At 46.3% G+C, this 285,560-nt stretch overlaps 8 protein-coding genes, 1 long non-coding RNA gene, 1 other non-coding gene and 2 pseudogenes across 32 annotated transcripts; 5 read left to right on the top strand and 7 right to left on the bottom strand.

The window, feature by feature from the left end:
* Window positions 1-45,753: 45,753 nt before the first annotated feature.
* Window positions 45,754-118,796, bottom strand: Gapvd1 (GTPase activating protein and VPS9 domains 1). 9 transcript variants are annotated; one of them, XM_076568823.1, is made up of 27 exons: window positions 118,627-118,796; window positions 98,594-98,811; window positions 96,325-97,168; window positions 93,738-93,824; window positions 91,749-91,883; window positions 91,419-91,608; window positions 89,058-89,138; window positions 86,645-86,805; window positions 83,790-83,856; window positions 81,817-81,942; window positions 79,086-79,259; window positions 76,079-76,219; window positions 73,317-73,451; window positions 72,640-72,759; window positions 71,286-71,363; window positions 70,813-71,177; window positions 67,886-67,973; window positions 67,019-67,099; window positions 62,399-62,521; window positions 60,245-60,374; window positions 58,441-58,550; window positions 57,781-57,940; window positions 55,910-56,097; window positions 50,813-51,026; window positions 49,561-49,633; window positions 47,965-48,162; window positions 45,754-47,717 (listed from the first exon to the last, which is right to left on the bottom strand). In XM_076568823.1, exons 2-27 carry the CDS (start codon window positions 98,776-98,778, stop codon window positions 47,577-47,579), a joined length of 4,395 nt encoding a protein of 1,464 aa, XP_076424938.1. In that variant the 5' UTR covers window positions 98,779-98,811; window positions 118,627-118,796; the 3' UTR covers window positions 45,754-47,576. The 9 variants fall into 9 exon arrangements, with proteins under 9 accessions (XP_076424938.1, XP_076424936.1, XP_076424937.1 ...); XM_076568821.1 differs by lacking the exon at window positions 118,627-118,796 and adding an exon at window positions 118,356-118,517 and having other exon boundaries at window positions 83,727-83,856; XM_076568822.1 differs by lacking the exon at window positions 118,627-118,796 and adding an exon at window positions 118,356-118,517.
* On the top strand, window positions 82,356-82,594 carry LOC102921982 (small ribosomal subunit protein eS21 pseudogene; annotated as a pseudogene).
* Window positions 118,797-119,235: 439 nt separating the features above from the next.
* LOC143272816 (uncharacterized) lies at window positions 119,236-131,421 on the bottom strand. The gene is made up of 3 exons (XR_013050394.1): window positions 131,383-131,421; window positions 121,303-121,333; window positions 119,236-119,348 (listed from the first exon to the last, which is right to left on the bottom strand). It is a non-coding gene; the product is annotated as an uncharacterized LOC143272816 (long non-coding RNA).
* A 3,735-nt stretch (window positions 131,422-135,156) lies between these two features.
* Hspa5 (heat shock protein family A (Hsp70) member 5) lies at window positions 135,157-140,288 on the top strand. Its single transcript, XM_006988727.4, has 9 exons — window positions 135,157-136,065; window positions 136,151-136,369; window positions 136,474-136,705; window positions 137,099-137,236; window positions 137,560-137,672; window positions 137,765-138,155; window positions 138,279-138,516; window positions 138,820-138,987; window positions 139,384-140,288. The coding sequence occupies exons 2-9, from the start codon at window positions 136,248-136,250 to the stop codon at window positions 139,944-139,946; spliced, it is 1,965 nt and encodes a 654-aa protein (XP_006988789.1). The 5' UTR covers window positions 135,157-136,065; window positions 136,151-136,247; the 3' UTR covers window positions 139,947-140,288.
* Window positions 140,289-142,364: 2,076 nt separating this feature from the next.
* LOC143273104 (small nucleolar RNA U13) lies at window positions 142,365-142,475 on the bottom strand (annotated as a pseudogene).
* A 1,181-nt stretch (window positions 142,476-143,656) lies between these two features.
* Window positions 143,657-166,254, bottom strand: Rabepk (Rab9 effector protein with kelch motifs). 8 transcript variants are annotated; one of them, XM_006988728.4, is made up of 8 exons: window positions 165,764-166,254; window positions 163,003-163,061; window positions 159,800-159,957; window positions 156,023-156,175; window positions 148,991-149,152; window positions 147,572-147,721; window positions 144,541-144,690; window positions 143,657-143,969 (listed from the first exon to the last, which is right to left on the bottom strand). In XM_006988728.4, the coding sequence occupies exons 2-8, from the start codon at window positions 163,053-163,055 to the stop codon at window positions 143,677-143,679; spliced, it is 1,119 nt and encodes a 372-aa protein (XP_006988790.1). In that variant the 5' UTR covers window positions 163,056-163,061; window positions 165,764-166,254; the 3' UTR covers window positions 143,657-143,676. The 8 variants fall into 8 exon arrangements, with proteins under 8 accessions (XP_006988790.1, XP_042130741.1, XP_042130742.1 ...); XM_042274807.2 differs by having other exon boundaries at window positions 156,023-156,196; window positions 165,764-165,943; XM_042274808.2 differs by lacking the exon at window positions 165,764-166,254 and adding an exon at window positions 165,412-165,747 and having other exon boundaries at window positions 156,023-156,196.
* A 3,034-nt stretch (window positions 166,255-169,288) lies between these two features.
* Window positions 169,289-224,215, top strand: B3galt9 (beta-1,3-galactosyltransferase 9). Of its 4 annotated transcripts, XR_006070977.2 has the most exons (3): window positions 169,289-169,591; window positions 220,785-220,874; window positions 223,717-224,215. XR_006070977.2 is itself a non-coding variant. In XM_016007165.3 (2 exons), the coding sequence occupies exons 1-2, from the start codon at window positions 169,517-169,519 to the stop codon at window positions 208,994-208,996; spliced, it is 1,179 nt and encodes a 392-aa protein (XP_015862651.1). In that variant the 5' UTR covers window positions 169,289-169,516; the 3' UTR covers window positions 208,997-209,423. The 4 variants fall into 4 exon arrangements, 2 of the variants coding, with proteins under 2 accessions (XP_015862651.1, XP_076424930.1); XR_006070978.2 differs by lacking the exons at window positions 220,785-220,874; window positions 223,717-224,215 and adding an exon at window positions 171,795-172,783; XM_016007165.3 differs by lacking the exons at window positions 220,785-220,874; window positions 223,717-224,215 and adding an exon at window positions 207,893-209,423.
* Window positions 172,915-198,780, bottom strand: Fbxw2 (F-box and WD repeat domain containing 2). 3 transcript variants are annotated; one of them, XR_001579867.3, is made up of 7 exons: window positions 192,614-192,747; window positions 183,103-183,297; window positions 180,860-180,993; window positions 178,293-178,379; window positions 176,848-177,017; window positions 176,466-176,611; window positions 172,915-173,586 (listed from the first exon to the last, which is right to left on the bottom strand). XR_001579867.3 is itself a non-coding variant. In XM_076568816.1 (7 exons), exons 1-7 carry the CDS (start codon window positions 198,632-198,634, stop codon window positions 173,298-173,300), a joined length of 1,473 nt encoding a protein of 490 aa, XP_076424931.1. In that variant the 5' UTR covers window positions 198,635-198,780; the 3' UTR covers window positions 172,915-173,297. The 3 variants fall into 3 exon arrangements, 2 of the variants coding, with proteins under 2 accessions (XP_076424931.1, XP_015862650.1); XM_076568816.1 differs by lacking the exon at window positions 176,466-176,611 and adding an exon at window positions 198,547-198,780 and having other exon boundaries at window positions 192,614-193,123; XM_016007164.3 differs by lacking the exon at window positions 176,466-176,611.
* Psmd5 (proteasome 26S subunit, non-ATPase 5) lies at window positions 219,274-238,702 on the bottom strand. Its single transcript, XM_006988732.4, has 10 exons — window positions 238,477-238,702; window positions 234,491-234,635; window positions 233,494-233,607; window positions 233,026-233,154; window positions 230,927-231,036; window positions 230,314-230,456; window positions 227,274-227,465; window positions 224,517-224,626; window positions 222,072-222,212; window positions 219,274-219,954 (listed from the first exon to the last, which is right to left on the bottom strand). The coding sequence occupies exons 1-10, from the start codon at window positions 238,647-238,649 to the stop codon at window positions 219,697-219,699; spliced, it is 1,515 nt and encodes a 504-aa protein (XP_006988794.1). The 5' UTR covers window positions 238,650-238,702; the 3' UTR covers window positions 219,274-219,696.
* A 4,123-nt stretch (window positions 238,703-242,825) lies between these two features.
* On the top strand, window positions 242,826-258,491 carry LOC102917357 (protein CutA homolog). 2 transcript variants are annotated; one of them, XM_006988733.4, is made up of 6 exons: window positions 242,898-243,379; window positions 250,167-250,312; window positions 251,385-251,444; window positions 252,597-252,642; window positions 252,958-253,007; window positions 256,801-258,491. In XM_006988733.4, the coding sequence occupies exons 1-6, from the start codon at window positions 243,311-243,313 to the stop codon at window positions 256,901-256,903; spliced, it is 474 nt and encodes a 157-aa protein (XP_006988795.1). In that variant the 5' UTR covers window positions 242,898-243,310; the 3' UTR covers window positions 256,904-258,491. The 2 variants fall into 2 exon arrangements, with proteins under 2 accessions (XP_076424928.1, XP_006988795.1); XM_076568813.1 differs by lacking the exon at window positions 250,167-250,312 and having other exon boundaries at window positions 242,826-243,379.
* A 1,444-nt stretch (window positions 258,492-259,935) lies between these two features.
* Phf19 (PHD finger protein 19) lies at window positions 259,936-282,304 on the bottom strand. Of its 2 annotated transcripts, XM_076568812.1 has the most exons (15): window positions 282,087-282,291; window positions 279,727-279,918; window positions 279,238-279,319; window positions 274,206-274,301; window positions 273,691-273,791; window positions 273,048-273,196; window positions 270,883-270,978; window positions 270,100-270,168; window positions 269,851-269,971; window positions 267,590-267,657; window positions 266,951-267,112; window positions 266,365-266,452; window positions 265,543-265,628; window positions 263,663-263,758; window positions 259,937-262,589 (listed from the first exon to the last, which is right to left on the bottom strand). In XM_076568812.1, the coding sequence occupies exons 2-15, from the start codon at window positions 279,910-279,912 to the stop codon at window positions 262,247-262,249; spliced, it is 1,743 nt and encodes a 580-aa protein (XP_076424927.1). In that variant the 5' UTR covers window positions 279,913-279,918; window positions 282,087-282,291; the 3' UTR covers window positions 259,937-262,246. The 2 variants fall into 2 exon arrangements, 1 of the variants encoding a protein (XP_076424927.1); XR_013050393.1 differs by lacking the exon at window positions 269,851-269,971 and having other exon boundaries at window positions 259,936-262,589; window positions 282,087-282,304.
* A 2,065-nt stretch (window positions 282,305-284,369) lies between these two features.
* On the top strand, window positions 284,370-284,474 carry LOC121829199 (U6 spliceosomal RNA). Its single transcript, XR_006071984.1, has one exon. It is a non-coding gene; the product is annotated as a U6 spliceosomal RNA (small nuclear RNA).
* Window positions 284,475-285,560: the final 1,086 nt, after the last annotated feature.

Below are 285,560 nucleotides of genomic sequence, written 5' to 3'. Positions count from 1 at the left end.
ACGTCCGGTAGACCAGGGTGAAAATGGTTCCTGTAGACAGTGGCCTGGATGTTGCCATCTCCTCGTCCCAAAGGCCAAGCTCCCCTGTGCCCCTTGGCCTCTGCCCCACCAAGCAGTGGGGAACAGTTACCCCTCTGCAGCAGAAGCCAGGACAAGTCCTTCCCTGCCATGGCCTCCCTCCTGGGACAAAGCTGAGGCCTGGAGTGGGGAGGGGGTGGGGGTCTTAACCCAGTGCAGCCACCAAGTTCTCAACCAGGCCAGGGGAGGAAAGGGCCTGGGTGGGGTGAGTGGGTGGGCGATGACTCCAACCCTGAGGGTAGGGCCTCCTAGGGAGAATCAGGGGAGCCTGAAACACAATCTTAAAAGGTCTTATTAATAATAATTAAAAAAAAAAAAACAACCAGGAGCCAGGTATTGGGGTGAACGCTGGAAGATCAGAGAAGCAGAACAAGCCACAGCTACCTCACCTTGCCAATTTCTCAGCCGATCCTGTTTCCTCAGACTGGAAGCCTGAGTCCTCTTCCGAATGGATCTCAGCTGAACTGCTGCTCAAAAGCCTGAAAGCTTAACCAGCTCTAGTTCCTGGTCCTCACACCTTACATACCTTTCTGCTTCCTCCATCACTTCCTGGGATTAAAGGCGTGTGTCACCATGCCAGGCTGTTTCCAGTGTGGCCTTGAACTCACAGAGATCCAGATGGATCTCTGCCTCCCAAGTGATAGGATTAAAGGTGTGTGTGCCACCATTTTCTGGCCTCTATGTCTATCTATCGGCTGTTCTGTCCTCTGACCCCAGGTAAGTTTATTAGGGTGCACAGTATATTGGGGGACACAATACCACCACAGGAGCCCTCCTCAAGCATAAGTAGTTCACCAGATACCTACCAGTGGTACTCCCAAAGATAAAATAACCCTGACTCCTGCCTGTGCCATCTCTGTGGCAGTTATGAAAACACACCCTTCTTGGAGGAAATTGTTCTAACTTTAGAAAATGTACCGTGCCTATGACCCGAACGGGGCCCCTAGGGTTGTCCCAGTAGCTCGTACTGCACTCTAAGGGGACAAGCGCCTCTAGAGAGAAGGCTCCCTCAGTACCGACCATGCCCCCCAAAGGGGCAGGTGCCACCACTTCATCCTGTGAGTCCTTGCCCAACTCTACAGAAGTGGGAGAAACTGAGGCAGCCAGTAATGTGATAGAGAGACTGAGTCTCCGTGCCCTGTGACAGGTAAGGTCCTAATTCCTGCTGGAAGGGTCGGTGGTGGCCGCTTGCCTGCTGAATGCCTGCAATGCCACACACAGCATGGAAGACGGGCTACCCGCCCCTGAGAGGGACCCAGGCTGCAGGTGCCCGGGGACCCAGCACCCAGCACCCTGTGCTTTGCACCTTGGTGGCCCTCAGGCCCAGTGACTATTAGCAGGGAAATGGTGACACCCCTTCTGATGGCCACCCTTAGGACATCCACCCTTGTCTGGTTCCCTTTCCTGTCCTGACCCCACCTGAGACCTTCTCATGGCTGAGCCCTGTCAGCTGGTGTCTCTGTATCCCTGCCACCACTGAGGGTCAGAGGTTAAGTAACCTGCACAGATTCACATGGCTCTGTACCGTGGACAAGGTTTGTGCCTCAGTTCCTCTGGTGCCAAAATGCAGCCTCGGGAGATGCAGCCTTAGGACAACTCCCCAAGAGCCTAGATGGTTCTGTGCTTTGGTCAGCCCTGTAGTGGCTGGGCTCAGAGAGCAAGCAGCTCACCAGCCAGGAACCACCAGGTCCCCCACCAGATGTGCCACCTGCAGGCAGGGAGGACTAGTTATCCCATCTCTCAGGACAGTGACATCCTGCTGAGAACTACTTCCTCTGCGGCTGCTAATGTTGCCAGTGATAGTAAAATTATCACAAAAAGCAAAAATAACCACCCTGAGGGAGCTTCAGCCTTCGGCCTCTAGCAGAGCCTAAGCTACACAATGGTCCCATTTCACAGGAAGAAAACTGAGGATGATGATCAGAGGTTGCTTGCCCAGAAGTCACAGTTCCCTCCTCCCGCTGAGGAGAGAGGAGCTTGCCTATGGGAATGGGGCTACTTGATCTACTTAGCTATACTCGTGGTCAACTGCATTCTTGAAACCCACAGCCACCGTGGGGGCCATGCCTGTGATCGGGGGTAGAGGCAGGAGGCAGAGGCAGGAGGGTCATTGAACAGGGTCATGAACTCCTGTTCCAGGTCCTCCTCATAGACATGGCAAACACAAAGCTTGCCTAGGCTAGAGATGGGGGCGGGGGCTGGAGTGGGGAAGGGAGGAGGTGGGGGAGTGTTGAGGGGGAACTAGATAAAAGTGTTCTTCAAACCGGGAAAAGCCATGAGGGAGTGAGCAAGAATGGGAACCTTGAAGGGACAAAGGTGGCAAAGCCCATGGCTGCCACTGTGGGACCCACAACTAGGGAGCAGGAACACACGCGTGTGCAAGCACCACACAGCACACACCACAGAAAGAAAGGAGGAAGGAGGGGTGGGGAGGAAGGGAGGAGGAGGGTAGGCGAGAGGGTGGAGACCTGCAGAGAGTCTGGGTTTGGCTCTTGGGGAAGGAAAGTGGGAGAAGAAGGCCAGGAAAGTGACAGCCACATCTGGTGACAGAGCTCTGTGACAACAGGTCCTCTGAGCGCCCCACGTCCTCTGAGCGCCCCACATGCTGTGGGGACTCGGGCCCCTGAGAGGCACATTTCCAGCTGTTGGTCATCAGCCAGGAAAATGGCGTCTTCTCGTTTATTATTCAACATATTTATTGGATTATCTATGTATTTACTTTGCAGTGTCGAAGATGGATCTGGGGCTTCTACCCTTCAGCTACAGCCCCAGTCCTATGGAGTTAGTTAGTTAGTTAGTTAGTTAGTTAGTTAGTTAGTTAGTTGCTGTTTTTTGAGGAAAAGTCTCACATAGCCCAGGCTGTCCTTGAACTCTCTATGTACCCAAGGATGACCCTGAGCTCCAGATCCTATTGTCTCTGTTGGTTTTAAATATGGCACTTTAACTCTGTGAGGATAGGTCACAAGTCACAACAAAACCCAGTATCAGAGCTTTATTGGGGGGAGACAAAAGAGAGTGACCAGGCCTGTGAAAGACACGTGCTGGGGGAGGCAAGAGAAGAGAGGGGAGGAGTCTGTGACTGACTTTTTAAGGATTCCCCTGCACATGCGCATGTGAGCTTACAGAGCTACACCATGCATGCGTAGATTGTATAATATGCAGCACACAAATGATGCAAGACATAAGGCCCCTTACTTAGTTACTGAACTGCGCATGTGTGGTCATGCAGCTGGAGGAGCGGCAGAATTCTAACATTCCAGGCTTTTTGCTTATTATAAAAAAGGTAGGTGAATAGGAATAGGGACGACGTTTCTCCAGAAAAACTGCTTCCAGCTGAGTTGGTGGGCGTCGGTTGACTCTTGGGGTGGGGGGGGCAGGGAAGGGGGCTTCTGAGGTAGACAGGTGTCCTGGGATGGTGGGCTGTTGTCTGCTGCCTTGGACCTGTCCATCGTCCCTCTCAGCCCGGACTCTGGCGGCTTTGCCTGAGAGGATGCTGGTGAGACAGAGAAAAGCTTAGAAAAAAGAATCATTATTTTTATTTTTTCCTTTTGGGGGGCTCCCCAGGGTGAGAGAGGGGATCCCGGAACCAGGAAAGTTTGGGTTGCACCTATCCGAAGCACATCTGACTTGACCAGATGGATTCAAGCTGGTTCCAGAGCTTGCTGACCTGTCCAGGTGGATTTTCTGGAGCTTGGAAAAAATTTTAAACAAATTAAAAAGCAGCCATGGGATATTTAAAATCTTGAGCTGGTGACCATATTATTGTAATGTTTTAGTACTCTGCTGCATTGGTTAGGGTTGGGGGGGAGGATATTTGGAACATGCTTTTAATTTTTACCTGAGATAAGCCTTATCAGAGACAGATTATTTTAAGGCACCTGTTTCCTTTTTTAGTTTAGCATCCATGAGACACAGGCGATCAATTGCTGAGAGCATTTAACAGTAATAGATGGTTATATTAAAGTCTGTTTTTGCAGGGCCCAGACACTTTTGGGTCTGGGGGTGTAAATACCTTTGGACTGTTACTGTTCCTTACCTCCTGGGTATATCTGATGGTCCTTGGACTCCAGCTCTATGGTGATCCTGTAACAATTGGCTGAGTAGTTCATTAGAAGAGGGAACCAGGAAGGGAAAAGCTTGTGGGGTGAGACCTCATTCTTCTGGAATTGGTGACAAGGCAGTAGATCCTGGTGTCCTCGGGAACTTGAGAGAGAGCAGGGCCCTGTCTGTGTCCCTGTGCATGAGGAGAAGAGGCACTGCTGACCGGGCTGGAGTGAGGCACATGGAGTGAGCAAATGAAATGAGAGCTCCTACCTTAGCTGGAAACTCTCTTCCCATTAACTAACCCTGAAAGGACAATTAAGTCTGGGGAGGTGGGTAAGGCTGTCCCCCTACCCCAACAATAGGGAAACAAAAAGAGGTGGGACCCCAAAATTCCCTCAAGACTGAGTAAGTGGCTCAGTGTCCAACAGAAAGGAAACAGATCGCCCCATGCTGCATCCTGGGTTCCCTGTGAGCCCGTGGCCAAGCCTAGGAGGTCTGCTGGAGGTCTTTAATGTCCCCATGCCACCGGGTGCATGAGGGCAGTCAGCTGACCAGTTATCCCTCTGGGTGGCACTTTGAACAAGGCTCAGTTGATGGCCTGAGGAGGGGCAGGGCACGCACTAGCCTGTGTGGCCTTCTCTAGCACACATTTGAAACAGGGACTTGGAAGCCCTTATGCAGTAGCCACTTGGATAGTGTGTGCCAGCATTTGGAAATTCTGTTCATGGGCTTTCTCGTCTCTCCCATGGTACCTTAAATGCCACAGCTGAAACTTCCACCTGAGGGGGCAGGAGCCTTTCTCTCCAGATGTTTAAGCTTAGCCCTGATGTTGGGAATCTCTGGGAGACAAGAGATGGATTTTATCCCGTATCTTGAATTACTTTTTTTTTTCTTTGATAGTTTGCTTGTGTGAGGACAGCTTTAGGAAGACCCACCAGGAGGCAGGGTGTGAACTGATCTCTGGCTAGAGAGCCATCTGGATTATTATGATCCCAATGTGGGTCCTGATCATAAACTTATTTGCATGCGTCCTAGCCTGCTTCCAGACCTGTCTGTGCTTCTCAGGGCAGCTGAGAACGGGTGACAGTGAGAGTGAATGTGGGAGCCAGAGTCGGGCAGGAGCGGCCCCCCAATACCAGGGAGCAGAGCAGAGGTCAGACAGGCAGAGCTTCTTTGGAGTCAGAGACTCCCCAGGTTCAGGTTGACTGTGGGCAGGAGAGAAAGACTCAGAAAGGGGGGGGGGGGCTCAGAGCTTAGGTAAAAGTGTGGGGATGAGGTAACTCTTTTCATTTTCCCGTTCGCTGTCAGAAGTTAGATAATTCCTGTGAAATATGGGGGTTCAAGCAGCCGTTACGTGGCCATATTTACATAAAATAGGGATACTTAAGACATTTCTCAGAGGAGGAGAGAGACCAACAGGAGGAAGCCTCCATGTCCCATGACTGCAGCCGAGAGAAAAAAATAAAAAATTAAAATAACAAGTGGGATCCAAGACTCCCATCTCGGGTGTCCCCAAGAGTAGGTAATCTGTGGACTGGCATAAATTATCAACACAAATTACCCCACCCTTCATCAAGGGAGGGGTAGGGGTGGGAGCAGATGTACCAGAAGACCCCCTCCCCCAGAGTCCAGACGGCATTCAATGCTTCATCAGGAGAAAACAAGTTGTGGTACACAGCCTGAGGACCCCCAGGAGTACAGCGTGAGAAATATATCTCAGGCTACAGTCATTGGAAATGGAGAGGGATTGGAAAGGGAAAACTCTCCAGTCTGGGCAGCCGGTGTGTTACGTGTAGCAGTCCTTGTGACTGGGCAAATGAAAAAAGCGGGCAGTCATAGATTCAAGAAACCTCGGTACAGGGTCCCGGATGCCGAGCGCTGGGAGAGCCTGCTTCGTCACGGCACCAATGTTGGTTTTAAATGCTGCACTTTTACTCTGTGAGGCAAGGTCATGAGAGAGTGACCAGGCCTGTAAAAGACATGTTGGGGGGGGGGGGGGGGCAGAAGAGAGGGGAGGAGTTTGTGACCGGGTTTTTAAGGATTCTCCTGCACATGCCCAGGTGGGCTTACAGAGCTACACCACACATGTGCTGACTGCGTGGTTATGCAGCGCACTGATGTCGTAAGATGTAAGACCCCTCGCTTAGCTACTGAACTGGCATGTGCGGTCATACAGCTGAAGGAGTGGCAGAATTCTAAGTCTCCACCTCTTGAATTCTAGGATTATAGGTGTGCACAACCACACCCACCCATTTAAATGGTGCTAGGTAGGGATCCAGCCCAGGGCTTTAGACAAAGCTCCATCCTCAGCCTTAGATTTGATCTTTTACAAATCCAAACCCAATTGCGCAGTGCCCTGAAGTGCATCCACACTGAGAATGGCTAGGTCAAGCTAGTGCTGAGTGAGTGGAGGGAACACAGGCTGAGCTTGCAATAGTTCTGGACCCAGAGATTTCAGAAGATCAAAGAGCAGGCAGAGCAGGCCGAGCCCCCCAGACTGTGTTAGCAGAAGCCTACTTCCCCCTCAGGTGGGCCCCCTGGAGGAGGCTGGAGCCCGGCAGGTCACCTAGGCAGGGTCAGAGTTGCCAGATGCACCCTGTGTCAGAACCTGTCCCCACAGAGTACAGAAACACACACGTTCGTTCCCTATCTTTCCTGTCTGTCCCCTAGTGCCTCCTGGTGGCCATTTGAGGGTCCTAGACAACCTCAGAGCAAGCTTGCCAGAGAAGAGCAAGAGTCTGGGGGCCTTGGCTCACCCAGGGACAGCTCATCTTGAGGTGCTGGCCCAGGGGGTAGATGGGCCTGGTTCCCACCCTCTTCCTTTGTGCTATAAAGATAATATAGAATAAGAACTGTTTGTGATGACAGAAATCCACTCAAGCCAGGCTTATCATCAAAGTCGAGATGTAATAAAAACTCTGTCTTCAAGGAGGCACAGGCTGCACCGTGGTGGGGTGGGGTGGATCCCTCTAGGACCTCTGCACCTCCCCTCCCCAGGCACCCCGATAAGGTGCCTGTTCTGACCCAATCAATCAAGATCAGGGGTGGGATCATGCTAGCACTGCTGGTGGGTGGGGCCCACAGGGATTCCTGAGCTGGGCAGAACTTCAGAAAATCTGGAAAGTGTGAGGATGCTGCTAGGTTTGAATGATAAGGAAACATCTGACTTTTCTTCTCAGATGTGCTTACCTGCAGCTGTCTCTCTCCCATTTTCCAGATCATTCTATAGATGCAATTTTCCATCTGGTTTTCATGGGTCATCTGTTTTCCCATCTCATAGAAAAATCTAACTTTAGTTATTCCTGGTGTGTGTGTGTGTGTGTGTGTGTGTGTGTGTGTGTGTGTGTGTATGTGTGTAGACCAGAGGACAACAATGTTCAAGGCACTGTCTCTTTTTTTTTGTTGTTGTTATAGGTTAGTTGGTCAGCAGGCCGCAGGGACCCTCCTGCCTCTACCTCCCCAGGTCTGGGATTACAAGGTATGACTATACCCAGGTTTTTTGATTGTTTGGTTAGTTGGTTGGCTGGCTGGTTGGCTTGGGTTCTGTTTTATTTATGTGTTTTGCCTCTTGTCTGTGTGTGTATTGTGTGCATGCCTGGTGCCCTTGGAAGACAGAAGAGGGTGTCAGGTCACCATGGACTTACAGGGAGCTGTAGCCACCTGATGTGGGTGCCAGGAACCAAACCCGGTCCTCTGCAGGAGCAGCCAGAGCTCTTAACCGCTGGGCCATCTCTCCAGCCCCAGCATTTATTTTTGTTTTGTTTGGTGTGTGTATACACACACACACTTGCTTTTTTTTTTTTTTTTTTTTTTTTTTTTTTTTGAGACAGGATTTCTCTGCATAGCCCGGCTGTCCTGGAACTCACTTTGTAAACCAGGTTGGCCTTGAACTCACAGAACTCCACCTGTCTCAGCCTCCCGAGTGCTGAAATTAAAGGTGTGTGTCACCACCTGGTCCCGGCATTGTTTTTAATGTGGGTTCTGGGCACAGAACTCAGGTCTTCACACTTTCAGGGCAAGTGAGTTGCCCACTGAGCCATCTCCCCCTGCCCCGCTCTTATTTTTCACGGAAAACCCTGGGGCAGCAAAGCCGCTGTGCTGTGCTTCCTGAAGAAGACATCCCGGAGTTGAACGCAGCCACCTCCCTGTCTGAGGCAAATGCTGTTCTCCTCCTCTCTAGACAACAGAGGCTGGGGTCCCCCTAAATGGTTGTTCGCTAGAAGGAGAGCCCAAGTTTAGGGTTTCAGGAGCAAGCAGCGGGTGACCACAGCTGGTTACTCCAGTCTGGGTTTCTCTTGGCAGTTCAAGGCCCGTCCATCTCAGTGAGGAAGGCAGAAGGGCCACAGGGCTGAAGCAGCTGCTCACATCACATCTGCAGTCAGGAGTAGAGGGTGACAGCTGCGAGCCACTTCTCAGCTCCCTTCTCCACTCACACAGTCCAGGGTCCCAGCCAGGGAATGGTGCCACCCACAGTGGGCAGGGCTTTCTATCTCAGTTAATGTAATCCAGAAAACTCCCCACAGCCACGCCTGGAGGCCCGGCCCCCAGGTGAGTATAGATGCCCCTCGCGCTGACTCTAACCATCACACACCTCCCACCAGTGCCTGACTTCACAGACACAGACCAAAGGTATCTTTATTTTGCCTTTTTGTGCATGTATTTATTTTCTGATTGATTAATTATCTAATTCATTTTTATTCCAGGCTCCAGCATTTCATACTGTGAAGTCTTAGAAAGGCTGGCAGGCTTAACTAAGGACCTTGCCTCTGTTGAGAGAAATGGAGTTTTTGTTATACATCAATGAGCCGTGTGTCACATGCCAAGCTTTCATGGCGGACACACTTGTGACACAGGAGCAGGAAGAGCTGGAGTCCAAGGCCAGCTCTAACACTGAGCTCAATGCTCAGCCAGGATGGTTCTGTTTTCCTCCCATTTTTTGTTTGTTTGTTTGTTTGGTTGGTTGGTTGGTTGTTTGGTTGGTTGGTTTTGTTTTTTCAAGACAGAGTTTCTCTGTGTAGCCCTGGCTGTCCTGGAACTCACTCTGTAGACCAGGCTGGCCTCAAACTCACAGAGATCCGCCTGCCTCTGCCTCCTGAGTGTTGGGATTAAAAGCATCACTACCAGCTGGCTTCCCCCCAGTTTTTATTGTATGATTTCTTTCAAAACAGAAAAGCTGAAAGAACTGTGCGCTGAATTCCACCATCCCCTCCACCTGGAGTGCCTGGTGAGTGCAACACTGGAGTGGGGGGGCAGACAACGAGGATTTGGGGAGAGGGCTCAGTGGGCAAAGTGTCTGCTAAGCAAGCGCAGGACTTGAGTTTACACCCCCAGACCCCATAGTTAACCAGCCGGGTGTGGTGGAGTGCAGTTACAGTCCCTCTACTGGAGAGGAGTGAACCCCTGGTGATCGCCGACCAGCCAGCCTAACCAGCAAACTCCAGACCAAGAGAGACCCTGCCTCAAAACCGAAAGTGGGCGCCAGAGCTGCTTCAGTGGTTAAGAGCACTCGTTGCTCCTGTAGAAGATCTGGGTTCGACTCCCAGCAGCCACATAGCAGCTCACAATCATTGTAACTCCAGTCCCAGAGGATCCAACGCCTTCTTCTAACCTCCTCAGGCACCAGCTGTGCATGGGATGCACACACATATGGATAGTCAAAATATAAAATAAATGATTTTTGAAAATGTTAGTGTGGAGTTCGGGTGTCGGGGCAGGAGAGACGGCTCAGCAGTTAACAGCCCTTCAGGGGCTCACAACCGCCACTGACTCCAAGTCCAGGGGATCTGACACCCTCTTCTGGCCACCAAGGGAAGCAGGCACCCGCGTAGTGTGTTACACACACACCCAGGCACACACATACGCATAAAATTAATAAATAATTTTTAAGGGTGGATGGTGGGTGGCTTCTGAAGAGTAACATCCAAAGGTTAACCTCCAGCCTCCACGTGTACACACGTTCCTGCACACTCATAGACACACACTAAAAATACGTCCCACTGTGCATGGTCTCTCTCTCTCTCCCTTCTCCCAGTCTGTCCCTTCCCCTTATGCCCTTTCACTATATAATTTTTATTTAATTTTCTTCCGGAGTCAAGTGTGAGTTAGAGGTGAACAGCTGGACCTTCCACCTCACGTTCCTTCTTCTCTCCCACAGGGATCAGGGCATTCATGGGCTGCCATCATTCCTAACCCACCTGAATGCCGTGACTCTATGCAGCGTTTTCAAGGGGCCAAGCCATGCTTCTAGATTAGTCATCACTGATAAGCCACTGCAAGAAATAAGTGATGTTTGTAAAAAGAAACCATCAGAGTTCATGGACCACCGTGGGAGCCCAGCAAAGACCCACACCTCACCTCAATGTAATGCGCTGGGGTTCCCAGGAGCGTTCCTGGCAAAGTCATGCAGGGACCGTCAGACCATGGGCAGCTTGGAGAGGTTCCCCAGCTCTCAGCACAGACACTGAAGACCCAAAGGCAGAGTGCAGGATGCTGGACAGCCTCTTCCACCATCCAGTCATGACTCCAGGGAGGGGATCAGTGCCAGCCACAGCCACTCAGCCATGACATGGTAGGCAGAGCCCGGCTCCTGGCCGGGTCCCTCCTCTTACCAGGACAAGAGTAGGATTTTTTTAAATTGTTTTCAAAACAGATTTCATGTGGTCCCAAAATGAGACCATGATTGTAAATTAAAGTGTAATTAGCCTTTCTGCTTTTATATTCATTAACTCTTCCCTGTTAATGATGCAAGGCTGGAGCGGAACCCCCGCATTATAAAAACCACATCCAGGAAATAAAATAGTGATTTAGATAATAGCCACAATGTATTGCTGCTTACACATAATTAAACAAATGCGCCATTTAAACTTGGAAACATGACTGAATGTTGATTAACCTCGCCCGGCGATTCTGCTCGGCCCGGGGAAAGGGAGATGTCTGGAGTGGGGCTGGGACAGTGTCTGGGCCTGCCACATCCACTGGACACAGGAGGGTAGGGCCATGCGGTCCTGGGAGCAATGACCACAGAGCGGCCCTCAGACCATTTGGGGAAGAGCCACATTAATTAAACAAGCCAGACACCCAAGGATCAGACTGTCATTTTTGGGTCCAATTGTGTGGGATTCTAGAGTGAAATTGTGGACTGACAAGGGGGACCACCAGGGGCTGGCAGACAAGGGACTTGGGGGATGGATATTTAAATTTTTGTTATATACCTTTATTTATTTATATTGGGGATTGGGTGTGCACATGCCATGGCCTGTGTGGAGGTCAGAGGGCAACTTAAGTGAATCAGTTCTCTCCTTCCATCGTGTGTGTCTCAGGGATCAAACTCAGGTCGTCAGGTTGGTGACAAGTGCCTTTACCCACCGGACCATCTCAAAGGCCCAGGAGGAATGTTTGGTGGGGACGGAGTTCCAGCCGAAGTAACAGTTTTGGAGATTTGGTGACTTTCATAAACACCGAGAGCCGCTGAACCGTGCACGCGAAACAGGGACATTTACATATCACAGTCTTTAACTGCTTATTTAAGACATTAAAAATACTGTTGCTAGTGGCTGGAAAGATGACTCGGTAGCTAAGAACACTGGCTGCTCTGCCAGACAACCTGGGTTCAATCCCAGCACCCACAGAGCAGCTCACAGCTGTCTGTAACTCCAGTTCCAGGGCATCTGACGGCCTCTTCTGGCCTCCACAGGCACCAGGCATGCACGTGGTACACACACATACACACTGGCAAATACATACCCATGCACATGAAACACAACAGAAAAATTAAAAAGCAATAAATACCATTGCTGGGCAGGCAAGAGGGCTCTGAGGTAAGGTGCTTGCAGGCAAACCTGGCGACCTGGGTTCGACTCCAGGACCCGCACGGTGGGAGGAAAGAAACCACTGTGCAGCTGCCCTCTGCCCTCGGCACCCGCACCAACAGTTACTAGTTTCCGGTCTGGCTGCTCACTGGATGCAAGAAGCCAGAAGTTCACTTTCTCCCCAGAATCTGCTTCCTGGGGTCCATCTTGGGTCTTCTGAGGCCTGATCATGGCTTTATGGAAATGGTGTCTTTTGTGGTTTTAGGTGTTACTATGAAGAGAGAAGTGTAAACAGAGAAGCTTCTGGTTCGGGAACCCTGAGTGTTTTTCTGTGTTATAATTTTCTTCTTGCCTGGGTCCCCAGAAGCAGATGTAGTGGCCGATTTGGAAGGTGGTTCCAGGAAAACCAGCAGTGACGGTGCCACAGGAAGGGACGCAGCGGAGAGCAGTCGCGACTGTGGGAGAAACGTCTGCTCTGCGAGTGTGAGAACTGAGTTTGACCCCCAACACCCATGCGAGAAACCAGGCACGCTGACACCCACCTGAAATCTCAGTGCTGGGCACAGGAGCCCTTGGAACTCACTGGCCAGCCCTTGATGCCAGTCATAGACCCTGTCTCAAAACGCAAATGGGCCCACGGGACGGCTCAGCAGAAGCAGGTGCTTACAGCCAAGTCTGATGACATAAGTCCAAACCCTGGGACCCATGTAGTAGAAGGCTACAACCAACTCCAAAGTTGTCCTCTGATCTCCACACATGCAGACGTGTGTGTGTGTTCATATACCCACACAAAAAATAAATGCTGTGATATAACACTTTTAAAAAATTACATGGTGAAACTGGAGAGATGACTCAGTGGTTAAGAGCACTGGCTGCTCTTGCAGAGGACTTGGGTTCAGTTCCCAGCACCCACATGGAGGCTCACAACAGTCTGTAACTCCGATTCCAGGAAATCCAGTGTCCTCTTCTGGCCTCTACAGGCACCAGGCATGCACATGGTGCAGAGACATACATACAAGTAAAACAATCATACACATAAAACAAACTAAATAAACCTTTTAAAACTGTTAGGGGCTGGCTGGGCGGTGGTGGCGCACGCCTTTAATCCCAGCACTCAGGAGGCAGAGGCAGGCGGATCTCTGCGAGTTTGAGGCCAGGCTAGTCTACAGAGTGAGTTCCAGGATAGGCACACAGAGAGACCATATCTCGAAAACAAACAAACAAAAAAACAAAAAGGTAGGGGCTGGAGAGATGGCTCAGCAGTTAAGAGCACCGACTGCCCTTACAGAGGTCCTGAGTTCAATTCCCAGCAACCACATGGTGGCTCACAACCATCTGTAGTGAGATCTGGTGCCCTCCTGGCGTGCAAGCATACACTGTATACATAATAAATAAAGTCTTTTTTTTTTTTTTTTTTTTTTTTGGTTTTTCGAGACAGGGTTTCTCTCTGTGTAGCTTTGCACCTTTCCTAAAACTCACTTGGTAGCACAAGCTGGCCTTGAACTCACAGAGATCCGCCTGGCTCTGCCTCCCGAGAGCTGGGATTAAAGGCCACCACCGCCTGGCAAATAAAATCTTTTAAAAAAATGTTGGCTAGCACCTGAGAACATCAGACATCAAGTATGTGCTCTGGCCTCCCATGCTCATGTGTACATACATGCACATGCACCTGTCACACATACACACACCTGCATACACACACACACACACACACACACACACACACACACACACACACGTCTCTTCACTAGTTACGAAGGTCAACCAGGTTCAAGAGGAAAGGGATGTCAATAGCCTACTGTGCCAAGAGGAGACATTCTGCCCCGGCCATCAAGGCACTCTGGGGACAGCTGGAGCGTGAAACCGCAGGCTGGCTCACCACAGCTGCGGAGGCCATGCTGCCAGTTTGGCTGAGAGCCTTACTGGTCGAATGGGCCTCCAGCTTCCTGCACTTTCAGTCAGCAGGGCACACACTGAGAGGAGGCCATGCTGCCAAAGACAGCTGTCAGGCAAGGTGGTGGCAGCTGAGGCTGGGTGTCACCATGTCAGGCCAGAGGGGCGACGGCGGGGCACTGACAGCTTCCCGTGTGAAGAAGCTATTTGTTGGCCAGAGAATGTGGCCACTGAGATTGACAACTCAAATGTCACTGATCAATGTCCCCACCACCACCACCCCTGTGCCAGGCACATGTTGGGGTCCTTCCCCTCCACCCCTGTGCCAGACACAGCCCAGGATTCAGCATTGGGCAAAGACCAACCAACCAGGACAGAGTGAGACACATGAACATGTCTGCCGAAAACAAAACCCACCTCAGGCTGCATCCCTGCCCATGCTCATCACTGCTGCATGGATGTGACCAAACACCTGACAGAAACAACTTCAGGAAGTGCACTAGTTACTTTCTGTTGCTGATAAAAACAAAAACAAAACACAATGCCATGACCAAGGCAACCTAGAAGAAAGAGTTTATTCCGGCTTTTGGTTGCAGAGGGCTGGAGACCATTGTGGTGGGGGCAGCGGGTGGCAGGGACAGGAAGCTAAGAGCTCACATCTTTGTTTTGAAAGCCCTGGCTGTCCTGAACTCTCTAAGCAGGCTAGGCTGGCCTCAGACTCAGAGACCCACCTGCCTCTTTCTGCCTCCCAAGAGTGGGGATAAGGTGTGTGCCATCACGCCCAGCAGAGAGCATGTAGCTATGCAGGCAAAGATGGCCTGAATTTTGTTAATTAAAAAAAAAACATCATTGCATGTGTAGGGATGTTTTGCCTGCATATGTCTGTGCACCATGTCCATACCTGGTAGAGAGGGAGGCCAGAAGGGAGTTCAGATCCCACGGAAATGGGGTTACAGGTGGGGATGAGGTATCCGTATGGATACTAGAAATTGAATCAAGGTCCTCTGCAAGGGCAGCCGGGCTCTTCACTGCTGAGTCAGCTCCCCAGAACCCCACCTTATTTTTTGAGACAAGGTTGGGCTAGGCTGGCTGGCAGTGAGCTCCGGGATCCACTTGTGTCCACTCCCACAGCGCAGGAAGCACAGACTCGGGCTGCTGGGTCCGGCCTTTATGCACATGCTGGGCTCCGAACTCTGATCTTCCTGTTTGCTCAGGTGCCAGCTGAGTCACTCCGGAGCCAGGAGAGCTGTCACTCCAGAGCCAGGAGAGCTGTCACTCCAGAGCCAGGAGAGCTGTCACTCCGGAACCAGGAGAGCTGTCACTCTAGAGCCAGGAGAGCTGTCACTCCAGAGCCAGGAGAGCTGTCACTCTAGAGCCAGGAGAGCTGTCACTCCGGAACCAGGAGAGCTGTCACTCTAGAGCCAGGAGAGCTGTCACTCCGGAACCAGGAGAGCTGTCACTCTAGAATCAGGAGAGCCGTCACTCTAGAATCAGGAGAGCTGTCACTCTAGAGCCAGGAGAGCTGTCACTCTAGAATCAGGAGAGCTGTCACTCTAGAATCAGGAGAGCTGTCACTCCAGAGCCAGGAGAGCTGTCACTCCGGAGCCAGGAGAGCCGTCACTCCGGAGCCAGGAGAGCCGTCACTCTAGAATCAGGAGAGCTGTCACTCTAGAACCAGGAGAGCTGTCACTCCAGAGCCAGGAGAGCTGTCACTCTAGAATCAGGAGAGCCGTCACTCTAGAATCAGGAGAGCCGTCACTCTAGAATCAGGAGAGCCGTCACTCTAGAATCAGGAGAGCTGTCACTCTAGAATCAGGAGAGCTGTCACTCCAGAGCCAGGAGAGCTGTCACTCTAGAATCAGGAGAGCTGTCACTCCGGAACCAGGAGAGCTGTCACTCCAGAGCCAGGAGAGCTGTCACTCCAGAGCCAGGAGAGCTGTCACTCTAGAGCCAGGAGAGCTGTCACTCTAGAATCAGGAGAGCTGTCACTCCGGAACCAGGAGAGCTGTCACTCTAGAATCAGGAGAGCTGTCACTCCAGAGCCAGGAGAGCTGTCACTCTAGAATCAGGAGAGCTGTCACTCCAGAGCCAGGAGAGCTGTCACTCCGGAGCCAGGAGAGCTGTCACTGAGAAGAGTTGAGATACTTTTGCTCCCAAATCTCATCATCTGGAAGAGACGGAGCATGAACTTGGCCCAGGCACAATGGCTCCTCATGAGAACTGTGCCCCCTGTCCTGGAAGCATGGGGCTGCTTCAGGAGGCCCTCAGGCTGAAATGTGGCCCCCTGGCTGGGGGCTCCCTTTCTTGGCAGGCAGAAGAGAGACATGGAGTGACCTGTGTTGTGAGTGGTGAGCAGGCCTTGGGCCAGTGCCACCAGCTCGCTGGCCGCAGTCTGGAAAGGCCCTGTCGCAGGCTGTCCTCTTGGGCCTCTGTGTTCCACTGCAGGGAGCTGGCTTTCACTTTCTTGATCCCAGGATCAAGATCAAGGGTGTGGGACTTCTGCCTCCACGAGCAGCGGCCACACACCCTCTCCGCGTTTGCCCCTGTCTGGATGGTGGAGTTAATGCCGGGACTCACTTCAGTGTCACCATGTGGGCAACCTCCATCCTCTGTAAACGCCACCAGCCCATCTCCAGGGCTTCTGGAGCTCTGGCTTCTCAGCTGCCCGGTGGACATGCCCTCTCTGACCCCAGCGTCCTCTCAGCCTTTCCACCACTCCCAGTCAGGCTAGGCCAGTATCCCATAATACTCATAGCCCAGCTTCCTGGAAGAGCCTCTTCCCCAGGTGGCAGCCTGGCATGGCAGCAGGGGTCTTCCCCAAGAGCTGTTCCTACATCTTGACACCTCTCGATCTTCAGATGGACAACAGACCTGGCAAGCTTCAGGGCTCAGAGACACAGTGTGGCCCCCAAGGAGCATCGTCGGCATGAGAGAAGTCTAACATGGGCTGTGATTAGCACTGTGACCAAACTATACAACCTTCAGAGGAAGGGGTTTACTTGGCTCACAGTCCATCACTGAGAGAAGTCAGGGCAGGAACCTGGAGGCAGGACCTGAAGCAGAGCCCATGGAGGAGTGCTGCTTACAGACTTGCTCTCCAAGGCTTGCTCAGCCTACTCCGTTCTTATTCAGCTCAAGGGTGGCATGGCCCACAGTGGGCTGAGCTCACACATCAACCACTAATCGAGGCAATGGCAGATAGACTTGCCTACAGACCAATCTGATGGAGGCATTTTTTTCTCAATTGAGGTTCCCTCTTCCCAGATGGCTCTAGCTTGTATCAAGTTGACAAACACCTAACCAGCACATGTGCCAACAGAAGCCATCAGTGGCAGGTACTTGGGAGCCCATCTTTCCTGTCACAGCCAGTGGAAAGAGTAGAGCGTTGGGTCTGGAGTGGCTTGCTGACACAGGTGGGCGCTAAGTGGACACTGGGCTCCCCATGGGGACTCAAGCAGCCAGAACAGCCCTAAGGGTTTGCTTGGTCTATTTATCAAATCCTGGACCCAGAGATCCTCTCTGCTGAGTGAGGCTGAGATGCCGGGATCTCCTTGGTACTGTGTAGAAAGCATCAAAAGATTATAGAAGGTCAGTTGTGGAGGTGCGTGCCTGGAATCTCAGCCTCCAGGAGCTGAGGAAGGATTATTCCCTACAGGCTAGCCTGGGTACATAGGAAGACAGCATCTCAAAACAAAAGCCAGCCCGGCAGTGGTGGCACACGATTTTAATCACAACACTCGGGAGGCAGAGGCAGGTGGATCTCTGTGAGTTCGAGGCCAGCCTGATCTACAGAGTGAGATCCAGGAAAGGTGCAAAGCTACATGGAGAAACTCTGTCTCGAAAAACAAAAACAAACAAACAAACAAAAAAGACAAAAGCCAAGAGCTCAGTGGGTAAATGTGCTCGCCTCCAAGCCCAACAACGTGAGTGCCATCCTGGAGCCCACGTGGTGGAAGAAGAGAATTGACTCCTGTCGGAGTCCTCTGATGGCCACACTACACATCCACACACAAGCAAATCGATGTTTTCAAAAATAGACACGTTTAGAGGGGTAGAACTGAACACTCTAAAATCTACCCACTGACCCACACATACCCTCAGTCTCTTCTGTTAGAGATGAGAAAGGACAAGGGGACAGAATTAATGAATAGATCGTTTGATCATGGAGACCTCAGATAAGTGGACAACATAATAAATTCCTGATTCGTACTAACATGGAAAACAGAATCAATAGAATCCAGAACTGAAGCCAGGTCACAGGGATCATTGTGAGCCCCTGCCCCAGTTCCCGTCTAAGCAGCTCACAGCCCAGAGGCCCTTGAATGAAAGAGGCACTGGATCCCCATGATGAAAGACTCTATACTCTTCAAGTCTCTATAAAACCGCTTCTATCGTCTATGGTGATATTTTATTTGTACTAAAATGTGATTTGTATGTTAATAAATAAAGTTGCCTGGGGGTCAGAGCTAATAGCAAGCCTTAGCAGAAGCTGGGCGGTGGTGGTGCACGCCTTTAATCCCAGCTCTTGGGAGGAAGAGCTAAACGGATCTGTGTGTTCAAGGATACAGCCAGCATTGGAGACACATGCCTTTAATCTCAATACCAATCATAGAAGACCTGGTGGTCCATACAGACAGGCACTGACTAGGAGGTCATGTGGTTGGGTTTACAACCAATGAGAAGGCAGAACAGAAACACTATAAAAAGACAGACATGGGAAGTAGGTCTCTTTTGGAGAGGTAGGCAACAGCGACAGTGAAGGGTAAGGTTTTTAGCTCTTAGCTCTGACCTCTTGGCCTTCATCTCTGTATTGGCTCTGTGTTTCTTATTGAATAAGACGGTTGGTTACATCTACAATCATCCACCCAAGATCACTTAGCAACGTGGCCCAGTGTTAAAAAGAGAACACCAGGGATCACTGGATGGTGGCTCTGACTTAAGCTAATTCTTAGAAGTCTCTTGAGATATTGCTGCACGCTAGCCTGAGGAGAGGCTTTTGGATGAGTTCTGCGGGGAGCAAGCTACCACACTTTTCTTAAGTCACTTTTGGGGTCCATGCAGAGCTCAGGGATATTCTTTTTACCCCTGCCCATACCAGCCAAGATCATGCAATGGTACTCAGTGAGTAGGGTGGGGGCTCTTGGAGGTCCATGAAGCCCCTCTCACATGCCTTCCTGAGTGTCTGGGGACAGAGCAGTGCCAGCCAAAAGGTGAGCAATGCACCATTTAGTGTGTAAGCAAGGAAGGCACCTTGGGGGCTCAAGTCCTGCTCTAATAAACCTTCACACTAGGCAGAACTGTACCCGCCCCAAAGTGCCTCTCCTACTGAATACTTACATGTGCCTCTCCTACTGAATACTTACATGTGCCTCTCCTACTGAATACTTACATGTGCCTCTCCTCCTGAATACTTACATGTGCCTCTCCTCCTGAATACTTACATGTGCCTCTCCTCCTGAATACTTACATGTGCCTCTCCTACTGAATACTTACATGTGCCTCTCCTACTGAATACTTACATGTGCCTCTCCTACTGAATACTTACATGTGCCTCTCCTACTGAATACTTACATGTGCCCTCATAAACTCCTCACCTTCCCCTGTTGCTATAAAGCGTAGCTTTGGGACAAATTCCTCTGCTCTCCTTGCACCAAGCGGTACATCCATCTTTCTCCATTCTTTTATGTCTTGACTACTGATTTTGGCTTTGTGCTCCCGAGATGCAAACCCACTGCATTCTATTACACATCTTTCCCCCACCCCCCACCCCGAAAGATCTACTTATTTATTACGCTTACAGTGTTCTGCCTGCATGCCAGAAGAGGGCACCAGATCTCGCTCTAGGTGGCTGTGAACCACCATGTGGTTGCTGGGAACCGAACTCAGGACCTTTGGAAGGACAGCCAGTGCTCTTAACCCTTGAGCCATCTCTCCAGCCCATCCACCCCCATTACACATCTTGTTGAGCCCAGATGTCACAGTGTCTTCTGTTAATGTGGGAGTCAGAGCAACCAACCACAAAACATCCAGACTCAAGAGAAGGGATATAGACTGAATTTCCTAATGGAGAAAATCTCAAGAAATGCAGAGCCTAGGTCAGATGATGATGACAGCCTCCCTGGATCCCATGTACAGGGACCTGTGGCCTCCGGGACACAGCTCAGGATTTGGAGATGGAAAGTTGCCGGTAATGCTTTCTTCGTTCACTGTTGTAGTAAAACACTCGAGGCTGGATACTTAATAAAGAAAAGGGGTTTAGTCAGTTGATAGTTGCTAAAGGTTCAAGGGCTCAAGGTCAGCGTCTGCTCGACTCCTGGTGCATCACAACACAGTGGAGGGTACCATGTAAACGTGCTTGTGAGAGAGACTGTAAGGAAGCCAGAGAGAGTCATGGGACAGGTTCTCTCTTCCTGTAATCCTCTTGTGGGAACCACCGAGGGGCCTGCAAGAACTATATGAATCCCTGGGGGTCGGGGAGGGGGCGGGGAGAGGGCAAGTCAAGTGTTGTTCCTGAACCATCCCCATTTTTTTGAGCCAAGGTCTCTCACTGGGACCTGGGCCTGCCAGCAAATCCCAGGGTCTCCAATTTCCACTTCCCAGGGGTGGGATTATAAACAGGCTGGCACACTTCATTGCTTTTGGCTTTTGTTTTTTCATGTGAGTGCTGAAAACCAACTGAGCCATCCCCCAGTCTTCAGAACCTTTATTTTAATACAGATTTGCTTTCCCACCCAAAATGCCTCTGCCAAAACTCCATCCATCCATGTTCAAGGAGCTTGTCAGCCACCATGGAGATGTGCAGTCCTGCCCAGGCTCAGAGAACCTGTTCTGTAGCAAGTTATATGTCACAGGGCACGTGGAAGTCCCCGTCCACCCTGGGACTCTCCACCACTCGGAAGCAGCAAGCTTTGTAGAAGGCTGTGATTGTCATTCAGAAGACTCCATTATGTCACTGGCCACAGAGCACATGACGTTGTAGGGCAGGACTTTGCCCATCAGGCTGGGCTGTGCTCTCACGGTCAAGAGTCCAAGTGAAAATGTGGGGATGGCTCCAGTCACTGTTACCCTTGGTGACCCTTGAGTACAATGTTGGTTTCCCACCCTTGCAAGGAGAAATAAATGTTCTGAGCCGGGAACACAGCATCTCTGTCACACTGGAAGCCGAGGCTGTCATTTGGCCATTGTGGGTCCTCTGTGCCGCTGACCTGAAGCATGTAGGTATGCCTGGACCTGACTACTAGGGAAAGCCAGGGTACACAGCCATGTCTCAGTGACTCTTGGACCTGCACAGACAATAGAACACATAGCTTCTCAGGTCCCTCACACACAAGAGTAGGGTGTCTACCCTGGCATCCAAGGTCCCACAGCTGTCTCCAGATGGATTGTGGTACTCCATGCAGGGACAAACAGTTGCTAGCTTGTGTTACTTAGGAGACGGTGGGAGAAAAGAATCTGTCAGAAAAACAATCAGCTCACAACTGACATAACGTTTCTCCAAACCATCTTCAACTGAAGGTGGTAGACTCTGCCAATGCAAAGCCCACAGATGTGGTGGAATAATCTTTTTGTATACCGTGAAGAGGTGTTGTTCTCATTGGTTTAATAAAGAGCTAAATGGCCAATAGCTAGGCAGAAAGAAGTTAGGTGGGACTTGCGAACAGGGAGAGATCTCTGGGATGAAGGAGGGTGAGTCACCAGGAGACCCAGGGAGAAGCAAGATGAACATGCTATGCTGAAGGTACTGAGTCACATGGTGGAATGAAGATCACAATTATTGGTTAATTTAAGTTGTAAGAGCTAGTTAGTAACAAGTCTAAGCTATCAGCAGAGCATTTATAATTAATAACAAGTCTCCGTGTGATTATTCGGGAGCTGGCTGGTGGGACAGAAAATTATGCTTACAAACAGATGTGGTGGGCCCCCTAGTGACTGCCGGAAACTGAGCCATCTGAGGCAGGGCATCCCTGACACAATGTCCCCCAACCCCCATATCTTGGGCTGGTCCCTAGTTGGTGGCATTGTTTGGGTATGGGTAGGATTAGGGAATGAACCTTGCTGGAGGAAGTGTGCCACTGAGGGGAGAGGAGCTGAGAGTTCACAGACTCCCAGTTTCTGCTCTTGCTGTTTTTAGCTTGTAGTTGATGAGGAGAGCTCTCAGCTGCTCCATGATGGTGATGGACTCGTGGCCCCTGGAACCATAAGCCCAAAGACACCTCTCCTTCAGTAAGAGGCGCCTTGGTGTTTCATCACAGCAACAGAAAAGTAACTAAGACACAGAGGTTTCTAGAAGAAAGGTTTGTATCACTCTGTCAAACAAGGTACCAGCGGGGATTTCTGTGAGGATGAAGACCGTGTGGATGTAACAGGAGAACACCATGCCAGCACTCACCACCAGCTGCCCCCAGCACCAAAGGCAGCAGTGTCCCCAAGAGCGGCTTCCTGCCATCACCCGTTCCTTCCTGGTCTCTCACTCTCCCATACCCTCTCATTCTTTAAGGTGAAATGGGGACTAGAGAGATGACCCAGGGTCCCTGACACAATGTCCCTCATCCCCCATATCTTGGTTTCCCTCCTAGAGAAGTTAGTTCCACATGGCAGCTGACAGCCACCTATAACTCCAGTCCCAGGGGACCTGGCATCCTCTTCTGACCTCCATAGACATCAGGCACACACTTGTTGTGCTTACATTCACACATTGGATTCTCAGACACCAGCTCAGGCACTGTCTCTGTTAATATTCTGACCCACCCCTTGAAATCCTGCCCATTAGGGCCACCCTGCATCCTGATGTAAAGGGAAGTCCCTCCCCTCCCCTTCCTCCCCGTCTCCCCTGCTGCAGCTGCCCAGCATGTTTCCCTGCACACGTGGGATACCCTGGCCTGGCCAGCTGGGGCTTCTCCACTCATGCAAACTCCTATCATTGGCACCCTACATTGCCAGGCAATCCCACTGCTTTCTCCTGCCCGCCGGCAGTCTGACAAGCTCTGGGACCCTGTACCACCTGCCATTTTTTTGGCTGGAGCACCGCAGGGACTCTCCACCCTATCGGATGGGTAAGAGTCCTCCCTTCCCTTCTGCCATTTCCCACAACTGAGGATTCATCTCATTTTGCTGGTACCATGTGCCTTTCTTTGGGCTTTAAGCCCTTCGGCCCCGTCCTGAAGGCACATGGAGACGGCCTGTGCCCACTCAATTCCACAGCCCACAGCCTTTGTTACAACAGTCCATTGGCTGTCTTGCACCATTACCGTGGTCCTTGTTGACCCTCTGGGATGCTGGAAGTCAGTTTGCTGAGCCGTATTCCTCATTGTGGGAAAACGTGCCTCCCTCCCCCATGCTCCTCCAGCCTCTGCTGCGTCATCACCTGTCACCAGCTTCCTTTCCATGACATAGATGCCCACCAGGCAGGCCTTGTTCTCTTTACCTGTCCCCTGCTCCTAATTCCTCTCCTTGTCTGTAATGCTCTCTCTTAAATCTTTTCTCTATGCTGTTTATTGCCAGGACCCCCTGTTCTAACTGCGGGACCTTGGCGCCCAGCCCCTCCCCACCTCCGGCAGCCAATGTATTTCAAAATGTATTTCTGCCGCTGCCACTCACTCACACTGCTGGTCAAGCCAGGCAGAGCCTGGACCCCTGCCCCCCACAGCCACTTGCACTGTGCCACAGCCCGGGGGGGGGGGGGGGGGGCGTCTCCCGCCTGGCTGCGCTGCTACTCCGTTTCTCCAAGCTCCACTGCATTAACTGTAAAAGTTTCCCAGAAAAACTTTTCTCTGTCTTTCTTTCACAAGTCTATTTCCTATGTGCAAATGGAAATATATGAATGATATGGCCATCTATATTTCTTTCTGATTGACTTTTAAATGCCTCAATTTATCTGTTCCTTATCTGCTCAGTTTATTTTGGAAAAAAAAAAAAAACACATGAACACATGGTCAGGTGGTGCCATATTTGATAAGGGCAGTCACGTGGTCAGCCTGATACCATCTTTGCTAAGGTCAAAGGGGGACAGGTCATATGACCTCATTGCCATCTTTACTAAGAGCACCAGGAAGTCACTTCCTGACTCAAGTTATGAGTGAGGCGCCGGGCACTCAAACCATCTGGGTGAGGCAGAGGTCCAGTACTGGCCTGGCTGCTCATGTGAGCCAGGCCCAGAGATGAATGCACTTCCCTCTGAGACATCAGCAGAACCACATGCAGGAGGTATTGTTATATTAAGATTTTAAATTTCAGATTCTAACAATACAATTCTAATATACTTTGGGTCACAAGCTCAGGATTTTAGAAGGATTTTAAATTTTCCTTGGTTACTCATTATCTGCTTTTCTATGATTGGATTTCAATACTGATTGGTAATACTAATGTATCTAAAACTTTTTTTTTGTTTTTCGAGACAGGGTTTCTCTGTGTAGCTTTGCGCCTTTCCTGGAACTCACTTGGTAGCCCAGGCTGGCCTCAAACTTACAGAGATCCACCTGGCTCTGCCTCCCAAGTGCTGGGATTAAAGGCGTGCGCCACCACCGCCCGGCATATCTAAAACTTTTATGTCATTTTGTAAGATAATTCATACTGGCCTTAGAGGATTAAAAGTCATAAAATCTGGATCCACTTCACAGACGTTGGAAAGACTCCAGATAAGTACAGCTTAAATTTTCTTCACTTGTCTATTCCTCTTTTTTCTTTCTTTCTTTCTTTCTTTCTTTCTTTCTTTCTTTCTTTCTTTCTTTCTTTCTTTCTTTTCTTCTTCTTTTTTTTTCCAGAGCTGAAGACTGAACCCAGGGCCTTGTGCTTGCTAGGCAAGCGCTCTACCACTGAGTTAAATCCCCAAATCCCTTTTTTCTTTTTCTTTTTTTCTAAATCCCACTTGTCTATTCCTAAGGATGGTATTTTTTTCTCTTTCCTGGTATTGTGACTCCTGCTTTTCCCAATTACTAAGAATATGGGCCTAAAAATTCCAAATAAGTTCATAAATTTTCACTTCTGTTCCTAGTTTAAGTTTGTCTCAACAGATTTCCACTTGGATGGCAGACACTTGCAAGCTTCAGTTGCTGACTACACTGCTCCACATGACTGTGAGCTCTGAACTTGCTAAAAGCTGACGTGGACCAGCCCAGCCAATGAGATTGTTCCCTGTCTCTACAGCTGAGTCAGATAGACTAGACACATGCTTCCAACAAATGCCCCATTGCCCAGCCTTTGACTGGCTTTTCAGCCTTCTGAGGCCCTGACAACAACGCCCCAGTGACAGCTTGAAACAGTTCCAGAAGAGAATATATCATTCCTTGCTCCCTGTCCAGGATAGGCTGAAATGCTGGCATAGAGGACCAATTGGCTATCTAATGCTCATTGATATTTATCAATTAAAATAGTTCTACAATAAGATAAGATACTTGACCTTCTTTGTGCAGAAGCAGAGAGGTATTGTATGACCTTAAGAAATTTTATTTCTTGCCATGTGCCACCACCACCCAGCTCAAGAAATTATTATTATATATAAATGATTCAGGATGGAATTTCTGGTCCACCAAGAGGGTCTTTTTCCTTTTCTCAGAGTTGGGCTGCACCTGACTCACAAGCTCCTTTTCTCCTGTTCTCATTCAGCCTTGAGATCTTTCCCTGTCATTCTTCGTTGCCTTCTGAGGAGACAACTTAAGAAATAATTATTTCTATATAAATCATTCATAATCTGGCTATACTCAAAGATCAGCCCCCCATTTCCTTGCTAACTTCATTCAGCTGTAACTAACTGGGAAACGTGTATACTCAGATTTGAGTCATATATATGCTTGCAAAGTTATAAATACATCTAACAGATTTTGTTCCCCAGTCCTCAAACACCTTTAGAGATCTGAGAATATGGCCATTTAATATAAAAGCATTTTATGATAAAGATACATGACAGCTCCTGGCAGCATCCTGTATCTCCTCCAAGAAGATGGACAGCCACAGAAGAATTTCCACCCATAAGCTCATGGCAATGCTGACCACATAGTAAAAAGCTGAGATCCTATCCAGACTGTGAATAAGTGAAATGGAGGACCAATTGCTCCATACTGCAAAGTCAAGGTGGGTCAGTCTTCCCAAATTTCTACTCCACAGGAAAAAAAAAACAAAAAACAAAAAAACCTGTCAGATCTTCTGGGCTTATCAGCTGAACAAGTGCTGCCTTTGGGGCCTCTGTGCCCCAACAACCACTGAGAGACTTGGGATTGCTGCCTAGGTAGCTAGAAAGCTGTCTCATTTCTCCAATTACAGATAGGTATGCCTCATTCACAGACTTCATGGTACAGGATAGACTGGTTTCAGATATAACTCCAGAGTTTCAAAGTTTTAATACTGATAAATGCAGCCCTGATAAACTGATAGAACATTGACTACAAAGAGTTCTTAACAGTCCTTAAATGGATTTTTAACCCTTTTGCCATGATGTAAATCCATTCCAGCTGTCTTACAGATACCTACTGTAGGCTCCTGGAAAAAGATCTGCTGCTGCATGAAGACATCTGGTCTGGTGAAAACTAACGATCTCCAGAGCCCATTTCCGACCCCACCTATTTTTCGAGCATACTTTGCAGGTTCACTGTTCCCGCCTGACCTCCAGAGAAAGAGCAGATGCCCTGGCTTCTCCACTCCTGGTTTGGCGTGCCATTCCCCCCTCAAGCTCCTAGAACACCACGGCTGCCACCTGCCTTCTCAGCTCCCTCAAGGAACGTTCCTGAGATCTCCCACATGAGTGACTCCCAGGTCCCCCCTCCCTACTTCAGCCCTTGTCAGCTTGAAGTAGTCTCGGGAATTCAGTACCCTGTTCCCCCACTTGCTCCCATAACTCACCTCTTTTTATAATAGTCAAAATGGAGGAATGTGAATATTCTGACCCGCCCCTTGAAATCCCACCCCTGGGGGCTGTCTTGTGTCCTGACATAAAGGAAAAACCCCTCCCCTTCTTCTCCCTCTCTCTCCCCCTTCCCTTGAGGTGTGCACACCTCTGCTTTCTCTCCCTCTCTCTCTTCCTTGTCTCCCTCTTTCCTATCTTTCCCTTCATCTCTATTATAATAAATTCTCCATGTGGATGCAGCGCCTGCATGTGAATGACTTTCCATGCACTGCCCCTGCTGCAGCCGACTAGCATGTTTCCCTGCACATGTGGGATACCCTGGCCTGGCCAGCTGGGGCTTCGCTCATGTAAATTTGTAATAGTCCCAGACTCCTGTCCCAAGCTCCGGTCCCAGGTTTGGGTCCCAGGTTCTAGTCCCAGGCTCCAACCATATGCTTCAACTCCAGACACCAGCCATGGGCCCCAGCCACATCCCCTAACCAAAGGCTGCAGCCCTGGATCCCACCCCCAGGGTCCCATGGCAGGTTCCACTCTAAGCACTATGCCAAGCCTCTAACCCCAGGATTGAGTCCCTGTTGCAGCCCCAGGCTCTGCACTCTGGTCAGGTATGGCCCTTGCAATCACTCAAGGATCCTGGCTCTGGCCCCAGCTCCAGATGCCAGCCTGGGGCAACAGCCCTGGACTCCAGTCAAGGTCTCCATACTCAGGCCCTTAGAAGCCACCCCAGGCAACATTCCCAGACACTGGCCACAAAATAAAGTCTCAAATCCCAGCCCACCGATCTTGCACTAACTTCAGACACCTGTCCCAGGCACGCCCCAGCTCAGGCCTCAGCCTCTACCATTTGCAGGACTCTTGCAGGGCATGAAGGAAGTGTGAGCCCCGGCACTGAGTTGGGGCATTTACCTGCCTGCAATCCCAGGACTTGAGATATGGAGGCAGGAAGGTCAGATAGTACTTAGGGATTCAGGTCAGCCTGGGCCAGAGATTCTGTCTCAAATAAGCAGTAAATATGGTGAGCACCTGTCTCAAAAGACAAATGATGAGAATTAAGTATATATACATATATGAGCATATATACAAAGCACACAGAAAGACACTCACCTTTGTCAGCCAAGCAAAGGAGGAATGTGAAGGGGAAGGGGTGATGGTAACCAAGACAGCCACCAAGCAGACCCATCTCAATGCCAGATCTGACCAACTCAAGTCCCTGAAGGAAAGATGTGACAGAAGTGTGCACGTTTCCAGACACCAGCACTGTCTGTCTCTGCTGTCCATCACAAGACGAGTGTCCAGCCTTCAACCAGTTATATACACAGGTGTGAGCATAGGAAAGCCATGCTGTGTTCCAGCTTCCATGCCTGTGTTCCAGGTTCCATGCCCGTGTTCCAGGTTCTGTGCCGTGTTCCAGCTTCCATGCCATGTTCCAGGTTCCTTGCCCATGTTCCAGGTTCCATGCCCGTGTTCCAGGTTTCATGCCATGTTCCAGGTTCCATGCCCGTGTTCCAGGTTCCATGCCGTGTTCCAGGTTCCATGCCCATGTTCCAGGTTCCATGCCATGTTCCAGGTTCCATGCCCATGTTCCAGCTTCCATGCCCATGTTCCAGGTTCTGTGCTGTGTTCCAGGTTCTGTGCCGTGTTCCAGGTTCCATGCCCATGTTCCAGGTTCCCTGCCGTGTTCTAGCTTCCAACTGACTGATGGGAATCAGAGACTGTGGAGTGATTGTGAAGGCGAGCTATCTTGAGAGCTCTGTGTGTGACTCACACCTTTGTGACTAACAGCCTGGAATGTACTAACACAGGAGCTTCCAACAACCCAAAAGCCTAGACTGTCATGAGGTAGCATCTGAGTCCTGCACAGAAAGGTCCCTGCTTGCAGTAACACAGTCACTTGATGTTTCTGACATGGTGTTTGAAAAGTGTCTCGATCCAAACTCTTCCTCTTTCTGTTGGTATAAAAACTTTATGCTGGAATGTGATATTGGGGCAACCCGGATCTGTGCTCCTGGGCCACGGTCACTCATAGTTAGTTGCAGAATAAACTATCTTTTATTCCCTGCATGCATGTGCACCAGATGTGTGCTTATTGGATCCCCTGGAACTGGGATCTGCGTTTTTGTGTCAACATACAGAAGTAGAAAAGACAAACAGAAAACCAGCCACTGTCAAATGACAAGGACAGCTCAGTGGTTAGAGCACCGGCTGTTCTCACAGAAGACCCAGGTTCAGTTCCCAGCACCCACATGGCAGCTCACCCACTTCTGGCTTCTTTGGGCACGAGACACAAATGTGGTGAACATATACACATGCAGGCAAAGCATTTACACACAGGAAATAAAATAAAGAAGACCATGCTAGTTCACGGTCACCTTGTAGTACAAATGGAGTTTGGGGCAACCTAGGCAGAAGACACCATGTCTGAAAAACAAAACATACAAAAGAAATAATAAACCAGCCAGGCGGCGGTGGCACAAGCCTTTCATCCCAGCACTCGGGAGGCAGAGCCAGGTGGGAGGCAGAGCCAGGCGGATCTCTGCTCATACCTGTAATCCTACCATTAGGGAGGCTGAGGCAGGAGGATTGCCGTGAATTTGAGGCCAACCTGAGCTACCATAGAAAATGGACAGGGGGTGCAGGTATCATGTCTAAAACACCGTTTCCCATCCACAGACACTCCCTCCAGTTAGGCCCAGGTGCCAGCACCCAGAGTCCCATTGACAAGCTCTGCGGGTTGTAACAGTCTCCATACTGTCTGTGTGACGCGGTGGTGTTTATTTGGGGGGCTTTGTTATTGTTGTTGTGGTGGTTTGGGGTTTTTTGTTGTTGTAGGGTGTTCCTTGTTTGTTTTATTGAAGGCAAGGTATCACTCTGTAGCCCTAGCTGGCCTGGAACTCACAATATAGCCTGGGCCAGCCTCAAACTCACAGAGATGCCTCTGCCTCAGTCTCCTGAGTGCTGCAATTAAAGCCGCATGCCACCATGCCCAGCCTCGTCTTGTGCTTTAATTACATGAACATATTTTGGAGCATTTTAAGGTTAACTTTTGTCTCTCATCCCCAAAGATGTGTCGAGAGCCTCACCCTAATGCCTGGTGTGGCTCCATTGGCAGATGACATCAAGTTAAGATGAACCCAATTGGATAGGGCTCTTAGAAGAGGGGACAGACAGGGAAGACAGCCCTGCGATGTGGAGGGTCACAGTGGTGTCAGCAAGGGTCGCAGTGACAGCCTCCACCAGGATCCAGAAGAGGGGAAGTTCTGCCCAGTGGAGACAGAGCTACTGTGGGCACCGCCATTTGTGACCTGGCCTCTGGAGCTGTGAAAGGACATCACAGTGTTTTATGTCACAGCCCACAGAGGTGGCTGCAGCCACACTGGGCATCTCTTACCATCGGCCCCCTGCTCAGAGTGATGTCATCCTGCCCCAGGGAAGTGGAATCAGCTTCTAGCTTGCCAGTCTCGTGACGTCAGAGGACAGGAGTCTCTCTACCCACACAGACCTACTGTGAGAGTCATCAAGGTCATTTTGGATGCTTCTAAACCTTTGCAGGCGTTGAAAGCACCCTCAGGCTAAATAGTCCTTGTGAGCTATGGAGCCAGGAGAGGCATGATGAGGACTGAGGGCCTGGGTCTGCCACAGGCTACCCCACTGCAGGAACGGCATGGCCACAGGTACCTTCAAAGTTTGTGCACCCTGAGCCTGATGGGGTGGTGCTCTTGGTCACAGAATCACTTCAGTAAAACCTCCAACAGATTCCACAACAGAGGAACCCGCACATGTGGCAGACAAACATGCCTAAGGTCCGGAGACATCCTGGGAACCCCTTCCCACAGGGTCCTGGTGTGGACCCCATGGAAGAGGCCTCTTTTTCATAGTTTCTCTTTCCTCACTCCACTCCTGACCCTAGAGCCTCTAACTCTGTTCACCAGCCTGGAAGGCAGGTTCAGGCTGCTCCTCAACTAGGAATGTTCTAGAAGGGCAACCAGGCCACTGGGAAAATAGAAAATCAAAAGGCTGGGCTCCCTTCTAGTACAGGCCTTTGTGCATGTGTGGCAGACACGTGTGAACCAGCGTGTCCCTGTGTGCTCTCTCAATCCAAAGGGCCTGGCCCAGGAAGTTCACTTTCACTAGACGCCCTCTGGGCCCAATCACCAATGATCTGGCATCCCGGTCTCTGCCCCTCCAGTGGGAGGGGCTTCTCCAGCCTGGCCCTGGCTGGTGAACAACTTCCAGGTAGAGAGGAAAGATGAAATGGAAGGCACAATAACAGTGAAACAATTAGAATTTCTGCCTCATTATCATGGTAATCTTATCAGTGGGATAATGAGGTATTAATGGAGACTTAATGTGCATCTCATAACAGAATCCCTTGGAGAAAACACACAGGGAAATTGCTGTAAACCCACTTAATGATGGAGACGTCCCCAAACACCATATTCCAAAGGATGAAAAATGCAGGATGTAAATGAGAAAGAGCCAAGGTCAATAACGCCGCGGGGAAGGCCCTAATGGCAGATTTGGAGATATATGTAATAAAAATTGCATGTTGCTTTTAGACCTCACCCTCTGTTGTTTTCAAATGTGCATTCCTAGTAATGAAACACAGAAGCACAGGGTGATTTGTATGTTTTAGAAGCCATGGGGGGGATGGCAACATGTCTAGAAACCCATCAGGCCCCCCACAGGGAGTCCTGGGAAATGGGGTGTTTTACAGAGAGGCCTTCAAGGGGAGGGGAGTCCCCTAGTTGGGAGTAGAGAGGGAAAGCTGATCCAGAGTCAAGGTCATGTGGGAAACACCAGCAAGGAGAGGACCTTACCATTGGCTGGGAAGGCAGGAGAGCAGTGGAGGGTCGAGCTCTCTGGAGAGAAACAGCTAGACGTGGGCTCTGCAGCAGGTCCAGGCAGGATGATCCGGCTGGACCCCACCCTGCGGGATGGGAGCAAACGAGATCTCCACACGCCCAAGGTGGCGTACCAGCACCCAAGCTCTGGGAGATAGAGACAGAAGGGTCAGGAATTCAAAGCTAGTTATGTAGCAAATCCAGGGTCATCCTGGGCAACATAGTGAATTCAAGGCCAACCTAGGCTACAGAGGAAGACCCTCACAAAAGGAAAGGAAAAAAATGGGGAGGGATTTGAGTTCTCTAGTGCCCTAGGTAGCTTTAACTGTGAACTTGACACCACCTATAATCACCTGAGAAGGGAGTCTCAACTGAAGCTTTGTCTGGATTAAATTGGCCTGCCGGCAGGCATGTCTATAAAGAACCATCTTAATTACTAATTGACTAGGGGCCACTCCCACTGTGGGTGGCACCATCCCTTGGCAGGTGGTCCTGAGCCTGAGCTGTGCAAGAAAATTTGCTAAGCCAACAAGTACTGTTCCTCCATGGTTTCTGCTTCAGGTTCCTGCTTGGGTTCCTGCCCGGCTTCTCTCCGAAATGGGCTCTGACCTGCAAGCTAAACAACCCTTTCCTACCCTCAGGTGCTTTGGTCAGAATAGATTAGCACAGCAATAGAATGAAATTAGAATATAGGAACATAGTTCATCTGATAGAAGGCTAGCCTGGCATGGAGATGGAACGTATCACTAGGACCACATACCACAGTTGTGGTAGCACATGCCTGCGATCCCAGCACTTGGAAGGCAGAGGCAGGAGGATCGTAAGTTTAAGGCCATCTTCTACTTCATAACAAATTTTAGGCTAGCCTGGGCTATGTGAGACCTTGTAGCAGTGTTATGATGATCACAACAATGGGCTGGAGAGATGGCTCTGTGAACAGGGAACTTGCTGCCAAGGCTGAAGACCTAACTTCCATCTCTGGGACTCACATGGTGGAAGGAGAGAGCCACTCACTCAAGTTATCATCTGAACACCACATACGCACCCCACACACAAATGTAATAAGTAATAATAGCAAAATAATATAAGGAAGAAAAAGAGTGCCACAAAATCCAAAAGCTTCCAGCCCCCAGAATCAGAGGACAAAGGGCCTGTGTCCGCTGTGCCTCTGACCTCACACTTCCCATGACACTAGGGCTGAGTCAGGGGCCACAGAGAAACAGAAAAGAGAGCCCATGAGACCCATCCGTAAACCAAACCCATTCTATCGATGATGGAAATGCACCCTTTGCTTCTTACGGCAGCCTGTGTGTCTCCGCTTTTGGGTTTATTTTAGGAGGCATTAGGTAAGGAGACTGTCCCGGGACACCAAGACTGCAGAGACTAATTGTCCTGACTTCCCTGGGACTGATCCTGAACAATGTCACCTCTAGAGAAATCCTCAATCTTGGGCAAACGGGATGGCTGGTCACCCTGCCGGGGGGGCAGGACCTGGACTCTGTTTTGAGGCTGGAGGCTTCGGCTGCAGCCAGCGCAAAGCAAGCATTCCATCGTGTCAGGCTCGGCGCCGAGTCTGGGAAGAAAGGAGACAGAGCCTGGGCCCCTGCCTCTGTGACAGCCACTCCTGGAAAAGGTCAGAGGATACCAAAGACGTCACCACACAGGGAACGGGACAGGACAGGACTCCTTCCCTTTGGTCTCTCAGGACGGAATGCACCCACTTCATAGACGAGGAAACTGGGGTGCTGGCTGCTGAAAGGACTTGCCCAATGTCACCCAGGAGCCCACAGGTAGCTGAAGCACTGAAGAAGGATGACATGACCCCTGGAGAAAGGGTCAGCCTGACCCTGAGAAAAGGCGGGAACGGAGCAGACAGCGGAGCCCTGCGGCTGTGTTCCCTTTAATCACAGACTGCAAATTGAATGAAGTGAGGATGGTGCTGCCTCCTGAATTTCCCCCAGGCCCTGTTTAATGAATAAATAGGCATGATTTGTAATTAGCTTCTCCATTGTGCGCGGCTTCTGGAGCACCTGAAGCGAGTTAAGCATGCCCCTGCAATCTCGCCAACGGTATTAGCCAGTGTGGCCGGCAGACATTCCCATCCTGGTCCACAGTGCGTGGGACCGGAATGGTCAGCTACATCTCTGCAGTGGACATACTGAGAAAAATTGGGGATGGGGGCTGGAAAGATGAAGACACAGCGTCCTCATCAGCCGCGCCTTCCAGTGTGGGGTCTGCACTCTGCGAGTCCTGTTTATTTTCCTTAGCCAACACAAAGCAATACCCCGTCCCCCTCCATCCAGCCATGAGGCCCCCCCTGCCACTGCTGAGGGAAAGGGTCTGGTCATCAGGCCACTTCACTGAGGGGCCCAGGCTGGGCCAGGGGTCTTCACCCATCTGGGCCACCTTGCTTTTGAGCAAGCTGTCATCTGCTGGCTTGTTCTTGCCAAGCTCCCTGGCATCCTGTATCATTTATCCTGCAATCAAGGCTGCTGGTCTGTCTTTGCCTCGTTTCTGTGCTAACCATGTGGCGGGGGCTGCAATTTCAAATCCTAATGTTTTCCTGCTCAAGGCTGGTGGGAGGGACCCTGGGCACAGGTAGCCAGCTTGATTACTGCCACGTTTTCCAACCAAAAGGGTTCCATTCATCTTCATCATGGACTCAATCTGTACAGGGAGAAGAGGCTGCTGCCCCGTGGGGCTCCACCCCACCACCTGGAGGCTCCCTTATCTGTATTCCATCCCCCTCCTGCTTTCCTCGGGGTCTGCAAAGGACCCCATTCTGCAAACAGGCCCTTTCCTCTAGGACCTGTGGGAAGTCCAGTGCCAGCCCGCTGCAGCAGAGAGGAGGTGAAGGTCATTTGCTGTGTCATTGGCACTGCTGATGTTCGTGGGCCATGAGCAGGGACATGGGTCTTCCCTCCCATGGGGACTAAAATCCAGTCTGACTTGTAGATCCCTGCCAGATGTCAAACCCTAACAATGGGATGAATGCAGAAGGAGATCACAACAATGAAGATCATGAAACACTGCCATGGGAACCACCCTCTACAGTTCACATTGCCCCCGCTGCTCCTTGGCTCCCATGATCCTCCACAGTCCTGTGAGGCTGGCTTTGCAGAAGGCAGACAAGGTCAGATCCCTAGGAAGCTAAGACACAGACCTGGGAATTCTTGAGATCTGGATTCAAACCCTATTTCTGCCTCTTTCTTTCTTTCTTTTTTTTAAATTTAATTTTTATTTTGAGTTTGGGTATTTGCCTGGGTGTATATCTGTTGTGTTTTATGTTGTGCACTGCCAGAGGAGGCAGTTAGATCCTCAGACTAGAATTGCAGATGGTTGTGAGCCACCACATAGGAGCTGGGAATTGAACCCGGGTCCTCAGGCAGAGCAGCCAGTGCTCTTAATCACTGAGCCATCTCTCTAGTCCTTTGTTTTGTTTTTTTAAGATTTAGAAGTCACTATGGAGACCAGGCTGGCCTCAAACTCACAGATCCACCTGCCTCTGCCCCCCGAGTGCTGGGACTAAAAGGCATCTGCTGCCATTCTTAGGGTCTCAAGTTAGCCCAGGCTATCCAAGAACTCACTGGGTAGCTGAGAATGACCTTGAACTTCTGATCTTCCTGCCTCCGATTCCCAAGTGCAGGGATCATAGACACGTACCTCCACACTTGGGACTCCCCCCCCTTTTAAAAATAGTCATCAGAGCTGGGCATGGTGCTGCACATCTTTAATCTCAGCACTCAGGAAGCAGAAGCAGGTGAATTTCTGTGAGTTTGAGGCCAGCCTGGTCTATATAGTGAGGTCTAGGACAGCCAGAGCCACATAATGAGACCTTGTCTCAAACAGCAACAATAAAGTTATTGGTGGAAGCTGCTCTTCCAGAGGACCTGGGTTCAATTCTGAGCTTACCACCATCTGTAACTATTTCCAGGGGATCCAACACTTCTTGCCTCCATGGGCACTGCACACACATGATGCACAAACATGCACACATATACACATAAAATTTAAAAAACAAGGCCTGGCGGTGGTGGCGCACGCCTTTAATCCCAGCACTTGGGAGGCAGAGCCAGGCGGATCTTTGTGAGTTTGAGGCCAACCTGGGCTACAAAGTGAGTTCCAGGAAAGGTGCAAAGCTACACAGAGAAACCCTGTCTTGAAAACCAAAAATAAATAGATAGATAGATAGATAGATAGATAGATAGATAGATAGATAGATATCAGTAAGGCAATAGACAAATATATCCATATCCATATTACATAATCCATAATTTGTAATTAAAATTGTATGCAACCATTTAAAATTGAGATTAGAGCTGTGGTAGGATTATGTCATGGTGAAAGTGTTCGCTTGAGGATGCCTCTTAAACAGATTCTGGTCTGAAAATTATAACATCTGGTGAGCTAAGGAATCTGCCGTTTGCTTTCTGTACAGCTTCCATAAGCCAGCTTGCTTCTCTAAGCCATGGGGTGTGTCAGCTCGACACTGTGTACCACCACTTGGGGAGATCTCGGTGAGGGACCGTCTAGATCCAGTTGGCCGGTGAAATTGCCACAGGTGTGTGGCGGGGTGTTCTTAAGTGGGTTAATTGCTGTGAAAAGACCCACCTCAAATGTGGATGGCAACATTTCGAGGGCGGAACCTTGAACAGTGCAAAAGCCGAGACAGTGCATGATGAAGCATGGCATGCGTTTATTTTCTCTGTTGTTTCAAGTTCCTGCCATGTGTCCTGAAATTGTAAGCCACATAAAGCCTTTCTTTTTCAAACGTGTTTTTGGTCAGGGTGTTTTATCACAGTAACGAAAGGGGAACCTGCACAGTGGTGCCCACGCTGTGTAAATCACTGGGCATCACTCTTGCCAGATGAAATGGTCTTAGTGGGGACGGCATCTCTGTGACTAGGGACAGCACCCTCCAGCAGAACCCCCTGCAGAAGGGGCCGGAAAGCTCCCGCTGTCGGGATAGTACTGCTGGGTCTTTCACGATGGGAGCCTTGGCACTGCAGTAACTTTGACACTGAGTTGTTGTAGAGAAGCGTCATACACCGGGAATGATGATCGTCTCACACGACGCCGGATGGGCAAGGGGGATCCTGGGGTGTTCTCGTGCGTAACGTGGGGACCCGCACACATTCCAGCGTCTGTCTAGAGCTGTCCTGGTCCAGGGCTTCTGCAAGGCGGTCGAAGCTGGGAGCGACTGTGTTCCAGCCCAGAGCCCACAGGGCCGCCTCACAGCCAGTGCTTTGTACCTGTCCTTGGCCACAAGATGTCACCCAAGGAGCGGCAAAGCGGGGGGCCTGGGAGGAAGCTGCCAGACCGGAATCAACCAGGGGCCAAGGGCAGATCTCTGCAGAGCCCACAGCAGTCGCCACCGAACCTGACCAGGCGAGGCTGCGACTGCGTTCTTTCTCCCAGACGCGTCAATGCGCTGGGCACGGCTTCGAACACGCGTGCGGAGGACACGGAGGACCCGGGGACGCTCGGCAGGTCCCACACACGGAGGACCCGGGGACGCTCGGCAGGTCCCATACATGGAGGACCCAGGGACGCTCGGCAGGTCCCACACACGGAGGACCCGGGGACGCTCGGCAGGTCCCATACATAGAGGACCCAGGGACGCTCGGCAGGTCCCACACACGGAGGACCCAGGGACGCTCGGCAGGTCCCACACACGGAGGACCCGGGGACGCTCGGCAGGTCCCACACACGGAGGACCCAGGGACGCTCGGCAGGTCCCACGTGGGCTGCGCGTGGACACAGGGGGCGCCGACCACGGCCTCAGCCCCGCGGCTTCCCATCTGATCATTCCCAGCAGACAAACAACGCTTCTTCGTCTGGCCGTCTCTGGCTTTGCGACCCGGAAGGGGAGGAGAGGGAGGGTCAGCTTGCGCATGCTCAGCCTACAGCCCTCAACCTGGAGAGTTCATAACCAGTCAGACGTTCCCGACCCGACTTCCGAGCTCAGACAAGGGGTGAGGAGTGGGAGCAGTGCAGGCCCTCTGAACTTCACCCGGTAAAGTGCCGGATGCAAACACATCTACAACCCACCATTCCCACCTGTACACACCAGCAGACCACCTACACCCCACCTGTACACACCTGCAGACCAGCTACACCCCACCTGTACACACCTGCAGACCACCTACACCCCACCTGTACACACCTGCAGACCACCTACACCCCACCTGTACACACCTGCAGACCAGCTACACCCCACCTGTACACACCTGCAGACCACCTACACCCCACCTGTACACACCTGCAGACCACCTACACCCCACCTGTACACACCTGCAGACCACCTACACCCCACCTGTACACACCTGCAGACCACCTACACCCCACCTGTACACACCAGCAGACCACCTACACCCCACCTGTACACACCTGCAGACCACCTACACCCCACCTGTACACACCTGCAGACCACCTACACCCCACCTGTACACACCTGCAGACCAGCTCAGCCCACCTGTACACACCTGCAGACCAGCTACACCCCACCTGTACACACCTGCAGACCACCTACACCCCACCTGTACACACCTGCAGACCAGCTCAGCACACCTGTACACACCTGCAGACCACCTACACCCCACCTGTACACACCTGCAGACCAGCTACACCCCACCTGTACACACCTGCAGACCAGCTCAGCCCACCTGTACACACCTACAGACCAGCTACACCCCACCTGTACACACCTGCAGACCAGCTACACCCCACCTGTACACACCTGCAGACCACCTACACCCCACCTGTACACACCTGCAGACCACCTACACTCCACCTGTACACACCTGCAGACCAGCTACACCCCACCTGTACACACCTGCAGACCACCTACACCCCACCTGTACACACCTGCAGACCACCTACACCCCACCTGTACACACCTGCAGACCAGCTCAGCCCACCTGTACACACCTGCAGACCAGCTACACCCCACCTGTACACACCTGCAGACCACCTACACCCCACCTGTACACACCTGCAGACCAGCTCAGCACACCTGTACACACCTGCAGACCAGCTACACCCCACCTGTACACACCTGCAGACCAGCTACACCCCACCTGTACACACCTGCAGACCAGCTACACCCCACCTGTACACACCTGCAGACCAGCTACATCCCACCTGTACACACCTGCAGACCAGCTCAGCACACCTGTACACACCTGCAGACCACCTACACCCCACCTGTACACACCTGCAGACCAGCTACACCCCACCTGTACACACCTGCAGACCACCTACACCCCACCTGTACACACGTGCAGACCACCTACACCCCACCTGTACACACCTGCAGACCACCTACACCCCACCTGTACACGCCTGCAGACCAGCTACACCCCACCTGTACACACCTGCAGACCACCTACACCCCACCTGTACACACCTGCAGACCACCTACACCCCACCTGTACACACCTGCAGACCACCTACACCCCACCTGTACACACCTGCAGACCACCTACACCCCACCTGTACACACCTGCAGACCAGCTCAGCCCACCTGTACACACCTGCAGACCACCTACACCCCACCTGTACACACCTGCAGACCACCTACACCCCACCTGTACACACCTGCAGACCAGCTACACCCCACCTGTACACACCTGCAGACCACCTACACCCCACCTGTACACACCTGCAGACCAGTTACACACCACCTGTACACACCTGCAGACCAGTTACACCCCACCTGTACACACCTGCAGACCAGTTACACACCACCTGTACACACCTGCAGACCAGCTCAGCACACCTGTACATGCCTACAGACCACCTACACCCCACCTGTACACACCTGCAGACCAGCTACACCCCACCTGTACACACCTGCAGACCACCTACACCCCACCTGTACACACCTGCAGACCACCTACACCCCACCTGTACATACCTGCAGACCAGTTACACCCCACCTGTACACACCTGCAGACCAGCTACACCCCACCTGTACACACCTGCAGACCAGCTCAGCCCACCTGTACACACCTGCAGACCAGCTCAGCCCACCTGTACACACCTGCAGACCAGCTACACCCCACCTGTACACACCTGCAGACCAGCTACACCCCACCTGTACACACCTGCAGACCAGCTACACCCCACCTGTACACACCTGCAGACCAGCTACACCCCACCTGTACACACCTGCAGACCACCTACACCCCACCTGTACACACCTGCAGACCACCTACACCCCACCTGTACACACCTGCAGACCACCTACACCCCACCTGTACACACCTGCAGACCACCTACACCCCACCTGTACACACCTGCAGACCACCTACACTCCACCTGTACACACCTGCAGACCAGCTACACCCCACCTGTACACACCTGCAGACCAGCTCAGCCCACCTGTACACACCTGCAGACCACCAGGAGAGGGTGTGGGCATGATCTTCCCAGAAATTGGGAACTGCAGGGCCATACACCATTGGGAAGGAGATAGCTAAGTGACAGGCCTTGCCTGAATTTGGAAAGGAAGATAGTTCCTGCTATCTCCTCCCATCAGCAAATATCTGGGGCTATTTGCCTGAAACTGCAGTCCAGCAGGAAGGAGCTAGGAAGCCACCACTGCCCTGAGGGACTGAGTGGGAGTGAGGCCTTATTGGAGAGGGGAGGAAGGAGTCAGTGGGTCCTCCAAAAGGGTGTTTGCAGTAGACAGAGGTAACACCAAAGGCAGAAGGGACAATTTTGAGGGGCTGGAGTGGAGCTGTAGGAAGATGGACCTCACTGGCAAAGGCAGACAGACCAAAGAGATAAACAGCTTGGGGCAGCCACAGACTTGGCTATTACTTTTGTTAAGATTGCCCTGTTTGTATCTGTTATGTGGGTGCATGGGGAAGCCAAGAGAGGGTGTCAGGTGTCCTCCACCACTCTCCAGCGGTCCTTTAGCGGCAAAGTCTGAGGTGTCTGTTTTCTCACTAGGCCGGAAGCCACAGGCCTCAGTGATCCTCCCTCAAAACCAGGACCCCTCTGTCCCTCATCCCTCGCTCTCTGCAGAGGTGTAAGGATACTGGAGCGGTGCAGAAGCTGGGACCTGAACTGATGGATAGATACCCCTGGTAGCTTTCCCGATAAAACACTTAAAAATGTTCCAATCTAGGACTTTAATCCCAGCACTTGGGAGGCAAAGGCAGGAGGATCTCTGAGTTTGAGGTCAGCCTGGTATACATTGTGAGCTCCAAGTCAGTAAAGGACACACAGAGAAATCCTGTCTCAAAAACAAAATAAACAAAAAGCCAATTCCAGAAGTCCCCCCAAAGATGACAATCTGGTGGGTCACATCAGCTCCCTTGGCTGGGTTAGTCAGGAATCAAGAGACCCAAGTCACAGAAATTTTGTCCCCACCATGAACCGGGAGAGCTAGGGAAGCTAGGGTGAAACTCACTTTAGTCATGCTTGAGAGCGGCATCAAATTCCACGCATCAGTCAGCAGTGTGTGGCTTCCCAGCCACCAGAAGTAAGATCACTGCATTTCAAGTTTGTTGTCTACAGGCCAGAAAAAACATCTTGCAGGCAAGATGGGTTTGTTTGTTTATTTTGATTTCCTTAGCCAGTGATTGCCCAGTATGATCACGTGGTAAATGGTTATGTCTGTGGGCTACCCTAAGCAGATGGGACACGATGCCCAGAGCATTCAAGTCTCCATGTTTACGTACAGCCAAGGGGCTTTAGACCCGGTCCCACATTCCAGGACACCTCACAGTGCAGGCTGAGGGTCAGAAACTGGAACTACGGTGTTAGAGGGAGCTGAGTGGGCACAAACAGTACAGGAGACACACGTAAATTAAACTTAGAAAGATATGATGGAGTCTCCCAATTTTAGGCAAGTCAGTCTCCTGTTAACTCTGACCACTGTGAAAGAAAACAGCCCTCAGCTAGTTTTCAGATGTCTCCTTCCTAATCGGGAGCATGTCTTCCGGAAAGCACCTTCCATCAGCGAAAAGAGTCTCTAGAGGGCAGCTGCCTTGCAGACAGGCCCACCTATCACCAGTTTTAACCCGGATAACAGAGGTTTCTTAAATAATGCAGTTGGAGGCAACAGCAAAAGCCAATGAATACCTAGTATGGGATTGGGTAGGAAGTGTGCCAAGAGCAGCCAGTCAGCTCAAGGGCTGCTGGGTCACTCTAGCTCTGTCTAGCACCATATAAACAAGGATTTTGTTGAGACAGTCTTTTTATCTAGCTCAGGCTGGCCTTGAACTTGCAATCTTCCATATGGACAAGTATCTATGGCTATTTCTCAAGTATAAACTCATGGGGAAACATCAATAACACTCAAGAGGTGAAACACATTTTCAGCAATGCTGAACACAGAATACAGAACACACAGCAGTGAAGGAAGCCACCATCCCTGTTAACCAGGTTCACAGACTGACACCTTAGAGCAGTGATGCCCTGGGAGGCAGGTGACTGCAGGCCCACAGGTCCAGGCTCACACAGAGGCGATGCTCGATGGAGCAAAGTGGGCAGAGCACACAGGTAAGGCAGGCATCATCTCAGCAGAAATGACTCGGCCCCCAGCTCAGATGGGTTCCTTCCTCAACCGAGCCTGCCCTCTGCTCAGCTCTGCTCCCCCCAGTAAAAAGCTACTGTGCTCTGGAACACAGTAGAAGTGAAGACCACAATGAAGGACACGGAATTCAGAACACACAGCAGTGAAGGACACAGAATACAGAACACACAGCAGTGGAGACCAAGGAATACAGAACACACAGCAGTGGAGACCACGGAATACAGAACACACAGCAGTGGAGACCAAGGAATACAGAACACACAGCAGTGGAGACCACGGAATACAGAACACACAGCAGTGGAGACCACGGAATACAGAACACACAGCAGTGGAGACCAAGGAATACAGAACACACAGCAGTGGAGACCACGGAATACAGAACACACAGCAGTGGAGACCAAGGAATTCAGAACACACAGCAGTGGAGACCACGGAATACAGAACACACAGCAGTGGAGACCACGGAATTCAGAACACACAGCAGTGGAGACCACGGAATACAGAACACACAGCAGTGGAGACCACGGAATTCAGAACACACAGCAGTGGAGACCACGGAATACAGAACACACAGCAGTGGAGACCACGGAATTCAGAACACACAGCAGTGAAGACCACGGAATTCAGAACAAACTACCTGCTCTGGAACTTTCACAAACATCAATCTGGCAAAGCTCTCAACTATCTTCCTTTTTTATTGACCTGAGGCAGGCCTTACTCTGCAGCCCTCAATCTCCATGGCTAGACTTACAAGCGGGAGCCACACCCCTCAGGAACTTAGATTCAGATTTCCAGCAGTCCATCACTGTGAAAGTGCACCAGCTTCAAGAAAATGGTTCCTGACCCCACCCCCATCACAGCAAATACAGAATCAACTTGCTAGATCTCAAAGACAAGAGTGCAGACTTGCACATGGGAGCCAGAGGCAGGTGGATCTCAGTGATTTCGAGGCCAGCCTGGTCTACAAAGTGAGTTCCAGGGCAGCCAGGGCTACACAGAGAAACCCTGTCACAAAACAACAACAACAAACCCCCCAGGAGTGCAGACTTTTCTTTAGGAAACAGCAGAGATGGAGCAGTGGGAAGGAACAGGCTACTCCATGGTACCATGTTCCCAGGGCTGCATTTTCCTCACTTCCATCTTGTCTGTGCAGCCTCCTAACACATCTGACAGCTTTGTGTCTCCCTTCCCTCCTCACACCGGTCACCGGGAGGAATGCCACACACCTGAGACTCCTAGTTGGCCTTAGCACAGACACACCTCCACCATAAGCACTACGCAGATGGTACCCGGCTCAGCTTGCGGGTAAACACAGGTTCTCAGGCAAGAACACAGCCCTCCTGTCAGACTGGGGCTTGCACCTTCGCTTACATACTTCAGGAAGGAGAATTTACAAAGTTCCATTGCAATAAAGATGTTTAGGACACAACAGGAAGGGAGCAACCAACAGGAAGGGAGCAACCATTATCACATCTGGTTTCAATGCTCCAAAAGCCCCAGACGCCTCTGTAGATGAGCTCTGACCTCTCGGCTTTCTCTTTTACATTGGTTCTGTGTTTCTTATTTTAATAAGACGTTTGGTTACATCTATATCTGGCACCCAACGTGACAAGAATCCATTAAAAACCGCTTGGGGCTGGCTCCCTAGTCCAAGCAGCCAGCTCCCTAGTCCCGGCCTAGGTCTGCTTGGCCTCAGGCCAGACTAACCGTGAGCTGCTTGCTTAAAGCCGGTGCTACAAACAACTCAGGCCTGCCCTGCCGAACAGGGCCCTGCCTGTAAAGCCAATGCACGCATGTGGAGGGAGCTTAAGGAAGCCAGAGCCAAGCCTTGACTCGACTCAAGAGGGAACACGTGGCTGGATTTAAGCTTTAGCCGGCTACGCTTTCTCTCTCTCTCTCTCTCTCTCTCTCTCTCTCTCTCTCTCTCTCTCTCTCTCTCTCCTCCCTCCCTCCCTCCCTCCCTCTCTCTCTCTCTCTCTTTCACACCTAGGACACTAGGTGGCTGTTTTGAAATTTCCTCGGATTTCTACTGTTCTACGCAGATTTGGTAAGTCACTTAACATATCAGATATTTTAAAGGAAACTATTTAAAAAAGAAATTTTTTCCACATAAAAAAAATGGGTTTTATATGTACATTGGAAGAAAATTAGGTTTTGTTTGAAATTTTAGGCAGTCTGACAATGGAACAACCAATGAGAAGGCAGAACAGAAAGACTATTTAAAGACAGACACACAGGAAGTAGCTCTCTTTCGGGAAGCTAGGACCACCGCAGGAGGAAGGGTAAGATTTTATCTCTGAGCTCTGACCTCTCGGCTTTCTCTTTTACATTGATTCTGTGTTTCTTATTTAATATGACGTTCGGTTACATCTACACTCCTCCAATGGCAATCCATCTATACCAAAGGCTCTCAGAAGCACTTAAAAAAATTATTTATTATGTATACACTGTTCTCCCTGCATGTACCCCTGCTGACCAGAAAAGGGCACCAGGTCTCATTACAGATGGTTGTGAGCCACCATGTGGGTGCTGGGAATTGAACTCAGGGCCTCTGTAAGAGCAGCCAGTGCTCTTAACCTCTGAGCCATCTCTCCAGCCCCAGAAGCACATTTCTATAAATAAGAAAAAAAAAAGCATTAATTACTGTGGCCAAGATTTTACCTAAGGTGGGGAGAAAAAAACAAAATGTTTCCTAGTTTAAAAAGTTTAGGGCTGGAGAGATGGCTCAGCAGTTAAGAGTGGACCTGGGTTCAATTCCCAGCACCCACATGGCAGCTCACAACAGTCCTGTAATTCCTGTTCCAGGGGATCTGACATCCTCACACAGACATACATGCAGGCAAAACATCAATGTTCACAAAACAAAGATAAACTATCAAATTAAAAAAAATTCAAGTTTATAAGGAAAAATGATCTCAAATTTATTGCTATTAAAGAACAGACATTAACTGAAAATATAAATGGATTTTTCTTTTCCTTACTTCTACAGAACTGTCATGAGCTGAGCCACTGCTTCCCCGTCAAATGTTCACTAATTTTATAAATTCTTCACAGTAATTTGAGGTGCCTGAACCTTCCCAAGGTGCCTTGGCCACTGCACTAACTTTCGTGGAGAATGAGTGCTGAGGCACAGTAGGAAACACTGAAGACCAACCACTCCCCTCTCCAGGAAAACAAATCAATCACTTTCAGTCTCAGACGCTACCACTGCCTGAGTGTGAATACTTGCTAAACGTAGAAATCCAGAATTCTCTCCTGGAGGCTGAAGTAACAGCCCAACAGTTAAGAACACTGGCTGCTCTTCCAGAGGACCCAGGTAACAGTCCCAGGTCCCACATGGCAGTTTGCAACCATCTGTAACACCAGTTTCAGGGGATCTGATGCCCTCTTCTGGAATCCATGGGCACTGCCCACACATGGTACACAGACAGGCATGCAGGCAAAACACCTGTACACATAAAATAAAATCAATAGATCTGGGAGAAGAAAAGAATTCTAGCCTGAATGCAAAGCAGTGATGGTCAATGCCATGGTCCTACTGACTCTGGGTGGGTTTTAGAGGGGATTTGTCTGCCCCTGGATATGTTTGACCCACAAGTCCAGAGGTGTCACCAATGCCAAATTCTACCTCACCACTTGCTTGGGTAGTGGTGTAACCCTACACCCCAATTCCACCATCTTATTCCACAGAAAAGAGCCCTGCTGCAACGTCCATATCTTCATATTTATTTCCACAGTGATAACATGGAATATATTTAGCTACCATTACAGAGAGAGAGAGAAAAATCTCTCATTGACTTACAAGTTAAGTCCCATTAACAATGAATTCCAACTAGTCAGAATCTGCTGTTGACTTAACATTTACTGAATCGGTGCTGAAGTGGATGTTAAGATCCCATCGAGCTGCAGAACCACGTCCTAGTTTGGCTTGCACTGCACTTATGATGGGACGTACCTTTGACACCAAGGCAAGCTTGACGATGACAGCCCATCAAGTCCATAGATTTCCTGACCAACATTCGAAAGGAATTTGTGGTTCTAGTTTTGATCTCTCCCTAAAAGGCAGAAACCACGCTCCTGTGTAAATTCCTATTCTGGGATTTTAACGGGAATGAGAAGAGGAGGAAGCATGAGGAAGACCCAGCTTCTTTTGGCACGGTGTGGCCCAGTTCTCAGAGAGGGGAGCTTCGTTATCCGTCTGCCCGTGGTTGGTCAGCACAGGCCCTTAGACGATGGCCGGAGTGCTGCCAGCAACAAGGGACTTGTACAGGGTTGCAGCATTTGCCATAAAAGCTAAACTTGTTTAGGAAGCATGCGAGGTGGAGCCAGTCAATGATGGCCTGTGGACAGGACTTGTGCTTGAAGCTCTGCTGAGTCCCGGGCCAGCCTCTCAGGCACCAGCGCCATCCTGATTCATTACTCATGTACAATGCAAACCAAACTAGGGAAACCCTTTTCTCTGTCTTTCTTTCTTTTTTTTTTTTTTCAGAAGAGGGCAATAAAGGCACAGAAACCTGCCAAAATAGATTTTTTTTCCCCATAAGAATAGTGTGGCTGATCAAAATAGTTTAACACTAGTAAAACCTGGATCAGTAGAGCAGACGATATAAATTAGTTTTAAAAAATGACATTCACTGAATTCCTGGTCTGTGCATTCAATGTGAATAATCATCAAAAACAGATGACAATTAAGGGTCTGAAAGGAGCCCTGTCTGTGGCTTCCGCTCCGTGCAGGTGCACAGGGCACGGCACACCTTGCCATGTACCGCTCATCCTATGTAACGCATGGTAGGGTCTGTCCTGATGTGCAGGCTCAACACATGTCCGTGGTGGCACACACCTACACCACTTCCCCATCAAACTCCATACGTGGAGAGTAATAAACTGTATTTTACACTAATAAATATTTCTGGTTTTGCTTTTAAGCTCAGCTTAAATGTTGTCAAGGAAACCATTTCACAAGAGGGAATGTCACAGCCTACTCTCAGCAACTGTCCTTGTTTATTAGAGTCTGAAGATGCCCATATTACATCAAATACAAATATATATTATATTTACATATCCTTCTTAGCTTTTCAACTCAGGAGAGTGTATCTATGGGAAGGCTGTAGCACACTGCTCCTGAAATCCTCAGTGTAGCTGGCCGCCTGCTCCAACGCTGTGAGACAGGGTCTTACAAGACGTACACTGTTCTTTCTAAAATGAAAGGGACGGGTGGGGAATCCATGAAAGGAGATCTGGACAGTTCCTAAAAGATTCTGTTCTGTTTTTTAATATTTTAAAACACCTGGAAAAACATGGTCCCTTTTGCAGTACTACTCTCTATTTGGGGACAAGAAATAAAATATGCAACTCAGAAAGGCTGAAAGGAAAGAGAACCAGCGTGTTAGCTTGTTAATCTGCTTAGGAAGAGCCATGTGGAAACATCTGGAAGCTGTACATATTAGACAAAACAATCTTCAGCTTTCAAAGTAGCTGCTACACTGTCTTCTGGCTACAGTCTGATGCCTTGGTGGGCCTGGTCTTGGTCACTTCCTGTCGTCGATGGTTTTAATGAACTCCACTGCTGCTGTGAACTGCATCCACCAGTACGATTCCTCTCCAGACAGACAGCTGGCGTAGAAGCTGCTGATGTACTGCACGGTTGACAGCAGGCAGGGTGGGTTTGCCTGGAAACAGACGGAAAACAAGAAAGAGCCATCACTCGTGTGCTCTGCTAGGCCAGAGCATCTGAGCACCTGGGCTTCCAGTATCTGTGGAACTGGTCATGGGCCCCTCAACAAACTGTTTCAGAAATACACACCTCCAAGACTTGGAAAGGAACCCAGGAAAGGAACCCATCTATGACCTTGTGAAGCCCTGTGGAACCCTGCACAGGAGACCACACACACTATCAGACACTAGTAAGAGACCCACCTTTATCAGCACAAACACCAACACAGGGACAAAGTCATCTGCCCCAGGGACAGAGTCCTCGTTGGCCAGGCTCAGGAGGTTCATGATGGTGGAGCACATTCTCAGGATGCACTGCACTTTGTCCCGGGGAGTTTTGTAAGCACTTATTGTCCTGATTTCTGACTGTGCAGATGGCCAAGGGGCCTCACGAAGATAAACCTAAGCCAGATGGTAGACAACATACAGATCACAAATCTAACAGCAGCCTGCACTGCACCCATGGTGCCTGCCCCACCAAGCTGAGGACAAGGGACTGTTTCTTCCCTCCCACGCAAGACATGGGGTGCAGAGACGGTATACCACAGAGCCTGGACATCGGGTGCAGAGATAATATATATACCACAGAGCCTGGAGCTCAGAACCATCCCGTGTTTTTAACAAAACTGGGACGAGACTTTCCAAAAGCACAGACGAGCCATCAAAGAAGAAAGAGGATGCAAACATCACTGTGGGCCTTTGTTGCAGTACTGCTCAGGACGGTGGCACAAGCTTGTGACCCCAGTAGGAGGATCAGAAGTCTAAGGCCAGCCTCAGCAACTTCAACAGTAGCCTTGAAGCCAGATTGGACTATATAAGAACCTGTTTCTACTTGGGAGGTAGAGGCAAGTGGATCTCTGTAAGTTCAAGTCCAGCCTGTTCTACATAGTAAGAACCTATCTCAAAAAACAACTGCAAGAAGAACCTGTCTCTAATGGATAAATAAATAAGAAACAACAAAAAACCCACACTAAAGAAAATGTAAAACTTCACAGTACTCTGTTTCATTATAAGGAATTTCTGCTTGTTTTTATTTATTTATTTATTTGTTTGTTTGTTTGTTTATTTTTGTTTGTTTGTTTGTTTGTTTGTTTAAACAGAGCTGAGGACCGAACCCAGGGCCCCGCGCTTGCTAGGCAAGCGCTCTACCACTGAGCTAAATCCCCAACCCCTTATTTTGTTTTTTTTTTTTGAGACAGGGTTTCTCTATGTAGCCCTGGCTGTCCCGGAACTCACTCTGTAGACCAGGCTGGCCTCGAACTCACTGAGATCCTCCTGTCTCTGCCTCCCGAGTGCTGGGATTAAAGGTGTGCCCCACCCCCTGGCTTCATTATAAGGAAGTTTTAACAAGAAGCAGAAGCCTTAAGCCGCTGGCTGCCACCCTGCAGCTCCCTCATGGCACGCATTAGAAGAGGCAGCGTGACAGCTGATCTGAGCAGCTGTCCCGAGGCCATGCAGACACGAGTGTTTCTTCTGGAACAGCTCTTATCTGGCAGCTGTGCAAAGCCCAGCTGAAGGTATGCAGAGGCAGCATGTGCCCAGCCTGGAGGTGGAGCTGGGACAGAAGCTACGAGAGGGCACAGAGCCACCAAAGGAAACTCTGCTGGGGGATCTCCCTGCTCTTCCACTGAGGCCCTTTTCCACACTGGAGAAGTTAAACCCCAGAACTACCCCCGGAACAGGGGTAACTCAAGGGAGGAACACCTAGGGAAATGGCACTTTTCGTTTGGGGCACTTGGGTGCCTTGCCCAAGTGGTAACTCTCCACCCACCACCCACACTGCACATAAGTCCGTGTTACCTCTGGTATCTGCAGAGCTCTGTGGTTTGCCGTCACTACTTTAGATAATCTCTGGATATGTTCATGCAGAACCCTGAAAACCACCCAAAATTCAAATGTAAATGCACATTTCTGAAAATAAAGTATACAAATAGTCACAATTATATTTTATCAAAACAAAACATTTTAGACTCACTTCTAGACATAGATTACATTATGGTTGAAGCTCTCTTGGTCATAGGTATACTTTATTTAAGAAGGCTTTCCTAGCTCAGCATGTACTACAAGGAAAGTTAGAGGCTAGCCTTAACTACGTAGAAAACATGGTCTTAAAAACAAGAACAAAAAGTCCTATCATAGTCCAAGCATGGTAGTGGAAGCCTGTAATTCCAGCCAGAAGTTAAGGGAGGGATCAGGAAGTCAAGACCAGCACCAGCTTGACTACACAGCGAGACTATCTCTATTTAGGATTTATTTAGAGCCGGGTGTGGTGGCGGACACCTTTAGTCTCAACACTCAGGAGGTAGAGGCAGACAGTACTCTGTGAGTTCAAGACCAGTCTGGTCTACAAAGAGTTCCAGGACAGCCAGAGCTACACAGAGAAATCCTGTCTTGAAAAGCCAAAAAAAGAAAAAAAAAAAAAAAAAAAAAAAAAAAAAAAAAAAAAAAGGTGTGCCACCTTGCCTGACTGCATTCTTTTTCATTTATTATAATACTGGGATCAAGCCCAGGGCCTTTTGTCGCCTATCACACACCCTGAGTACCAGCCTAACAGTGGGGAGGGTGTAAACGAGGGACTGAAATGAACAGGTCACAACCATCTGTAAGGCTCGTTCCAGAGGATCTGAGGCCTTCATCTGGCCTCTGAGGGCACCAGACATGCACATGGTATACACAGGCCAAACATGAATACATGTAAGTAAAAGTAAATCTTTAAAAAAGAAAAGAAACCATGACTCAAACAAATGGCAATCAACCACCAAGAGACTATTAGAGGTGTGAGCCTGAGCACCTTAAGCTAGAAAGGAAACGGTTTCCTGAGAAAGCGACGCCTGAGTCAGGAAGAAACAACTGTCAAGAACTCGCCTCACAGAGAAGGCCCCGAAGATCTGGGGCAGGCAGGTGCACAGCACTAATTTCACAGAGCCCACTAGTTCAGACCACTCTCCCCCCACTGCACACAACCCTGCCAACTGGTGACTGGAGACGGTAGTCGATTATCTCGCTTGACTGCTGCACACCGAGCTGTGCAGGCCAGCGCAGACCCACTCACTGGTCGCGGAGTATGTCCCCGTCCTGGTTAGGGTAGAAAGCAAGCTTGAAGATCCGGTTCATCACACTCCGCTCGATGGCCAGCTGAGCATCCTGCAGCTGCTCCTCACTGGCGTTCTGCCAGATGACGTCCTGAGCCATGGCGCCGTACAGGAACTGCAGAAAATCCTCCACTTGGGCCGTTTTGTCGTCAGCAGCAGTAAGTTTCTGAAAGTCTCCAAGGAAAACAGTCATCTTTAAAACACGCATCAAGGAACACCAAAAAGGAATCACTGTGGACCCCGAGTATCCTCGGCTTTCTTCTCTGTTCCCATTATCCTTATCTAGATGTATTAAATGGAAAAATTAGAAATAAGCACTGGTAAGTTCTATTTTTTTTTTTTTTTTTTTTTTTTTGGTTTTTCGAGACAGGGTTTCTCTGTGTAGCTTTGCGCCTTTTCCTGGAGCTCACTTGGTAGCCCAGGCTGGCCTCGAACTCACAGAGATCCGCCTGGCTCTGCCTCCCGAGTGCTGGGATTAAAGGCGTGCGCCACCAACGCCCGGCGGTAAGTTCTATTTTTATCTCCCTTCTTTTTTTACATTTATTTATGGGGGAGTGTGCACCTGGTATAACACACATGTGGAGGCCAGAGGCCACTTGTAGGAGTTGGTTTTCATCACCATATGAATCCCAGGAATCAAACTCAGGCCATCAGGCTTGGTGGCAAATGCCTTTATTCACCAAGCCATCTTCCCGGCTCCATTCATACGTTTTAAATCACACACTGTTCTGGACAGAGTGAAGAAATTGAGAAACTCCCATTCTATCCAAGCGGACATGAATTATCCCTTTGGTCTGGACGGCCACACTGTATGCACCCTGTACATTATCATTTGTAACTCAGCTATCCATATGGTGTGCAGCGTTCAGTCCTATGCACAGTTTACGAATTCCACTGGGTATATGGGCAGCCTTAGAATGTAACTCTTGTGGAAAAGGGAGAGCAAGCTGTAGAAATCATTCTAATTAACTAATGATACTAATACCCTAATCTTAAAGCCAAAAGTGTGTGGATGAGATTTTAGAATTTGCTACCAAAATATCAAAAGCAAGAAAAAGTAAGAAATATGTAAACACTTAAAATTTATTACAAAATATACAGTTGTTTTTAATATACACAGTTTTTAAAAGTTGTGTGGAAACAATTTGGTCATGGTGAAAAATGCCTACATTCTCATCATTTAGAAGGCTAGAGTAAGAGGGTTACAAGCTGGAAGCTAGCTGGGATACACTGTGACTCTGTCTCAAAAAAAACCACAAAAAGACAAGGCTGGACATGGCCACACTTGCCTTTAATGCCAACATTTGGGAGTTGGAAGGAAGAGAATCAGTATAGTTCACGGCTAGCCATGGCTACACAGTGAGTTTGAAGCTAGCCTGGGCAACATGAGACTTTGAATAAAAAATAATAATGAAAAGTAGATCTGGGGCTGGACAGATGGCTCAGCGGTTAAGAGCACTGACTGCTCTTTCAGAGGTCCTGAGTTCAATTCCCAGCAAGCACATTGTGGCTCACAGCCATCTATAATGAGATCTGGTGCCCTCTTCTGGCGTTCAGGTGTACATGAAGACAGAAGAAAAGAAAAAAAAAAAGTAGATCTAAAATTTGAACATCCTCAATTTTCTTTTAAACGCATATGGATGTTTTGCCTGCATGTACACCTGATGCCTGCAGAGTCCAGAAGAGGGTATCATGTTCCCTGGAGGGTCTCTAGTTCCCTACAACTAGAGTTACAGATGGTTGTAAGCCGCCATGTGGGTCCTGAGAATTGAACCCAACTCCTCTAGAAGATCAGTCAGTGCCCTTAACTGCTGAGCCATCTCTGCAGGCCCTATTCCATTCTTAATACATAGATACTCAATCTGAGAGAAAATAATGCAACTGAGAGATTTGTTATCAATGCTCACTACTTTGAATTAGTTTGTTTTTGAAGTGCTGCGGATTGCCTAGGGCCTCACATATGCCAGGATATTGCTATCACTGAACTTATGTCCTTACTCTGCTTTTGCTTTTAATCTCGAGACGGGGGTCTCAATAAGTTGTCCAGGCTAGCCATGAATTCCTAATTCTCCTCCCTGGTCTTAAACTCACTCAATATCCCAAGGAGCCCTTGAATGTGTGATCTTCCTGCCTCAACCCTGAGCAGCTTACAGAACTACACCACCCATAGTTTTCTTTTTTCCTTTGAGACAGTGTCTCACTTTGTAGCCAAGGCAGACTTTAAATTTACAGTCCTTCTCTCTCAGCCTCCCAAGTGCTAGGTTATAGGTATGGGGTTTCAAAGGTTACTAAGAGCCAGGCACGACAACACATAACTCAAATCTCAGGATTCAGGAGACAGAGACAGAACCATCTCTGTGATTTCAAGGCCAGCAAGGGATACACAGTGAGACCTTGTCCAAATAAACCAAAACACACACACACACACACACACACACACACACACACACACACACACACACACACACACACAAACCCATGAAAGTGAAGCTGCTGTTTGATCTCTACATTATTGCAGATTCCAGCTTATTGAGTGGCCTGTATTTTCAGCATCTGGCTATTCTGAATTAGCTCTCCATCCAGTGTAATAATGTGTACCTAGGCAGGAGGCACATCCTGGAGGCAGGGTCATCAAGATCTGTTGCCACCCACCCACCACTCTGAGCAGAGGTTGTCTAGGACACGGAGCTCATCTTCCAACCTTGGGTTTCACTCTAGTAGCTGAGCAGCAAATACAGGCTGCCTTTCCCTGCCCATCTTAAGCTAGGCACTATGTTCATAGAGCAGCACCGTGGAGCGGACCAGTGAAAGCTGGCATCCACGGGGGATAATGATCTGGCCCTCCCTCTAGAGTGTGCTGGAGCAGCAGCAGCCCACCACCGGGAAGTCCGAGTTCTTAATGCGTCTCTTCAGTGACAGCCCTGAATTTACACACTGACCCCATCTGGACTGTGCTGATGCTGATGGCTGTCTCAGGTAGCCCATCTGTGGGACAGAGTTCCTTCATCATAGCTCTGGGAGCCATTTGGGTTTCCCTCCCATGTTCTTTCTGTCTCTTTCTTTCTTTTTGACAAATCTTTTATTATTTACTTTTTAAAAAGATTTATATTTTTTCTATGTATGTGAGTTGTTTGCTTGCACATATGTCTGCGGACCACATGCATGCCTGGGATCCTCTGATGACAAAAGAGGGTGCTGGATTCCCTGGAACTGCAGTTATGGACATTTGTGAGCTCCCACATGGGTACTAGGAATCAAACCTGGGTCCTTTGCAAAAACATCAGGTATTCTTGCAAATTTCTGAGCTAACTCTCCAGCCTGTTTAGGGTTTCAGCCAAAACTCTGGACCATGTTCACCCAAAACTTCTCCCTGCCTTTTCAGAGAAGCGATCCCAAAGTCATCCCAAGAGTACAAAAACCAGGCCTGGAAGATGGCTCGGTGGATAGCGATGATCGCTGCTTACCTGAAGACCCAGCCCACATCAGATCCTGTGATGGCGACTCTTGGCTACCAACCTGCCTACAACTGAGATTAACTGAGCACACCTGCGAGGGATTTATTATTATTATTATTATTATTATTATTATTATTATTATTATTATTAAAATCATTTGAAGTAGGAAGACCACTTTTTTTTTTTTTTTTTTTGGGTTTTTCGAGACAGGGTTTCTCTGTGTAGCTTTGCGCCTTTCCTGGAACTCACTTGGTAGCCCAGGCTGGCCTCGAACTCACAGAGATCCGCCTGGCTCTGCCTCCCGAGTGCTGGGATTAAAGGCGTGCGCCACCACCGCCCGGCCGGAAGACCACTTTTTGTTTTTGTTTGTTTGTTTGTTTTCCCGAGACAGGGTTTCTCTGTGTAGCTTTGCGCCTTTCCTGGAACTCACTTGGTAGCCCAGGCTGGCCTCGAACTCACAGAGATCCACCTGGCTCTGCCTCCCGAGTGCTGGGATTAAAGGCGTGCGCCACCACCGCCCGGCTAGGAAGACCACTTTTAATCTGGATCTTTTGAGGTAGGATGGTCCGCTCACCTGGACCACACCTTCTGCTGACAGTCTATATAAGGACATGGAGGAAGGAAGCTTTCTTTCTCTGCCTGCTTGCCCTGCTCTTGCTGGTAAGTCCATTCCTTCACTGGCATCACCAGCCTACTTCCTTAGAATTCCAATGTACACTGAAGATCAGCTGAGACATCCAGCTTCATAGATGGAGTAACTACTGGGTTCCCAGAACTTCATTTATAAGCAGCCATTGTTGGACTAGCTGGACATGGCCTGTAAGCCATTCTAGTAAATCCCATAAATAGATAAATATCTAGTTCCATCAGTTATTTTCCTCTAGAGAACCCTGACTAATCTAGATCCCATGGAGCAACACAGTGAAAGGAAGAAGAGAACTAATTCCTTCAACTTGTCTGAGACTTCTATCACATGCTGTGCCATGCCCCAGCCCTACAAAATTATAAATAAAAGTAATAACAATATATCTTAAAAGAAGCTGGAGATGGCTCACCATTTAAAAGCAGCTTGCTAATCTTCAGGAGGATGGGAGTTTGGTTCCTAGCACCCATGTGCACCTTACAACTGCCTGTAACTTGAGTACCAGAAGATCTGATCCCTCCTCTGGCTTACACACACACACACACACACACACACACACACACACACACACACACACACACACACACACACACACACACACTGTATGTATACATAAACATTAAAAATCTTCTATGTAATTATTATTGTTGTTATTATTATTACTGTATATAGGTGTAGAGCCTGCACAAATCTATGCACTATATACGTGCCTGGTCCCTGCATAAGCTAGAAGAGAGCAAATCCCCGAACCAGAGTTATAGATGATTTTGAGTACTGCTATGTGGAGACTGGGAATTGAACCCTGGTCCTCGGGAAGAGCAGCCAGTACTCATAACTCACCAGCCCCCAGAATCTTGAAGGAGGAAAGGAAATAAACTGGTAAATAGATAAAGTAAGGCATGTGTGTAAACAGCGAAGCAGACTGAGGAGCCGTCTGTCTGAAGAAGGCATTTAGTTACCTTGAATGAACTCCCTGATCTTCTTTTCTTTGCTCTCAAGCAGTAACCGCACGCAGACGGTGGTAAAGTACCGATTGGCTACTTCTTTGTCCCGCAGAACTCTTTGCAAGAGCCTTTCCAGGTGCGCCTGTGTGGTCTGCAGTCCTTGTCGACAGCGGGTGAGATAAGCAATATACGGGGCTCTTTTCCTGATAGAAAAAGTGCTGCTAAATATCGGATGCATACAGCACAGACTTACATACTTTCTTCAGCAACTAAGAGTGTTAACTTTTTAAAACAAGTACTTCGTAGACTGATTTTTACAAGTTGGCACAAGAGGCTGAAGACAAGCATCTTGGGGACTACTGCGGGAACCACACTGCCAGCTCAAGAAAGCAAGCCTCTGTGCATGTTTCTGTGGGACACATCATTGGCACCTGACTTATTACATGCCTCTAAGGTCCTCTGCAGGCTCATTTTGTTTATTATGGAAGCAGTTTCTATGCTTGTAGGACCCCACACTTAACATAAAATTGGCTGCTGAACAAAACACAAATTATATACACTAGATCATTAAATAACCACTTATTGTTTTGCTTATAGTGTTAGTGTAACAAGATCCCTTAAGGCTAGGAGCTTCCACTCTGCCTAAGTGCGGCACTCACATTTCCCCCATACTGGCTAGGGCTTGGCAGCAAGACACACTAGCAATTCCTAAGATTACCTCTGCTTCCCTGGCCCTCTATAGTCTTTCCTACCACACATACAAAGAAACATAAGACATAACCGAGTCCTCCTGGCCTCCCTGCTTTAAAAGATGACTGATGACTGTGTACATGTGAGTATGAGTGTAGCTATATTACAGCATGCATGGAGAGGTTACAGGACATCTTCTGTGAAGTCACTTCTCTCCTTCCACCTTTTCCTGAATTCCGGAGATCTAACTTAGGTTGTCAAGCTTCCATGGCATGTGCCTTTATCCAGTGACATCCTGCAGCTCCATGTATCCTTTTTTTAGAGACAGGATCTCTCACTGAACCTGGAGTCTGCAGCTCTGGCTACTCAGCAAGCCCCCAGGATCCATTTGTATCTGTTTCCCCTACGATGGAGTTACAGATACATACCATATGCCTGGTTTTTGCCTGAGTGCTGGGGAACCAAACTCAGGTCCTCAAGGTTGCACTTGACTTGCTCAGCCTTTTCCCACTGTGGTGATACATTGTGTACCCTGATAAACTTGCCTGAGGATCAGAGGGCAGAGCCAGCCACTAGAATAGACATAGAGGCCAGGCAGTGGTGGCACACACCCTTAATCCTATTACTCAGAAAGCAGAGATCCGTCTGGATCTCTGTGAGTTCAAGGCTACACTGGAAACAGAGCCAGGCCTTGCTGGCACAAACCTTTAATCCCAGTACTGGGAAGCACACACGCCTTTAATCCCAGGAAGTGATGTCTGGGTAGAGAAAGGTATATAAGGCGTGAGGAGAAAGGAACTCCCTCTCTTTAGTCTGAGTCATAAAGGTAAAAACTAGTGTCAGGCTGTTCTGCTTCTCTCATCTTTCAGCTTTCACCCTGATATCTGGCTCTGGGTTTTTTTATTAAAAGACCATCTAAGAGTCAAACAACACCCCAACCTCTTCTTTACCTTCTTTTATGTAAAGCTGAAGTAAATTATACTTCTTTTTATTAGCAAGATCCGTTGATAACAACATTTCTAAATTGTATTGCTTAAAAAGCTCTATTCAAGTAAACATAGTCACATAGCTTCATTTTTTCAATAAAGACCAACTAAAACAAACAAGGAAAAGCCTCTCTCAAAACAAAGAACAACCACCACCAAACACTACCAGCTTGCAGACAGATCTATAAACCGGCCAGTTGGGAACAGTACCTGTAGTCTTCAGCAATGGATGCCAGCAGCTTCCTACAAGTCCTATTGTCAAAGCGGCACACACAACGCATTGTTTCTTGAAGTTGAGCCATTAAGTTCTTATCTTGTAAATTAATTGCTTCAGCTATTTGAACTTTTAAGAAGCATACAATTTCATTGTCTAAAAACAAACAAAAACAATAGTTCTGTTAGGGTATCCACACCCTCTCAGCATCTGGGAGGATATCAATCCTGCTGCACTGCAAACCATTAGAGCCAAACAATACTGCCACTCTGGTTAAGAAAATAAATAATCAGAAATCAAAGTACCAGGAGCTGGGGAGATGGCTCAGGGGTTAGGAGCCTGTGTTGTCTTCCAGGGGACCAGAGCTCAGATCCCAGCACCCACCCTGTCTGAACTCCAGCTCCAGGGGCTCTGCCACCAGCTTCTGGCCTCTGTGGGCACAGAAACACACATGGCAGACACACAGACACATGTATAAATTTCTAAAACAGAGATCAAAGTGCCCTTAAGTGACTTAGCATGAATGTAACATTACATTAGAATAAATGTAATGACACTGGATCACACGGAATTCCTGTCAGCTGACAGGTGAGGGATGGCAGCTGCTCTTGTTCAAGCTGGGCCTATGGAGAGAGTGAGGAGCCTGGGTGCCTTGCCTTCCGGGTCTGTGTGGTCCGGCAATCCGTTCCTTGTTGAATGGGTCAGCACCGGGAAGGCCACCGAGTCCGCAGAGCAAAGTGCAAGCCTCAGCTTCTTCTTCACATCTCTGTAAATGCAGGCACACTAATTTACTCACACAGAAATGGTCACATCTTACAAATATTTACATATAATTAATATGTTAGCTCAGAACTCAAACGAGTCTTTAAGAAAGGATCAGTTTTAACTGACTGACACCTCACTGAGAAGCACAGGCCTTTAGGTCCTGGATGAGAGGATCAGAACAGTGCTCTTTTTTTTTTTTTTTTTTTGGTTTTTCAAGACAGGGTTTCTTTGTGTAGCTTTGCGCCTTTCCTGGATCTCTCTCTGTAGACCAGGCTGGCCTCGAAATCACAGAGATCCGCCTGGCTCTGCCTCCTGAGTGCTGGGATTAAAAGCGTGTGCCGCCGCCACCACCACCTGGCTTTTGGTGTGTGTGTGTGTGTGTGTGTGTGTGTGTGTGTGTGTGTGTGTGTGTGTGTGTGTGTTCCAAGAGGTGTTATATGCTGCATTTGTTTAATGATATAAAGAGGTGTTGCTTTGCCTGTCTAAGGCACCTGACTGGTCTAATGAAAATCTGAATGGCCAACAGCGAGGCAGGAGAGGAATGGCAGGGCTGGTGGGCAGAGAGAGTAAGTAGGAGGAAGAATCTAGGCTTGGAGAGAGAAGAGAACAAGGGAGAAAGAGAGGGAGACACCCAGGACCAGCCAGACAAAAAGCTGCCAGACAGACAGACACAGATTATGACATACAGAGTAAAGAAAGGTAAAAAGCCCTGAGGCAAAATGTAGATGAAGAAAAACAAGTTAAAATAAGCTATAAGAGTTAGTGGGCCCGGGCAGTGGTGGCACACGCCTTTAGTCCCAGCACTCGGAAGGCAGAGCCAGGCGGGTCTCTGTGAGTTCAAGGCCAGCTTGGTATACAGAGCAAGATCCAGGAAAGGCACAAAGCTACCCAGAGAAACCCTGTAGTCTCGAAAAAACAAACAAACAAACAAACAAAAAAAGAGAGTCAGTGGGAAAATCATAAGGCCAAGCATTCATAATTATTAAGTCTCCATGTCTCTATTTGGGAGCTGGTTGGTGGTCCAAAAAGAAATCCTGCTACATAGCAGTATTTTTTTAATCCCTGAATTAATGTTTTCAATATCTGATATCCACAACTGGAGTCTTTTCTTTTAAAAAAGAAAAAAAAAAAAAAAAAAGACAGCGTTTGGCCTTAAACTTTTTCTGTAGACCAGGCTGGCCTCAAACTCACAGAGATCTGCCTGCCTACTTCCCAAATGCTGGGATTAAAGGTGTGCATTACTACACCTGGCCCAAAGTGAGTTTTCTTAGTGAATAGTGTTTCACTCTTCTCTTGAACGTGTTCATGTGTGTCTCAGGTGTGCACGCACCTCAGGACACCAGTGCCACTCTGCAAGAGGTGCCATCAATCTTGTTTTTTGGGACAGGTTCCCTCATTGGTTTAGAGTAGACTCGGGGAGCTGGCCAGTGCTAAGATTACAAGTGCATGCCGCCATGCTTGGCCTTTCAGGAAGGCCCTCAGACTTGGGCAGCAAGCACCTAACTGTCTAGCCGTTCTTTACACTTAACAATTAGCTGACTCGAAAGGATTGAAATTGTGATGAAAAGTCCAAAGCCCAAATGGGAAGTGCTGGAAGGAGGACAGGGAACGGGAAAAACAATATAATTATATTTTAATTAAAAAAATATTTTTAAAAAGTCCAAACCCTAAACTTCCACCTCCTGAAAGCAATACCTGTAAGAGAAAGCAGAGTCCTGCGGGTGGGCTGCTTGGCTGGCAGAGTCTGGGAGGTCGTCAGCTGAGATGTTCTGCAGGCCTTCATCACGAGGGGAGTCATGAGCACTTTCACCGTCACCCATGACCTCTAGACAAAACCCATCCCCAAGAAAAGGATACCCCAAGTTAATGTGGAAATCTCTGGTACTAGCAGGCATTCAGAACAACTTAATCGTTAAGTCAGCTTATCTCAGAATCAGAGTTCTTAGAGAAAGAACACAAATTTCAGACACATAACCAGGCTGTCAACAATGGCAATGTATCAAGACAGCAGAGAATGGCTGCACTTCCTATCCCAGTCCAAAACAGCCAATGCTTCAAGTAACTTCATAAAGCTCACATTCCAAATCGGAATCACTGAACCACACAACTAGGGGCTCAAAAGCATTTTAGACAACACTCTCACTTAGAGACACGGACTCCAGCCCAGGCAGAAGACCCCTTGGTTGGCCAAATGCTGGAACAGACCCTCCTCACTCAGGTCTCCTGATTTTCCTCAACAGAGCCCTCCCACCACACCTAAGGCTTAGTCAGGGACTAGCTCACAAACACAGCAAGGCCAGACCTGTTTTTCTCACAACTGTTATGTTTTTTACTTAGTCAGTCAATACAAGATTTTGTGTGTGTGTGTGTGTGTGTGTGTGTGTGTGTGTGTGTGTGTGTGTGTGTGTGTATGTGTGTAGCATGTATATGTGTGTAGACATATACATACATGCATAGTACATACACACACACACACACACACACACACACACACACACACACACACAGAGTCAAGGGGCTCAGTCAGTATAGCAGAGTGCTTCGTTAGCATGCAGGAAGCCACGGATTCCATTTCTAGCCCCACATAACATGAGTGTGGTAATGCATGCCTGTAAACCTAGCACTTGAAACAGAGGCAAGAAGATCAAGAGTTTAGGTTGGGGCTGGAGAGATGGCCCAGAGGTTAAGAGCACTAGCTGCCCTTCCAGAGGACCCAGGTTTGGCTCACAGCACTCATACAGTGCCTAACAGCTGTCTGTAACTCCAGTTCCAGAGGATCCAACACCCCTTTCTGGTCTGCACAGGTACTGCACACATATGCTACCCATATGTTGCACACACATACATGCAGGCAAAAACACCCATACACATAAAATAAAATTAATTTTAAAAAAGAAGAAGAGAGAGAGTTCAAGGTTATCCACTGTTACAGTTAGTTTGATGCAAGCCTGTGCTACAAGAGACACTATCTCAAAAAAAAGAAAAAAAAAACAAAAAACAAAAAGACTCATAAGTCAGAAGGAATAAAATGCTCCTAAACATAATAAAGATACTGTCTAAGAAACTATGACAAAGTGTTAGTAACTGGCAAGTCTAAATATAGGTTTATTACCCTTCACTTACTGTTATTTAAAAGCTTTCCAAAACAACAACAACAAAAAAAAAAAAAACACCCCAAAAGATTAGATATGATGGCACACGCCTGTAATTTTAGCACTTGGGAAGAAGGAGGATTCTGAGTTCAAGGACAGCCTGATTTACAGAATGAGACCCTGTCTTACCACCCTACTACCCTGACAAAGAAAAACAAAGCTAGAATTTCCCTTGCCCTCTCTTCAGCCTTAGGTATCCTCCTCAGAGCATCATGCTTCTGCTTGCTGAAGATTCTTCCAGAAAATGCTCTCAGCATATGCAGGCATAGACAGATTTAGCAAACTGCGTATGGTTTTATGTGCTTTTGCTTTCCCTTCATTTATCTTGAGGATTCCATATTTTTATAAGAGCTAGTCAGTATTCCTCTATGAGGAGAGAAAACCCTGTAGAATATTAGTAGCAAGCAACAGGAGTGCCTCAGCCCATGCCGACTACCACAACTACTAAAGTCCACAACATACTTCTCTAGACAGTAAAAAAGAATTCCCTCTCACTAAAACATGCACCAAGTTCCTCTGGGCTATCATCCCAGACTCATCAGATAACCTAAACCATCTGGGGTGGCCAGGGTGAGTGGGCAAGTACAATGGGCCATGCTAATCTGACGTGAGCCTCGAGAGGGCCTCCTGAAAGGCAGCTGTAGTCAGGACGGCTGCCATCACCACGGAAATAAACAGTTACTGTCAGGCCTATCACCTGCACTCTCATCATTTGCCATGGCTCCGTCACTGGGGCTGGTCCGTTTAATGGCATTCCGGTATTTGTCCAGGATATCTTCAGCAACCTGAGCCTGTGCACTGAGCCTAGGGCTGGGCTCATCTGCAGGGGAAAAGAAAGAGAGAATTATTTCCCTGGTTTATACCAATCCTGCTGTTAGTACGACACCAGCAGCATAACCCAAAGGCAGATTAGGAGGTCTGACTCAAAAAGGGCACATAGCTCAGTGTTATGAGGCGCCATGCAGCTGCCTACTCAATCCCACTGCTAGGGCTAAGCCTTCCCAAAGCAGGAAACCAGAAAAGTCACTCCACCTCAGCACTCCTGGAATTCTGCATGACTGTGTCAAAGTTCAGGGCAGAAAGGATTCTAAAACGCTTGCTCAGGTCACAGTAACCGTTAATTCATGTTAACATAACTTCTACCAATGGTTTCTTTTTAGGATGGGGGACAAACAGAAGAAGAGTCTTGCTGTATAACCCAGGCTGACCTTTAACTCATTATGTAGGCCAAGGCCTAGCTTTGAGTTTGTGGTTATCCTATCTAAGCCTGCTGAGTGCAAAGACTTGAGGCATGTACCACCACACCAAAAATGAATTTTTATATAATACTTAATCAGATGTCTCCATGCTGAAGGAGAAAAATAATTATTCAAATTTAGACCTAAATCCTTTTTTAATTTGATAGATGGCTTTCTCCATTCTTTCTCTGTGAGTCCCTCTTACATCACCTTTGAAAGCTAACATCTATTCTATCACACTCCATCTGTCCATGACGGTGCAGCTGTTAGGACAGAGCACCTCTGTCCATACAGCATCGGCACTGCTAGAGAACCCAGGTATTCTAGGGCTAGGATGGTCCATGGGTTGCACAGAAGGCAGCTTGCCTCACTGATGGGACTGTTACCCTGACAACCAAATGAGATATCAAAAGGGCTGAGCTGACTTGCTGTCACGGTACATGCTTGTAACTCCCGCCCTTGGAAAGTGGAAGTAAGAGAATTGTGAATTCAAGGCCAGCCTAGACTACAGTGAGACTCTGGCTCAAAAAACCAAGCTAGAGACATAGCTCAGTGATTGAGACTTGCTCAACATTCACAAGGCCCTGAGTTTTATACCCAGCACTACACACACACAAGTTAGCCTACAATCTCAAACAGTAGTCATAATCAACTACTATGGATCTTCAATACAAAATAAAGTTCTATAGTGAAACACAAACTTCTGAGACTAAGCTAGGCCAATAGGTGACCAAGCTGTCTACATCCTGGTAGAATTCCATTTGTAAAAATTCAAAAATCACATTAAAACCAATACCTATGTATGTAGTTACATATGGCAACAGCAGCTACCATTTATTGCATGGTTACCACATGCCAGTGAACTGTGCTAAGCACCTGTGTGGACGGACACTTGCTCATCAAACAGAGAGGCATTGGCATCGCATATCACAGCAGAGCAAACAGGAGGCATGGAGATTCATGGCCTTTCATCTGCACAAAACAAGGATCTGCTATTCACGTTTCTATAAATCACCTCAAGTTATACAGATGAGTCACAAAGTTGTATTTTGTAGTTTTTCTTTCCGGGGGACAGGTCTCACTCTGTAGCTTACACTGGCCTTGAACTTGCAGCAATTCTCCTGCCCCAGCCTTGTGAGTGCTGGGTTATAGGTGTGAGCACAGCTGACTTCCAAAGTCACTTAATATTGTCTACTATAACAGTGTCATGACAAGCAATCCATACTCTTGTGAACTTTCTCAAAATACAGGTGGAACTACTGCACAATCTTTTTAAGTAGTATTATTTTTGGTTATAGCTTTAAAAATACTCTTACTCTTTATTTAATATTCTGAGTGTCTTGCCTCATGTGTGCACATGCACTACGTGCACACCTGGTGCCTGAAGAGACCAGAAGAGGGTTACAGAGCCCTTGGAACTGGAGTTACAGCTGGCTGGAAGCCAGCATGTGGGTGCTGGGAACTGAACCCAGGTTCTCTAAAAGGGCAGCTAGTGCTCCGAACTGCTGAGCATCTCCTGAGTTCCACTGGTTATCTTTGGAGAGCTCACTAGGACTGTGAAAAGGGACAGACATAAACTGCTAAACTCAGTCAGTTAAACTATAATGTTACCTCTACTTTAATAAGCTGCTGTGCAGGGCTGGGGTGGTTAGCAGTCAACTGCCTGATGGCAAGTGTAAGCCTGGGTTCAGTCCCAGCATTGCTACACAACATAACGACAACACTATCGGAACAAAGGTATTTTCAGAGAAAAACGGCAGGAAACAAATACTTCAATAGGAAAATAGTTTCACTATAGTGTAGTAGAATCAAATCGTTTTACAGCCAGTAAAAATGATTTAAAAACCAACTGTACCCAGCAGAAACTGGGAAGTGTCTGAGCCATGGTGAAGATAAATGCAGTCAACAGGTCTGATTCAGTCACAGAGAGCTACCATGCACAAACACTGAGGAGACTTCGACAGATCGTAAAGTCGGCTGTTAGTGGCAGGACTATGGCCAGGCTCATGAGGAACATCTCTTTATAACACTTCAAACTGATTTCACTGTAACCTCCAAGTGAGCATTAGTTAGGATTGGGTTGAATTTCTCCAACAAGAAAGCTAAGCTTCTTTAATCAGACCCAAAGAAAATGAACTATTTATGAAAAGAAACAAAAACAAAAACAAAAACTTTTCTTAGTTTCTAATCTCATCAAGAAAAAAATTATTGCCCAAAGACCTAACAACTTAGAGTTTCTTCAAAGTCCTTAATTAAGCAATGTAATTCAGCTTGTGTACACTGCAGTACCCTTCTCTCTGTCCTCCTTTTTTTCAAGACAGAGTCTCACTCTGTAGCTCTGACTGGCCTGGAACTAACTCACTATGTAGACCAAGTTGGCCTTGAGCTCCGGCCTCTGCCTCTTCAGTGCTGGGATTAAATGGGGTGTGCCAGAATTCTCAGTGAAATTGATGTACTTCTAACAGCAGGAACTGGGAAACAGGAAAATATACAAATACACTGCCCAAAAGACATCTTTTCAAGACAGTGTTTTCAACTCTTCCCAACCACACTGGCATGTTCCAGCAAACAGCAGGCCATACGTGATTTAATTTAATACCCATATTACCTAGTACAGTTTCTGGCAAGACACAGATAATCAGTATTTGCTGACCGAATAGGACAGGCTGGGCTGCCCTCAGCAGGGAATGGTGGCCTATCTACCTGTCTCCTGCTGCTCATACCCTTTATTAGAGGAAAGTTACTGTATCAAATAAAGCAGGGCTGCTGGACGGTGGTAGCACACACCTTTAATCCCAGCACTTGGGAGGCAGAACCAGGCGGATCTCTGTGAGTTTGAGGCCAAACTGGTCTACAGAGCGAGATCCAAGACAGGCACCAAAAGTACACAGAGAAACCCTGTCTCAAAAAATAAATAAATAAATAAATAAATAAATAAATAAATAAATAAATAAATAGATGGATATATAGATAGATAAATAGATAAATTAATAAAGCAGGGCTGTATAAACTGAAATATGGATACACTTGACATGCACAACTAGACATTAGAACATGCATCAAAATGGATGCCCCATGTTCTTAAGACCTATTCCACTTTTTTTCCCTTTGGTTTTTCAAAACAGGGTTTCTGGCTGTCCCAGAATTCACACTTGAGGTCGCAGACTGGCCTCAAATTCACAAGAGATTCACCTGCCTCTGCCTCCCAAGTGCTGGGATTAAAGGTGTGCGCCACCACTGCCCAGCTGACCTATTATTCCATTTTAAATTTAAAAGCTTCATTATAACTTAGTAGGGTGGGAAGACAGCACATCTTAAAATTAAGATAAGAAAAAAAGAAGTGAGAAGCAAACTTCCCTCTAGATGTTCTACAAAATCTAAGGCTCAATGTACAGATATCAAATTCAAAACTGGTCATCTATGCTAGCGCTGGCGCTCTGCCTGAAGGTACCAAAGAAGCTGTGGAATTTGGGTGTCGGATAAGGAAGACCCTAAAGCTCTGCCATGGGTGAGAGAACATTTATAACAGTTCAAACTGTAAAAAAATTAGTGACGCCTTTAACTTTTACTACAATTGTTGGCATTTGTGATACTGTTTGAACAAATACTTTAATCATGAAAAAAATAAAATGATGAGATAAAACAACACTTCATTGTGAGCCTGAATAAACTAGAGCAAACTCTAGATGGAAATAAACTTAGTATCCTACAATCAGCATTAGACAGCACTATCCAACCAATGATCCAGAGAGACGGCATGCAGAGCACTAGAGCAGCGCCCCACGCTCGCTCCAACAGTCCCGTGGCATCGTCCCCTGGGTGGTGAGCTGTCAGGCAGGCCTTGTCAGAAACAGGTTATGGTAATGAGGATGGTGATGGTAGTGGTGGTCTGTAGGAAGAGCACACCAAGACCCACTGTGGCCCCTAGGGGAACCACAGAGCCATGAAGAACATACTCCCCACCGTACACACACAGACACACTCTTCTAAAAAGGTAACGCTTATGGCATCCAAGAAAAAGTGTTATGAAATATGTGCTCTGGGAATGAAGGAGCCAGGAAGCCCATGGGTCTACAAACCTGTGAGTGTTGAGAATCTGTCAGGCCCCAGATCATCTTTGTCTTTTTCTTGTTTTTCTTTCTTTCTAAATGGTATAGGAGCTGGAAATTAAATAAAGTCAGTAGTGTGACATATAACATACTGCACTCCTCGGAAGTTAACTGGTGTGCCAACATTTCTAAGTGCAAGGAAGTTGAAATTCTAAAAGCTAAGAAATCCCAAGCGTCAACTGATAATCAGTCTTCGAATAGCATGAAAGGTTCTTAAGGAAGCTTTCGGAATCTATTGTGGAGTCATTTGCCATAGAATGATTCACGAAGATCCACTGAGAAATCAAAACCATGGCCTCTTAACCTCACCAAGAGAACACCTCAGAGTCTCTGCCTCACTCACTCCTTCCCATTATGTGGGCTGGAGCACAGGCAGAAGCAGGTCTCAGCTCCTGAGTGCAGAGCGTGGGCAAAGGTCTCCAACTTTTGAGTGATCTCTTCTTCCAGGAAGAGACATTTTTGCCAACTCAATCAATGCCAGGCTATTCACTAAAAATAAATGTATACAACTACCTTCCAAAATAGACACTAGCTACATCTGTAGGGCACCTAGACATGAAAAGCTTAGATCTGTTCCAGGAACATCAAAGTGGCTATTCAACACTAAGTTAACAGTAACAATAGCATGCCAATAGTCCTCCATGTTTTCTGACAATGACGGGCATGATTTCCATGGAGGACACCACTGCCACTTCCACAAAGAACAGGACATCTTAAAGCCCTGCCAGAGCATTCTTCTCAGTGAAAGCATCTCTACACTTCCACACAACTAGAAACAGGCCCAGCAACACCACAGAGACATGGCAGACTTGAGGCTCTAGAGTGTTATGAAATTACCTTTAGGCATAGCTGACACGAAGCGCTTTCTCCACCAAGGCCTGCTCCTGTCCGACCTCTCGTCATCACTGTCCTTGCGCTCTTCAGCCTGCAGAGAGAGTCTGATGCTTTACTGTGAGTTCAGGATAAGTTGCCATGAAAAGGATTTCAGGAAGTCTGTATGCCAATCCTATTTGCCTGAAAACAAAGCTGTTCTCTTGGAGCTATTGGGGGGAGGAGACTAGCGCCAGGGATGAAACTCAGCGCCCCCTCCACTAAGCCGCATTCCCAGCACAGAAGACTACTAATGCCTGCCAGGCACCCTCTGGAATGCGGAAGAATACCCTTCAGGTCAGGCTGATGTGCAGGAGGGTAGGCGCTGTCTCTGAACTGCTAGGAAACCAAAGGTCTAACCCAAGAACACCTACAAAGGAAGTCTAAGAGCTTCCTTCTAGGTAGAGATCACTGAGAGAAACAAGTGCTTATCAGGTACCAGCTCTGGGTTCAATCCTCAGCTCAAAAGCAAAGCCAAACAAAAGAGGCAACTTAGTAAACGCAGTGAATTCTAACGAGGACAAAAAGGAATGTGTGCAGCAATAGCAATCTGGTATGTCAGAACCCAGCCTGAGAACAGATCCCTCCGTCCTCTCAGCTGCCTGAGAAAATGGCTCCTGTCATATGGTGGTGGTGGTGGGGGGTTTGTTAGTTATTGTTTTGAGACGGGGTCTCAATCTGTAGCCCAGGCTGACCTCTTCCTCAGCAATACTCCTATCTCAGCCTCCCAATTACTGGAATGTAGGCATGAGCTACCATGCTCAGCTCTTAAGTCCTCTTTTTTCCCCTTTTGCTGGATCTCACAGTGTAATCCCTGGCTGTCCTAGAACTGGCTTTGTAGACCAGGCTGGCCTTGAACTCACAGAGATCCACCTGTCTCTGCCTCCCGAGTGCTGGGATTATACAGGGTGTCCTAAGTCCTTTTTATAGATGAGAAACATGAAGCTAAATGAGACGATGCTCCTCGAGGTTCACAGCTTACATGTGGCTCAGCTGCCCATCAAACCTTAACCTGCCCACAACCTCTGATACTGTTACCATCAACTCAACTCTGTTCACACTGCAGGGCAGGGCAGTACCTCTATTTCTAGCCTATGTGACCACAGAAGTCTCTTAGTTTCCATCTTTTCATGTACTGAACTGGCTGTTGGGGCAGGTGCCTGTTCTCCGCCCACCAGTCCACTCTTCTTCTGTACTTTCTTCTCTGCAATTCACTGTCTTTATTTCTACTTAGAAGGAAATATTTCTTCAAAGGCTTCGTGTGAATGGAGAAGATAAAATCACTACTAAAAACACTTAATAACAGGTAATTTCTCCAGTCAGAGAGATCAGGGTTTAGGTGGCAGGAAAGTTAGAAGGGGGGCTTGAATGTTTATCTACATGTTTATACACCTGAGGAATAACAAAAGCAGGTTTCTCACCATGGGGAGTTAAAGTGTGGGAGTGGGAGGGAAGCAAAGTAAACTGTTTTTTTCTAGACTGAAACCGAATCCTCGGTGTCCAGTCGTCACTGTTTTCTCTAGCCGAGAAGGACAGCTAAAGTAGAAACAGAGGTAACTGTATACACCGACAGACACACATACTCCCTAGTCCTATCCCTTGCAAGGTCTGTGAGCAGCACCGTGCGTGCCACAGAACTAAGTTCTGACTCACCTCACCTTCTAAAAACTAGTTTGACCAAAAGCACCTAAGGACCCTTGGAGAAAAAGCTAACTTCAGGAACAGACAGAGAATACACCATAGGAGCTGAGCAGTTAGGAGTACCGGTTGCTCTTCTAGAGGACCAGGTTCCATTCGCAAAACTCATATGCTGGCTCACAACCATTTGTAACTCTAGGCCTAAGGGACCTGATGCCCTTTTCTGGCCTCTGCAGGTGCTGGATGTACATGGTACACAGACAAACATTTGGACAAACACTTATACACATAAAATAAAAATCTCAAAATAATTAAAGGGAAGAAAACTGGCCAAGACAAAACTGAACCGTCAGCAGAGTGCAAGTGTAAAAAGGCATGGTGACAAGCAACACATACACTGCTGAGTCCTGCTGCTAGAAACTACGGTGAGTCAGGCTCAGGGGCTCACTTGCACTCAGAAGGCTGAGGCATAAGAATTATCACAAGTTCAAGACCACCTGGTCTATACAATAAGTTCCAGGTAACCTTGGGTTACATAGTGAGATCCTGTCTCAAAAAACAAGAACAACAACAAACCAACAAAACAAATGAAAAGAATGTAATGCTGGCAACTGGGGAGGGGTAGTTGGGGTGAGCATTTCAGAGTGTTGATGGGAATTACATGCAGGACAATGTGTTACTTGTTGAAAACTCACTACTAACACAACAAAGAGGAAGAAAAGAACCAGGTGGAAAAATTACTCTTAAATGAGGAAGAAGTGTTTTGTCTTCCCAACTATATGACTTTCAAATAAAAAATGATACACCTGATTTAACCATCTCAAAAGAGTACTGTGATCAGTCCTACGTGTCCTTAGACACAGAACTGCTTAGAGAAAAGCTGTTGCAAAAGGCAAGACTATTCCAGAACCAAGCTGTACTGTATCTACCGATGGATAACTAGACTGACAGCTTTTTTTTTTTCCTTTTTTTGAGACAGGGTTTCTCTGTGTAGCCCTGGCTGTCCTGGAACTCGCTCTTTAGACCAGGCTGGCCTTGAACTCACAGAGATCCGCCTGCCTCTGCCTCCTAGGTGCTAGGATTAAAGGTGTGCACCACCACAGTCCAGCATGACAGATCACTTTTAATCATGACCACAGTCATCCTCAATCTTGAGTTCACAGTCCACGTTTCATTTCAGACATCATGGGAACCACATCAAACAGAACACTGACCTGGCCATAATATGAAAACTCTACATGGCTAGTGTCCCATACCTCTCCTCTTGAAGAGTCCTTGCTCGGGGAAGAAGATGACGAGTGAGGCGCAGCCACCAAAGAAGTAGCACCGGTGGCAGCAGCTGGAGGGAGTTCGTCATTTCCTGGACGGCGGTTCCAGCTGGGGTCGCTCATGGGCCGCCGGACAGAAGACACTATGTCAGAGCTGCGGCTGCGAACCAGTCTCTCGGGGTACGAGTGCCTCTGCCTGAACGCCTCCATTTCAGCTGCAGTTAAGACGTGAGAACCAAAGTTGGGCAGCCTGGCCTCATTTCCTCCCACTGCTCCTTCCAAGATTGGAGGATCCGGGGGCGGATGCGAGGGCCGGGCATAGTGAACCTTCGGCCTTACCACAGCGGAGGCCCCTGTAACACAGCAAAGAGGCTTTGTAGACCAGACACAACTATTCGACAAAGGCGCTAGCCACAGGTTTGCACATCCTGCCTGCTGATGACAGGAGTCCACAAGCTTACCATCATGGGAAGCCAGTGGATCAAACATGGCAAGCAGAGACTCTGACTGAGAGGGAGGAGAGGTCAGCTGGTGGGGGCCTACAACAGAAGGCAAACCATGAGATCAAGCTAAATGCAGACAGCGCATCCCACATTGAAGAAGGCACTGGTACTCTTCCAGTTTTTCCTCTTGATTAGTTAGAACTTGAGAAGTATACCAGAAATAAAAGAAACAAATGAGTATCAAATTCTGATTACCCCACCCATGGTGGCCCATGCCTTCAGTCCCAGCACCTGGGAGGCAGAGGCAGGAGGCTTGAACTCTGTGAGTTCAAGACTCGCCTGATCTACAGAATGAGTTCCAGGACAGCCAGGGCTACAGAGAAACTGTTTAGAAAAAAACAAAGAAAAACAAAAAGCAAAAAAATTACCCCACATTTTAATCTGCATGTAAATATTTTCACTACATGTAGAGGGTACAGCATCCATATGCTTATTAACATGATAGACAAATACAGATGCTGTTATGTTAGTTCGAAGAATACAACCGCAAGACTGCAACCGTATTTTTCATAATGGCTCAAGCTCTCAGAGACTCACCTCCCCGCCTACAAAAACAAGCAATACTATCTAAAGAAGAGGTAATTAGAGAACTGTGAATTTGGAAAGTGTAACACTGCTGTCAGCAAATGCCTTGATTTTAAAACTGTAACTTCTAAATGTTCTATTTTAGAGTCCCCACTCCCAAAAAGACACCCTTAAGCATGTCTTAACACAACTGGAAATATTAAAATAGATAAATATACAGAGACTAAAACTTTCTCCATTCATAGATTTCCTTATTTCAAATTTAGAATATGAGCATTTAATGCCTCAAGCACACAGTGACAAGCTATGCTTGAGCGCTGTACTAACTGATGAAATACCAGCAGGATATGATCTTTGTTGTTAGTGCTTTGTTGTGTTTTTTTTTTTTACATTATTTACTTTTATTTTGTGTGTATGAGTGTTTTGCCTGTGTGTATGTCTGTGTATGCATGCAGTGCCAACACAAGCCAGAAGAGGACACTGGATCCTTTTGGAACTGGAGCTAGAGATACTTGTTAGCTGCTATGTGGGAGCTGAGGGTCTAGCTCCTCAGAAGGGCAATCAGTGCTCTTAACCGCTGAGCCATCTCCTCACTTCGGGTTTTGTGAGACAGTTCCCACTATGTGTAGCCCTGGCTGACCTGGAACTCATTATGTAGACCAGGCAAGTCTCAAACTCACAGAGATCCACCTTCCTCCACCTCCCGAGTGCTGGGATTAGAAGGCAAGTGTCACCAGGCAAGGCTATGATATCATTTTAAAAAGCCATTCCCTCTCCCACTACTTACCGTGGGCTATGTCATCCATGTCTGGACTAGTTACAGAATCTTTACCCCCAAAATCAGAGCTGCACTCAGATCTCAGGTCTTCAATCTTATTGGGAATATCCTCTGATGTAGCACTTATACCTTTGAAAAATACAGCAAAAATAAATAAGTAAATAAATAAACTGCAAGAACAGAGTAGTCACACAAAATTATATGAAGTTTGGAGAAATTCTTTCTCAAACTTTATATATTCCAGTTCTATACACATGAATTGCTGAGTACTGTGAATTTATCATACTGCTGTTCAAATATACTTATCTTACTTTATACAACATATTCAGAATTATACCTAAATATTGTAGCAGAAACTACCAACATCATCAAGAATTGTAGAGGAACAGTTCATCCACTGTTTCTATAGGCTGTAAAAGCCACACAACAAATTCTCAAAGATTATGGAGGTATAGAATTAATTTTGTTCCCTGGAGACTACTGAGCTTTTAAATAAAACATCTCTCTTGGGGATGGAGATGCAGCTCAGTGATAGAGAATTTGATTAACATGCCCCAGTTCTGGGTTCAACAGCTAGTACCATCCCATAAAACAACAACAAAGCCCATCATCTCATTGGTAACACTTTATAAATATGGAATAGGGGTGCCTTCAAATTCCTAGTCCTTAAAACAAGACAGACATACCGGACACAACACTGAGGCCTGGTGTGCTGGGGCGGGAACTGACCTCCCTGACATCCGTATCATCAGACGTGCTGCCCAGTCCAGAACAGCTCTCCAGCTCCTGGAGGCGCTCCTCCTGTTTTAAGTCTGGAGCCTCTAAACAGAAGACAGGAAGAGTCACCTAGTGATTCAGTGAGCATGAAAATTTCAGCATTTGTGACTCAAACATACAAGCTCTTAGGGTATAAAGAGATTTCTAAGTCTCAGCTACTAAGCAAAGCTAGTTAGATCAGGATTTAAAGAAAGCAAGGTTATGATTTTCCCTTGATATAAGTCACTTTGCTTTTGACAGATGACAACTATTCTAGATGTCTCTAAAAAAAGAAAGAAAAAACACATTCTTGGTTAACATGCAAACTGTATAAGAAAGCACAGAATAGCTTAGCATTGCATCAATCTGTCTACATTTTAATGTTTTCAAAAGCACTTTAAGGGCTAGAGATGGCTCAGCAGTTAAGAGCACTAGCTGCTCTTCCAGAGATCCTGAGTTCAATTCCCAGCACATGATGACTCACAATCATCTATAATGGGATCTGATGCCCTCTTCTGGTGTACATGAAGACACAGCATTCATGTACATAAAATACAAAAGTAATTATATCCAAAAAAAAAAAAAAAAAAAAAGAGTTTATTGTGACATTTGGGCTGGAGGAATGGCTTAGAACTGAAGAGCACTGGCTCTTCCCAGAAACCACATGATGGCTCACAACCATCTATAATGAGATCTGGTGCCCTCTCCTGGTGTGCAGGCGTACATACAGGCAGAACACTGTATACATAGTAAATAAGTAAATCTTTAAAAAAAAAAAAAAGAGCACTTTAAGATGGGCATGATGGCAGACACCACTGATCTTAGCACTCAGGAGGCAGAGGCAGGTGGATCTCTGGGAGTTTGAGGGCAGCCTGATCTATAGAGCGAGTTCTGGGAAAAGCATGAGCTATATGGAAAGATCCTGTCTCAAACCATCCCCAAAAAGAAAGAAAAGGAAAAATAATTTCTTCACTTAATCATCACCTGGCTTTTTGAGGAGTCTCACTACACAGAACAATTACAGGCAGGTGCCACCAAATTAAGTCTCCTTTAAGAGACTGGGGAGACGGCTCAGTAGTTAGGAATCCTTGCTGCTCTTGCGAGGACCTGGGCTCAGTTCCCAGCTCCCACATGGCAGCTCACAAATGGCTGTAACTCCAGTCCAGGGGACTGACGCACACGAGCACTCAGGCATATAGAATAAACGAATAAATTAGGGCTGGAGAGATGGCTCAGTGGTATCTGCTGCTCTTCAGAGGATGGCACCCACATCAGACCATTCAGATTTGCCTATAACTCCAGACTCCAGCTTCAGGAGACCCAATAACCTGTGGGTACCTGCAATTACATGTGCACACACCTACATACAAACACCTATGTGAACATGTAACTTTAAAAATTATTTTTATCTCAGCCGGGCGTTGGTGGCGCACGCCTTTAATCCCAGCACTCGGGAGGCAGAGGCAGGCGGATCTCTGTGAGTTCGAGGCCAGCCTGGGCTACCAAGTGAGCTCCAGGAAAGGCGCAAAGCTACACAGAGAAACCCTGTCTCGAAAAAAACCAAAAAAAAAAAAAAAAAAAAAAAAAAAAAATTTTTATCTCAAAAAGAATAATGAACAAACTTTCAGACATCCCTTAAAAGGGACAAGTTAGCCGGGCGGTGGTGGCGCACGCCTTTAATCCCAGCACTCGGGAGGCAGAGCCAGGCGGATCTCTGTGAGTTCGAGGCCAGCCTGGGCTACCAAGTGAGCTCCAGGAAAGGCGCAAAGCTACGCAGAGAAACCCTGTCTCGAAAAACCAAAAAAAAAAAAAAAAAAAAAAAAAAAAAAAAAGGGGACAAGTTATTCCCAAGATTAAATTTACTCTTATTTACTGTATGCGCACACATGCATGCATGCGTTCTCTTTTAGAAACCAGTTCTCTCCTTCTGGATATTAAACTCAGGTCATCAGGTGTGGCTGCAAGCACCCTTATTCATTAAGCTGTCTCACTGGCCACCCAGGGATAAATGTAAGGATGCTGACTAGGAACTCAAATGTGTAGTTTGAGCTGGGCTGTTACTCTCATCCTGGGATGAACTGGTGAAAGATATTGAATACATCATACACACAACACTCTGATGAGTTTCAAACAATTGCTTCAAATAGAATTTAACAGACTCAGAAAGCACTTGTACTTGTTATGTATTATTTATTATTATTATTATTATGTTGTTGTTGTTTTTGTTGCTTTGTTTTGCAAAGACAGGGTCTCTCTGTGTAGCCTTGGCTGTCCAGGCACTCACTCTGTAGACCAGGCTGGCCTCGAACTCAGAGATCCGCCTGCCTCTGCCTCTCAAACACTGGGATTAAAGGTGTGTGCCACATCGCCCAGTAGCACTTACTATGGTCATCAGTGCTAACTAACAATAAACTTTCCTGTGATGAAAAGAAAATGTTCTACTTGAAATTTAACAATATGATTTTCTGATACATAAACTTGAATCATCAGGTGCTGTGGTAAACGCCTGAAATTCTAATACTTATAGACAGACGCAGAGGATTTTGAATTCAAAGTCAGCCTGGGACAGATGCCTCAAAAAACAAAACAAATAAAAGTATATCATTTGGCAAAATATATCTAATACAGAAATTAAGATACCGTACACACTGAAACATGCAAAGGAAAAAGCAAACAATGACCGCACACTAACCTGAGTCACTTGGCAACACCTCTACGCTCCAAGCTTCACTTGTGGTCTCTGAGATGGTAGAGCCAGTGCAAGGGTCAAGGAGAACTGACCCTGACCCTGGGAGGCACAGCAAACTGCCTAACACGTTCTCTGCTGCTGCACCTGGACAAGCAGGGGGGTGAACATTAAAGCGTCTGAGAGCAGTGGAGAATCACTGGTAAACAAAATCTTTAGCAGTAAGAGAGTGGCCAAGGAAGGAATTATTCCATTTAAACATGATACTAAAACCACAAAGTTCCCAACTGAATACACTGGCCCAATCTCCTTTCTTTTCATTCACTTATAAAAACAATTTATATTTACTTTATACGCATATGTGTGCCTGAGTTATGTGCACCACATACAGGTAGGAGCTGGAGCAGACCACAAGAGACATCCAATACCTGGAACTAGAGTTACAGACAGCTGTGAGTCACCGTGTGGGTGCTGGGAACTGACCCCAGGTCCTCTCCTCAGCAAGAGCAATAAATGTAGTGCTCTTAGCTGCTGAGCCGTCCTCCAGTCTCACAATCTCCTTTTCATTAAATTCCTCCTGCTTACCTTTGAGCCTCCACAGGGAAAGCACATCGTTAGAGTCATGGCAACTTGTTTTCATTATGGTTTTTCAGCAAATCTTATCTACATCCTTGATATCTTTTTTACCTTTATAAAATTTATATTCCCACAGCGATTACAAAACTCCAGAGAATTTAACCACAGAAAATTATATTAGCCAAATATGTTTTCTTCTGGCATATTAGCAATAAATTCAGAGCAATAAAATACATTTGCAAGAGACTACACAGCTCCTTCACAGCACTCCGCCAACTGCAAATACTGCTGGTGGCCAAGAACAATACTACATTGGCATCTGGAACAAAGTAATGCAAAACCAATTGAGAGATCTCTACACACTACTAAAAAACACAAGCGGAAGGGACGAAATATTATTGTATGCCTGTGCTTAATATACTCAAGATGAGGAGAGATGGCTCAGCAGTTAAAATACTGGCTGCCTTTTCAGGAGAGTTTGGTTCAGTTCCCAGCACCCACAAGGCAGCTCACAAATAGCTGTAACTCCAGTGCCAGAGGACCTGACACCCCTTCTGACCTCCACAGTTACCGCACAGAAGTGGTGCACAGACATCCTAAGGATGGGAATTCTATACTACATCTGATTGAACCTAATAAAAGAATAATTCTGGGGCTGGAGGGATGGCTCAGAGGTTAAGAGCACTGGTTACTCATTCAGAGGACCCAGGTTCAATTCCCAGCACCCACATGGCAGCTCACATCTGTTAGTTCCAGAGGACCTGACACCCTGACAGACATGTAGGCAAAACACCAATGCACATAAGATAGAAATAAAATCATTTATATATATAAAAAAGAAAAAGCATTCTCCTTTGGATCATGAAAGTTTTGAGAATAGTTACAAGTAAAAGCTACCTTTTACAGATAGAACATTAAAAAAACTGCAAACAAGGCCCGGACAGAGAGATGTCTCAGTAGTTAAGAGCATTTGTTGTACTAGTAGAGGACCCAGATTCAGTTCCAGAGCACCCACATAGTGGTTCACAAACAACTGTAACCCCAACTCCAGGGGATCCAACACCCACTTTTGGCCTCTGCGGATATCAGGTACACATGTAGTACCTATGTATACATGCAGACACATGAAATACAAATAAAAGGAAAAAGAATGTCTGGAACGTGTCTAAGCACGATGGGGGAGGGAACAGGGGAAATGGGAAGACCAAACTGGCCATGTGTGTCTGATTGCTGGAGCACAGGGCCACGTACAGTGAGTTTCCAGAATCCTCTGCTGTCTGGGTGATACTTTCCATGATTTACAGAGAAAATGAAGATAGTGATTAAAAGGCTGTATGAATCTTTCAAAAGTCACAAAACAGTATTCTAAAAAGGGTAGGTCTTGAATGTCATAACACAATAAACTGACATTTCAAAAAAGGAAAAACTGGTTGGTTACCCTTTGGAACAGAATTAGTCCTTCTCGAAATGAGTTCATTTCAATGCTGTTTTCTATGGTTTTGTGGTGCTTGGGGATGGTTCCTAAGCCATCCCCCTGGTAGGCTAGTGTTCCTCTAACTACACCTCCAGCCCTCCTTTTAGAGAATTTCAATATTCTATTATTCCATATTTTTAAAATAATTTATTGATTTTTATTTTATGTGCATTGGTGTTTTGCCTACATGTATGTTTGTGTGAGGGTGCCAGGTCCCCTGGAACTAGATAGTTGTAGCTGCCATGTGGGTGCTAGGAATTGAACCCAGGTCCTCTGGAAGAGCAGCCAGTGCTCTTAACCTCTGGGCCATCCCTCCAGCCCCTATTAGTCCATATTTTACAGCTACAGTCTGTAAAAACCTTCATTTTAAGGTAAGGATTTAGTCTCAAAAAGACAATAAGCTAACCACAAACTGAGAATATACACTGTGCCCCAAAGATAAGACTTGACATGAACCTAACTCAAAGCACTCATCGGTACGGCTTTCCTTGTTCTTCGAGACGGTTTCTCTGTGTAGTTCTGGCTGTCCCGGAACTCTTTCAAACTCACAGAGATTCACCTGCCTCTGCCTCCCAAGAACTGGGATAAACTTGAACTTTTATGTTTTCAAAAAATCTGTGTATTAAAACTGTGTTAAAAGACATGGCACACACACAGGTCAGAGGACAACTTGTGGGAGACAGTTTTCTCCTTCCCTCTACAGATCCTAGAGGTCTGAGTCAGCTCAAGAGACTTAGCAGCAAGGGCCTTTCCCAGTTCCGCCATTTTACCAGCGTGGTGGAGATGAACACAGATGGTAGGTAACACATGTCTATTTAGATTAGGTACTGAATGCCTTGCTCCATATGGAAACTAGTCATCCAGGCAGTGCTCAGAACCCTAACCCCTAACCCTCCCATGAAGAAGAAATGGATAGGACACCTACACAGCTCTTCATTCCGAGAGGCCTTGAACACCAGTTACCTGCAATCTCTTGCAAACGATCTTCATCAACGTTTGGGTCAAAGTCACTTCCCAGGACATCGGTGCTCCAGGTCTCACTCACTGTCTCTGATATGTCCCTATCATCTGTTAGTCCCATCATGTCACGGATCTCAAACTTCCTCAGCTTATCATCAAGATTATCTTGGGTTGTGGCTGTCAAAAACAAATTGAAGCACTTTGAAAATGGTGACACAGCTACACTTTTTTGGTTGACCTGACAGAATTCTGTCTTTAAACTTCAAGTTATTCATTTTATCACTAATAAGCACACATTCCAGCCTGCTCCCCACTGATCACTTCACCCCGGCTAAGATTAGCAGAGATCCCCACCTAACCACTGCCGACAGGAGATAGAGGAGAAGTCTAAATGAGAAGAACTAACCCAGAAGGAAAGCAGAGGTAAAGATTTCAGGGTGGCTTATTGATCCAATTGTTGTGTTAATAATTAGGTGATAAACCCATATGCAAACTGCCTCCCTCGGCAATAGCTCAAGTGTGCATTCTCGAGTTTTCCTTCTTTCCTAGACCAGTTTCCCACAGCTTGCCTGTGTAAGTGATGCACACACACACAAGTCAAAAGTGTCCCAGCTACTGCTCTTCACCTGCCACTGAACCGAAAACCCACCGTTCCAGCTAAGCAAGCTCCAAGGACTGTCTGTCTCTGTGGCCAATGCTGAGGTCACAGGCACACATGGCTTCTCCGTGCATGCTAGAGACTCAAACTATGGCATTCATCTTGCAGAGCAGCACTCTACCATGGGCCATCTGACCATAACTCACTCTTGTCCATTCCCTTACATTAAAATTTTTTTATCTGGTTTTCGATGTTTTTTGTTTTGTTTTCAAACAAGGCCTCAAAATGGCATGAATTATGTTCCTCCCACCTCACCGTCTCTTAATGACAGGTTACAGGCATAGATCATCACATCTAGCTCTCAATTAACTTTCTTTCGGTTTTTTAAGGTAAGGTCTCTCTGTGTAGACCAAGCTAGTTCTAACTCCACTCGCCCGAGTGCTAGGATTAAAGACACGCACCACCATACCCATGCCTCACTCAGTTCACTTTCTTTTTAGATTTATTTATTTTATTATTTCACGTATATGAATGTTTTGCCTGCATGTATATGTATGCACACCACAAGCATGCCTGGTGTCTGCAGAGCCCACACAGGCTGTCATGTGGGTGCTGGGAATAGAACAAGGTGCTGTGCAGGAACAGCAAGTCCTCTTAACAGTGTTCTCTGAAACCAAAATAGTCCATCTGGAAGAGAAGCTCTTTAAGCAGGAGGTAAACAAGTCAAAGTATTTGGGAAGTTCCTGAAACTGAGCAGATTCACTAAGGCCCTCCCTGCCAGCATAAACAATAAAAACTGACAGTCCTTCTCAGACATACAGAGTCAAGAAAAGCCAAACTGCAAGGAAGAATCTGAAACTAGGCCAGCTGTCTGGAAGAAGCAGAAGCCAGCTAAGCTGCCTGGAAGAGGTATAGACTAGTCACATAGAAAGGACACTCCCCAACCTGTTGAGCTGCCTGCAGACTGTGCAGTGTGCTCCAGGTTCCCAGCTTTTGTGAACTGTCACTCATGCTGGGGTGGGCTTTAAACAGCTATCTTTGAGTCATTTCTACTCCTATAAGTGACCTAATAAAAGTCCGCCTGGCTCTGCCTCTTGAGTGCTGGAATTAAAGATGTGTGCCACTACTGCCTGGCAAAGGTGGGATTTTTCATTCAACCTCGGGAGTAGGCTAATTTTAGCCTGTTTCTCTGTTATGTGCAATAAATATTACCTGATACCCTGAAAAATGGATCCACTATGGCACTATTTCTACATAAGCCATGCACTCCAATGGCAATACTCATTCTATCTAGGATGGCTTGGGAAGTTCCCTGAACGACTTTCATGGTCACTGCAGTCTAAGGAACACTACCTCACACTGAGTTAAGGATATGTGCCCTAACTATAGGGTTTGTGAGGTTTTATACCGTTTTCATGGATGTGTAAGCAAGAGGTCAGACCGCTCCAGGGATCCGCCTCTCTCCGCCTCCTCATCTCTCCACCCTTCCACCCTCCCACCCAACCCAAGCTAAGGTTACAGGGGTGCCTGATGCCCAGCTTCTTTAGTAGATGCTGGGGATGCAAACTTGGACCCTCAAGTTTGTGTGGCAGGTAGTTTACCCACTGAGCCATCTTCCTGGCTCCTTCTGTTTCTCTCTATTTGTAGTCTGTGTATCTGTACAAGTGTGTGCATACACGGTGCTGTGTGTGCATGCACAGGTGCCGTGTGCACATGTGGAGCTCAGAGGACAACTTAGAGGAGCTGGCTCTCTTCTTCTACTAAGTGGGTTTCCTGGATCAAACTCAATCACCAGGCTTGGGGGCTCTTAACCACTTGCATACTGTTCTTTCCCTAGACTACATTCCTTGAGCCCTGAGTAGTTACCATTGCACACCATAAATAATAGAATGAAGAACAGCAATTATCACAGAATATAAAGTAATTCATACTTCTGGGTATAACTAAGCCTGAATAATTCACTTCCCAACTAAACACCTTTTCAAAAACTGAAGCTATGAATAAATGCACCTTTAATGGTCATTAGTCAACTTAAATTACTCTTCCCAAGCACAGCCAACCTACATGTAAACAGACTGCTTCTCTTGAAATCGCATACACCTTTTCTCCTGCACAGCTGTATCCACACTACTTTACCTTGCTCGTGTTCTAGCAGCTGTAGTGCTTCGACTCCATTACTCCCAGAAGGTCCTGCCCCAAGCTCAGATACAGACTCTCCTTCCAGGTCAAGAGAAGACACTGAATTGGAGCGATTAGAAGGACCTAGAGAAATGTTCATCCTGTCAGCAACCTTTTTAAAAACAGTCATAAGTCACCATGTAACATTTCATGCCACGAAAAGAGCCTAAAAATTGATAATAGTTTTTGTTCTGTTGTGTTTTAAAACAAGGTCTCACTACATAGCCCAGACTAGTCTTACACTCAAGTCTTCTGCCTCAGCCATCTGAACCCTGCAATTACAGATGTGTGCCATCATGCCTGATTTAAAATACTTTTAATATTATATTCACTTCCTTAAAAATATAGATGCCTTTGGGCTAAAATTTATCTTTATAAAAACTAATGAGAAAAAATAACCTAAGGTTGCTTGTTGTAGAACTACTGTAATATTTAGAAAGCAGAAGTACATTCTGCACTTTCACAAAGGACCTAGAGGGAGCAAGTGATGCCTGGACATGCAGAACAACGCCAGCAAGTTCGTGGACCTGTATGCTCCACAAACAACCACATCATTAATGCCAAGAACCATTCATCCATCCAGATGAATATAGCCAAGGTTGACAAGGTCACAGGAAGGTTTAATGGCCAGTTTAAAACCTATGCCACCTGCGGGGTCATTCGCAAGATGGATAAATCAGACAATTCTATTTTCTGATTGGCTAAAGCTGATGGAATTGTCTCAAAGAACTCTTGACCAGGGGAAATTAAGAAATATTTGTCATAAATAAAAAAATAAAATAAAGTAAAATAAAAAGTAGAAGCATTCTACCATTCTACACATAGAAGAATGCTAAAATAAATTAACAGACATATTTGATGCTAAAAATCCCTTTAAAAGCATGTTATTGCCAGGCGTGGTGGCCATGTCTTTAATCCCGTGGGAGAACTTGGGAAACAGAGCTAGGAGAACCCCTGTAAGTGCAAGGCCAGACTGTTCTACATGTGGATTCTAGCCAGCCCGGAGTCCACAGGGACACCTTGTCTCAGAAAGAAAGAAAGAAAGAATTTCATAAAAATAAAAGCATGTTACTTAAGAACATAAATTACAGAGGGAATGTTACTGGTACACAAAAGTAAAAAGGTTACAAAACATCATAGACTTAATTTTGCTAGAAATAATCCAATATTAACTGTGAATAGTGAAATTACAGGTGAATTTATTTCGTTTCCGCATTTCTAAAGTGAACATATGTTACTCATTTATATCTTCTTTTAAATGTTTGTAAACTGGACTTTTATCATAAACACAATGCCCTAGTCTATGGAATGACAAACTCTTACTTCACAGTCTGGTGTAGTGTTTACATTTTTATTTCCTACTACTCCTGAAGATTAAATCTAGCAATGCCAGGCAAACATTCTACCAACCGAGCTAAATCTCCACCCTCGACTGCCTTCTTTATTCCATGGTGTCCTGATTCACAGAGGCACGTGTTAGAGTGTGTATAAAGGAACACAGAACAATAAGAAGTCTGCACAAATTCCTGCAATGCTAGTAAGTCCATTCTCCCCATTTGTACATGCATTATATCCTTCTAAAGGAGCTCTATAAGCTTTGACAGATATCAAGGCTGAGAAACATGACTTGCAGTTACTCATTTAACACTGAATGAAGACACACGTTCTGATTTTATATGACCAACAGCCTCTTGTAATCTTAATTTTATTCAGGAAACAATCTTGCAGCCATGTTAAAGCTCATTAGAGGAAAATGTCATCATCCTCCTTAGTGAGAGGCATGGTGGCTTAACTGTAATTTATAAGGCTCCTTTAAAGAACACAGAACAACTGGGATCACACACTCCCTGAATGCAGTAGCCCTTCACCTTCAGATATGCCTTCCAGATTATCACTGCAGAGGGAAAAGCGCAAGGTTTTGTCAGGTTTACCGTGGAGTTTGTTTTCATCAACAGGGACATCTCCTTGTCCTCCATCTGAGAGCTGCATGTTTAGGACCTGAAAAAAAAATAAAGAAGAAAAATAGAATAAAATTTTGGCTTATCACAAATGAAAGACTACTGACAATAAAAGTAAGTAAACCACGAGTGCATATTATTTTCTTCTTAATTATTTTTAACTAAAAGCCCATCTGCAAGGTCTATCAAGCTTTTACGAGAACTCAGAACAAGTCTTATGTGTGAAGCCAACTCAAGCTATGTCTTTCCAACCTTCTACCAGGGCCAGCAACTGGCCATCACCCAGGGAGGCACAGCCATCACAAACTTGAGTGTTCTGTTCTATCGGCTTCCTGTTCAGCCAAGGATCTGGCAGATTTCATCGTGTTCTGTGTGCCCCAGGCTGGCCCTGAATCCTTGGCCCCTGGCCTCTGTCGCCTGAGTGCTGGTTACAGGTGTAAGCTACTACATCTAGACTTATGAGCTGGGACTTTCCAAGCCAGCGATGAACATTCTTGAAAAGTAAGCCATCATTTATTGAACATAAGTTGTTGTTTCTAAGCCAATAAGATCAAAGGATAAGAAAGACGCTTGCCTCTAAGCCAGATGACCTGAGATCAACCCCAAGATCCAAACTGTGTGGAGCATCTGTACACACACACACAGAGTCCAGAGTCCTTGGTGTCTGCCTCTAACTCTATACACTTTCAACAAATTCTTAAGACTGATTTTGTCTCCAACACTCACTCTTCCCCTCCCCATACTTTCTTTCTCTTTTTTTAATTTGATTTTTGAGACAAGGTCTCTTTGCCCCATCTACCTTGGAACGCTATGCAGACCAGGCTGACCCTAAGCGTGCACTCTTCCTGTCTCCCCCTCCAAGTACTAGAAATGTAGGTGTGTGCCACTATGCCCAGCTTCAGGGTCCCTTTTTTTTTTTTTCATTGAAGTTTTTTTCAAAAAATTAAATTATGTGTATATGTTGGGAAGAGGGGAAACATGTGAGTGCAGGTGCCTGGAAAATTCACAGAGATCCGCCTAGTTCTGCCTCCCGAGTGCTGGGATTAAAGGTGTGCACCACTACCACCTGGCTTCATTGAAGTTTTTTTAAAAAATTAAATTATGTGTATATGTCGGGGGAGAGGGGGAAGAAACGTGTAAGTGCAGGTGCCTGGAAAGTCAGGAAGAGGGCATTGGATCCCCTGGAGCTACAGTCACAGGCAGTTGTGAGCTACCTGATGTGGGTGCCTGGAACACAACTCTGGTTCTCTATAAGAACAGGATGTGCTCTTAAACACTATGCCATCATAGCTACCAATCTCATTCATTCATTCATTCATTCATTACTTTGGGCTAAAGAAGGCTCAGCAGTTAAGAGCCCTTGTTTCAGAGGACCTGAGTTTGAGTCCCTACATCTACATGATGGCTCACAACCATCTACAATTCCAGGTTCAGGGATCCAATGGGCCTCCTGGTCACTGGGCATGCACATGGTGCACACATGTAAGCAGGCAAAACACTCATATGCTTAAAACAAAATAACATTTAAAAAATATTTGTTTCCTTTCCTAGGTTTTCATTTATCTCTTCCATTTTTCCCCTAACCATACAATAGAAAGTATATATTAGGAATTTTGAACTCTAAACAGAAATACTGCTGCTCTACCACCAGATGAAAATAAACAAAACATTTCCCACAAATCACTAGAGAAGTCTTACCAAACTTCCCTACCACATGTCATGGCTTTCCTTCCTGTCTTCTGCTGCTACTAGAGCAACTCCTTTGGTTTCTGGCATATTCACTAACTTCAGGATCATGTGGCCCTCCTCCATAACTGTTCAAAGGGGCTTAGGACTTGTGGTTTATCGCAGTAGACTTTTGAAAATAATGCACTGTCAGGAATGGACACTGGTAGAGTGTTTGCCAGTGTGTGAAATCCTGAGTTTAGTCACCAGCACCAATGCATCAGGCATGTAAATCCTTAGCACTCAGGTCGACAGAAGGGTCACAAGTTCAAGGTCATACACTGGAGCTATGTATGTTGGGTTTCAGTCTCAGAGAGGAAAGAAAGGGAAGGAGGAAGGGAGGGGATTTTTTAAAAGGAAATGAAAGAGGGAGGGAAGGAAAGAAAAGCAGAATTGATATACCCTGCAGGTCTGAGGTCTCCAAAGATTCATTGGTGAAATCCTAGCCCAAAAAGTGACAGTATTTGGACCTGGGGCTTTAGATGGGGTGACTGGTTTGTGAGGGCAAAGCCACATGAGGCACAGGAAGAGGTGACTAGAAATCAGACCCTAAGAAGATACCAAACACGCCTGGGTCTTGGACTTCTCTACCCCCAGAATAATCAGAAATAAATTTCTGTTACTTATAAACCACTAGCATTTTTTTTACTATTTTATATATTTTACATTATTTTTTATATATTATAAACCTCTATGTTGCGTGCAGTGGCATATACCTACAACCCCAGCACTTGGGAGGCAGAGGCAGAAGACCAGAGTTCAAGCCAGCTATGGGTGATGAGACTCAGTATCAAAACACAAAATAAAATAAAGTGCCAAGCCGGGCGGTGGCGCACGCCTTTAATCCCAGCACTTGGGAGGCAGAGCCAGGAGGATCTTTGTGAGTTCGAGGCCAGCCTGGGCTACCAAGTGAGTTCCAGGAAAGGTGCAAAGCTACACTAAGAAACCCTGTCTCGAAAAACCAAAAAAAAAAAAAAAAAAGTGCCAGGCAGTGGTGGCGCACATCTTTAATCCCAGCACTCAGGAGGCAGAGGCAGAGTAAGGTGGATCTCTGAAAAACCCTATCTTGGAAAACAAAACAAAACGTAGTAATACATTCATACCTCATTTTCTGACATCATCCCTGGAGTAAGTTGGGGACCTGTCCCTAAGGAAATGACCAGCACCTCTTCTGGTTGTACCTCCTGGATGGTTTCTTGAGATGATCCTTCATGGTCCATATGTAAGTCCATTAGCATATTACTTCGGCTTCTGCTCCGAGTTGCTAATAAATAAAATAATTTAAGAGAAAAAGTCAAAATGAATAAAATGGCAAATGAATACAAAAATGTATTTTTTCTTAGTGTTAAACACTCATGCATGCATAAAAGATGATGGTGAAAACATGGACAGGAAAAATTAAGACAAAACAAACCTAGGTTCTCCTAGTCTGTCTCCTGATGACTAACACAGATACACCTTCAAAACTAACCATTAGAGGGTTAACTGCTCAAGAGATGGCTCAGCAGTTAAGAGGACTGGCTGCTCTTGCAGACAACCTGGGTTCAATTCCCAGCACCAACATACTAGTTTACAACTATCTTTAACTCCAGTCCCAGGAAATCTCACCCTCTTCTGGCCTCCACAAGCACCAGGCATGCACTTGGTACACAGATATGCATGCAAGCAAAACACTCATACACATAATGCAAAAAAAAAAAAAAAAAAAAAAAAAAAGTTTTAAACAACTGATCATCAGAATGATTGCTCCACCTCACTGGACAGAAAGGCTGCACCTGATCACAGGTGTGGTACAGGATTTCAGGGACAAAAAAAAGCACTACCTTGTTCTCATGTTTTTAAGACACTTGAACTATTTTTCTTATAAAAATTTTTAACTGCCAGCAGTCTCCCATAATAACAAATAAATTGATAAGTGTTTAAAAATGCCAGGTGAAAGAAAACCTAGTACAGGGTGAAGTAGCATGCTTGGTCTTATTTCTGTAAGATACGGCTGTCTTTGCAGCTCAGAAGCCTGGAACCCACTGTCATCGCTGTTCCAGAAGAGATGACAGGCACCCCACCACACCCAGCAAAGGACTTACACAATCACTGGCAAACCCAGGTCAGTTTTTGAAAGCTCATTTCTTTCTTCTGAAATATATCAATGCTTTCCAGAGACACGGGGGTACTGCTTTATGTTAAAGTGAGGTCTTTCCTGCTTTAATGAATAATCTATAGAAGATTCTGACTGACAAAGTATATCAGCAGTAAAGGCACTTGCTGCCAGCCTGGTGCCCTGAGTTCAATTCCCAGAATCTACTTGGCAGAAAAAAGAAAACTGGCTCCCAAAAGTTGACCTTTGACCTCTACCTATGCATGTTGGAGCACCTGTGTATACACACACACACACACACACACACACACTCACACACACTCACACACACACACTCACACATGCACACACAAGACAGGGTTTCTCTATATAGCCCTGGCTGTCCTGGAACTCGCTCTGTAGACCAGGCTGGCCTCGAACTCAAAGATCCACCTGCCTTTGATTCCACAAAATGCTTTTTTAAAATTCATCATTTTTGTTTTTCTCCTACCAGTAATGTATGTTTTCCCTTTCCCTTTCCCTTTTCTATTTCTTTAGTGTGGGGTATACCATAGCGCTCCTGCAGAGGTGGACAGCTTGTGGCCGTCAGTTCTCTTCTCCACCATGTGGCTTCCAGGAATCAATCACAAAGTGTCAGGTTGGCCATCAAGTTCTTTACCCTCTGAGCCATCTTTCCAGCCTTATAAGTAATACTTATTTTTCAACTATTTTGTTATATATATTTAAAAATCTACCTACCTACCTACCTACCTACCTACCTACCTATCTATCTATCTATCTATCTATCTATCTATCTATCTATCTATCTATCTATCTGTGATACTAGGGACTGCACCTAGGGCCTGCCCATGCTAGACAAGCACACTCCACTGAGCTATCCCAGGCTTCATCCTATACATCCTCTAAGAAATTTTGAACACTGAAACATCCAATTCTTGTAACAAAGTGACCTAGTCTTCCAGGAGAAGTTTAACCTTTCCCTCACAGAGCAATCAAACTCAATACACTGTATGAAGTGGAAATGCTCTGATGGTACAATGCAGTGAAGACAGACAGAGGCAGAGGTGGAGACATCCTCACTTCACAAAGCTGTATGCGTTCTTCATCACTTTTATTCTGAAGTCAGTTAATACCCAAAAACCTAAGACAGGCCCGCCACATCGTCTACTGAACTGTGAACTAAGACAGGCCCGCCACGTCTTTCTACGCCCCACCATCTTCTACTGAACTATGAACTTACAATTAACCTCATGAGCAGCTCTATGATCTTAGCCAACTTGAAAATTATAATTTATAAAAATGCAAGTGATCAGCTTTCACGTACAACTTAATAGAAAGCAAGAGCAGCATGCACACCGAGCACGTCTGTGAACATTCTAAAGCACGATTATGGAAGAAAAGGAGAGCAGCCCGTTACCCACCAAATGGGGTCACTAGAGGAATATGGGCAGTAAGATTGGTGGCTGAGGAATCCCAGGCAGTGATGGCTGCTAACTGTTGTCCTGGGTTGCAGAAACATTAAATAGAAAGAAAATCAACCTCTGGACACTGGAAACACTGTTTAAAATTTAAAACATAAAATTAAATGCAATGCCAAGGTCACAGGACCAAACAGAACACTGGGCAAACATTGGAAATCTACTCCCCACTAAACCCATCTTTAATAGCATTTTCAAGTGACAGAAAATGAAAAAAAAAAAATTCTGTACAACAGTGAACAATGGGGGCAGGGGTGGTTATCCCTACCCAAAATAGTGTTTTTTCATGTTATTAAAGTATAAACAGTCCACAATATTAAAAATCATTAAACATAAAACATTTTTTTTCATCAAAAGAAAAATTCATTTGAGACAGGGTCTCACTATATAGTTCTGGCTCCCTCTGCCTCCCAAGTGCTGGGATTACAGGTATGCACCACCACCATCTGACTAGAAACTTATTTTAAAAATTTCGTGCTGTCATCAGTGAGCTGGACATTCATTTAGCTACATAGGAATGATCTCATTCTCAGTTTAAGTTGTTTTATTCAAAATAAGCTGTCCGTCTGTCTGTTTAAGACGTGTTCCCACCTTGCAGCCAGCCTTGGTTGGCCTGGAACTTCTCTTGTGAGCTAGACCAACCTTGGGCATGAAGTGACCCTCTGCGGTCTTGGTATTTCAGGTATGAACCACCAATCATGACTCAAATGATATTTATTTATTTTTGAGACAGTCTCACTATGCTGCACTGGCCGCCCTGGAAGTCACTAGATATACTAGGTTAGTCTTGAACACACAGAGATCAGCCTTTTCCCACCTCCTAGATGCTGAGATTAAAAGCATGCACAAAGCCGGGCAGCAGCGGTGGCACATGCTTTTAATCCCAGCACTTGGGAGGCAGAGGCAGGTGAATTTCTGTGAGTTCAAGGCCAGCCTGGTTTATAAAGTGAGTTCCAGGATAGGCTCCAAAGGCTACACAGAGAAACCCTCTCTTGGAGAAAACAAAACAAAACAAAACACCATGCACAATTAGGCCAGGTTTCAAGTATGATTTTTAAAAATATTTTATTGCTTAAAAAAAAGATTCCTGCCGGGCGGTGGTGGCGCACGCCTTTAATCCCAGCACTCGGGAGGCAGAGCCAGGCGGATCTCTGTGAGTTCGAGGCCAGCCTGGGCTACCAAGTGAGCTCCAGGAAAGGCGCAAAGCTACGCAGAGAAACCCTGTCTCAAAAAACCAAAAAAAAAAAAAAAAAAAAAAAAAGATTCCTGATGATATAAAGCCATATTATATTTTGGGGGGGTTTTGTTTTGTTTTGTTTCGTTTTAAGATTGACCTACTTATTATGTTTACAGTGTTCTGTCTGCATGTACGCCTACACGCCAGAAAAGGGCACCAGATCTCATTGTAGATGGTTGTGAGCCACCATGTGGGTGCTGGGAATTGAACTCTTAACCTCTGAGCCATCTCTCCAGCCCAAATCCATATTATGTTAAATGAGAAAACATTGATTTTAAAAAACTGTGTTCATTTAAAAAAATCAGTTAACAGAAGTTACAATGAAACCCTCTTCTTTAAGATGTGCACAGGTGAGCTGGGGTATGGCTCCATGGCTGGTACTTGCCTGGCATGTGCAAAGCCCTGGGCTCAGTCCCTGTCTAGACCGCCAAAAAAAGGAAGAAGTATGGACTGTAAAGCTGACCCAAGTTGACTAGGTCTTACTGAGTCCTTGTCAGTAAGCAGGTGCTGGAACACTGTCCCCTGAACCTACTGTCCCTCTCTGCTTCTCGGTTCCGACCCCCACCCACTCCTCAACAGAGTGCAGGCTTCACGCTTCCTTCTGCACCTGAGTCATGGCCCATGACCCACATGCTTCTCTCCATGGACACTTAGTAGGAAGAGCACTGTCTCTTGTTCTCCCTGACTGCCTAGGAGGAACTAACCTGAGGATATCAGGGCCCATATTATTGTTCTGTGTACCCACGGCGGGCGTCTGATATAATGCTTCAGGTACAACCCCGTGACCATGACTGGATGTTTGTGTGGATTAAATGAAAAAAGACTTAGTGCCTGCTCCAGGCTACGTGCTCAACTTTTGCATGTGTGTACACAGATAACACATACTGAGTGAGTGAGGCCTATGCATATGTATGAAGGCCCTGTGCCGGCACTCAGTCTACGCAGTGCTGGAGGCTGAGCCCAGGGCTTCATGCAAACTAGGTAAATACTCTACTGACTGGCTACACCCCAACTTTGAAGAAAAAATGAATTTAAAGCAAAGCTCCAACATGGAAAGTTCTCATTACCTATAGGTAATCGGTTCTTTTTATTGGCTGGAGTGGTTGCTGGAGACATCTGGGGAGTGCTGTAGGGAGTCATGTCTAGACTGCTGCTCTTCCCTGGCCTGGCCTGAGGCAGGTTTGCCAACAAATTGTCAAGAGCCATTCTATCTTCTTTCAGTTCATCTCCAGACATCACACTCTTCATGAAGTTCACCTGGAAGGAAAGGACCTGATCTAGTAAAATTAATTTTTTAGAAATAAAACATACTTCTTTCAGGATGTATTCATCTGTGTGACCTGCCAACGCATGGCTAAAAGAATTTCAAAAAACTAAATTCAAGCTGATGCCGTTACCAGAGTAATAAGCTGACTGTAACTTATATACACCACAGTTCTGCTCAAGCCTTCCAGAAGATTGACGGAGGACATCGGCGGAGTCTCCACGGCCCGGCCCCCAATAACAACATCAAGGAAAGCAGCAACGCAGCCCTGTGGAGACAGCAAGAGATCAAAGTCTCCCGTCAAAAGATGAGAACACTGGTCTGACCAAGGTGGACAAGCATGAAGAAAAGTTAGTTTCATGAAAATTATTTTAAACCCAGCATTTTAAAAACTGCAACTCTTTATGTGGTGATACAGAGTAAGCTCAAGAAAAACAAAGCAGATGTAATCTACAGCCAACAGTCCTGAAAAGGCAGGGAGGGTGTGGAGGGGTCCTGAGAATCTGCCAGTACACACAGACTCTGGAAGGAAACACAGAAGACTGGTCCTGAGAACTTCCTGGAGTGGAAGTGAAGGGGAGAGGTGAGGGCTATGGGGAACGGCACAGAACATGTTTTTATCTTATTTGTGTTTTCCTTTAAATGTTTTCATGTGTTTATTTGGGGTGGTGGTGGAATGAGTGTTCATGGTGCACACGTGGAGATCAGAAGACAACCTGAGGAGCCAGTTCTCTCCTCCTGTAGGTCCCAAGGATAAAACTGAGGCCATCAGGCTTGGTGTCAAGTGCCTTTACCCACTAAGCCATTTGCTGGCCCTGTTTCTTGGGTATTTTTTTGGGGGGTGGGGTTGTTGTTTTGTTTTGCTTTGTTTTTCCAGACAGGGTTTTTCTATGTAGCCCTGGCTGTCCTGAACTCCTTCTGTAGACTAGGCTGGCCTCAACCTCAGAGATCAACCTGCCTCTCTCTCCTTCCTGAGTGCTAGGATTAAGGGTATGCATCAATACCACCCAGCTGTTTCTTGGATTTTTTTATTGTTGTTATTTTTATTGTTTTTTGAGGGGAAAAAGATCCTACTCTGTGGCTTTGGCTGACCTGGTACTTACCATGGTGTCTAGGCTGGCCTCAAACCAGAGTGATTTTCCTGCCTCCACCCCCCAGGTACTAGGATTATAGTATGTACTGCTATACTCAGCAGAGTATTTGACTTTTTCTATTTTGTATTCATTTGTTTTTAAGATTCTGATTTTTATTTATGTGCATGTGTATTCACACATATCTGAGCATATGTGTGCTGGTGACTGCAAAGGTAAAAGATGAGGCTGCAGGATCCCCTGGGGACTGAAATTACAGGTGGTTGTGAGCCACACAAGGTGGATGCAGAGAACTAAACTCCTGTCCTCTCAAAGAACAGCAAGCACTCTTAATTTCTGAGCCATCTCCCCAGCTCCAACATTTGAGTTTTAAACCAAGTTGAATTGATAGCCTACCCAAAATCTAATGAAATACTTATTTTGCTCAATTAACTGAACAATGCCATAAATGAAGAACCTTTAAAATTATTTAATTACTGCTGACTGTTAAATTAGTAACAAATTACTTAAAAACAAACTTTTTAAAAATAATCTAGTGGGTCTTGATTCTTATTCCAATCAATATTTATAAGACAGTTTAATCATTAGAGAAATCTTCCTAAATTTAACTGCTGCTGATACAATATTGTTAACTAATTTTAAAAGCAAATGATTGAATTATTTAACTTTCATATCACCTAAAGGCAAGTTTAATAAAGAGAATAGTTAAGTTGACTAGTACTTTGCCAGAATTTTTTACAAATTATATTTTATACTGTCTTTTCTTTCTAAATTGCTCTGGATGGCCTGGAACTCCTGTGTGGACCAGGCTGGCCTGAGAAGCACAGTAATCAGCTGCCCTTGCTTCCTGAGTGCAGGGATTAAAGTACCAAGTAAGGTGTTTGTTTGCAATATGAAGACTCACACTATTGTCTAAACTAACCTTGAACTCAAGGCAATCCTCCTAGGGCCTCAGCTGAGATTACAGGTCCACACCTGGACACCTAACAGTTTACAAACAGTATTTCACATAACACAACATTCATTCCTACTTTGTCAAATTTTCCAAGGCTATTTTTGGTCCGGGGATCTCCTTCTTCAGTGCCAGTCATTGCTAACTGTTGCAAAAGGCGGCCAACCTGCAAACAAAAGCATTGATAAGCACATGTGGGCTGCACACACCAACACTGGGCTATGAAGCAGGTCCGTTCTAGTCTAAGTATCTGGCTCATAATAATATTCACCTTCATCTGATCAGGCAAACAAAATAACTTTCCCAATAAAATGTACATCTTGTCTGTGTCAGCTTTTGCTATTTTCAGATTACTATTTTCAGAGGTAGAGGAAGTAGAAAATTTTGCTGTAATTTCTCGTTAACACATGACAGGAACATTAGGAAATTGAAAGTACAGTATATTTATTTCTGATACTGTACTTTTTGTGTACTTAAAACCATTTTAAACTATCCAGGTGATGGCACACACCTTTAACCCCAGCACTCAGGAGGCAGAGGCAGGCAGATCTCTGAGTTCAAGGCCAGCCTGCTCTACAGAGTGAGTTCCAGGACAGCCAGGGTTACACACAAAGAAACCCAGTCTCCAGAAAAAAAAAAAAAAAAAAAAAAAAAAAAACTATTATTATTATTATATGTGAATGCATTATTGGGGGCAGGGGAGTACATGCATGAAACAGTGCATGTGGAGGTTAGGAGACAACTTTTGGGAGTTGGCTCTCTCCTTCTATTATATGTTTCAGAGATGGAATTCAAGTTGTTAGGCTTATACACCGTTTTTTACACCTGGAACCACCTTGTGAGCCTGAGAAAATTTTTAAATAATCTGCAAAGGCTAACCCATGCAATGAATGACTTCAAGGCTAATACAAAGTACTTTTCCCCTTACAAGTCCATGAAGAACTCAGGGTTAAGCATTCTCTTTATTGTTTTTTGTTGGTTTTTGAAATAGGGTCTATATATCCCTGGCTGGCCTGGAACTCTCTTTTTGACCAGGCTGGCCTCCAACTCACAGGGATCTGCCTGCCTCTGCCTTCCAAGTGTTGGGATTAAAGGTGTGTGCCATCATGCAGGCAAGAATGATTTTTTTTTTAATGTGTGTGTGTTTAAGTATAAGCCACATGTGTGTGCCTGCCCATGGAAACCAGAGAAGGTGTTAGATCCCCTGGAACTGGAGTTACAGGAGGTAGTGGGCTGCCTGATATGGGCACTGGGAAGTAAACTCAGCTCCTCTAGAAGAGGAACAAACACTTTTACCCAGAGAGCCTCTCCTGCCCTAACCAATAATTTTTTTTTAGAGGCTTATCGAGTCCCCATGGTGGCACACACCTCTAATCCCAGTACTCAGGAGGCAGAGCCAGGTGGATCTCTGTGAGTTCGAGGTCAGTCTGGTCTACAGAGCGAGATCCAGGACAGGCACCAAAACTACACAGAGAAACCCTGTCTCAAAAAAAAAAAAAAAAAAAGACTGGGCACCCTGGTGAGATGGCTCTGCAGTTAAGACCAGTGGCTACTCTTCCAGAGAACCCAAATTCAATTACCAGCCCCTGCTTGGCAGGTGAACAGCTGTCTCTAACTCCAGTTCCAGGGGATCCAATGTTCTCTTTTGTCGACACTATGAAGATATACATGCAGGCAAAATCCCCCCCTCCACATACACACAATAAATTAAATAAATCAATAATTAAAATAAATAATAAGACTTTGGGTAAAACACCCACACACACATAAAATAATTAGGTAAAAAAATTAGAAGAAATAGTAAGACTTCATGTAAAACACCCTACATGTAAAATAAATTAATAAATAATTAAGACTTCAGGTGTGACTTAGCAGCAGAACATGGGCTTAGCATTGTGAGACTCTGGGTTCCTCTATGGCATGTACATGGAGGCCACAGGACAACTTTCAGTAGCTGCTTCTCTTCTACTCACATGAGTTTCAGGGACTGAACTCAAGTTACCAGGTTCCTCAGCAAGGACTTTTACCCGATGAGCCATCTCCTTAGCCCAAAACTCAGATTTTTAGGAGGGTCCCTTACTACATATATGTAACATCTTCAAAGAGTGGTGTCTACTGTCAAACACACGAACATTTCTGCAGAAAGGCCTGAAGTTCACTAGGGCTCCAAAGAATACTAACTGTAAGTAGCCTCCTGTTTGGCTCCAGTTTCCAGTTTTGTCCAGTACAAAGGACATCTCAGTTCCTAACCAATCTGGACTCTGAAATTACAGGAAAGGGATGATGAGCTTGTCCTAGAAAACCTAGCCAACTCTATCTCCAAGAGTTCAAGGATTCCACTGAAAACCAATGCAATGTTTTATCACTATAATATCTCAAAATCCTAATATAATTGCTTTTTTTTTTTTCATGAGAAGTGACTATTTAGGACAACTTTCAGAAAAGTGATGATAGCCAGGAGTTGGTGGCGCACCCCTTTAATCCCAGCACTCACTCTACAGAGTGAGCTCCAGGACAGCCAGGGCTACACAGAGAAACCCTGTCTCAAAAAAAGAGAAAGAAATGGTAAGAATATATGAACAATGGCATCATTTTGTTCCCACTCCATTCTATAACAATCAGCTTATCTTACACTAAACGTGGCATTAATAATCACAAAAGCACACCTGCATCAGGTTAAATCTGGCCACCTCATTGATAGGAGCATCAGATATTATTCCATACTGCTCCGGATTGACAACTGCAGGACAGATGAAGCAAGCCAACAGAAGGTCGGTGCACATGGCTCTGACCTCCCCAACCTCCAGTCTGTCCACACAAGACAGAGTTTTGTACATCTGTGACACAATCCACCTCAGACTATGCGGAAAGCAGTACGTGTTCTGTTTGAGATAACCAATAAATTTGTTCACCAAAGCCACCAGTTTGGCCTCATTGGAATCTACCATTTCTTGAACCTTTTGCCTGAATCTGTCTGAGCCTTTCTCTCCAAAGAGTTTTTCCTGCTGAGCTGGGGAGAATCTCTCAGTTAGCTTGTTGGGGTCTGTTTCCAGATGGTCTTCATCTTCCACAAGGAGCTGCATGATGGGCTCATGTAAAGTAGCTGTAAGGAAAAGTTTGGCAGAAAACAGTCCTTCAGAAAAGAGTTTAAATAAGATGCTGAAGGCACAAGTTCCTCTCCTCAAAAGCCGCCTGGGGTTGTCACTTTCCTTCAGTTCAAATTCAATCAGGTATCGTAACACCTGAAGGAGGTAGCTCTCATCTTCCTGCATAATACAGTTGCCATACAAGGAGGTAAACACTGTGTGGATGACGCTCTGGGTGCTCTCCTGATTCAGTTTTTCTCCAGCAACCAAAGAGGATGCAATAAGACGAGGATTTTCTCTTAACCGACTCAAGAACTCTCCATAGGCCGTTTCCTGAAATCCCAGTTGCTTATATCCATCAACAAACTGTGTATCTTCCAAAATCTTGGCATGCTGGCAACACTCAGCAGGGGAAGCTTCAGCACTGGAAAACATTAGCACACACATTAGCAAAATAATACTAGTAACAACAACAACACAATACAGGCACTATATTGAAATGAATAAATCTGAGTTCATTATTGTGCCACAATGAAATCTCTTTGAGAATGACATGGAAATGAGTAAGACACACCAAAAAGTAAAGAGAAAGCCAACCTTTTCATATTAAATCAAATTTATTGCAGTGTCAATTTATAGATACTAATGTTGTCCAGAGTGACCCTCGATAGATTAAATTTTCAATTTTGCTATAGCTCCAAAACTGCTTATTTACTGCTACAGACGTTCACAACTATCAACTACTAAAAACCATCAGGACGGGAGGGGGGGTGGCTCAGTTAGGAGAGTGCTTGCTGCCATGCGCACGGCCCTGGGTCTGAGCTACAACAGGCAGGGCTTGTGCACACACGGCCTGCCTTCCCGTCAATGCCTCCCTGGCAAGGCCACAAAGTGCTGTAATTCTGAACGCCTTTCCAGACGTTTGTAAATACAGTCCCACAGAATACATCCTTTTTATCTGACTACTTTCATCCCCATTACACTAACACTGTTACAGTTAAAAACTGCTTCTTGAACAACACAACAAGCTCCAGGCACACGAGTGGCACACAGATAACATATGTGGACTAAACAACTCATACACGAGTGGCATACAGATAACATATGTGGACTAAACAACTCATACACATACACATAAAATAAAATTTAAAAATACAAAAAACATTTTTCTTTAAGAAAGATAGCCAAGCAGTAGTGACCCACGCCTCAAATCTCAGCACTCGGGAGGCAGAGGCAGGCGGATCTCTGTGAGTTCGAGGCCAGCCTGGTCTAAAAAACGAGTTCTAGGACAGGCTCCAAAGCTACACAGAAAAACCCTGTCTCGAAAAAAAAAAAAAAAAAAAAAAAAAAAAAAAAAACACAAAAAAAAAGAAGATATATAATTCCAAAGCATGGATAATAACACAAAATTTACTCTCTGTAACAATAAAATGTTATAAATGTAAAGACACAAAACTAGTGTGGTATAAAATGTTAATCCTTGCCGGGCGTTGGTGGCGCACGCCTTTAATCCCAGCACTCGGGAGGCAGAGCCAGGCGGATCTCTGTGAGTTCGAGGCCAGCCTGGGCTACCAAGTGAGCTCCAGGAAAGGCGCAAAGCTACACAGAGAAACCCTGTCTCGAAAAACCAAAAAAAAAAAAAAAAAAAAAAAAAAAAATGTTAATCCTTAAATTATAATTTTCTATATCACTGTTTAAGCTAATTAGTAAACAAAATAAACTATATACTTTATAAGCAAAGACTCACCTACTATTGATTTAAAACCATGCACTTGAGAGATTCATTTAGTTATAGTTGTAGTATAACTAAGTGTTCACAAAATGCATGACCTAAAAATTTTGACTTTACCTGGTTATAATAAGCCGATCCAAATTAATCCTCTGTTGCTTTGCAATCCATGCCGTTCGATACAGCTTTTCAGCTGTCTTCAGCACATCTGCGTTTAGCCTCTGAATGAGCTGTTTCTCAGAGCTCACATACAAACGCTCCTGTTTGAGGTGGTGGGCCAGAGTGTGGATATCTAGCTTCACCATCTTTGAATTCGGAAAAGGTACAAAGGCTGATCACTAATAAAAAAGACAAAATTCAAAAGTTTATGTCATACAAGTTACTTTCTAAAAATCAAAACTTTGATTATGGGGTCTGGAGAGGTGGCTCAGTGGTTAAGAGCACTGGCTGCTCTTCCAGAGGACCAGGGTTCGATTACTAGCACCCATGTGGCAGCTCACACCTATCTATTTGTAACTCCAGTTTCAGGGGGACCTTACAGCCTCATACAAACATACACCAATGCACATAAAATTAAAATAAATTAAATCATAGTAAGAAAGAGTATGTCTTTAAATAAGACTTTAATTATATTTGGTACAACACTGGCTCTAATTTAAAAATAATCCCAGCATGTATCAGTCATGGAGTCACCCTTGACTACTTTCACATAGCAATACACCTGATGATAATTAAATAATAATAAATAAGATGAAATAATCTGATTACTTTTCCTACTTCCACTGGGAATCTACCATCACCTCAACCTAAAGAAAGCCTATGACTAGCTGATTTCCTTGCTCCCTATTTTGAATTCCCAAAGTCTGCTCTCCCGGTAACACTGAGTGTACCTTAAAGTCACGTCATTTTATTCCTTGACTAGAAACTGTACCAAGACTTTACCTTCTACTTAGAATGAAATCTAAAGTCCTGCATGGTCTTCCCTAGCTACATCTTTGACCCTCCAGGCCCCCAGCTAGCATTTACCACAGATACCAACCAACTTGTTTGTTAACCATCCTTACTGGGTGGCTTGTCTAATTTGTTCACTGCTCTAATCTCAGGTCTGGATGAGGGCCCAGTTCACAGTAGTAACTGAATAAATATTTGCCAAAGATATGAAATCAAACAATTCTTACTTACCTAATAACTAAACAGATACAAATAGCATACATATTTTAAATCATTATTATTTTTTTAATTTTTTTTTTAAATCGTTATTATTAAAGCTATACCTTTGCTGGGCGTTGGTGGCGCACGCCTTTAATCCCAGCACTCGGGAGGCAGAGCCAGGCGGATCTCTGTGAGTTCGAGGCCACCCTGGGCTACCAAGTGAGTTCCAGGAAAGGCGCAAAGCTACACAGAGAAACCCTGTCTTGAAAAACCAAAAAAAAAAAAAAAAAAAAAAAAAAAAAAAAAAAAAAGCTATACCTTTGAACTGCCAGACCACAAATGTTTTATATTAACAAAAGAAATATCTATATTTAAGATAACAAAACAAGTCAGTGGTGGTGGTGCATGCCCTTAATCCCAGCACTCAGGAGGCAGAGGCAGGAGGATCTCTGAGTTTGAGGCCAGCCTGGTCTACAGAGCAAGTTCCAAGGTTACAGAGAAACCCTGTCTCGAAAAAAAACCAAACAAACAAATCCCAAAATTGAAGAGCATTACTGTGAACTAAGGAATGTAGCTCAGTGGTGGAGAACCAACTACACAGCCTGCTGGAGGCACTGGCTCCAATCCTTCACTACAAACCCAAAGTGACAACTAAGGAATGAGTGAAGGGTTTGTTTTGTTTGTCTTTGGTTTTTCCCTAGCTGTCCTGGAACTCTCTCTGTACACCAGGCTGGCTTCAATCTCCTAGAGCTCTGCCTGCCTCTGCCTCCCCGAGTGCTGAGATTAAAGGTGTGCACCACCATCTCCCAGCATGCATGCATGTGTGCATTTATTTACTTAGTTAGTATGTATGTATTTATTTATGGTTATTTAGGCTTTTTAATGCCAAGAACTGTCCTAGTTTTTCCTCACTGTCACCTCACAATGGAGTGACAGGTGAGCTCTCATCCTCGTTTGACAGTTCAGTAAAGTGTTGAACTCAGTGCTGTAGGAGTCAGGTCTGTCTGACTCCAGAGAAGCACCATTCAACCACCTAATCTAAACATTTTGTCAGTCGTGTCTACTTTGATTTCTAGTAGTGGTAAGGAGGTTTTGTTTAAATATTATTTGACTTCCAGCAACATCTACTTAGTTTAAATTCAAACTGAAACACCACATAAACTGGGAAGGCTGTAAAGAAAATAACGTCTTTGCACACTGTTGATGGAAATTTAATTTTGTGTCACCACTATGGACACCAACAATATTATTCTCCAAAATTTAAAAGAGAACGACCTCCTGATCCAGCAGTCCCACTACTGGTTATCTAACAAGAGGAAACGGAATCATATGTGAAAAACACAGCTGCACCTTCCTCTTTATTGCAGCATTTCACAACAGCCACTATCTGGAATCAATCTAAGTGCCCCAATAATAGACAAGTGAGCAAAATTAATACATAAAAAATTAGAGAGATAGTTCTCTCATGGGGGTTCCAGGTATCCAACTCAAGTCATCAGGCCTGGAAGCAGGCAGCTTTACCCTCTGAGGCAACCTCTTGTTAGCCCTAAAGACATGATCTTAGAGACTTTTGATGGGGGGGGGTGTTGTTGAGACAGAGTTTCTCTGTGTAATTTCTCTGTGCAGACCGTCCTGGAACTCACTCGGTAGTCCAGGCTGGCCTCAAACTTACAGAGACCTGCTTAATCTCTGAGATTATAGTCATGTGCCACCACCGCCCAGCTTTAGAGACCATTTTAATAAGCATAGGCCACAGGCAAACTTGCCAAGCATTTTACTTTTTACAATTAAACATTTTACTGTTTACAAATAAACAGAATTACAAGCTTTCCTTTCTATAATAAACTGGTCAGAATGTCATAAAAAATCTGACCATGGCTTACTGTGTAAAACAAAATTTTAAGAACTATTATTGGGACTAAGGAGTATAGCTCGTGTGTGTGTGTGTGTGTGTGTGTGTGTGTGTGTGTGTAATATTATTTGGCATACATAGTATATATAGTAGGTATAAATGGAATATTATTTGGCCATAAAAAGAAAAGGGGAGGAAATCCTTACATGTGGAACATGGATGGAACTAAGATCACTCTGTTAAAGGAATAAGGCAGGCCCAGGAAAACCAAGTACTGCATGAACTCACTCACATGCAGACTCACATGCATGACCTCATAGAAGCAGAATGGTACACACACACACACATAGTATATGCTACCCATTCATATTAAATCAGATTCTGATGCTAATTTAAGCTTCTCAACTCGCACAGTAGAAACATTACTTAGAGCAGCTAGGGTGACACAGGCTGTTTCATCATCACCCCACAGTGGTGTGCAGCAGTGACAGGCCACCTATGGCTTGCAAATCAGGGTAGCCCGCTGTCTGTCTGTATCCCTAAAGGTTGGTTTGGGGGTTTTGTTTTTGAGGTTTGTTTTAAATAACTAAGTTTGTTCTTTAACAATTTTATACAATGCAATAATCACTCTTTCCTACCCCTATTAGCCTCCCCACCAGTCCCTCTGTCAGATTCATGATTTGATTTTATGACCCATTTAATTTAATAAAGGTTTTCAAAATTTATTTGTGACTGGCATGCTGCACATGGTGGCACATAATCCTAGCACTTAGGAGGTAGAGGCAGGTAAGTTCAAGGCCAGCTGGTCTACATAGAGTATCCCAGGTCAGCCAATTAGGGAAACATAATCTCAAATTATTATTACTATTCTTGTATACAGGTGGATGGCACATGCCACAGCGCCCTAGAAGGGTGACAAATCTGTAGTTAGTTCTTTCCTCTCACCTCTATGGGGTTTCAAAGATCGGACTCAGGCTGACAGGTTGGCAAGGCAAGCAGCTTCCCCTAGAGCCACCTCCTCAGCCTCAGACTTGTAAAACCCTTCAAGATTGACTTCTAACTCTGTGTGCATGTGTATGTGTTGAGTGTGTGCATGTGAGCGCAGGTACCCACAGAGGCCAGAAGAAGGCAGTGGATCTCCTGCAGCTGGAGTCACAGGTGGTTGTTAACCACCCGACATGGTGGTGGGAATCAAACTCAGATCTTGTGCAAGAACAGCACATTGAGTCATTTCCAGCCCCTTAGTGAAAATTGCTGGATCATACATAGCTCTGCCCATCTAGTCATGTTGTCTGTGACTGTTCTCATGGTAGAAATGCAGGAGGAACAGCAGCCAGTCTGCTACAGCCCATTTGGCCTCCACAGAAAAAGGCTGCCAACCTCTAATAAGCAAGTTTATCTCCTCTACAGAGGAGTATGGAGCAGGAGCATAACCTGAGAAGGTACAATTTTTGAGCCAAAAATACATTAGAAGTTCCAAGGAGAATACATGTAGTACAAGTGTCAACAGCTAACAGGACATAGTGACACACAATTGTAATCCCAGCACTTGGGAGGTGAAAGTAGGAAGATCAAAAATAATACAAGCTTGAGAGAGAGAGAGAGAGAGAGAACATGAAACCACATCCAACTTATTATCTAATATAGAGGATACTTTAGTCAATAAAGCAGAGAGGAAACTAAAACTGGAGTAGATCTGAGGAATTTAAGACTGGCCTCTTACCCATCATGGTGAGATAACCTTTAAGCCCTGCACTCAGAAGACGGGGCAGGCTAATCTCTATGAGTTTGAAGCCAGCCAGGACTACAAAGTAAGTTCAAGGCCAGCCAGGACCCTGTCTGAAAAACAAACACAAAAAACCATGATGATCTCTGATACCTACTGTCATGTGACCTGTGACTAGCCACTAAATTTAAGAACAATGTCCTAGGGTTGGAGAGATGGCTCAGAGGTTAAGAGCACTGCCTGTTCTTCCAGAGGTCCTGAGTTCAATTCCCAGCAACCACATGGTGGCTCACAACCATCTATAATGAGATCTGGTGCCCTCTTCTGGCATACAGGAATGAGAAGATGAGGCAGCTTAGGGCGACGGCTGCACGATGCGGCTTGATCCTCAGCAATGAGAGAGAAATTAAGCACACAAGAGTTGTCTAATAGGATTTTTGGTAAGGCATTTTAAGTGTGTGAATGGAGGGGGACAGAGCTGGCCATGCAAGCAAGGCAAGGCACAAGTTGGAGACCAGGCTGTAGTTGGCCCAAACTCAGAGACCCGCCTGCTTCTACCTCCCCAGGCTGGAAAAAGCCAGCTTCTATGTTAACTTTCACCCAACAGCAAACCTTATCTTAAGCTAGCAGAAGTATTGGTTGAGTCAGAGCATGGTGGCACAAGCCAGCAATCCCAGCATTCAGGAGGCTGAAGCCGATGAATCCTGAGTTTGAAACCAGCCTGGGCTATAAAAACCCTATTTGAAGTAACCAAGGTCTTGGCTAGGGGTGCACCTGTCTGGGTTCAGTCCCCAGCAATGAACATATATAAAAGGTAGTGGCCTGGGCTAGAAAAGTGGCTCAGCATTTGAGAGCACTTGTTACTCTTGCAGAGGATCCTGGTTTGAGTCCTAGAACCCACAAGTTATAACCATGTAACTCCAGTCCCGGGGAATCCAACTCCCTTTTTTGATCTCCAAGGGCACCAGACATGCACATGATGCTCAGACACACATGCAGCAAAATATCCACACACATAAGGAGGGAAAAAGGCAGTAGCCAATGGCTTATAGTTGTAATCCTTCCCAGCACTTGGGAGGCTGACAGATAAAGAGTTGCTACCATTCAAGGCCACCCTGGGCTACACAGTGAGTTAGACCAGACTGGGCTATAGCGTGACAATGTGTCTACCTGGAGAGTGACAGAGACATGAAGTAGAACAGTTGTGGTGGAGCAGTTCCAGCTGACTGGCGGTAGTAAGTACGTAGGTGCTTAGGAACTACAAAGAGTAGTACCTACCACAGTTCAAGCTTGCACTCTGCATCAGCTGGTGCCTAAAGCCTCCGATTTAATATGAAATACTATGACTTCTTGTTTTGTTTTAGTTTTGGCACTGGAAGCTGGACCGACAGCCCAATGCATGCTAAGCATGTGCTCTACCAATACTTCCACTCCAGAAGGTAAGTAATCTTTCTCCTTAACTGTTATACATTTACTTACTTGAGTGAGTGAGTGTCATGGAACACATGTGCAAATCAGAAGTCAGAGGATAGCCTCTGGGAGTCTGTGCTCTCCCTATACCATGTGGGTCCTGGGATGAAACTTAAGCCCTCAGTATTGGTGGCAAACACCTTTACCCATAGAGACATCTGTAAGTATTCTTTTGTTTTGGAGACAGAGTCTTGAAAGTCACTATGTAGACCATACTGGCCTGGAACTCACTATGTAGCCCAGGCTGGCCTCGAACTAGAGAGATCCACTGCCTCTGCCTTCCAAGTTCTGGAATTAAAGGTGTGAGCCACCACACCTGATGATATAGAAGTATTCTTAATTACAACATAGAGTTATATAGCAGAGGAAAGTGAAAACAATTTAATTTTCCAAGGTCAAATTAGTTAACATATAAAGCTGAGACTAGAATCCAGTTATATCCAGTTTTAGAATTCGGTTTTCCACAGTAACACACACAACCAAAATCAATCAATCAATCAATCAATCTCTCTCTCTCTCTCTCTCTCTCTCTCTCTCTCTCTCTCTAACCACTAAGCCATTCACTGTCTCCCAACTGTGAGTGCTTTAATTTACAGTTACCACTTACAGCACATACAGTTGCCCCACTCACAGAACTGGGACTTGTTGGGAAAAGGAAGAGGATGGAAGAGAAGAGGCTAAGAGAGAGAGAAGGGATAAGTGTGACCATAATGTAGTAAAAGCACGGATGAAATTGCCAAAGAATGAATTAATTAACTGTAAGTAAATTCCTGCCTTACTCTTGAACAAGTACTACAAGTACTCATATGTAAATCAGAGTGCAGACATTGCCCAGTTTTCTTGGAAAGTTTCCAACGGTCTGGCAAGGTAAGTTTTAGTTGGACTTCAGGACTAAATAAAGAATCTCAATTCCCTCAAATTCTAAGGAGGAAGTGATAAACAGATGATGGATCAGTGGTTAAGAACACTGACTGCTCTTCCAGATTCAATTCCTAGCATCCACATCTGTTCACAACTGTCTGTGACTCCAGTTCCAGCAGACCTGACACCCTCACACAAACATACATGCAGGTAAAAACACCAATGCACATAAAATACAAATAATTTTTTAATTAGAAAAAATTGCTAGGAATTAACCCAGAATATTACCAAAAAGCCAGGCATGGTGATACATGTTTTAATCCCAGTATAACGCCTGTTGTTCTCTTGGAAGAGCACTCACGTAAGGTGGCTCACAACCGCCTGTGTACTCCAACCCCAGGAGGATCTGATACCCTCTGCCAGCCTACACGCACACACACTCACTTAAAATAAGGAGCTGGAGAGATGGCTCAGTGGTTACAAGCACTTGCTGTTCATCTAGAGGACCCAGGTTCAGTTCCTAGTATCCAAATGGAAGCTCACTACTGTCTGTAACTCCAGCCCCAGAGAATCTGACACCTTCTTCTGGCCTCCTCAGACACAGTATACACTTGTTACACAGACGAACATGCAATCAAATCACCCATACACATAAAATAAAAATGTATAAATCTTTTTTCAAAAAAGAAAGAAAAGCGGTATCCTACAAGGTACAATTTATCACATTTACCACATTTTTCATTTCTTTGTTACTGCATTTAAGGCAGTCTCGTGTAGCCCAGGATGGCTTCAAATTCACTACATAGTGAAGGATGGCCTTGAACTTCTGTCTCTACAAGTGTGCACTACAACACTGGGACAGCTTATAAAAGGCTGGGTTAACCAGGGCTTTGCAAGTCTTACACAAGCACTCTGACTACTAAGGCACAGCTCCAAGCTGGAATGTTGGCATTATAATAGTCACAAGCACTCACTATAAACTTCAATCGGCATTACTATCATTGACTGTGTTTCTACCCAAAAGGAACCTCCTGGCCTGAAAAACAGTTAACGCTGAGTGGTGGTGGTGGTGGTGGTGGTGGTGGTGGTGGTGGTGGTGGTGGTGGTGCCGGCGGCGGCGGCGGCGGCGGCGGCGGCGGCGGCGGCGGCGGCACACGCCTTTGATCCCAGAACTAGGGAAGAGGAGGCAGGTGGATGTCTGTGAGTTCAAGGCCAACCTGGTCTACAGAGTGAGTTCCAGGACAGGCAGGGCTGTTACACAGAGAAACTCTGTCTGGGAGAAAACAAAAACAAAAACAAAAAGTCAGTTGTTATGGGGTTGGGAGTGTTGGGGGGTTAACACAGGAAAGATGTGGAGATAGATCAGAGTTCTCTCCTTCCACTTTCACACTGGTTCCAGGCTTTCCTACTGAGTCATTGCCTCAGCCCTAACATAGCTTTTCAAAAGAAACCAGCCATTGAAATGTCCTCAATGGATCTAGAGAAATGGCTCACAGATTAAGAGCACTTGCTGCTTTTGCAGAAGACCTGGGATAAGTTCCCAGCACCTACACGGTGCCTAAGAACTGCCTCTAACTCCAGCTCCAGGGAATCAGATGCCCTCCTCTCATCTCCTAGAGTAATGGGCACTTATGTGGTGCATAGACATACACACAGGCAAACGACTCATACATATAAAATAAACTGACCCAGGCGGTGGTGGCACAGAGGCAGGAGGATCTCTGTGAGTTCGAGGCCAGCCTGGTCTACAGAGCGAGATCCAGGACAGGCACCAAAACTACACAGAGAAACGCTGTCTGGAAAAAACAAAAACCAAAAACAACAAAATCATTAAAACAAATTAAAATGCCCTCATAGAATACAACTCATAATTTCCAATACTTTGTATAATGCCTAAGAAAAAGACCTTGATAAGTGTAAGCTCTTACTATCATTGCTAACATGTTTTAAAATGATGAAACAAATACTCAGGGGCTGGAGAGATGTCTCCAAAGTTAAGAGCACTTGTTGCTCTTGCAAAGGATCCAGGTTCAGTTCCCAGTACCCACAAAGCAGCTCACAACTGTCCATAACTCTGGTTCCAGGGGATTCAATGCCCTCTCCTGGCCTCCAACGGCTCCAGGCATACATATGGTGAAAATACAGACAAGAAGGCAGGCAAAACACTTGTATACACAAAATGAAATATAAAATAATTTAATTAAAAAATACTTTTAATCCTAGCCATAGAGAGGCAGAGGCAGGCAGATCTCTGAGTTTGAGGCCAGCCTGGTCTACAAATTAAGTTCTAGGACAGCCAGGGCTACATAGAGAAACCCTGTCTCAAAAACCAAAATAGATAAATAAAAAACACTCAGAGTCTTAAAGTCATTTTCTGTTGGAATCCAAGTTGGAGTATTACAACCTTAAATGGCTAGTTAATGTGTACTTTATTTTTTTTTAAAGATTTATTTATTTATTATGTATACAGTACTCTGCCTGCATGTGTCCCTGCAGGCCAGAAGAGGGCACCAGATCTCATTACAGATGGTTGTGACCCACCATGTGGTTGCTGGGAATTGAACTCACGACCTCTGGAAGAGCAGTCAGTGCTCTTAACCACTGAGCCATCTCTCCAGCCCGTACTTTATTTTAATAGAGAGTCAAAGTTAGATTGCTTGCCAGGCATGGCGGTGGTGGCACACACCTTTAATCCCAGCACTCAGAAGACAGAAGCAGGCGGACCTCTGTGAGTGAATTCAAGGCTCAGCTGGTGTACAGAGCACAGTCCAGGCCAGCCAGAGCTATACATATCGAGGCCTTGTGTGGTGATTTCAAAGAAAATGGCCCCCAAAGGGAGTGGTACTATTAAGAGGTGAGGCCTTACTGGAAGAAGTGTGTCACTGTGGGAGTGGGCTTTGAGGTTTCTTTCTCAAGCTTCCCTCAGTGTGACAGTGAGCACTCTTGGCTCCAGACTATCTGCCTGCATGCTGCCATGCTTCCTGTCATGATGATAATGAACTGAACCTGTGAAACTGTACACAAGTCACCTCAATTAAATGTTTTTATTTGTAAGAGTTGTCGTGGTCATGGTGTCTCTTTACAGCAATAAAAAACTCTAAGATATCTTGTTTCCAATTTTAAATAATTAATTAATTAATTAAAATGAACTAAAAAGTTGGATCCTTTGGGTTCTAAAGAAGGAAGAAAAGATGAACTAAGTTGTTTTCCTTCTGACAGATTCTCACTGTGCAGTCTAGAATAGCCTCAAGCCTTCGTATCCTCTGAGATGAAATACTGTCTAAAAAAATAAAAAGAGAGAAAGAAAACAAACAAACAAACACCAACACCATCAACAAAAATGGTTTGTTTCTTTCTTGGGCTTTTCTGGTTCAGAAATCACAGCTCCTTCCTGTAATCCCAGCACTGGAAAGGCTGACACAGGAGCACGGGAAGTTCAAGACTAGCCTGGACCACATAGTGACACCCCATCCCCCAGAAAAAGCAATAGTCTTTGTTTTAAAGACTCATTCGCGAGATCCAGGACAGGCACCAAAACTACATAAAGAAACCCTGTCTCGAAAAACCAAAAAAAAAAAAAAAAGAAAGAAAGAAAAGAAAAAAAGATTTATTAGGGCCAGAGAAATGGCTCAGAGGTTAAGAGCACTGGCTGCTCTTCCAGAGGACCCAAGTTCAATTCCCAGCACCAACATGGTAGCTCACAACTAAATATAATGGGATCAGATTCCTTCTTCTGGTGTGCATGAAGACAGAGCACTCATATACATAAATACATGAATAAATAAATCTTTTGTTTGTTTGTTTTTCAAGACAGGATTTTACTGTGTAGCCCTAGCTGTCCTAGAACTCACAGTGTAGACCAAGCTGCCCTCAAAAATCACAGAGATCCACCTGCCTCTGCCTCCCAAGTGCTGGGATCAAAGGCGTGCGCCACCACTGCTCGGCTAAATAAATCTTTCTTTTTTTTTAAAGATGTATTTATTACATATACAGTGTTCTGCCTGCATGTATGTCTGCACATATACAAATATTCATATTTGTAAGGATTCTGAAATTCTGTCCAAGGTACTACACCCTTTACACACAATATATATTTTCTCAGATGGTTCAGAGGGGGTTAAGAATAGATGAGTTTAGTCTAAATTCTAAATTTTTTAAAATGTATTTGATTATGAGTTCCTTGCCTGTATGTATGTATGTGCACCACATGTGTCTGGTACCCAGGGAGGTAAAGAAGGCACCAAGCCGAGCATGGTGGCGCACGCCTCTTATCCCAGCACTAGGGAGGCAGAGGCAGGCGGACCTCTGTGAGTTCCAGGACAGCCTGGGCTACAAAACTGAGTTCCAGGACAGCTAGAGCTGTTACACAGAGAAACCTTGTCTTGAAAACAAAACAAGACCAGACCCCCTGAAACTGGATTACAGACAGCTGTGAGCTGACACATGAGTGCTGGGAAATGAACCCAGGACCTCTGCAAGAGCAGTAACTGTGAGCCAGCTCATAAACTTCTAAAATTTTAAAACCATGTAAGCACTCATAAGGGAATGTAGCTCAATGGCAGACTGCTTGCCTAACATGTACAGGGCCCTGGATTTGAGTTAAAGCGCCAGAAAGGAAACAGAAAAAGAGAAAAAAGCAAGTATTTAGTCCAAATAACTGCTTGGGAGGGCACTATTTAGCTCTGATCCTAAAGTAAAGGAAAAAGCTACGAGCTCTCAGCCCCTTTTTAATATTTTCACTTTTCTGGTCTACTTAATCTTTCAAGAATTATTAAAAAAAAAAATTAACAAAATATACATTAGTAAGCAAAAGAAGAAGGAAGAGGAGGAGAACTGGGCATGTTTGACGACATGCAGTCTCTGTGTGGGTGTACCAGCATTATACAGGAGCAAGACCAAGCAAGCACCTTCCTGGATAGACAGATAATGAGCAGACATTATCGAGTCTGAGCACAGCCTTGTCTTAAGAAAATAGCTTACTAAAAAGCTGTATAAACACATACACAAGCTTAAGCAGAACTGGGGCCTAGACTTGATTTGCTTGCTTGACTTGCTCGAGCACACATGCACACAACACAGTGTTTTGTTGTTGCTGCTGTTTGGACAGGATTTTTTTGTGTCTGTTTTTTGAAACTCACTCAGTCACCAAGGCTAGTCTTGAACTCTTGTTCCCCTTGCCTCCAGTACCAAATGACTCAGATTACAAAAATATATCACAAACTGGACATGGTGACACACACCTTAAGTCCCAGCATTTGAGAAGCAGAGGCAGGTGGACTTCTGAGTTCTATGCCAGTCCGATCTACAGATCCAGTTCCAGGACACCAGGGCTATGCAGAGAAGCCCTGTCTTGAAAAACCAATAAAAACCACAAGTGTACACCACCACACCGGGCTCTAAGTTATGTAATATGCTTTTCTTTCAGGTAGAAATACTTACCAGAGGTCAGATTCATCTTCATACTCAAAAAAGATACAGAATGGAGCTGGATGGTGGTGGTACCCACCTTTAATCCTAGCACTTGGGGGGGGGGCAGATGTAGGCAGATCTCTGTGATTTGGAGGCCAGCCTGGTCTATATAGAGTGAGTTCCAGGACAGCCAAGGCTACACAGAGAAACCCTGTCTGGGGGGGGGGGGGGTAAAATGAAAATAATACTTCATCCTTGAGATTCCTAGAACATGTAACCAATTCTCCCCAACATTCACCCTATAAAGTATTAAAAAAAATTGGATATCATGGCACCTGTCCCAATACCTGGGAGACTGAGGCAGCATCTCAAGTGTGAGGCCAGCTTGGGCTACATGATGAGACTGTGTCTCAAAGAAAGAAGAATGGCGGGGCTGGAGAGATGGCTCAGAGGTTAAGAGCACTGACTGCTCTTCCAGAGGTCCTGAGTTCAATTCCCAAAACCATCTATAATGAAATCTGGTGCCCTCTTCTGGCCTATAGGCATACATGCAGACAGGACACTGTGTATAATAAATAAATAAATAAATAATAAAAAGAAAGAAAAATGGAAAAGATGAAAGAATAAAGTAAATGCCTTTCTGCCAAGAGGTACCTTCAGAAACCTCTTAAACTTTTCTGAAAAAATAAGGGTAGTTTTAAAAACAGACTAAGTAAACTGCAGTTCATCCTATCTAAAAGGAACAAAATTCACAGCCAGCTGCACCAACAGAAGGAGTATGTTCTCACCCTCCCGTACTGCCTTGTAAGGCTGTAAGAACTGTGTCGTCACTGGAGAGCGGGCGGCTCAGCACCCTCGGGACGTAGACACAGGAGACACCGAGAGAAAGTCCAGGCTGTGAACCAGGCATGGTGGTACCAGCACTGAAAAGGGAAGGACAGGAGGACCAGGAATCTGAAGCCAGCCCTGGCTATAGTGTCATTTCTAGGCCAGCCTTTGCTACATGAGACCATTTTTCAAACAAACAGAGCAAAAACACACAATAAATGAAACTTAAAAAAAAAAAAAAACAACAACAAAAAAAACACTTTTTTTTTTCCTCAGACAGGGTTCCTCTGTGTAGCCCTGGCTGTCCTGGAACTCACTCTGTAGACCAGGCTGGCCTTGAACTCAGAGACCCGCTTGCCTCTGCCTTCCCAGTACTGGAATTAAAGACATGTATCACCACACCTGTCTTTAAAATTGCTTTTAATAAATAAATAAAGCCAGGTGAGGTGGTACACATCTGTAATCCCAGCACTGGGGAGGCAAAGGCAGGCAGATTTCAATGTGTGAGAAAAGCCTGGTCTGCAGAGCTCTGGGCCATTCATAGCCATAGCCACACAGTGAGACCATTTTATAAACAAGTAAGTAAATCAACAAACAAGTAATAAAGTCTGGAATATGACACCAGGCCTCGTGGCACAGAGCTGTCATCTCAACTATTGGAAAGGATGAGTCAGGAGGATCTTATCTTCAAAGACAGCCTAAGCAATTTAATGCATGTCTATCTCAAAATAAAACACAAAAGGAGGGTTAAAGGATATACGCTTACCTACTACATAGGAGGCCTAGGTTCAATCCCCAGTGCCCTTTACAAGTACTTACACAGGGAAATCATACAACAGGGATAGTGACTCCTGCTTGTAAACCCATTATTTAAGACGAGGTTCCCCCAAACTGCCATAGCAAGTCTGAGGCCAGTCTGGGCTACAAAGTGGGATCGTGGCACATGAAAAAAGGGGGACAGAGAGCCTAGGGAGATGGCTCAGTAAACAAAATGCTTGTCTCACTAACGTGAGAGCCTAAATTCCATCCCATTACCTACATAAAAAGTCTCTTGTGATGACACATTTGTAATCCCAGCACTGGGGAAGCGGAGCCAAGAGGGTCCTTAGGGTCCTGCTGCCAGCTAGTACAGCCAATCAGTGAACTCTAGGTTCAGTGAGCAAAACATAAGGTGGACAGCAATAAAGGCAGACACCCACCATCAATTCCTGGCTTATACATACACACATATCCCAAAAAACATGACTTTGAGAAAGTAAAAAGGATTATTATTCCACATATTACTTATTAAAAAGGGAAAAAGGCCGGGCGGTGGTGGCGCACGCCTTTAATCCCAGCACTCAAGAGGCAGAGCCAGGTGGATCTCTGTGGGTTCGAGGCCAGCCTGGTCTCCAAAGCGAGTTCCAGGAAAGGCGCAAAGCTACACAGAGAAAAAAAGGGAAAAAGATGCCTTTACAACAGAAATCTAGTGAGATTCCTTAATCAGTCACATTTATGTCAACAGTGAAACTGGCATCAAGTGTTTCTGATGACACAGTGAGAGACCTAAAACCACCCTAGCATCCCAGCTAAAAATGTTTAACATGATTCTGACCTAAAGAACACTCAGACAACAGGGGTGGTAGCACACCTTTAATCCTAATACTCTTGAGGAAGAGGCAGGACGATCTCTGTGAATTTGAGGCCAGCCTGGTCTACAAAGAGAGTTCCAGGACAGCCAGGGCTACACAGAGAGAACCTGTCTGGAATAACAAAACAAAACAACAACAATTGGCTGCTGGGGTCCAGCTCAGTGGTATAACAATTGCCTCACTGGCTGTGTGTATTTGTGTGTTGGGAGGGGGGGTGTCCTGATCCCTGACACTGCAAAATAAAGTAAGTAAATAAAATAGTTAAGTAAATAAAAACTTACAGACTACAAAACAGGAAAACATTTTTACTTTTTATTGTGTTTTCTTTGTTTTGAGACAGGATCTCTCTTTGTAACCTAGAGCTCACCATATAGATCACTATGGCCTTGAACTCACAAAGATCCACTAGTCTCTGCCTTCTAAGTGCTGGGACCATAGCCAGCTAAAATAAAAAATTTAAGTTATAGGTTCTAAAAGCCAAGTCCAACGGCAGAAAATGAGGAACCAAAAACCTATAAAACAACTTACCACTGTACTCAGCTTCCCAGAGATGACTGTTAGCATCTCACCACAGCTCATTCGCACGTGTGCTGCGCATTAGTGGAATTAAACTGGAAGCTTCACACATGCTAGACCAACTGCTTTGCCACTAAGCTACATCACCAGGCCTGCTTTAGCTTTAGAAAAAGAAAAAAATCACAAATATCATTACCTTTCTCACCACCTACCATCTTTATTCCCTAACAAACATTGTGAAATTATAGGGCAGGGGATGCTCATTTCAACTTCAGTAAGAACTACAAATACCATCTCTAATGGCACCTGTACAAATTTATACTCTACACTAATACACTAATTATTGTCAGATTTATTTTTTAAATCAGATGACTGTAGTGGTGCACGCCTTTAATGCCAGCACTAGTAAGGCAGAGAGGCAGGTGGATCTCTGTGAGTAGCAGGCTAACCTGGCCACAGCTACACAGTGAGTCTCTCTCTCTCTCTCTCTCTCTCCCTCTCTCTCTCTCTCTCTCTCTCTCTCTCTCTCTCTCTCTCTCTCTCTCACACACACACACACACACACACACACACACACACACACACACACAAACTCTGTGGGCCAGGTAGTGGTGGTGCATGCCTTTTTTCTTTCTACTGGTTTTTCAAGACAAGGTTTCTCTGTGCAGCCCTGCCTGTCCTGAAACTCACTCTGTAGACCAGGCTGGCCTCGAACTCATGGAGATTCACCTGCTTCTGCCTCCTAAGCACTGGGATTGAAGGCACAGAGATTTGCCACTTTGAGACCTGCCTATATGTAACAAGTTCCAGACCAATCTGGGCAATTTTGTGAAACCCTGTCTCAAAATGAAAAGCTGTGTAAAGTTTTTCTGCGTGCAAAGACAGCTCAGTAATAGAGCACCTGTCCAGAATGCCTGTGGCCTGAGTCCACTCTCAGTACTACCGGAGTGCCAGAAAATGAAGAATTGGAAAGATTTTTTTAAATTAACTAATTTATTTATTTATTTTGGTTTTTCAAGACAAAGTTTCTTTGCATAGCCCTGTCTGTCCTGGAACTGGATCTGTAGGTCAGACTGGTCTTGAACTCATAGAGATCTGCCTGCCTCCATTTCCTGAGTGCTGGGATCAAAGGTGTGTACCACCACTGCCCATAGAAAGAGAATTTTTTTAAATTTATTTATGTATATGAGTATCCTATTTGCATATATGCCTGCATGACAGAAGAGGCCATCAGATTTCATTATAGATGGCTGTGAGCCACCATATGGGTACAGGGAATTGAACTCAGGACCTCTGGAAGAACAGCCAGTGCTCTTAACCACTGAGCCATCCCTCCAGCCCCTGAAAGAGAATTTCTTTTTAAAGGAATGACATAATTTTTTTTTTAAGATTTATTTATAAGGCCGGGCAGCGGTGGCACCTGACTTTAATCCCAGCACTCAGGAGACAGAAGCTGGTGGATCTCTGTGAGTTCAAGGCCAGGCTGGTCTACAGAGCGAGATCCAGGACAGGCACCAAAGTGACACAGAGAAACCCCGTCTCGAACAACCAAAAAAAAAAAAGGCTTGTAAGATTTATTTATATATTTAATGTACACTGGTATTTTGCTTGTATATACTCTGTGTGAGGGTGTTGAATCCCCTGGAACTGAAGTTAGAGATAGTTGTAAGCTGCCATGTGGGTGCAGGGAATTGAACACAGTTCCTCTGGAGGAGCAGCCAGAGCTTTTAACCACTGACCCATCTCTCCAGCCCCAAAAGAATTTTTTAAAAAATGACTTACCAACTTCCTGATTCTCCATAATCTGTTTATTTTTTGTCTTATATGAAAAAATAACAACCAAAGACATATTATAGTTGAGCTTGCTATTTCTCACTCACAGAGAGAAAATAAGGATCTCTTCCTATGTAAAGCTCACACTAGCTTCACGATTTTAAGAAAACCATACAAGGGGTGTTGTCTTCAAAGCTCAGCAGTAGATCGCTTGCCTAGCATGTGCAAAGCCCTAGGTTCCATCCCCAGCAATGTACAAACAAACAAACAATAAAGTCCATTTATTTTCAGAAGAGGAGGAGGGCTGGGGAGACGGCTCAGTCGGCAGTGGACTCCCCACACAAGCCTGAGGCTCTGAGTTCAGATCCCAGCACCTACGTAAGAAGTCAGCACAGTGGCAGTGCCTATAATTCCTCTACTGGAGCAGCAGAGACAAGAGGGTCCCGGGGCTTCTCGTAAGCCAGTAAGAGATCTAGACTCAAAAACTAAGGTGAAGGTGCTAGGTGGTGGTGGCACACACCTTTAATCCCAGGCAGAGGCAGGTGGATCTGAGTTCAAGGCCAGCCTGGCCTGTAGAATGAGTTCCAACACAGCCAGGCTACAAAGAGAAACCCTGTCTTGAAAAATCAAAAAAATAAAAAATAAGATGAAGAGACAGGAAGACATTCAACATGGAACTCTGGCTTCCAAAAAAATGCACATATACACATAAACACATGAACATGTACATACCCACATATAAACACAGGAACATATATATATACATGCACACATATAAACACATGAACATGTACATACACCCACAACACACACACACACAAGAAGGAAAAAGAAAAAGAAAATCAGCAAACACTAAAATCTCCTTTCACAAGCTTGAAGGGCTTCAACCACTTGTAAGTGTAGGGATGCCTCAGCACAAAAATCAAAAGGCCAAATACTCACTTCCCTTTCTTCAGCAGTATTTTGCTGATTCCCAAGTATCCTAGATGAAACATCTACAGTCTGGTCTATCTTTCAAAACTACTACTCTGGCATGATTCATGTTTAAAAAAACAAGCCAGGAGTGGTGGCATACACCTACATCCCCAGCACTGGGGAGACAGAGAGACAGAGGCAGAAGAGCTACAGCAAGTTAGAGGCCAGCCGGGTGTACAAACTCAGTTTTAGGTCAACAGGGCAATTAGGTCCTTGATTATAACATTCTTTTGTATGTATATAGTCTCATCCTGTCTGCTTCCCACCACCACACCCTGCTTTCTTACTGAAAGACCAAGTCCTCTCCAAAAATTTTCTTTTGTTTTTTGTTTTTCAAGACAGGGTTTCTCTGTGTAACAGCCCTAGCTGTCCTGGAACTCAATTTGTAGACTAGGCTGACTTCCACAGAGAACTGACTGACTACCCCTGCCTCCTGAGTACAGGGATCAAAAGGTGTGTGCCACCACCGCCTGACCCAAAGCTTATTTTTATTTCAGGAATTCATCATCATTTTGTGCCATGAATCTACCTCTTTGATGGTCTGGTGAAGCTTAAGGTCCCCATCTCAGATTGCTTTTTAAGTACAAAATTCATATGAATACAAAAAAAAAAAAATTATACTGATGCATTATGAAATGAAAAATTGACAAGTACAGCTATAGCATATTACATAAGATATAACAGAAACTCACAAATTCAAAGAAATTCATCGATAAACAGATATATTTTGAGATAGCTCTAACTGTAAACGTGACACAAAAATATGTAATTTCTATTGGTGGCAAACTCACAAGGATTGCTAGTACTATTGTGTGGTTTGTTGCCCGCTTTCATAACTGAAGGTAACAGTCAGTTTCCATTACTAGTTTGTAAATAAAGGTGTAATTTTTTACCCTCATTCTCGCTAAAGGACCAGTTTTATTCTATCTACATTCAATCCGCTGAAGAACCCCGGGTTGGAAATTCTAGATCCAAGCCTTCATCCCTTTTGCTCAAACTCTGAATTTTCATTTTATTAAGCTTGATTTTACTGAGTTTTAACGTTAAAAACAGAGTCCTCCTTGTATCTACCTCTCATCTGACACCTCACCGTATCTCACGGTATGTAGAATTATGCATTGAATCCCGCTCGTTTCGGCGGTCTGCCCAGCCAGGACCCGTGACAATTTTGCCGGTCAATAAAAGGCGACATTGAAGGAAGGGGAGGTGGAAAGAACGGGCACTTGCAGACCACCAGCAGCAAGTGCACAGCCGCCGAGCCCGGTGCGCGTTTGCGGGTGCACGGTGTCCCCAGCCCCGAGCGTCCGGCGCGTCACCGGCGGCGCTCCGAAGCCATTCGGTCCGCTCCTGGCTTCCGGGGCTCGGCTGCCCACCTGCCCCGGACGCCCACGGAGGCGACCCGCGCCACTGCGCCCCTTCCCGCCGCGTCGCGCTCCCGCCCCATCCCCCACGCGCCCTGGGTCCCCGCCGCCTCAGGCCGGCCGCCGGGGCCCGCACGCCGCCACCTCCCCGCGGGGCCGGGCCGCGCGGCTTCCCACCCGAGCGTCGCCCGGCGCGGGGCAGGCCCGGGGACCCGGGGATCGGGGCGGGGCGGCCGTCAGGCGCGGGCTGCGGGGCTAGGCCGGACGGCGGGGCTGCCGAGCCCGCAGCGGCGCACGCGGCGCGGGCCGGGCGGGGACGCGCACTCACCGATGAGGTCATGCGGGGGACGGCGCCCAGGTCGCCGCCGGACGGCCACTCGGCCTCGGAGCCGTCGCCCTCGCCGCGAACTGCCACCGCCGCCCAGCCGCCGCCACAGATCGCCAGTCGGTTCCCCTGCCTCCTGCGGCGGCGCTGCCCCCTCGCCAGTGCGCGTGCGCGGCGCCGCGGGGCCCCCTGGGATCGGTGGTCCGGCCGGCGGCCGCCCTTCCGCTCCGGGTAGAGCCGCCTTCGGGACCTGTCCGCCCAGCCCCGCTCTCACCTCTCCGTGTACCTGGTGCTGGAGAAGACGTGTGCAAAAACATGACACTCCTCACCTGCCCCGGACATCATCCAATGATCTCTCTCTCTCTCTCTCTCTCTCTCTCTCTCTCTCTCTCTCTCTCTCTCTCTCTCTCTCTCTCACACACACACACACACACACACACACACGCACACTCCCGCACGCACACTCCCTTTCAGTTAAAAGCTATGTCATTTGGGCGGTATCTTCATTTTTAGTATTTAATCTAATTTCCCACTTCTCGTTTGTCGATTTTTATTGTAAACCATACAGTTACATTAAATAGGTTTAAATTTTGTGTTGGCTTTTTTTTTTTTAATGACACGTGACCTGTCAAGTTAGCAGAAGCGAACAGTCACAGAAACCTTGGAATCAGAACACACCTTACAGGTCCTCGGTGCAGCTCCCGCCCAGGCAGGGAAACCTTGCCGCAAGTTCAGCCAGATGGCCTCCCTGTGTCGCTTCTATTTCCGGAGGTTCCAATATCAGGCAGCTCACAACCTCTAAGAAGTGCAGCATGCTCCACTGTTGGACAGCTCTGAAGGTTAGAAAGTTCTGCCTCCTGCTGAGCTGAAATCTGCTTCCCTTTTCTTTCCTCCCTTTGCTAGTAGTTAGGCTGCCGGTAGCAAGGATTGGTTCCCACTTGACAGCCCTTCAAAACATTGAAGACAATGAATATATCCTCCAACAACACCAGGAATCTATGGCCAAAAAAAAAAAAAAAAAATGAAAACTCATCTTCCCAACTATTTCAAATGAAATCAGATCCCAGCCGGCTTTCCATCGCTCTTCCATGCACCTCCTTAAAACTCATTAGAATTTAACTGACATGGTAGCTCACACCTGTGATCTCAGCATTTGAGAGACTGAGGCAGGGGAATTACCAAGAGTTCAAGCCAGCCGGAGCTACACAGCATGTCCAGGCCAGCCTGAGCTATCCTGTGAGACCCTGTCTCAGAAAAGGAAATTTTTGACAGACTTTGCTTCCTATTTGCTACCTCATTACAATAACATTGTGAGTAGCTGGTTATTGGTACCATGTTGCCATTCAACAGAGTTGAGAAGTGAGTTCAATTAAAGATTATCAGTAGGGTCTGTTACATTGTACAAAGCACCAAGAAGATGAAAGGCAAGTGGATACAATTTACAATCTAAAGTGAAGAGGAACTCTCACAGATTAAGAAATGCAACAATAAATTAAATTACAAAGTGCTATGAAGAATTACAAAGTGCTATGAGATTCCAGAGAAAGAGACCTTGTTAAATTAAGAGATCAGGACTCGGGCTAGGGTTGGCAGCCCACGATTTTAATCCCAGCACTCTGTGAGTTCCAGGATAGCCAGGGTTGTATAGAGAGACCCAGACTCAAAACAAGAGAAGAAGGAGGAAAAAGGAGGAGAAGAGGAAGAGGAAGGAAAGAAGGGAGGGAGGAAGGAAGGAAGGAAGACAGACAGAAGAGAAATTTGGCTGTGGCTGGATTTCAAGATAGAAGATGGAATTAATAGATTGCATAAAGAAGAACCCAGCTTGTGGGTTCTTTGTGTTCAAAGGCAAGAGAGCATGGAGGTAAAGGAAAGGCTTTCAAAGACACAAAAGGAAGACTTCAGGTAAAGGCATTTGCCACCAAACCTGACCACAACAGTTTGATTTCCAAGTACCCTATATGACTAAAGGGTCTCGTTAGGAGAGAGTCAACTAAAGAAATGACTCAGTTTGGGAGGCAACTAGGCAGTGGGACCAAGTCCTGTGCTCATTGCATGAGTTGGCTGTTTGAAACCTGGAGCTTATGCAGGGACACTTGGCTCAGTCTGGGAGGAAGGGACTGGACCTGCCTGGACTGAGTCTATCAGGTTGATCGCAGTCCTCAGGGGAGGATTTGCCCTGGAGGAGGTGGGAATGGGGGGTGGGCTGGGGGGTAAGGGGAGGGGTGGAAGGGGGGAGAATAGGGGAACCCGTGGCTGATATGTAGAACTGAATGGTATTGTAAAATAAAATAAAATAAAATAAAATAAAATAAAATAAAATAAAGAAAAAAAGAAAAAAAATGAAAGTAAAAAAAAAAGAAATGACTCCTATAGTGTCTTCTGACCTCCACTGTGGCAAGGACTTGCCCCCACATAAATGAATAAATAAATAAATAAGTAGATGGTGTGAATATGCAAATAAGTGTGTAAATACATAAATGAATATGTAAATACAAAAATAAGGGGTTGGGGATTTAGCTCAGTGGTACAGCGCTTGCCTAGCAAGCGCAAGGCCCTGGGTTTGGTCCTCAGCTCTGGGGGGAAAAAAAGACAAAATAACAAAAATAAAAGAGAAAAATGCTAAAGGATCTTAAGAGTCCTGAAGGAAGTAGATTATGCATTGGTTTGTTTTCTTTTTTGAAACAGAGTTTCTCTGTGTAGCTTTGGAGCCTGTCCTGGAACTCACTGTGTAGACCAGGCTGGTCTCGAACTCACAGAGGTCCGTCTGCCTCTGCCTCCCGAGTGCTGGGATTAAAGGCTGGCTAGATTGTGCATTGTAAGTGAAAAGAGAACAGGAATGTTCAGTTCCTTTGTAGAGCCCTGTTCTGTCGGCTACAAATGGAGTACCAGAACTAGATGGGCAGCTTTTAATCTTTCCACTCAGCATTTCTAAGGAATATAACATTCTTACCAGAACCCTGGATCACAACAATGATTCTTACCTGTGGGAGAGAAAAATATGGTCAAAATTTATAAATTTGGGATAAATGGTCAGAATTTAGTAAACAGTGCTGGAACTGCTCTGTGGGGCAGATCACCTGTCCACTTTGTAGAATTTGTCATGGTGATATTTTTTTCTACCTGTTGTTTGGGTGTGGTGGTTTACACCTGTAATCCTAGCATTTGGGACATGGAAACAGGAAACCAGAGAGTTTGGAGCCAACATGGGATATTTGAGACTCCATTTCAAGAATAAATAAGTAAATGAACAATGAATTCTATCCAAAGACATTTTCTTCCTGATAAACAGTTCAGCCAACCATGATACACAGGGCTGAAAAATTATTTGTCCACATCACAAATTCTCACTGAGTCTTTCTGGGCATGGTGTAATACATGTAATGTCCATGCTCAGGAGGCTGAGGCAGGAAGGTCACAAGCTGGCACCAGCCTAGGCTGCAGGGCAAGACCTTGTCTCAATTGACGACAACATTATTCAGTGACAATTATGTTGGCTCTTCATCAGGGCTCAGATATTTGGACTCCCAATGCCATGCTGTCCATTAAAATGCTGTGCCTCACAACCACACAGCAGTCACAAACTCAGGATTCAACTTTGAAATGGTTGCCTTCCTTCCTGGGGTGCCCAGCCAGTCTTAGAGGAGTAGGGTAAAACAAGACAAACAAAGGAAAACTGGGGGATCTGGCAAATTTCATTAATTAAATGTGCTGAATAAAAAACAATTAACTGGGTGGTGGTGCGCCACTTTAGTCCCAGCACTTCGGAGGCAGAAGCAGGTGGATCTCTGTGAATTCGAGGCCAGCCTGGTCTACAGAGTGAGTTCCAGGAAAGCCAGAGCTATTACACAGAGAAACCCTGTCTCAAAAAAACAAAACAAAATGACATAGAATTTATTTTAAAGATGTTTTGGAGCTGGACATGTTATCTCATGCCTCTAATTCCACCATTCTGGAGGCAAAAGCAGGAACTCTGTAAATTCAAGGCCAGCCTGGTATACACAATGAGTTCCAAATAGATTTTGTTCTTTTTTTTTTTTTTTCAAGACAGGGTTTCTGTGTGTAGCTTTGTACCTTTCCTGGAACTCACTTTGTAGACCAGGCTAGCCTCGAACTCACAGAGATCCACCTGCCTCTGCCTCCCATGTGCTGGGATTAAAGGCGTGCGCCACCACCGCCCAGCGAGGTTTTGTTCTCAAATTAAAAAAAAAAAAATGGAGAGGAAGAAAAGAACAAGAACAAGGGCCTAGTGGCACACTCCTTAAATCCCAGCACTCAGGGTGGCAGAGGCAGGAGGATCTCCGTGAGTTGAAGGCCAGTCTGGTCTACAAAGCAAGTTCCAGAATAGCCAGAGCTGCATAATAGATCTTTTCTCAAAAAAGACAAAAAGTTGTTTTTACTTATTGTTTGTTCATTGGGTATATGGATGTAGGTGCCCATTGGAGGTCAGAGGACAACTTGTAGGAATTTGTCTACAAGGTAGGACCTGGAATTAGAACTCAGGTCATCCAAGGAGAATGCTGAGAAGAGGAAGAGCAGAGTCTGGAGTCGCCAGCCAGATGCAGAGGAAGCAAAATGATAATGTCTAACTGAGAAAAGGTGCCAAGCCACGTGGCTAAACATATAAGAATTATGGGTTAATTTAAGTGTAAGAGCTAGTCAGTAATAAGCCTGAGCTAATGGCCAGTTATAAATTAAAAAAAAAAAAAAAAAAAAAAAAAAGAACTCGGGTCATGAGGCTTGCCAGCAAACATCTTAGCTGAGTCATCTCTGTGACACACACACACACACACACACACACACACACACACACACACACACACCCGGCGAATGTCTTCTTAGTGTTGATTTACTTACTTATTTGCAGTGTTGGGGATGGTAGAGGGAGCCCAACTTGGAGTCACATGTGCTGTACAAGTGCTCTATCTACTGCTGGAAGCCACCACACCCAGCCTGACTTGATTAAAATCAATGATTAGTCCCTGAAGTCAGAGAACCCCATACCGTTAACCATTGGTAACCTGGAACTCAATTTACTACCCAGAAATAAATATGCACTTGGCTTTTTAAAAGATTTATTTTTATTATTTTTTAATGCTGTGTGTGCATGTACATCTGTGCACATGAGCACAGGTGATCAGGGAGGCCAGAGATATTGATTGGATCCCCTAGAATCCAATCTGAAGTGATATGCCAGTGGGAGCCAACTGACGTGGATACTGGAAACCAAACTTGGATGTTATGGAAGAGCAATATTCCCTCTTAACTACTAGCCAGCTCTCCAATCCCACGTGGTTAGCTTTTTGTTTCCTTCTTTTAAATTTATTTATGCAATTGGTGTGTGTGTGTGAGGCGGGATTGGAAGGGTGACCGTGTGTGAGTATGTATATGTGTCTATGTTGTGAATATGTATGTGTGTCTGTGTTGAGTGTGCATATGTATGTCTGTGTGTGTATGTCTCTGTATTTGTTTATGCATGTGTGTGTGCTCTGTGAGCATGAGCATGTCTCTGTGTGTATGTGTCTGTGTATGTGTGTGAGTGAGTCTGTGTGCATTTGTTTATATGTGTGTGTGCTCTGTGTGTGTGTATGCAGGTCAGGAGACAATTCGTGTGAGTCAGTCCTTTTCCACCATATGGGTTCTGGGATCAAGTTCAGGCCATGATGGCAAGAACCTTTGCCTTCTGAGCCATCTCACTGGCCCTATAGCCTTGCTTTTAGTAATACGTGGTTAGAGATTGTTTGTTAAAGATCACCTAGTTCCTACCGCAAATCATCCCAGAAAGAAAAACAAGGCCCTATCTAGAAAGAAGGTAAAGGTTAGGAAGTGAAAGATGCAAAGAAGAAGCAAGAGATTTACCTGAGACATTATTTTACCTAGCTTAACCATAAACAGAGACAGCGACACCTCTGTTCCATCCAATAGTTATCAAGATAAAGCCAGCCAGGCGGTGGTAGCGCATGCCTTTAATCCCAGCACTCCGGAGGTAGAGGCAGTCAGGTTTCTGTGAGTTCGAGGCCAGCCTGTTCTATAGGGTGAGTTCCAGGGCAGCTAGGGCTACACAGAGAAACCCTGTCTTGAAAAGCCGGGGCGGGTAGGGCAGGGAGCACGGGGAAGATGATGCAAAAGGGAGAGAAAACTCCTTTGGTTTCTTCCTAGTTCTATACAGAGAAAGCCATTCTTGTCAATTTGGGTGCACTTTGTGTCCCTGTGCCTCTGCGTGTGCGTGTGCGTGTGCGTGTGCGTGTGTGTGTGTGTGTGTGTGTGTGTGTGTGTGTGTTTAATACAAATAAGTTCACTTTTTACATCCTATGCTATGTTCTACGATTTTCTTTTTATTGAACACTATATCTCGGGCATCTTTCCTTATCAGTACTTAAGGAATGACCTCATTGGCACCGAGGAGCAGAGGCAAGTGGATCTCTGTGAGTCTGAGGCCAGCCAGGGCTACAAAGTGAGACTTAAATAAGATGGCTAGAAATATAAACCAGTGGTAAGCTGGCAGCCATAAATTCAACCTCCAGTGCTGCCACGACAAATAATGGAAATGTTAACTAGGCAGTCACTACAGAAATCAGTGTGGAAATTCCTCAAAATTCTAAAAACACAACTTCCATATAATCCAGATGCCAGACTTCTGACTGCATACCTGAAGGAATCCAAGTATCCTGCAGAGATTCTCACACATCCCTAATTATTGTAGAACTATTTACAATAGCCAAGATATGGACCTAGCCTAGATGTCCACCAACAGATGAGTGAATTAAAAAAAAAAATGTAGGCCAGGCATGGTGGCACACACCACACACCTTTAATCCCAGCACTTGGGAGGCAGAGCCGGGTAGAGCTCAGTGAGTTTGAGACCAGCCTGGTCTACATAGTGGGTCCCAAGACAGCCAGAGCTACATAGAGAGATACTGAATCAAAAAAGAAAGGAAGGAAGGAAGGAAGGAAGGAAGGAAGGAAGGAAGGAAGGAAGGAAGGAAGGAAGGAAGGAAAATAAAGGAAAAAAGAAGGCCTAGGGAATGTAGCTTAGTTGGGATAGAGCTTATTTAGCACACAGAACCCCTGAACTGCATCATGAGCAGGGTATGAAACTGGGGGTGGCACACCTACTACCCCAGCATTTGGAAGGTAGCGGCAAGAGAATCAGATGTTCAAAGTAAGCCTCAACTCCACAGTTCAAGACTAGCCTGGGTTACATGAGCCCCCATCTCAAAATAAAAGTTAAGGGAATAAAAACATACATCAGATTTACTGACAATACATATAACAACAGTGACTAATATTTACAATATAAATAACTACAGAATAGGAAAGCCAATAGGGAAATGGGCAACCTATTTATTCCACATAGTGAATAAAAATATATGTCTGAGGTTAGAAATGTAGCTGAGAGGTAAAGTGTTCGCCTGGCATATGCAAAGTCTTGAGTTCAATCCCTAACAATGAAAAAAATAGATAGATAGACAGACAGACAGATACATATATATGTCTGGGGGACGGGTGTCCGTGTTACATACTTGTAATTTAAGCACTTGGGAGATTGAGGCAGGAGACCAGCATGGATTACACAGTGGGACACAATTTTGAAAAAGAAAAATGGTTGTGTGTGGGCAGGGGGTGGCTGGCAAGATGACTGAGTGGGTAAAGGTGACTGCTGCCAAGGCTGACAACCTGAGTGTGATCCCCGGACTTCATGTAGAAGGCAAGAACTGATCCATCTGACTTCTATGTGAGCACTACAGTGTGTGCATGCTGTCATACTGTACATACATCTTACCACCACCCCCATACTGTGATTTAAAACCTGGCCTAAAACTCACTCTGTAAACCAGGCTGGCCTCAAACTCATAGAGACTCAACTGCCTCCGCCTCCTCACAGCTGGCTCTCAATAGATACATAAATACATAATCTCATCAGTGATGAGGAAAACCATAAGATGCCAGCATGCATGCCCCAAATTATGAAGGAAAACATTTGCATCAGAATCTACAATAATGGGGCCAGGTAGAGAGCTCAGCATCCCAAGCCACTGGTTGCATAAGCTTGACTCAGAATTTGATCCCAGAATCCATGTAAGGGCAGTGCCTTGCATCTATAATCCTAGCACTCTTACTGAGAAATGTGTGCTGGAGACAGGAGCATCACCTGAGAGCTGGAGGGCCAGCTAGCTTTGAGTATGCAGATGCAGAAACCAGAGACATGGTGCCTCAACAAAGTCAGAGGAGAGAGTCAACTCTCCTTGGCCTCCAGAAGCACATGGTGAGTCCACTGTGTGTGTGTGTGTGTGTGTGTGTGTGTGTGTGTGTGTGTGTGTGTGTGTGTGTGTGTTCCCGCCAAGGCACTCGGGTTGTCAGGCTTGGTGGCAGGTGCCTTTCATGCTACTTTGTTTCTTTCAGAGGAGCAAGGTCTCATCCATCATCCCAGGCTGCCCTGTGCCACTATGTAACGCACACTGACCTAAACTTGTGGCAATTCTTCAGCCTCAAGTTCCCACAATTGCAGTGATATCCTATCATGCCTGGCTTATACTTAGAGTACTTTCACTGTGTGGTCCAGGCTGGCCCTGAACTCACTATCTTCCTGGTTCAAATCTCCTGAGTGTTGGAATTACAGGCTTTCTTTCTTTTTCTTCCTTCTTTTCTTCCTTCCTTCCTTCCTTCCTTCCTTCCTTCCTTCCTTTCTTTCTTTCTTTCTTTCTTTCTTTCTTTCTTTCTTTCTTTCTTTCTTTCTTTCTTTCTTTCTTTTGTCCTTCCTTCCTTCCTTTTTCTTTTCTTTTCCAGACATGGTTTCTCTGTGTAGTTTTTGGTGCCTGTCCTGGAACTCACTCTGTAGACCAGGCTGGCCTCGAACTCACGGAGATCCTCCTGGGTCTGCCTCTTGAGTGCCAGAATTAAAGGCATGGGCTACCACTGTGTTCCTTTCTAAAAGAAAAGAATTGAGAGGCACGGGACAGGGAGGAAAAGGGAAAGCCCTGTCTAGATAAGAAGTTGAATGTTGCCGGGTGGTGGGGCAGCAGCGGCAGCACCTTTAGTGCCTGCACTTGGGAGGCAGAGGCAGGCAGATCTCTGAGTTCAAGGCCAGCCTGGTCTACGGAGTGAGTTCCATGACAGCCAGGGCTACACAGGGGAACCCTGTCTCAAACCAAACCAAAACAAAAGTTGAGGTTTAGATCCAGACTGAGGCTTACTCTCATTTCTTGGAGAGTATCAAACACAAAGAGAAAGAGGCTTAGTCTTGGGTTCTTCATTGTCAAGGAGTAGGGATTTTTGTTTCGCCGTCTTACTAGGATGAAGTGAGTTAACCTGCATGAAAATATTGAGAGTGGAGGGTAGTGTTCGTGTTCCTCATGTAGGGAGACTATGAGAAGACATTTTCAAATATTCAATGATTATTTTATGTGTCACGAGTGTTTTGCCTGCATGTATATATGCGTAACATGTGTGTGCCTGGTGCCCACAGAGGTCAGAAGGGGACGCTGAATCCCCTGGAACAGGAGTTAGGATGGTTATTAGCCACCATTTGGGCACTAGGAACTGGTACTCTGCAGGAGCAGAGTGATCTTAACCAGTGAGCCTTGTTTCAGCCCTGAGAAGACATTTTTATTAATCCCACTTTTCCAGTAAAGCACTGCAGGAGACTCAGGGGTGTGTGTGTGTGTGTGTGTGTGTGTGTGTGTGTGTGTGTGTGTGTGTTATATGTGTGTGTGTTTGTATGTGTATGTGTTTGTGTGTGTGTTTGTGTGTATATGTGTTTGTGTGTGTATGTGTATTTCTGTGTGTGTTATGTGTGTGTGTTTGTGTGTATGTATTTCTGTGTGTTTGTTATGTGCATGTTTGTGCATATGTGTGTTTGTTATATGTGTGTTTGTTTTATTTTATGTGTGTGTGTTTGTTATGTGTGTGTTTGTATATGTGTTTGTGTGTGTTTCTGTGTTTGTTATGTGTGTGCTTGTATAGGTGTCTGTGTGTGTTTCTGTGTTTGTTATGTGTGTGCTTGTATAGGTGTCTGTGTGTGTGTTTCTCTGTGTTGTGTTTCTCTGTGTGTATTTCTCTGTGTGTTTGTTATATGTGTGTGTTTCTCTCTCTCTCTGTGTGTGTGTGTGTGTGTGTGTGTGTGTGTGTGTGTAGACCTTTGGGGTCGGAGGACAGTTATCAGGAGCTGGCTCTCTACTGCCACCTTGAGGGATTCAAGGATCAAAGTAGGTCATCATGTAACAGGGCCCCAGATCTTAGCATACTGACTCCATGGTAGAGTGCCATTCAGGCTGTAGAACTCAGCATGGAGACAGTACCACCTACCAACACTAAAACAAAGGCCTAACCCATCAAAGTCCATAGTTCTGGGAAAGTCTCTAATGTACTAACCTTGCTTTTTGGCTTCCGTAGTTCCCGCTTCTGGCTAACTGCTATTGTAACTGAAGTATGTCAACCCAGAACATGATTTTCAAGCTTAAAAGCTCACCCTGAGAAAAGCTAGATGCTACACTGGGATCCCGAACACCTAGTGTAATCACTGGTCAGGTAATAAAGACTTTCTATTGGCTTAAACCCTTGTCTGAGCAGTTGTCTCTGGTGAATCCTCCCAGAACAATCAGGCCCATAAATAAACACTAAGACACCTCACCTGCCCCGAGAGTCAGTTTTCAAGATTTCTTTCAGTGAAATCACTGCTTTGAATTCGACAAAAACTGTTAGAAATGCTTTTAGAGTGGCACATCTAACTCGGGCACACTAGCGCACACCTATAACCCCAGAACCCTGGAGGTGGAGGCAAGTGGATCTCTACGAGTTAGAAGCTAGCCTGAGCTACCCAGGGAATTTCAGGCCAACCAGGGTTGCATAGTGAGATCCTGCCACAAAACAAGTGGCACATCCAATGCTTCTCTTATATTAAAATACCTCTACAGGCAGTGGAGGCACACGCCTTTAGTCCCAGCACTCAGGAGGCAGAGGCAGGCGGATCTCAGTGAGTTCCAGCCTGGTCTGCAGAGTGGGATCCAGGACAGCCAGGGCCATTGCACAGAGGAACTCTGTTTTGGGTTTTTGGAGAGAGGGCTCCCTATGTAGTCCAGGTTGGCCTTGAACTCTTTCTTCTTCCTGCCTTGGCCTCCCAGGTGCTGGGTTTGCAAGACGTACACTAAATCCAGCTTGCCTTTCATGTATATATTTATTGGACAGTATAGGGAGTTGAATTTGGGCCCTGGTACGTTTGAGACAAGCACTCTACCACTGAACTACAGCTCTAGGTGTTTATTTTTTAGATTTCTCTCTCTTTTTGAGACGTTTCTCTATGTAACATTCCTGGCTGTCCTGGAACTCACTCTGGAGACCAAGCTAGCCTTGAATTCACTGAGATCCTCCTGCCTCTGCCTCCCAGTGTTGGGATTAAAGGCGTGCACCACCATGCCCAGCCTCCTTTAAAAAAAAAATACAAATAAGGTATCATTTTTTAGTTCAGGCCATCCCAGAACTCACTGTTAACCCACACTGACCTAAAAATTTGCCTCATATTTCTGAGATTTTTAAGATTGCTGAAAACTCTATGCAGTAATAATTACCATACCCTGGTCTACAAAGCAAGTTCCAGGACAGCAGGGCTGCTACACAGAGAAACCCTGTCTTGAAAAATCCAAAAAGAAAAAAAGAAAAGAAAAGGGGGGATGGAGGAAGGGAGGGAAGAAGGAAGGAAGGAAGGAAGGAAGGAAGGAAGGAAGGAAGGAAGGAAGGAAGGAAGGAAAGGAGGGAGGGAGGGAGGGAGGGAGGGAGGGAGGGAGGGAGGGAGGGAGGGAGGGAGGGTGAGCCAGCCAGCCGGTGAGATGGCTCGGCATGTAAAAGTGCTGATCTCAAAGCCTGCGTTCTATCCTTGGCACACACATGGTGGAAGGAAAGAACCGATTCCCACAAGCTGTCCTCTGACTGCCACACTCACCACACTGTGACACGCACAAAATCACACACACACACACACACTTGGGCTGGGGAGATGGCTCCGTGGATAAAGCACTCGCTGTGCAAGCACAAGGACCAGAGTTTGGACCCCAAAACAAACATCAAAAGCAAGACAGTAGCATGCTTCCATAACTCCAGTCTTCCTACCTCAAGATGGATGGCAGAGAGGAGACTTCCCAAAAGTTGACAGGCCACGTAGACAGATGTACCCAGCAGCAAACAGCCCTCAAGCCACAAATACATAAATGATGCCTAAGCCTGGTGAGGCCTACCCTAGCTTAGCTTTATCACTGATTGAAATGTATTTTCTTACTCATAGGAGCACAAGCAAAATGAGCTGGTTTAACTTGCTTGATAAAAGTCTCTATTTCCTTATCAAAATATTTATAAAATATGCAGCTGTTTCCTGTCCTCTGAGCCTGAAGTTGAAGATGATAACCTATCCTGTAGAGGTTAAAAACTAGACTTTCCAGGGTTGGTGAGATTGCTCAGTGCTTAGGAGCATGTGCAACTCTGGAAGGACCTAGGTCCCACTCTAAGCATCTACACGGCAGCTAACAGTAGTCTGTAACTTCAGTTCCAGATGCTTGATGTCCTTTTCTAGCTTCCAAGGGTGCATGTGGTGCACAGACATACATGCAGGCAAAACACCTTATACATAAAATAAAAATAAACCTTAAAAAAATCAAACTTTTCCCACCTCCTAAACAACAATTTAGGAGGTAGAGGCAGGAAGATGAGGCATATGAGGCAGTCCTTTGCCAGCCAGGACCACAGAGTGAGAGACTGCCTCAGAAAGCCAATGGGTTGGAGAGATGGCTCAGTGGTTATGAGTATACACTGTTCTTCCAGAGAACCTGAGTTCTAGTCTCATGTTAGGTGGTTCACAACCACCTGTGTTGCTAGAGTTTTCCTGGTCTTGCCTCAGACCCAACCAAGTAAACACACAGAGACTTATATTGCTTACAAACTGTATGGCCACAGCAGGCTTCTTGTTATCTAGTTCTTATATCTTAAATTAACCCATTTCTATTAATCTATAAGTTGCCACGTGGCTTGTGGCTTACTGGTACCTTACATCTCGTTTTCCATGGCAGCGACTGGCAGTCTCTCTCTGCCTCAGCCATCCACTTCCCAGAATTCTATTCTCTGCTTGTCCCACCCATACTTCCTGCCTGGCTACTGGCCAATCAGCGTTTTATTTATTAACCAGTCAGAGCAACACATTTGACATACAGAACATCCCACAGCACACCTGTAATCTAGCTCTAGGGAATCTAATACCTTCTCCTGGCCTCCCAGGGCACCTCCCATGTGCACACACACATACACATAATTTAAAATTAATAAAAATAAGCCAAACAACAACAACAAAATCAAATTCTATGGTTCAAAGGCTCAAATCCTGGGTCCACGTCTCAGGTGTGTGACTCCTTGGGCAAACTTTGTATCTCTTGGGCCTTTGACTCCTAAGTTCTAAAGTGTGGTGGAAAAATGTTTCCGTGGGAGTGAAAAGAAAGCTGAGCACTCAAGAGGGAGGCAGAGGCAGGAGGATTTTGTGGTTTGAGGCTAGTCTGGTGTAGAAATGGAGCTCCACAACAGCTAGGGCTACATAGACTCTGTCTAAAAAACAAAACAGCAAAGAAACCGTGCACACTGGTAGTAGTGACTACTAGCTCTTATGATGCCTTTAGCATTCAGCAAATAACTTTTGTCTGTGTACTTATTTAATGCCACAGGGATTGTGCCTTAGAATATGCCATAATACATGAAATATGTGACTTTTATTTCTTTATTTTGAAACTGGATCTCACTATGTAGCCTGGCTGGCCTGGAAGTCAATCTGAAGAAATCTTTTTGAATCTTGGGATTAATGGCCTGTACCACTACACCTGGCTTCAATTGTGTGTGTGTTTGTGTGTGTGTGTGTGTGTGTGTGTGTGTGTGTGTGTGTGTGTGTGTTATACATTATGTGTGTGTGTGTGTGTGTGTGTGTGTGTGTGTGTTTTAATTTTTTTTTTTTGTTTTTTTGAGACAGGGTTTCTCTGTGTAGCTTTGCGCCTTTACTGGAACTCGCTTTGGAGACCAGGCTGGCCTCGAACTCACAGAGATCCGCCTACCTCTGCCTCCCGAGTGCTGGGATTAAAGGCGTGCGCCACCACCGCCCGGCTATATGTGTATGTTTTTAAAAGTAGTTTATGTGTATGTATATCTTGCTTACATGTATGTCTGTGCATCATGTGCATGTCTGGTACCTGTAGAAGATAGAAGGCATTGGATTCCCAGGAACCGGAGTTACAGATGTTTGAGAGGTGTTATGTGGGTGCTGGGAATTGAACCTGGGTCCTCTGAAAGAGCAGCCAGTGCTCTTAACCACTGAGTATCTTTCCAGTTCCATTTAGCTTAAATTTTAAAGGAAACTACAGCAGGACATGGTGGCTCATAACTTTAATCTCAGCACTGGGGAGGTAGAGGCAGGGGGATCTCTGTGAGTTTAAAGCCAGATAAATCTATATAGCAAGTTCTAGGCCAGCCAGGAATATGTAGTATGCTTAACTAGCAACATTCAGTCTCAAAAAAGAAAAGAGCTGGGCAATGGTGGCACATGCCTTTAATCCTAACACTCTCAAGGCAGAGGCAGGCAGATCTCTGAGAGTTTGAAGCCAGCCTGGTTTACAAACCCTGTCTCGATACAACTCCTACCCAGGAAAAAAAGGTAAATGATACTATAGCCACTGACATACTTAATTCATAGCATAGCGGTTCTCAACATGTGGGTCACAACCCCTGACCCTTCCACAGGGGTCACCTAACACCATTGGAAAACATAGATATTTACATCATGATTCATAACAGTAGCAAAATTACTGTTATGAAGTAGCAATGAAAGTAATTTATGGTTGGGGGTCACACAACATGAGGAACTGTATTAAAGGGTCGCAGCATTAGGAAGGTTGAGAACCACTTTTAGAAGACAAACTTGGTGGCATACTTCAAATCCCAGCACTCGGGAGGTGGGCAGGAGGATGAGAAGTTCAAGGCTAGCCTTGACTACATAGAGTATAGGAGGCAAGCCTGGCCTACATGACATGGGTTAGGCCCATGTCAACCTAACCCAACCCAACCCAAAATTAAGTTAGCAAGACGTGGGGGGGGGGCGGGGTGGTGGTGGAACGGGAATTGAGACTGGAGTTTCGAGGATGCTAGGCAAGTGCTCTAACACAGAGGTGCAACTCCAGCTTCCTTTTTTGAGCAGGGTTTTCACTAAGTTTCCTAGGCTGGCCTTGAACTCACTCTGTAACCCAGGAACACATGGAACTTGTGATCCTCCTGATTCAGCCTCTTCAGTAGCTGGGGCTATAGGTCTGTGCCACTAGGTCTGTCTGGCTCAGGTATCACTTTTCTAAATATTAGAAAAATTGGTTGCAAGATATTTACCCCACTAATCAAGAGAGAGGCTGAAATTGAGTTTTGTATTTTAGTGGAACTAGACTGTGATCCAGATGTGCTTGAAATGCATGAAGCTTTAATGTGGTCAAATAGTGTTTTTTTTTTTTCTTTCTTTCTTGTTTTTTTAATTTTAATTTTATTTTTTGAGATAGGGTCTCAATATGCAGCTCTGGCTGTCCTGGAACTATTTAGACCAGGCTAGCCTTGAACTCACAGAGATCCTCCTGCCTCTGCCACCATGTTCAGCTGTAGTCTCCTTTAAAATTCAAGCTAAATATATCTGCAAAGATGCTCGGTGGTTAAGAGCCCTGGCTCTTTCAGAGGACCTGGGATTAAAGGTGTGCGGCAGTAACTGTGCTTAGTGATTTCTATCTTGATAGTCACTGATGCAACCCAGCGGAAGATCACTGTTATGGCAGTATTGCAAGTCTTACTGAAAGAGCTGTATGATGCAACCTCTATAGAAAGGATGGGGCTGACTGAGTCACCAACATAACCTTGGAGGAAGGAGAAAATTCCTCAACACTGACTCACAGCTCGACATTGTAGTGAACTGTGTGTAATATTTCAGTAGTATTTAGACAGTGTACTTATGAAGCTCAGAATACATTTAATGGGAATCCTGGAGTAATTTCTTGCCTGTGACAATGCCCTACGCATCTTCTATAAGCATGTATATAAACACTTGGGAGGCAGAGACAGTAGAGAAGGTCTGAGAGCTCCAGCCCAGGGGATGGATGTCAGGTGCCTAGCATGTACTGAGTCCTGAGTTCAGGTCCCAACTAGGCATGATGATGTATGCCTATGCCTATTTATCCCAGCACTTGGGAGGTATAGGTAGAAGATTCAGGAGTTCAAAGTCATCTGCTACACAGTGTTTGAGGCTAGCTTGGGCTACATGAGTCCCTGTCTTAAAAAAAAATAAGTCAATGGCATAAGATATGGAGTAAAACCAAGCAGGTAATCATTTCCACCTCCACCACTCATCAGAACAATGTGACTACTCTATTTAACCACTTTTTTACTCGATGTTCTCATCTGGAAAATGGGAAAGCCCTACTAAGAATTAAGCGAAGGACTAAATGACACATGAAAAAACACGTAGAACAGTGTTTTAAGAAGGATCAGTAGTGCAAGACTAGCCTAGGCCTCGGGTACAATGTCCTGTCTCAAAACTAAAGAAATAATAAAACATATAATAAGCTTAAGTAGTTGTTTCTGTTATTTTTTTTGCAACATACTATTATTATGCAATAGTAAAGCATCAGCAAGGTTTTTTTTTTTTTTTTTGTCTGCTAAATGCCTTTAGTAATTAAACCTATTTCAAGAGTCAGAGTAGGATGGTGTCAAGGAATGAGGAAGGACTTGTAAATGATAAACCTGAGTCCCAAATAAAAACGACAGACAAGGACAGGGAACATGAAGGGGCGACAAGCTAGAGAGGAAAAAAAAAACAAAACAAAAACCCGATACATCTCAGGGTGGGAAGTGCTCGCTTATTCACAGAACAGCCGCAGCACAGAGGGGCTCAGGACGAGGTTGCCACTGGCCAGGCCAAGCCCGGGACTTAACCCCGGGGAAAGGACATTGGGGAGGCCAGGAGAGACAAAGGCATCTGGCCTGGAGGTGAAGGGGAAGCAGGTGGCTGCGAAGAGCCACGATTCGCAGCGAGCCAGACCCGGACCAGGCCCCGGCTCGAGGGGTGCAGGCGGGTGAGGAGCACAGGGCCCGGACGGCCGCTCGGACGGCCGACAGCGTGGGGAGGCTGGAAGGGCAGAGACGTGTTTCCAGGCGAGCTCAGCATCTGCGCCGACGCGGGGCAGCTCTGGCGGAGAGGGGACCACCGAGTCCCACCGAGTCCCACCGAGTCCCACCGGCCCGAGGGAACTGACACGCAGACCCCGCACCGGTCCCCCGGGGCCCGGCGTGAGGGGAGGACCTGGACGGTTACCGGCGGAAACGGTCTCGGGGTGAGAGGTCACGCGAGGGACAGGCAGCTCCCTAGCCAATAGGAGCAGCGCACAGGGCGGATGCTGCCTCTCATTGGCGGCAGTTGAGACCGACCACTAGCCAATGAGTCAGCCCGGGGGGCGTAGCAGTGACGTAAGCTGCGGAGGAGGCCGCTTCGAATCGGCAGCGGCCAGCTTGGTGGCATGGACCAATCAGCGGCCTCCAACGAGCAGCGCCTTCGCCAATCGGAGGCCTCCACGACGGGGCTGGGGGAGGGTATATAAGGCGCGGCGGCGGCGGCGCGCTCCACACTGGCCAAGACAACACTGACGGGCGTCCTCGGGCCTTCGCGGCGGGGGAGGTAAGCGCCGCGGCCTGCCTTTTCCAGGCCTGCTTCGAGCCCGTGTCGCGGCTCCTCGTGACCCCGGGGCTTCTGTCGCCCTCAGATAGGGACGTCGTCGTCGCGCTCCGTGGCCACCGCCTGTTGCTGGACTCCGAGACTCCCGAGCGACCGCTGAGCGACGGGCCCACAGCGCCGGCAAGATGAAGTGGACTGTGGCGGCGGCGGCGCTGCTGCTGCTGTGCGCGGTGCGCGCCGAGGACGAGGACAAGAAGGAGGACGTGGGCACGGTGGTCGGCATCGACTTGGGGACCACCTATTCCTGGTGAGTGGCGCTTGTCTGGGGCGGGGGGAGAGTGGGGCGTGGCCTCCCGCGCTGGCGTGAGAAAGTGAGGTGCTGATTCCTTCTCTGGGGCGTCTTTCCGCCAGCGTCGGGGTGTTCAAGAACGGCCGCGTGGAGATCATAGCCAACGACCAGGGCAACCGCATCACGCCGTCGTATGTGGCCTTCACTCCCGAAGGCGAGCGTCTGATCGGCGATGCGGCCAAGAACCAGCTCACCTCCAATCCCGAGAACACGGTCTTCGACGCCAAGCGCCTCATCGGACGCACTTGGAATGACCCTTCGGTGCAGCAGGACATCAAGTTCTTGCCTTTCAAGGTCCGATCCGTTTGTTTCGTGTCTTCCCCCCCCCCCCGACGTTGAAGGGGGCGACTAGGGTGGTGGGAATATTTGGGGACTGAGTCTAGGCGGAAAAAACATTCAAACCGCTAAAAGGATGCGGTCGGGGTTTATGTAACGGTTTTAGATGTTGTGGTTTTTAGTATTGTTATAAACGTGACACAGTGTTACAATGTCTAAAAGTTGAAAGACAGACTAAAACTGACGATCTATATCCTATACAGCTGTGTTTAGTTTTAGTCTCGATCTCCCTAAGGGGCCAAAATGAATCAAGCTATGGGAGAGAGGAAATATTTTTTTTTCTCTCTAAAGTTTGTGGTGCCCTTGTTTCAGCTCCGGGAAAATTACCTTTACATTAATTCTTTACCATAGGTGGTTGAAAAGAAAACTAAACCATACATTCAAGTTGATATTGGAGGTGGGCAAACAAAGACATTTGCCCCAGAAGAAATTTCTGCCATGGTTCTCACTAAAATGAAAGAAACTGCTGAAGCATATTTGGGAAAGAAGGTAAATACATGTGTGGAACGATGTTAAGTGTTGGAGGTTGCGGTTGCCTCTGTTGGCTTATATGGGGAGGCCTTCCTGGTTTAAAAGCTTTTAGTCTGACCAGTAACAGCTTTTGTCAGGCATAATGATTTAGTGCTTTGTGGGAGGTCAGGCTAAATGCTAGTCAGTTTCATGAGTTATCATTTAATTCTGTGGTTGTAAAGTGTACGATTTACATCCTTATCAGTAAGCTGGCTTAGGAACTGATGTGGTGCTTTGACTGTGGTTGGTAAGACCGGAAGTAACAAAGTATACTTGAGTGTCTTTGCTGTCTGTCCTTCTAGGTTACCCATGCAGTTGTTACTGTGCCAGCTTACTTCAATGATGCCCAGCGCCAAGCAACCAAAGATGCTGGCACCATTGCTGGACTCAATGTCATGAGGATCATCAATGAGCCGTAAGTGTGGGGCTCAGGGGTCCAGTGTGTTTGCCAGGTAGGGGAGATGGGAACTCGACTAAGCTTTTCCCTCCTCCTCTTCATTCTTACAGTACAGCAGCTGCTATTGCATATGGCCTGGATAAGAGAGAGGGAGAGAAGAACATCCTTGTGTTTGACCTGGGTGGTGGGACCTTCGATGTGTCCCTTCTCACCATTGACAATGGTGTCTTCGAAGTGGTGGCCACTAATGGAGACACTCATCTCGGTGGGGAAGATTTTGATCAGCGGGTTATGGAACACTTCATCAAGCTGTACAAAAAGAAAACTGGGAAGGATGTTAGAAAAGACAACAGAGCTGTGCAGAAACTTCGTCGTGAGGTGGAGAAGGCTAAGCGAGCCCTGTCTTCTCAGCATCAAGCAAGGATTGAAATTGAGTCCTTCTTCGAAGGAGAAGACTTCTCTGAGACCCTGACTCGGGCCAAATTTGAAGAGCTGAACATGGTATGTTCTTTGACAGTGCTGATGATCTGTTTAGACTGTAGGATTTAGGGTACCTGAATGCAGGGTAACTAAACAGTGTCCAGGTACACTGGGTACCACAATAATCACGCCTTTTTTTGCTAGGACCTGTTCCGATCTACCATGAAGCCGGTCCAGAAAGTGTTGGAAGACTCTGATTTGAAGAAATCTGATATTGATGAAATTGTTCTTGTTGGTGGATCTACTCGAATTCCAAAGATTCAGCAGTTGGTGAAAGAGTTCTTCAATGGCAAGGAGCCATCCCGTGGCATAAACCCCGATGAGGCTGTAGCTTATGGTGCTGCTGTCCAGGCGGGTGTCCTCTCTGGTGATCAAGACACAGGTAGATCACTGTCTGCATCTTTCACGTTTGAGTAGCTTAGTGGGAAGACCGTCGTCAGCTGTTGCTTTAGAAAGCTGTAGGGTTAGGAGCAACAGGTACAGTGTTGACAAGCTAATAAAGGTACAGTGATGACAAGATGACAAGACTTGGGTCAGGCTTAATTAAAAATCATTAGAAGCTGTTAATTCATTTGCCCTAAAGTGTTTATGGTTAGAACCTGGGTGAATGACAGAGGGAGATTGCTTGGTAGTGCTTTTATTTTCTAACTAGAATCTAACCTGATTACTTACTTTTCCTTTGCAGGTGATCTGGTACTGCTTGACGTATGTCCCCTTACACTTGGTATTGAAACTGTGGGAGGTGTCATGACCAAACTGATTCCAAGGAACACTGTGGTTCCCACCAAGAAGTCTCAGATCTTTTCCACAGCTTCTGATAATCAGCCAACTGTAACAATCAAAGTCTATGAAGGTAATGACTTATATTCACAAATATTGTGTGGTTTGAAAGAGTGTGACTTTGGATCTAATAATACATCATTAAAATGTCAGGGAAAGAAGTATCTTATTTATTTATTATCTCAATTCAAATGAAGAGATTGCTTAGTGTTGAATTTTAGATTCAGTACTTAGCATTCTTGTCCACTGGCTTTTGGAATACAAATTAAGGGATACAAATTTTTAAGAAATGAGATTTGGTTCAGAGCGGTAGTACCCAGTGAGTTGCTGTTCTTACTCCAATACTGAGTTACTTTTACCTCAATAAAGCTCCCCCCCCACCTCCCCACACATATTCTAACAGGTTGAAGTGTAGGGATACCAGTACGTTATGCTTATCAATAACAAGTTTTTCCTGTTGTTACTCCAGGTGAACGACCCCTCACAAAAGACAACCATCTTCTGGGTACATTTGATCTGACTGGAATTCCTCCTGCTCCCCGTGGGGTGCCCCAGATTGAAGTCACCTTCGAGATAGATGTTAATGGTATTCTTCGTGTGACGGCTGAAGACAAAGGTACAGGAAACAAAAACAAAATCACTATTACCAATGACCAGAATCGCCTGACGCCTGAAGAAATTGAAAGGATGGTTAATGATGCTGAGAAGTTTGCTGAGGAAGACAAAAAACTCAAAGAGCGCATTGATACCAGGAACGAATTGGAAAGCTACGCTTACTCTCTCAAGAACCAGATTGGAGATAAAGAAAAGCTGGGAGGTAAACTTTCCTCTGAAGATAAAGAAACCATGGAAAAAGCTGTAGAAGAAAAGATTGAATGGCTGGAAAGCCACCAAGATGCAGACATTGAAGACTTTAAAGCTAAAAAGAAGGAACTAGAAGAAATTGTTCAGCCCATTATTAGCAAACTCTATGGAAGTGCAGGCCCTCCCCCAACTGGTGAAGAGGATACATCAGAAAAAGATGAGTTGTAGGGCACTGATCTGCTAGGGCTGTAATATTGTAAATACTGGACTCAGGAACTTTCGTTAGGAGAAAATTGAGAGAACTTAAGTCTCGAATGTAATTGGAATCTTCACCTCAGAGTGGAGTTGAAAATGCTATAGCCCAAGTGGCTGTTTACTGCTTTTCATTAGCAGTTGCTCACATGTCTTGGGGTCGGGGAAGGAGGAATTGGCTATTTTAAAAATTGGGGGAAAAGCTAGGTCAGGGTGTGTGTTCACCTTGGAAATGTTCTATTTAACAATTGGGTCATGCACATCTGGTGTAGGAACTTTTTTCTACCATAAGTGACACCAATAAATGTTTGTTATTTACACTGGTCTAATTTTTGTGAGGAGCTTGTAATTATCTGTCTTTTATTTTAGATAACTAAAACTTAAGGCTGGATTCTCAGGTGTGTCTGTCTGTATGTTGGGCAGGGAAGCGGGGGCTTGTGATGTTGCCGGGTGGCACCACGTCCTGGGAATTTGTCTTTGCAGCAGGGCAAAGGCTGTGTGCTTGTTTCCTCCCCCAGGCAAGGTCACTACACAGAGCCCAGGTCCAGTTCTCTAGAACATGATCAAACTCTTACTTCCCCTTGGTAAAATTGCTTTCTGGGGGTGTTTTGTTATTTGGCTTTAGTATTTCAAGACAAGGTCTCTTTGTAGCCCTGGCTGTCTTAGAACTCACACTTAGACCAGGCTGGCCTCCAATTCAGATCCATGTCTCTACCTTGCAGGTGCTGGGATTAAAAGTGTGCACCACCACTGCCCTTTCAGATATTTGTTAACAAGTAATGCTGTGGGGCTGTGGATTCTCTTATGAACAGGTGATGTGCCAGGCTTGTAACTCCAGCTGTGGCAGGAGAATGGCAAGTCCACACCCCACCTAGGGAACCGACGCTGTGGTGTAAACGGTGCTAGGGCATTGCATAGCGAGTGTGAAGCCCTGGGTTTAATACTCTGCTGGAGAAAAAAAAATGACCTGATGACTTACACACTTAAATTTTATTTTTCTTTGTGGTGTAAGTTCACACCCCAGGGTCTTGAATATGCTAAACACTTCCTATCACTGGGGAGTACTTTGGTAATTTATATTTTAAGATTGATAGAAAGTACACATTTATACACACCTTTGACAGAAGCACTCAGGAGCATTTCTGAGGCCATCCTAGTCTACCTAGTGAGCTCTAGGCCAGCCAGAGCTATGTAGAGACCTTGTCTCCAAAAAGCAAAACAAATACACAATGGCCTGAGGATTTACTTCAGTTGGTTGAGAGCACTTGTCCAGCATGTATGAAGCCCTGGATCTGAAACCCAGCACTGCATACTGTGTGTTGTGGCTCAGGCTGGAAGCAGGAGGATTAATGAAATACCAGCTTCAGTTATGTAGTTCACAATGGCTTATGAAGCCTAATTTGGTCAGAACTCCCACTTCTGAAGTGTTTTACTGGTACTGTGGTGGGTTGTGTATAGTAACCTTGAAATGACAAACTTCACTTGATAGTCAAAGGACTGGTTGAGGATTGTTTATAGATGGGCTTCCTCAGAAAAGGGGTGAGCTAGGTAATCAGTCTGATCGATGAGGATTTTGTCCAGTGCTAACATGAAACTCAGTACTGCCCAAAGACAGATGTTTTATAACTGGGCAGCCAGCTGTAAAGTTAGTAAGAATGGTAGATTTGGGGACCTGACAACTCTGTCTTACTCTTGGAATTCATATTTGTGCATTGTCTGATATATTTTGAACACAGCATGGTAGCTCATGCCAGTAATTCCCACATTCAGGAAGCTGGCTGAGGCAGGAGGGTTACAGCAAGTTGAGGTTACAGTGTGAGATCCTACATATCTGTCCACCTTACCCTAAAAAAGAGATGGGCAGGGTTATAATAGAACATGCCTGTAATCCTAGCACTCTGGGATGCTGAGGCAGGGGGATGACAAGTTTTCAACCAGTCTAGGTTGTCAGATTTTTGCCTCAAAAACACTAATAGGCAAGTGTTTAGGCAGGTCTGGAGTGCATCTTAAGTCATGGGGCCAATGCTCAGTCAAATGTTAAAATTGACCTTGTTCGCTTCATGCTGGGCCAAGGGGTGAATAGGAATGATGAGAGGCAATCTTCACTCTTATCCTCCATTGCTAGCACTACTCCCCACCCCCTACCCCGCCCTGCCCCACCCTGAGACATGGTTCCTCTGTAGTTTTGGTGCCTGTCCTGGATCTTGCTCTGTAGACCAGGCTGGCTTCACACAGATCCGCCTGGCTCCTGAGTGCTGGGATTAAAGGCGTGCGCCACCACTGCTGGACACTAGCACTCCTTTTTTTTTTTTTTTTAAGGTCCCACTATGTAGACTAGGCTGGGATTAAAGGCATATACCACTGTACTCTGCCTTTTTTCTTTTTTTTTTTTTTTTTTAGATGGGTAATGTACCCAAGTCTGAACAAGGTTTAGGGGGTGCACACATCATACAATGGCATGAACATCCAGTCAGTGTTTTGCCTGCAGAGTGTCAGGCATAGGATCCCCTGGAACTGGAATTAGAGACAGTTGTCAGCTACCACGTGAGTCCTGGGAACTGAACCTGGGTTCTCTGTGAGAACAGGCTCTTAACTGATAAGCTAACTCTCCAACAGCCCCTTGTCTGCACTTTTTTCCTAATGACTAGCTAATGTATATTAAAAGATTCCAACTGATAAATGTTTACTCCAATATCTAGTTTGGGTATCCACAGATTTTATTGCTAGTAAAACTTTATAATGGAATTGTTTGCACTGGGCTATCCAGTACCAAAGTTAAGTGCAAGATGGAGAATATATATACTTCTTGACCCAGCATGAAGTGAACAAGATCAATTTTAACATTTGAGCTTTGGCCCACAGACTTAATTATACTCCAGACCTGCCTAAACACTTGTCTATGGGTGTTTGGGAGGATATATATGTATATGTATACACACATATACATATATACATATATATATACATAAATTATATATATATTTAAGGTTTATTTATTATGTATACTGTGTTCTGCCTGCATGTGTCCTTGCAGGCCAGAAGAGGGCACCAGATCTCATTATAGATGGTTGTGAGCCACCATGTGGTTGCTGGGAATTGAACTCAGGACCTCTTAACCACTGAGCCATCTCTCCAGTCCATTTTTTTTTTTTTTTTAAGACATGGTTTCTCTATGTAACAGCTCTGGATTGTCCTGGAACTCACTTTGTAGACCAGGCTGGCCTCAAACTCACAGAGATCCACCGGTCTCTGCCTCCTGAGCACTGGGATTAAAGATGTACACCACACAAGATGGATATTATTTTTTGATTAAAAAAAAAAACATCCATTTATCCATCTAGTATGTGAATAGATACTCACTGTTGCAATGTAGAAGTCAGAGGACAACTTCTGGGAGTGGATGCTCTACCACGTGAGTTCCTGGTTTTGAACTCAGGTCATCAGGTTTAAGATTAAGTACCTTTATCTGCTGAGCCATCTCAAAGTCCTTCTTTTTAGACAGCTTGTGGCCCAGCTGACCTTCCAATTTACTATGTAGCTGAAGTTGACAGTTCCTTCTGACCCTCTGCCTCCACCTCCCACATGCAACTAAGGGTGTGCACGCCCCTTTTGGTTAAGGGAATACACCGTGCAGAGTATTTGGCACTGTGACTCTCAGAGGTTTCACTTTTGTAAAAAGTAACAAGTAATAAAAATGTGGGTTTTATTAGTCAACTACAGTCACAATGCAATCGTCATAGATCTCCCCTTCTGTATTCATCCCACCGAACACAAAACAGAGCAACACGTTAGCCTGACTCTCCTCAGGTGACCCACCACCCTGAGTCCCATGCTTGTCCGCAGCATCCCCTTCCTCAGCTTCGCAGCTGAGGATGCCAGACTCCGAGTCTTCATTCGCAGAGGAGGATGTCACTGGCCACGGAACGACACACATGGAGTGGTCCAGTCGGCCAGCAGGTAGGAAAGTATCGAACTGGAGTGACGTCCAATGCTGCTTTTCTAAGTAAGGGGGACAGAGACAGATGTTTCCAGAAACAGTCAATGATTTTCTGCATTAGTTAATCCACAAAGAGGAAATAAAGGGAGAACAGGCTGGGCCAGTGCACACCCGCATTCCAGTGCTCAGGAGGCGCTGCAGGAGGATTGCTGCCATTTTCAGACCAGCCTGGCTACACAGAGAGGCCATGTTTTTCTGTGGGCTTTTTTGGTTTTTTGTTTTGTTTTGTTTTGAGACAGGATTTCTCTGTGCAGTTTTGGTGTCTGTCCTAGATCTCACTCTGCAGACCAGGCTGGCCTCGAACTCACAGAGATCTGCCTGCCTCTGCCTCCCAAGTGCTGGGATCAAAGATGGGCACCACCACCGCCGGGCTCTGTGGGGTTTTGTTTTGTTTTGTTTTGAGACAGGGATTTTTTGTGTAGACCAGGCTGGTCTCAAACTCAGAGATTCACCTGCTTCTGCCTCCCAAGTTCTGGGATAAAAGGCGTGTGTCACCACGACCCAATGAAATCCTGCATCACTTTTCAAAGAATGTTTGTATTTGTTTAAAGACCAGGAGTGAAGCCTGCTCACCTGTGTGATACCTGTACATTGTGTTCAGTGCTCCAGTGGGCGTCATTCCTCCAAACACATACACGTGCTTTCCCACAGCCACGGCGGCGTGGGCAGCACAGCCTGCTGGAACAGCCCCTGTGGGACTAAGCTTCTGCCATTTCATGTCACCTGTCACAAGAAAGAGTTTTGCACATGAGCCAAAATGTGATTTCAAATTATCTGCTGCAAAATGATTACTGAGGGTCATCCACAGGGAGGTGTTCTTTCTTGTTTTTTTTTAAGACAGGGTCTCACTAGGTAGCCCTGATCTGGAATGCCCTATGTAAACCAGGCTGGCCTTGAACTTCTGCCTTTACCTCCCGAATGCTGGGATTAAAGGTGTTGAACACCATGCATGAGTCACAGGAAACCTCTAAGAAGTAACAGAGAAAGGTTCAGTGTGCAGAACTGTTTTTGAGGGAGAGCAGCTTGAATAATTCTCTGATCTGGAGCAGGGATCTACAGTTTTAAAAGGCATCTCATGGGATTCTGATGTCCTTTGGAGTACGCTGAGAAATGTGAAACTTTTAATAGTGATGTCATCTTTAATTGTTCACTGTGTGCATGTACACAGATATGCAGGCACACATGTCCATCTATATGTGCATCTTTTAAACACATTTTTTAAAGATTTTATTGTATGCATATGTATGTTTTGCCTGCATGCTTGTCTGTGCACAACACGTGTGCATGGAGGACAGAGGAGGGTGTTTCATGCCTTGGACTGAAACTACACTGGTTGTGAGCTGCCATGAGGATGCTAGGAATCAAACCCAGGTCCTCTGCAAGATGCCAAGCCACCTCTCCAGCCCCTCCAACAGTAACTTTTACGGGTGCTGGCTATGACTCGTGAACTCTTGTTCAGCCCTATGAGCTGCTATCACTTCTATCTACATCCTTCCTTCTTATAGACGAGCACACAGGGTGAGAAGACAGAGTGACGTGAAAGTGGCAGAGTTGGTCACACCGAGGCTGCGTGGCCTGTGTCCTCTAGGCTGCACTCAGCACTCATTCCCAACACTACTTCTGCAGAACTGTCTGCATGTTTTCCAAGGAGCATTTAAATGAAGTATATACATACCACTGGGGTTTAAATTAGAATCCATCTGGGAAGGAAGAAACAATAGCTAGGAAGTACTTCCTCAGCACAGGAAAATGGGCAGTCTTAGAAAATTATCAGGCCAAGCACGATGGCACACACTTTTAACCCCAGCACTCAGAGGCAGAGGCAGGTGGATCTCTGTGAGTTTGAGGTCAGCCTGGTCTACAGAGCGAGTTGCATGACAACCAGCGCTACACAGAAAGACCTTGTCTCAAAACAATAAGAACCAATCCTGTCCTGTTTGAAACTGCTCAGGAGTGCATGACTCTAGCCCTTGAACTCAGCAGGGGGATCGCCAGTTTGAGACTGAGCTGCACAGCTAGACTCTGTCTCCAAAAAAAAAAAAAAAAAAAAAGGGAATCAAAATCCCTGATTGTAGCCAATGGAGGAATCCCAGCCAGTGAGCCTGCTTCCAAGGACACAGTGCTTTGCACAGGAGTTCTTGTGCCTTCTGCCCATCACCCTTGTTCTGTGGTCTACAGCCAGGCAGACCTTGCTCATCTACTCATCCATCACTCAAGAGCAGACAAGCACTAAGCCACCCTCCAGCAACTTCACCAAGGAAAGAGGAGGTCCCTGCCCCATGCAACTCACATCTAGAAAGACTCAGAAGAGTACAGCCCTCAGAAGTGAAGACAAGCTTCAGGTTCTCTCTAGCTTTCCTTTTTCCAGGGTTTTTGACCATGCAGGCCAACAAACATGCAGTTCTGGTCATCCACCTCCATTATCTGGACCAGAAACTGAACAGGAGCCAAAGCATAAGGAGCTCTGGCTGGGAACACAAACTGCAGGGAAGTGCAGTGGGCGGGCGGGGCCGGAAGGGATGACAGGCCTGCTCATGCTCTCAGTGTTGGGGAATGACTGCTTATTTTTATTTTGCTCTTTTTTAAAAATAGATGAAATCGGGTATGGTGGTGTACACCTCTAATCCCAACACTTTGGAGGCTGAGGCTCGGATCTCTAGGAGTTCAAGGCCAGCTTGGGCTATATAGAGAGCTCTAGGCAAGCCAAGTGTGACCTTGTCTCAGAAAAAAAAAAAAGAAAGAAAGAAAAAATTTAAAAAGATGTATTTGGCTTGGCTCTTCTTGAAGTTCTAGGCTTAATTCCCAGCACCTACAACTATTTGTGACTCCAGTTCCAGGGAATCCAATGCCCTCTTCTGGCCTCTTTAGGAACTACATACATGTGGTTGGTACACAGACATACATGCAGGAAAAATGCCCTTAAACATAAAATATTTTATTTTGTTGTTGTTGTTTTCTGGTTTTTCAAGACAGGGTTTCTCTGTGTAGCCCTGGCTGTCCTGGAACTTGCTCTGTAGATCAGGCTGGCCTCGAACTCAGAGACTTTCCTGCCCCTGCCTCCTAAGTGCTGGGATTAAAGGCGTGCACTAGCACCACCCAGCTAGAAATTTCTTATTTTTAATCATGTGCCTATGTGTGTGTCTACATGTGGGCACGTGCAGGGGTCAGCTGAGACCGGAAGTTCTGAGTACGCTGCAGCTGCCGGTGGGTGCCTGGAATCGAACTTGGAATCGTCCTCTGTAAGAGCAGTCAGTGCTTTAACTGCTGAGCCATCTCTCCAGCCCCAGTTGTTAATTATATTTTTCCTTCTTTCTCCTTCAGGTCTGTCTGTCTGTCTATCTACCCACCTAACTCACTTATTTGGGGTGTACAGTGTTTTGTCTGGTCCCCCCCCCCCGCCGGCCCTGTGGGTGGTGGGAAGCCCATGTGCCTCACGGCTGAGCTCTCTCCAGCCTCGTGTCCCTTAGTATCCAGACCTTGCTTCATGGAGTCCAGGAAAGACTCTAACAGCCGCTCAAGTTACCAACACAGAAGATGAATTCTTTCCGAGTGCATTTTAAAGACTTTTGAACACATCAGCCCCCTGGCCCTCCAACACACTTACTTATATCGATGCAATGGAGGTCATCAAAGAACTTGTCCCCTGCTAAGCCTCCATGGATGAAGAGTTTTGTCCCCGCTGCCACCATCACATGGCCATGCCGGGGAGACGGAGGACTTCCATGTGTCTCTGGCTGAGACCACGTCAAAGTGTCTACGAAAGTAAACACACTGACACCAGGTGGCATGCTTCTTCAGGCTCCTCCACAGCAAAGGTGCCCCAAGAGTCATCGTGGGGCCTTCCCTCTGACCTACCAGCCAAGATCTCCATCCTTCCACCCAACCTCTACTTGGACACTTCCGGGCTGGGGACCGCAAAGCCAGTGACTGGCAGGCTGGCCCTCAAGTCTGGGCCCTACGGAGCTATTTCTTGCTTTGGATTGAAAAATGTGTCCTGTAAGCTTTAACCCAGAACTGTTAACATAAAGGTGTGTGCTGCTTCTGTGAAAAGCCTTGGGAGGCGTTTTGTTTGTTTTCTCTCTCTTTGCTGTGGCAGTTTGTTTTCCAGGGGTACAGGAGATCAAGTGCAGGGCTGCACGGACGGAGCACAGCCTCACCACCGAGCTGCGTTCAGCCCGGAGCCGCCGTCTTTTGGTCCCTGTGTTTGTTTTTTGAGACTGGGTCTCACTGTGTAGCCGTGGCTGGCCTGGAACCATGTAGACCAGAGATCTGCCTGCTTCTGCCTCAGAGTGCTGGGATTAAAGACATGCACTAATCAACCAAGCTTGATTGACTAATTTAAATAAATTCTTAAAAAAAAAACTATGTATTTTTTTTTTTAAGATTTACTTATGGCCGGGCAGTGGTGGCGCATGCCTTTAATCCCAGCACTCGGGAGGCAGAGCCAGGCGGATCTCGGTGAGTTCGAGGCCAGCCTGGATTACCAAGTGAGTTCCAGGAAAAGCTGCAAAGCTACACAGAGAAACCCTGTCTCAAAAAACAAAAAAACAAAAAAACAAAAAAAAAAAAGAAAAGAAAAGAAAAAAAAAAGATTTACTTATTTATTATGTATACAGTGTTCTGTCTGCATGGCCAGAAGAGGGTATCAGATCCTATTACAGATGGTTGTAAGCCACCGTGTGGTTGCTGGGAATTGAACTCAGGACCTCTGAAAGAGCAGTCAGTGCTCTAACTGCTGAGCCATCTCTCCAGCCTCCTTGATGTATTTTGTATGTGACAGGTTTCATGTATCCTCATCTAGGCCTGATCTCACCTGCTGGGATTATGGACACACATCTGCCATCATGCTTGGTTTGTGTGGTGCTAGGGACTAATGTGGATGGGGTTTGGTGCATGCTAAGCAAGTAGTCTACTTAGTTCAAATCTTTTTTCAAGACCCTGTTTCCTGTGTGAGAGATAAGGGAGGCTGAGGCGGTCCTGGCCAGGTAGGGAGCCCCCGGACCCCCACACCCGTAGTCCATACTTGCGTCAAATACGTGCAACTTCACATCCTGCACAGGCTGGGCACCTCGCTCTCCTCCCCCAAAAACATACAGCTGGTTTCCGATCGCTGCCGATGATGTGTGGAATGTTCTTGGGGATGGTGGTGGGCTGCTCACTTCAGGCGTGGTCCAAGTCCTGGTTTCTAGTCCAGAGAGAAAATAAGCAAGACCTGGGTGAGGGCCTTCTGACTTTACTGCTAATTTCCTGAGGTACTGGGGATCCACATCTGCAGACCCTGCCCGTGACTCTTGGTAGGGCTTATCAGGGTCACCTTTGTACCCTAGTCTCTAAGGAGCACAGCATGGCATGGTGTGGCATGGCCCGCATGGCACGACTTCAGGCAGGGGACTCATACTCTCCAACGCCAAGGAAGAACAGGATGATGTCAGAGGTCGTCCAGACAGACCAAATTCCCCAAAGCTGAGGAGCCGTAAGTTCAATGAGGAGCGGGTCTTCCCACTCCGCTGACAGCTCTGCCTCTGCCATGCAGGAGCCCAGCAGCGCTAAAATCCATTCCCACTAGATGCCAGAGGCCAAATGTGACAAGTTGCCTAGAAAATGTGGCCTAGAAAAAGAAAGACTAGCTGGAGAGATGGCTCAGAGGTTAAGAGCACTGGCTCCTCTTCCAGAGGTCCTGAGTTCAATTCCCAGCACCCACATGGTGGCTCACAACCATCTGTAACGGGATCTGGTGCCCTCTTCTGGCCTGCAGACATACATGCAGATGGAGCACTCACATACATAAACTACATTAAAAAGACAATATAGAAAAAATAGACAATATCGCTGCAATTGTAGAGGCACTAATAATAACCCTACTGAATAATAAGTAACAAATAAAGGTCAGTTTCTCCCTTCTCAGTGGGAACTGAAGCCAAACTACATTGTTACTTGCTTAAGGTGGTATGGCTAGCAAATGGCTGTGGGCTTTAGATACATTCCATATATAGATTAAGGATTTGTTTATTTATTTATTTGAGTGCTCTATCTGCATGTACACTTTATGCCAGAAGAGGGCATCAGAACCCACTATAGATGTTTGTGAGCCACCATGCGGGTGCTGAGAATTGAACTCAGGACCTCTGGAAGAGCAGCCAGTGCTCCACTGAGCCCTCTCTCCAGCCCCAATTTGAACAGTTTTAATAATATCATGGTCTGTGCCTTTTCTACCATTCTGTCTTAAAAACAAAAAATATATATCACCACATGGAGTGTATACAGAGTTTCTTTCCTTCCAAAATAAAACATGAATGTTATAGGAACAGATGCACTAACTCAGCACCTTCTCATGCAAGATGGTAGGCCTGAGCTATTGTGGGATATCTGTATACTGTGTGAATATATATTACTGTGATTGGTTTAATAAAGAGCTAAATGGCCAATAGCAAGGCAGGAGGTATAGGTGGGACTTCCTGGCAGAAAGGAAAGAGGAGATAATCGAGGCTTGAGGAAACCCCAGGAGACACGGAGAGGAAACGGGGTACAAGATAGGAGAGAGGTAATGCCATGTGATAGAATGTAGATTAATATGAATGGGTTAACATATAAGAGCTAGTTAGGAACAAGCCTAAGCTACAGGCCGAGCTTCATAGTTAATAAGAAGTCTCCATGTCATTATTTGGGAGCTGGCTGGGGGGACAGAAAAAGACTCGTTACATATAGTGTCCAATGTGGGGCCCAAATATCCACATAGGGCCTAAGAAAGCGGTCTCTTGGGTAGGCTTGGCATACAGAGGCAGGGCTCTTTTAAGAGGCCCTGCTGCTGTGGGATGTTCTGTATGTCCTGTGGGAGCCCATTCTCGGGTTCCTAGTGGCTTTACCCAGCAGGTCCACATAGAGGATGATTAGGACCACGGCCTGAGTGCAGGTGTCTGAGATGGTCTGCACTTGGCTATGCTGTGGGATGGTCTGTATGTCAAGTTGCTCTGATTGGTCAATAAATAAAACACTTATTGGCCTGTGGCTAGGCAGGAAGTATAGGCGGGACTAAGAGAGGAGAAATAAAAGAACAGGAAGGCAGAAGGAGTCACTGCCAGCTGCCACCCTGACAAGCAGCATGAAAAGATGCTGGTAAACCACGAACCGCGTGGCAGGGTATAGATTTGTGGAAATGGATTAATTTAAGCTATAAGAACAGTTAGCAAGAAGCCTGCCACGGCCATACAGTTTGTAAGCAATATAAGTCTCTGTGTTTACTTGGTTGGGTCTGAGCGGTTGTGGGACTGGCGGGTGAGAGAGATTTGTCCTGACTGTGGGCAAGGCAGGAAAACTCCAGCTACACCCTGCTTTGCAGCAGAGCACTTGAGCAACTTGTGTGCCAGGTAAAAGTGCCTGCCACATCGTGGACACAGCAGCTTCCCAGAGTTGGAGTGGTAAACAGGTTGGTATGATGCTAAGCTCTCAGGGAATCCACGGGGTGCAGAGCTAGCTGCCAGAGCCGCACACAGCTGGTGTGGCTGTTTAGGGTTTGTCTTGAGGTTGAAGAAGGTGCACAGTAAAGTGGTCCAGACAGAGAAAACCTTTAAACAGATACAGTAAAAAATGGGTATAGACAGTCATAGAAAAAAAAAAGTCTTTAAAGAAAGAGTAAAGTAATATAAAAAGAATAAGCCATGAAAAGATGTGAAATACACAGAACATCTAGACCCTGTATGGTGTGTGGTGGTATTGTGTTCCCCAAAATATTGTGTGTACCCTAATAAACTTATCTGGGGTCAGAGAACAGAAAAGCCACTAGATACTTAGGATAGGCAGCGGTAGCACATGCCTTTAATCCTAGCATTCCAGAGGCAGAAATCCATCTGTTCAAGGATACAGCCAAGCATGGTGACTCATGCCTTTAATCCCAGAAAGCCAGCCTTTAATCCCAGGGAGTGACGGTAGAAAGGAAAGATAGAAAGGCGTGAAGACCAGAAACTAGAAGCATTTGGCCTGGTGAAACTTTTGGCTGGTTAAGCTTTTGGCTGGTTAAGCATTCAGGCTTTCGAGTAGTTCAGCAGAGACCCATTCTGGATGAGGACTGAAAAGCTTCCAGCCTGAGGAAACAAGATCAGCTGAGGAACTGGCAAGATGAGGTAGCTGTGGCTTGTTCTGTCTCTCTGATCTTCCAGTATTCACCCCAATAACTGGCCTCAGGTTTGATTTTATTAATAAGAACTTTTAAGATTCCTGCTACAATGGTGCTTTGTTGACTTTGAATTTTTTAAATGCTAATGTACAAAAAACAATAGCTGTCGAGGGACATTGGATTATGGAAACTACTAAATTAAACCAACATATATATTTTAAGAATGTCTTAATTTCAAAATGAAAGTAAAAAAACATGTTGCATTGGAGGAGAGGTTGTACCTTTGTTTCCACAGAAAAGAAAAAGATATGGCTCTCTTCAAAATTAATAAAGATCAGATTTGATTGGGGAACACCTCCTGAAAATCTTGGCTACAGATATAAAAAAGAAACCACGAAAGACTACAGGGCAGCTGACGTATATGCTGATCCCTATGCTATGGGAACAGCTGAGACTGGATGAATCTTGTTGGCTACAGAATCCTCATGACTTATTATTAAATGCCATCCTTTCATATGGCATAGGTAGAGGTTTGGTTATACAGTTCAAAAAGACTTATAAAGTTGACAGATGCCTTCTACCTGCTCAAACATAAAACAAAAAATCATCTTTGACTGACTTGCGCACACTGCATATTTCATACTTGTGTTAATGCAGATATGTATGTTAACTTTAAAAGTATGAATGTTTTCAGAAACCAGACACCAATGAAAACAGATAGCCCAGGTGATCCAGCCTCTCAGAATGCCTCTGTTGCAGTTATCTCAAAATTCTGCATCCAAAACAACTTCAGGGCTGCTGGCTGAGATGGTCCAGCCTCACAAACTAACCAGCCAAGACTTCAGATAAGCTCTACACTTTCCCATCACATAGAGACTAAACAACAAATAATACAGCTAGCTCTCTCAGGACTTGACCATTATGCCAGTTTTCTCAGGGTCCCCTGAGGACGTCATCAAGCCAGACAGGAAGCAGTCTAGAGAACATGACACCCACCTTGCCAAGAGGTGGGGTAGGTGGTTTTTGGTTGTTTGGTGGGTTATGGATGCTTGTAATCATTTAGGGGGGTTGGTTACAAGTCGTTGTTGGTCATGGTCAGGAAAAAAGCTGAACAAAGGAGATTAGATTCAGGGATCTGTTACTGAAGGTAAAAAGCGGAGATACAGAATGATGGGATAAAAGGGTGGATTGTTGAGTCTACTTTTTAAAAAGATTTATTTATTTATTACATATATAAATATCATATATGTATATATTATTTATTATTACGTATGCAGATATCATTACAGATGGTTATAAGCCACCATGTGGTTGCTAAGAATTGAACTCAGGACCTCTGAAAGAGCAGCCAGTACTCTTAACCTCTGAGCCATCTGTCCAGCCCCGCCAAGTCTACTTTTTTTTTTTAAAGATTTATTTATTTTTACTTTATGTATGTTTTGCCTGCATGTGTATCTGTGTAAAGGTGTCAGAACTCCTGGAGCTGAGATTACAGATAATTGTGAGCTGCCATATGGGTGCTGGGAATTGAACCTGGGTCCTCTGGAAGAGCAGCCAGTGCTCTTAACCACTGAGCCATCTCTCCAGCCCCTTGAGTCTAATTTTTTTTTTTTTCCCAAGACAGGGTTTCTCTGTGTTGTTTTGGTGCCTGTCCTGGATCTCACTCTGTAGACCAGACTGGCCTCGAACTCACAGAGATCCGCTTGGCTCTGCCTCCCGAGTGCTGGGATTAAAGGCGTGCACCACCGCCGGGCGAGTCTACTTTTGAACAACTATTAGTCTCAAATATTTTAAATTGATATGGATTTTTATATGTTGATACAAATTTAAGGTTATTTTTGTTATACTGTATATATGTTTTTACTCTGGTTTGGGGTGTTGTACCTATAAGTTCATTTTAAAACATAATGCAAAGCTCTAGTCCTTAAACACTATAAAGATAATTAAGAATCACAGGTTAGTAGTTGTGGAGTTGTGGGATATTTGTACACTGTGTGAAGATATATTATTGTGATTGGTTTAGCCAAGAGCTGAACAGCCAATAGCTAGGCAAGGGGTACTTCCGGAAAGAGAGAAAGGAGAGAGGAGATAATCGACGCTTGAGGAGATCCCAGGAGACACGGAGAGGAAACGGGGTGCAAGATAGGAGAGGTAATGCCGTGTGATAGAATGTAGATTAATATAAATGGGTTAGCATATAAGAGCTAGTTAAGCACAAGCCTAAGCTACAAGCCGAGCTTTCATAATTAATAAGAACTCTCCATGTTAATATTTGGGAGCTGGCTGGCAGGACAGAAAAAAAACCAAGCTCTTGATCCTTCCCATGGTGCTCACTCACCCCTGAGAGCTATATGGGAGATCAGAAGCTTATGAAGGTCTCTGGAGAGTGGATCAGAGGACTGAGGCCTGATCTGTCAGACTCCCACATTAGCTCCACCACAACCAAATACTAGTTCTTGTTAGAAAAACTGCCTTCTGCAAAAGATCTGCATTCAACATACAAAATGCTACACAAGGCATGTACAATACATGTGAGAGTCAACAAGAATGTGCAAATGGAACGGGCCTCGGCCCTCATCAGAGCGAAATGAACCCTCTCTAGAGCTGCAGATCTCGGGCAGGGCTTGAATGACAGAAATAAGTCCTGGGTACAGTGGCTCACGCTTGTAACTGCAGCATTCGGGAGGATGAGGCAGGAAGACCGAGAGCCTAGACTCTCTAGCAAGACAATCAGCAAAAACAAACAACCAAAATAAATAAAATATGTAGGCAGACTTTCCTGTCCTGACAGTCAATTCCCAAATAGCCACACAGAGACTTCTTATTAGTTATAAATGCTTGGTCAATAGCTTAGACTTATCTTTAACAAGCTCTTGTAACTTAACCCATTTCTATTCATCTACGTGCTGCCCCGAGGCTCATTTACCTCATCTATGTACTTTTCATGTCGCTTCTTCTGAGTCTGGCTGGTGACTCCTCAGCCTCCTCCTTCTTCTTCTCTTAGTCTGGCTCTACCCACTAACCTTATCCTGTCCAGCTATTGGCCAGTCAGCTTCTTTATTAAACCAATCACAGTAACATCTATTCACACAGTGTAAAGTAATGTTCCACAAAAAAATTAAATCAAATCAATTTCTCTGATAGGAGCTTCCCAGAGTTTCACTGTTTGTTTTTGTTTTTTGTCTCATGACAATGTTTTACTACATACCCCTGGCTGGCCTCAAACTCATAGAGATCTGCCTGCTTCTGCCTTCAGAATGCTGGGATTATAGGCGTGTACCACTGTGGGTTTTTTGTTTTGTTTTTAAATAAATGCCATTACCCAGAGTCTAAAAGAAAGGGTCCCAGCACTTGTGAACTCAGCACTTGGGAATCTGAGGCAGGAGCCCTGGGCTGTAGAGCACACACATACACACTGCCATCTTTTTCTTTCTTTTTTTTTCCCCAGACAGGGTTTCTCTGTGTAGCTTTGCACCTTTCCTGGATCTCACTCTGTAGCCCAGGCTGGCCTTGAACTCACAGAGATCTGCCTGGCTCTGCCTCCCGAGTGCTGGGATTAAAGGCGTGTGCTACTACCACCCAGCAGCTACACTGCCGTCTTTTTAAAGGTGGACTTCTAGAACTGATTTCCACTTTTCAAATTCTGTCTGGATCAATACAGCAACTAACAGAGGTGCATTTGATCCCTGGGACCCACATGGTGAAAGGAGGCAACTGGCTTCCACATGAATACTACTGAATGTGTATGGTCTCTCTCATGCTCGCGCGTGTGTGTGCGCGCGCACGCACATACACACACACACACACACACACAAATTTAAAAATGTAAAAAGAAAAAAATCTAAAAATTCCTATTTCTATGAGGTCAGCAAGGTAAAATAGGTTAATTAGGGCAATTCAAATATACTGTAACATAACTGCATCCATATGTGTATGTCTACTCACCAGGATTCAAGACTTGCAGACAATTCCGGTTTCCTGACTGGTCCGCACCCCCGAACACCCAGATGCAGTGAGGTGTGCAGGAGGGGGTGAAGCTGGCATGCTCATACCGAGGCAAGAGGCCTTCCCTGGTGGCCGCGGCCCACCGCTGTGTTCCTAGGAAACATTTGCCCAGTCCTTAGACGGGACGTCAGCTGGTAATTCTGGCTGACAAACGCGGGAAGGGAAATCATAAACACCAACCGTCAGTCCTTAAAGGGAGCATGTTCAAACCGAAATACCGAAATGTTGTTCTCTAGCACACACTTGCAGGCTGTCTGCCTGACCCATGAAGCTTCTTTCACGGAAACTGTCCAACTGTCTCCATTCTTCCTCCCAGAGTCCAGGTGACATATGGACAGCACTAACTTGCTAGTCATAACTAACGGGACTAGAGGCAGCTGCTGGACTCCATGGGCCGCTTGGATCCAGTTTCCATTCTCTCAGCAGCCTGGGCTGCTATTTTCTGTCCTTAGACCCTGAAAAACACCCCTGATATCTATATACATCTCAATCTCCCCCACCACCATTTTAAGTGACTAAGTGATCTCTGGGCAAACAGAGAAATGATGCCTAAACCAACTAATTCTTTTAGTTAGCAAATCACTAATCTAGGACCTTACAAGTATCATGCTGCTGTTAGGTAATCACAACTGCAAATGAAGCCGGTTAGTAATCTCTATGTAATAGGATACTATGGTCCAAATGGCTTTGCTGAGGTCACCATGGTACTGATAACTTGTAATAAAGATGTAATTGAAGCTGGTATGGTGGTCCAGGACCCCAGTACTTGGAAAGTAGAGGCAGAAAGGTTGTGGGTTGTAGTCTGGGCTACGCAGAGAATCTAGGCATAGGAAGATGCTGTCACAGACAGACAGACAGACAGACAGACAGACAGACAGTCACAATATAACTGAGCTAAAAGGTAAGCTTCTTGAGTGCTGAAAGGGACTTAAGGTATCTTGGCCTAGTGCTGGGAGCAGAGATTCAATTGCCTGGATAGTATAAACAGAGACCGTGGTAACTCTGTGGGTGGAAACCCTGTCACTAGGTGACACTCCAGCTCTAAATAACTGTTGCCACGTAGCCACGCAGGAGGCAAGATGCCAGACCTCCTAAAATTATTATCAGAGGCCCAACCACGGCAATTTAGAATTTTCTAGTCTGTTTCTTATGTGTATGTATATACACATTTGTGCCACAGCACCTGCATGGAGGTCAGGGAACAACTTTGGAAAGTTCAATTTCTTCCTTCTACCAAGTGTGCTTCAGGGATCAAACTCAGAGGAGGCTGGGCAGCAGGTACCTTGACTCACTAAGCCAGCTCACAGCCTCATTTCTGTTATTTCAATCTTGACTCATTCACCGATCAAGTGTGCATGCTAAATTGACATAGTTGGGGCTGGAGAAAAGGCTCAGTTGTTAAGGGCACGTGCTAATCTTGCAGACGACCCAAGCTCAACTCCCAGCCTCCATGTAATCCAGCTCTAGGGATCCAATGTTTGTGGCCTCCATGGGCATTGGCACTCACATGCATATACCACACCAGACCCCTCCACACACATGCATATTGAAACCAGTAGGATAGTGGGCTGATTAATGGCTTAGCAGTTGAGAGTGGTGACTCCAGATGCCCAGGCTCAGCTCCTAGCACCGCGGTAGCTCACAACTCTCTGTAACTCCAGTTCCAGTGGCTCCAACTCTTTCTGTAGTGTACATACATACATGCAGGTAAAACACTAATACACATAAAATATTTTTCTTAAAATAATCCCTTAAGCCAATCATCTCTGTTTAAAAAAATAAATAAAACAGCTGGGTGGTGGTGGTGCCTTTAATCCCAGCCCTCTAGAGGCAGGTAGATCTCTGAGTTCAAGGCCAGCCTGGTCTACAAAGTCAAGGCTATACAAAAAAACCCTGTCTTAAAAAACTAATTAAATAATTATAATACAACAAATCTTTAAAATTTTACAAAGTTGTCCTCTAATCTCTATGTGTGCTATGCACATGTACAAAATAATAAATGTAATAAAATACTAATATTTGGACTGGGTGTGATAGCACACAGCTTTAATCCCAGCTCCTAACACTTGGGAGACAGAGGCAGGTACATCTCTGTCAGTTCAAAAACAACATGGTCTACATATCCAGGATAGCCAAGGCTACATAGAGAAACTCTGTCTGAAAAAAACTAATATATAGCTAGGCAGTGGTGGCTCATGCCTTTAATCCTAGCACTTGGGAGACAGAGGCAGGTGGACCTCTGTGAGTTGAAGGCCAGTCTGTTCTACAGAGTGAGTTCTAGGACAGTCAGGGATATACAGAGAAGACCTGTCTTAAAAAAAACAAAAAAAAAACCCCACATATATATATATGTGTGTGTGTATGTGTGTGTGTGTGTGTGTGTGTGTGTGTGTGTGTGTGTGTGTATTATAACAGAAATGCTATATGGCCATAGCCAAACATAGATGTGGTTCACTAATTTTCAACTTCTGCCTTTTGTATAGCAGTATAGCACATAGTAATAATTTGTTCACAGCTTCATTCATTCATTCATTCATTCATTCATTCATTCATTCATCAAATTACAAAGTGCTTGCTCTGGCTACATGCTCTAGCAGTTTCTGGGGATACAATTATGAGTTAAAAAGGCTCCCCTCTTCTGGCCTGCAGGGATACATGCAAACAGAACACTGTATGCATAATAAATAAATAAATCTTAAAAAAAAAAAAAAAAAGGCTCACTCTCTGTTTCTGAGAACCTTAAACTCCTGTGGGAAGTACACGAAGTAATCACATGTGCTAAGATCTGTGAAGGGGGAGATGGGAGAGCACACATGAAAACCAGAGTTTGGTCGTCAGCTTACATAGGCCAGGTGGAGCAGCACAGATTTGTGATAGTCACTTGAGAGATGAAGGCAGGAGAATCAGGAATTCAAGGTCTTCCTCAGCTAGTTCCACATCCACAGGGATTTCAAGTCCAGCCTGAGCCACACGAGACTACATTAAAACAAAGTAACACTCCCCCAAACCAAAGAGTAACACTTTCTGGGTAGGTATGGAGTATGCACTGCAGAGTGATCCAACATGGAAGCCAGGAGGCTGGTGTGAAAATGACCCCAAGCCTAGCTGGAAGCTAGTGGTGCGAACTATGGAAAGGGACAAACCGGGCAGGAGACAAAGTCAGGGCCTGATGATTAATCAGAATGTTGACAGGAGACAGGGAGGAGACATGGGAGTCACTGATGCCTCCTAAGACAGTTAATAAATATCCAATTTCTAGATTGCTGGGGCTCGCTACAGACTCTTCCCAACAAGGATGCACTGAACAGGTGGGCATGTGCTAGAGTCAGCAGAGACCTTGGGAGCCAGAAAAGACATTCCTCTCTTTAAGAGGAAAACCCTGTGTCTGGTGTGAGTTGGTATTATTATTATTTTTTTTTCAGAGCTGAGGACTGAACCCAGGGCCTTACGCTTACTAGGCAAGCGCTCTACCACTGAGCTAAATCCTCAACCCCGAGTTGGTATTATTATTATTATTATTATTATTATTATTATTACAATTATTATTACTATTTTGAGACAGGGTCTATGTTTTCCTGGCCTGGCACTTCTATATAGGCAAAGCTGGCTTTGAACTCCTGGGGGTTGTCTTACCTCTGCCTTCCTAGTCTGGTTTTGAAGATGTGTACCACCACACCCAGCAGAGTATTTTTGAGTGCTCTGCAGCATTGATCTTACCCAGATCCATAGTGTGCACATCTGAGAAGCTCTGGTTCGGATTTGCTCCCCCTACAATGAAGACCTTCCCTCTCTTGTCATCACCAACTGGGGGCAAATATGAGCAGCTGTGGCCAACTCGAGGGCAGGGTTTGTCTCCAGGGCGAGTCAAAGTGTACCTGCCAAAGGGAAGATAGATTCAGGAGGCCTGTGTGAAGATAGTCTTCCATTCCTCACAAAATGGTCACCAGAAAGGTCTGGTACACATACTGATGCTTTACATTTTATTGCTGCTATTGTACACGAGCATGTGCATGGTGTCTAAGTGCCACAGTGCAGGTGTTGAGGGCACATGAAAACTCTACAGAGCTGGTGTCTCCTTCTACTTTGATGTGGGTTCCTGAGATGGAACCCAAGTCATCAGGCTCGCTGGCCAAGTGGCTCCCCTGCTGAGCTGTCCCACTGCTCCACACTGGATTCAGCGAAGCATCACATCCTGACCAGCTACAGTCCCTTCCCTTTGCCCAGTCCCTTCCCTTTGCCCAGGACCTTCCCTTTGCCCAGGACCTTCCCTTTGCTCGGTCTCTGACTTTTCAATTTTGCCTGGACTTTTGACTCCCATGGAGCTCTGTGGTAGACAGGATTGTGGCAGTTTTTACCTTCAAAGGGAGTTGTGAAGACTCAAACAGCTTGCAAGGTCGCAGGGAGTGAGTCAGTAAACAATGCCAGGGCATTATCATATTCATATCACATTATATTCATATCATATCATATTCATATCATATTCATAGGGGCAACTATGATGCCAAGGCCCTGGCGAACAGCCAGTGTCTCCCTGTGGAGAAAATTCTCCAGAACTCATGGATTAAGCCCCATAAGGATTATATGAAATCCATTAAGAGCCTTTCCAGGCTTGGAAACCTCAAACAAATGGAAGCTAAACCTAGGATTCAAAGCTGAAACAGAGGATCAGGCATTCCCCGATACATTTATTTTGATTTTGAACAGAAAAAAATGCAACTCAAGCTTCCAAGTTGGAAATAAACCAACCAAGGGGGTGGAGATGGCTCAGAGGTTAAGAGCACTGGGTACTCTTCCAGAGGACCTGGGTTCAATTCCCAGCAACCACATGGTGGCTCACAACCATCTACAATGAGATCTGGTGCTCTCTTTTGGCAGGCAGGGATACACGCAGACAGAACACTGTATACATAATAAGTAAATAAATATTTAAAACAAAATTTAGTTTGAGACAGGGTCTCAGGCAATCTAGGACTCCAGATAGCCCAGGATGACCTTAAGTTCCTGATGCTCCTGACCCCACCTCCCAAATGCGGGGTTACAGGCCTGTGCCAGGGCACTCAGTGAGTAAGAGCAGCTCCTGGCAATTCCCGGGTCCTGTCTTATTTGAGCTCTCTGATGGTGGCACTCCTGACTCCTCCCACTTTCCTGTACCTTTTCCAGAACCTGGCTTCTCCACACCTCTTCCTCTGGCTATGCGCTCACCTTCCGGCAGCTGTTTCCTCTTCTCTCTGATCCCTTTCCCACCAGCCCCTCGGAATTCTCACTCTCCTAGTATCCTTTCCCTCCGTCTGTGCTTGCTTTTCTGGTTCACTTCATCTGTCCTGGTGGTTTCTATGGACACCCATCTCTGTCACTATCAGTGATTTCTGGATCTTTCCTCCTTGCTCAGATCTGTTCTGACATTCAGATTTGTGTATCCCATCTCCTGAAGGATGGCTAACAATGTCCCATGCATGCTGCTCACAAAGCAACAACCTTGGCTTCATTTCCTTTGTGGATCTCACTAGCCATCAGTACTATTACTGTAGGTTGACTTTAATAGTTGAGGAACAGAGGTGTAAAACAGTTAAGCATATGAGCACTATATTCAAGAATAAAAGCTGGGTGGTAGTGGCACACGTCTTTGATCCTAGCACTCAGGAGGCAGAGGCAGGAGGATCTCTGTGAGTTTTCGGCCAGCCTGGTCTACAGTGCAAGTTGCAGGACAGACAAAGCTACACAGAGAAATTCTGTATCAAAAAACCAAAAACCAAAAAAGGATAAACATCTAGAAAGATGCCAAGTGAGACAGAGCGTTCCCGGCCCTCACAGCCCTCATGGACCAGTGGGTGAAAGGACCACTTAAAAGCTTCAGGAATATCTTTTTCAGTGCTTTCACAGCCAAAGAATAGTTTTAATATAAAAGTTCTTTTTGTCTTTTTTTTTTTTTCCTAGACAGCATTTTACTCCATTGCCCAGGCTAGCACTGAACTCCAAGTGGCCGTCTGGTACCTGAGTACTAGATGGCCTGTTTTGAAAAAAAAAACAAGGTCAATCTTGGTGGCTATGCCTGTAATGCCTGCACTTGGGAGGCTGAGAAAGGAGATTGCTGAAAGCTAGGCGCCAGCCTGGGCTACATGGGTCTGTCTCAACAGCAAAGAAAACAGCAAGAGTATGTGAAGGTAGTTGAAACTGAACAGACAGGCAGAAACAGACTGATTACACAGGACCTCGTTAAGGTGCCCGCTTTGTCTTGTTCAGTGCTGAGGATCTAACTGGGGTGCTATACATGTGAGGCAGAGCTCTCCAAAAGAGCTGCATTCCCAGTTCTCTAGACGGCTTTACCCTAGAACACACCTCCAGCACATGGGTGATGGCTCTGCGGCAAGACAGGCCATGGGAGCAGGCACGGAAGCACACTTGAGTCCTGTGGGGACACTGCACCTCTCTGCAAACTCTGTGAGCCCCTCAGTGTGGGCCAGACTCCACCACCTGCTGTCTCTGACTTCACTACAGAGGGACTATCTGCCTGTGGACTTCTGGAGCCTGGGGAGCAGCCACCGATGTTAGCCAGTGTGAGCTGCTGAATGAAGGGTTTAACAAGCAGCCAAGGGACACTGAAGCCAGTACAATCCAAACTCAACTCCCTGAAACCTTAAGAATGAGCCACAGCTCAGGGGAGGACCTAAGAAAAGGGTCCGAGGATGCCAGATGGCCAGTGTTTCATTCCTCTGGTAAACAGAGTTTAATAAAATGAACAGCTGCTCTGTGATAATTACTGCCCACCTATCTTTCCTCTGAAGACCTTCTCAGACTCTTTGAGTCTAATTACCAGTTTCATTGCTACCCCTTCTTGGAGATGCTCAAATGTATTAGTAAACTACATGTCTACGAAACAAAAACTCAAGCTCTTGTGCGTGTCTGAATCCTTCCTTACAGACCATGTAGCTTTCCTGGGCTTGTCTCCAGGCTCCAAGACTGGCAGCTGCTTCATGACGCCCTATGCAGAAGAGAGGAAGGCAGTGTTCAGGCGTCTTCCTACAACACAACAAATCCGGCGGGCCCCTCACAAACCGTTATTAGATTGTGGAGGGGCTCAGTGGTAGAGCACTTGCCCAGCATGAGCAAGGCTCCAGGTTGGACCCCCAAACTGGGAAGGAACAACCACAAACCCCACCAAACCTTTGAGTGTGAACCTTCTGCCTTCTGGCAAACGTGAATCAAGAGCACCACACTTAGGGGTGAATCCTTTTTGTTTTGAAGCAAGAGCTTCGGTAGTCTAGGCTGACTTCCAGCTCTGGACAGTCCTGTCCGAGTCTCTTCAGTACTTGAACTGCAGCCACTAGATCCAGCCAGCCTTTTCCTCTTCTCCCTGTCCCCCCAGTGACAGGTTCAGATCCAGGGCCTCATGCATGCTAGGTGTCTAACTTGAGCCACACCCCCAGCCTTGACACAACTACTCAAGTTTTTCAGCTAACATTTCCCATCTGTCTCTGAGTCTCATGAGGGAGGGGCACATATCAGATGTCAGGGGTCTTTATTAAAGGTAAAACAGGCATGGGGAGGGCAATAAGGCAGGGTATACAAATCAGAACAATGTAGGACACATACATATGAAAATGCCATAATGAAACATAGTGTTTTCTAAAAATTATTTATTTTTATTTTATGTACATTGGTGTTTTTACCTGCATGTATGTCTGTATGAGGGTGTTGGATCCCCTAGAACAGGAGTTATGGACAGTTTTGAGCTGCCATGTGGGTGCTGGGAATTGAACTTGGGCCCTCTTAACCACTTAGCCATCTCTCCAGCCCCCTGAAACACATTATTTGGCAGACTAACTTAAAAATTGTATTAAAAATATTTTTTTTAAGAGCCAGGCATAGTGGTACACAGCACTGGTGAGGGAGAGGTAGGTAGATCTCTGTGAGTTCAATGCCAGCCTTGTCTAAAGAGTGAGTTCCAGGACAGCCAGGGCAACACAGAAACTCTATCTCAAAAACAAACAAACAAACAAACAAAACAACCCCCCCCACACACATATGATAGAACAATCTAAGTAGCTGAGTAATACTGAATTCTGAGATAAATCTTGGTCTCAGCATGAAATAGAAGACCAAGCTTTCTGATCCGTATTTTGTTGTTTTGAGACAGGGTCTCACTATGTGGCCCCGCTATGTGGAGTGACCTGTATCTTTTTTATGGACCCCACCTGCAATATTGGGCTTCCAGTTGTTCCCCTAACAGAGCAAGTCCTTTCATAACCTGTATTAAATCCCCTCACCCACTGGGGAGTTAGTAAAATCAACACGTGTTTTGTGGTAATTACTGCCTCCCCTATCTTCCCTTCTTATGAACTTGCACACTTCTAGTCAGTAGTTACAGCTGGTCTCAAGGAGCTGGTGTGGCTCTGTAGTCGAGTGCCTGGTTAGCATGGACAAGACCCTGGGTTCAATTTCCAGAAAAAGAAATAAATAAAAAATAAAGACCCCCCAAACAAATTTAAAAAGCTGAGCAGTGGTGGCGCATGCCTTTAATCCCAGCACCTGGGAGGCAGAGGCAGGTGGATCTCTGTAAGTTTGAGGCTAGCTTGGTCTACAGAGTGAGTTCTAAGACAGCCAGGGCTACACAGAGAAACCTTGTCTTGAAAAGAGAGAGAGAGAGAGAGAGAGAGAGAGAGAGAGAGAGAGAGAGAGAGAGAGAGAGAGAGAGAGAGAATAAAGTCCATCTCAAAGGTTCATTAAAGAAACTTTCCCTTTTATTAGCAATACACACACACTTGGCAGGGAGGCTTAATTAGAGGGGCTTGGGCTTGGGTTTCCTTTATGACCATGTCTATTTAGCCATCATTTTTACAGGAATCATTCTAAATGTAATTAACTTTTTTTTTCAAACTTATTTACTTATTTAGAGACAAGGTCTCATGTGGCATAGGCTAGCCTTGACTCATTATGTAGCCATTATGTAGCCAAGAGTGACCTTGAACTTCTGATCCTCCTGCCTCCACTTCCCAAAAGGTATGATTACAAGCAAATCCCACCATGCCTGGTTTTATCCCGCACTGGGGGATAGAACCCAGGTCTGCGTTCTCACTAGGCGGGCACTCTGCTAACTGAACTAAACCCTCAGACCCTTGAATATAATTACCTATTTAAAAGTCTGTAGTCAGCCTGGCACAGTAGTGCACTACCAGGCACTTGGGAGGCTTGAAGCAGTAGACTGATAGATAGAGGCCAGCCTGGGCTACATAGTGAGGCTCTTGTCTCAAAATAATAGTAACAGAAAAGTATCTAGACTAAATTCTAAAATCTTAGCATGTCCGTCCTTCAGATTCATTCTGATAACTTACCCACGGGCCCGCAGAGAGAAGAAATAGGGATAAATGAAGGAAGAAATGGAACTAAAGGAGAGATGCACCGGTCCACCTGCGGCCTAGGCTGCAGACCACAGGGTCCGAGCTCCAGGGGCCGGCTTCGCATAGGAGGGAACTCTCCTAGCTACCTCCTTCACATCCCCTCTCCCGGCCACATCTCCTCGTGAAAGAAGTCAGGGTCAGAGAGAAATGGCTGCCTGCTTTCCGCTAATGTGGCCGGCCGGAGACCAGGGACACCGTCCCTTCCACCCAGCTCAGGCACACTTCCGAGAGTGCCGGGATCCCGCAGACGGCCCCGCCAGAGACCTCCAGACCAGCACCAAATTACCTGTCGCAGCCCTTGCTCGTCCAGATCGTGGCTCCACCCACAGGGCGGGGCTTAAGAGCCCGCCCCCTTCCCCAGGCCCCGGAAGCGCGCAGGCCAACCGCTCTGCGCTTCTGCAGTCCTCCGGGCAGCAGCGGCCACTCCAAACAAGTCAGAGCGGCCTGGAACCCAGCGTACTGTTCGATTACTCCAATTCCTTGTTCAGCCCTTAAAGGACTAGTGGAGTTTGTTACAGCAGTCGTTAGTGGTGACTTCTGATGGGGAGGAGTGGCCTGGAACTCATTATGTAAGCCAGGCCCACCCTGAATTCTGCTCCAGCCTCCTGAGTTGACTTTATGTGCATGCTCCTGTGCAGGCTTCAGGCTGGTTCAAGCTGTGGTGTTTAAAGAAGTTCATTTCCATGACTGCTGTTTGTGGTGACAGCATGTTCCAGACCACAGGCCCTGGGTCTTGGGGAGCTTACAGGCTGAGCAGAGAGATCAAACACGACAACTAGGTCCTATTGTGAAGGGTGGGGAATAAAAAGTTCACTGAGACTGTTTGATCTTGGGGAAAGTTATTAATACTTTGGGTGTCTTCTCTCTGTAACAGAGAAATCATAAGCTTTCTATAGGGATTGTGGTCGGGTATCTATGAAGGCCCAGAGCTGATCCTCTGTAAAGGCCATGATTATTTCTATCTATAAATGAACTACCTTCTGCTGGCAACTTCATCTGCATAATCTCTGATCTATGTCCTAGCTGTAAGTGCTCCGTGTCTTTCCTAAAACAAAGGTAACTTGCCTGTGCCCATGTGTGATCAGAGTACCACACTCAAGCTCACTACAATCAGAACTCAAAACAGACTAGAAACAGCAGGTCTACTTACTGCACTTATGTGGAGAGGGCAGACTAACTTGACTTCAGACACAAGCTCCAGACCTAACAGGGAACTCTGACATCTGCCAAGTCCGCTCCCCTCTCTGAACCCTAGTTTACTCACATACAGAACGAGGATAACACCAGCAGACAGATGTTGAGAGAATATACTAATGTGAGTGAACGGAAAACTTGGGTTTTAATTTTGAGACAAGGTCTCATGTGGCCCAGGCTTGTCTCAACTCACTGTGTAGCTAAGGGTGACCTTGAATTCCTGATGCTCCTGCCTCCTCCACCTCCCAAATGCTGGGATTTACTGATAAGGCCACAACGCCAGAACTCTAACTTAACACATTTAGCTACTTGAAAATATAACCAAAATTCATTGACAATGTGGAATGTGGGGGCTGCAGTTCTCTTCACTGCTTTGTCATACATTTCTTTTCTTTTTTTCTTTTTTGAGACAGGGTTTCTTTATGTAGCCCTGGCTGTCCTGGAACTCACTCTGCAGACCAGCCTGGCCTCGAACTCACAGAGATCCACCTGTCTCTGCTTCCCGAGTGCTGGGATTAAAGGTGTGTGCCACTATTGCCCTAACACTTTTCAAAATGAAAACTACAGTTGTAAATCAAAGAGGGTGTCTTCATGTAGCCCAGGTTGCTAGCCTTGCCATGTATTTCTAACACCTGGACTCTTATGATTTCCTGTAATTAATAGAAAATTTCCCAGTGACTGCTGAAGAATAATTTCCTTCTGGAGAGAGAACTAAGGCCAGGTTGGCTCTGCCATGTGCTCAACATGTATTTAGACAGCAATTACTGTTCAGAGCTCTAGAATGCTTTGAGATAGGCCATGGGTCTTTTGACTAGGATTACTTCAAGATGCCATGCTAGAGGGGTATATTAACAAGAAAAACAAATATCAGATAGTTTACATTGTAGGAACTAATCCTTTTAGAATATAAATCACAATCCTGAATTTTTTAATTTATATTTATTTTTATTTTATGTGCATTGGTGTTTTGCCTGCATGTATGGATGTCAGGTCCCCTGGAACCAGAGTTACAGACAGTTGTGGGCTGCCATGTGGGTGCTGGGAATTGAACCTGGATCTTTTAGAAGAGCATCAGTGCTCTTAACCACTGAGACATCTCTCCAACCCTACATTCCTGAATTCTTGCAGGAATGTTTGAGTTCTGTTTTTTTATTTTTGTTTTTTTTATCTTTGGAGCCTGACCTGGAACTCGCTCTGTAGACCAGGCTGGCCTCAAACTCACAGAGATTTGCCTGCATCTGCCTTCTCATATGCGATTTCTTTTCTTTTTTTTTTTTTTTTTTTTTTGGTTTTTTCGAGACAGGGTTTCTCTGTGTAGCTTTGCGCCTTTCCTGGAGCTCACTTGGTAGCCCAGGCTGGCCTCGAACTCACAAAGATCCGCCTGGCTCTGCCTCCCGAGTGCTGGGATTAAAGGCGTGCGCCACCACGCCCGGCTCTTTTCTTTTTTTTTAATTAAATGCCAAATGCATTGGCATTGAAGGAGGGAAGAGGTCTTAAACACAGGCTTACAGCACAGTGGGAGAACCTGGAGGGCAGAAATACCGATGTTTTACAATCTTGCATCTAAGCTGTTAAGCCCATTGTGCAGGATACACAGACAAGGAACTTCCCTTAAGCATTCAGGAGGGTGGAACCTGGCAGGGAATAAAGATTTTTTTTTTTTCCAGAGATGAGAACCAAACCCAGGGCTTTGTGTTTGCTAGGCAAGCGCTCTACCACTGAGCTAAATCCCCAACTCTCATATCCGGTTTCTTGACTCCCATTTTAAAAACAGAACTCAAAGCCGGGTGGTGGTGGCACATGCCTTTAATCCCAGCATGAGGAGGCAGAGGCAGGCAGATCTCCAAGTAAGAGGCCAACCTGGGAGATCCAGGACAGCACCAAAGCTACAAAGAGAAACCCTGTCTCAAACCCCCGCCCTCCAAAAAGCTATATTAGGTGTTTGTTTTGTTTTTTGAGACTGGATTTCTCTGTGAAGTAATCTTGGCTGGCCTTGAACTTACAGAGATCCGCCTGCCTCTGCCTCTAGAGCGCGGGGATCAAACGCCTCCGCTGTCTGGCTCAAGATTTATTTATTTTTTATTTTTTTGACAATGAGATTATTTAAACAAAGTTAAAACAAAACAAAACAAAACAACGCAACACAAAAACCCTTCCTGCCCCCATGTGGGACTCACACATTTGATTAATTCAGTAGCCTGTTTTCCAGGCTAGGTGCCACGTTTTTTGTTTCCTTTGATATTTGGGGCAAGTAACACGTAAAGGCTTTGCACTCCTATCAGTCTTACAAGAATTAAAGAGGAAAAAAAGCGCGCCAGTATTTGTACAGAATTTAGCATAAATGCTTTATTTTATTTTTTCCTTTTCTTCCAAGTCGGAGAATTGGGGGTGTGAAATCTGTTTCACACGTCTAGGCCAGGTCTAACTTTAACTGAAGATACTGACAGGGTGCTTTACTAGGTAGGGATGAGAGCCAGGGAATACCTCGTCTTCGTAATCTTCCCTCAGAAAAGCTTCATCTGGTTTCCTGGAGGTGAAGAGGAGAGCAGGAGCATTCGGTTTCACTAAAACTACAAATCCCAGCACTCCCCGCGGCAGACAGCTACGGGTCCCAGCAGGTTTCGTCAACAGGACCCCCGGGTTCTCTTAGAGACCCGGAGTTCCGCCTGAGAGGGCGCGGGGCGTGTCGCGGCCCGGAAAGAAGCGAGTTAGGCTTCGACGTCGCTGCGCAGACGCCACTCACGGGTCGGACGTGACGTCAGGAGGGTTCCGGCTTCGGCCTCCGCCGCTGCCTCCCGCACTACAGCTGCTGCCGCTGCAGTCGTCGCGTCTGGTTCTTCCTAAAATGGCGCCGCTAGATCTGGACAAGTATGTGGAGATAGCGCGGCAGTGCAAGTACCTTCCCGAGAACGACCTGAAGGTGAGCCGGGCCGGAGGCCGTCCTGTTTGCGAGGCAAGCCCCTTCCGGCTGTGGGGCGCCCGCCAGCCTGCCCTCCTCCCTCGGCCGGACCCCTACCGGGCATCCGGTCCTGGCGCGGCCGAGGGGCTCCGCGGTGTAAGGCGACCGGGTCCGACGCGGCGAGACGCCGAGAACCAGGGCAGCCCGAGTTCCCCGAACGCTGGAGCGGATCCCTGAGGGGAGATCCCGGGGATGTGCGACCCCCTGGCTCCCTGAGGACTCCGAGCCCTAGCGGCTTTGCTTAAAGACTCACTCTTACACGCTGGGTTTCCCGGAGACGGAGCCCGGCCGAGCCCCAGCGGGCAGTGCTCTCGGGATGGGGTCCTCCCAGCAGAGGTGACAGGAGCTGCTGTCTGCTCCAGGGACGCGGATGGCCGCAGTGTGTTATAAGTCCCTGAGAGGTGGGAAGCCGGTGGGCGGGATCGGTGTGACAGTACTAGGAGTGTGTCAAGTCGCCTCTGCTTCGCCACTCCCCTAAATTGCTTCTTAGGAGTGTTAGTGTTCTTCTGATGATTCGGATGTGGATCCCATCTCTTAGTACGTTGTTGAGCTATTTAAGTGAACAAGCGATCGCTTATCAAGAAGTTCAGATGCTTTTATGATCTCTGAGCTATTCCTGTATAACCCATAGTGTCGTTTTCTTGGTTTTCCAAGAGGTCTCAGTTCAAGTTACGAGTGTTAAAGGAATGACTGTAAAGGAAGCATGCCGTTGGTGTACCACTGTTTTTAAACGTATTTTGCTTCTGCTAAAGCTAGTGCTTAGGTCCCCGTTGGTGTTTATCCTTGCTAGTGTCTCCCCCTGCCCCCCAGACATCGTTTAAACCTCTGTGTAGCCCTGACTGCCCTGGAACTCACTCTGTAGCGCAGACTGGCCTCGCACTCACACAGATCCACCTGCCTCTGGCCCCCGAGTGCTGGGATTCCAGGCGTGCGCTACCACCGCCTGAACTGCCTGTTTTACTCCATTAACTTTGATTTATTATGTAGTGCATAAACTCTTGGTCATTTGAATTCTTTTTGTGCAATTTCTATAATTTAAGCTATGGGCTTAAAAACTATTTTTTCAAGAAAAAATTAAATTTTTGTTGGTGAATTTTATTTCTCTTAGGAAGATTTTGCTGTTTTTCTCTCTCATTTGATACATGAAGTTATTTCCTGCATCTTTCAGTCATTTGTCTCTTCTTTCTGCTTGGTAATTTTTGTTTTCTTTCTGAGATAGGATCTTAAGATAGTTCTTGCTGGGGATGGAGAGAGATCTCAGTGGTTAAGAGCACTGGCTGCTCTTTCAGATGACCTGGAATGGAAGTTCTATTTCCAGCAAGGGCATGGCGGTTTGTAACCTGTAACTCCAGTTCCAAGGGATGTGATGCCCTCTTCTGGCCTCTACAGGCACCAGGCACAGACATACATGCAGGCAAAACAGTCATACATATAAAATAAGTCTTTTTGTTTATTTTGGAGACATGGTTTCTCTTGTGTAGCCCTGACTGTCCTGGAACTTGCTTTGTAGACCAAACTGTCCTTGAACTCACAGAGATCCAAGAGTGCTGGGATTACAGGCGTGTGCCTCCACTGCCCAGCAAAAAAAAAAAAAAAAAAAAAAAACTTATTTATTTTTGTTTTTTCAAGACAGAGTTTCTCTGTGTAACAGCCCTAGCTGTCCTGGAAAACACTAGTGCTGTAGATCGTCTGCCTCCCAAGAGGCTGGGATTAAAGGTGTGTGCTACCACTGCCTGGCCCTATTTATTTTAACATGCATTGGTGTTTTGCATGCATGTATGTGTGTGTGAGGGTGTCAGATCTTGGAGCTACAGACAGTTGTGAGTTGTCATGTGGTTGCTGGGAATTGAACCTGAGTCCTCTGGAAGAGCAGTCAGTTCTCTCAACCTCTGAGCTATCTCTGCAGCCCATAAGATTATTTTAAATTAGTGTTTGTGTGTGTGTGTGTAGGGATATGTGCACATGGTGCCCTTGGAGGTCGGAGGCACCAGATCACCCTGGAGCTGGAGTTATAGGCAGTTGTGAGCCACCAGATATAGATGTAGGTAATGGAAACTGAACTCAGATCATCTGTACAATTTTAATTAAATGCTGACCCATCTCTCCAGCTTTTCTTTTTCTTTTCTTTCTTTCTTTCTTTCTTTTTTTTTTTTTTGTGATACAGAATATCATATAGCCCAAGCTGGCCTGATTCTCCTGCTTCCATTGGACCTCCGCCTTTTGCAAGAGCATTAAACTCTTAACTGCATAAACTGAGCCACTCCAGCTCCTGCTGTGTGCTTGTTTTAATTTTTTTGGTTTATTAAAACAAGGTTTCTCTGTGTAGCTCTGGCTGTCCTTGAACTTACATCCACTGTGTGTGTGTGTGTGTGTGTGTGTGTGTGTGTGTGTGTGTGTGTGTGTGTGTTGGGGGGGGGGGGTCCGCAGGATAGGGCATATGCACATATACGCCCTCAGAGGCCAGAAGCATTAGAGCTTTCTGGAGCTGCAGTTACAGGCAGTTGTAAGCAACTTGACATGAGTGCTGGAAATAGAACTCAGGTCCTCTGCAAGAGCAGTATGTGCCTCAACCACTGAGTCATTTCTCCAGCCGATACGGAAAAACATTAGAATTTTTTCTTAGTAGTTAACCAGAAAATTAGGGGGAGGGTAAGTCTAGTAAGGATTTTTTTTTTTTCTGTTCTGGAAATAGTTTTATCAGATTAATTTGTTGCTCAGCCATCTCTTTCCAGCCCCTCTAGTATGTTTTCTATCTCAAAACAGATGTTTATGTGTATACATTGGTGTATTTGTGTGTATGTACACATGTATACTTAAAGTGTGCGTGCATGTGTGTATTCATGTGTGTACACATGTATATAAGCCTGGGAGGATCTTAGCTGAACACCTGATTACACATCTGAGGAAATTGGGCTAGAGAAAGCACATGACTTACATGATAGTCACCAATCTTACAGCTCAGGGCTTATCACCCCAGAGCATCTCTGTGCTACTAACTAGGTGGGGACCAGCTTTCCCTACATGTAAACTAAAACTTCAGAAAACCCTCACATCTTAACCATAGCCAATCCTGCCTCTGCCAAGAACTGTTGTTTACAATGAGGTGTGAACAGTTGACAGCAGGCTCCTGTCTGCTTTGTAGAACGGTGTCTAGTATAGAAAGTTAATGAATGTCACAGGACTGAGTGGTCTTTTAACAATGGCTCTTGTAAAATCCAAGCCTCATGTGAGAAAAGTTGCTATAACAACATCACAGCACCTTTGCTTCAATTTCAAACAAAGGCTATGGGTAAAAGCTTTAATAACAGACTCCATGTGATTTTATAGGCAACCAGTTAGCAGATTAATGAATCATTTAACTTTCTTTACTCAATATTCCACTCAGAAAGATAAATCCAAAAATGCAACCTCTTATACTGACCAACGTAACTAAGTACAAATGAAGTAAGTCAATGGTGTACCTCATTAGCATGCTGCGGTGTATGTCAGTAAAACAAGCCCTCCCGCCCCAGCCCTGGCCCCTGGCAAACAGAGATAAATGATTGTGCACTGCGTGATGATACCTTTAGGTGAGAACTTTGGTTCATGCAGTTGGCTGCCACAGACGTTGCACCCAAACCCCGCAGCCCTGGCACCCAAAGTCAGTCAGCGATGGTAGCTCTTGGCGTCAGCCTTGCTCCTTCCACAAGACCAGGTGAATACTGTGGTCAGGCATGCTGGTGGCGAAGACCAAGCCCGTGTCATTGTGCCCATCCAGTCCGTTCAGCCAAGATGCTTCCCCTGCCAAGAAGCTGGAGCCCCGCTTTGATTTCCTGTACTCTGGCAGAGGCCAGCGGCTAATTAGGCTCTCTGTCCTCAAGTCCATGATGTACAGGTAGTGGTTGTCAAACAGCAGGGCAAAGACATCTCCAAAGCCAAGCAAGGCCAAGTTGGCTACTTCAGGTGTCTTGATGACCCTACAAGAAGGAGAGTCGGGATCAGGAAGCAGAAGGCAGCTTTGCTGTCGACACTTAGACTCCTAAGCAAATTCAGAGCTAGTGAGAAGTTTTGATACAAAGGAAACTGAGTCAGGCGCGGTGGTGGACGCCTTTAATTCCAGGCAGAGGGAGGTGCATCTCTGAGTTCGAGGCCAAGCCTGGTCTACAGAGTGACGTCTAGGACAACCAGGGCTACACAAGAAACCCTGTCTTAAGTGGGGGAAAACACCTACTAGGATAATATTCTATGAGACTAGTAAAACAGTCAAAAACTGCTGGTCCTTGGTGTGAAAACTAGACCAGAGCATGGACTAACCTGGACTGAAAACGGAAAAAACTGGAATATTCAAGAACAGCATTTATCTAGTCAAACACTTGTATTCCTTTATCCCTCCATTGTTTTTCTATGTTTTTAGCCTCCTCTTTGAACCACATTTGCCACTAGAGCCGTTGTCTGGGTTCCATCTGGTCACTGATATTTTTGTATATAATAAAAAAGTGAAAGAAAAAAATTGTATTTTATTAGTTTGTTTTAATGGTTGGGAGTTAAGCCCAAAGCCTCATACAAACTAGGACAGATGTCTACCACTGAGAGATACCCAGCCCTGTAATAGCTGTTGCCCGTTGGTCTTCCCTCTTCCGGTCAGTCATTTCCATGACTTTGGTTTAATGTTTCTGCTGCTTCCCTGTGTACAGAATTATGCTTGATTCACAGGTAGGTGTTCAAACACAAAATTCATAAGAGACCAAAAGGAAACTGGGGTGGGGGGGGGCGTGGTAGACCCAGTACCCTCAATTTAAAACAGGATGTCTGTGGAAACTAGGTTGTCAAGAGTTAGTTTCCAAGATTAAAATACAATGTTGCAGAATGCAGAATAGAATACAGGACTTGACAGGCATGCAGGGTTCTAATTCTGACCGTTTTGACAGTGTAACTAGAAATCCTTCCCTACTGGCAGTTTGGGCCCCGGCTGTTGAAGATTACAGACTCTCCAGCTGAAGTACAACACACTGCCATTTGTGTGTTCTCTCTCTCTCTCTCTCTCTCTCTCTCTCTCTCTCTCTCTCTCTCTCTCTCTCCCTCCCTCCCTCCCTCCCTCCCTCCCTCCCTCCCTCCCTCCCTCCCTCCCTCACTAGTTAGCCTCAAAACTAGAAAGGGCCGAGCGGTGGTGGCGCACGCCTTTAATCCCAGCACTTGGGAGCAGAGACAGGAGGATCTCTGTGAGTTTAAGGCCAGCCTGGTCTACAGAGTGAGTTCCAGGAAAGGCGCAAAGCTACACAGAGAAACCTGTCTCGAAAAACAAAACAAAACAAACAAACAAACAAACAAAAGCGAACTAGAAAGGTCCTAGGAACTGAGGCTACAGGATTTGTGCTAGGTTTTCTTTTCTTTCTTTCTTTTTTTTTTTTTTTTTTTTGGTTTTTCGAGACAGGGTTTCTTTGTGTAGCTTTGCGCCTTTCCTGGAACTCACTTGGTAGCCCAGGCTGGCCTCGAACTCACAGAGATCCGCCTGCCTCTGCCTCACGAGTGCTGGGACTAAAGGCGTTGCGCCACTACCGCCCGGCCTTGTGCTAGGTTTTCAACAAAGGTCTCGTGTGTTTGGAGGTGGAAAAAGGCAGAGATAAAATTGTCTCCTTTCAACTTTAAACCTAGCACTTCCTGCGAGCAAACAATCATTCAGGCTCATTACTTAAAGCTAGTATGTTCACACCTAACGCATCAATGGAACTTTGCTGTAGGGCTCTAGATCCCATTCTGGGTAGGAGGCACTGACACAAGGACTCAGTGCCTAGTCAGAGGACAACTTGTCGCAGTCAGCCCTCTCCTTCCACCTTCTGGGTCTGGGAATCCAACTCATGTGGGCAGGCTTGGTAGAAAGCGCCGTTACTCACCCTGCTCTCACGGATTCTTTTTGTTTTTTGAGACAGGTACTCACATAGCTGACCTTCAAATTCACTGTGTAGCTAAGGGTTATTACTCTGAACTCCAGATTCTCCTGCTTCCATCTCTCAAGTTATGAAGTACAGCACTTGTGGTGCCCTTGGCTTCTCGGTAAGCTGATGCCCACTGGGCAATACAGTCATGGCTGGATGAATGCTGGACTAGGAGATGGGGAATATAGGGCCCTTACACTTTTAGGCTGCTTTTATCCTTTCCTCAAAGCGCGATCACTCTAGAAACCATTCTGACAGCTCTGAAACCTAGCTAATTATTCCATTACTCAGACGCAGAGGCTGTAGCTGAGACCAGAGAGCTGGAGCTCATCAAAGTCATATTCACAGGATTATAATCAGATCCTATATAAGCTGACCTTGAATGTATTTGTCATAATAAAAACACTGACAACAATATTCAGTTTTTTCTATTCTATTTTTTATTCTATTCAGTGTTTCCTGAATTATGCTACAGAACACTAATTGAATTGTTAATAGGTGTACAGTACAGGAGACTAAACAAACTCAAACAGTCCTTAATAAAGGACTTCTGAGTTATTACTAATAAAGATTTGTCAGCTCCTGGACTAGGTCCTCACCACAAGCATTTAGCATTTCATTTATAAATGAGAAAACTAAGGCACAGAATTGAGAAATTTAGACAAAAACCACAGACCATAGGAGATGATACAGATCTCTGGCATGAGAGGTGCCAAAGATCCTAAGACTTTGGTTCCTATAAATTCTAAATTCTCTAATCTATCATACAGTACTCAAACAAGCCAACATAAACTTCTAGTTCCTATGAAGGGGTTAACAGTATTCAGTGGGGCACAAAATTGTCATTGAAACTCTTATATAAAATTTCTCTGGAAGGAAGTGAATCAGTTTAACTAGTCACTAGTCAACAGAAGGCAACTTACTGACTAGACTCCACTGGGAGTCAGGACCAAATAACAATGCATAAGTTCAACTGATGATGAAGTCAAACTTAACACATTAGACCTGAAGGAGGTTGGAAAGGTCTTCTCATCTACATCTCTCATTTTCCAGAAAAAGGTTTTGAATCCTGAAAGGGAAGAAGGGGCTCATGATTCAGAGTAAGGGAGGGATTAGAACCTTGATCTTTAGGTTTCAGCATATGACACTCTCACATGCTTCTAAAACATTTGCCTGAGTGCATTATTTAATATATACAACCCCGTTGTTAACTGATGTAGTACTTCCCAAAAGAAGACCTTCTCTTTACATTACTGAACCATACAGACTTTCAAAGGCAGAGTACATGGCCCAAGGAAACATTACCTGAGAATATCATAACTGGCAAAGTCCCACTGGTACAGACCAAGCGCTGAACTACAGACAATGTATTTTCCATCAAAATGAAGTCTTGGTTGCAGGCAGATACTTCTATCCTCAGAGACGGACAAGGTCTTTAAGCACTTACAGTTGATTTCTCTCCCAATTGGCCAAATCTACAAAAAAAGAAAAAAGAATGGAAGATGATTGATCCTATTACTAAAGAAAAGCTAGTGCTTATACATCATGGCTTCAAGAGAAAAAAGTGGCATCTGCTAACAGACACAAAGGAAATACAGGGTCAAGACTCCTTGTCTAGTCAAGAGTCACAGGTTTAAGTCCTGATTTTGTGATCATAGGCAAAATATTTAACCTCTCTGAACAATGATAATGTCTACCACAAAGGTGGTTTAAAAATGCAATAAAAACAGAGTATCAACTGGGCAGTGGTGATACACACCTTTAGTACCAGCACTTAGGAGGCAGAGGCAGGCAGGTCTTTTGAGTTCGAGGCCAGCCTGGTCTACAGAGTGAGTTCCAGGACAGCCAGTGCTGCACAGGGAAACCCTGTCTCAAAAAACAAACCAACCATGAATGTCTTATAAATTCTTAAAAGAAATCAATGTTTCTTTTCATAGTTTAGACCTAAGAACTGAAGAAGGTAGGAGGTATGAGCCTTAAAAGAGTCTTACTGCTTAGGATGCTGAGGCAGGAGGACTGCAAGTTTGAGGTCAATCTGGGCTACGTGGCTGAGCCCTTTCAAATATAAAATCAAATAAACAGTAAGAGTGTATGGAAAAAAATTTTCAGTGCTTCTCCCTTTGTGTGTACACAGGTGTGAGTTCATGTGGAAGCCAGAGGTTAATGTTGGTGTCCCCCTCAATTACTCTCTACCCTAGGGTCTCTCACAGAATTGCAGGGCATCGATTTGGCTACATTAGCTGGCCAGCAAGTCCCAAAGATCCTCTTTCTCTTTTTGGTTTTTCAAGACAGGGTTTCTCTCTGTAGGCCCGGCTGTCTTGGATCTCATTTTGTAGACCAGGCTGGCTTTGAACTTAGAGATCTGCCTGTCCCTGCCTCCCAAGTGCTGGGATTAAAAACATGTGCCACCATCACCTGGCTAAGATGTATGTGTTATCTGCACACTTACATGTGTGTATTTATTTATTTACTTTTCAACCCAGGGATCCTCTTATCTCTGCCTCCTCACACTGTAATTACAGGTGTGCACCACCATTCCTGGCCTTTTTAATGGGTACTGACTTTCACCAGCCTCCTGGATGTCTTTGTTTACAAACCACAGAACCTGCCTGGCATATGAGGGATGAGTCATACCATTTCCAATGGGTATAATGACTTGGACTAAGATCTCCCTTTGTCATACCTTTCTAGTTTTCTTTATATACTATTTTTTTCTTTGATGAGATAAATTATGGAGGGAGAAGACTTACCTTGATTTCATATTTGTCTGCACTTAAGAGGATGTAGTCTCCAGGGCTGTGCAAGAGAGACTTGACTTTGCACTTCTGCAAAACCACCTAGAAGCATAAGCATCTACATTATACAAAAAACTTACCACTCTGTTCCTATACTATTGTTTTAAAATTAAAATAGGAAAATGAGCTTGAATTGATATGATATGCTAGAACATACAATATGGAACTCTATTACTAGGTTAATTCTTAACATTTTTCCTACAACCAGATTCTGTTACTGGCTATATTTCAATGTCCAGTATTGGGAGCATTCACTCTTATTTTTAGCTTGAAAGTGCTAACAGGATTAATTTTTAAAATTGTAAAGTGCACACTTGGTATATAGTTCAGTGGTGAAATACTTGCCTACTACTATACACTAGGTTCCAATTTGACCCTCAATACTGCATTATCTTTATTATTACTGCTGATATTACATACAGACACAGATACACACACACACACACACACACACACACAATGTGACTTAAATGTAAGGAGCCAAGTGTGGTAGTACATGCCTTTAATCCCAGCACATGGAAGGAAAAAACATGCAGATCTCTGTGAAAACAAGCCAGCATGGTTTACACAGTGAGTCCATGTCAACCAGGACTACCTAAAAAGACCCAGTCTTTAAAAATAAATAAACTCATTAACAAGGACATAAACTGTGCACACAGATATAGATGGACACAGTCTGTTTTCAGGAGCATGTGCACCACAAAGGAAAATCGCCAGGCTCAGAATAAGAACCTGCAGTCTGTCTCTGAGATCTGCTAACTGCAGCCCTGGAGAAGACCGCACAGCCGGTCCTTAGTGCTGGAGACTGAACCCAGAGCTTCCCACATGCTAAGTTAGCACCTTTCCACGGCGCTGTACCCCAGACTCACTGCTTCTATACTCATTTGTAAGATAGGAGGTAATGTGCCTTAACTTCATATAAATACAGTGATGATGAAATAGAACCATGCAAATAATAGTAACAGGAAAAGACGAAATTCTTGGAGTCTTCTGTTACTATTAGGTCCTAGTAATCTTTAAATAGATCAGCACAACCATTCAGAAGCCTGAGATACAGAAGCAACTAGACCAGGCAGACCTGCTAGCAGGCATCAGGCACCTCTGCTCAATGCTGCCCCAACATCTTATTTAATAAGAATTTAGCAGATGACAGAGTTCAGATCATGAACAGAGGAGGAACTTGTCCACATCACGGGTATAATCCTGAGCCCACATCCACTAGGGTTGCCTATGATATATAACTTCTCTGTTCAATAAGTGGATGTGCCCAGCAGTTACCTATCTTCTCACAAACCACCCAATCTTTACTTTTACCTATTCAGAAAAAATTTTAGATTGTCCACCCAATCTAAAACCTGGCAGGCCTTTCTGAGTCTTCTTTCTGTTCTACAATGAATGAATAACTTTAGGTGACTTTATATTAAAGATAGATCCGTCATGCATTTCCACACAAATCAAAGCCATTGCATCTTTTGCTTAGGCTAAACCTAACTGGGCATCTTGTAGCCATGTTTATATATCTAATCACTCGGCTTTCCACATTCAGATTGTGTTTATCATACACAAATCACATCAGACCTTAAACCATAACTTACAATAGTTTTCACATTTCTAGTACCCACCAACCTTACAATGGCCCATTAATTCTTCATGAGGCCAGCTTTCATCTCTACAGCATGGCTGCATTGGCCTTCAGGTGTTTCCTATCCTGGAGTGTGTCTGCACAACATATCTATCACTAATACTATATTTGAAACACAATTTTGTTTTGAAAATAAGACGTTACAATATTCTGTTAACTCATTTTTCTTCTTTGCTCTCCTTATATTTTTATTGTGGTGCTTGATCATAGGACCCTGACCACTGAGCTACACCCAGCCCCTCCCTCTCTCATTTTGCAAACACTGCACTTTTTTGTTGGTAGTGATGGTTTTGTTTAGTCATTGCTCTTTTTTTTGGGGGGGGGGCAGCTATCTGTAGTCTTGAGTATCAAACCCAGAGCCTCATGCTAGGCAAGCACTCTACCACCGAGCTAGTTTGCAACACTTACTTTTCAGGGGTTTCTGGTTTGTTTTTGAGACAGGATTTCTCTGTGTAGCCCTGGCTGTCCTGGAACTCGCTCTGGCTTTGAACTCACAGAGATCCTCTTGCCTTTGCCTTCCGTGTTTGTGCTGGGATTAAAGGTGTGTGCCACTACAACCCTAACACTTACTTTTCAAAATGAAGATTACAGTTCTGAATCAAAGAAGGTATCTTTCTTTATGTAGTCCAAGCTGCTGGCCTTGTACTCAAGGTACTTCTGCCTCAGCCTTTTAAGTGCCAGGATTACAGACAGGTACCACTACACCCAGATAATCTGTTGGATTATTAAGTGGCTTACAGGCTGGTCACGATGGTATACCACCATGCTCTTTGAGTGCATTTGTTCTGCTATGATTCATCTACAATATACCCAAGGTCTACCATCCTCCATCCCCCACCAGTGAGGAGCCAGACACCAGGACATCCCCCGGCCTTCCTACCTTGGTGACCCATTCAGTATGCCCAGTGAGTGTGTTCAGGCATGTCCCAGCAGATAAAGCCCATACTTTCACAGCGAAGTCTGCAGAGCCACTCACCAAAATATCCAGTTCATCACTGTAGTCCACACTGAACACTAGTGCACACAACACAATCCAAGTTAAAACGCTTTACTGTCAACACGCTTCGTAAAAACAGTCATAACTTGTTACCTAATCAGAGCACATTAAGAATCGAACTAGTCGGGGCTGGAGAGATGGCTCAGCGGTTAAGAGCACTGACTGCTCTTCCAGAAGTCCTGAGTTCAATTCCCAGCAACCACGTGGTGGCTCACAGCCTCCTGTAATGAGATCTAGTACCCTCTTCTGGCCTGCAAGGACACTGTATACACAATAAATAAATCTTAAAAAGAAAAAAAATATATAAAAAAAAAATTGAACTATTCAACCAGCAGTTTTATGATATAAAGAAAATCTATTTCAGAACTGTTATTATTTTTTGGTTTTTCGAGACAGGGTTTCTCTGTGTAGCTTTGGAGTCTGTCTTGGAACTCCCTTCGTAGACCAGACTGGCCTCAAACTCACAGAGATCTGCCTGGCTCTGCCTTCCGAGTGCTGGGATTAAAGGTGGGCGCCACTACCACCCGGCTTAAAACTGCTGTTATTATCGTTTATCCTAAGGTTGAGAAAGCTTTGAGCTAACACACTCTGTGTCAACTTCAGTGGGATGGAAATGATGGCATCCCTTCTTAGGGCTGCCTGCTTGGCACTACAGACACTTTATCTATTTATGGGAAAACACCAGCACAGGCCAGGCATCCCTTCTAAGATCTGCAGTGAAGAAAATAATCTGCAGAACAATACTCCAGAAAGGCCATGGCAGAGAAAAACAGGGATCTCAGAGGTCAGACTTAGTCTACAGTGTCTAAATTTCTTCAAGTTGTACACCTAGTAACTCATTAGTTCAGGACATGCGGTGAATGTTTGTTTACCAGACTCAAAAGGACATTGGGAACCTAGAGATGAAGATGCTGGCCCTTCCTTCGGGAAACTGTGAGGGACAAGTTTTTTTGTTTTTTTAAGAGGTGACTCTTGCTAGAGCGACACTGAAGAGGATGACTGCTCTGCCAGGGCTAGCAGAGAGGAATTCAGAAGGTCGGACTGCACAGAGCTTGTTCAGAAACAGTACTCCAGGCAGGGGGCAGGAGGGTATGGATTAAAAGGCACAGCAGTTTCAAGAAACAGCAGCTGAACATTTAGAGCAGGACCTCTAAAACTGGTAAGGAATGAAATCACCTAGAAGCTGGTTTCCTTATGCCATGTAGTGTTACTCTGTTTAGTGGATGGGGTCCATACTAAACCATAGACTTCTTTTTTGTTTGTTTTTTGAGGCTGGTTTCTCGTGTCACCCTGGCTGTCCTGGAACTCACTCTGTAGACCACACTGGCCTCAAACTCAGAGATCTGCCTGCCTCTGCCTCCCGAGTGCTGAGATTAAAGGCTTGAACCACCACGCCCAGCCATAAACTTCTAAAACAAATAGATGAGAGCAGATTAAATTTTTCTTACTATATAAGCATAGTTGAGGGGGGGTTGTTTAGTAGCAGAAGAGCTAGGTTTAAAGAAATACTAAGTACCAGGTACAATATAAGGAACTCGGGATGTAAGAGTAAACAAGATAGGCAGAATCCCTGACCTATGGAGCTTAGGATCAGGACTGTTCTCCTCTGTTCATAAATACAACATTCTAGAACAGAAAACTCTTTCATGTTAGCCCCAGGATGTTCCTTGTTTTACTCACTTAGCAGCCAAGTGCTAACTGGATGCACTCTGTAGACAGAATCTGTGAACTACCTTTTGCCCAAGGGTTTTTCAGCTCTAAAAAAATAAATGGAGTGGTCTGAATGTCTAAGCGTGACAGTATGGAGTCCACTAAAAGCAAATGTGACCGACTGTGCAGAAAGAAAAATAAACTGGGAGAGGACAGCTACTCCTTCCTGTATACAGGTACATAAAAGAGTGTTTTGAAGGCTAAGGAAAAGGAAACTTGTGGAAAATATTCCAAATCAAGTAACTGAAATGCAGGGAAATAGCTGCAGTGGTTGAGAAAGGAGAGAAAACCACAGGTTCAAGCAAGCAAGCAAGCAAGAAACAAACAAACAAACAAACAACTTAAAGTATGGGACTCTTGATCTTAAAGGGCATGGCTAAAGTAATTGTAAAGACCCTCGAAAAAGAAGAACCCACCCGCCCCCGTGTGCCCCCGGAAATGCTGTGTCCTGGCTCCGGAACTCCATTCCCAGCAGGCCACGGTGTTGTCAAAGGAGCCTGTCACAAGCTTCTGTTCATCGAACTTCACAGCTGCACAAGTGTGGGTCTGGATGCCATAAACACACTGCCCTGTGCTTACATCCCACAGCTTTGCAGACAAGTCATCTGACCCTTGAAGAGAAAAACCAAGAAGGTTAGTGTGACCTAGACACCCTAAAGGAGAATCATTCCCCCTAAAAAGGCTCTCCATAGTCCCCTCTGGAGTGCTAAGAAAACCAAAGCACAGACAGAAAAATGTAATTTGTTGGGCCTCAAAATGGCATTAAATATACTAGAACAGAACCCAAGCTTTTTCCCTTGATCTTCTGGGCTATAAAAAGATAGTAAAGCATCTCTTTATGCTTCCACTTGCAGCATTTCATATCTCTGGCTATTAGAACTTTCAGGTTTGACTGGGTTCAACTTACCTATGGCTGCAGGTTTACACTGATGTGCTTATCCACTCACTACCCAACAGTCCTGAACAAATAAGAACACTGACTAGGAAAGCACAGTCCATTCTAAGACAGAATGGTAAGCCTCAGGTCATTGGATAACTTTTACAAAAGCTAACTGGTAATTTCTTAGGCCATCTTGAAAAATGTCAAGGAACCTCAATGAACACTAGGGATAAATCACCTGCAAACATTCACATCAGCTCACAAAGAGCTGAAGTCTGGAGGAAAAAGTTGGTTTTGTTGCTGCCTGTAGGGAATAGAGGAAGCCCTGAGTGTGTAAACTTCTGAGTGGATATTTTGGTTTTATTTTTGAGACAGGGTTTCTCTGTGTAACAGCCCTGGCTGTCCTGGAACTTACTCTGTAGACCAGGCTGACCTCGAACTCACTGAGATCCTCCTGCCTCTGTTTCTGCTGGGATTAATGGTGCGCACTACCACTGCCCGTTTATGTATTTTGACATGAGCAAGGTCTGTCGATGATTCCAAGACCAATTGGCCCATGGTAAATTGGCAAAACCATTAAACAGGCTAAAAGGGATGACAAAGCTGTCCTTTGGGAAAATGAGTGTTTACCAATATGTACAAAGACTGAGAACTACAGCTTCCTCCTCCCGTGTGTTCACAGTCAGAGACTGGCTGCCTAAGACATCTCTTGCCGAGACCAAGTAACTCTCCCACTGTGCTGCACCTAATAAACACACTGAGGTTCTGCGTAACTGTTGTTAGAGAACCCCACCTGATCCCAGCTTCACTGTAAGTGTGTCTGTTCTTTCTTCAGGGTTCCCAGCCTCAAGTCACATGGAACACAGCATGGCCTCTGATGAAGAGGTTATACTGATCATGGTGGTAATTCAGGACTGAGCTTTCATTAAGTCTGCAATCCCAATTATTAAATTTGTTCTCAAAATTTACTTTTAGAGGCTCAACACAAGACATTTTGGGAAACACTAAATAGCAGTTATTCTGACCAGGAAGACATTATATTCTGACTAGGAAAGCACCAACAAATTGATTTTCAAAGGCTGAAATGATTAAACAAAACCAGCCACAAAATCTCCCTGTCATGGGCTGGAGAGATAGCTCTGAGGTTCAGAGCAAATACTATCCTTGCAGAGGACCTGGGTTCAATTCCCAGCGCCCACACAGTTGCTTGCAACCATCTGTAACTCCAGTTCCAGGGGATCTGACACCCTTATCTGGCTTCCAAGGGCACTAAGCACACATGTGGTATAGACATACATGCAGGCAAAACACCTGTACACATTAAAAAAGACCCACCTTTAGTCAAGATCCAGTCAAGATCAGAGGATGGCTAAATAACCATCACTTGCAAAAGACTGTGGGCAAACTTCCGTGTGGACAGACTCCAAAGGTACTGAAATGAAGGCTGCCTTACTGTCTCCTAGCTATTTAGGTCTCTGTTTCCCTCGCTATAAAATGAGGGGCAGGGTTTGCTGGTGGTTTGCGATGGACACTTTTAGGGTTGCCAAGGGATCTTGATTGGAACACACGGTGCACTGAGAACACAGCTCAGGGATAGAACACTTGCCTAGCAGGTGCAAGGTGGTTATGAGTTCTACCCCAACACACAGAAAATGAAGAAATGAGCATACAAAGACAAATCCCACACAAACAGGAAGCTAAAGCATTCTAGTTTAGAGTTGGGGGACTAAAACCCTGTAATCATAAAAATCAGGTAATTCTCCATCTTCAGTAACACTCTTAAGAACCAGAGGTCGGCAATAGTATCCCCAATAGAAACCACATATAATGTCTTCTAATAGTTAACTTAAAAAAAATGGTGTATTTTTTTTTAATTCAGTGTATTTTATTTAATTCATTTTTGTCACAAGTGTTAATACTTCAACATGTAACAAAGTATCAAAAGGATACTCTGTTCTTTTATGTTCTAAGTCTTTTAATTCTGGTATTTCCTATTTCACACTTCAGTCTGGAAAAGCTATAGCTCAAGAACCCAACAGGGCTCGTGGCTCCCCTAGCACAGCAGAGCACAGACAGATTAAGGTCCTTTTGATCTACTGCCAGTGTCTAACTGCTGTGTTATTCATTTAGCATCTGTGTGTAGGACTTCTGTGTCAGACCCTTAGTCCGACACACACAGTCGGGGGTGGGAAACGCAAAAGCCCACAGCAAATACAAGGGCACAAAAGATAGGCCCCCTGAGATTATAGCTGTGCTCCATAGTAAGCACGCATCCTATAACTCGCCTCAGGCTTGGGCACAACCAGCCCCTCAACTATACTCCAGATCTACTTTTAAGCCAAGCTTTGGCACGTTTGAGGAAAAGATTTCATGGCTTAAAAACCTTTCCAGGATGGAAGCTGGCAAGAGGACTTAGCAGTAACAGTGCTTAAGCCTGGTGACCTGAGTTCAATTCCTAGTCATGTAAAAGTGGGAGGAGAGGACTAGCTCCACAGAGCTGTCCTTGGACCTACACACACACACACACACACACACACACACACACACACACACACACACACACACACACACACACTTTTAATTTCTTGCGGTTTATTTTTATGTGTATGGTTGTTTCCCCTGCATGTATGTCTGTGCACTAATGCCTGTGGAGGCCAGAAAGGGGTGCTGGATCCCCTTGGAACTGGGAGTTACAGGTAGTTGTGAGCTACTATGTGGACGTTGGGACTTGAACCCAGGTCTTCTTCTGCAAGAACAGCAAGTGCTCCTAACTACTGAGCCATCTCTCCAGCCCCCAAATAATAAATAAATCTAAAGTATGAATAAGTTAGTGTGGCCAAAAAAGATGGCTCAGGGGTTAAGAGCACTGGCTGCTTTTGCAGAGACCTAAGGTTCAGCTCCCAGCACCCACGTGACAGCTCACAACTGTCTGTAATTCCAGTCCTAGGGGATTTTGACACCCTCTTCTGGCTCCTGTGGGCACCAGGACACACCTGGTGCACCCACACAAACACAGACACTACTCCAGCCATAGCTAGGATATTACTGTTTGCTTGTTTTTTCTCTCTAGTCCTAAGTACTCTTAAAAGCTCTCACCCTCTACTTTCAAACACCTTGAGAATCTCCACTTAGATACAGAACAGGTGGATAAATTTAGTTGATCCCGAACAACTCCATTTATCCTCTCAAATCCACTGTCTTCCCCCCCCCCCACCTTGCTTTTAGTACTACTACTTCCCAGGACACAGAGCCCCAACCCTTGCCACTTGTGACATCTCTTCTTGACAAATCCTTAATTCACTATCAAGTTTTGCTGAGTCTAACGGCTGCTCTTACACTCACCTGTTCCTTTTTAGTGTTTTAAAAACCATACCTCTCTATAGGACACTTTCTAGACCGATTTAGCCTGACCTACACTGTGATAGGGTAACACTTTAACTTGGAAACTCAAAGCTCTGAAAGAGATCTGGATGGCTATCTCCTAAGGGAGCATTTCAGAAACTGGGACAGTGTCAGCTGTCACAATGGGTGAGGGACATTACTAACATCAGCGAGGCAGAGGCAAGAATGTTACATAACCTGCAACATACAGGACATGCATAAAAGAATTGTCTTCTACTTTGAAGGAACTCATGATGGATCTACCAGATATTTGCAAATGAAAACCTTACTTTTGGAAAAAGGAGAACTCAAACTAAAAAAGCTATTGAAGAATTCTGAGCTGGAAAAATAACTCCTAGGGAAGTGTTTTCCTAGGCTTAATCACCAAGTCTCGGAGAGGACACCACAGCTGCGGCAGGTGGGGGATAGGGTAGAACTTGTAAGCACTGTCCACATGGTGTTGGCTTTGCAGGATACAAAAATGCAGGAATTATGGGGTCAGAAAAACACACCCAAAAGTTCCAGGGGAAAAAAAATGCTGAAACCAAGCATTGTGTGGAAGGGTCTGAATTTCCTGCTAGGAAGCCCTGAGAAGCCAAACTCCAATTCCTATTTCATAGAATATAAGAAATGCCCATGTTAGATGCTAGAAAACCGCCATGGTCTTTAGCTATGTACAAACCACACTCCTGTGTGTTGGCTTCTGCATTGTCCTGTCAGCCTGCAGGCAGGAAAGCAAAGCCAACAGGATGCTCCTTCTGGAGAAAGCAGCTGCGGAAGCAGCTGAACCAAGGTGAGTGGCAGCCACCCAGTAAACACTCTGTATGAAAACAAACTAGAGTTTCTCTGCAAAATTTAACTACCTTTTTCTCCCTTTGGTGGAAGTGGAGCTGGGCCATGAATCAGAACTGTGCTCATACAAGGCAGGTGTTCTACTGAGCTATATATACACTCAGACACACTTCCTCTTATTGGAGCTGTTACAGCTTTTACTTTTCTCACTTAATCCAGAAGTTACCACAGAGCTACTGCTCACAGGCTAAACATGACCTAGCCATACTATTTTAAAATCTAGATAAAGATCAATGCTGAAAAATAATAAGCACATTTCACAAAAATCTAGACTTGAGGCTTATCTTACAAAGTCAGAGCTAGCCAGTGAGTCCTACATGGCAAAGACGCACTGCAGTGGAGAAGCTGCACTCTGGAAAGGCAAGTACTGTGACTTGGCACAGTCCTCAGGAGACTTTCACCTACATTAAGTCATCTTCCTGAAGGAGCGTGTGCACCCTCTGAGCCAAGAACTGCCCTGCTTCTCCCACATTGTTTTCTAATGGCAGACATTTCATAAATAAGTAGCTATTGATGTTACAAAGTACACCAGGTTCCTCTCTCGTCATTTCAGAAATAAACTGCAGAAGAGGGAGAATTGCCTCCCTGCAGACCAGGCCAGTTGTTAGCACTGGCCATCACTCTCTTTGGTAATACCATCTCACTGCCAAATTCAGGATTCCACAGTTCACCCAAGAGAAAACTGAAGTTCTTGAAAAACAAATGAGTGTGGGAGAGAGAGCTCAGTGGTTAAGAATGCTTAGTCCTCTTCTAGAAGACTGACTTTCCCAGAACCCATACTGGGCAGCTCACAACTGTCTACAACTCCAGCTCCAAGAGATCTGATACCCATTTCTGGCCTCCCCAGGTCGGTTGGTGTCTCTCTGTCTCTGTCTTTCTCTCTCTCACACACAGATACTTTTTTTTTTTTTTTTTTAAATCTGACTTGGAATGCCTGGGGCATAGCAAACAAGCCCTTTTTGTTTGTTTTGTTTTGTTTTTTCAAGACAGGGTTTCTCTGAGTATCCCTGGCTGTCCTGGAACACACTGGCCTTCAACTTAGAGACCCATCTGCCTGCCTCTGCCTCCCAAGTGCTGGGATTACAGGTATGTGCCACCACCGCCTGGCCAAAAATAAAAATTCTTAAAAAGAAACACAATAACAGAAACTCATAAATAATTCTCTAACACTTATTCCTCTCACCTGTGAAGTTTCAAGCAAGCTGCCATTAGAAATTTCAAACACTTTAGATCAATTTCAAAAGCCATGACATAATTTTCAAATGCAAACCTGATGATTACAATAAAAATAATATACCCATCTAGAAACCAATCTTTAAAAAAAAAAAAAGATTTATTTATCTATTATGATACAGTGTTTTGTTTGCATGTATGTCTGCAGGCCAGATCTCATTACAGATGGCTGTGAGCCACCACGAGGTTGCTGGGAATTGAACTCAGGACCTCTGCAGTCAGTGCTCTTAACCTCTGAGCCATCTCTCCAGCCCCTAAAAACTAACCTTAAAATGCAGGGTTTGGGGGTTGCATGTGGTCTGGTGGTGGAGTGCATGCCTAGCACGCACGCACGCACGCACGCACGCACGCACGCACGCAGTCTGGGCTGGGTGGCTCACGCCTTTCATCACAGCACTCAGGAGGCAGAGGCAGAGGCAGAGGCAGAGAGATCTCTGTGAGTTTGAAGCCAGCCTGGTCTACGTAGCAAGTTCCAGGACAGCCAGGGCTACTCAAAGAGATCATGTCTTGAAAAACCAAAAAAGAAAGAAAAGTGTGAAGACAATGAGCCCACTGCCAATATTTAAGTATGGAATGCCAAGTCAATGCCATAGGTTAATCTTTAAAAAAAAAAAAAAAAAACAACTACAGAGTGTTAAAACTACAAAGGACATCAAAGCACAGAAAAAAATGGGTGATAATGTTCCAGTAGTCAGACTTCAGCACGAAGCACGTTCAGGGTGACATGCCAAACCATGAAATGCCTTAATCAATGACTAAACTGGAAAACTACCTGGCATTTCAGAGAATTAAGACACCACATGGGAAAATATGTGCTTTATATAGAAATGCAATTTAAAAATAATCTTGAGAAGTTACTTATTTTGTCACTATTAAAGAGATTGGGATTGATTCTGGAGAGACTGAAAGTAAAGCATATTACTTATGCCTGCTGTGGGCACAGCAGCAATTCAGTATACATGTAGACACTAAGCAGAAAAGCAGTCACACTTGTAGAACTGATAATTCTACTTCGGCTTCTATCAAAAAGTAAATACTCCAAGCAGGGGAAGAGGAACACAAACAAATACTCATAAAACAGAAACCTGAATATATACTAACATGAAAACAGCTACATAATATATTTACACAGAAGAACAACTAATACTTATTAAAAGTGAAAATTATATAGTTTTGGCACTCCAGGAATATTTGTTAAAAAATGTCCTGGATCGAACAGTGAATACGGATATTCATATACAATGTACATAATATAAGCAAGCAGGCATTAAGACTGCTGGTAAGAACCAGAACCAGGGCTGAAGACATGGCTCTTGCAGAGGACCCTAGTTCGGTCCCCAGCTCCCATGTCAAGAAGCTTACAAATGGGGACCTGATGCCCACTTCTGGCCTCTGCTAGAACATAAACTTATGTGTACATACCCAAATTCAGATGTGTGCATAAATATATAATTAAAAAATTAAAAATTTGGGGGTCTTAAAAGATGGCTCAGTTGTTAAGAGCACCAACTGCTCTTCCAGAGATGCTGAGATCAATTCCCAGCACCCACATGGTAGCTCACAACTGTCTATAACTTTCTTTTTTCTTTTTTTAAAGATTTATTTATTATGTATACAACATTCTGCTACCATGTAACTTTGCACACCAGAAGAGGGCACCAGATCTCATTATAGATGGCTGTGAACCACCATGTGGGTGCCAGGAATTGAACTCAGGACCTCTGGAAGAGCAGTCAGTGCTCTTAACTTCTGAGCCATCTCTCCAGCCCAACTGTCTATAACTTTAATCCCATGAGATCTGATGCCCTCTTCTGGTGTGCAGACATACATGCAGACAAAACACTCATGTAAATAAATCTAACAACAACACAAACATACAAAAAACTCCCAGAACTATTCCACACACAGCCTAGGAAGGAATTACATTGCCTAAATATGGACATATATCAGAACCATTTGTAGAAACACACATCCATTATAATTCTATAGTAACACAGAATTTAAAACTTTAACAGTTGTATATATAATGTATATTATGCAGGTACACTGTCATGTGCTTTAAGCTTGTTAAAAGCGCACTCTGAGAGTAAGGGCTCTCCTGTCCCGTACTCCAGTGTGGCAGTTTGAATGAGAATGGCTCCCATAGGCCCCTATGATTGCATACTTGGTCCCCAGTTGGTGGCATTGTTTGGAGAGAGAATTAGGTATGGTCTTGTTGGAAGAATTGTGTCACTGGGGTGGCTTTAAGGCTTTGAGCGCCCACACCATTCTCAGTTGCTTTTCTCTGCTTCATGATCTTAGCTACTGCTCCAGCGCCATTCCTGCCTACCTCCTGCTGCTGCGCTGGTGGCCATGGCATGGACTCTGGACACATAAGCCCCAAGTTAAATGCTTTCTCTTATAAATTGTTTTGGCCATGGTGTCTTATCACAGCAAAAGAAAAGTAAGTAAGACATCCAGCAGGTTTATTTCAAGTGTCTTCCAAGGCACCTTGTCCAAGAACAAGTTGACCCCCTGGCTCTGTAACTGGGAGAAGAAAAAAACAACAAGCAGCTAAGGGTTGTTAAAACACCGTGTCATTCAGGAAAGCTAGAAGGTGCATTATTTCCAATGGAGGTCACCACTCTTTATCCCATAATATAAAAATGCCTGCAGTGGGAACAGGAAGGCAGATGTTCAGTCACGGAAGCTTATCCAAGGAGAGATTGTCTCAACTTCCCCAGTCAGTTTCTTAGGGATGCTGTTAGCACCCAATCTGGTGATGTCATCTGCTGCATTTTAATCAGAAGTCTCACTCTACAGGACTCTTTCACTTGGGAAAGTCAGCTGGCTGCCTGAGGGTGGGGATGGTGGTGGCTGACTTCTCCAGTTGATTTCTGCTGGAGGTCTGTAAGCCTCTGACTTGATAGTGTCATCTTGTGTTTGCTCTCCAGCCATCTCTGCTAGATGTCTGGAGTGCTCAATCTGATGGTGTCTGGCCATCTGTTGTTTCCTTCTGACTGCTATTTGTTCTCTAACATGGACTAGTAAACTCATTCAACACTGAAGGCACTGCTATGGTAGATCACTCTCTGTGGACTGTACAGAACAGTGTGTCAAACAGCCACTTAAATGCCTAGTGTGAGAAACATCCAGCTATCTTCGTTTCTACATCCAGACTTTCAACATCCAATCTTAGAGCCACAGGAGTTTAGAGCAAGGACGGAATTTGTTCCTTCCCATTATTTTAAAGGCAAGGAAATAAACACAGATAGGTTAGATAATTCATCCAAAATGTTCTCGCTAGACCCAAATTTTTTTTAATGATAAAATAAAACGAACATGGAGGAAAAGTGTAAGAAGTAACCTACACTTTCCTGATTCACATTATACTTAGAAGAACTTATAAAATGACTCTTCTCCAGAGGGAAGAAGAACATGCAGAATGGGGGCACCTATTCAGAGGAAAGTGCCATTACAAGTATCTCGTATAACCAACGCTTGCTCTTCTCAAGAGGGAGCTTACAAAGATCAATCCTCGTAAGTTAGTAGAGAGGAGGAACACTGCTTCCTCTCCCTGGCGACTCGCCCAGGTCCCTTACCTGTGCAGAGAAGTCCATCTCTGTAGTAAAGTGCATACACTCTGGCACTGTGTCCAATTAATGATGAGGTCTCAAAGGCTTCGTGGTTCTCCAGCTGCTTCATCCTCAAGATAGCCTTCAAGTAAACCTTCTTCCAGTGCAACGCGTCCTGAACAGAATCATCTATCTGCCAGCCCAAATTTTTACAGGCAGTCTGCCACACCTCTGTACAGGCACTTATCACCTTATTCCACTGCTTAGATACCAGGCAGCATGTGAGTAAAGTCTGAGGATCGAGCCATTTTAACAAATAAAAACTGAGCTCCAGGGGAAGGAGTTTGAGGAAGTCCCGCTTGAGGAGAGTCTCCAGGTTATTAGAGAGGTGCCTGAGCTGGACTGCCCCACTCAGACTAATCAGGTGGTCCAGAGTTTCATTTTTCTGCAAGTCCGTCAGAGAAAGAAATGTAACAGAAATGTTATCAAGCCATGTCTCAAAGTCCTTTCTCTCCATAAGGTTATGGAAATATTTACCTGTGGCACATCAAAATATTGTATTAGTTCTGTTCAAAAAGATTGTTCAAGCAAGACTGCTAATAAATGAAGTATTAAAAATTAGTATAAAAATGGCATTACAATTTTATGCTTAGTTACTTTACAGTTAATAATCTGCACTGAATGTTTTCATGCACACAAAAGGAAATTCATCTAAAAACATTTTAACAAATCATGATATAGTAACTATGTCAGAGAAACTTATGTCAGTGTGTGACTTGCTTCTTTTGAAGTCTAACACATGCCACATGCATTGTCACCATAAAAGATTCATAGAATATTCATAAAGAATATTCTACTCTGCATACAACCCTCCACCCAAACCGTTACACAGCTGCTTCCTCACTAAATTCCTTACTATTTGGGAAATAAGATCACAAGAATAGCATCAGGATGTAACATGCACAAAGCAAATCTCTGGAGCTGTGACTTATGTATTAGTTATGCTGGGTACAACCTGCTCTGCCACCCAAAATCACAAACCTAATGACTCGGTTTTACTATAGACGGTGAAGCAAAAAGATGTGAAGAAAAAAAATGTAGTAAGCTTTGTGTTCTGGTATGCCACCTCCCTTACAGCACTGTCTGTTAGAACATGGACTACTAAAGGCTGTACACAGTCTGCTTTTAGAAACCTCATGTAAGCTATTGACAAATCTTAACCATGTTCCCTAGAGAGCCATGAGGGCTCTTGCAGCCTACAAGATAGAGCAAATTAATAATCCCCATATGCTGGGCACAGTGGAACGTGCCTGCAATCCTAGCACTCAGAGGCTGCCTTAAGAGGACCATTAAGTTGGAGTCCAGCCTGGGCAATATAGCAATACCACAGTTCAAATATACAAAGCAAAAAAAAAAAAAAAAAAATTCATCTGGATGCTCACAAAAACCACGTGTCATTTTCACTTTACAAAGGAGGAAACTACAGGTGCAAGAAGCCAACTAAGTAAAACCACCGTGGTCACAAAGCTAGTGAAATGGCAGAACAGAAAGAGGCCTGTTCTTTCAAGATCAGCATAGCAGCTGGGCAGTGGTGGCGCATGCCTTTAATCCCAGCATTCAGGAGGCAGAGCCAGGCGGATCTCTGAGTTCAAAGGCCAGCCTAGTCTACACAGAGAAACAGTATCGAAAAAGACCAAAAACCAACACCTCTCCCCCAAACATGAAAAGCTCAGCACAGCAGCTGGCATTCCTGTGATCCCAGAAGGTGAAGCTGGGAGGAGTGAGGTCCAAGGCCATCTGTGGCTATGTAGTTAGGGCAGCCATTGGAGGAGGAGGAGGAAAAGCAGTCCTGTCTTTCTCTCCTAAGAATCCTAACTTGGGGGCTGGAGAGATGGCTCAGAGGTTAAGAGCACTGACTGTTCTCCCAGAGGTCCTGAGTTCAATTCCCAGCAACCACATGGTGGCTCACAACCATCTGTAATGAGATCTGTTACCCTCTTCTGGCCTGCAGGGACACATGCTGTATACGTAATAAATAAATAAATCTTAAAAAAAAAAAAAAGAATCCTAACTTGGCAATAAGATCTGCAGATACTGTCAACTGAGTATACCATTTTTACCTTTTGGAAAAAGTAACGAATCTTCCAGGGCTAACTGGACAAAGGAATTTTAAAGTACCTATATCAGCATCAACAGGTATCAACTTATTCTTTATAATGAGGATTAAGAGTTGGGGGTGGGGAGAGCACCTTTAACCCCAGAACGTGGGAGACAGAGGCAGCCAATCTCTGTGACTTGAGGTCAGCCAGGGTTACACAGAGAAACCAGGCAGCAGTGGTGGCACACACACCTTTAATCCCAGCACTCAGGAGGCAGAAGCAGGCGGATCTCTTGAGTTCAAGGCCAGCCTGGTCTACAGAGTGAGTTCCAGGACAGCCAAGGCTTCACAGAGAAACCTTGTCTCGAGGGAAAAAAAAAGAAGTTCAGTCTGAAAGAAAATAAATTTCTTTCTTCACATATTACCTAGACTAAATCTATAAAGTCATCTGTCTTCCAACTATGTCATGGAAAGTGAGCAAAATCTAAGTTCCCATATTACCTATTTGGCAAGACCATTTCAGACACACGGCTGAGTTTTAGTAGAAGCAATGGAATGTTTCAGTCAGTCCTCTCCAGCCTAACAGCTCAGGCTTCTGAAGACTACTCAAAGTCAGAGTCAGGGGTCGGGGACTCAAGGATGCACTCATTTACATCAAAGACCCAGTTCTTCATCTGCTACAAGAATAAGTAGTTCACATGATTTCATCAACTCATCTCAAGAAAGAGGCTTCCTCTGCCTGACCCTAGCATAATTCCTCTGTAACACATCCAGAAAATCCTACTTTAAAGAATAATTATTCACAAGACAAAGCCATTAGTTTTCACGGGCACCTGCGCTACTGAACATTGGATTTTCACTTCTTTCTCACTGAGCCTCTGCACCCTGGGGACCAGAATGACAGATATGTATGTACCACAAAGCCTGTCTAAAATCATTTGACTCCTCAGAGTATACTACTAAAACTCACCAACTTTTACATTTCTAAAAGAACCAACTAATTTTGGAGGGAACTTCCTTAAAGCCACAGGTCTAGAATGAACTTGTTCACAGAACCTCTAGGAATAGTATCGTGTCCTGGCAGCACAAGGTTCCCCAAGGGAAGCCTGTTTCGTGATCCTAATTAGTCTTAAACAATAAAAACCTAGAGACAGATATCGAGGGTGAAAGCTGAGAGATCAGAGAAGCACAACAGCCAGCCACCAGAAACTTCTTACCTCTACCAATGATCAGACCAAATGGGCAAGATCCTATCTCTAGGAATCCTCAGACTGAATTGCTGTGATCTTGTCTCCACCCATCTTCTATTCCATCTCTACCTCTCTAGTGCTGGGATTAAAGGTGTGAGCCACCACCAACTGGCTCTGTTTCTCTTTTAGACTAGTTCAATCTTGTGTAGCCCAGAGTGGCCTCAATGCCTGATCTTCCTGCTTCCTCCCTGCAAGTGCTGGGATTAAAGGCGTGTGTCCCCACCACCTGGCCTCTATGGTTGACTAGTGGCTAGCTCTGCCCTCTGATCTCCAGACAAGCTTTATTTGTCAGAACACAAACAAAATATACAACAGAAGCCCCAGGAAATGGAATTTCAGTTCAACAGCATTCCTTCCAACAGTGGAATAGCCAACTACATAATGGTTTTTCCCACTAGTGTGAAGAGACAGGACAACTGGGATACATGAAAGAGCTAGACCAGTCACATTTTTTTAAGCTGATTCAGCTACTTCCTCTGTGATCATGGGGATGCTCAACTAATCTCTAATTTACAAACAGAAGCTACTGTCCCAACTTCAGCAGTGTGAGAATCAGAAATGAAGCAGAGACATGTCCAGCAAGTACCTTTAGTTTTGTTACTGTACTGCCTGGCAGGATTCCTTTGTGTAGTACTAAGGCTGGAATGGACATGACCTACTAACGTAACATCATTTTTAGTCTTTAATCTTATCAGTTTCCTTTATACCTAGAAGAAAAACTCAAGGACTCAAACTTAGCAGGTGTCTAATTTTATAAGGAAAGGCAGTTGCTGACTCTAGGCAGTACTGCTGGTACTGCTTCCTAGGTGCTCACTTCTCTCTCTCCACCCCTCACACCCTTCTCAATGTTCTCCAGCCCTTAACAGAAACAATCACAAAGCTCTGAGAAGTGTGTAGTATGAGAAAAACATTCCTAAATTGGGAGATGGGAGCCTGAGTTTGGTCTATGCTGCTAAGCAATTACCGTATTTATGTTGGTCTTAATGACTGAAGCAGTGCTGTGAATATCCCATTTGACTTTAGCATGGTTCATAGAAATGTAAGGATTGCTGCCCTTACTAGCAAACAATCCATGGCCCAAGAGGTGGAGAGGCTCTCCCAGAGTTATATAGGAAGCAGCAATCTCCACCCTTCCATGCTTGCATTGTGTTACAGGCAAAGCATTGTGGGTGCAAAGTCTGACTATGTTTCCCCTCCATCTAGTCTGCCACAGCTGTGCAGGTAAGAAATAAAATTCAGGCCCATGAGAAGGATCAGTGGTTAAAAGTGATAGCTGTAAAGCCTAATGACCTAAAAACCCATGTGTGGTGGCTTGAAAGAAAAAGTCCCCCAAAGGGAGGGGCACTATTAGGAGATGTGGCCTTGTTGAAGGAAGTGTGTCACTGTAGGGATGGGCTTTGAGGTCTTTTTTGCTCAAGCTTCCCTCACTGTGACGGCCAATTGACTTCCTGTTGCCTTCAAGATGTAGTAGCCCTCTCAGCTCCAGCACATCTGCCTGCCCTCTACCTGCTCCCAGTCATAATGGACTGAACCTCTGAAACTAATCAAGCCCCCTCAATTAAATGTTTTTATTAGAGTTGTCATGGTCATAGTGTCTCTTCACAGCAATAAAAACCAAATTAAGACACCATGTAAAGTTGGAAGGAGAGAAATGACTCCATAAAGTTGTTCTCTGGCCTACATACTCACATAGCACACTAAAACAAAAAAACAAAAAAACAAACAAAAAAAAAACCCGCAAAGAATAAAAGGTAGATATCTGCTGTTGTTGGAAAGGCTACCTCCTTGCCTCCCTTTTCCTACCAAGTACAACCAGTTAAGCACAGATGTAGGCCAGGCATAGTGGCACATGTCTTTAATCACAGTACTCAGAGACAGAGGCAGAATGATCTCTGTGAGTTCAATGCCAGCCTGGTCTACATAGTGAGTTTCAAAACCAAAAAGAAGAAAAGAATCAGATGCTTTAAAAACATGTGCATGTGTGCACCCAGAGGCTTATGTGTACATAAATATATTTTGTGAATATTCAGGAAACTGATGAAACAGGTTACGTCCAGAGAGAACTAGGAAGGCAAAAAAAGGGATAAGGTCCCTTTAACCATACATCTTTTTGTATTTAAAAACACGTGAATACACTATTTTAAAAATCTTTTCCTCTTGTTGCTTGTGGGATTTAGAAAAATTGTTTTATTTTCTTGTTTGTTTTTTGAAACAGCAATGCAGCCTAGACTGGTCTTCAATTCACAATTCTGCCTCAGCTGTCTGAGTGCTGGGACTATAGAGTCCACAGCCACCCTTGGCCTAAAAGCCCCTAGTCTGGAGACTAATTTTTTTTTTAAGCTTTGAAAAAATTCAAATAATGTTTATAAAACATGGGCTCTGAAATTTCTCTTGTTGGGTAACCATGAGCAAATCATCTCATGTAATTTCCTCACTTGTAAACTGTAGCCTGGTACTGTTTTACTTACAAGAGTTTGTAAGGATTAAACAGGATAGAGTTCTGCGCAGTATCTGGCAAACGATAAGCCTACAATAAATGCCAGTTACTGTTATTATGTAGTATGAATAGTTATTTCGGCCTTTTCTTAGAAAGCAGCATCCCAAATACACACCTGTTTTCAAACCATAACCGCAAGCAAGGTGCCTTCCTACTGGCTCTATAACCTTCTGTATTTTACAAACCACCTGTCCACACTTCATCTTTCATCAAACTGGTAGCCTTGGGGCATCAATGTCAACTCATTTCGCAGCTAGGGAAACTGAGGCACCAGAAGGCAGGAACACTTAGATCTAATTTTCCTGTCTCTAAAATGAACTCCGAATCCCTCAGCCGGCCCGTGACTCCCTTCGCCCCCTGCTCCCGGAGCCGAGTTCCGCGCGGCACTGACCTGAGCGAGCGCCCCGGGGCCCGGGACCTCGCGCCGGGCTCACACCGATTAGGCGCGCTCGGGCCACCAGAGCGTCGCAGCGGCCGGGTCCGCTCCGCAGCCATGGCGCCTGCGGGGAGAGGGAGAAGACAGGCCGAGGCGGCCGGTCAGCAACGCCGCCGGCGCCCAGGATCCCTGCCCAGCCCGGCCCGGCCCACAGCGAATACAGACCTGGACCTGCGGCCGCTGCTCTAGGTCCGCAGCCTCACAGGGGAGCGGCTTCCGGTGCTGCTTGCGTCATCTCCGCGCGTCCCTCCGGCACCCAGAGTCCAGCGCCAGGCGGAAGCTGCTGTACTTCCGGCCCCCCGCTCACCGTGAAGGTGGAGAAAAATGGCTGAGGCTGTGAAGAAGGACGGAATGCACCCGGTACCACCTGTCTACGCTTAGACCTAGTGATCCTGGACTAAAGCTTCAAGGCGGCTATCCAGATTTGCACGGAGTGTTTATATTCTTCATCTACCCTTGTTTTTCACCAAGTTAGGGGTACTTTTTCACTGGGGAGCGGGGGCTAAGGCTCCCAATGGGATGTATCTAAATCCAAACAACCCATCAACACTTGATACATTCCAAACTTGGTTCTGGCACACATGAACAGATCCCTAACTGCGTGAGGTCTACATCTAGTCGTGGGAGAAAGACAAGCATAAACAACTAAGCAAACTTTGCGGAGAGCAGCAAGTGCTGTGGAAAGCAAAACATGGTTAAGGGAGTTGGATAGAGGCAGCCAAGTGATGCAGGCTTGAATCCGAGCACATGCACTCTGCCCGAATTGTGGCTGCTCAACTGGAGATGGCTGTTCTCTGTAACACTTAAGTTACTTTGTGAAAGCCGAAGTTTTAATTACTATGTCTTAGGGATCCATGAAACAAAATTGCCTCTGATCTGTAAGCCCCTTGCCCAAGGATACATACTTCCTGATATGCTGGAGGCTACTGTTTATGGGAGATAACACGCTACATGTTTTCAGTCCCCTAAACAAGTTTATTGGACCCATCTGCACCAGATGTGCTCGATCACACGTGGGTGGGAGGGTCCGTGGGTGGGAGGGTCCTAGGCAGGAAATAGGATAGGACGTACACTTGCCTCTGGACCTGATGGGTAATGCAATGAAATGTGAGTTTTCTTCTTAAGCCCTTGTAAAACTTGTTTCTAGGCCATTTCCTGGGAAACTGGGTAGGACCTGGCCAGATCCTATCTACCTAGCCAGTATTTAATTAAGACTTGCTTTGAATTTTGCTTTCAACTGTGGTAGTGGTCTTATTCTCAAGTGGTGGGATTAACAATTTATCAGCTGGCTCGAATCCAAATCATGGTGAGCAAAGAGAAGCTCTTCCAATGCTGCTATGTGATAGCTTTTTTATTGTTTTTCCAGTCAGGGTTTCTCTGTGTAGCTCTGGCTGTCCTGGAACTCCCTCTGTAGACCAGGCTAGTCTTGAACTGAGATCCACCTGGCTCTGCCTCCTGAGTTCTGGGATTAAGGGGTGCACTTCCACCACCTGGCCTTTTTCTCTTTTTCTTTTGAAAGCTTTTGTTTGCCTTGCTGTTTGACAGCAGCAGCCAGGGCAGCAGTGGGACAGGAGCGAGAGCAGGACCAGGAGGAGGGTTTAGACATGAAGCGCTCCTATAGGCCTGGGCATGGCCAGCATGCTCTGGCAGGCCTCTCCTTCCCTCATCCCCAATGCCTTGCTACATTGTTAGGTTACATTACTAAAGCTAGCCACCAAGGTATTCCTTTATTTGTCCTCCTGAGGCTGACTACCAAGGTCCAGCGATCAAAGTATTAAACTCAAGCAATCAAAAGCCCCATTTGGTCCACCCAATTAACATGTCCAATCAAAATATACTAACTCATCCTAACACAGGGTTTCCCTTTATAAACTGCCATTTGCCTATGCGCCACACCTGTCCCCTCTATCCGGAAGAAGTTCTTTGTTCCTCCGGGGCAAATATCCTCCCACTTTGTTCCTGTCTCCTTGTCCCTCATCCTCTGTCTCCTGTCTTTGTTTATTATTACCTGACCTTTGTGTTAGGATTCTGCCACTCCTCCAGCTGCATGACCGTACATACGAAGTTCAGTAGCTAAGTAAGGGGTCTTACATCTTACGTCATCTGTGCGCTGCGTGATTGCGTAATGCATGCGCCGTTGTTACGCAATCTGCTCATCTGTGGCATAGCTCCGTAAGCCCACCTGTGCCAGGGAATCCTTAAAAAGCCGGACACAGGCCGGGTGGTGGTGGCGCACACCTTTAATCCCAGCACTCGGGAGGCAGAGCCAGGTGGATCTCTGTGAGTTCAAGGCCAGCCTGGGCTACAAAGTGAGTTCCAGGAAGGACACAAAGCTACATAGAGAAACCCTGTCTCGAAAAACCAAAAAAAAAAAAAAAAAAAAAAGCCAGACACAAGACTCCTCCCCTCTCCTTCTGCTCTCTCCTCCTCCCCCTTCTCCCCTCTCACATGTCTCTGCCCCAGGCCTGGCCATGCTTTCTTCTGTTCTCCCATTCCTCCTAATAAAGCTCTGATACTGAGTTGCCTCGTACCTCATGACCTTTCTCAAGCAGTAACCAGCGCCACTTATTTTTTAAAACCAACCCTTTGTGCCTCTGGAGGAAATACATTTCCTTTGTACTGAGAACTTGCTCTTGGGATACTCGGTCCAGTCCTTTAAATATAGGTCTTGAGTATCTGGACCCTAAGCTAGGTCACCAGAAGAAACGCTCTGCATCTGGTGTAGGTCATCTAAGTTCACTAGTATCTGTGATGTTACAGTCTGGTACAGACTGCTTCATGCAGCCCTAAATGGGGTTGTACCCTCAGGAGCTGGGGCGATCAGATGCAATGTGCATTTTTCTCAAGATGTCCTTGGAGTGTTCTAGATAGCTGGTGCTGGCGTAAGGGTAGTATAGCAGGCCATTTGACTGGAAGTTCCTTTGCTCAAGGCCGGGAGGGCACAAGGCAGCACCCAGCAGGCCTCAGCGCAGCAAACGTGGTGCCAGCCGGTCGTGTGCTCCCGCTTCCCTCCCTTGCTAAACCGGCAAATTCTCTCATTCAGACACTTGCACATTCTGAAGCTAGCCACCAAGGTCTGTTTACCTATTTGGCCAATTCCTTATGCCCGTCTCAATCCTGAGGCTGATCACCAAGGTCCAACTACCAAATTCATAATTTGGCTGTGCTGACTAACCTGTCTAGTCAGGACTTCTCAGCTCATCCCAGCACAGACTTCCCCTTTTCTCCTTAAAAGCCACCCCTGCAGAGACAGACACCTGCTGCCCCTGCAGAGACACCTGCTGCTGCCATCTTTGCCCCCACCCCCCTGCGAGTGCACCTGGCCACTCTTGTGGAATATTCCTTTACTGTGAATGGCTTAATAAAAAGCTAAATGGCCAATAGCTAGGCAGGAGGCAAAGCAGGGGCTTCTGGACAGAGAGAGCTCTGGGAAGTAGAAAGATGGAGTTTCCAGCCAGATGTTGAGAAAGCAGGATGGCCAGTACAGAGTAAAGGCAACCAAGCCTTGTAAACAATGTAGATTAAAAGATATGGGTTAATTTAAATTATAAGAGCTAATGGGACAAGCCTAAGCTAAGGCCAAACTTTCACCATTAATAAGAAGTCTCTGTGGTCATTATTTGGGAGCTGGCGGTCCTGAGGAAAAAGTCCAACTACAAATAGCACCCAATGTACCTTTAATCCCAGTACTCAGGAGGCAGAGGCAGGCAGATCTCTGCGAGTTCAAAGCCAGCCTGGTCTACAGATCCAGTTCCAGGACAGCCAGGGCTCCAACAGAGAAACCATGTTTCGAATAAAAAACAAAACAAAAGGACCAGAACTGTGTCCACACATGCAAACACTATATGCACTATTATTTAAATTCCTACAACTTTATAAGGTAGTTACTATTATTATTCCTATATTTAAAGAGGATTTGGGTATCTTGCCTACAGTTACAGTCACTAGCAGCCATAGGATTTAAGCGCAAATCAACTTCAGAACACCAACTAACCCCTGTGCCTATCTGGGCTCATTAGCTATACTCATAGGCACACATACACCTGTATCTTACCTAAGAGCACCAATAAGGCCTCAGCAATAATGAAGATGTTCTCTTGGTTCCCTTGAATAAGCCTCTTGTTTTGAACACTTGAAATACACCTACCATGTTTCATTTAATTCACATTATGTAGCTACATGTGGCTAAAACCTGCCATACTGGACAGAATAATTCACTACTCTACAGACACAGCACACAGTCTAGACAACAGAGTCACATATGCAGTTCGTAGTGGACCTCAGCAAAATTCCAAGTTACCTGACACCGTCTAGAGCATTTCAAGTGTTGGAAATAGTGGTTTGTGATGGAAGCCAAATGTTTGATCCTCAAAACCAGGTCCCAAGAGAACAAATTTAGTCTGTCAGGCAACATGGAGCCACTATCAACGTCTACACCAGAAACTGACTAATGGCAGCGTTATATGAAATTGATGGACATACAGGTTTGACAACCTGTATGAAAGGGGGAAGGTTGGAAGGAAAACCATGCACCAATATCTATTTGCTGCATTGGTCTCAACCTCCACAGGGTAGATGTTTGATAAATCAAACTGCAGATTTCAAATGGAGCTTCCCCAGAGGTAACATTGATTGACTTCTCATAGAAAAAGAAACTGAGCTGTAAATTTTGAAGCCCAGAGAAGATCTGGGAGCAAAATTTGTAACCAGAAAAAAAAAACCCAGAAAAAAGAAAATTGCAAAAATGTAATTATGCAAAAACATAATATAAGAAACATTTAATTGTTAGATTTAGTACATATAAAAACTCCCTTTAATTTGGATTTTCAAATTAGATTTTCCCACTTCGTAAAAATTTCCAAGATTAGATGATAGTTGTCGAGAAAACATATTCAACTTTAAGAACTTGCTTGCTGTGTGTATCTGTGTGTTTGTGTGTGTATGTGTATCTCTGGGTGTGGCCATAGTTCCTTTTCATTGCCCAGTAGTTTTAAACTTATTTTTCAAATTAGTATGCAAAATATTGCTTCATTATGGCATTCTCAACAAAATCTATTTTCTTGATTTTTCTATTTCCCTTTTCTTCCCCTAAGGACTTAGTCTTTTGTTTGTTGGTTTGTTTTTGTTTTTTGATACAGGGTTTCTCTGTGCAGCCCTGGCTGTCCTGGAACTAGTTCTGTAGAACAGGCTGGCCACAAACTCACAGAGTGCTGCCTGCCTCTGCCTCCCAAGTGCTGAGATTAAAGGTGTGTGCCTGGCAATTTATTTTATTTTTATTTATTTGAGACAAGGTTTCTCTGTGTAACAGCCCTGGCAGTCCTAGACCTAACTGTAGACCAGGCTGGCCTTGAACTCCTGGAGATCCACCTGCCTCTGCCACCTGAGTGCTGGGATAAAAGGCGTGTGCCACCTCTGCCCAGCTCAAGCCTCCTCCTCCTCCTCCTCCTCCTTTTTTTTTTTTTTTTTTTTTTTTTTGGTTTTTTGAGGCAGGGTTTCTCTTTGTAGCTTTGGTGCCTGTCCTGGATCTCGCTATGTAGACCAGGCTGGCCTAAACTCACAGAGATACACCTGGCTCTGCCTTCCAAGTGCTGGGATTAAAAGTATGTACCACCACCGCCCAGCTACAGGACTCCTTCTTTTTTTTTCCCTAATACTTTTTTTCTTTAACATAAAAACAGGTTATAATTCAAAAGTCCAGGGTTATTTGAAACTGGAAAATATTTTCTCTGTAGAAAATAGTAAAAATGATAACATTTCCCAATAAGCCCCTTTAAGCCAAATAATAGCTGAATTATAGATATAAATATTGATTAGATTCTGGGATACAGAAGAAACCTTTCTTCATCTGTTCAGAGAGCTATGTTTTACTTAAGTTGTGTAAGTGAGATTCCTATTCATCTTCCCCTTCACTGTTTGATTTACGGCAGACATTTTTCTATAGCTAATCCATAATCTAAAAAGATTTTAGCCTCCCCTCCTGAAAGTACAGCCAGCATATACTTTCATCAGCTTGATACGGTACAAATTCTCATCCTAATAGTGGAATGTTTCACTAAAGCTTGCCCAGTGATGATTGGTCAAAACCAAAACTTATTATAAGCCACAGTCATCCTAGGGTCCCCCTGCTAGGTAGCCTCACTGGATCTGTGGGTTGTCTGATTGTCCTTTGCTTTATATCTAGTATTTATCCACTTATTTATCCACTTTATGAGTGAGTACATACCACATTTGTCCTTCTGAGTCTGGGTTACCGCACTCAGGATGATGTTTTCTAGTTCCATCCATTTGTCTGCAAACCTCATGATGGCAGGACTCATTCTTAATCAACAAGAAAATGGCTGTAAATGGCAGACAAGGAGGCCAGATATGGAGGGAGATGCAATAACTCCTGGCACGGGAGCAGAATGGTTGTGGCAAGAATATGAAAATAAGCTCATTGCTGGGCATGGTAGCCCACTCCTTTAATCAGATGGACCTCTGTGAGTTTGAGGCCAGCCTGGTCTACAGAGGGAGATCCAGGACAGCCAGGGCTACACAAAGAAACCCTGTTTCAAAAACCAAACGAAAACAAAATACAAAAACAAAAACAAAAAAGAAAATAAATTTAATTTTATTTACTGAAATCAGCCTTCAAGTAGAAACAGTATTTAGTATAGCCTTTACACATTTCTAGAAAAGAGCACATACCAAATGCTGAATTTCCTCAGTATAAGTTAAGATGAAATAAATGGAATTTTCTTTCTTCTTTGTGGAGGTGGTTTTGAGACAGGGTTTCATGTAGCTCAGGTGTGGTAGTTTGTATTTCTCTCTTTCTCTCCTTTTTCTTTTCCTTTTTCTTTACTGATGTTTTGAGACAGGGTTTCTCTGTGTATCCCTGGCTGTCCTGGAACCAGCTCTGTAGACCAGGCTGGCTTCCACCTGAAAGATCCTCCTACCTCTGCACCTCAAGTGCTGGGATTAAAGCCATACACTTCCACACCTGGTTTATGGTGGTTTGTATTTCTTTTCTTTTTTCTTGGTTTTTCTAGACAGGCTTCCTCTGTGTAGCTCTGGCTGTCCTGGAACTCACTCTGTAGACCATATTGACCTTGAACTCAGACATTCACCTGCCTCTGCCTCCCAAGTGCTGGGATTAAAGGCATGCACCACCATCCAACAGTATTTCTTATGATTTAGTGAATAACTTACATAACTTAAACCAGGAATTCAGAATCTTTCTCAATGAGACACACTGACTATATGATGTTTCTTTGGGGGGAGAAAAAAACCCCATGGGATCACATGTATTCCTTAATGTTTAGAGCAGTTTTACCTTGTGCATGTACTGGGGATTAGGCATAATTCCCGAGAGACACCCACACATTGTTTTTCTCTTTGGGAGGTGATGCTGTGCAAATATGATGGAGGTGAAGAGTTCTTTGAACTTCCACTTGTAATTTACCTGGAGCTCAACACAACGATAAGGAGTCTGTTCCATGAGACACGCAGGGTGAAGACATGAAAAGGTTTGCTCTCTGCCTTTGTTCTGGATTCTCACTAGCTGTAACACGATAAGCATGCACTGTCCTGTCCTATGCAGGCAGCAGGTATTCTGGGACAGAAGCTCAGGGTGATCAGCAAGAAACCTTATCCTTAAGGTTTGAGGCTCAAAGTCCTTTACTGCAGTTGCTGTCCGGCTGCAGTTATCCCGACATTCTGTTGCTCATAACTTGGCATATGAACTTAGTCATTCCCAAAGCCCTGAAATTGCTCACAGACAACATGCAGGTAAGTTTCTGATCACCTCTGAAGTATTTGATAGCTATTAAAATAGGTTGTTCAGCATGTAAATCATTAGCACTGAGAAAAATGGCAGGTAGCGCAGTTTGTAACTGCCAGTTTTGTTTTGTTTTTCCTATTCAATTGGCACGGCGAAGGCAAAGGAGGGAGGGGTCAGAATTCCTCAGTGGTTCCAAGTGAACTTTAGACAGTGACAGACTCGAGTTCGAACTCTGAGCCTATCTCAATCTCTTACCCACAGCATGCTCTTGGGCAGATTATCAAACCTCTCAGGTCTGGTAAAATTTGGGAGTTAGTCTGTCTGAAAGGGGTTTCACTGGGGCTAAATGCCGTAAGTATAAAGTGCCCAGCATAGTGGCTGGCACACAGCAACTGCTCAGTATGAGGTAGCTCATTGTAACAGGAAGGTCCTAACAGACAGTTTGAATCCTTGAAAGTTCCCTAGCTCTGTTACAATTCTGCATGCTCCCTTCTGGATGGACACTCCACTTCCCTCCCTCTGCGTGAGGTGGAGTAAGCTTGGCACAGGTCCACCTCGGGTTCTGAAGAGAATGCGCTCTGAAGATAATAGGAATCTACCCACATCGATAAGCATGTCAGATGAGTTATGAGAGTCAGTCAAAACAGATTCTAGTTCAGTATTAGAGTAAATTGAAAGTTATTCTAAACTGTAAATGTCTGATAAATAGCCAGGGTGTGAGTAGCCAGGACATCCAAAGCGACCACTTCATGGAAAACTATTCTTGACTTTTGTAATTAGAGAGGAAATCGATCTAAGTGCTTCCATTAGAGAAAGAACTATATGTATGTTCCCTGTAGGTTTTAATCACAATGGTATCACTTTATATGTATTATCAGTATATATCTATGCCTGATGCTTCTTTGTATCTTTGTATCTCCAGTGTCTCACATAGTATCTAGTATATACATATATACATATATACATATATATGTAAAATGTACATATATGTGTGTATATATATATGTATGTATGTATAAACTGAACTTCCACTCAAACAAGGAAGTAAACAGCTAACATTGTGCTCCGTAGCCACTTTCTGGAAAACACTGGAGAAGAGAGACACATATGGCTTGTGACCTGTGAGACTGCAATCTAGAAGAGAGGTTATAATAATAAACGCTTATATAGAATGTGCTGCTGAGTACTGTGAGAAGCCCCTGCAGGGTTGGTGGGTGGAATAAACAGGGATGGAAATGAAGGCGCCTAACTCTTTGTCTTACTTAGGTGACATTCTGCAGACTTCGGACTCACCAGTGGTGTTTCATTCTGTTTAATGTCATACTGTTTCATGCCTTGCTCTTTGGAGCTGACTTTGTGGAAGAATACTTTTTACGGTCTTTGCCTCATGTCGATATCAAAATTCTTGAAATTAAGAACAAGGCAAGAAAACTGAACATGGAATCTGTAAAAAGCAATCTTTCCAAGTATTATGTTCTGAGCCAGCCGGAGGCATGTAATGGGAAAACCATCTTTCTGCTCTCTCTTATCTTCAGTAGCCCAGAGAATGGAACAAGACGGGAGCTCATCAGGAAAACCTGGGGTAGTGTGACCAGTGTCCAAGGATATCCGATTCTCACACTGTTTGCTCTGGGAATGCCAGCTCTGTTAACTACCCAGGAAGAAATAGACATAGAGTCTCAGAAGAATAACGATATCATTGAAGGGATCTTCTTGGACAGTTCTGAAAACCAAACCCTGAAGGTCATCTCAATGACTCAGTGGGCTGTGGCCTTCTGTCCTAATGCCCTGTTCATCCTCAAAGTTGATGAAGAAATGTTTGTCAATCTACCAGGCTTGGTAGACTATCTCCTCAGTCTAAAAGAACACTTGGAAGGTATCTATGTAGGAAGGGTTATTCACCAGGATATACCTAACAGAGACCCCCACAGCCAAGAATTTGTCCCTCTTAGTGAGTACCCAGAAAAATATTACCCAGACTACTGCAGTGGTGAGGCCTTTATAATGTCCCAAGATGTGGCTCAGATGGTGTACGTGGTATCGAATGAGGCATCTATAATGGTACCTGCTGATGTATTTGTAGGGATCTGTGCTAAGCTGGTTGGCCTTATACCCATCCACAGCTCAAGGTTTTCTGGGGAAAGACACATTGTGTATAACAGATGTTGCTACAAGTTCATCTTTACATCTTCAGAAGCTACGGATGCTGAAACATCCCTGGCATGGAGAGAAATGAATGATGGGAAAAAGTGTTCACTGTTTGAGACTTACTATGGGCTCATTTCCTGTAAACTTCTGACATACCTCAACAGCTTTAGACGTTTTCGTGTGGGGACTGTGCAAGGCAGTGCTGTGCACTTTGGTGAATAGTAGTCACTTGCTTTCCTTTTAAGTCTTTTGTTTTTAAATTGCTGTTGGCCCATTATAGAAAGCAACTCTATGTCCCCAAGTCATGTAGCAATCTGAATCTTTATTCATACCTAGCAAAACCACAAAATGTTCTTAGTGCTCTGATGTACCCAATCTTGACACCTTGTTTTTGACGTTTTAAGACATTTAGATTAGTATGGTGTGATTCTTTTCAAAATAAAATCTTTCAGAAAAGAGAGAACATTAGCCAGGTGGTGGTGGCACATGACTTTAATCCCAGCATGAGGAGGCAGAGGCAGGAGGACCTCCATGAGTTTGAGGTCAGCCTGGTCAACAGAGTGAGTTCCAGGACAGGTTCCAAAGCTACACAGAGAAACTCTGTCTTGAGAAAAAAAAGGGAGAGAATATTAAATTTCATTATAACATATATTGTGTAATAGAGTGTTACATATTTCAATTTTTTTACATTTGTTTATTTTGTGTGTGTGTGTGCATGCACATGTGTATATGTGTGTGTATCACAGGGCATTTATTTTGTGTGTGTGTGTGCATGCACATGTGTATATATATGTGTGTGTATCACAGGGCATTTATTTTGTGTGTGTGCATGCACATGTGTATGTATATGTGTGTGTGTATCACAGGGCATTATATGGAGGTCAAAGAGCAAGAGGCGTTAGTTCTCTCCTTCCAACCTGTGCGTTCTAGGAACAGAACTCAAATCACTAGACTTGGCAGTAATTACCCTTACCCACTCGACCCATCTCACTGGCCCTTACAAGTAATAACTAGGTATACATTCTGGAATGCCTAAATCCATTTATTTAACATAGGTTTCCTTACATACTTTTTGTGGTTAAAAACTTAAAAATGTATGTTCCCAGCAGTTTATATGTATATATATTTCTATCCATCCATCCATCCACCCATCCACCCATCCACCCACCCGCCCACCCACCCACCCACCCATCCATCCATCTACCTACATTAACTATCATTATTGTGAAGTATAACAGATTTCTTGAACTTATTCCTATCACACTGATATTGTTTGGTCCTTTGACTAACAACCCTCTGAATCTAGAAACCATCATTATGCCAAGTTTGGCATCTTTACACTGCATATGTGGATGAAAACGTGGCTATTTGCTCTTGGGCTTGGCCTGTTTCACTCACATGGTGTCCTCTTCCTTCTCCATGTTTGTGTAAACGATAGTCTTTGTTTTTTTTTTTTTTTTTTTAAGAAAACATAATTCTTGGGTTGGAGAGATGGCTCAGCAGTTAAGAGCACTGACTGCTCTTCCAGAGGTACTGAGTTCAATTCCCAGCACCTACATGGTGGCTCACAACCATCTGTAATGAGATCTGGTGCCCTCTTCTGGTCATACATGCTGTATACAAAATAAATAAAAAAAGAAAAGAAAAGAAAACATAATTCTTTATTGAGTGTTTGGGAATTTCACATCATGTACCCAATCCTGCTCACCTCCCAGTCCCTCACATTCTCTCCTCACCCCTGCAGCATTCCCCCAAAAGAACCCCCTCAAAAGTCAACTAAAAAACAAAACAAAAACCACCTGGCTCCTCCGTCTTTCCAACACCTCTTCCTTCCTCCTAGTGTCTCTGGGTGCTCTGGTGTGTCACACAGACACCTTTTGTCCAGTCAGCTCCACTCACAGAACGTTCATTGCAAGGAGCCATTGGTCCGGCTCAAGGGTCCTTGGCCCATCATCATCACTGGATCCTCACCGAAATGCCTCTCAGACATTGCCCCAAGTCATTGGAGATCCTGTGGTTATCGCGGGCCCAGTCCCTTCACACACTCCAGCAGGTCATCGATGGGTGGATGTTAGGGTGGGCCAAGCCAAGGCCCAGGATGTGGGTCTGGGTGGTAGCTAAGCTGGTTGGTCTGGGCCACTGGGACCTCCCCCCTCAGGTGAGGGGCAGAGCCGGCTCTCTCTCCCATGCCTGTGGTGAGGGGCGGGGCTCCTCTCTCCCATGCCTGTGGTGAGGGGCGGGGCTCGTCTCTCCCATGCCTGTGGTGAGGGGCGGGGCTCGTCTCTCCCATGCCTGTGGTGAGGGGCGGGGCTCGTCTCTCCCATGCCTGTGGTGAGGGGCGGGGCTCGTCTCTCCCATGCCTGTGGTGAGGGGCGGGGCTCGTCTCTCCCATGCCTGTGGTGAGGGGCGGGGCTCGTCTCTCCCATGCCTGTGGTGAGGGGCGGGGCTCTCTCTCCCATGCCTGTGGTGAGGGGCGGGGCTCGTCTCTCCCATGCCTGTGGTGAGGGGCGGGGCTCGTCTCTCCCATGCCTGTGGTGAGGGGCGGGGCTCGTCTCTCCCATGCCTGTGGTGAGGGGCGGGGCTCGTCTCTCCCATGCCTGTGGTGAGGGGCGGGGCTCGTCTCTCCCATGCCTGTGGTGAGGGGCGGGGCTCGTCTCTCCCATGCCTGTGGTGAGGGGCGGGGCTCTCTCTCCCATGCCTGTGGTGAGGGGCGGGGCTCCTCTCTCCCATGCCTGTGGTGAGGGGCGGGGCTCGTCTCTCCCATGCCTGTGGTGAGGGGCGGGGCTCGTCTCTCCCATGCCTGTGGTGAGGGGCGGGGCTCCTCTCTCCCATGCCTGTGGTGAGGGGCGGGGCTCATCTCTCCCAAGCGGGGAATGGTGGTGAGAGGGGCAGCTTTCCTGCCCAGTGTCCAGTGAGGGGCAGGGCTGGCTCAGCACAGCCCTCAGATTTCATCAGGCATGGTTCCTATGACCCCCTGTGGCAGCACAGGCCGCGGACATATTCACAGACCCCAGCTGCAGCAGGAACACAGACCCAGACATGGCCCTTAGCAGCAGCCCGGGCAAGATGTCACCATGGCCCTGGTGACAGTACAGGTCACTCAGATGAGTATGGCCTTGGTGGCAACCCTCAAACACCAACATGGTCTCAGGTGACTGTCTAGACCCCAGACATCCACACAGTCCTTGGTGATAATAAGAGCCTCAGACATCAACTCAGACCCTGGCTACAGTAGGGCCATGGACCCAGATAGGGCCCTATGGCCCTAGGCAGCAGCCCAGGCCCGGACAACACCATGGCCCTGTGGTGGCAGTACAGGGCCACCCAGATCATCATCGCCCCTGTGGTGGCACAGCCTTCAGATACCAACATGGCCGCAGGTTGCAGCCTAGATCTTGGGCATCCTTGTGGCCTTTGGTGTTACCATGGGCCATGGACATCAACACAGACCCCCGGCTATGGCAGGACCACAGACCCAGACATGATCCTCATCAGCAGCTTGGGCTTGGATATCATCATGGCCCCAGGATAGGTCTTTCTTAAGGAGAAATTATATTCCCTTGTGACAGCCATCCACATTTCCCTCTTTTTATTAGTGTGTGTATGTACACATAAACACACCAGGGAACAGTCTGGCAGATCTGTGGTCTTGGAGACCAAACTTGGGTCATCAGGCTTGGCAGCAGATGCCCTCACCCCCTGGGCTGTCCTGCCAGCCCTGGGTACATTTTCTTGATCTGTTCATCTGTTGATGGACACTTAGGCTGGTTACAGATTCTGACTGTTGTGGATCATGTTGCAATGGTTATAGCAGTGTAAACATCCTGATTTTATGTCCTTTGAGGATATATTCAAAGGGAGACTTCCGGACCACACCCTAGTCCTAACTTTCATCTTTGAGGAACTGCTACATTGTTTTCCATGATGGCTATCCCATGTACCTTCATTCCGGTGATGTGAAGGGCTCCTTTCCTCCCCATCCTGATCATCGCTTACCTTTTGCTCTTGTACATCAGCCCATCTGAAAGGTAGAAGGCAGTCTCTCACGGTGGAGCTAATTTGCATTTTCCTGATGGTTAGTAATAGCAACTGTTTCTTCACTTACCTTGGCCATTTGTGACATTTGTTTTTGTGGATTTTTTTGAGGTAGGGTCATGCTAGGTTGCCCAGGCTGATCTTGAATTCCTGGGCCCAACCACCTCCGCCTCTGAGTAGCTGGGACTACCAGATCACATCACTGTGCCTAGCTCCATTGGCCATTTGTACATCTTCTCTTGAGAAATATCAAATTTAGGTTTTTTTCTTGGTTTTGAATTGTTTCTTGCTGGGTAGGTAGTAGTGACACATGCCTTTAATACCAGCACTAGGGAGACAGAGGTAGGCAGATCTCTGAGTTTGAGGCCAGACTGGTCTACAGAGTGAGTTCTAGGACAGCCAGGGTTACACAGAGAAACCCTGTATTGAAAAACAAAACAAAACAAAAATCAGTTTCTTGCTATTTAATTCCACACATTTCCCCCATTTTAAATTATTTTTTCTTATTATTTTGATCATTAATCTCTTACTAGATGATGGGAATATTTTCTCCCATTCTACAGGTCATTTCATCATGTTGATTCTTATTGCTATGCAGCTTTTGACTCTGACATGGTCTCATCTGCATGTCTGTGCTGTGTGAGTCATCTCAAAGCACCTCTACCCAAATCAGTGCCGTCAGGTTTTCCGCTTCACTTTTTCCTGCTATGTTTAGGGCTTTACTCTGTTGTGCCATCATTTTTGTTCGTGCTCTGGGTTAAAGGTCGAGTCTCATCCTTCCACGTGTAGATACTGCTTTGCCACCACTATTTACTGAGGATAATGCACTCGAGCATTGTGTTCTTGGCATCTTTCTTGGATACTGATCATAAACTTTAAAATTTATTTCTGAGCACTCAGTTCTGTTCTACTAACCCGTGTGTCTTTTTATGGCAGTTCCATGTTGTTCTGATCACTGTTGTAGAATATTATTTTAAGGTGTGTTACTTTTGTTTATGTTGCATTTGTTTAACTCTGTGAAGCTGTGTTACTGTGCCTGTCTAAAATACCTGATGGTCTAATAAAGAACTGAACAGCCAATAGCAAGGCAGGAGAAAGGATGGGTGGGGCTGGCAGGCAGAGGATAAAGAGGAGAAATCTTGGAGGATAAAAGAAGTAGCCAGAGAAGGAGGCCATTAGGGGCCAGCCACCCAGCCACCCAGCCACCCAGCCACCCAGCCAGCCAGCCAGCCACGGAGTAAGAGTGAAAGTAAGATTATAGAAGTAAGAAAAGGAAAAATTCCAGAGGCAAAAGGTAGCTGGGATAATTTAAAGTTAAGAAAGGCTGGCATGAAATTAGCCAAGCTAAGGCTGGACATTTATAATTAAAAATAAGTCTCCATGTGACTTATTTGGGAGCTGGGTGGCAGGCCCCCCAGAAGACAACCAACTATAGATCACTGTGGCTTTGGAGTGTATTTTGAAGTCAGGTAGTATGATACATGTAGCTTTGTTCTTTTTGCTTGGCATTGGTGTGATTAAAATCTTTTTGTGCATCCACAATTTACAATCTGTTTTCTATTTTGGTGAGAAGTGTCATTGGGATTTTTGATACATCTCTTAAATGTGAGAAACGATTCTCACTTCAAAATAAGAGTACCTGAGACTCAGAGGCACAAAAGTGACACAGTTCATTTTATGTCCTTGCAAAGCTGGATGTCATTCTAGAACAGCCGGCGGGTGGATGACACATCACCCTTCCTCCCTTTTGAACAATCAAGAGGGTGCAGTCTTGCATGTCATCTGGGTTGTATCATTCCTCTGTAACTTAAATTTATCTTTCTCAACAAAACCCACATGTGAGTTCATCTGTTGTGCACCCTGCTTGTTTTAACGCTTATTAGAAGCATGGCACTGTGGGCAAGCTTGGGCATTAGCAATTTTCTACTTTAAGCTTCTACTTTGTGAATCTAGCTTAGCAGACTTTGGGGAATAGCTAGACCAGCAGGCATTAGCAGAGGTCTAGCCTTTTCTGTTCATTTGTAGCTGGCTCAAGGCACCTTTGAAAGTAAACCACCAGATTTTATTTCTAACAATAGACTAAATGCAAATCTACAGATTAAGTAGACCATCTGGATAACTAGATAGCAGTGTGGACATTTATGGGGTTTGCAACATAGCCTAGGTTGGTCTTGAAAATGTGATCCTCCTGCCTCAGTCCTCTGAGAATTAGGATAATTGGTGTGCATCACCATATCTCCAGTACCTGGACATTTATATCTTTCACAAAGTTTGTAAAGTTTCCTAAGATGGTTTCTTTAAAGTAATTGGTCTCCTTCACTATGGGGGCCTCCTATAATTCAAAAACTTGGTCTCATGATACTGTCCTATAATCCCACAAACTGTCTTCAATCTTTCATTTATTGTACTTTGTTCTCCTCTGATCATACATTTTCCCACCAGTCTGACTTTGAATTCAGATTCTTTCTTTTTCTGGAAGTCTATCTCCCAAGAGCTGGAAAATGCCCTGGAATTATGTTAAGCAGTATTTCTAGGCTTTCTCCGTCTTTCCTCCCTTTGACAATCTGATATTTTAAGAATCTGTTGATCAATCCTGAGGACTTTCTCATCTTTCTCACTTTTCTCCTGCCCCTCTCTGCATTATTTCTAAAGACTTGAGATTCAATTTTTAAAAAATAATTTAAAGTTTTATTTATGTGTCTGTGTGCCAGTGCCTGTAGAGGCCAGAAGAGGGCATTTTGGAATTACAAACAGCTGTGAACCACCAGATGTGAGTACTGGGAACCAAACTCAGGTCTTTAAGAGTAGCAAGTTCTCTTAACTGCTGAGCCATCTTGAAATCCAAAAACTTCTGCTTGAGCTGGTCTGTTGTTAAAATTTCAATTATAGTTTATTATTCATTGAGTTCTCCAGCTCCAAGACTATTAAATTGTGTGTGTGTGTGTGGTGTGTGTGTGTGGTGTGTGTGTGTGTGTGTGTGTGTGTGTGTGTGTGTGTGTGTGTGTGTGTGTGTGTGTAGAGAGAGAGATTTGTTTCATGCAGATGAAGAGTGCTTTCTTGGTTTCACCGAGTGGCCTGTTTTCTCTTGTTTCTGAGTTTTTGATATCCTCATCAGGCACTTTGTAAATTCCATCTGTGGGGTTAGTTAGTAGAGGATTACCGGATTCTTTTGAAAGTATCTGTCTTAGTTGGTGTTCTATTGCTGTGAAGAGAGACCATGACCACAGCGACTCTTAGAAAGGAAAACATTTAACTGGGGTTGGCTTACAGTTCAGAGGTTCAGTCCATTACTGTCATTGTGGGAAGCATGCAGGCAGACATGGTGCTGGAGAAGGAGCCCAGAGTTCTACATCCAGATGGGCCGTATTTGGGCTTCTGAAACCCAAAGCCTCCCCCAGGGACACACTCCTCCAATAAGGCCACACCTCCTAGTAGTGATGCTCCCTCATGACCAAACATTCAGATATTTGAGCCTATGGGGCCGTTCCTACTTAAACCACATTTCACGTCTCTTTTGATATCTGCACATCCAGTGGAACTGCAGTTCTCCCATTTTACAGAGTGCCTTTCACAGGGACTCACCAGCGCTTGGATCCTGGGTTGTTCTGCTTCCTGGAGGTTCTAACAGTGCTGCTCCTGAACAGCTTCTTTGGCTCTAGTCAATGTCACCAACAACTATGGATGCTTCAGTGGCCTGGGGTCCATGTTTCTGTGGCAACAAAGTTTTTAGGGCTCTTGGTAGTAAGGACCCAGGGGTCAGTTCTGTTCTAAGTTTTTACAGGACTGACTTACCTGAGAGGATCCCTGAAAGTGCTGAGTCTGACTACACTGTATTCCAGGGCTCAGTGTCCCACTGAACAACTGAGGCACCTGTGACATGCAAACAGGTTTCCTATCAAGCCAAGGGCTGTAGTTCTAGGGAATTCCCCAGCAGTTCAGACCCGAGACAAAGACACCACTGTGAATCTGGTGCTGAGCATCGTGGTCCAGCACTGGCATGGGTCCAGAGAGGAATGTGTTCAAGAGACGTTGTTGTGTGGCAAAACTTTTCCTGGGGACACAACACACACACATCTACTCACCCCAGATAGGGGGCCCACAACAGAAGAAAGTACAGACACCACAAAGTGCAGCTTGGTGAACCAGTGAGTTTTATTGAAGTTACTTACAGAAATATGGGTGAGGAGTTACATCCAAGAGCAGAAATGACTCACAGTTGCATCACCAAGGCCCACCCCAGCTCACAGAGGCTGAGAACCTGGAGCACACTGTATACAAGGACAGCTCACAGGTTGGAGAGTGTCCTTTCCAAGTGACTGAGTTGGGCTAAACCTCTTCCAGGCAGCTGGCTGGGTGTGTCTGCAGCTTGGCTTGTCTGAGAGGGACTCTGGGAGGGAGGGGCCTAGTGAGTCTGGTCAGTTTCAGGGAGTTCCTGAAACTGTTTTGAGTTGTTTACTTCCCTGCTTAGGAAGCCGCCTTGTAGGAAGGAAGATTTCAATAACCTCGGAGTAAACTATTACACAGCACAGTTGCAGTTTGGGTTCTGAAGTCAATAGGGGCTGTGGCAACTGTTGCATCGGCATAAAGCATGCTGCTTAGTAGTGATGCGCATCTTGGAGTGTTGCGACACAGTGGTGGTGCAGGCCTCTGTGACTGGAGCTGCAATGGCAGCCGTGGCACGGACTCTGGGCTCCCGGGAAGCTGTGCAGCGCTGACTTCATTCCCCACCTAGGGGGTCCTTGAGCATCTCAGCCTGTAAGGCAAGTTCAGAGGCAGGGAGGGGAAGACACTGTGGCTGTTCCTTCCAGAGGGAGGGGACGATACAGACCTGCCAAGGATGTTTCCTTGGGAAGGGGTTTTATGAAAGTTCAAGCGCCAAGGGTGCTCCTCTGGATTAAAGCTCTAGTGCCCTGGGGTCAGGGCAATATACTGGTGCAGGCCTTATGGGAAACAGCAGTAGAAGTGTCTATTTCTTGAGGAGCAAGGCACTATGCAGCTCAATAACTGGAGTCATTCACAGCTATTTTGCTGGGCCTAGGTTCCAAATAGTCAGGGATAGCACGCAGCAGCAACAGGAGAGGAGATGGAGTGCTTCCTACACAGTTTATTTTCATGGGAAAAAGACCTGTAACAATGTGACTGGGAAATGGTCCACCACCCTGTGTGTGCACAGAGCAGCATGGAAAAGCTTCAGAATACTGCAGCTTCTTACTCCACCATGGTATGTACTCTAGCTTGTTTCCTGATCTTGGGGCCGTGAAACCTTGGAATTAGGATCAGGGGTGTGGGCATGTAGTGTCTCTCAGCAGCAGAGTACAAGGCTGCTCACTGGTGGTGGCTGTTGATGATGTCTCAGGTGCTACCGGTGGGAGTGTGGACAACTCCAAGAGGGTCTGTGGACCAGTTTGCAAAGGTGTGAGAGACACGGCAACTCTTCCTCCCAAGAACTTCAGCAGCACAGCGGCTGTTTCTGTAGGTTCAGTGGGAGAAACTGCACCGCTTTGACCCCCCCTCCCCTTTAGGGTTCACTGGCAGAAACAGCTATGGCCACTCCAGAGGCAGACAAGCATGTATCTGTACTGGCCATTTGCTAGTGTTCTGTCCTTGAGCCTTCTCCAGGATGTTTTAGTTTGTGAAAGGTCACATTCACTCACTCACACACACACACTTGCTTATTAAATGCAAAATAGTAACTTATAGGTCTTATTAAATGTGAAAAAAAAGAAAAAAAGGCACAACAAAAGCCCAATGAGAACCAGGTGGTGGTGGCAACACTTAGGAGGCAGAGGCAGGAGGATCTCTAAGTTCGAGGCCAGCCTGGTCTACAGAGCGAGTTCTAGGACAGCCAGGACATAGAGAGACCCTGTCTCAAAAAAGAAAAAAAACAACAGGAAAGTTAAGGGAAAAACCCCAACACCAGGAACGTCATTAAAGAAAAATCACTTGGAGTATTTCATGCCAGGAAATGCCTGCCTGCATCCTAATTCGTAGTAGAGAAATGGTCAGTATGGAAAAAGGAACTCAGAGACACCAGAGGAGAAATGAGGCAACTGGACGAGGATTCCAGTCACTTGAGAATCCTGTCACAGGAAGGGATGACTCATCAACCTCACCACAGCCTAAAAGAAACACTTCCTGGTTCTAAATTGGTCACTGCCAGGCTCATGCAGAAACATCTGGACAACTGATTTTTGTGTGGTGAAGGAGAACAGTCTGGAAGCCAATGAGATGGCATCTCATTTGTACACACTTATCCTCTCCATCCCAACTCTCATGGATCAGAGAAATTACCCCAAACCCTTCACAATGACGACCCAATAAGACAACAGTTAAGAGAACGTTCTGGTTAAGGCTTATCTCCCTCCTTCCCCTGTAACACAACATGGCAAAACTGACTAACAGCAAAAGTACCAATCCCAAACAATGTTTAGTTTTTCATTTTCAAAGGAAAAGAGGCCAAGAAATCCTATTGAAACCATTTATTCCTTGTATACAAATAATACAACTCGATGATTCCAAATGACTTATTTTTCAGGACTACCCAAGATTCTGAGGTGGAATCAGATAAGAAAAAGTGGTGAAAAGAAACCAGAATCGTTTTGGCTTCATTTTATTTTTAAGTGAGGTCACGAGTGTGCCCATGGAAACATTCTGGGAGAGCACGCTTTGCCCTTGCAGCAGACTTCGCTGCCAGAGGACCGGGAAGAGCACTGGTGTTCTCAGTCATCACCACATCCAAGCAGGACCAGCACTGCTGGTTAAGGCTGCACCCGACACGCCATGACAGCTCCGCAAGAGGGAAGGCCCCGCTCTCTAAAACATGGGCGGGATCCTGTGTCTGGAGAAATTCTGGTCAGAACTCGGTCTTCTGTCCTAACTGAAAGCAATCACTCTGCTCCCTCCACTGCTGTCGTGGCAACAGGTTTCACATAGTACGGACCTTCACTTAGGTAGGTTCTGAGTCTCAAATAATTTGAGTTCCCAAAGATCTCTGCAACTGTCTTGGAATTGGCGAGTGCTTTTACCAGTTCATATTTGGCATCCTTTGAAGCTTTGTCATGCTCCACAGACCGGTCCATCACAAATTCCACAAAACCTGGACTGTTAAACATAAGCTTCTGAGCCCAGGGCTGGTTTGCAATAGCCTGAAATTAAAGGCAGAAAGAGAATACAATTCACCTAGGCCTTAAGAAGGTAAGTTCATGAGTGGAACAACACAATACTTAAAGAAATACACACGGCAGCACAATCCTTTGTCCAAGTAAATAAATTCCTGAGAAACATATTTTAAATAACTGTATATACTAAAATTTTAAATTCAAATCTTAAATTTTATATACAAAGATGTTCACCACACTGTGAAAGCTTTAAATGTCTAATAAGTAAACTAGGGCTCACTGCAATAAAAGCTTACGACTGAATTATTTACAAGGAACACCTAACGGCTTGAGTGAATCTACCACATGAAAGACGCAGAGCACTGGTTCTCACTCTTCCCCACACTGCGACTGACCTTTGACAGTTCCTCATGCTGTGGGACCCCAACCATGAAATTAGTTTGTTGCTACTTCGTAACTTTAATTTTGCTGCTGCTGTGAATCATAATGCCAATATTTCTGAAGACAGAGATTTGCCAAAGAGGTAGACCTACAGATTGAGAACCACTGACATAGATCCAATTTCCATACAACACTAAAAAATGGTACCAAATAAAGAGCAAAACCAGAGAAGACAACATTGCTTCAGACAGGGTCTCTCTGTGTAGCTTTGGCACCTTTCTTGGAACTCACTCTGCAGCCCAGGCTGGCCTTGAACTCACAGAGATCCGCCTGGCTCTGCCTCCCAAGTGCTGGGATTAGAGGTGCATGACACCACTGCCCAGCAGGGCCACTCTTAAACTTGTACACAAGAGAATCCTTTTGGGGAATGTTCACTGTAGCATCATTGTAACATGTATCTAAATCTTTACTTGCAGGAGAATGACACATTGTGACTAGCCAATGGAATGCCGACTTTCTAAGGGCCTCTTTTAAACCAGACACTTGAACACTGAAGTCTAAATAAGGTATGGTCTGCACTCCATGTGGTAGAACCATCAGCACTGGCCTGAAAACTGCATCCATGACAGTTACACTCAGGAAAGAGGACCCAGAATGTATCGGGCAAACAAACACCAAGCACCCTGGAAACAGTGTGCTCTAACTGAGTCAATGCTGTAACTAAGGCAAAACTTGGTGATTTGAAATTTCCTATTTTTCAGTCTTTCTCAAATTTTGAAATAGTGAGTCAGCAACCTATGTATTTTTCAAAAGTTGATCACTACACTTAGTATGTTTACAGCCTCATTTCTTCCTCAGGCCGGTAGCACTAGCTACCCACCCTGACCAAATCAGGGTCAGAAGAGCAAGAACTAAGGTCATGAGACATCAATGCAGACAGCTGTTTCCAAGGTGAAGCATCCTGAAGCACTTTTAAGTCTTACTGTTTTAGATCTAAACTTCAGCCTCGTAGAAGACAGGAACACACCTATGTTCCTTAAGATATGCCTTAGGAAGTCTTCCCCTCTCAGTCCTTCTCGGCATGGCCTAGTGTTTGTGCTGGATCCTGTGATAAGACCACTGATGTGATGGCACTTAGCCAGGACAACTGGTACACTGCTAAGTGCCAGGGCTAAGAAGATCCACATTAATAAACATTTCAACATACAAATAAAGCATGCACAGGTGTGCCCACACCTTAGTTCTAATTTTACAACCAACTTTATCCGTATTTATGGTCTGGCTCCCTCTACAGACTAGAAGTTTCAGAAAACGCTCAAGATCTAGCAGGGTCAGGGAAACTCAATGTTTGTTGAATGAATATATCAATATGAGAACCAGTATCATTTAATTCTGCTGTATGCTCAAAGTGGCCGAAGCTACTTCTTGAATAAATAAGCAAAATTAGCGAGTGTTGAGGTCAGAAAGCACAGCAAAGGTCAGAGGTAAGAAACTGGCCAACTAAGTGCCAAAAAGAACAGTGGGAATTAAGACTCAGGAAAGAGACAAAGGCGAGGAGCTGGGGTTGATGTGACCCAGCAGGAGCCTGTTCAAGCTCAGACAGCATCAGATCCTTTTTACTGGCAATCTGTAGACACGCGTCTCCCTCACTGGCCCCTGCAGTGTCTGTCGGGCAGGAACTGCCGTGTGCACAGCGGCTGGCATTCTGAGTGCTCTGTGCTGCGCTGGCAGCACCTACGGAGCCGTGAGAAGAGAGTACCTACCGTGAACACTTTCAAGGCGGCACAGTGTAGTTCAGGGAAGGGCTGGTTACTGATGCCACGAAAGAGCTCCAGGGAGTCTGGAGATAAGGAGGCAAACCAGGACTCCGCCATCCTCAGGAAGTCATCAGTCTGCTGCTCAGGCTGTGAGACAGGAAGGGAAATGCTCATGACAAGGTCAGCACACCTTGAGGAAGGCTAGCAGCTACAGCAGGGAGCCTTGTGTAAATGGTACCAGTGAGCTACCCTTGGAGAGCTCATCCAAATCCAGCCCAGAGAGGTCCCATTTTTGTTGGAGGGGATGAAATAATCTCTAGGTTCTCTTTAGTTCTACCATTCCACTTTACATTTAAAATGTTAGTACTCAGCTCTTGAGATGGCTCAGCAGGTAAAAGCACTTGCTGTGTAAGCTTGATGGCCTGAGTTCAGTCCCTGGATTTTATGTAAAAGTAGGAAGAAAAGATCGACTTTGCCAAGTTGTCCTCTGACCTCTCCTCCACAGTGCTCCCCGGGCATGTGTGCCCCCCTCACCTCTCCCCCATCCCTTCTTCTCTTATACACAGTAATAAATAAACTTTAAGAGGTGAGGCAGGAGTTATGGGTAAGCTAACCAAAACTAAAGAAGCAGCTAGTGCCCACCCCCCAAGGGAATTTGAATTGTGGTATCCTGCATGAGTAGACAATGCTGTTCCCAGAAGAAATGGGTTATTAAATGAAATCCTCAGTGACTCTTTACAAGGTAACTGGGAGGTCCCAGAAAGCCCCGCCCCCAATTAAAACAGCTATGCCCATTGCTCTTGGTTGCCCACCATAACTAAATGCTAACTCTATTCCTGAAGACACCCAGACTTTGCTTCAAGACATAGAGAAATCAATGGCCAGGAAACTTCGTCTCTGCTGGCTAGCTTCCATAGTATACCAAAAAGTGCTCTGCAGGTTTCCAGGGAGAAGAGACGTCAGTGTTCTCCCCAGTGCTGGCCCTGAATGCTACCATCTGATCTTTGAGGAAAGCTGTGTCCACAGTGCAGAGTGCAATGGCTGTCAGGAGAATAACTACCCCTGCCTAGATTTGAGACTGCTCCTCAAGAAAGAATTCCTGCTTGCTACTGTAAATCTTGTCGAAAAACCACAGCCGGGGTGGAGAGATGACTCAGAGGTTAAGAGCACCAGATGCTCTTCCTGAGGACCCTAGTTCGATTCCCAGCACCTACATGCAGGCTCATAATTACTTGTAACTCTAATTCCAGGGGCTCTGATGCTCTCTCCTGGCCTGAGGGCACTGCACACAGGCAGTGCACAGACATACAAGAAAACACCCTTACACATAATATAAAGTAATGAAATAAAAAACCCATGGCTCGCCGGGCGTTGGTGGCGCACGCCTTTAATCCCAGCACTCGGGAGGCAGAGCCAGGCGGATCTCTGTGAGTTCGAGGCCAGCCTGGGCTACCAAGTGAGCTCCAGGAAAGGCGCAAAGCTACACAGAGAAACCCTGTCTCGAAAAAACCAAAAAAAAAAAAAAAAACCCATGGCTGAGGAAGTCATAGGTCTTAGAGGGAAGCTACTATTGCTATTTTGCTAACTGGTCACCTGTATACTCAGATCAGTGCTGCCTCCAACCTTGGTCAGAGACTGTTTCTTTTTGCAGTGCGCAGTGGCTACCAGGAAAAAGTGACTTAATAGCTGAGCCTAATGTAAGACGTCTGCATCAACCCTGACTCCCCGATGCCCAGGGAGCACTGTGGAGAGGGCAGAAAGAATGCAAGAGCTGGGACTGGGAAGGAGCGCTGTCAAGTGCCGGCTTCTGGACAGAGCACGGCGGCGGCGGCGGTGGCGGCGGCGGCGGCGGCACCCAAACCCAGGAGCTGTGGTTACCTGCACAGTTTAATCCAGCCAAGACTCCGAGAGATGAGGAAGAGCTGCTGGCAGCAGCCAGGGGAGGGACAGTCTGCAAGTATGGCTATGACCTCATGCCCTTGTGTACACGGGCAGCACTAACTGCACCCAGTGCTCAGAAAGATGACAGACATGAAGTTGGGAGGAGGAGGGTACTGCAGGACACGGAAGGGACGTGTTCAATACAATCAAAATATATGACTGAAACTCTCAAACAATAATTAAAAATATCCCTAAATATTTTCATGTAACTAGTCACATAGTGAAGGTTTTCATCTTTTGGTTGTTTTTTGAGACAGGGTTTCTCTATGTAGCCCTGGCTGTCCTGGAACTCACTATGTAAACCAGGCTGTCCTGGAGCTCAAAGATTCTCCTACCTCTGCCTCCCTCCTGAGTTGCTGGGATTAAAGGTGTGCTCCACCAGGTTACCATCTTAACTAAAGTGAGAAGCATGACACCCACGTGAACATTAAACTGACCAGTGTCAAGCTGACTGGCTCATCCTCCCCAAACATACCCTGCCGCCCTTCAATAATCTCTCCATCTACTTACTGACAAGTACAGAAGAGAAGAAACTGCATCCAAACATCTAGTTTTTAGCTCTGTGGAAGCATTCTTTGCTTGATATCCTATTCTCATGAGGAAGCGTTCAAAGCGAGTTCCTGTGAAGGATAATGGTGACACAAACATAAAATCTACCATTTCAACCATCTTAGACACAGTTAATGCTACTAATCACACTAAGATGCTGTGCAACTTCTGTGGGATGTCTTTCTGTACTCTGTGAATATGTGTGGCTCCCACTGGATAGTAAATAAAACTGCACTGGCCTATGGCAGGGCAGGATGAGGTTAGGTGGTACATTCAAACTGAAGATGAGACAAAGAAGGCTGGAGTTGGGCTGGAGAGATGGCTCAATGGTTAAGAGCACAGACTGCTCTTCCAGAGGTCCTGAGTTCAAATCCCAGCAACCACATGGTGGCTCACAACCACCTGTAATAAGATCTGGTGCCCTCTTCTGGCCTGCAAGGACACATGCAGACAGAATACTGTATGTATAATAAATAAATCTTTTTTTTTTTTTTTTTTTAAAAAAAAAGGAGGCTGGAGTCAGAGGAGACTCAAGCCCACTGCTAAAGGAGCAACAAGATGTCAGCAGACCAGTAACATCATGGCCACGTGGCAACACACAGATTAATAGAAATGGGTTGAGTTAAGTTATAAGAGCTAGCTAGAAAGAAGCTTGAGCCATAGGCCATATAGTTTATAATTATATAAGCCTCTGGGTAATTGTTTTATAAACAGCTGCAGAACCACGAATGGGAGAGATTCATCTGGACCTCGGAGCAAAGCAGGACCAGAGAAACATCCGCTTATATTTTGGCGCCCAACATGGGGTAAGAATTTCCACCTAAAACCTGAGAAAGCTTTAAAAAAAGGGTTCTAAGACAGAGCCAAGAGCAGCTTCCTAGTTGTGTCTCTCATGAGGGCTGTGGCACAGAGACGCTGCAGCATTTGAGCTTAAGTACAGCATGGAAGATTCCCTCTGGCATACACAGAGGTGCACACTGCACTGAGTGATGGATTTAGCTTTGCTAAGACAGACAAAAAAAAAAAAAGGTTTCTGGGCTACATGCTGCTGGTTGGAAGCATAGACTCATTGCTTCCCAGAGTTAGCGGTGAGCATGGCTCTCAGAGCTGGTGGTGAATGTACCTCTGCCATGTTGGGAAGCTGAGGTGGGGTGGAGTCAGCATCCAGGGCCGCAGCTTTCATCCTAGCCACCATGTACCTGAACAATTTAAAAATCTCTCCTGGTCAGAGGAGGATTATAGATTCCCAATAAGACAGAGTCAGATGGAATAAACCTCTAAATGGTTCACAATGTATATAAAAGATACGTAGGCTTAAGAGAGAGAGGAGAAAAAGGATATAGTCATAAAAATAAAATCTTAAAAAATAAAATACAACTATATAAAGATGGGAATTACACCGAATCTAGATTATGATGTCTTTGGGATTTTTTGTTTGTTTGTTTTTTGAGACAGAGTTTCTTTGTGTAGCTTTGCACCTTTCCTGGAACTTGCTTTGGAGACCAGGCTGGCCTCGAACTCACAGAGATCCGCCTGCCTCTGCCTCCTGAGTGCTGGGATTAAAGGCGTGCGCCACCACCGCCCGGCGACTGTCTTTGGGATTTTTTAATGCAGAAAAGACATTTGACTGTAAGGGTACTGAGTTAAACCAATATATATAAAAGATATAAAGGTATCTTGACTTAAAATTTGGGTCTAAGGATATACTGCTTTGGAAGTGAAGTGAAAAAGGCAATTTATACTTCCACACACTGTGATTATCAATCTGAAACACAAAAAGAGGGATGTGTTCAGAGATCATGCGTCAGACCCAGAACACACCCTACTGTCTGCTACGGAAGGGTAGCATCATGAACAGGGCTGGATCAGAGGCCCCAGCCTGCACAAGCTCAGGAATCTCTTAACTCCTGCATCTGAGAAGGGCAGCTCCATGCAGGACTGAGAAGTGCATACCACAGTGAAGGCACCGAAAACCACACGCAACACTGCAGGAGCTGTGGTGTGCAGTGCATCAGTTTTCAACATGCACTTCACAAATGTGTTACAATAGTGCCATGTTTCCTGTATCAGAATTTGATATCCAGGGGCTGGAGAGGTAGGTGGCTCAGCGGTTAAGAGCACTGGCTGCTCTTCCTGAGGACCCGAGTTCAATTCCCAGCAACCACACGGTGGCTCACAAATCATCTATAATGAGATCTGGTGCCCTTTTCTGGCAAGTATATAAATAATAAATAAATATATTAAAAAAAAAAGAATTTGATATTCAAGGATATACCACACATGTATCTTTCTTAACATAAACTCTTGACACAAAATTATCTTTCCTGTCTTTCTGTGCTTGTGAAATATTCAAAACCCGGAAGCTGCTACTGTTTTGATAAATGAGGACAGTGAGGCCTAGAGAAGTGAATGAAATTCAGCCTCCATCAGTGATGGAACTGGGACACAACATGAGCTATGCCATAAAAAGCAGTCAAGGAAGACACTAACAGTAAACACTTGTTTGGTCCCCATTACATGAAATACAGCAAGGCGTAAAAGCCACAGCTTTTCAGTTGTAATCATGAGACTGAGAGATGAGTCCACACTACGGTTAAAGACTGCCACCCATAAAAGTAATTTCTACAACAGTTATCCCTACAGCAGATGGACCCACACCCTGCATTCTGGCCAAAAATAAAAACACATCTTACAAAAGCCAAGATAAGTCATACCAACCTGTCTTCTGTAAAACCTGCTTCCCTTCAACACTGGATCCCAGGATTCCAACCGTGTCCACAGCCACACCAATCATGGTGGGATCCTGACTGTCTGCCATTTCAAATACTTTCTCCAGAAAGACAGGGTAGCGCTCACAGATCTGTTGAGGACTATCCATGACAGCCAGGTTTCCAAAAAACTTCACAAATCCTAAATATATTTATAAAAAAAAACACTTTAATATGGGACAAGACAGCACAAATTGGGGGCCCATGTTTCCACGGGAATATTAATAAACTGCAGGCCAGAAAGAGGAGACAGACAAGCACTGTGTTGCCTACAGAGCAGAGCCAACAGGAGATTGAAAAGACCCATGAGATGTGTGATTCTGAGAGAACAGAAACCCCAAGATGTCAATGGAGCTTGGGAGGCAGAGGTAGAAGAGTATTTGTGAATTTAAGGCCAGCCTGGTCTATACAGTGAGTTACAGTCAGGGAGGGAGAGAGAGAGAAGGAAATGAAGGAGAGGGAGAGGCACAGAGAAAGAGAGAGAGAGAGAGAGAGAGAGAGAGAGAGAGAGAGAGAGAGAGAGAGAGAGAGACACGGACGGAGGGAGGGAGGGACGGGGGGGAAGAGGGGAGAGGGAGGGAGAGAGTATGTGCACACCAGTGGATACCAACGATAGGAAGGCAAGCTTGAAGACATTATTGGAAGAAACTGTTAAACAGGTGCATTCACTAATAAAATACAGCACACCACCTCAAGGGACATAAACCTCCAGCTACTACAGTGTTCAATAAAGACTGGAATGAAATGGGTGGCACGGATCCTCTATCTGGATCGGATACACACAGTAAATGTCATTCCTGGTATTCTGATTTACGCCTCACTGAACTTTTAAAGAAAACCATCTAGCGCTCTGGAGAGCACCCATGTTCCCATAACATCAGTCAACAGTGCAATCACCCTTCAGTCAACAGATTCCACTTCATTAAGGGGCTCTGATCAACTTTTTAAACTAACAAAAAACCGTGTATCACATCTGGAAATATATTTGCACTGTATAGTAGGCAAATTAACAATATGTATTATCTTAAATTTTTGTGTGTGGTGAAAACACTTGAAAATCTATTCTTAACAAAATTCAAGGACAGAATGAATACATTGTTAAGAGTCTTCACCTTGTACTTGTCTGAAGTTCTGACTAACATGCCCCAGCTCCCCCTGTAATCATTAACCTATTTCTGAGTTCAGCTTTTCCTAGATTATACATGTTTCATTCCCCACTGTCCTTCAGTCTCAATCAGACAACTGATTTTTGAGGCTTCATAGCATTCCATTGTGTATACAGTCCATATTATCTGCACATCTCTGAGAGGCACTAAGGGCACTGCTCCCACTGAAAATGCTGCAGTGAGCATGGGAGCAGACGGCTTCAGCACACTCGTTTCCTTCCTCTGTCGACACACCCAAAAGGGATCCAGAACGAGTTCTATCGTAAAGACCTTCCAGTTCCCATGACTGCACTAATTTATATGTCCACCATGTCCAAGGTTCCCTCTGTTCCACGTCCTCACCTCCCACCTTTTGGCTTTTTTGATGCAAGTCATTCTAACAGGCAAAAAGTGATTCTCCTCAGTGTTTAAATTTGCTTGTCCCTGATAAGCAGCACTGCTGACCATCTTTCCATATACCTATTGGGCAGATCAGATTCTTCTGAGGAATGTTGACCCAGGTCCTTCACTGATTTGTGTTTGTTTAGTTTTTGTTTTTTGAGTCAGGGTTTCTCTGTGTAGCTCTGGCTGTCCTGGAACTTGTTCTGTAGACCAGGCTGGCCTCGAGATCCACCTGCCTTTGTCTCCCAAGTGCTGGGATTAATGGCGTGAGCCCCCATCACCGGTTCCTTTGCTGATTTTTAACTGGGTTGTTTTCTTGCTACTGACTTGCTTGCGTCCCTCATGTTCCGGACACCAACTCTTTCCTAGTTTGCAGATATTCCTCTAATGCCAGACTGCACGCTCCCTCTGGGGTGTGTTTGAATTTTCCTCCTATTGCCTGTGCTTTGAGAAGCATATCCCAAACCATCTTGGCCCAGATCAAAGTCCAAGGCTCTCCCCACTACCTTTTCTCTTCTGCAGCTGGTTTCACGTATTAGGTTTCAGTCCTTACTTACACTGTGTTGAGTTTTATGGCATGAGATGAGGTCTGACTTCATTCTTCACTTAAATAACCGGTTTCGTCTTTTAACATCACTTACTGAAAATGTCCTTTCCACTGTATGTTTTGGGCATGATTGTAAATACACACGTTTATCCCGAGCCCTCTGTTCTGTCCTATTAGTTAGTCTGTGTGTCTTTCCAGGAGTAAGATGGTGTTTTAATCACTAAGTATTTTCAGATGCTATCACAATGGGAGCGTCTCCTTGAGCACTCTTTGGACAGTTCATCGTTAGTGCAGAAGGCTACTAATTTTGCACGCTGTGTTGATCCTACAACTTCACTGAATTCACTTCTTAGGTGTGACAGTCCCTTGGTGGAATCTATGATGCATTCTGCATGTAAGATCATGCCACCCCCACACCTATAAACGGGGATAATTTCCTATCTTCCTCTTGGATTTAGATGCCTTTTATTTTTTCCCTTCCCAACATGTCTAGGATTTCCCACACTACCCTGAAGAGAAGTTCCCACACTATCGCTGCTCCTGCTCTCAAGGGAAAGGCTTTCAACTTCTCACACTTGAGCACACCATCAGCTACAGATTCTTCACTCATGGCCTGAGCTGTGTTAAAACGTATTTCTTCTTTCACAATAATTGAGTTGTCATGCTAAAAGGATGAATTTTTATCAAATGCATTTTTAGTATCTGCTGGTATGTTTTTTGTCCTTCACTTTAGTAATCTGGTGCATCCTACTGATCAGCTTGGATTCACTGAATCACTCAATGGTGACCCATGATCCCTTCACTGTACCGGCAGCTGTGGATGTCTTGTGCAGGAAGCAGCACTGAGAAGGGTAACCCCTGCCCTTCAGAAGCCCGTGTAACTCAGCTGCTCTCACCTGGCAAATAGAAGCCAGAGAAAGGGTCTGAATCGGCTCCAACAATTATGTTAGATATCTGGTCGATGACTCCTTCCTGAGCAAGGTGCTGTCGGCCATGATGGGTGTGCGCTAGTGATGTCACCATTTCTATACAGGTGGCTCTAAAACCAAAAGGACAACAATGAAGAGCATTTTAAAACTGCTTCCACACTGGTTAAGTTGTATTCAATTTTCCTCATCACATCTGAAAGGCCCATGTCCTGCCTTCCTTTTCCGAAGGATATAAGAACTATTTTCCTAACTTTGCCATCACCTGTTACTGTGGCATTCAGAACTGAGGTCTGACCTCCTGACTGGAGACCCACTACTTTCTGTGATGGTGCTGTAACATAAGCAAGGAGCACACTTGCCCAGGGACAGAGGATACGGGCATATGAAAACTGCTACGACATCTTGCAGGGCTTTGTCAAACTTAATATATTATCATGACATAACGAGCGACTTCCTAAAGATAACACAGTGTTGAGACTGCAAACTGTGTACAGTCTCCAACAGCACAGACCACACCAAGTCCCACAGCGGCTTCCTCCAAAAAAGGGCATTTCTCTCTAAGAACTCGGCGTCTACCCACCTGACCAGCACGTCCTCACCCGTCAGCTCTCTCAGGAGCTGGGTCACCAATCCACTTGCGGCACAGTAGTTTAAAGATTCTGATGACACAGAAGAAATTTCTACAATTAGCTGAAAGAACAGAGGGGAAAAAGGTCAAAACAGTCCCAATCTGTTAGATCTCATTTTAAGTTCAATGCAGAATTATGTACTATAGATGTAACTGAGTTCTTAACAATTCACGCAGTTTCTAGGAAAACTTCATTGAACATAAAACAAATTACTCTGGTAGAGGATAGTCCACTGCATCTAGGTATATGTGTAATTCCACCAAGAAACCATTAATCAGGGCATAAAAGCTTGCACCATCAACAAACATAAAAATCAAGTCTTTTAAAACAGCATGCGCGCGCGCGCGCGCGCGCGCACACACACACACACACACACACACACACACACACTCAGTAGGACAGCACTTGCCTAATGTGTACAAGGCCTGTATCTAAGCACCACAGAACAAAACAAACACAAATGTATCCACAGATCTGTCTTGTCACATCTTCACTTGACAAGCACATTCTGAAAGCTTAATGAAGGCAGAGGACACTGAGAGGGTTTAAACAGGGAACTGGTAGAACCAGGAATTTGTTTTCACATCTTTATTTAGTTTTTTTATTTTGTGGAGGGGACTATGTGTATGAGGGGAGGTGGGGACCAGAAGACAACTTGTGAGAGCTGGTTCGTCCTTCTGCCATGAGGGTTCTGAGGACCAAATTCAGGTCATCAGGCTTGGCAGCAAGTGACTTTACTCCCAGGCCATTTCACTGGCCCAAAGATCATTCTTACATATGCTACAAATATCATGTTGTATGCCACAAATACACACAATTTATCAATTAAAATACAAATTTGGGGAAAACAACACTGACTGCACTTAAGAGAAACTAGGGATGAGAAAAATGAAGGGAAGTCATCTGGCTACAAACACAGTCGTGCAGAAACGACACTGGCAGGTTGGTCTAGGGTGGCGGCAGCTACCTGAGCAAGGAGGAGGACACAGCTTCAGTGAAACCGACGTGATGGGACTTGTGACACGGAGAACAACCTCTGTGAAGGGTGAGCTCAAGGTCCAGGACCCAACAAAGAACGGACAGACAGACGGAAGGATGGATGGCACAGACCAGGAATTCAGGCAGGCGTGAATGTGAGGGGGCAACAGGGAACAAGCAGCTGCATGAAGGTTGCAGTCTTAACTAAGAGGAGAGGTGTGGGTTCCACGTTCATGTACGAAGTCTTATCACACAGGTGGAAACTGAAATCACGAGAATAAATCTGCCTAAGAACAGCGTGAATGTGAAGCAGGGGGTGGGACTTTGCAGTCCTCAACAATGAAAAGTTCAGTAAGGAGTAAGGAGGCGGAAGCAGAAGAAACAGACAAGGGAAAACTAAAGCTCACAGCCAGTGTCTTCAGGAAGGAAATAAACTCTATGTGGAGAGGGAATTAGATTATACATGGCTTCATTTTAGATAGGCTGCTTACTTATGTGTGCAGACTCAGGTCAACTGTTTCCTCAATATTAACAACATACAACATCTACTATATAAGTCAATGACCCAGGGGCCAAGACAGTTTGCTCACTAAAGTGCTTAGAGACAGCCTGAGGACCCACGTTAACGACACAGGCAGTGGCATGCAGTTACAATTCCAATGCTGGGTAGGGAAAGAAGTCCCTGGAGCTCACCAGCTGGGCAGCTTAGTCTAATCAGTGGATTCCAGGCCCATGAGACCCCATCTCAAAGAAAAGGGTACACCTGAGGAATGATGCAGAGTGACCTCTGGCCTCCACATGAACACATCTACATACCAGTGTAAACACACAGAAGGAACTAATGACAGTGTGTGTGAGGCCTTTCAGCAGGGTTCAACAGAAACGTGGTGGAAAGAGACCCATTTCTTCCCACTACAGTACTAGCACTTCTTCAGGGGTGTCTTGTCTGTAAGTATGTTTGACCAGCTCACAGATCAGGCTGCCACCTCAGTGACAAGTGAGCCATCTTGCCCTCCTTTGTTGATTTACTACATTGTTTTGAAAGCATTATAAAGTGTGCCTTTAGTCTTACCTCATACACCCTGTATCGAACGACATCATTTGTTTTCATTACATTTTTCAAATCATCCAGCAAATTACTTTCAAATAAAGCTTCCAGTCCAGCCTGGGTTAGTGATATTCTTGACAGGGATTTGATAGCCTTATATGGAAAGAAAATATCTCTTGTCAGAAAAGTACAGAACATTTATACCCACTTCCTAAGCCTGATATGAAAATTAGTGCATAAAAGACCATACTCCCACAGGCATTCACATTTCACCCACTGTAATTTATAACTGGGAACCACTGAGCAGCCAACGAAAGCCTGACCGACTCTGTAGACGTGTCTTAGGGGCTCACCGCTATGTTTAGACACCGTTTACACAAGGCTGCAGATTCAGTTCTACCTTCATCCCACAGATCACCACTAAACCTTCTCTACTGACTCTAGGACCACAATGTCTGACAGCTGGCTGAGAGAGAGGTCTAGTGAACTCACCGCTTTGGCAACAGATAAATTCTCTCCACCAATGCAATAAACAATCTGTTTTAACAGTTCAGCGTTATTCAGAATCTCAGTAACAGCTTCAGAATTTTCAACAATTCTTCCAATCTGAAAGAAAAACAACAACAACAACAAAACAAACAAGCAAAGAGACACTCTTCCCAAGGAGAACGTGAACTCGTGATATTCAAATTTTTCTAGTGTATAATTATTTTACCAGTAGTTATTACAGCTATTATACAAATCACTACAAATTCACAATGACCCAAATCCAGTAAAGCCAAACGCACACATATAGTCACAGTTTTAAATGGAAAGGAACAATGAACAGTGGAATGAACAATGAACAGTGTAGAGAGGAGACAGGACAGTCAAAACATTACGACTCCTTTAAGTTAAATTTTAGTTGTACAAGCCTTGGATAAATCACTTTCTTTGAGCTTCATTTTTAATGAAGTAATATAAACTGGAAGTACAGTTTTTAATTCGAGGGCAGTGAGAAGACTAACTGAAGAGGAGACAGGCATCTGTCTCTGTGATAGTCTGTGACAGTCTCTGGCACACACACGGACAATGAATAAGTACACCCCAACGGAGTACACACTGTAGAGCAGGAAAGGGAAGGCTGCGGACTGTCCACTGGAACCAGCTGTGCCGCCCAACCCTCCGGCATGGCCCCAGCAGCACTTCACACAATGCTACGATGGTTTGCTGCCAGGATCAGAGTTACTATCTCAATGTGTTGGCTTAGTGAACTTTACACTGAGTTAGTTCATGCTTCTTCAAAACAATATAATGTAGCAAAGTAACCTTTAAACACCTAAAAACCATTTTCTTCAGACTAGGTACTCCTTGAAGAAAAAACAATGGGTCTGTCTTGTGAACTCGGACAGCCATGGCACGACACTCAGCGGGTCGGTCGGAGGGCTTCAGTGAACAGGCGACAGCCAGCGACTCGGCCACTCTTCCATTTAACACTACAGTTGCATACCTGGGACAGAGTGAGGGTTTTGACAGAGTCATCCGGGTGAGTCAGTCCCCTCTGCAGGTCAACCCTGAGGTTCCTGGCCAGCTGGACTGGCTCCACAGCTTGGAGCAACCTCTCCAGAATGGACACACACAAAGCAGTCTGTTCCCTAAAGGAGACACCACAGAGCTTATTCACATCCTGTCAGACTGCAAACAGCCACCGAACACCTAAAACTTGGCTCCACGACACTTTCTTCCTGAAGAGTTTCTTCAAGGCAGCAGTTTCTAATCGTGCATTAGACATTTAGTATGGATCTGTTATCTGCAATGCCTGTGTGGGGCTACAGAGACAGACAGGGTCTACTGTCAGTCTTGGGAAGCTCATTCTAATAGAAGACACACACACAGACAGACAAATTACAGATAAGTGCTGTAAGCTAGGGATAGAAGCTGTGGGAGACTGAAAATAAGGTTGCAAGGTATGAACAGGGCTTCCAGGGGAAGGAATGCTGAATTCAGTTTTATGAAAAAAAGGGAACGAATGATTTAGCCAGGTGTTTCAAGCACAGGAAGGAGCAGCACACAAGAGAACAGACAAACCAGCTACTATATTAAAACCACAGAGGACACTCATGGAGCACGTCCTGACGGTCAGAGCTGGGGAGGGGTAGAGAGATGGGGAGTGGGGGAGAGGGACAGAAAGAAACCAAACTAAACATGTACAGAAGCCAGACGCTGAGAGTCTCTTACGCCATCCTTGAAATGTAGCTTTTCGGAGAAGCAATGCCAAGTGATTGAGTGGCTTTTTGCGGAGAATTAGCACAATGACATTTAGCTTACAGAAGTCTCCTGGGGACTAGGATGTAACCCTGTGGTAGAACACACGCTCAGCATGTATGACCTAGGTCCAATCCTGAACGCCAAGGAGGCAGAAAGAACAAATACACGAAGGAAGAGGAAGAAAGAGAGCCACTCTGTAGCAGCTTAGAGATTGTGGAAAGTGATGAAGGCATAAACTAGCCAAGCAGGAGCCAAGATGGAGAAAAGGTCTAGGAAGGTAGACCCATCTGAACTTGTTGACTATCCACCATAGGTACAGATCTTGTTCCAAGAACAGTTCACTTGTCTTTTAATAGGCAACATGAATGAGCCAACATATGTCTGATGCCAGTATAGGCTTCAACTGATCTAACTTTCCTAGCTGCCACAATAATATAAACCAAAAGCCTTAAAAACACACTTGGGGGGACTGGAGAGATGGCTCAGAGGTTAAGAGCACTGACTGTTCTTCCAGAGGTCCTGAGTTCAAATCCCAGCAACCACATGGTGGCTCACAACCATCTGTAACGAGATCTGGCACCCTCTTCTGTATACATAATAAATAAATAAAAATTAAAAAAAAAAAAACAAAACAAACACACACTTGGGCTGGGGAGTGACTCTGGGTAAAACACTTGCCATGTGAGAATGAGGACCTGAGCTGGGAGTCCCAGAACCCACGTAACCTGGATGGCTCAGTGAAAAAGACTTGCTATGCAAAGCCTGATGACTTTGCAGAATCCACAGAAAAAGCTGGATATAGTACTATGCACCTGACAGAGAAATCAGCAAGATGCTCATGGACCAGCTAGCCTGGAGCAGAGGCTCTCAACCTGTGGGTTGTGACCCCTTGGAAAGATATACCACTGGAAAACAGAGGTATTTATATTACGATTCACAACAGCAGCAAAATTACAGTTATGAAGTAGCAACAAAAATAACTTTATGGTTGGGGCTCACCACCACATGAGGAACTGTATTAAAGGATTGCAGCGTTAGGAAGGTGGAGAACCACTGGTTTGGAGTAGGATGGGCAGTGGCAGAAATAAACAAGGGAGGTCCTGCCCCAACAGTTGGAAGGTGAGAATGGACTCCCAGGAGGTGTGCACGCATGCATGCATGCATGCATGCATGCGCGCACACAATCTTTCTCTCATGAAAAGAATTTTAAAAAGCAGTGATGGGTTAAACTATATTGTGTATAAACTGCAGGTCTTATGCCAAACAAGATAAAGGTGGTATGAGGATCATTCTTGTTTGACTTCTATGGTGTGTATTAGTAATCTTAGGTGTTATTTCTCTCACAAAAAGTGTCAAGATCATAGATTTCCATCAACAGAATTCGAATCTGAGTCAGCATAGTCTTTTACGTGATCTAGCCAAGATAACAGTAGTGTAATTTGGAGACTGCCGGAAATTACTCAGAGAAGAACCACTCCCACAGATGGCAACTGACAAGAGAGTACATATCCAGTTCTAAACTTCCAGGAAAACTGCTTCCTGACCACCACCGCAGCACGCAGCAAGCCGTCTTTTCCACTTCCTTTACTCTCCGACTCCCCAATCTCAGTGTCTGCTGCCAACCCGCATATGACTTCTCAAAGGCTTTTCACTTTCAACATGAAAAGATGGCTAGGAGTGGTGTGAGCCCTGAACACATACTGCTCTAGATGGCAAGATCCTATCTCAACAAAACTAAACTAAACAAAAGCTGGACCAGGTACCTGCTTTAAAGGCCATAAGCCTCATCTTGTACTCAGCATGTATTTTATGTACTGTGCGTCAGGAAATGCAGGGGTGAACAAAATACAGTTCCTGTCTTCAGGGATCTTTCAACCCCCAAAGACAGACACAGAACTATAACAAAGGAAGCGAGTCCAGAATCATGAACAGAGACCAAGAGAATACCCACTAAGATGTCTGAGGAGCAGTCACTTGCAGCTGGAGTAACGGAGAAGACTTTTTAGAGGCATGGCATTTCAGCTGGGCCTTCACAGAACATGGACAAGGGCGTTCAGTTGGAAGTATTGTATGAATGACGTTACGAAGGTGCAAGTCATGCTGGAGGAACGTTAGTAGTGTTACATGGTATGTGGAACAGACTAACCCAGCAGAGTAAATGATAAAGCCTGGACTGGAAAAGCTGACTGGAAATATACCAGGAAGAGCCCAAATGCCAAACCATATAGTCATGATTTCACACTGTAGGCAAGAGTGACCAGGGCCAAGCCAAGCCAACTGACCTGAGACATTAACTCTGGTATGACTGGTCAGAAAAGGAAAATAACTATTAGAAAAATGATTGTTAAAACCAACTCAATAGGCCGAGCAAGAAGAGGAGCATGAGAGCTTATATTGAAGAGAGATAGGATAAGAGAGGTAAGAAAGCCCTCTGAAAGTATTCAGCGTTCATCAAAGAGCTCACTATCTTTTCAAATTAAAGAGTCACTTAAATTCTGGCTCACATAAAAAAAAAAATTAGATGATCAAACTACCAAATACAAGATGGTTTTAATTTAATACTAGAGATGCATTTTAATTCAAAAGTTGCTACCCTAACATTTTAACTGCAGTTTCCATATTAACAGTTTTGACAGGTAATCCTGTGTTATGCAGTTTATTCTTGCCTAGATGGGCATATAATGAATTAAATTACACATATCGGGATCATAAGCTTTGCAATTTCATTTTTTATTTAACATTTTCATATTCACATACACACAATTTTTTGTTTGTTTGTTTTTTTTCGAGACAGGGTTTCTCTGTATAGTTTTGGTGCCTGTCCTGGATCTAGCTCTGTAACCCAGGCTGGCCTCAAACTCACAGAGCTCTGCCTCCCGAGTGCTAGGATCAAAGGCATGCGCCACCACGGCCCGGCTTACAATTCAACTTTTTACAATTTACACGCTTACTCTGGCTGTTTCTAGTTTTCTGCTGGTGACCACTGTTACGACTACCCCTCTGTACACAGTACCTGTAACCCAAGCATACAAGCCTTCATACATCGGATGCTGAAATTAAAAGGCATGCGGCGGATCCCGCCGCACTTCCAGCACCAGATCCCTTCTAAAGAGGCGAGCCGTCAAGACCTGGTCGAGGCACAGCTGTGGAGCTTTTGCAATCGGACAACCTCCACTTTTCTCCGAAAACCACTGCAGCCCTGCCTCCCCTGCCCCGGGGTTCCCTCACCGATTGTTCCCGTTAAGCAAGGAGAAGAGCGGGCCGAGGCGTAACTCCGCCGCCTGCTCGCGAAGCTCGTGGAGCGGCACAGCATGCACCACGGACTGCAGCGCACGCAGCTCCTCCAGCGACGCCTCCAGCCGGGCCACCTCCCTCAGGAGCGCCACCGCCTGCAACGCCATCTTGCTGGCCCCAGTCTGCCCGCCCACCTATCAGGATCCCGGAGCCCTTCTCCGGGTCTCGCGAGATCCGAGGGGCGTGGCCTCCACGAATCTGTCCAGTCTCGCGAAGCGAGGTCCCGGGGGATTTGCTCACGCGGTTGCCGCCCCTTTGCGGCTGCGGCTGCGGAGTGGGACCGCGGGGCTGCGCTCGCTACACCGTGCGTCCCGACCGTGCGCGGACGCGAGGGGCATCCAGAGCGTCGTGCATGGTCTCCTCAGAAGCCTCAGTTCTGGAGGACTGGACGTGATGCGGCCCCGTTTTGACTTCTGTCAGCCAGCGGGAAGCTTGGTTAAGAGACATTTGGGGCTAGTGCACAGGTTTCCGGCATCTTCAAGATTCTGTGCGTGATGGAATCATCCAGAGGATGGACACCGCATTAGTGTTTGGAGTGGAGGAGCAGGCGATAGAGGGGCAGCCTCAGGCTCTGAAGGCCGTTCACATCCAAGCCAAATGCGCATATAGGTAGCTGGTGGAAACCAGTGGTCAAGGGCAATCCATGTAAATTTCATGAAAGCAAGAGAAAAAGTTCCAAAATCGCTGCTGTCCGTGAAATAAGACATTGTTGGAGGAGGAAGAACCATTAAAAGCTAGTCGACAGCTGTGCGGGCTCATCTTATGTCAACTTGACACACAACATAGAGTTCTCTGAAAGGAGGGAACCTCAGTTGAGAAAGTGGCTCCGTAAGATCCGGTTGTAAGACGTTTTCTTAATTAGTGATTGATGAGGGAGGACCCAGCCATTGTGGTCCTGGGTTCTATAAGAAAGCAGGCAGAGCAAGCCATGGGGAGCAAGTTGGTAAGCAGCCCCGCTCCATGGCCTCTGCACCAGCTCCTGCCTCCAGGTTCCTGCCCTGCTTGAGTTCTTGTCCTGACTTCCTTCAGTGATGAACAGCAATGTGAACATATAAACCAGATAAACCCTTTTCTCCCCAACTTGCCCTTTGGTCATGGCATTTTGTTGAAGCAATAGAAACCCTCACTAAGATAACAGCCAACTATTTCAAGCAGTGGGAAAGTCTGGTCAGAGTTGTGGACTTCGTCGGGTCCTCAACACCAAGGAGATGAGTCTGTTTTGGAAAGTACAGCTTCCTGTACTTTTAAGGAAAGAGACAAAAATCCAGCAAGCTTAGGAAAGATTAAGGATGGGATATCCCTCTGTGTGCGTGCGTGCCAGGGACTCAGGTAACAAAAATAAAACCCTGTGGCTTTACAAAGACCCCAATCCTACTTGTCTTTTGGAGAAAGGTAAACCACCACTTTCCTGTTTCATGCCATGCTCACCTGGAAGTATCAATAACTCTTGCCTTCTTTTTTGATTACTTCATGATTATTGTAGTCTTGAAGCCTAGAAGCTAATTGGCTGAGAAAAATCTTGAATTAAAGGTGCTGGTAATTGCGGACAAAAGTCCCAGTCATTCAAACTCGTCCTTTGCTTACTCTGATGTTGATGCTATGGCTTCTCCCCACTTCCTCCCAGAGGCTTGTTTTCTGCAGCCCTTGAATCAGTATTTTTGAAGCATCCAGGAATTGTTATACTAAGAAGACATTAGACCACTTTGCTTGCTGCATTGACAGAAAAAACAAAAAAACCACCACCACCTCACTTAAGGAACACAGCGGCTGCTGGGTAGTGGTGGTGGTGCATACCTTTATCCAGCAGAGGCAGAGGCAGATCCCTGTGAGTTCAGGGCCAGCCTGGTCTACAGAGCGAGTTCCAGGACAGCCAGGATTACAAAGAGAAACCCTATCTTGAAAACAAACAAACAAAAAAACAAAACTAACAAAAAACACAACAACAACAAACAACTGGCCTTACATTACTTTTAGTGGTTGTAAAAGAGGTAAAAAATGACACATAGCCAGTCATTCTTAAAGCTTGGTAGAAACTTTAGGAGTATGTTGTGAAAGGTTTCACATTGCCCTGGAGCTGATGAGCTTTAAAAAAAAAAAAAATCTGTAAAGTTGATGGGTTAAAACTAATATTAAGAAAAGTGAAAATACAGAATCAAGAGCCTTTATCTGTAGACAAGAAAACCAGTCCCTACAAGCAGAGATTAAAGATAATGCTAAGGAAATTGAATGCTGTGCATGCCAGGCCTCAATCCTCAATGGCTGCAATTGACATGGATCCTGGGCCTATAAGATGGTTCAGCGGTAAAGGCACTTGCTGTCAAACTGATCTGTGTTGTAGATAATGTTTTAAGAGGTGTTACAGTTGTTTATGCTGTGAAACATTAGTTTAATGATGCAAAGATGTGTTGCATTCTTTTATGTTGCATTTGTTTAACTCTGTGAAGCTGTGTTACTTTGCCTGCCTGAAACTGTCTGACTGGTCTAATAAAGAGCTGAATGGCCAATAGCAAAGCAGGAGAAAGGATGGGTGGGGCTGGCAGGCAGAGAGAATAAATAGATGGAGAAAAAAGAGAAAAAAGATCAAGGAGGAGTATAAAGAGAAGGACTTCAGGGATCAGCCACCCAGGCACACAGCTAGTCACAGACTAAGAGTGAAGAAAGTAAGATTACAGATGTAAGAAAAGGAAAAAGCCCAGAGGCAAAAGATAAATGGGATAATTTAAGTTAAGAAAAGCTGGCTAGCAACAATCCAAGCTAAGGCCAGGCATTTATGAGAAAGAGTAAGTCTCCGTGTATATTTATTTGGGAGCTGGGTGGTGGGCCCCCCAAAAGAACAAAGGAATAAAGAATAAAAAAACAACTAACTACAGATCTGAGTTCCATTCCTCATGATCGAAGGAGAGTGCTGACTCCCACAGGTTGGCATATGGATGCCACACCAGGTGGTGGAAGACACACCCTACATACACCAAAAAATAAATATAATAAAAAGATTGCAGTGGTTTTCTAAATGACCTATAAAGAGGTAGAAGAGAACTTACTAAACAAAGAGACTGGAAACAAATGAAGTAGGTATGGAGAGGGATGCAGAACCCGAGTCTGAGGGGAAGTCTGACACTGGCCCAGGTGGAAACTGTCAGAATTTCATAAAGAGGAAAAGGTGGAAGAGCTGATGGGAATAAAAGACTTCTGGAAGTGGTGCTTGTAATCCTGAGAATTTCTGTTTCAAGATACTGCCAGAGCCATACATGCACAATTGGACTTTGGGGATCTCACCTGAGAACTATGAAGAGAGCAGAGACACCCAGAGGTTGTTGTTTCCAAACGGTGGTTTCTCTGCTGCTGTCCATCTTTCAGCATCACTAGCCCCCCTGCCGTCCTTCTCAGAGTTCCCAGCCACACACCCATAACATCCAGTCATTGAACAGGTGCTGAGCAATAACATCTCAGGGAAATGAACGGAAGTAAATGGTCATTACCAATGCCCATTTTCATTAATGCAATAGGTATGAAGGACTGGAGCATAGTTCTGATTTACTTTAGTACGCTTATAAAGGTGCTTTTTTTTTTTAGGTACCTTCAGACTTATTTTTTTCTAACTATATATTTTGTACAGATAACTAAGTTTTTCCAGCTACAAGTAGAGACAGGTAGTTGAAAAGAATAACTGCTTTTGAGATTGTAGCATGGTTACTTGTTTTGTAAATTATTAAATATTAATCTTTTGGTCTTCATATCTATGACGGGAGTACGAGCCTCTCCTTACCCCCCTCATCTCAGGTTAATTAATTTGGTGAATGTTCAGCTAACGAACTCATTTTAGCTATTTCTTTTGCCAGGAAACCAGGGCTTTAACAGTAGATAAACAGGTCGTACAACCACTGGAGGCTGTGAAATGGTCTCATGGACCAGGTTTGGTTAATGTTGTGTTTCTCTGCTCAGTTGAAACAATTTCTGGTTTGTTTTCCATACTCCCTCATTTTTGTTTGAGAGTTTGTTACATTATATGAAATACAATCAAATTTACCAGTGTATTTTTTAAATTATTATTTGACTATTGTGTGTGTGTGTGTGGGTGTGAGTGTGTCACACAAATGTGTGGAGAGCAGAGGGCAACTTACTCTCTTTCCATCACGTGGGTTCTGGGATTGAACTCAGTTCATCATGTTGGTGGCAAGCACCCGTTACCTAATGAACCATCATCTCTCTGGTTCAGAACTCACCAGTTCACTGAGGAGAGAAGTAGGGAGCAAAAGTTAAGGTACGGGTGAGGAGGCAGGGAGGAAGAGAGGGCGGGACATGTGACCGAGAGGCAGTTAGTCCCATGTGTGCTTCTTTTGTTTGTTTTTGTAGGTGGCTTTGGCCTGTTGACAGAAGGGTTTTACCTATCTGTTGCAGCTTTTGTGTGCTATGGTTTCTGAAGGTTTTGTTTCTTAAGGAAAGTTTGTCTTTTTATCTGTATATCTATGATTTTATTGTTTACTTGAAGAGAAAAAAAGTAGCATTTTTGCCAGAGAAGTAGTGGCTCTGGAAAGGAAGCTCAAAGAAGAGGTGAGGCCAGTGGGGAAAACAAACCAAACGCTTTCCTTCCTTCCCGGGCTGCCTCCTGGCCAGCCTAGCTGGGAGGGGCGGAGCTGGACGTGGTCCTGGAAAAAGGTGTGTGGGGGTGGAGGAGGCTGCAGTTAATGCCCTCCGCTCCACCAGCAGCCGACACTCTACCTAGGGCTGTAGTCCAGTTACTGTCTGGTGCAAAGTCCCCAGCAACACCATGGACAGGCCGGAATCGCGGTGCCCTCCACCAGGCTCCCTCAGGCTATTTGTCCTTGCATGCCTCCTGGTGAGTGCCCCAGTTTTTAACACTGTCCTCCTGCCTGAAGCCTCTACCTGGGGCTGAGGGAGAAGAAATGAAGGAAGGTATTTCTCGTAGCTGCTCTTGGGGATTTGAGCGGTGGGCAGGCTTGCAGGAGAAGAGTTGAGATCCTTTGAAGTCCTTAACATCCTGGAAGCTGTCCAGCATTTCAGGGTTACCAGCACCCTTTCATGTCTGCCTTGTGGGGTAAGTGGGGTTGTGTTACTGTGAGGGAAGGAGTGTTTTCTGGCACATTCTCTCCTAAGCCCTTTGATAGGGTCTTTGGTTATTGCCCTTACCATCATGCTTTCCTGCTCTTTTCTCGCTCCGAAGCGCCTTAGAAGGTTAATGCAAGATGTGACGGCAGAGGGGTTGTAAAGGTGGGTCGGGCAGGGCTGGGAGAGTCCCGGCCCGGGTTCCACACCACGCCCGGGTTCCACACCACGCGGTGTACTCATTTGGAGTGACTGCTCCCCTTCTCTGGGCATCATTCCTCATTTTCAAAAACTGCTGTAAATCTCTCTGAGGGTTTTTGTTTTGTTTAAGTTCCAGATTTGTAGCCAGGAAAACATATAAGCTGAATGTTGTGTTGATGTCAAGGTATTTACAGATTCCTTAGAAGTTTAATCCACTGGGTTAGGTGAGGTTTCCTCGGCCTCATCACAGGCTTGTGAAGCCCACTGACCTCTTCACGGCCACATAGATACTTCAGGACACCAAGAAAGAAGATTGGCATGGTGGTGTACTTCTGGAATCCTACCACTCAGGAGGCTGAGGCAGGGGGATCCCTGCAAGTTTGAGGCTTACCTGGACTACATAATGAGTTTAGGCCATCCAAGGATACATAGCAAGACTCTATCTCAAAAAAAGAAAAAAAGAAAAAGAAAAGGAAAAAAAAGAAAAGGAAAGAAAAGAATAAAAAGGGAGAATGGCCGGATCAAATAAATAACTGAATGAATACATAAAATATTTCATATAAACATAAAATTAGAAAAAATGTATAGTAAAGATACAAAAGATATAAAGTAATAAAACTTTATAATGTGAAGATATTTCTTTAAAACTTAAGTTTGGGGAGATGCCTTAGTAAGGAGCTTGCTGTGAACCTCATTCCGATCTCCAGCCACTGGTAAAGAAGAACCAGGCACAGCAGCACACATCTGTGACCTCAGCACTAGGGATGGTGGGGACAGGTAGACCCCTGGAGCTCATCGACTAGCCAGCCTAGCTGAATCAGTGAGCTCTGGGTTCAGTGAGAGACCCTGTCTCAAAACCAAAATGGACCCCAGACAAAGAACTGCGGGCAGCTGAGGAATTCTGAGAGCAGAAGTCTTCCCCAGAGAAGAGCCCGATTATCCATTACCAAGTGGTCAGCCCTGAAATTATCTATCTATCTATCTATCTATCTATCTATCTATCTATCTATCTATCATCTATCATCCATCCATCCATCTATATGTAACACTAGATAGATTGAACAGATTGTATATATATGTATATATACATATATATATATATATATGTGTGTGTGTGTGTGTGTGTGTGTGTGTTCATATATGTGTGCAATAATAACAAAGGAAAGGAGGAGAAATGGGAGGGATTGGAGGGAGGAAAGGGAAAAGGAATGACATAATTGTATTTTAATTTCAAAAGAATAATTTTTTAAAAGGTGGAAAGCAACTGAGGGAGACACCCTCTGGCCTTCACAAGCACAGTGTTCTGCACACATATGCACATGTACACACACAACACACACTAGTCAGAGTTTTCCCATTATAGTGAGTGAGTGGTGTGGCATTGACAGTGGTGACTACAGCTGCCTTCAATATAGTGAATGTTTCTGTCAGGGAATATGAATAAAAATCAATTTTACATTCATATAAGTCATTTTCTAACCTGCCATTCATTATTGGGTCCACACTGATCTTTTTGTGTTATGATACTTAATGTCCACAAATAATTTTCACTGCCTAGAGTGCTAAGGTGCTGAAAACAGAGAAATAAATAGGAATGAAGAGTTCCTGTCCAATGGCTGAGGCGACAGCAGCTGCAGTGTATTTCAGTGTGAGGCAGTTCCGATCCCCTCTTAGATGGCAATGGCATCCCCTTCCCTGTCGTGAGTCACAGCTGTCCCCAGACATTGCTAAGTCCCCTGGAGGACAGAAACCACCTGGCTTGAGTTTGTACCCTGTGCCTCTGGTTACTTTGAGCTGGGGGCTGCCTTAGGTAACACTTCGTGGTCTCTTGCCTCTTAGTATTTTGGCTGTGACTCATCTCATGCTTCCAGGGTATTCGGTATGAGTTTGTATTTCAGCCTGGTGTCCTCACTACACCTGCTGGCTGAAATATCCCAGAGCTTCCTTAGCTGTTCCAGCTGAGGAACAGACACGCGCTTCCTTCCTTTCTGGTACCGTCATCCTCAGCCGTCAGGGTCTTGATTCCTTTTCTGTGGGTCAACCTCCCCTGGATAAGTGTTCCTTTTGTTTACAATTGTGCTCAAGTCTCAGGGCAGGGAACTCGGGGGTCACAACCTGTGCCCTAGCTGCCATTGACATGTCAATTCAAACAGTCAAATAGTGAAAAGCAAAAAAAAAAAATATTAATCCACATTGGGAAGAGGGTGAAGAGACCCAGTGATCCTACCACGTTCATCCTCATTGTGAAGTGAGATTTAAAGAGCCAGGGATCTGCACATGTAGGCTGTCCAGGTCCAGGTGACTCACCACCCATCATCGTCTAGGGGCTGGTTTCCAACAGGGTGGTCCAGCAGACTGTCAGCAGTATGTGAAATCTACTTCCGGGAGGCAAATTCCCTCTCTGGTTGGTGTCAAGTACAGCCTTTTTCTTCTCCTAGCATGAGCATCCTGAGGAGAGGAGAATTCTAGTTTCTTGGGTCTGTTGTTTCAACAGTCAGATGGAGGAGAACAGAGGGTTACTAGAAGAAAGCATGACTCTGGGCTGCCACTGTCCTTTTAATGATTCTATACTGATGCTGGAATGGAAGGTCCTTTCCTCTCATTAAGATAATAAGAAAACAGTAACTCAGATGTTTTCTCCCATGGTTGCTGACACGTGGCTCAGGATCTTGATGTCTTTTTTTCTGAGCCAGTAAAATGACTTTCTAAGTAGGCTGCTCCCTGGCCAGTCTCCATTCCTTGCCTGTTCATGCTTCCACTCTGACTGACCATATTGTCACTGTCCTACTTAAAGCCACCAGCATAGCTGCGACCTGAATCCAGACCCATGCTCCCCAGCTTGACCCCTTTCTTCGTAATCCTAGCTGGCTTGGTTGCCTCCTGATCTTCTCCCCAGCCACACAGGGAGACAGACCCACGTAAACAAGGCACTCTGCACCCTTGAGTTGGCTCAGTGCCATGGTGTCCCCATCAATAACCTGACTTACTATTTCAGATGTGATTCAAATGGTGTTATGGTTTGAATGGGCTCATGTGTTTAAATACTTGGTGCCCAGCTAGTGGTATGGTTTGAAGGGACAGAGAAAGTAGCTCATTGGAGGTGGGCCTTGATGCTTACAATTTGGCCTCTCCAGGCCCTGCTTCCTGGTATGGCAAAATGTGAACAGCCAGCTTCCACACACTGCCTTCACCACGGTGGACTACTACTTTGTTTGTTTTAAATGTTCTGATTTGTAAGGGTTTATATATGTGTGTGTGTCCATGTGTCTGTGCAACTGCACACACATCTGTGCAAGTCAGTGTTGAGCGTCTGCCACTGTTGCTCTCTCCTTTACCTCTCTGAGGTAGGGTCTCTCACTGACCCTGGAACTAATTGTCTGGCTGGACTGCTGTCCAGTGAGCCCCTGGGAGTCTCTTGTCTGCCTCCTAGCACTGAGGTTACAAGCGTGTGCTGGCATGCCTGGCTTTTCGCCTGGGTGCTGGGGATCCAAACTCAGTCTTCATGCTTGTACAACAATTACATTACCCAGTGAGCCGGCTCCCCAGCCTGACTCGATTCCCTTAAACTAAGGCCACATGCATTTCGCCTCTCTTAATTTGCTTCTTGTCAGGTATCTGGTTAAAACAATGTCAAGAGTAACTAATAAAGAAAATTGGTGCTGACAATCAGGGCTGTCGGGGTGATAAGCCTAATCCTATTGTTCCTTATGCCTCTGGAACTGGTTTGTGGGAGGAATCTGAAATGATTTGGAGTTGTGGGCTAGAGACCCCCTAGACTGATGTATGTAGAGCCCGTGGATCACTGTGGTGGCAGCTCAGGGGACTCTGCTTCTGAGGTCCCAGAGTGGAACAAGGACTCCACTGGGATAAACAAAGAAGCTCATTGAACCTGAAGTTCGGGGTCAGCCGGCATGGAGAAAGCGGTTGTACTTGTTAAACAGTCCGGCCCTTAGCAGAAACCAGGACTTAACTGCTGGGGCATTAGGAAAGGTGCCTTAAGGGCAAAACCCTGTGGGTGGAAAGCTCCCTTTCAAATTCATTTGAACAGAGAGTGCCTGGCTGGAACAGGCTGTTCAGGGTAGTGGTGTTCCAGGCTTAACCTCAAAGGCACACGGAGAACACTGCATCTGTGGTAAGTGGGAGAGGCAGCATCTGAGCTGGCAGCGGAACCTGGCTTTACTACAGGCATGTAAAGTGCAAGAGTTACGGGGTCATGGAGGCATGCATCGAGGGTGCACAAAGCTGTGAAACCAGGACACATTGTCAGGGGCAGAGTCCATTGATGGGGCCCTTGAGTGGGCTGTGGGAAGGTGAAGCCTCCATCGCAGTGGCCACCACAGGCTATTGGGGATGCCAGAAATAAGGGACATTTACTGAGGAAAGTGGTAGGCACTAGTGGAGCTGACCAGACCACACACACCCCCTGGGACAGAGCTGGAGGGGCGGGGACAGAGCTGGAGGGGCGGGGCTAACCAAGCCCACTGCAGTACCGAACTCTTCCCTGCAGGGTCTGTGTCTGCCCTGCTGGGTTTCGGTCATGCTTTGGCTCAGTTTCCCACGCTGAGCCCCTATTCTTCCCTTTGGGAAGAGAATGCTCGCACTAGGGTACTATATGCATTTTTTAATTATAGGGGCTTCACAGATAGGAGACAGCCTTGAGTCTCCTGACTTTGAACTTCTGCAGAACTGTAAGACTATGAGGACTTTTTAAGATAGATTGAATATATTTGTATTGGTTTAAATATTAAGGCAACTCCATGTAGTTAAAAGGGAGGTTTATTTTGTGGGGTAACTCACAAGTGGAGGGATAGGTAACAGGGTCTGGGAAAGGCGTAGTGAAGTCCAGCGGTGTTCTCTGGAGAACTCTGCTCAGTCTACCTCCAGTGTCCAGGATCCAGGAACCAAGAGAGCCGGTCCATCCGGATCTCGGGTCTTCAGGGGTCCGCTCTTGGCTCCGCCTACGTGACAGTTACGGAAGCCTCAATGGAAGTGGCACTTCTAGGTCAAAGCTGGACTGGCTACCCACTACATACTTGCATTGTGAGATGGCCATGAACCTATGGGGGCAGATATAGACTATGCTGGGTTGGATACAAAATGTCCTCAGTAGGCTCATGTGTTTGAACACATTTCCCAGCTGATGGTGTGGCTTTGGAGACTGTGAAACTTTCAGGAAAAGGCTGTTAACTAGAGGAAGTTGGCTGCTGGGAATGGGCCTTATGGTTTAGCGCCTGGCCAGCCTCTGCCTGGTCTCTGCCTCTCGGCAAGATAACTACCCCAGGCCACAGCACTGCCTCTTGCCCTGCTTCCCCAGCTATATACACCACGTGGAAGCCAAGTAACCAATACAGAGAGCATCTTCTCAACAAAGTCTGCTTGTGCTTCACCCCAAGGAGCATCCCAGTGTGTTGCATAATTTTAAAGCTGGTGTGTTTGCATTAAGCTATGCACAACACCTGGTACAGATAAATGAATGCAAGTGAAATTATTCACTGAAACATTAGGGGAGGTAAATGCTTACCATTCAAAATCATCTTTACAGGATGTTAGCTCTTCTGGGAGGGACAGCTACAATTACCTGCAGTACTGGTTTCGTGTAATAAAAATGGATTTGAAATCATCCAGACTTGAGTCCAAATTCTGGCTTCAACATTTAAAGCTATGGTTTTGAGAAAGTTCTTTGCCCTATTGATTTGTGATCCTCCATTTTTTCCCCTTAGCTACAAAATGCAGAGGGAAACATCTAGGCATGAGCACTTTGTGTATGTGTGGGTAAACGTGTGTATATGGGAGCCAGAGGTCACCCTTGGCGTATTGTTCTCTGGGATCCAGTCATCTTGCTATTTATTTACTTAATGTGTATGGGTGTTTTGCTCGCACCATGTATGTGCAAGAAGCCAGAAGAGGATGTCAGATCCCCTGGAACTTGGGTTGTGAGCCACTGTGTGAGTGTTGGGAATTGAACCCAAGTCCTCTGAAAGAGCATTCAGTGCTCTCAACCTTGTTTCTTTTGGGGGGAAGGTGTGCAATAGGGTCTGCCATTGGCCTAGAACTTGCCGAGTTTGCTGGCTGTCCCACGAGCTCCAGGGATCTGCCAGTCTGTGCATCTTCAGTTCTCAGATTATGGACCACCAAATCCAGGTTTGTTCTGTGGCTTGTGGGAATCTAACTTTGGTCCTCAAGCCGACTTGGCAAGCAGTTTACCGCCTGAGCCAGCTTCCCAGACCCTGGGCATGAACAATCTACGCAGTAAAGCAAAACACAGAGCTCAGGAATTGCTTTGTGGACGGGGCTGACAAAATGATTCCAGTCTGGTGGAGCCGGGAGTCATTGACCTGTTTTTCTTTTCTGCTGTGTAGATCCTGACAGCTGTTCTGACGTATCCTATGCTCAGGACCATTAGCCTCTGGTTCCACTCCTCCCTCACTAGGAGCTATGTCTCTGGCACTTACTCCATCGTTTTTGTCAACTATCCCAATGAGCAAATTGCCCGAGATGTTGCCAGGTACAGTGCAGGGGCTAAGTGATGTCCCGAAATGCGTGGGAAGCTAGCAGGTACTCCCTAAGGGCCACGTTGTAGCCCTTCTCTTGCTTTTGGCAGCCCTTTATGTCCACAGATTAACTCCATACTTTCTGCTTGGGGTGGGATGAGGAACCCATTGGATGATCCTGCTCAGAGTGATCCAGGACTGATCTTTCTTGGAATGATCCCAGGGCTGGTCCTTCACTATGGTAGAGAAGTTAAGTAATTGATGGGGCAGAAAAGGAATATGAGACCCACAGAGATAGGTGGCTTGTTTGAGGCCTTAAAAGAACTGTGAAAGTCAGCCGGGCGGTGGTGGCACACGCCTTTAATCCCAGCATTCGGGAGACAGAGCCAGGTGGATCTCTGTGAGTTCGAGGCCAGCCTGGGCTACCAAGTGAATCCCAGGAAAGGTGCAAAGCTACACAGAGAAACCCTATCTCGAAAAACAAAACAAAACAAAAACAAAAACAACAACAACAAAAAAACTGTGAAAGTCTACATGAGACAATTTAAACCCTCCACGGCTTTGCTGGGTTCAATTTAAGCACATTGTGCTGCTAGTGCTTCAGTTTTGGGTCTTGGTAACAGTGTATAGTCCCTAAGTGAAGAGCGTGGCAGCTCCAATTCCCACATTTTTACTTCATTAATTACTTGCCAAGATCCTCAGCTACAACTTCATTAATATAAAACTTTCAGGGTTAGGTTTCCAACATAAGAATTCTCAGCTGGGCGGTAGTGGCACATGCCTTTAATCCCAGCAATCGGGAGGCAGAGCCAGGTGGATCTCCGTGAGTTTGAGGACAGCCTGGTCTACAGAGTGAGTTCCAGGACAGGCACCAAAACTACACAGAGAAACCCTGTCTCAAACAACAACAACAACAACAAAAAAAAAAAAAAAAAAAAAAAAAGAATTCTCAGGCCATACATAAAGCAGAGCAGGGGAAGGACATCCTAAATGATTGGTTTCTTAGATAGATATTCTCAGAAATTCCCATCCCTTCTCTTAAAACCTTGGACATGCTCCAGTGGTCACCCACTCTCTTTGCTCTAGGGCCATACTGGATAAGAAGTTGGCAGCTTCTGTGAACATCTTGCCTAAGACATCCTCACTGTGAGTTTTGCCCAGGCCAGTGGAAGGGGGTTGGGAGTGTTAAGGTGAGGTCCTGGATGATAGAGAGCACGGAGCAGACAGTGAGCTGTCAGACGATGTTTCAGTGGCATTTAATCAGCACTTCACAGGCAACTGCATTCAGAGATTATGTTTATTATCAGTTTATGTCACCTAAGGAGAGAAAAAAATGTGGTATATAGAGAAAGGAGGGAAAAGTCATGCTATTTGCTCATCGTCTTGAGCGTGGCTCCCTAACTTGGCTTTGCTTTTGATCTCTGAGCATGTTGAATTAGTCTCTCTGAGGCTGAGGCCTAAGTTTCTGAATCTTTAGAATGTTCTCCAGAGGCTTATGAATGTAGCTCAGTGATAGAGTGCTTGCCTAGCATGCATAAGGCCTTGGGTTTGCTCTCCAGCATAACAAAAAGGCAAGAGACGAGAAGGATGGAGGGAGGGCTAGTGGAGGGAAGAAGAGAGGGAAGGAAGAAGGAAGGAAGGAAGGAGACCTCGTGTGAAATCTTAAGTCAGGAAGCCATCTTCAAGCACTAACCTTCAGGAATGCACTGGTAGGTGCTAAATGTATTTGTTAGAGTGGCTGGACAAATTGACCTGTGGGGCCTTGACCACTCTAGACTTCTTTTATGGGTGTCTTAGTTAGGGTTTCTATTGCTGCAATGGAACACCATGTCCAAAAAGCAAACTGGGGAAGAAAAGGTTTATCTGTCTTACACTTCCATATCACTGTCAAAGGAAGTCAGGACAGGAACTCAAACAGGCAGGAACCTGGAGGAGGAACTGGTGCAGAGGCCATGGAAGAGTGCTGCTTACTGGCTTGCTTCCCATGGCTTGCTCAGCCTGCTTTCTTATAGAACCCAGGGCCACCAGCCCAGGGGTGGCACCACCCACAATGGGCTGGGCCCTTCCACAACAGTCACTAATTAAGAAAATGCCCTCCAGGCTTGCCTGCAGCCCAGTTTTATGCAGGCATTTTCTCTGATGGGGCTCCCTCCTCTCTGATGACTAGCTTGTGCCAGCACAATGGCTTGGGGAAGATTGTAAAGCCTCCTCTTCAGTAACTTACCTCCTTGGGCAGGCTTGGCAATTTGCCAGACTCCTCTTGTGACTGTGATAACTTGATTTTGTTCTCTTCTCTAGGTACTTTTGGAAGGGAAAAATAGAAGAATCCACTGAGATCTTGTTGGTAAGTGAGGATAGGGGCAGAGGAAGTTTTAATAGGACCATAGTGACATCAGGGCCATTTTCCAGATTCTAATCAGAAATTAGCAATGAGGCTGGGGTATAGCTCAGTCATGACTTCTTAAGTTCAATCCCCACAGAAGAAAAAATTAGCGCTAATCAACTGATTGAGGCCCTTACCCCACCTAAGATGTCTGAGGTTCCTTAGCAAGTGAGTGACCCGGTCTGGTGACCTGGAGGAATGCTAAATTCCAAATGAATGGAGGGTGGAGCTGGGGTTCCGGTCCCAAATTGCTGATTAATTTTACTCCTGTCACAGCTAATAAAGACAAAGACTTCCAAGGTCTCCAGGCTGTCCACCTACATGAGGTAAGGCTTCTCACTCATTCCTCAGGACCAGGCCAGCATGCTCTGGGCGCTGAGAGAACGGACCTGGGAAGTGGGAGCGCTGGGGTTAGCCACTGCCTCCAGGAGACTCCTTGTTCTTCTTTCTCTCAAGTTCTCCTCTGGACAACAGCGAGTAGAGTGAGATGGTTCACACTGGTGGATTCAAACACCGGTCTCAGGGTCTTTTCAAAATTTAAAAATATTATTCAGACTCACAAAAGCATCATGGGTTAATTTCTAGCTTGTTCCCAGTAATGCAGTCCCAAACCTCACACTTTGAGTCTCAGTGGTTCACAAAGAGAGGTCTCTTTACCTCTGAGGTCTCTAAGACTTTGATGAAGTCCATGAAAGTTAACCTTTTCAGTCATAATTGCTAAGGATTTTGAAAACCGTTTTTAGCTTACTTAACAATAAAGCTATTATATATTAATAACACAGATACCATATTTTTACAAAAAGTAGTCATATTTTTCCAAAACCAAGAAGTTAAGGAGAAAATGGCATTATTCACATTTTGCAAATTGTGACTTCATAAGATAACTGCTAGGGAAGGTTTTGAGCTTACTGATAAGTTCAAGGATTCAAAATTTAGAATTTTTGCTTGCAAATAATCCTCTCAGTGGCAAGAAGGGAGTTGTCCCCTTCTACCTCCAGTATTGGAGATGGGATCTTATGTCACTTCAGACCTACCAACTGCATTCCAATAATCATACCTAGTGATTCTTGACCACATTACCACTTGAAGCACTGGTCTAACCAGTGGCCTCAGTGCTGGCCATGTGTTAGAACACTTGGAGATATTTTTCAAATGTCCAACATAAGTACCACCTCATGGATTCCAATTTGGTTTGACTGTGTGGGGATCAAATGCATCATCATCATCATCATCATTATTATTATTATTATTTTTTAAAGATTTATTTATTTATTATGTATACAGAAGAGGGCACCAGATCTCATTACAGATGATTGTGAGCCACCATGTGGTTGCTGGGACTTGAACTCAGGACCTCTGGAGGAGCAGTCGGTGCTCTTAACCTCTGAGCCATTTCTCCAGCCCGTCATCATTATTATTTTATTCTTCTCTCATACTTTACATCCCAACCACATTTCCTCTCCTTCCACTTTTCCCAGTCCTCTCCACCCCAACTTTCTCTCTCCCCCAGATCCACTTCTCCATTTCCCTTCAAAAAAAGAGCAGGCCTCCCAGGGATATCAACCGAACATGGCATAACAAATTACAAGACTAGACACAAACCCTTATATATCAAGGCTGGATGAGGCAACCCAGTAGGAGGAAAAAGGGTCCCAAGTGCAGCAAAAGAATCAGAGACACCCACTCTCCCAATGTTAGGAGTCCCACGAGAACACCAAGTTATACAACCATAATGTATATGCAGAGGACCTATCTCAGACCCATATAGGGCCCAAGTTTGCCGCTTATATCTCTGTAAGCCCTATAAGCCCTGCTTAGTTGATTCTGTGGGTTTTCTTGTAGTGTCCTCAACCCCTCTGGCTCCTACAATCCTTCCTCCCCCTCTTTTGTGGGGTTCCCAGAACTCCTCCTACTGTTTGGCTGTGGGTCTCTGCATCTGCTCCCATCAGCTGCTGCACGTAGATGATGACTGGGCTAGGCACCGATCTATGAATATAGCAGAATATCATTAGGAATCATTTCATTGATTTTTTTTTTGTCAGTCTTGTTTAGTTCTATCCTGGGTCTCTGGGCTGTCCTGCCTCTGGGTCCTGGCCATCCAGGCAGTGTCTGGTGTGGACTCCCTCTTGTGGCATGGGCCTCAAGTTGGACCAGTCATGGGTTGGCCACTCACACAAGTTCTGCACCAACATTACTACAGCACATCTTGCAGGCAGGGCAGATTGTAGGTGAAGTATGTTGTTCTTAAGCAGCATCCCAGGTTGACTAATGTGCAGCCTGGGCTACAAGCCCTTGCTCTGCATGATAAAAGTCATTTCCTTCACATCTCAAGGAAACTAGGATTTTGTGGCCATATAGCTATAGCTGAGTCTTAATTCTAACCACAGAGATGGCCCCTTTGTTACCACATCAGCAGAGGTGAGGGAATGAGGCACCTTAGTTGAACTAAAACTGTAACCTGTGAGGGACAGCTTCTGGGTTAGGAGAGAACTCCAGAGTGCTGCTTCTTCTTATGTTGAAGTGTTGTAGAATATTATTTCAAGCTGTGTTACTTTTGTTTATGTTGCATTCGTTTAACTATGTGAAGCTGTGTTACCGTGCCTGTCTAAAACAACTGAAGAGCAGAACGGCCAATAGTGAGGCAGGAGAGAGAAATAGGTGTGGCTGGCAGGCAGAGAGGATAAATAGGAGAAATCTGGGAGAAAAGAAGAAGTGGCCAGAGAAGGAGGAGGACTCCAGGGGCCAGCCACCCAGCTACACAGCAAGCCACAGGGTAAGAGTAAGATTTACAGAAGTAAGAGAATGGGAAAAACCCAGAGGCAAAAGGTAAATGGAATAAGTTAAGGAAAGCTGGCAAGAAACAAGCTAAGCTAAGGACAAGCATTCATAAGTAAGAAAAGCCTCCGTGTGATTTATTTGGGAGCTGGGTGGTGGGTCCCCCAAAAGAGTAAAGAACAAACAAACAACAATGTTGAAGTCTGGCTTTCTCTTGATAGTTGTACCATAGTGCTTGTATTAGCATATTTTTGCCTCATCTGTCTATGAGGCAAAACAAACTACCAGGTTGTTATACATAGTAGAATATATGAAGTATACCTATGAAGTGTTTCAATGTTCATCTTACTGCTAAGATGTCAGATTCTTTGAATTCTATGTCTGTTTATAAAAAGAAGGTTCTGGTCTCAGTGTCCATGAGATAAGATTATTATCAAACTGATAGTCTTCAGGTTCTGAATAAACCAATCCTACTTGCTGTAAATGCTACAGTACTTATATGGTTGGTTAAGCATGTTATTTCATGAGAACTTCCCAACGGCTCTCCATTGACCAGAAAGGAAGCAAAGAATCATCATGCTATCTGACACACGAGACTGACGAGGAGAGAATCGGCATTGTGCACTGTCAGGTGAATTAAGCAGAGGAAGGTGACTGAGCCAGGCTTTGCTGTCAGGGCCCCGTGGGGGAAGGTCAGGGATTGTTTGGCCTTAAGGCTCAAGAAAGGGGATTTTGGTTGATCAGCAGGAGCAGTGAGGACTTTGTAGGTAGGAAGGAATTTATAGGCTTTGGAGAAGGGGCAGGAAGACACAGCGACGTGTGTGGATGGAGGTGAAAAGGGTGTGAACAGAAGTGTGCACACTGCTGGTCACTAGCTAAGTGCTTTGGACAGCCTGGCCCAGCTAGTCCTCAGCAATCCAGCTCTGAGTGTTTATATCCCCTCAGAGAGATTAAATGACTTATCCACAGTCACAGAACTAATCAGGGCAGACACAGAATTTGAACCCATATGTCTAAGATTCTAAAGCAGCAGTTTTCAACCTGTGGCTTGAGATTCATAACAGGAGCAAACATAGTTATGAAGTAGCAATGAAATAACGTTATGGTTGGGGTCCCACAGCATCGGGAGCTGTGTTAGAGGGCTGCAGCACTGGGCAGGCTGAGGACCACTGCACTAAGGGCACGGAGCCAACCCAGCACCCTTTGAATGGGAAACAGGCTCAGGCAGGCTGGACCACGGCATTAAGCAGTGAGCTGGAGCAGCTTGTAGGGCCTCCAGAGAGCCCGTGGGTTGGGTTTTATTATGTCATAGTCACTCATTAGAGCTCTGCTTTCTTTCCAAAGGTTGGCTCATCCTTTTGAAATCCCAGAGGTCTTCAGTATTCCCATGGACCAAGGAGATGCTCGCTATTTAAAGTGGCTTGAGGAGGCCATGAAGGAGAACTAAGCAGAGAGGCCGTGCAGGCTGCTGGCTGGCTGGCGGGCCTTTCTTGACTGTGCTCTGGGGAAGGCAGCCAGGCCTCCTTCCACCTCCCTAGGGGGCTCCTGACAGCGCAGAGGTGACCTGTGCATGCTGACTGAAGGACTGAGAATCTCAAGGCCGGGGGTGAAGGCCAGGCAAGCCTGGGAGAACAAAGTGGAGCCTGTGTCCCCAGAGCACGGTGTGAGGGTGAGGATGCAGGGACAGAGGGGAGGTGACAGTGAGGGCACTGGGCCTACCACAAGTGCCCCGGGTGTAATTGCTCCTCTGCTTCTCGAAGGGACAGAGGGCCTTCCTCACCTAGGTGTGTGTGGGATAAATGTCTTCTAAAAACACTGACATGTCCTCTGTTCAAAATGATGGATCGTAGTGATAGAGTTTCAGGGGTCAGCAGAATTTTCTTGTTAGAGAGGCTTTTGTTGCTCCTGAACTTGTAGAGGTAAGGCTGGGAAGGGGCTTCTTGAGCCTATACAGGTTGGGGGATATTAGGGTTTCACACAGCCTCGTGGGCTGAGAATGTCTTGACTTAATAGACATGTAAGGACCCTGGAGACCTAGGTTTTCAGCCCTCGGAACCTGCTGGGCCAGGGTTTTTCAGATCTTCTGTACAGAGCTTCTAGGGCTGGCAGAGGAACCTCTGAACTTCTGGAGGAATGTAGCCCCCATCCACATCCCAAGTGGAGGTGGCAGAAGTGTGTGAATTCCCCCATTTTATGCAGTATCAAGGAAAACTTCATGGAATTCCGTACAGGGAGGCATGCTGAACTACAGTCTAGCCTCGGTTTCTCATCCCATGCTGAGGGCTCTCTACACCTGTCCCAAGGATCTCTGGTGAAGGGAACAATGGACATGGGGGATGCTGAGCCCAAGGTCATGAAAAGGGAATGTTGAACCAAGCCCTCTCCATGAATCTCACAAGGTAACTCCATGATGGGGGCACCCGTAGGGAGTTGGAGTCAGGATCCAGACGGCTATGGTGTCCTGGTTTCTTCTGTGGGGCGGGGTGTTGTTACATACTTCAGGTAGCACCAGGTCCTAGTTCCGATAACTGCTGTGTGTCTCCCACCTTGTGCCCCAAATAGCAGATGTTGAAGGGTCTCCACGGGCCATCTGTGAGAACCTGATCAGGACTGAGGCCCTTCCAAACGGCCAGAGAATTCCACTGGTAGTTTTGAGGACTGAGGACCGGAGATGTCCTTGGTCTTAAAGCCCAGTTCTGCGGTATCTACAAGTCTTGAAAACCCTACTTAAGATGTACTCAGGACTCCAGTGTACCATCAGGGTTGCTTCTAGGACAAAGCCCAGTTTCTAGGTCTTCCTTCCTTCCTGTTCCGATCACCGTCTCAGTGCACCTCACTGTGCCCTGTTCCCGGGTTCATGTGTCCTTTCCACCCAGTGTCACTCCTCTGAAAAGCCTCACTTCAGGCTGGATCACAAGGTGCTGGAGGTAGGAAGTGTGTCTGAATCTTGTTGTTTCTTGCACAAGGTTTGGGAATTATTTCCTAAGTTGACATTTCAGTTTCAAGGGTTTAAATAAACAAAGCTTTCTCTATAACATGGAGTTTACTTTTAAGTTTTGAAATAGGCAAAATATCTATTTTTCTCTTGAATTTTCTTAAACTTTAAGAGATTTTTACACCTGTGGCCTTCATTAGTTCATTTTCAGGGCTCTGTATGGCATCACAGAAACTTTCCTGGTGACCTGTCTGCTACCGACTACAGGAAACGGGAGAGAGGGGTACTTGCTGAACTGTTTAGGAAGCTTCCCATCTTGTCCTTGTAAATTAGGCTTATTTGTTATCATTTGCTGATGAAATCTGAGGCCAGAGGGCATAAGCCACTTAAGAGGAAAGTGAGGATGTGGACTGGAGTCTGATTCTAAACCTAAAACTCCTAATGCTTTTTGTTCAGAGGTGAGTCAGTCCCCAAGGCCACAGATCCAGAGAATCTACTCTAGCCATCTTCGAAGAAGTTACTGGTCTTTAAGACATCTGTCTGTCAGCTTGACACTTGTCCGTCCATTGTATTGCTTCTTCCTTGTCATAGATCTGGAGGGTGCGACCCACACCATGGATAAACACAGAGCAATTTAACGACCCACCACCATCCTACGTTGTCGTCCCCAAACGAGGCTGTTGGAGGCAGGCTCGCCCTAGACTAGTGTCTCCATGTGGGAAGTCCCTTCCAGCAGCTCTCAGGACTCCCAGAGTCTCTAAAAAAGGCAACTGTGGAAATGAGGAAAAACATATCTATCTTCTAAGAGCTAAATCTTACGAGGACACAGACACCTTTGTTAAAAGAATCCCTTCCTCTGGATGTGATGGCGGAGCCAATAGTCCCTGCCCTTGGGAGGTTGAGGCAGAACAACCCTGAGTTCAAGGCCAGCCTCTAGGAAGACCCTATCTCAAAAACAAAACAACAAACAAAAACAAAACAGAAAACCAAACCAAACCACTTTCATCAAGTAGAGAACAAAAGCAGGTAACATCCAAGTGCTGAGCTGAAGAGGGAGCCTAGCCAGGAGCGTAAGGAGAGGCCAACATCCAATCTGTGGGCCTTGCTTGGGGCTGTTGCCATGGCAGCCAGTCTGCTGCTATTGGTGGGTTTTCCTTACAAATAATTTTATACACACAGTGTGTGCTTTATACAAACTCTGAGAATGTTGTTCCAAGAAATAAACTTTGGAAGCAAAAGGACCACTGAGGGTAGAATTCAGACACACGGTTATCTTCTGTGCTGTTCAGTTCATACACCCAAATGCTGTGACATTAGAATGCTATCCAAATGATGTGCCCTGGTACCCTCCAGGCTACAGTTCTTTATTAGGAGTACTAACAAAAAGGCTTAATATGCCTCTTTACTCAACAATTTTCAGGTAAATATAATGAGGAAAGGAATATGAAAAACAAAATATTTTAAGACTAACATGATTTGGGCAATTTCTGAGAATTCTAATTTATTCCTAAATCCTTTCTTTTTCCTTCTCTCTCTCTCTCTTTTGGTTCTTCAAGACAGGGTATTTCGTGTAACAGCCCTGGCTGTCCTGGAACTCGCTCTGTGGACCTTGTCTCTGCCTCCCAAGCACGTGCACCACTGTGCCTGGTTTATTCCTAAGTCCTAAGGGTAAATGTTTGCTGTTACTCCAATTCTGCCTTCTTGAAGGGCAATAAGGGCGGGAACCCTGCTGAGAGTGTGTACAGAGAATGCAGGGGTGGCTGGGTGGCCAGAGGGCTGGCCTCACCATCCCTAGTCTGGCCTCCAGGAAGCCAAGAACAGAACACGCAGGCTTTTCCAAGGACATGTTTACACTATAATCCAGACACAATTATAATTAATATAACAAATATTATTAAAAGCAGCAATTCAAAACCAAAATCTTTTCCAAGGTGCACAGGGTTGTACTGTCAGTGGCAGTAATGCAGCCGTTATCTTGTGGGAGTGAAATGCTGGTGTGAGGAGTCCCGTGACCTGGTCGGCCTTGTGCTAGCTTTCCCAGTGGGACAAGCACCCCACTCCCCCTTCCTGCTCCTCAGGCCCAGCAGGGAAGGGGCAGATGTACAATGGCCAATCTTGTTCTCTGGCTTTCCCAGCAGCCTGGAAAGCAGATATTGGAGGTTGGCATGCTCACTGAAGCCAACCGGAAGCCACAAGTCTGAGCCCAGTTCCCACACTCTTGCTGGCTTGGGAGTTGGCTTCACAACTCTTCCACCTGGCCCCAGTTGGGGACCTCAGTTGCAGCAGCTGTGAGACTGAGAACTGGGACCAGTGCCCATCTGCTCATCCTTGCCTGAGACAAGACAGGGAAGCAGAGGGAAGTGGGTGGCTATGTCCACAGTGACAGGTGATGTCCCTTTACAAGGCACTACAGTTACAAGACTTAAGGCAAGGGCCATCTAACCTTACTTCTGGGACCCCCTGAATGCTCACAGGCAGGTGTGGCGGGGTCAGGCCCAGTCATGGAAATATCAGCCCCTCTGATTTGGGTCTGACGTCCCCATACTGTTCATCTTCGCCTTCCAGCTGGCAGCCTGCAGAACCCTGCCCAGCTGGCAGCCACAGCAGCAGTTGGTGAGGCTGGTCCTGATCTGGTGACCCGCCTCCCAGCCCAAAGGCACCTCTTTCCACTTTCCAACCAAGTGAGTCAGTTTCTAATATTTCTGCAGGCAAAATAAGGGCTCCTTGCCCACCTCCTAGTTTTGGTTTCCCTCCAGATGGGGATGTTTGTCCCTTCTAAGAATTCTGCTTATACCATCAATGACAAAGGCTTCCTTTCTGAAGGGAATGAATGATTCAGGCCCTTGAAAAACTCCAGCCTGTCCCCAAAGTGATTGTCAGTTCCAGGGCGAGGCAGGTGCTATGTAGGAGAGGGGAATCTTTTGTGCTTCTCTGTGGGGTCAAGGCTGGTTTACAGGTCAGAGGGGGCAGGAGTTTGGTTTTCACATTTAATTGCATCATGTATCCCTGGAAGAGGCCAAGGACAGGAGCCAGGGTGTCTGGAGGTGATGGGGATGTGTGACTGTGTGTGTCTATACACACAGTGGTGTGGTGTTGGACTGTGTGATGAGTCTGGGATTTTATCCAACCTGGCTTGGCTCCCATCATTTCCTCTGAGATCTAAGAACACCTCTACGCAGCAAGGTCAGGCTCCACTCCATGATAACAGTGAAGGAGAATCACTGGGACCCTAAGAGCTGACTCCTGTAGTCTTCCCTGATGCCAGTCCCTTCAGCAGAGACCCAGCTCATCACTCCCCAGGCCCTGGGTCCCAGGCACTCTAAACTTTCTCAGATACCCTCCCTACCTTCCTGGCGTTAGGGGTGTTGGTGAGAAAGTGGAAGACCTCAGGAGACCCTTCTCTCAGTGTGGTCCCAGTGAGAACCCAGTGAAGGCTATCCAGTGAGGGGCAGATGCGCACGTGCACATGGAAGATGTCTGACCACACAAAACACCCAAAAGGGGCGAGGTAAAAGATGGCCAGTTGGGGACAGTGAAAAGCAGACCAGGCCTCAGGATCATGAAGGGTCAGAGCCAGGGTACCTTGGAACCAGAGGAACCAATCAACAGTTTGAGGGGTACGGAGTGTACAGACAATGAGGAAGGGTCAGCGGGCTCTTAGAGACACAGGCAGTTGGGACAGCAGCACACAGGCCTTGGCCTGGCAGGCAGCAGGCAGGGACCACAGCTAGGCCCTTATGGCTCTGGCTCTGTCCTGCTGCCCTCCACCACCCCAGCCTGGAGAAAACAGGGAGCCAATGGCTTCTTCTGTCCCTCCTTTGGTTTCTAGGGATCTAGGCGGCCCCCGAGGGGTAATCAGTAAGGGGTAGTTCCTTCCCATTCCAACAGGTACTGAACCTTGCCCTCTGGCGTGACCCTGCGAGCCAGCACTTGATACTTCTCCCCACAGGCCAGCCTCCCAGCTGCACCGAAGTAGCTGGTGATGGATGACTTGAGGTGGGACAGGGAGGAGTCATCTTCACTGATGCTTTCCAACGTGTGGCTGTCAATGCCTTCATCCAGCGGCTCTGGGCCCAGAGCCCCCTCGGCACTACTGTCTGGGGGGCAGCGTCCATCCAGCTCAGCTGCCTGACGCTTTGCCCGCAGGGGCATGTACGTCTTCACTGCCAACTTCCTCTTGCGGCTGCCTACTGTCCATCTGTATCAGGAGGGAAAAGGGATGAGCTGAAACCATCACTGGGTTCCTCAACCTGAGGGTCTACGCTTAGGCGCTGTGCTGGACCCTGGGCGGGGGTTATCTTGCTAGAACTTGACAGTAGTCCTGTAATAGGGAAACTGAGGCTCCAGAGAAGAATCAGCTGGGGAGGACAAAGACCAGGATTCAAACCTGGTTATGTTCAACTTTGAAACACGTTCTTTGTATCTGGAAGGGTGGGTCACTCTTGTATGTTTTGAAGTCCCACAGTCCTTGTTTAGGCTGTCTGGGATAGGAACTGAAGGACCTTGTTCCACACAGGAAGGGTGTTAGCAGAACAGACACGAGACAAGCTGCACATGAATGGATGCTGGGATGTATCTGCCATGTGAGAAACTAGTGTCTGCAGTACTGAGAAACCAAAGAAACAGGAAGACTCGGGGTGTATAGCTCAGTGACAGAGTGCTTCTCTAGGGTGCATGAAGCCCAGGTTTGACCTTAGAACCCAAACTAAAGCTACAGAGACGTCAGCAGAGAAGGACACCCAGCCAGAGACACGTGAAAGTAGGGAAGCGTTTCCACAAAGTCCCCACACACCCTGGGAGATGGAGGAGCCCGAGTGCAGAGGGGGCCGTGCCCCGCAGTAAAACAGGCTATACCCTTAGCCAGACCCCAGGGTCTTTTGCTTTCCCTTATAGTCTGCCCCTCTACTATGCTTAAAATAAATAAAATTTCCTTTTAGAGACCCTGAAATACAAATCAGACATCCAGGAGCTGAGAACAGGAGCCCTGTGGTCTGAGGCCCAGACACCCAGAATGAAAAGGACTCTGTTCAAACAGCCCCAGAATTGGATTGCTTGACTAGAGGGATCACTTAGCCATTGCAGGCAAAGAATGTCCCAAGCTACCTTTCACCCTGGTGACTTGGAAAAGAGGGTTCTGAGCAGACTCAATCACAGAAGACAAGCCCCCCTCCCTGACCTCTCAGGATGAGTCTTCATCCAGCAGTGGGGAGTGGATGGGCTGGGGACTGCTGTCCCTGGCAAAGCTCCACAGTAGGCCTTCCGGAAACTCACCTGGAGTCATAGGAGAGGCTGGTGGAGGCCGAGCCGGAGGTGCTGGCAGCATCGCTGGAGTCCACGTCTGAGAAGAGGATCTGGCCTGAGCCGGCACTGAGAGGGAGAGAAGACAAGCCTGCTGCTGGCCCGGCTCAGCCACGGCTACCTACCTGACCCCCAGGGTCCCTTGGAGCCTCTCCACCCTGTGTGTCTGACAGGAATCTTCTGTCCAGCAGGGGCCACCTTCTTCTTGCTGCCAGGTTCCTGACCCCAGACCTGCCTGGCTTATTCCCACCCGTTCAGTCTTCAAAGGTGGGAGTCAAAAAAAACTTTCCCTGACCAACTGCCGCTGGTGATGGACACACTGGTGACACGGTCCATCATCCTCCCCTGGTGATGGACACACACTGGTGACACGGTCCATCACCCTCCCCTGGTGATGCACACACACACACACTGATGACAAGGTCCATCATCCTCCCCTGGTGATGGACACACACAATGATGACATGGTCCATCACCCTCCCCTGGTGATGCACACACACAAACAATGATGACATGGTCCATCATTCTCCCCTGGTGATGGACACACACAATGATGACATGGTCCATCACCCTCCCCTGGTGATGGACACACACACTGGTGACATGGTCCATCACCCTCTCCTGGTGATGGACACACACACTGGTGACATGGTCCATCACCCTCCCCTGGTGATGGACACACACACTGGTGACATGGTCCATCATCCTCCCCTGGTGATGCACACACACACTGGTGACATGGTCCATCACCCTCCCTGGTGATGGACACACACAATGATGATATGGTCCATCACCCTCCCCTGGTGATGCACACACACAATGATGACATGGTCCATCACCCTCCCCTGGTGATGGACACACACACTGGTGACATGGTCCATCATCCTCCCCTGGTGATGGACACACACAATGATGACATGGCCCATCACCCTCCCCTGGTGATGCACACACACAATGATGACATGGTCCATCATTCTCCCCTGGTGATGGACACACACAATGATGACATGGTCCATCACCCTCCCCTGGTGATGGACACACACACTGGTGACATGGTCCATCATCCTCCCCTGGTGATGGACACACACACTGGTGACATGGCCCATCACCCTCTCCTGGTGATGCACACACACAATGATGACATGGTCCATCACCCTCTCCTGGTGATGCACACACACATACACACACACACACACACACTGGTGACATGGTACATGGTCCATCTGGCACTTGCAAAGTTTCACAGATCCTAAGTACTTGAGAAAAATGAGGTTGGGGTTAAGGAATTTAGCTAACTGCATAGTCAGAACTGGTAAACATGGACCAGAGCACTCATCTGTCCCTAAATCCCCGCTTCCTGCTCCACGACCAAAGAACAGTGCAGCATGGTCTTCAGTGATTTTGGAAGTTAAGTGGTAAAAGATGAAATTCTTGCCCTTGAAGTATCCAAATATGGGTGCTATGAGCTCTAAGCAGGCTTCCAACACAGCCTGGGAGGGCTTCCTGGAGGAGTTTTGGATGGGCGGGGCACAGGATTTGCAGGCAGAGGCCTCAGTATAATCACAGGTGAAGCAGTCAGAGGGCAGCCAGCGCATCTCCAGACTAAGCTGGGAGGCAGGAGAGGGGGAGAGAGGAAGAATGGCTGGCAAGGCAGCCTGGACCACTGCTTTGGAAGGCAGAGGGCACTGTGCTGAAAGTTGTGTACAACAGATTCCCGGGCAGCCCTGTGCGTACTGGACCTTTGAACTGGAGTTTCAGAAGGCCCGTGAAGAGTGTCTACACCCTCAGGAAATGTGCCTCCCTCATGCTGAGGGGTACAGCCTTGCCCTCGTCGGCTCTAGAGTAGCAGGTACCTCTTTAAACTCTGCATTTCATCCAGGGTGAGGTCAAATATACTGGCCAGGTGGTGGTTGGTGCTCCAGGCGGAGGTGAAGTCACTCTGTAGACATAAAGGAGACAGGATCAGTCATGGGACGACAAATCCAGTACTCCCCCAGCAGCCTTTTCCCCGGCTGAGGGGTATATGGGGTGCCTGCTGTTCAGCCAGGGCTGCCGACCCCTTGGGTAAAACCTGCCACTTCCTCTCGACTCCAATCTGTGACCAGAGAGCCAAGTCACCCTGGTTTCTAGTCCTGACTGCTTCTCCGACCACCTGGATGACCTTCATCCGCCTCTCTGGGTCACCTCCACTGCAACCTTCAGAGCCCGCCTTCCCCAGAAGTCCCGGGAAGCACGGTTAGGGCTCAGTGCTGTCGGGAAAGTGCACTGCAAACTGTAAAGTGCTGGGGTGCTGAGGCAGTTAACACTGTCGCCCACAAGGAGAGTTTCAGTGAGGACAACCAAAGCAAGGCAACGTGCTGAGAAGGTTCCAGGGCGGGCTCAGCCACTGCCTCCAAGTGCGTCATCTACAAAGCTGCTGCCCCCACACAACCCGTTTTCCCGGACTGGGACCAGGACATTACCTACCCCTGCCCCACCCCTGTGGTCTCAGGAGAACTTGGGGCAGAGAACAGTGGTCTTAGGGTGCCCAGCCCTTCCTCGGTTCTCTGTTAATTGAAAGTACAACACTGGGGCATCCCTCGGGTCTGGGGACAGGACGTTATCTTCTGTACAGGACCCCTAATGTATGCCGTCCCTGCACGTGGAACTGGAGAATAAGAAAACCAGAGACTAACACTGGGAATAGCATCTTCCAGCAAAAACTTTGCTCTCTTTCTTCTATAAACTCGCCTTTTCTGCTGCTGGGATTCATGAGGCGACAAGCTGTGGAAACAGAAGAGGGAGAGGGTGGCCTAGTCAGAGTTGGGGGTCAGGGAGAGGCCCCGACTGAGAGGCCTCAGGAGTGCGGGGGCAGTGGCCAGTGTGGGGTCAGAAGGGTTCCGGCAGGGCAGAGGGAGCCTGGGAGGAGGGCATCCTCCGGGGCAGTGAACCTGTGGAGCGGCTTTAGAAAGTGGCAAGAGGAAAGCTTCCTCCTGCCCCAGTCCCCCAGAGAGGAGGCTGTGCCCAGTCAGGAGATCGAGGGCATACCACACACTTCTGTGTCCCTCTCTGCCGTCCTAATGCAGCAGGCCTGGGTCCCCGGATGAGGCCTCCCTGGAGCTTCTCACTAGCTCTCCCAGGGCGCCTATAGCTGGACGCTGCTGAGTCTAGGGACCCCAGGCTTATGGCGGTGCCGCCTCACTGCCTGGGCCCATTGCACAGCCTTCTCCCACCTGCAGGAGAACCCGCCGGCTGTAGCCACCGCCCTCCACCAGCACTGACCCGGGCTTGCTCTTTCCTCTCTTACGAAGCAGCTCAGAGGACCCTCCCTCACTTGGCATCAGCCCCCTGTCGGGGAGCAGCTTTCCTGGAGGGGTGGGTGGGACACGGACACGCAGGCGGAAGATGCACTTCTTCTTCTTAATCTCCTTGCCACACAGGAACCTGGGGTGGCAGGAAAGAGGCCCGGGCTATCAGCTGACCCTCCAGAGAGTGGAGCTGGTAACCACCAAGGCCATTAGCCTCTCTACCCCCAGAATGCTTCCAGTCCCCAGCTGGGAATGTGGCCGGTGCCTCCTCCTCCTGCATGTATTCCCACTGATGAAAAAATGAACGAAGTTGGGAAACAAGACGCAGAGGAAGGACAGGAACAAAGTGCTGGGTACACCGGATGTGGTGGTGCGGGCTTGTCAATTCAGCACTTAGGGGGCTGAGGCAGGGGGATCAAGAGTTTGAGCCTGGGCCAGAGTGGGAACCTGTCACAAAAACCAACCAACCAACCAATGGGTAGGAGGGAGAGTGGGAAGAGGAAGAGGAGCGAGGTGGGGAGCACGGGTGGAGCAGAGGATACTCGGTGGGAGGAGCCTTCCGACTGAGACCCCACCTGTCAGGATCACAGCTCTCCCTCCTTCCTGCACTCACCGGCTTTTGTAACTGTTGAGAGCATTGAGGAGAAGCGGTCCTCGATCCGTCACAGGGGTGCTGCTGAGCTGAGGGGAGCAGACCAACAGGACAGTCAGCTCTCCGCACGGGGCATCTGAGGAGCTATAGCCTGGCCCCGCCCCCAACCCCGCCCACCGCTGTCCTCTCAGGCTCCAGCGCCCTCCAGGTGAGAACCTCTGGCTTACAATCTTTATCTCTCCGTTTTCCCCACCTGTAATACAGAGGAAAACTCTGGCCCCCACGCTTCAGGAGCTTTACAGGGCTGTGGCCCAGTGGAGACTGTTTGCCTATCATGCACAAGGCCCTGGGTCCATCCCCAGCGCGGCTCTAAAAACCACCAGGAATGCCACCCTATGGGATCTATGATACAGACAGAGTATGGGACACGAAGGAAATTTCACACACAAAGAACGTGCCCAACCAGGGAGGCCATCAGTGCAGCCATTTATAAGGTTATGAAAACACCAATAATCTGGAACAGCATAACACTATCTGAAGCGGGATGATCTAAAATAGCATATACTGTTTCATGTAAACCATAAAAAAGTGGAAGGGCAGGATATACCCACACTTTATTTGTAGTTATTTCTGAGTAGTGAAAATATGGATCTTCTAAAAGTATACTTCTGTTTTGATGATTTAAACTTTTCTTTCTATTAGAAACATGTATTATTTTTATTTTATGAGTGTTTACTTGCATGTATGTATGTGTACCGTGTGTGTAGTGGCCATGGAGGTCAGAAGAGGGCGCTGGACCCCTGGACCTGGAGTTACAGACAGTTGTGAGCTGCCATGCATGGGTGGGAATGGAACCTGGGGCCTTGCAAAGGCAGTGCACATGCTCTTAACTGCTGGCTCCTCTCTCTAGTCCCATGCATGATTTTTTTATAAGCCAGAAAAGTATTAAATGAATACTCTAGGGGCCAGAGAGGTGGCTCAGTGGTTAGGAGCAACTGTTCTTGCAGAGGACCTAGGGTTGGATCTCCACCACCACCATGGAGGAAACTCCAGTTGCAGGGGACCCAGCACCTCCTTACGGCACCTGTAGCCACCAGGCACACATGTGGTACGCAGACATGCACATGAGCAAGCACTCATTCACATTAAATAAATCTAAAAAATACTGACTTTATCCTTCAAGGCTTTCTGTGTGTCTCACAGCTTACCAACACTATAAATGGAGACATTATATTCAACTGCATGCCATACATAAGAATTATCTATTTGGGTTTTTTTTTTTTTAAATTACTGTGTGTGTGTGTGTGTGTGTGTGTGTGTGTGTGTGTAGCATGTGTGTGCCATGGTACATGTGTGGAGGTCAGAAGACAACTCGGGGCACAGGTCAGTTCTCTCCTTCCATTCCGTGGGTCCTGGAGATTGGATTCAGGTCCTCAGGCGTGGCAGAGGGCACCCTTACCTACTGAGCCATCTCAGTGACCCTTGTTTGTTTTTATGACCCTGCTTCATCAAAGAAGTTTTGGGTAGTCAGTGGTTAGGTTGCTCTCCAGCTCTGACAGTGTCAAAGTCTGTTAGTTATGGGCACCGAGGCCCTTGGAAACAGTGCACAACAAGATCAGCAGAAGACAAAATACTGCATTTTCCAGCCTCACCAGGAAATCTGGTGCAGGCCAAATACCTTAGCAGAGAGTCCCACTCTGGCCACAGTTGGCACAATGCCTCAGCTCCCTGAAGCTGAGTTAGTGAGGCCCCAACAGACCACTACCCAAACTGGGGGCCAAAGCCCCTTCCCCGGCACTCACAGGCTCAGACTGAGGCAGTGCAGCTCAAGGACGAGAGCTCAGACATCGGTGTGCTAGCTCTGCCCTGGTGTGCCAGCTCTGCCCTGGTGTGCCAGCTCTGCCCTGGTGTGCCAGCTCTGCCCTGGTGTGCCAGCTCTGCACTAGTGTGCTAGCTCTGCCCTGGTGTGCCAGCTCTGCACTGGTGTGCCAGCTCTGCCCTGGTGTGCCAGCTCTGCCCTGGTGTGCTAGCTCTGCCCTGGTGTGCCAGCTCTGCCCTGGTGTGCCAATTCTGCCCTGGTGTGCCAATTCTGCCCTGGTGTGCCAGCTCTGCCCTGGTGTGCCAGCTCTGCCCTGGTGTTCTAGCTCTGCACTGGTGTGCCAGCTCTGCACTGGTGTGCCAGCTCTGCACTGGTGTGCTAGCTCTGCACTGGTGTGCTAGCTCTGCCCTGGTGTGCCAGCTCTGCACGAGGGCCCTGTACGGGGCCTCTGGGCCTTACACACCTTGCCAAGCTGCAGAGGCTCCCAGTGCTGGTTGACAAAGGACAGAATCTCCTCAAAGTCAAAGTACTTCTTCTTGCTCTGCACTCCCAGGTTATAGAGGGCCAGGTGAACTATGTCCACCCTGGGCGAGAAGGCAAGGGCCAGGTGAGGGGCAGGGCAGAGGGCAGGGGGCAGGGGGCAAGGCAGGGGGCAGGGGGCAGAGGGCAGGGGGCAGGGGAGGAGTGGTGGGCACAGGCCCCATCCTCTCACCAGCGCAGGGGCAGCCTCTCGATATACTCTGGGCCTTGGTTACACACGGAGCAGAAGAACAGGTAGAACCTGTGGGTAGGCAGAAGGGGCTGTGACGGGGCGGGGGCCACCTAACCCTCAGCCTAGGCCACCCCTCTCACTCCCACCTGATTTCCCATGGTCAGCATCCACTCCTGGGCTATCAGCCTCTGAGCAGTGGAGGGGATAGGGACAAGGAATATGTCTTTGTCCCTGACCCCTCTCCAAATATCACTGCCCTCATGGAGAGATTGGGCTGTAGTGGTCACCACTGTCTCTTCACACACACACACACACACACACACACACACACACACACACACACACACACTTGCTAGCCTCCAGCCAAGATTTTAAAAAGCATAATACCTGACCTGATTTGGCATATAGAATACCTTCTATGTGCTTAGCCCTACTAATAGAAGCCATCTATCTCCCCCAGGGCTTCTGTGGTAACTTCTGGTAAGGCTAAGGTAGTCTATCAGCTCTCCTTCCTGAGACATCTGTACAGACTAGAGCTTAGTGAAGGCAGGAATTTGCTTAAGGGCCCTCACAAATCAGTGGCAGCTAGGCACGTAGCATGTTCCTCTCTCATCTCCTGGCCTGGCATAGCCAGGGGCCCTTTTATCTTGAGCTGTCTTGGACAGGCATAGGCTTTGACAGACCTCCTTTGCATGGAATCTGGCAGCTAATCGGAGAAGGCTGCTGTTGTCACCCCCTGCCCCCCACATCCCCCATACCCCCCAACACCCAGTCAGCACCTACCGGTCTCCAAACACCATGGGCTCACTGAGGCACTGTGTGCAAGCCTCGTGGAACCACTGCCTACACCGGTAACACTGCAGCATCCGCAGGTACCACCTGGAGACACAGGAGGACCAGGTCAGCCACTTCACAGTCAGGGTCAGCACTTCCCCAGCACAGACTCACCTGCCACTACAGGAGGGGAAGAGGACTGCTGGCCAGTCACCAAGCACCTGGAGGACTGCTGGCCACAGTCACCAAGCACCTGGAGGACTGCTGGCCACAGTCACCAAGCACCTGGAGGACTGCTGGCCAGTCAACAAGCACCTGGAAGCCCGCGCTGTGTTACCTCATTGGCTCTTACATCCCAGCCTCATCATACAGGGTTGATGCTCAGATTCCTTGGTCAGCTTCAGATCTGACTCAGTTTTCAGAGGAGCCTTTTGGGAGTGCATTTATTTTTTAAAACAACTGCCCCATTAAACATTGAGATGCACAGATTACTAATGCCATCTAGGTTTGTGTGCTGTTTTCTGCTGTCATTCATTAGGCCTCCCAGCACACTGGGAAGCTCATGGGTGATTAGGGTAACTAAACCCATTTGAGAGATGAAGCTGTTCAAATGGAGGAGTCAGAGCCCAGCTGGGCTTTAAGGTAACCTCCAGACAATCAGAGCTGGCTCTCAGACTCAGGGCAGGAAGGAGACAGTATGCCTCTACAGAGGGTAGAGAGCCTGCCTCTATTGTAGACGGCCCAAAGGAGCAGGGTCAATTGTCCATGGAGGCTCAGGGGGGCAAGCAAGACCAGACTCTGGCCCCATAGCAGGCAAGATTGTCCTCCACGACTCTAGCAGGGAGCCCTGCCCTGCCGGAGGTCTCCAGGAAGTCAGGGTACACTACCACTACCACCAGCAGCAGATTAGCAAGTCCCAGCTCGTGTGAGCCTTGATGTAGTTACCTCTGCTCACAATCACACAAGGAAACACCAGTAAATTGAGAATCGGGGGAGGCACAGCTGTCACGGTGCTGTGGCAGGTTATGTGTGGGAGCCCGTTTTCAGGTTCCTCGTGGCTTTACCCAGAGCGTCTGCATAGAGAGGATGATCAGGACCACGGGCCTGAGTGCAGGTGTCTGAGATGGTCTGCACTGGGCTGTGCTGGGGGAGGAGGTCTTTTGCTCCACCCCTTGGCATCTCTACAAATACCCTGGGGCAGAGACAGTCAGGGCCCGTTGGAATAGGTTCCAGGCCCTCTAGAGGCTATCCTTTATTTTCTATCTGTTTATCTCTGCAAGATTCTCTGCTATAAATCCTTTTATCTAATATTTCCTGCTGCTCGCACTCAAGAAAACTCTGGGGAACTGTGGGGTTGGTGGGTAAACACCCCACAGTTATGGACATCTCTGCAGACCTAGACTCTTAGCTACTTTTTTTTTAAGCCATTTTTTTTTTCCTTTAAGGTCCTTGTTCCTTTCTCAGGTGGCTCCAGAAATGCACTTTGCCTTCTACTCTCCGCTACCGTCTGGACAGGTTCTCACTCAGGTTACTTTCAGGCCCCACCCCTTAAGGCCCAGGTGACTCTCCGGGCTCCCCTCCGGACCTGGCTTATCGCTGCCATCGACCCGTTGGACCCGCCCCTCGAAGCCCGGTCCCTGCCGACCACTCTGGGTCTCCCTCCCGAAGCCCCATCCCTACAGAGTGACACAGCCAACATTAGAATCTGCTCTCCCTGAAATGACATCGTGGATCCGTCCCTCCAGATCCCGCCTCCACGGCCGGACACCTAGGCCCCGCCCTCGCGACTGTCACTCCAGGCCGGTCTCCCTAAGACCTGGCCACTGAGCTGACTCTCGGGGTCCGCCCCTTCAAGATCCACCTCCACGGCCGGACCCCGCCCCTCGCTGCACGTCACTGTAGGTCACCCCAGCCCCGCCCCTCCAGACACTCAGGCCCCGCCCCGAGGTCGGACTGCCACTCAGGCCCCGCCCCGAGGTCCGGGCTGCCGCTCAGGCCCCGCCCCGAGGTCGGGCTGCCGCTCAGGCCCCGCCCCGAGGTCGGGCTGCCACTCAGGCCCCGCCCCGAGGTCGGGCTGCCACTCAGGCCCCGCCCCGAGGTCGGGCTGCCACTCGGCCCCGCTCAGCCCACCCGGCAGCCCGGTCTCCCGCACGTGCCCAGCCCTGCGGCCTTACTCTCCGGGCCCGCCGCAGTAGCAGTAGCACTGCTGCTGGTTGGTGCGATGGGGCGAGTCCCACTCGAGCTCCTCGGGCTGGTAGGACAGCACCATCTTGACTGCCTGCAGCGTCCTGGCGATGGCGCCTTTCTTCAGCGCGCCGCCTTTCTGGGGGGAAATAGGGCCCAGGTCAGCAACCACACCTGTTAGCACACAGCAGCTACCAGGAGAGATGCTGCCAAGGTAGGGGAGACCCAGGCATTTTATGAGCGTCAGAAAAGCAAGGCGTTTGTTCTCACCAATCCTAAGCCCATCCTCTGTCTCCCTCAAAGATATTAATAGCATCAGTCGTACTAAGTACAACACAGACAATAATTAACCACGTGGAAAGGACATGTACAGGAAGTTGTCTTTTAATAGCAAATCACCCTTTATTGGGTGCCCAATTTATGGTTGGGGAAACGGGTTTAGAGAGGCTCTGAAATCTGGTCTAGGACAGAGAGCTAGTAGGCGGCAGAGCATCCTGTGTCTCCAAAGCCCACGTGGAGTCCTTCTGCCTCGAGTGCAGGATCAGTGATGGGGCTCGGGCCTGAGTCTAGGGAGGCTCTTGTCTGCGCAGCTGGGAGACAGGCAGGCAGGGACTGGGGAAGGGGAGCACTCACCCTCACAGCCAGTGCGAAGATGCAGCGGCGGCAGAACCAAGGAGTGAGGAGGGGCCGGGTGGCACTGCCGGCAATGGGGATGTGGCATTGCTGGTGGTAACCTAGAGCAGAGGAGGGATGGTGAGTTGCTCACGAGGAAGCAGTGGTCCAAGGCTAGCTGGCCGAGGGCATTGAGGCTAGCAGAGCTATGGCAAGCTCTAGGGAGCACTGCCTGCCAGCTTCCGGGATACTGGCTGGTGGTACCCACCCAGAAGCCAAGCTGGTACCCATCGAGGGACTAAAAGACAGTATTGGCCACTTCAAGAGGAACCAAGGACGGGCTTCAGTGCCTGCCTCTCTTATCCACTCATTTCTTCTGCCTAGGAGGGCCCCAGACTGGATATCCCATTGCTCTTTGTCAACTTTCCCCAAGGCAGGAGGCACTCTCAGTGACAGAAGGAGAAACTGGGAGCCAGGTGGGGCCTCAGCAAGAGAGTGGGAAAGGGACCCACAGCCTTCCCTGTTCACCCACTCACCCAGGCCACACTTCCCACAGATGAGGATCTCATTCATGGGGCCTGACGTCTTCCCCAGGCAGATGTCACACTTGGGCTCCTCTCCTGGAACACCAGCTGAAAAAGAATTCTCTCAACTCGGGTCCAGCTCACATGATAAAGAAGAAGTCACAATCACAGACTAGGAGGGGATCTGTACGCAGAACTGGCAGGGAGCTCATAGGCCCCCTACTAGGAAACTTAATTCTGTTGTTTAGCCAAATTAACACAGCACTGAACTGCCTTCTAAATATACATTATACTCATTGACAACTACTACTCAGCCTTAACCAGAAAGGTGTCTGCTTCCTGTGAACTGCAGAGAAACAGCTGTACAAAATGCTGAGAATAAGTGACCATTGAGGGCTCAGTTCTAAGGGAGACATCTATACCATATCCTCCACAGCTCATGGAACATTTTGGAAGAGGGGCCAGAAAAAACGTAAGAGCTGGAAGGCAGAAATAAGGGCTGTGAATTGCTATTAAAGCATGGCATGACCACTGCAGTTGTGAACTCTTCTCTTTCCTTTCCTTTTTTCTTTTTTCCTGAGACAGGGTTTCTTTGTGTAGCCCTAGCTGTCCTGGAACTCACTATGTAGACCAGGTTTCCTCAACCTCACAGAGATCTGCTTGCCTCCCAAGTGCTGGGATCAAAGGTGTGCACCACCACGGTCTGGTGCAATCATGAGCCTAACAGCTGCAGATGATTACATTGGGTCTGCACATGAATGGGCCCATCAACACCAGATACCGATGGGGGGGGCACAGGAGCCCTATCCCTCAGTCTGAACCATTTCCTATTGATACATTTTGGGGGGACAGGGAGTTATTGCCTTCAGTTATTGTACCCACTGAGGACCCCCTGGGTTCCAGTGGGTAGTCCCAATACAGTAGTCACAGAGATGACCCTGATTAAAACAAATGGGTAGCACAACCAATCTGCATCAGGGAAAGGGGCAGGTAGAGAGGAGGGAAGAGGTGATGGGGTCGGAGGGAGAGCAGGGAGGGTTGAGGAGAGCTACAGGAGTGCATACTGCACGTGTGCGAAACTGACAAGGCCTTTATTAGTTATTAAAGCAGCAATAATAAAAGCCACAGAGCAGGAACCGAGCTTCGGCTGTGCACTGGGCTCCCCAACAGGCCCCAAAGTTGCCCCTCTGAACCTTCATAGCCTTTCAGAGGTGTCTGCTGACATGTTCCAAAGATGAGGAAACTGAGGCTCAAGAAGTTACTTAGGTCCTTGCTTAGCTATCCAGCAGGAGTGGGGTTCAAACACACAGCAGTCTCACAGCTACCCTTTGCTCTTTGATCACGTCTGGCTCCCTCTCCTACCTACTCTAACTTGTTCAACATTTTTTATGTCAAATGACATTTAAAACACTTATGGGATAAAATGTAATCCTTCCATCAATTGTGAACTAACAGAAAATCCTGTTTAAACTATATTCTCACCCACATCTCCACCTGTTATTTCAAATCAAGACCCAGACCCCCATCTGTTTTTCTGTAACTATTTCAGATCAGAGCTCTCTTTATATCTACTGATAGCCTTTATTGTACCTAAAGTTACTTTTATTTCCAAATGTCTAACAAATTAAAAAGTCATTACACTTTTGTGTTTTGAATCAAGACCCAAAGTCCGGACATAGTGAGCAAGTTAGTTTGTTTACTTTCAGTTTATTTTGGAGCTGGGGTTCTGGCCCAGGGCCTGTGTTTACTGGGCATGCTCTACCACTTAAGTAAACCCCAACCCCTAATAGTTATAGAATGGATTTCCATTGCTGGTTCCTCCTCAGTCTTTTTTTCATGTTTGTCATCTCTTGTTAAAGAACAAATATATTTTTATATCTGAAGTGTTTGTGTGGTTCTGTTAAATGTATTTTTTTTTCCTTTTGAGGGTCCAATGGTGCTAGGTAGAAAATGTAAGACTTTGCATATTCTAGGCAAAACCAGAGCTACTTCTACCCCTGCCCACAAATACAACTTTTCAGTATATATACAAGTGTGCAGGTGTGCAGTGCTCAGGGCCACCATCTGGTCTTTTTTAAGACAGGGTTTCTCTGTGTAGCCCTGGATGTCCTGAACGAGCTTTGTAGGCAAGGCTGGCCTTGAACTCACCGAGATCCGCCTGGCTCTGCCACTGGAGTGCTGGGATTAAAGGCGTGCGCCACCGCTGCTGTCTCTTTTTGTCTTTTTGAGATGAGGTGTCTCCCTGAGATCTAGGGTTTGCTGACTAGGCTGACTGGCCAGTGAGCTCCAGGTATCTGCCTGTCCTTACCTCCCTAGAATTGGGATTACATGTGTGAACCACCGTGCCGGCATTCTTTAGAAGAAAGATGGGTTTTTATGAGTCTGGGTTTTGCCTGCATGGATGCACTTGTGGGCCTAGTGCCGTGAAGGTCAGAAGAGGGTGCAGATCACACAGAACTGCACGAGAGGGTGCGGACCACACAGAACTGCACGAGAGGGTGCGGATCACACAGAACTGCACAAGAGGGTGTGGATCACACAGAACTGCACGAGAGGGTGTGGATCACACAGAACTGCACGAGAGGATGTGGATCACACAGAACTGCACAAGAGGGTGCGGACCACACAGAACTGCACAAGAGGGTGTGGATCACACAGAACTGCACAAGAGGGTGTGGATCACACAGAACTGCACTTACAGAGGTCTGTGAGCCGCCAATGTGGGTCCTGAGCCACCACTCCAGCCCCCATGCCCACTTTCTTATGTGGGTTCTGGGGATCAAATCTGGGTGCTTGTGCTAGCAAGCTAAGCACTTCCCTGACTGAGCACTTTCCCACACCCTCCGTAAATACATTTGAACAGGATTTATTTTATTTTTTTAGTGCAAGAGGTTTCTTGGGGGAGGGGTGAAAGAGTAAAAGGATGCATTGGAGGGGACATGAGAGACAGGCAGACAGACGGACGGACAGAACAGAGGCAAGAAACAAGATAAGAGAAGCAAGAGAGGAGCAAGAGGCAAGAAGTGAAATGATTTTTAAATTTCTAGTTATGGGTACACGTGTGTCTGTGCGTCTGCACAGGAGGTCAGAGGACATCAGAGTCCCTGAGATTGACTTACAGATGTCGTGAGCCACCAGATGTGGGTGCTGGGAACCAAACTCTGCCCGCTGCAAGAACTATAGATACTCTTAACCGCTAAGCCATCTCTGCAGACCCTTCAATACATTTTGATGTGTTGCTGCTGTTTTGTTACTGCATAAGGCTGCAAGGAATTTTTCTTGTTTTGTTTTTAACGGTTGAGACAAAGTCTTGCTATGTGGCTTAGGCTGGCCTTGAACTGGTGATTCTCCTCAGGATGAAAGTTTTGTAAAGGTAGAAATGGTATTATTATACCTCTGTGCCCTCAGGCCCCTATATGATATATGGCAGGTAGTAGATGTTCAAGATGTATTTGTTGACTAAATAGCTGGGCAAGGACCTTGCTTTGTTCTACATCCAAGGATGGTTGTACCCACATTGAGTCTCAGCCTCCCGTTTCCTCACAACTGTATCATGCCCAGCCTTGAGCACTCATCTTAGGGGATGCCAAGAGGTCATTGGCCTGTTGGCTGGATATGGGACAAACTGTTCCTGACTACACACCTGTGGTGCCCTGTTCCTATTCCTGGTACACAGTGAGCTGCTTCCCAAGCCCGGGGAAGTTGAAATATCTTTCTTTCTTTCTTAAAATAATTTATTTAACTTTATTTTATGTGCATTGGTGTGAGGTATCAGATGCCCTGGAACTGGAGTTACAGACAGTTGTGAGCTGCCATGTGGGTGCTGGGAATTGAACCCGGGTCCTCTGGAAGAGCAGCCAGGGCTCTTAACCTCTGAGGCATTTCTCCAGCCTGAAATATCTTTCTTCTGCTGCTGGATTTTTATGCTTTTCCTAAAGTATAACCAGCAGGGGAGGCTCATAGCTTTGGATCCATAGAAAACAGATTTAGGGTGCAAGGGACTAGAGGAAAGAACCAGTCTCCCCTGGCCACAGATTTTTGGGGAAAATTTTTTAAAGACCTACAAACTGGCTTAGTCCTGTGGCCCACTTGGCCACCTTCTTGGAATCACCCTTCACAGCAGCAGATTCTTAGAAACTGTCTCCCCACTGGGCAGTAGCACTGGGCTGAGCGTCCTCATGTGCCATCTCATCGAATCTTCCCAGCTGTCCTGGGAAGCCTGGACTGCACCGTCTCTTGCTTTCAGTTGAAGAAATGGGACCTCAGAAAAGTGACGTCACTGCCCAAGGCTGTGTGGCCTGTCATAGATAAATCTGGAACATGGTCCAGAGGCTGTCTGACCCTAGAACCTGCCACATCTGTTCCTCTAAGGATAAATGATATTTAATAGGTTTCTTCTCTCATGCCAGTTGTGAGAGTTGGTGTTTGGAGTCCCTGATAAAAATACATGGCATTGTGACTAGTGATTACTGGAATCTGTCCTGTGCAGCCTGAATGATCCCGACTGGCTGTATCTGAACAGAGTCAGCCGTCTGAAGGCAGGGGTGGTGCCCAGCCCAGCTCCCTTCCATCCAGAGAGCTGACCCAGCTCCATCTAGGCACAACTATTTCATGCTTTCCTGGATGTGCTCACCCTCACCTCCTTGCCTCAGGGGTAGAGATGCTGCAGCAATTTCTTCACATGCAGATAAGGAACACAGCTCATGTCTACAACTGACCCCTTCTCCTCTGCTGACCTTCCTTCTCCCAAGCCTTAGGAGACTGGGAGCAGCAGACAACTTTCAGGAAGGCCACAAAGCGCGGGCCTGAGACCCAGTCCTAGCCCTCTTAGTTCTAACACATGCCTGAGCCTCCCTCCATCTGCCCTGCCCGCCTCCTGAAGTATGAACATTCGGAAAGGGGGCTGATGTCACACAAGCAGAAATCGGATCGTCATCTCTGGTGGGCCCGTGATGAGTACCCAAGGCCTTTATTACCAGGAATAAAGGTGACAGAGAAGAAAAAACAGAAGGCAGAAGAGTGGACCGGGGAGAGGCGCACTCACCATGCTGTATGTCCTTCCACAGGACCCAGAATTTGGAATTGTCTTCGAACGTCACGAGGCAGCTTTGCTTAGGACTGCTGACCTGAGACAGGAGGGGCAGGCATGAAGAAGCAGCAAGGAGGGGCTGGGTCTCTGTCTTCCGCATTTCCTGTGCCTTGTGCTTCAGGAGACAGGCAGGCCAGGGGAGAGGGACACTGTACCCCCATCTTGGAGTAGGCCATCAGGAAGGGACAGCGCGACAACTCCATGGGAATGTTTTTAAGGGCAGAAGAACAGGCTAGAGCGTCACCCGGGTCCTGCCATTGTGGTGATTTGCTTAAGTTCTCTAGAGAACATGCTGGGCCATGCTGTCCCTGAGGATGGAGCCTGCGAAACCAGGCTCTGGTTCCTTCCAGTTTCAAATTCTAGGCATGAGGGGACAGGAAGGGAGAGCAGAAAGACCCTGTGTTTCTGAGTCCAAGGGCCCAAGGACCAGGAAGACTCACTCACCCTCTTGATCTTGCCGAGGTAGTACAGCCCATCTGTCCACCGGCAGAGCACATACTGTCCCTCTGTCAGCTTGGACATCAAGTCTTTGAAGTTCTCTTTGGTCTTCGGCAGGCTCCCCTTGTTAGGGAGATGGCTGCTGGCACTATAAGCTTCCCGAGTCCCTGGTTCCAAAGCTTGGGTCTCCATCAGCTTCTGAGGACACCAGGAGAGAAAGAACAAGATTTTTATCTTGTTCCCTGCCCCTGAAATCCTGTAAGGTTCTCAGATATATTTATTGACAGAACAGCTCTGGGAGGGAGATACTATTATCCCATTCTAAGGATAGGTAAACTGAGGAGAGGCAAGGAAAGTGGCTGGTGACCCAGAGGCAAGCCATGACTCATGTCAAGCTGGCTCTACACCACACCATGCTCCTCTTCTCAGAGAGTGCCTCTCCTCACCATACCTGAGCAAAGGCTCCACCCACGGATCTGAACCCACTACCTGTCCGGGAGCCTGAGGCCTTGTTCTGTATGCAAACACTCTGGGCTCAGCTCTGAGGAAGCAAACACTTCAAGTCTCCCCTGGACGTGTTCAGAGGAAAGCCCACCCACCTGTGAAAAGCCGTGGGGTGGCTTGGGAACCGGGGTGACATAGCCACGAGCCATTTGTAACCCCTTTCTGTTCCCCACTAGTGGATGAGCTCACAGGAACCTGCCCAGGCTTTTGTCCACATGTCCACGTGTCCACGGGCTCAAGGCAGCTCAGCCATCCCCACACCAGCTAACATAGCCGGCTCTTCCCGTCCCATCCAAGGGCCGCCTTTGCTTCTGTTTTCCCGGTAATGGTGTCACCACGGCCACAGGAAGACTTCTCCAGCCAGTGGGCTGCCACAGAGGCTCCTGGCACGGTGGCCTGAGCACCCCTGCCGAGCATCCTGCCCTCTCCCCCAGCATGCCCTGCTTCCAGCTCTGCCCTCATCTTTTCCATCAATGAATTCATTCACCTTTTCCATGCCTGTTTCCTGAGCCTGTTGCTTCCTACTGCCTGGCACCCGGAACGCAGAGTCCCCAGGTCACCCCAGCTTCCCTGCTCCCCCACCGGAATCTCCCAGAGAACGTGTGGCTCCCCAAACTTTCACCAGTGTTCCGTTATTGCCTCCTCTCCTCTGTGGGCTCACCGGGCACCACACCCCTCCATACACACACGTCCTTACGTTGCAGTGTGAGGACCGCAGGGCGGTCCTGCTCTGGTTTCCTCCCTCTGCCTAGGTGCCGGGCACCTGGTGTCCGGCCGGCTGACAGGAAGACAGCTCTGGGTGTGTTTGCATGTGAGTGCCTCTTCAGAGACTGCAAGGACACAGTCTATGGCAATGTGCCAGTCCGTATGTGAAACTAAATACACGTGGGTATGTGAGGGCCCTGGGGCAATGGAACACAGTCAGGGTCTTGGCTTTCCAGACCAAGCAGGCTGTCTACCTCCTTGCCTTCTCCTTCCTTTTACTCCAGGGCAGAGGCACAAGCACCAGGTAGGGGCTGTAGCCAGCACTCTTGCCCTCTTCTCTGGCGCTTGGCTCTTAGGGAGCTGCGAGGTCCCTGCTCGCTCCGGGCCTGGAGCGGGACCGGCCTCGGCAGGTTCACAAACTGACGTTTCCTCCCCCGCTGAGCTTTTGGGGGCAGGCCGGGTCGCTGCGCCCCCGAGGCCGGGCTGGGCCCCCGGGTAGCGGCCCCCCCACCCCGCCTCCATCCTCCTGGAGCGGGCCCCCGCGGGCTGTGATTGGCTGATTCAAACCCGTCGCCACAGAAATGCTTGTTTGCGGGTTCCCGTCGGCGTCCAGTTCAAATCCGCGGCACTGGGCGCGCGGGGCCGGGAGGGGGCAGGAAGCGCGGATGATTCATGCGCCGAGGCCTCTCCAGGGCGGCCGTTGGCTTTTTAAAAGGGTGTTCGGGGGGAGGACAGCTTGCAGCAGGGTCCCCTTGGGCTTCAGCCGCTCCTTTCCTCAGTTGCTCCAATTGCCAACTTTCCCCGCTCCCAACCCGTCGCAGCCTGACTTTGGACGTGAGCAAAATCCCAAATGCCCTCTTATCCTCCCCTCCATAGCTTCAAATGGGAAAGAAAAGACGCGTGGCCACAAACGGAGACCTGTCACCCACACCCTGCCCTGGGCTGGGGATGTGGCTGGGATTCCCGCTGCCCTGAGGGTACCGCTCGGGCTCCATCTCGCTCCCCATCCCACAAGCGCGCAGCTCCGCAGGACTCCACCTCCGCCCGGGGATCGTAGGGCTCAACCTAGCGCCAGAGGTTTCTAGAAGGGGGGTCGTGTGCAGGGATTGAAGCGTGAAACGCGGAGTCTCCCGGGGCGCCCGTAGCGCGGGACTTACCGCGAGGCAGCGCGTCCGCCGGTCCCACTTGGAGTCTGGCCACCAGGCACATCGGCGGCAGCGGTGCGCTCGGCCCGCGGCTGCCCGGCCGAGTGTCCGCCCGTGGGGCCGGGGTAGGGGTCTCGGCGGGGGCGGGGCGGGGCGGGGGCGCCGCGGGGAGGAGGGGACGCGGGGAGGGAGGGGCCGGGGCGCTCAGGAAGGGGCCCCCCGGGCGCGGGGCGCCATCTTTTTCGCGTTTTCCCGCGAATTATTGACGTCCCCGCTTATGTAATTAGCAGGGGCCGCACCGGCTTCGCCATTGGAGCCCGTGGCCGGCGGGGCCCCGCAGCGCCTCCCGGGGGCCGCCCCCGCGCAGCGAGCCGAGCGGGCACACGCGGAAACGCAGCTGCACAGACCCACGGCCGAGCAGGCGTGCGCACATCACACGCACACAGCTACACCCAGACCCTGGATGACCCGGGTGGGTTGCCCAGCACCTTGATCTTAGAGCATCGGCATCCCACTCCACCTCCGCGAGACCAGGGCACGCCTAAGAGAACCAGACACAGGACACATATACAAGTCACAACACTCGAAATGACACTGTTCCCTCAGCATAGGCTCCCGCGGAACCCACGTGTAAGGCACACAAGTCAGCAATCATAGAGTCCCGACACAGTAACCACAAGACCGACGCGAGCATGCCACCCACGCACTGCAGAGGCACACTGCAAAAGAGACAGTCACATACACCACGTGCACAAACAGCTCTGAAGTAAACGGCTGACTTAGGACAGATCTTGTAGCTATGGCTCCACTCTCCCTCCGGGAGAAGACAGTCCCCATCCAGACTCTCGGCGCCAGGGCTGGAGAGTGCTGGCTAACACCCTTTACCCACACTCCTGCTCAGTCTGGAGTGCCTGCCTATTGCACCTGCTCTAGCGTGGCGCCTGCAGACACCCCTGCGGAGTGAGTCATTGCTGGTGCCTTCCCTGCCCATGGTCCAGCGTCCCACACTGGCCCTCTGCTCCTTGGGACGTTGGCAGTGCCCCCTACAGCTCCTGTCTGCCTTCTACCCCGTCCCCCAGCTTGAGATACAGGAGTCCTCTTCCACCTTTCCTCATTCCCCCCACCCCTGGGTCTTCCTGCTCCTCCGGGCTTACCGCCCTCATTCTGGGTCTTTGACCCACAGCAGAACCTAGTTGTCTTGAGCATCTGTCTCCTTTTGCTGAGCCTAGAAAGGAAGTTGGTAGCAGCCCCATCAGACAGGATCTTCCAGTCTAGGGAGGCCAATGGAAAGGCACCCACAGGACCAGACATCTAGTCACCTTCAGCAGAGATAAGATCTCTTATCCTGTCCAGGATAAGAGCCTCTAGGCTGGCCTGTGGCACCTTTAGAATTGGAGGGGCAGGGAGAGCAGAGGAAGCATGTCTCTCCCGCTCACAGGCTGGCTCCACCTATCCCTGGATGTGAGACCCTGAGCATGTCACCTCAGTTGTTGAGGAAGGTTGGGGGCACTGTATGCAAAGCCCCTGTCACCCCGTGGGCATGGTGTGCAGAAGAAGGTGAACAGTGTGCTTTGTCAAGATCTGTAATCACCGCTGTTCCTTTGCATAGGGCACACAGGTGATTAAGAGAAACAGGGCCTGCAGTCTGGTGAGGGAGTCAGTCTTGGGGCAACATATTTATGTTAAAAAAAAAAAAAAAAAAGATCCGGGTGTGGAATTGGAGAATTCTTGCTCGGAGGCCAGCCCAGCCTCTGAGCAGAGGGATTGTGGGTGAGCTGTCCCAAGTTTTATATACCGCATCCTTATCTATTCAAAGGTGGTGGCAATACTACCCTGCCGCACAGGGCCATTGCCTAGATAAAGGACAATACAGGAAGGAGCAGGTGCTTTGGTAACTTCAACATCCTGTGGAATGTGAAATGAGAAGGTGCTGAAATACTACAAGGCAGGACACTGTAATGCCACAGGAAGGGTGCATGTGATTCATTGTGGTTTAGACGCTGAGTTCCATGGAGAAACTGGCATTCGGATAGGATGCGGGATAGGAAGGCACATATTTCAGGAGAGCAGAATCGAATGGACTGGCACAAATTAAAAAGTAAAAATCCAGGTTAAAAAATGAGCAGTGAGCTGGGCACAGTGGCGCAAGCCTTTAATTCCCACACTCAGGAGGCAGAGGCAGATGGATCTCTGTGAGTTTGAGCCCAGCCTGGTCTACAGAGAGAGAGACCCTGTCTCAAAAACAAAAACAAAAACAAAAACAAAAAAATCAATCAAGCAATCAATAAATGATCAGTGCTTGCTTAGGTAACATATATCCTGAAATTGGAATTATACAGAGAAGCTTAGTTGGCCCTTGTGCAAGGATGACATACAGATTCATGATCACTCCATGTTTTCCCCCTAAGACTGCTGTTTTGCAATTCTGTTTTTTGTTTGCTTGCTTTTTAAAGGGTTGTTGATGTTGAAACGCCTTCAATAAAACTGATTTAAAATTTAAAACCAGGCAAAAGCTATTAACAGATCATTCCCCAAAGAGGAAACCCAAGACAGCCAAAAATACAAAGAGATGTTCCCCTTCATCGGCCATGTGAGAGATGCAAATGAGAAGGATGTGCCGCATCATCACACATCCCCAGTGCAGCAAAGAGTTAACGTCTGCCTGTTTCAGCAAGTGGGGGCAGTTAGGATGCAGCAGGGGCTTCTCAGGTTCTGCTGATGGGGATGTCAATTGCTGAGACTTGGGAGAGCGGATGGGGTAGTAGCAAGTGGAATTGAAGATGCTGGTTCCTTCACTTTAATGACATTCAGCTTGTAATAGCAAACTAGCAAACAAACAAAAAGTAGAATTATGTCCTGAGAGAAACTAAACTAAGACAATGGACCCTGACACAAATACATACTAGGGATAAATGGGCATGGGGTTAGCTATGCAGCATGTGATAGGAAGTGTCCGTTTGTTCGTTTAAACGTTAGAGGCTGCGCTGTGCATGGTTTTAGCGATAGTCAGGTAGTGTAGTAGAGGTATTAACCATGCATGGGCAATGAAAGATACCTGACTTGGGGCAGGGGAGACTGGCCTGGGTTAGAAAGAAGCAGAGAGAGGTTTAATCAGATCTGTAAGATTTCTTTCTTAGCAAAGACCACATATGGGAAAGTCTGAGGATTTGATGAAGCTGTGTGGCTGGGCCATAGTCCTCTCTGTCTATTTTTCTCCTTCCTAGCCTGCGGCTCTCCTCCTGTTCCTGTGCTGTTTCCTCTTGGAGGGAAGAGGGACCTACAGGGCCCAGGAAGTTCGTGAATATTAGAAGATTCACCCCCTCCCCCCAGAGTAGTAAACGAGGGCCTGGGTTAAGTGGGTTAAGTGTTTGCTGAACAGGCATGGGGACAAGGCTTCCAATGCCCAGAACTCACAATAAAGCTGGGCACGGCAGTGTGCTTCCAGAACCCCGGGACTCAGAGTGGGTACAGGCAGATACTGAGGTC

This window comes from Peromyscus maniculatus, chromosome 4 (genome assembly GCF_049852395.1).
Source record: "Peromyscus maniculatus bairdii isolate BWxNUB_F1_BW_parent chromosome 4, HU_Pman_BW_mat_3.1, whole genome shotgun sequence".
NCBI lineage: Eukaryota > Metazoa > Chordata > Mammalia > Rodentia > Cricetidae > Peromyscus > Peromyscus maniculatus.
Note: the sequence above shows the minus strand (reverse complement) of the source record. Positions and strands in the feature narration are given on the sequence as shown.

Coding starts and splice junctions, on each gene's coding strand:
- Gapvd1 (XM_076568821.1), bottom strand. CDS start 98,778: ATGGTGAAGCTAGATATCCACACTCTGGCCCACCACCTCAAACAGGAG. Junction 97,169..98,593: donor GATCGGCTTATTATAACCAG/GTAAAGTCAAAA, acceptor AATGTTTTCCAG/TGCTGAAGCTTCCCCTGCTG. Junction 56,098..57,780: donor TCCATTGCTGAAGACTACAG/GTACTGTTCCCA, acceptor TTTTTCTATCAG/GAAAAGAGCCCCGTATATTG.
- Hspa5 (XM_006988727.4), top strand. CDS start 136,248: ATGAAGTGGACTGTGGCGGCGGCGGCGCTGCTGCTGCTGTGCGCGGTG. Junction 136,706..137,098: donor TCAAGTTCTTGCCTTTCAAG/GTCCGATCCGTT, acceptor TCTTTACCATAG/GTGGTTGAAAAGAAAACTAA. Junction 138,156..138,278: donor AATTTGAAGAGCTGAACATG/GTATGTTCTTTG, acceptor TTTTTTTGCTAG/GACCTGTTCCGATCTACCAT.
- Rabepk (XM_042274807.2), bottom strand. CDS start 163,055: ATGAAGCAGCTGCCAGTCTTGGAGCCTGGAGACAAGCCCAGGAAAGCT. Junction 159,958..163,002: donor AAGCCCAGGAAAGCTACATG/GTCTGTAAGGAA, acceptor TCCCTTTGGCAG/GTACACTTTGACTCGCCCTG. Junction 147,722..148,990: donor GTTGCACGTATTTGACGCAA/GTATGGACTACG, acceptor TTACTTTCGTAG/ACACTTTGACGTGGTCTCAG.
- B3galt9 (XM_016007165.3), top strand. CDS start 169,517: ATGGCGCCGCTAGATCTGGACAAGTATGTGGAGATAGCGCGGCAGTGC. Junction 169,592..207,892: donor TTCCCGAGAACGACCTGAAG/GTGAGCCGGGCC, acceptor TGTCTTACTTAG/GTGACATTCTGCAGACTTCG.
- Fbxw2 (XM_076568816.1), bottom strand. CDS start 198,634: ATGAAGTGTGGACAGGTGGTTTGTAAAATACAGAAGGTTATAGAGCCA. Junction 183,298..192,613: donor AGATGGACTTCTCTGCACAG/GTAAGGGACCTG, acceptor TTTCTCTTCAAG/GGTCAGATGACTTGTCTGCA. Junction 177,018..178,292: donor CAGACAAATATGAAATCAAG/GTAAGTCTTCTC, acceptor CTTTTTTTGTAG/ATTTGGCCAATTGGGAGAGA.
- Psmd5 (XM_006988732.4), bottom strand. CDS start 238,649: ATGGCGTTGCAGGCGGTGGCGCTCCTGAGGGAGGTGGCCCGGCTGGAG. Junction 234,636..238,476: donor TTGCTTAACGGGAACAATCG/GTGAGGGAACCC, acceptor TGTCTCCTTTAG/GGAACAGACTGCTTTGTGTG. Junction 227,466..230,313: donor CTCTGGCTTCTATTTGCCAG/GTGAGAGCAGCT, acceptor AAATATATTTAG/GATTTGTGAAGTTTTTTGGA.
- LOC102917357 (XM_006988733.4), top strand. CDS start 243,311: ATGGACAGGCCGGAATCGCGGTGCCCTCCACCAGGCTCCCTCAGGCTA. Junction 251,445..252,596: donor TTGCCTAAGACATCCTCACT/GTGAGTTTTGCC, acceptor TCTCTTCTCTAG/GTACTTTTGGAAGGGAAAAA. Junction 253,008..256,800: donor AGGCTGTCCACCTACATGAG/GTAAGGCTTCTC, acceptor TTCTTTCCAAAG/GTTGGCTCATCCTTTTGAAA.
- Phf19 (XM_076568812.1), bottom strand. CDS start 279,912: ATGGAGACCCAAGCTTTGGAACCAGGGACTCGGGAAGCTTATAGTGCC. Junction 273,792..274,205: donor CTGTGGGAAGTGTGGCCTGG/GTGAGTGGGTGA, acceptor CCTCTGCTCTAG/GTTACCACCAGCAATGCCAC. Junction 266,453..266,950: donor AGAGGAAAGAGCAAGCCCGG/GTCAGTGCTGGT, acceptor CTGTTTCCACAG/CTTGTCGCCTCATGAATCCC.